Genomic DNA, 226,561 nt, shown 5'->3' with positions numbered 1-226,561 from the left:
TCGACGGACAAATCCAAGTGGCGTTCCCATCAAACTCCACCTCGTAAAAAGCCCAATGTCCAACGCCTACGACAACTACTTGCGGAGGCCGAGAAGGAGGAGAATGGGAAGGAGACGAAGATTGAAGAGGTCAAAGATGATAAGTCGTCAAAAGACCAGCCGGCGTCAAATAAGCGATTCGACGGCATCGGCAGAGACTTAGTTTCATCTGGTGCGCATTCTTGTACCACTAGTCGGGACTATATACGTATGTGGTACCCGTTTGAGCAAATTATCCATCTCTATGCCGCGTACCAGAAGGAGAAACTAAGAATGATGAATCGCAAACCGCCCACGGTAGTGGAGGGGATTTCTGCCCACTCGCGCAGTCTGCGCTCAGTCTGAACCCCTAGGGCTGTACCAGCTCAGGAAACCCCGGCCGACCGCACAGGAAAGCCCCTCGAGGGCAGAGCCCCTAGGTCGAGTCCCGACTGCACCCCAGACGTGGGGAGGTCACCCCGGAGAGGGAGAAAGGTCGACAACCCAGCCCGCTGGGCCTGGTCCTCGTCTTGTGGGGCCGTCTGTTCTAGCGGGAGGCGTCGGAAAAGCAGCGACCGTGAACTCGGATGACCACCCTCACCCAGTAGCCCTTACATCGGCAAACAGTGAGGACCTTTCGAGGGGAGTCAATATGTGTGCCCCCGCGAAGGGTTACCGAACAGAAGTACCGCCGGGTCCAGGAAGAGCGGTGGTAAGCACGATCCACAGTGGGGGTTACAACGTCGCACACAAGCGCCCATGGCCAGGGCGAAACACAGGGCAGCGAGCCCTCCCTACCACTTCGACGGAAGGCAACCAACTGCCGCCTCGAAGCAAGAAGTCCTCAGTCTCTGTAGAAGAAGTAGTAGAAGACGAAAGAAGCCCTTTACAGTCCGACATCCCGGTCACGACCCCTCGACGGGCCCCCTCGCCCGCTGTTCGCTTGCCGCGACCCCAGGCGACAAAAGGGTTATCCCGGACATGTATTACGAACCCCACGGGATACTCTGGACCTGCCACGTGCTATGCATTGCCCGAGGGGACGCAGCGGCAAGGGCCGTTCTCAACGGGTGGGTGCATCCACGACGGAGGGAGGAAGTGACCGACAAGCTGTGCCATCAACTGGAGGAGCAGACGGAGACAGCTGCCCAAGCCAGGGAGAAGTGGCAGTGGATGGAGGAGGATTTACAGAAACCCCCAATGTACATACGAGGAAGGAAGGGGCGGAATGTCTCAATAAAAGTACAGTTGGAAACGCTCGACACCCGAGAAGTCCACGCCATGAGCGCCCTAGTCGACAGCGGGGGCCACCGGTAGTTCAATCGACCGTGCCTGGGCCCAGGCCCATGACTCAACCTCAAAAAGGCCGCTCGCCCCGTTCCGTCTATAATGCCGACGGCACTAGGAACAAGGGAGGGGACATCACGGAATACGCCGAGGTGAGATTACGAATTGGGGATCACGTGGAGCGGATCGAACTAGCCGTGGTCGATCTAGGCTCCACCCCTCTGTTCTAGGGCATGACTGGTTGCAACGTCATAACCCGCTCATTGATTGGGACACCGGGGCGGTCACCTTGGCCCGGTGCACGTGCCGGAAGATTCCATTTCCCTTCCCGACACCGACCCCTCGGCGCGATGGGACGAGTATGAGGAAGGGGATACCATCCTGGTGATAGACTTTGAAGAGGCCTTTCATGTGCGTTGCAATGGGGACAAAAGCCAATGAATTGGCGGCCCGGGCCAACGCCCAGAAGAAGACCAAAACGTTCGAAGAGATCATGCTGGAGGAGTACCGCGAGTTCAAGGACGTGTTCGATAAGGAGAACTTTGACGAGCTACCTCCGCGTAAACCTTGGGACCATGCCATCGAACTCATCCCCAATTCCAACGCCAACTTAGACTGCAAAGTCTATCCTCTCAACCCGATGGAACAGGAGGAACTGGATAAGTTTTTAGACGAAAATTTGTCAACCGGTCGCATCCAAGCTTCGAAGTCTCCCATGGCCTCGCCCTTTTTCTTTGTCAAGAAAAAGGACGGGAAGCTTCGCCCCGTTCAGGACTACCGAAGACTTAACGAGATGACGATCAAGAACCGCTACCCCCTACCGCTTATCGGAGAGTTGATGGATCGGCTGAAGAAAGCCAAGTACTTCACCAAATTGGATGTGAGGTGGGGGTATAACAACGTGAGGATCAAGCAAGGGGACGAGTGGAAAGCCGCGTTTAGGACTAATCGCGGTCTTTATGAACCACTCGTTATGTTCTTTGGACTCACCAACTCCCCCGCCACCTTCCAGTGGATGATGAATGACATCTTCAAAGACCTCATCGCGGCTGGGGAAGTATCGGTGTACCTGGATGACATACTTATTGCCTCCAAAACTAGGGCGGATCACAGACGCATCGTGCGAAGGGTACTACAGATTTTGCGTGAGAACAAACTGTTTCTGAAAGCCGAGAAGTGCGAGTTCGAGGTGGAAGAGACGGAGTACCTCGGGGTTATCATTAGCGAAGGGAAGATCCGCATGGACCCCGTCAAGATTGCCGGACTTCTGGATTGGCCGGTACCCCGAAGAAAGCAGGAACTACAATCCTTTCTCGGGTTCTGTAACTTCTACCGGCGGTTCATTCGAGACTATAGTAAACATGTCAAGCCATTGACCTCGCTGACTGGGAAACAGGAATGGGCATGGGGAAAAGCCCAACAGGAGGCGTTCGATAAGCTCAAAGAGCTATTCCGAGAGGACGTAGTCCTGGCCGTGCCCCTCGATGCGGGAAAGTTTCGACTGGAGGCGGACTCTAGCAAAGGAGCGGTAGGAGCGGTACTCTCCCAATGGCAGGAGGAGAAGTGGCGACCAGTGGCCTTCCTCTCGAAGGCCCTCTCGGTCACCAAGCGAAACTACGAAATCTACGACAAAGAGCTCCTTGCCATCATGCTCGCCCTCGAAGAGTGGCGCCAGTACCTCATGGGGGCAAGGGAAGACTTCGAGATTTGGATGGATCATTCCAACCTACAGTACTTCCGCAAACCCCAAAAACTCAACCGACGACAAGCTCGGTGGGTAACGGAGTTAGCGGAGTACCAGTTCACCCTGCACCACAAACCGGGAGCACAGAACCGTAAGGCCGACCTCTTATCCCAGAGGGCGGATCACAAACCAGGGGAAGGACGATAATCGAGACATTACGGTACTCAAGGCCGAGCACTTTAGGGCCCTAGTAATGCCTACCACCGAAGACTTGCACGAACGGATCAAGGTAGCCACTCACGATCCTCGCCGTTGGGATCGGGGAATTTCAGATTCCCTTAATCACGAAAAGGGTATCTCTCGTGAGCAGGGCATGCTGTGGTACGACGTATTTACGTACTTTACGGTGGACCGGGAACTACGAGGGCAAATCATTGCCCTTAAGCATGATCATGCCACTGCTGGACATCCGGGTATTGAAAAGACCAAGGAGTTAATACTTCAAGATTATTGGTGGCCGCGGATGCGTAGAGACGTGGAAGCCTACGTGAAAGGTTGCGACGTCTGCCAACGTACCAAGGCAGACCGTCGCCCCAAGAAAGCTCCTCTCCATCCCAACGAGGTCCCAGTTCGTCCTTGGACTCACATTTCGGTGGATATGATCACCAAACTACCAGATTCAAATGGCTTTGACTCCATCTTAGTCATCGTCGACCGCTTCCCAAAACCATTATCCCCATCGCATGTACGGAAGAGAGCTCACTTCCCTCGGATTCGCTAAGATCTTGCGGGACTACGTCTACGTACCCTACGGAGTAATGCCCGAGAAAGTCATCTCGGACCATGGCTCGGTCTTCGTCTCCAAGTTCATGAAGGAGTTTATACCCTCATTCACGTCGAAGGGAACCCTTCCACAGCGTATCACCCACAGACGGATGGACAGACAGAGAGAGTGAATCAGGAAATCGAGAAATACCTGAAGATGTTCGTCAACGATCGACAAAATGACTGGAGTGAATGGCTACCTTTAGCAGCCTTCACCCACAAACAATCGTCACACACTCGTCCACTGGGTATTCCCCATACAAGGTCGTATTTGGAAGAGATGGGCAGGTTATCACCGCGTCGCGAAAACCGATGGTAGTTCCGGCAGCGGCAAGGTTGGTAGCAGAGATCGAGAAGGCACAGAAGGAGACGAAGATATCCTTAGATAAGGCGGCGGAGTCGATGAAAAGATCCTATGACAAGCGTAAGGACCAGGCTGTCGAGTATCAACCAGGGGATAGGTGTGGCTAGACACAACCAACCTAAATCTCCCTCGCCCCACCAAGAAGCTTGGAGACCACCGTGTCGGCCCCTTCACCATCATCGCAAAAAAGGGGGGCCTCGGCTTACGAACTTAGGTTACCTGTTAAGTGGAGGATTCACAATCGCTTCAACGAATCCCTCCTAACGCCTTACGTGGTCCCTACCTTCCCAAATCAACCACGTCCCGAGCGACCACCACCGGAACTGATTGACGATGAAGAGGAATATGAAATCGAGGAGATAGTGGAGCAACAGGACAAAGTCATAGGCGCGGACGAACCCGCTGCGCTATAACGGAATACCTGGTAAAATGGAGAGGTTATCCGAGAGAAGAAAACTCCTGGGTGAAACGTTCGGACATGGCGAATGCGGAAGAACTAGTAAACGAATACGAAGCGCGTCTCCAACGGATTCACTGGGAAGTCGATAAACACGGAAAAACAGTCGGGAGAGACGAAAATACCCCCAGGTGTCGGTATGATCTACCACGACCCTGACACCCCATGCGTCACCGACATCGAAACCGTCTACTCCTCTGACTGCACAAACCCAAAACATTCCGATTCACAATCGTCAGTAGAAATGCGAGAGAAGTTACTACAGAGGAAGCCAACGGAACACCATCTTAGAAGAAACAGCTGATGATGAGGACTCCAACCTCGACCTCCAAAACTTACAACGTATCTACGAAAATTGGGACTTCGACTCCGAAGATGATGACAACGATGATGACGACGTCTTATCCTTCTACAGCCAATCGATACAAAGTGGGGAGGACAGCGAGGACTCATTCGGGACGAACGAGTCTTGAGGAGGGGGTAATGTTACGGTTCATTCTTTCTTTTTCTTTTCTTATGTATTCATGCTTATCCTTGGATGCGATTCCTATCGGACGCTCCCACAGTACTATTTTTAGCTTACCTCGCATGTATTTAAGTAGAGCCTCAGCTGGCCTAAACCCCAGCTTCGGCTAAGGTTTAATCTACCTAACATCGAACTCCATGTTTCGCGACTATCTAAGTTCGCTCCTAACTCCGTTCACATCGCCTTTGACCCCCGAGTGTATCGTCTACCGAAGTGCGAGTAGCGATCCTTGGTTGATCTAAGTCGATTCGAGTTAGTGGCTAACAGTTATGCGACCGTATACACTGATATCAAGACCGCCAAGCAATGGAAGGTCATTGATCACTACGAAAACGGGACGTACGATGATTTCAAAAAAGAGGTCATGGGTAGCTACGATGGCGCACTTGCTGGGGACCGAGATGCTGTGCAGGAACTAAAGCAATTGGTCCGAAGATATAATCTTTCACCCATTCGAGAAAAATCCGACTTTATGTCGTTTAAAAGAGAGTTCCAAGTACTGGCAGCTACGCTTACAAAAGATAAAGTACTGTCAAATAGAGAGCTGTCGACCACTTCCTTACGCCGATGTCGGAGGAACTGTACCAGTCGATCAAAATTAGGTTGGAACGGTTGCCTCTACCGGCGGGGAAAACTAAGAGAGACCTGGCAAACCCGTATACCTTGGAAGAGGTTATGACCAGTGGGCTTGACGTCCTGCAAGGAGTATTCTCCTCAATGGATCGAAAAAGAAACGAGGCCGCGGGCTAGATACAGCTGTATCGGCCTCGAGAGAAATGCATGGAACTCGACCAGGTACGAGAAATAGTGTGTCGCCCGAGCCAGCGATAAAACAAGAAGACTTCGGAGGGTTCTTGGCGTCGATGAAGGATATCTTCGAGCAGCAAACTCAGCAGGGAAACCAGAGGATTGCGGCTCTAGAGAAAGCCTTCGTCGAACAACAGAGAGGCCTGATGAGCTTCTTACAGAATCAGCAGCTCCAGATGCAGAACCAAGTACAGCACTTGAATCAGCAGCCTCAGTTTAGCGCGTGCTCCGAATCCAGGGTTTGGGAGTCTCCCAAGGTCTGGTAATGTCAATTCCGGAGCGAGCTCACTAGACTGTTGGTTCTGTGGAGAGAAGATGGGCACGTCTCTGCTGAGTGCCCTACAAAAATGGACTATGTGAATACAGGAAAGATAGTCCTCGTGAATGGTAGAGCTCACCTGCCGGGCGGAGGGATCATTCCCAAGGAAATAAGGGATCCCTACGTCAAGAATAGAATTGATGAGTATTATGCTCGTCTGGACGCGTCGAAGAACCTGAGTCAGAACGTGTTACTGGCGGGTTCGGCGACTCCTGGTCTGCTGAACGTCTCAGGCTCGCTGGCGGTCCTTCTCCAAGAAAAGCAGGACTTGGAGCGTGAAGTTTACGCACTCCGCTCGCAAAACAATGCAGGAGGAGGCGGGTCAGGGCTGAGAACCAGAAGCAGAGGCCCTAGCTTAGAAGATCCGGAACGAGAAATGCCCACAGACGAAGAGAGGGAGCAGGGTTTTTCTAGACGTTCAATGAAGGCGGGCGGGAACCATAAGACCAGTGGAGTGGCCAGGTCGGGTTCACCATCACCCCGGAGGACGTAAACCAAAACCAAAAGAAAACCGGAGTTAGGGAGAGCGGGAGAGAGCGATCAGTTGAGCGAGCGGGCTCTGAAGACGACGAGCCAGTTGTGAAAAATAAGCAAGTGCGGATGGACCCCGCACCCAAGTTCATACCTACCCCACAAGTGGTGGTCCCCGTGTTCCGAAGGAATTTGCGAACGCGAGAGATATTACCAACCCTGGAGGCGAGGGAGGTCCTCAGAATCAAGAAAAATAGTAAGACGGTACCTACGTTTTACCCTGCGGACTCAAAGGAACCCTGCCTATAGAATCAAGGCACCTATCCAGAACGAGGCGATCGAGCTGAGATCTTGGAAACGTGTTATGAACACGGAAGTTCCAGTTACTGTTTGGGGAACTTCTCTCCTTATCCAAGTTGCGAGAGGATGTAAAGAGTGAGCTCACTCTAAAACGGATCCAGCTTGGGAAGAAAGGGAAAGAATGGGAAAACCACAGTTTGGCTATTTCCTGGGTGAGGGACCTGACGAGGACAGAGGAAGAAGAAGAAGAAGAGGTAAAGGAGGATATCTTCCCCTTTACAACAAATTGAAACTGAAAGCGAGGAGACGTTACCAGGGGGTGCGATTCACATCTCGGACTTAACCCTACACCGGAAATTTCATGGTAACGACAGGAAACGAAAGATGGTGTGCCCGCGGGCTCACTAATCTGGCTGGATCCGTTCCTGCAATATATGAATGAAACTGTGGAGCGTGGAGAAGACCCGAAGCCGGTTTATGTGGCTAAGGATTCACACGCGTTGAGATCAGTCTTTCCTCTCGTAAATGGGATGGAGAAGTTGGAGAGCTTGTATGATACAGGCTCCCAGATTGTCTCGATGTCAGCACGCATCGCAGATAGACTAGGATTGATGTATGACCCTGACAAGGTCATTAACATGCAATCCGCGAATAAACAAGTCGAGAAGTCCTTAGGGATGGCGAAGAATGTGCCATTCTTATTCAGAGACATTACAGTGTACCTACAAGTACATATAATAAGGGATCCGGCATACGATGTACTACTAGGCCGACCTTTTGATGTTCTAACGATGAGCACTGTATTCAACTCGGCTGATGGAGGACAAACGATAAAGATAAAAGATCCTAACTCGTTGCGTAGTGCTATGATCCCTACATTTCCCCACGGGCAACGTAGGGTAGTGCAGCGAGAGGTAGAGCAGGATTTCAGTAATCGATGATTTGATCGACGATCAAGGAGAGCTGGCCTTAATCATAGAAGCCGATCATAAGGGGAACTTCGTGATCGGTGGCTATGCAAAACCTACGGGATCAGAGAAGTTCAGGAAAGAAGAATTGCAGGCTACGTATATTGCAGCCAGTGATCAGGTGTGTGGCGAAGACTTAAAAGCGCGCGGGACAGTGTCTTCGTACTTTGGGGCGCTTAAAAACATCAAAGATATGAGAGAAGGCCAGGCGAAGGCTGAGGAAGCCGAACAGATGCTGTACGAGAATCCTAGTAGATGGATTCAGACATACTTCTATGATAAGGCTGATACCGGCTACAAGCCCCCGCCTGTGGGTTCGATAAAAGATGTATTTGCTACGAAGAAGTATAAACCGGTTGCGCTAAAAGTTAGACCGATTCCAGGAGGTCTTCCATCGGAATTTAGGATCGAGCGCGAAATTAGAGGGGATCCTTTACAGGATATGCCGCGACTTAGCGAGTGGCCTCCAGATTTTGTACCTACGGGCAGATACACCTTAGAAAGAAAAGAACAGATTGATAAGGTACATGGAGAAGATTTTCTCTGGCCAGAAGAGCGCAAACTCATGCATCACTTTATGTGTCAACAAAGTGCGGGTTTTGCTTGGGATGATAGTGAGCGGGGTCATTTTAAGGAAGAATACTTTCCTCCTGTGACTATACCCATTGTAGAACACACCCCCTGGATCCAGAAAAATATTCCCATACCTCCTGGGATATTTGACGAGGTCTGTAAGATAATCAGGACAAAAATACAAGCAGGCATGTACGAGCCCTCGAACTCCTCGTACCGCTCGCGTTGGTTCTGTGTCGTCAAGAAAGACGGCAAGAGTCTTCATCTAGTACATAGCTTGGAACCTCTGAACGTGGTAACTATAAAGCATTCAGGAGTTCTGCCCGCAACGGACGAGCTCGCTGAGCATTTTGCTGGGAGATCTTGTGGAGCTACATTAGATTTATACGTAGGATATGATGAGAGAACCGTAGATGAGAAATCCAGAGATTTGACTATGTTCCAGACACCGTTTGGCGCGCTCAGATTAGTTACATTGCCTATGGGATGGACAAATTCTGTGCCCATATTTCACGACGATGTAACTTATATTCTACAGGAGGAAGTTCCACACGTTACCATACCGTATGTCGACGATGTTCCAGTACGCGGGCCAAAAACTCGCTATGAGCAGTCGGATGGGATCTTCGAGACAATACCGGCGAACGACGGTATTCGAAGGTTCGTATGGGAACACTTCCAGAACGTGAATAGGGTCATGCAGCAGATGAAGTATGCTGGGGGAACGTTCTCAGGGCACAAGGCTGTCTTGTGCGCATCGGAAATTATGGTAGTAGGCCATAGATGCACATACGAAGGAAGAAAACCAGCTACCGATCGAGTCGGGGTTATCCTGAAGTGGGGACCTTGTGAGGACTTGAGTGACGTGCGAGCCTTCTTGGGTACGGTGGGAGTACATCGTATTTTCATTAAAGACTACGCTAAGAAAGCCGAGGCCTTAACCAAGCTCACGAGATTGAAAGTACCCTTCGTCTTTGGGGAGGAGCAGCAAGCATCCATGCAGAAGTTGAAAGATGCACTGGAGAACTGCCCCTCGCTAATGCCCCTCGATTATGAACTGGATACAGATGTGATATTGGGCGTCGATACGTCATTCAAAGCAGTGGGATTCTACATTTGTCAAGTCGATCCTGACAATCCCAAACGGAGGAGATACGCCAGGTTCGGGTCGATCGTACTTAATGAGCGCGAAGCTCGTTTCTCTCAACCAAAGAGAGAGCTCTATGGATTATTCCGGGCACTACACGCTTGCCGACATTGGCTCTTCGGCTGTCGCAAGTTAGTAGTGGAAACGGATGCGAAATACATCGCAGGAATGCTTAGGAACCCAGATGAAGTCCCTAATGCGGCTATTAACAGGTGGATCGAATCAATCTTGATGTTCCACTTTACGTTGGTACATATCCCTGGCGAGCGGCATGCCCCAGATGGTCTCTCGAGATGGAGTTTCCAACCAGGGGATGAGGAGTATTCAAATCCGGAGGACGAGTACGAACCGGTAGAGGCGGATGAGTTGGAATTCGTGAATGATACTGAGGAGCCCATCCCAGACATTGCGGATTTCAAAGATGGAATTGACACGAGACATGGATATGTTACCATTGAGCGAGCGGTACATGATTTTCATGAGGAGAAAATTATTAAAGAAGCCCTGGACACTGCTGAAGTATTTGCGGTACGACACAACAAAGGAGTGTTCCTACCAGATGCAGAGGAGTTCATGGAAGCTGGAGATTATCCGGAGGAACGCCGGAGCGGGTATGCTAAGATGCTCGATAGAGAGCTCACTCAAGTAGTGGCTTGGCACGTGAATCCCACCCAGCGTCTGGAAGGATTTACGGACAACCAGTATCGAAATTTCATTCGCTACGCTAAGAACTTCGTGGTAGAGAAAGGGAAGCTTTACAGAAGAGATATGGAGAACGAGCACAAGCTAGTGATCTATCCTGAACGGTGGATGTACATTATGAAGGCTGCGCATGACCAGTTGGGTCACCGCGGCATCTATGCTACAAAAATGCTAATTAAGGAAAGATTCTGGTGGCCCGAGATGGAACGAGATATCGCGTGGTACGTGAGTACCTGCCATATATGTCAAGAACGCCAGAAGACAGTGATCAAAGCACTGCCTACCGTAACGTTTACACCTTCGATATTTCAGGTGTTGCATGCAGATACGATGCACATGCCTCAGGCCTCGAACGGACATAAATATATAGTCCACGGTCGTTGCGCGCTCACTAGTTGGATGGAAGGACGTACCTTGGCAAGCGAATCAGTGCAAGCTATAGGAGAATGGCTATTTGAGGACATTATCTGTAGGTGGGGGTGCTTGTCCCTCATCGTGACGGATAATGGTAAGCCATTTAAAGCTGCTGTAAAGTACTTAGAACACAAGTACGGGATTAAAGGTATCTTGATAGCGCCTTACAACTCCCAAGCGAATGGAAGGATTGAGAGACCGCACTGGGACATGAGACAGGCCCTGTACAAGGCCTGTGGTGGTAACGAGAAACACTGGCATCATTACTTTATTCTGGTAATGTGGGCCGATCGCATCACAGTAAGAAAAAGGATGGGGTGTGCCCCATTCTTTGCGGTAACAGGCGCTCATCCGATCCTGCCATTAGATGTGTTAGAAGCTACTTGGCTGGTGGAGTACCCTGGATGAATCATAGAAGACTGGGAGCTCCGCGGGCTAAGGGCTATCGCACTAGAGAAGCATGCGGATCGAGTTGCAAAAATGAGAAGAGACATGGATACCGCTAAACAAGAAATGACATTGAAATACGCTAAGATGAATGCCAACAAAATCAAGGAATTCAAGTTTAAGTGCGGCGATCTGGTACTGATGCGAAACAGTCAAATAGAGAGCTCACTAAACACGAAAATGAAACCTCGATATTTGGGACCTTTGGTAGTCGTACATCGCACCAAGGTTGGCAATTACATTCTAGCAGAGTTAGACGGGTCGATTCTACGTACTAAGGTCGCCGCTTTCAGAGTAGTGCCCTACTTAGCCAGGAAATCAATTGATCTGGGTGAGGGGGTATTGAAGCTCATGGATATGACACATGCAGAGTTAGAAAACTTGATAGAATCACCAGAACCTAAGGATAAGGTCCCAGCGAACTTCGCAGATGATTATCCAGAGACAGAGCATCTTAAAGTGTCAAAAGAGATCGACTTAGATATTTAAGTTTAGCGAGCTCGCTAAGAAGATGAGCAGAAAACGCCTTCTGCAGGCCTGTGATTGCAAGTAGGAAGGATACAAAGTGTATAACTACGATATACACAAGAAAGAACAATATACTACGCATAGAAACAGGAAGAGAGAGAAAATACGAGTAATAATGCGCCGTGAACCAGTTGCCATCTGCCGGGTTGGGACCAAAGATACGAACCGCGAACTAGAGTGCCGCCGGGTCCAAGCTCACCGAGGTAGGGGCAGCAGGGCCGCGCTCAGCATCCGAAGAAGAGGGGCTCGCCGAAGCAGTCTCCTTGGGAGGAGCCGCTAAAGCGTCCTGAATCCCAGAGAGCTCGCTAAGGAGGAAGGACCATTGTTTCTCAGCAGCGAAAATAGTGTGCTGGATAACAACTAGGTCCCCCATGACGGCGCTCTCAAGCCGGGCCAGGTGATCCAGGGACTCGACGCGGAGAGCACCCACGGACGACCCTTGCTGAGCTGAGCGAAGAGCCTCGTTAAGGGTGTTGCTTCCGGCTTCACTGGCAGCTGAAAAACTCGGATCAGAAGAGGAATAAAGCATTGAGAAGGAAAAGAGACGCACCGGTACTGACGAGACCGAGAACAGAGGCCGACCGACGTTTGCCGGACCCCTTAGAGGGGTAGTACTCCCTTGCAGACGGCAATGGGAAGGCGTGCCGAGAACGTTTGGACTCGCAATCGCTGTCCTTGTAGTACCGTTTGGCCAAAGAAGCCTAGGGAAATTGAGGATTAGTGAGAGAATTAGTGAGCTCACTAAAGATAATGACTCACAGCGCTGGGAGCGGTGCAGTCGAGGAGGGAATGATCGTTTCCGCCACAATGGAAGCAGGTGGAAGGTTCCTCCTAGAATGGAAAGCTTTTAGTGTGGGGGATATCTCGAATATAAGTGAAATTACCCACCTTAGAAGGCTCCTTATGCTTCTCACCCACCGAAGCTTCACTCGCCTTGCCCTTGGAGAACTTGGGAAGCTTGGCAGCGGCAGACTTGGAATTGTCATCATCAATGACCATCTTGAAAAGGCCATTAGTGAGCGCGCTAATAAGAGAATGCGAGATCTAGAGAAGCCATACTTTAACAGAGTCTTCATCAGAATCAGAAGCTTCAGCTACCTTGTCGTCACCATCGTCATCATCGGAATTGGTGTTGACGATGGCAGCAGACTTTTTAGGTGCGCAGGACCTGCCCTTGCTGCGAGGAGCAGAGTTCGACTGGAAAGAAGCAGTTAAATACGGATAGAAGAAGGAGAAATAGAGAACTCACTTCACGATGAGGACCCGTAGGGATAGGAGCAGCAGGAGAAGCCTCGACCGACTGACACTCCATCTGCACCCAACCAGTGATGGTCTTGAGGACCTTGTGAATGGGTTGCTTGGAGGTGTTAGTATGAAACTTCTTCTCGATCGTGCTCTGAGCCTTGAAGATAGTCTCGCGGAACTCCTTGTCCTTGATGAGCTCCTCCTTGTGATGCTCGAGGTGATCCTGACAAAATAAGGTCAGAAACGTCGCAAAAATTAGTGAGCTCACTAAAACTTACAGTGTACTCCTGGAGCTGGCCCATTTTCTCAGCAGCAGTAATGCTAAGGTTCTGGCAGAGCTGAGTAATGATGGCCTTCACAGCGACAAAAGGCATAGCAGGAGCAGCAGTCGAAGACATAGTAAGAGATGAGGGTGTTTTGGCTGAAAAACACAGAGAAAAAGCACGAGTACTGTTTCAGAAAACGAGTTGTTGGGATGAAAATTGTCGGTGGACTGGCCTCACTTTTATACCAGTACTCGCAGCAGCCACAGACGGAAAAATTAAAAATTTAATCCCAACAAATTGTGACTTAGAGAGAACTTCACAACCTAGCAAAGCCTGAGCGAACAATGAAAATTGAAGTACAATGGGCTTTGATAGATTTGAAATTGGGTTGATAGGTGAAGTTTAGAGTCGGTCTTGAAGAGATTAGTGACTGAGGACAGTCAATGTCTTTTAGTGTGGGGGATATAGTGGTATACACAGTATACCTTTAATATTATGGGGAATTAGGACATAAATTTTCGATTCTACAAACAACACCAAAGAGATATTGGCGCGCGAAAAAGCAGCCACTTAGGCGAAGATGTCAAATATTTGAAATAAGGATGGAAACAAGTCCGCAGAAACGGCGACTGACTGAAAGACCGGTGCCAAAATGGACAGGAATGAAAGAACGAACAAAGAGTTTTGGTATCCAGAAAACAAAACTCTAAAGACAAGACAGATGACAGACGCCGAAAAAGACAGAGAAACCACACAAGCCCGAAGAAAGTAGCGAGCTCGCTCGCCAAGACGCGAACGGATATGGCATCAATGCAAATCAGGGACTTAGAGTTCTGATGCAGGGCCACATAGGCGATGACATCACTGAATCACCGCCTGATCGTCTTCCGTGGCAGTGGTGTAAGAGTGTAATTTCTTTACTTCAGGTCTTTTTACTCTATATCGGAAGTCTTGTCTGATCACTACAGGTGAGAATCGAATCGAATCTGTTCTAAGTCGAGCCATGTTGCTCTACCAGCAGGATTCCTATGCCTATCCTACTACTGCCTTCTAAGATCGCACATGAGAATCAGGACAAAGAGCAGCAAGAAATTTTGGATAAAAAGCCTTAAGGGCTGCAAGAAGATAACAAAAAAACAAAAAGGAGATATTACAGGAGATACATAGAAAGTCCGCCCACAAGATACACTACAAGGATATCAATCACTGGAGCTGCTGCTACCACTGCTGCTAGCAGAAGAGCCGTTAGGATCTAAATCCGCCTCGGACTCGTCACCCTTGGCAGGAGACTTCAATTTAGAACCAGCCGCAGAATGAGAGGACTCGCCAGGCTTTGGCAAGTTAAGAGGACGACCAAGGGAGCGACGGATACCATCATCGACGACGAAGCTAGAGACTTCCTCATAGGCAGAAGCCAGACCTTCGATGATGGCATTACCGTTCTCATGGCCGGCGATTTGGTCAAGAGAGTCAGCAAGCTGCCAGATCAGGCGGTCGCGCCTCAGGAAGTTGCGTCGCATGAGCACGTCGAGGTGCTACAGGTCGTGGTTTAGCGCGCGGAGCTCCTTGAGATCAGACTCCATCGCTGTGGTGCCAAAAGTTAGTGAGCGGACTAAGAAGAGGAGGAATAAGAAAGAAATACATACAACCGACGTTGTATCTCGTGTACTTGGAGAGCTTAGAAGATACCTTGTTCATTTCTTGAGCAGTGTATCGAGCGGAACACCTGCTGTGGTGACTATGGGTGCACTGATCACAGGATGCACCTGGGAATTGGTTCGTCCAGGTACATTTGAGATCCCTAGTCGAGCAGGGAATGCAATCGCCAGAAACCTTGAAAAGAAAAAGGGAGAGTCAGAGAAAAGTAGGCGAAGCAAGCAAGCTCACTCACATCGGGAGCCCGTGCGAAATAAGGAAAGGGATCCGAGCGTGCACCAAAGGTGCCGTTCTTGTCACCGTACCGGACAGGCCTAGGATACACGACGATTGAGATAACATAGAGAAGACGGAAGTGGAGAAAGAAACTCACTTGAAGAAGGCAGCGGGGCCCTCGTGAATATCCTCGAAGGTTAAGGCTTCGAGCTCCGAGCGGCTAGTAGAGTGACAGCTGATAGCAACCCCGGACCCAGCACCAGGCTCGCTAAGCGTATAACGGGCATTGGGTTTGCGAGCTCGCTTTTTGGCCTTCCCCTTTTCGCGTGAGACCTGCTTCTTCTCCTCTTGCTTGGCGTCGGAAATCCTGCGTTTCTTCGTGGGAGGCGCGTCATCGTCGGAGCCCGATCCAGACTCCTCAGGGAGCTCGACGATAGGAGGAAGAATGGCTGCCCTGGTAGCAGCGGCGCGCGAGCAGGTCAGAGGGGCATGAGGAGGAGAAATTTCCACCGGCGGAGTCGAAGCTCTAGCAGCCTTGGGCTGCTTCTTGCGCTTGGTTAGACGAGAGGGCCCAGCCGCAGGCATGGGGCTCGGAGAGGCGATGGTATGGCGGAGAGTAGACGTACGAATACGCAAGAAAGGGGGAGGAGAACGAACGGACTCCTCAGCCTGAGGAGGAGTTGCTGGTGGAGCCTTGGTCTTCCGGACAGGCTTTTTCCTCTTGGAAGGAGAGGCGCCGGCTTTCCCTTTGCCCTTGCTACGAGTAGTGCGTTTGGGAACCTCCACAACAGGAGATCCCACGTCGAAGTCATGATCGGCGATGAGGTCGCCAGAAACAGCATCATAAACAAGCTCGGGCGAAGGTGCCCGAGCTTCCTCGATGACAGGAATATCGTCAAAGAGATTGCCAGTGCCACCGAAGTCAGATGGAGGCGGAGGAGACTGAGAAGGAGGACGATGACCATCGTCCTCCTCAGAACTTGGGAAGAATAACGGCTCTTGGGGCCGTGGGGTAGAATCGGTCCCCCTTAAAGCAGAAGGGATGGGCGCTGCGGAAAACTCCCCATCTCCAACAACCGGAGGCAGGGGAGGGCTCACTTGAGCGCGGGGCCAGCGTTGAGAAGTACGGGCCGACGTCACAGTATGCGGAGCAGGGCGCACGGGGGTAGAAAACAATGAGAACTGAATGGCGACCGTGAGTAACTGGCAAGAGAACTAGCACAGAATACGGAGTCTACTCACCCTGGGCTGAGGAAGTCTTGAGTCCGGGGGTAGCGGCTGGAAATAAAAGGAGTAAGCGACCGGAGACAGAGGATGAGGAGAAGAACTCACACTCTGAGGTTGAGGTCAACGCCTAGGGTCAGGAGCTAGAAGGAGGAGAGCCTGAGTTAGCAAGCTCGCTAAGTTAGGCTAGGACATCCAGCCACTTACTCGGCGGAGTAGGCGGCACTGGAAGACTGGCAGTACTGGAGGATGAAAAGCTGTTAGAAAAGCGAAGAGGAACAACCAAAGGAAAGAAGACTTACACCCGACGGTTGAGATCGAGGAAAGTCGCAGCTGAAGGCAGAGCATTCCCGGGAGTTGAGGCTGGAACCCTCAACGTCTGCTGCAGGTCGTGAATAGAGGCCGCCAAGTGGTGGCGACCGTGACGCACAGCAGGAGGCTGAGACTCAAAAGCTGGGGGAGGACGCGACGGCGGAGGCGCGGAAGGCCGATAAGGTGGAGGCGCTGGGGTCGAAGGAAGGCGAGGCGCAGGAGTACGAGGAGGAGCCGGGGTTGAAGGCCCAGCAGGAGGACCAGCCGGACGAGGGGAAAAAGGGAGCACTGGCGCCAGAGTAAGGGTCTGCCCATTAGAGAGCGGGCTAAAATTTGAAGTCACGGGTGCACTGGGTTGGGCACCACGGCGGCGACGAGGCTGAGGAATAGGGGACCCCCACTCAGGAAGCGAGCTCATCGACATCATCCAGGAGAGGAGTCGGGTACTGCACGAAAAACGACACCCTGGGAAGGCCTCTTCGTCGATCAGTGGGGTACGAAGAATGTCCTCAGATTCCAAAACCTCCCGTTGCAGGAGATAGTGAACTGAGAGGTAGGGGCGGAGACGTCATAACAAAGCCGGGTTCACCAGGGAAGGGTAACCCAACTGTTAGGCGCGGTAGGCCCTATAGAACCATGAATTAAATGGGCAGGGATAAGAGGAAAAGTGAGGCTCACATGAGAAGGCCAGTGTCTCAGCGGGGACACGAGCGATGAGCTGGTTCCAACCCAGGACTCTAAGCCTGGGAGGCAGAGTGTCGTGCCAGCGAGTGAGAAAGCCGCGGATGTAGGCCCCAATTCTAGAATCGATAAGGCGCTGGTCGCGAAGGCGACGCATGTTGGGAAACTAACAGCAGCGGAAATGAGCGAGCGGGAGAAAGAGAGCTAGAGGAATACGCACCAAGAGATTGAAAATCTTGTGAAACATCTCAGAGAGAGTTTCCGGAGTATGCTCCCCACGGTGGTGATAAACAGGCACGAAAAGGGCGGTCACTCGACGATACACATAGTAGTACTCGCGCGGGTTGAAACGCACAAAGTACCGGTAGCGGATACACTCCTCGGGTGACTGGCGAGAGGTCGGGAAGGGCGGCAACGGCTGGAGTAAGACTGGACATGTTGAAGGGACTTCTGAAACCAAAGAGAAGCATCAGCCAACTGGTGACAGCACACGATTAGAACACGTACTGAGTTGAACGATGGCGACAGAAACCGTAGAAGAGAAGACAGAGAGCGAGCTCACTAGGAAAGTGGGCGAAAAGAGTAGAAAGGTGGGAAAGCAAACTGGAGGGACTTAACTTTTATTTAGTGAGCTCTCCGGTCCCCGACCTTCTAATAAGAAAAGAAGCACTCAGCGTGAGAACTTCTATGAACATTGATGTACCCGGAACCTGTGCCTTCGAATTTCGGAGCACATGGAAAGGAAAGAGAACATGCAGGACCCACAACGCGATGACCGAGGATGGTCAGGACTTTAGTGGGGGGGATATGTTGCGACTGCAGCCTATTTACGCTGTGTAATTTTGCAATCTAGAGTGTTTTACACGCATACTGAGAAATAGTGAGCGAGCGGACTAAAACTACACGTCGACACTAATGCTACGCGGTGCAATGATATGGAATATAACTTATGGCATAAGAAGCAACGGGATTCTAAACAGGACTTAGTCACAGCACTGTACCTGATGGGCATGCAGTGATGAGAAGGCCAAACCATATACCCAATGCCTTAGGCTCTAACTTACAGGCACACTCGCGGGAGCTAGATAAAACCTTGAAGATTGCACTGGCACTGAGAACACTTAGCGCGCTCGCTAACTGTGACGCACCGTACCTGAAAATCCGGGGAAATCCTTAAGCGAGCTGACAGATATCACTGGCACGAGCTTGGGCAATGGGCTTCGGCCGAAGTCCGTGAGCCCGCATTCCATTGTTCTGAGTCCCATTGTTCGAAGACTCACTTGTTGCCGTGTCTACGAGAAGCCTCTGTGAATCCAAGAAAGAAGTCCTGAATGACATACGCCAGAACTGATAGTTCCGTGCGCCTAGACCTGTCGGTCGCTAGAGAACGAGCCCGCGGGTGTCGGGAGAGCACCTCTTGGCACGCGTTTAGCGAGCTCACTATAGAAATGAGACTAAAACTGGGAAGTCCAACTCGGATGCTCAGTAAGGCAGTGGTGGCAACGTGCTACGCATGTAGGAGTCTGGGTACTGCGCGACGTTTGTAATTCTAATTCCCCTGTAGTATAAGTAGACTGGTTACAGTAGGTAGAGGCTAGGTTTCGAGCCCCCGAGTTCCCGTGCACGCGTTGAAGGCGGTACTGTAACAAAGGATCAGTTTGTGACTTCGAGCTGTGCGTAGAATTAGCGAGCTCACTCAGAGAAATACGAGATACCCTTTTGATAAGACTTTTGAGAACTTAGTCAGAGTGAATACGAATCAGTGACGCTGTTTCTGTTCTGTTAAGTCTGTTAAGTCTGTTCGGAGAATGTGTTGAAGTGGAAATCTGAGATCTGTCCTGTTCTGTTCTGTTCTGTTCTGTTCTGTTCTGTTTCAGTCCTGTTCGAAGTTCTGTTTCTGAATCTGTTTTCTGAGCACTTCTGAAGTGTTCTTGAGTCGAGATAACCTGCTGGAGTTAGTTGGAGAACCCCTACATACAGTTGTGTAGCGAGCGGGCTAAGTCAGTGCTTGCCTGTGGTGTTCTTTTAGCGAGCTCACTAAAGTTTTGGCGTGTATTGCCTCTGTTTCTGTTGGGATCAGTGTCCCTTGTGTATTATAACTCAAATCTGCCTTGAAGGTTGCGTCGCGCCAGTGAACGACCTTCCTGTAAAAAGTTCCTAGACTTAGGAAGTCATTAGAGAAAGCTTAGCTTCGCTAAGAGCGCTGAGAATAAGAGAAACTCTTCGAGATATTGAAGTATAGTTGGATCGCATTAGAAATAATCGCTCCCCCTAGAACTTATGAGGGTGATTGTAGTTCATGTAGTTGTGTGAGTGTGTGTGTGGGTTTTTGAGGTTCGCCTTTTAGCCTGCTCACTATTCCACAGGTGCCCACAGCCAGCCTCTTCAGTGCATGCGGGTCATTGGTCACCTGGGGGTGGCAGGGGTGAACTGGGGTGACGGCAACCGGGTATACGGGTAAGGAGTGTGCCAGCAGAATATCATGGGTCTGGGAGATAAGATAGGCAGGTCCAGGGTTCCGAGAGATAAGGATAAGATAAGATAAGGAAAATAAGGGTAAAACTGTGATACCATCATGCTTCTCTTGATGGCATCATGCTTCTTAGTAGTTGGACAGGAGTCGACCGCTAGTCGAGGGCGGTCTATGGGATGCAGCCTATTCAGACGGAGTCCCATGCAGATGCAGGTGATATGCGCTCTTTACTCTCATTCGTCGGGAGCATGCTTCTTCTAGTGTCCTCCCTCCTCATTCGTTGAAAGACGCACTTCTCACTGCATGCACCCTTGTAGACACTATTCTTAGTACGAGTCTAACATGTATTTAAGCTAGCCTTCACTGTGGCCTCAGACCCTAGCTTTAGCTAAGGTTATATACTCCTAACTCTTATGAGCTCCTCGCTTTTGCTATAAGTAATGCCCAACCTCTTATAAATCTACCAACGCCTCTCTAACACTGAATCACCAAACGTGAGTGACAGGATAGAGATCAGCTTTGGTTCAGATTAGAGTTAGTGCATTACACTCATTCCACCAAGCGGTTGCCTCAGTATGCTCCATCTTGAGTCCAGCAACCAGAATTTGAGTCTCAGGTTTGAGCTTCTTGTCGTTGTTCAGCGCTGACCAGGCCTCGAAGGAATCTGCACAACGCATGAGCCATAGAAGGACATCTGTGGATGTGATGGATGTGAGAGTCGGCAGGTCGAGTTTTGATGACATTGATACAGGGCAGGAAGGGATAGGTACAGGGTGGGCAGGGTTAGGTGAAGAGTAGGAGCTAGGCAAGGGTTGGCCATCAAAATCATCATCAACAGGGGTTGGCCCACGACTGGGTGCAACAGGCACTGGTGCAGCAGGCTGGTACCATGAATCAGGCCTCTCAAGAGGTTCAAGAATTGGGAGATTGAAGCGCTGCATGGTCCAACATGTGAAACGAGGTGATGATGTGGCATTGTCCAGAGTGAAAGAAGGAAAGCAAAAGACAGCAGAGCATGAAGGTCACAAAAAAAAAGTGTAGGCTCGTAGCCACGAAGCAACACTAGAGAACTCAATCACACGAAGTGTGAGGAACGAGCTCTGTAAGGACGTCGAGATGAGACAGGTGATGGTAAGCTAAAGAGAGAGAATCGTATGCTACTGTCTATCTGAGTATCCTGGAAGTAGCCAGTGAGTAACCAGAGTCCCTGGTTACATGTATCCAAACTTGTATATAAGTATCTCGACTGCAGGTCTTAAACCTCAGTCTCGAACTAAAGTTTATTCACCCAAAAACTAGTCTGAACTCACTCTCTATAACTAAGTGTGCATGCTCCCTGCACATAAACCTGCAAACAGTATCTGCACCTGACTGAAGTGCGAGTCATGTGTTACTGTTTGATCTTATTTGTGTAATCGGTTGCTAACACTGTGATAGCCATTTCTAAAGCTGAGCAAAGCCTGAAAGACATTCAGGCTTTGCTGAACCTGGCAGGCCTGGATATTGATGTCAAGGACAGAAAGGATCGCATTATTTTTACCCAAGAGCTCATTGGATGCATCAATGACATGTGCCTCATAGTCATGCAACTGAGGGATATTGGAGGTCATCTGCTGAAGATATATCCCACCTGTGGCATCAATGAACTATTAAAAATCGAAGAGCCCAAGCCCTCTTTGCCTCATCATCTGCTCGTATCAACCCGGAAATGGTTGATGGTGGCTCAAGGAATCAGCAGTATATTCAAAGGAATGTATGAAGTGGCAAGGGGCTGTATCACTGTGCTTGAGCAGCAGGTGACTGAGAAGGACCAGAAAATGAAGAAGGTAGAAGAACAACTCATGAAGAGAAACAGGAAGATTGATGGCCTTCAGAAATGATTGCAGGAGTTTCCTGGTAAGAGCCTCATCACAATTGATGAATTGCTTACAACATTGTCTTAGATTTACAGCCATCTTCCATGGCACAATGCCAGATCAGCACTAATGCCATGAAACCTGGTCCTCCAAGCACTGTGTCAACACTAGCACCCAACAAATCACAGCCTACTACCTCCATGCGAACTCCATGTCTCCCCAGATCAACACAGGCAACACAGGGTCCCATCACAAACTTTCATACAACTGTTAGTCTCAGTATTTAATCATCATGTCACCCACTATCTCACCTACCTTTTTTCAGTGCCTCAAAAGCACCCCCTTTCAGCTGAGCAAGGACCTGGAGATCCTAAAAGAGCGAGAATACAGGCTGCACCTTTTATGAGGAAGAAGTCTATAGATAGGTAATCGTCGCTTGTTTGTAGATGGTATATTCAACACTTATCCTCCTTTTCCTAGCTCACACTAAGACTAGCACTGAGTCAGCATGGGGTAGTGCATCTTGTTGAGATAAGCAGTAATTCTCCAGCCGCTCACCCAGATATAGCAGGGAACCCTCGCAAACAGGCGAGGGTCATCGTCGTTCGTCTACCTATTTATCTACATGCCGTGTACACTAATAGAAGCAATATGATGTAATAAGGAAAGCCGAGGAGGAGAACAGATGAACGGTGCTTCCTACTGAAGATCCCGATGTCGACTGCACCATGATGCGTGACACTTGACATTCCAACACATCTTTGCAAGTGATTGTCACTCTTCTCTTTGTTTCTTATCTTTTAGATCGCAATAGACACCCATTTATCTCATTCTCGATATCTACATGTGGCATCCTAAGACTGTGCTATGAATTATGGTCTTGTATGAGCCTACTTTATTATCTCCATATTGTGTATTTTATGATCCATCTACATATCTTGTCGTAGGACCGATTTCTTCAAAGATTGGTTACAGCATGAACACCATTTACCTGACTTATATGTTCCTACTCGTGCCTTCATATCGAACTTAGATAGATAGAACACAGTGGACATCGTTCTATGGGGCTCTCATGGATACTTCAGCTGTCAATTATCTCTTTTCGGGAACAAATTGAGTACAGTGCTGACTTGCAATCTTCAATATCATCATAGTGTTTCTATCAGCACATTAAAATGCAGGTAATATGTTAATCAGTTCAACATCATCAGCATTTTCATTGCCCACGGAAGCCGCTTTTAATGACATGCAATCATGAGTGAGGTGATCCTTGCCAAGAAGCCATGTTGGTTCAAAGTTGCTGTTTCTGCTTCCTGAAAGGAAAATGCCCCATCCTATGGCACACCTTTATTCGACTGAAGACATTGAAATCGATCGGCATAAGCTCTCCATGGGCAAAGATACAAATACGGAGCTGCATATCTAACCTTGAAACAGATCTTTCCCGAACTCTGATTAATAGTCTTGTGCGCAGCACATCAATACAAAAGAGACGGAGTTTAGACGGGCTCCATGGGAGATAGCCGTAGTGTCAACAATTTCAGTTGGATTTCGATTTTCCCGCCGATATGGCATCCAGAACTTCGAATGATTGGCTTGTAAGAGAAGAATAAAACTGTTGATGATGAATAGTGTAAAATAGCAAATACAATACATCAGTACACAGCAGTCCGGCTATTAGTATTACAGCTATAATCACCCCTTGACGACAAGCATTGACGACCGGCGTCCAGGAAGCTGAGGCAGAAGGTGACGCAATCAAAAAGGGCCAACAAAAATATCGAAATTTGATCGTGATCGATATCGCTTAGCAGTCTTCACCTCCCGCGATCTGTGCTATTACTCTATGCGGCAGTGCGGTAACCTGTTACTTGTTAATCACAGGAACGCCAAGATGGATATCTTCTTTATTGGCTCTAAAGGATAGCTGGCTGTGAATCGCCGTGATTTCTGGTGCCACGGCAAACATAAAACGTCGAACTGTCTTCATGACCCCTAAGAACTAGGCCAAGAAAGGCTGGACCAACTTGTTCACCTGTATTTCTCTTCTTGGCTTTTATCTTGTTTTCCCGCCAAGTACGAATCCGAACTCGCCCAGCAACTTCGCTCTCTCTTCGTTTTCCGTTGCTTTCTTCTCTGATGAGGAATGGTCTCTTGCTCATCGGCCTAGCGTTTTCATTTCGCTATACGGTAGGCAATATTTAATCCTCATGCGGGTTCGTGCTCTGATAGATTGACTTTCAGCTCGGCAACCCCTTGGCCTTAGACCCCGGATGGGATGTATTCGCTGTCATTTCCCTCGTCGAATCCCTTCCTAACCATACTTGGGAGTTTGGTGCTGCCGCAGAGGCCCTACTCGAGCTCTACTCGCCTATGCTATCTGTCTTTGGTCCCAATCCTTTTCCGGCCCCGGCGCCAGATCCTCAACAAGTCAAGGCTCTCGCGTACGCGCAGAATAAAATTGTGTTGGGCACGGAAGCTAATGTGTTGGGCGATGGCAGCGGAGCGGTAGGCGATCCAGCTAGCTTAGGCGTGTATGCATGGTTGCTCGGTAAGACAAACGACACCTATAAGCAAGCCGCGGTAGAACAGATTCGATACCTGCTGGAACAGGCGCCGAGGTACCAAAACGAGTCGGGTGCCATCAGCCAGAGGGTTGATGTTGCAGAGTTGTGGCACGTCTTTTTCAACCCCGCCTTTATACGTTCGACTCATTTCTATCGTAGGGCTGACTTCATGTATATGGCTCCACCATTTATCGCATATTACGCGGCAGATACTTTGAATGGGTCATTGCTTGAGGAATCTTACAAGCAGTGTGCTTACTATCGCGAGATCCTGCAATCCCAGTACATCCAGAACGAGTCGTACTATGGCGCATGGTCGCATATAGTCGGTCCTCAGTCGAGTGATACTGGTCTGTGGAGTACAGGGAATGGATGGGCGGCTGGTAAGTTAGTTTCCATCACGTTTATCTCGCAGGTGATTCTGATCTCTCTTCTTTCCTGCTTCTCTTCTTTGTGCAAACATGTACTTATTATCCTCATCGTAGCCGGCATGACTCGTGTTCTTGCTGTTATCATGAAATCGTTTGTCAGCTCCCAAGAATCTTGGCACCAGCCCGCTATCGAAGACCTTACGTCCTGGATTCGCGAGATCATCGAATCTGCGATCGCGCTTACTCCCACAGGCACGCCTCTGCTTCGCAACTACCTCGATGATGACGCCTGGTTTTCCGAGATATCTGGTTCTTGCATGCTTGCATCGGTAGTATATCGCATGGCGGTTCTAAGACCCGATGTCTTTGAATCATATATCCCATGGGCGGATAATATCAGGACAGAACTAGGGGAAGGTGAACATATAACACCAACGGGAATTGTTTCGCCAGCCGTCAATCCTCTGGGTTGGGGTGATTGGAACCCTTATACGGTGGGAAGTCCAGAGGGACAGGCCATGGTGATCTTGATGTATACTGGATGGAGAGACTGTGTCTACGCGATGATTTGTGTCACATCCTCAGTGCCGGCCAGAAGGGGAATGCAAAAGCACAGGAGAGAAAGACATTGATTGTCTTTCTGTTCGTCATCCATCCACCACTGCTATTCTCAGCGTTTTATGTATAATACTATCTTTCACTCACCATTGCCTATACCTTTTTACTCGTGACATACTTATCTTTATTGTCTATATGTTGATATTTTACTGTAGAAGTTGTTGAAATGCACCCGTCTTGGCTAATTAATGAGCAGCCTATTAGATACGTGTTAACTTGAACATACAGCTGCGACAAAGGGAACTGGGGCGTTTGGAAAAAGGCCCGGAGGCTCGCTCTCAACAGGTGCCCGAGGCTTAGTTATTTCACCCGTGTGAGGAATACCAAAGGTAATTCTCCGCGGCCTCACTCCAAGTCGCAACTATCCATAAAACGTACATCTAGCCGATTTGCTAGTATCGATCACGATGAAGAGGGGTGTACCATTATCACATTGCGTCCGTATGAGATCTCTGATATACGAAGTGAGCTAGCAGAGATATTACATCCAAGGAGAGATCGTACGAGCGCACTAGAACGGAAAACGAAAGCGGATCCCGCAGAAACTCCAAAATTGTCCTTGTGTCATTTAGACTAATGCTATGAGATTCACTGGCAATGAAGAGTCCGACGTCCACGAAAGTTGATCTATGGCGTGTCTTCTCCTGAGGATTTCCCCTCAAGCGTCGAGGCGAGTCGGGAGATTGCTTGATTTACGTTGAGATTGGAAAGGGGAGCGGCGCTCACTGGGACCAATAAGGAGAGCTTAGGAATGAAGTACCGTTATTTCGAAGGAAAAGAAGCTGGCTCGGAAGAATTATAGGCAAATGCCACGCATCCCCCAACATGCATGACTTGGTGATGGGAACTCTATGAAAAGACCTTGTGAAAGTAGCAGGGCCAGTCATAATACGTTCAGGATAAGATTTGATGCAGCAATAAAATTGAGCACCTCGTTGTCACCTAGCTCCCGTAGTAATTGAATCCTTAAATAAAATGTCAAGCCCAGCCCGTGGTCGAGGTTCAAAGCGCTAGAGATTCCCTGGCTATTTTTGGCCGATAGAAGGAGAGTCTACGACGGTCAGGCAGCCACGAATACCAGGGAAAACACGTGAGACTCCTTAGAAGCAAGCCCAGATGTATCATCGATGCTATAATTTGTCCATCTGAGGCAATGTCAGACGACCAATAGTCGTTTCATTATCGGAACAGTTGCCTCTGAAGCTTTAGCGCTACGTTCGTAAAGCAGTTGACGCTGGAGGGGTAATCTTCGGTATATTGACTCGATGAATTGCAAAAAAAAAATATTTTGATTCACTCATCGGAACGCAAGGACCTCATAGAAAAACTCTGATGATGAAATTGAACAGCTTCAGGAGGACGAGACCAGGACTAGTTGGATGTCATCCACAATATCGAATCGCTAAACTTTGGAAAGCACGTCCAATTGAGAGATATATTAGAGAAAGTATATTATCGATAGGCGTAGCATGGCTTGAGCAAGACCTAACAATCAGTGGTGGTGTCACGACGGCAGAGTGAAATAGCGTGAGAACCTTCAGAATGTCGGCTTGACGGCCCGACTTTTTGAACGTTGACTACCATTTCTCACACGGAATATATCTCTACCCGTTGCCTCGAACCAAGTGCGCTATTTCTTCGCCTGTTTCTCGTCCTCGCGACTTACGCTTTTACTGATATATACAATTTCTCATTCTATCGCCACTTCCGGTGTCATCGCTGGACTATCTTCAATCTGGGACAGAATGTTCTAATTGCGGCGATGATGTATCACATTTGTCTGATTCTTGCGGTTCGAGCCGCAGAGTAATCACAATGAATCCTTGCTACTGGTATGCGGACTAGCATCTTACCGTTCATCTCTGCGTTTCGAAGGCCACCCTTCCATTTACTCTGTGTCCTCACTTGTCTACTGCTGCTGCTGGTTACGTTGAATGCTTGAGTCTCCGCAGATGATTCATCAGGTCATCGTAGTTCACGTAACTACACAAACCGAGTCTGCGTAAATCGTTGCTATCGTCTCTCCGGCTCCGGCTTCAAGTCAGGAATCATGAGCTCATGCTCCCGGGTCTGTTGTTCTCGACGCGCGTATGGGCCCTCCTTCTCCCGCCTCGCCGGCCCCGCGCTTATTTTCTTACGTATAGACCTACGCCTGATTGATACGTTCTCTCGTTCGTCCTTGTCGGACGATCCTTCGGCCGCATGCTACTCTCTTAGTATGAACAGCGCTTTAGAGACTTTTTAACACACTCAAGACGACACAAAATGATCGAGGTAACAAGCTGTCGAATTACATATCCGGGGAAGTGTCGAGTTCAGGCAACCCCTACTTGGCACCAGTGATATATCGACAACGCGCCTTCCATCTGTCCAGTTATCGGGACCTGCAGGTTGAAGCGCTGAAGCCCCACTGCATAAGTGCTTGGCCAAGAAAAGTTGGCATGTTCAGTGGGCGTCAGGCGTTTCAGAGATTATATTAAATTGACGAGCCGAATCTGTTTTGGGACTACTCAAATAAAACTGACAAGATTGACTGGCGCTTCCCTATCATCCTCTCAGAAGGTTACATATGTACGCCGGGTCCGATAACTACATCATCTTCCTTTTTGGCTCCCAAATGTACACTCAGAGCTCATCGTCTTGCGACAAAATAGAATGGGATACAATAGAATAAAGTCCGGTCGAGGTGTGCTATTGATTTTCCCTATCGACTGCATCCTGATAGATCCTGGCCAATAGAATGCTCGAATTGCAATATGCGTACGTCAGTCCGGGCTGGACAGGCTTCTGTTCCACCGAATGTTCCGAGATTCGGTATCCATGCACCTTTCTACACCTCTTTGCGCCTGCAGATAATTCACGTTGGATGGTATTACAGTGAGTCGATCATTTTTTTGCAAGAAACCATCACATTCTCAGGACTTGTATTCTTAATGTTCGTTCAAACCTGAGCCACGAGTATCAGGAACCGGGTTATTTGAAACGACATATTCTGTTCGTCGTCAGAGATCTGACAGGTTACGCAGAGTGAGTGTTCGTTATCAAGTTGCAATACTTTCAGTACTCAAAATGCAGCCTTCCTACATACTGAAAGGGGAAACCGATTTTCGGTAGCACCCTGCAGCCGATACTCGCACATGAATAGAAAGCTTCTTTGATGCAGTTCTTGAATCTAGTTCACCCTGTGATCTGCTTTCCCCGCATTTGTCGAGTTCTAGCCCCGTGAAGGAAGAGGACGAGGCGCAGGAAGGTAGCCAGATCAGTTCCGACTGTTCAGCTTTATAGAGGTCTCATCTCCTATTCTGTTCGAGTTGTCGACGGTTGAGTCTTTGGCGGTGCTCGGCGGCGTGTCTGTGAAATTGTCAAATTGAGTGAGCGGGAATCGGGTATGTATGGCACGTGCCACGTGAGCATCAGATCTGGAATTTGCATCCGGTCCCTGGAACCGGACCCCTGGAAAATTTCTCCTATTCTTAACTTAGCCCCGTTAGACGGAGTGACTTGTGTCCTTAAGAGATACCAAGCTGCTTCCTTCATCCGTTTACCATCATCATCCGGGCACCGCTACCAGCTCCTGTACGTCTACAGGCAGCATCGCTACGAGGACTTGCCCAGCACATTGACACAGACGACACATGCCCCGACCAAAAACTGCTGTATCGCGTCCCCATCCCACGGTCACTTTCGATGAGCCGGAGCACACACTGACGCGAGTGCGCTCCGAGGGGTACATGGGGCCAGCCTTGGGGGTGAACGCATATAGTACTAATGCTAGTGCGCGCACAAGCTACACGAGGGTCGACCTCGCTGTAGAAGGAGATGGAACTGGTTGGGTAGGTGAGGAAGGCCGGAGCAGTCGAATATGGAGCGACGACTTTGACGAAGAGGAAGAAGAACGGGAGAAACGGAACGTCGAGGGCGAGGACGGAGACGAGGACCAAGGTGGCGAGGCAGACACGGAGGGTGGCGACGTCGGTGATGATGAGAAGGAGACTGGTGACGACGAGGAAGAATTCCCCAATATCTCCCTCACCTTCCTTCTGCTATCCGGGAAGCGCCGAACGATGTCTTTCAACCCGGAACACACTGTCGGGCGAGTCAAGGAGCTGATATGGAATGCATGGCCGCATGGTCAGTTTATTACTTATTTTCCGAGATTTTTGAGCTCATCCGGCCCGCCTCCTGCTCTCTTCCCTCCTCGGCTCGCTTGTTCTCTGTCCATCCAAACTACACTGAATTCGTTGGGCGTTGATTAATGTATCGTCACTTACGCAACCCCACAACTGGCCCCGAATACAGACTGGTCCTCCGAATCTCCGCGACCGCCAGCACCATCATATCTTCGTATACTGCATCTCGGGAAAGTATGGCAGGACGATGAAGTGCTACAAGGTATTTATGGCTACTTTTACTCTATCGATCTGCCTCGCTGAAACCTCCTGGCTAGCACATAATCTTCCCATTAATGCTCCACCGACATCAGCAACTGACCCTAACGCACCAAAACCTCCACCGACGATTGTACACCTATCTATACGACCGTATACAGCTGAAGATGCAGCATATGAAGAGCAGAGGAAGAACAGAGTTGGGCTTTGTGCACGACTGGGCAAGGGGATAGAATGGGTTAGGCAGAGGCGATTAGCAAGAGCGGCGCGGCAGCAGGAACAGGCGCGGCAGCAGCGGGAGCAGGAGCAGCAGAGAGAAAGAGAAAGGGAACTTGCCACTAACGAGGCAGAAGAGCAGGTCTGTTGTTGTATTATCTGTTAGTGGTTCTTGGACTCTGGGGACATTCACGCATACATTGCTATTATACTACATTCACCGGGATCTCTGCTTGTTATCTATTATATTGTACATCTACGAGGCCATACAACAAAATTGCATGTCAGATTGGATTGGATATCTGTGCGACGGAGATGCAGACGCCAAGGGAACCTGAACGGGAAACAGGGCTGTCGCAGTGAACATATTCCTATAGGTCCACAGGTCCACAGACGAGCCTTGGGTTACATTCTTCACATAGCATTTCCAAGTCCATTCAACCTAGTCTGGCACTTATGACGACACTCCTGGAGACACCAAATAGCCGAGTAATTGCGTACGTTATCGTCCTGAGCAATAGGATGGTAGTAAGCCCTCAGACTTGGAAACTCTTGTGCCCGAGTCGGAGCCAGAACTTCGACTCGAGAACGAGAACATACCGCTCCTCACTTCTCCGTGCTCGGAAACAGCCAGCGATCCGACAGTTCCCTCGAGAGCGTATGGACGCGGAGACTATTCAAAGTGAATTCCGTACACATCGCCATGAGTAATGATGCAATGGTCACCGACACAAATCATCCTCCGTCTGTTGCCGCACGGGTAAGTAATACTGATGATGTATATCCCAGACCTCGAGGATCCGAAGGCCCAATCCAAAGCTCCTGGGAATGGTTCTACCAGCGTCTTATGCACGGACGGATCTCGTCCAGTCGTCCAGTGCTATCTGTAGACCGCTGCAAGTGCCGTGACCGGTACCAAGACTGCGACCGCAATGACATCAGAGAAAGATTTCCCTGAGCTAGAGATATGAATAGATCCAAACCGCTTTATGTCCTTCAGCCCAGAGAAAGCTGTTCCTCGTGTTAGAGATGGTTTCATGAGCTCCCTTTAGTAACAGCTGGAGAAAGGTGGCAGTAAATATAGGATAAACGGCGGACGCTTATATGCGGCGACAGACCATTAGGCTTCCAGGCTAGCATGTTTAAGCGAAGGGGGACGTGGTTTCCAGGGGCAAGAGTTCGGAAGCGAAACTGATCTTGGAACTTGAATTGCGGTGGTACAAATGTAATCTATTTCGCAGTCCTAGCAGTTTATTTTGCGCTCCCACTTGAGAATCGTCTCCATAGTCTCAGTTCGCGGAATAGTCTAACGCTTGGAACAGCCAAATACATGACAGTACTCATTGGGTGAGCCACACTGAGTTTGCGACTCGGCGTCACCAACTGCAGCAGAATTGGATGTCGCAAGAGAATCGTTGCCACCGGCAAAGCTGGCCGCTGCGCCTGGCGTTGAAGTGCATGTGTTGAGGTCGATACTGATATTAAAGGTCTGGAAGACGCGTCAGATAGGACGTAAAGAGTAGCCATAGAAAAGCTCACGTATGTCCCAGGCGTCAGCGTCCCAAAGTTCAGCGACAAGTGAAATACACTGTTCGAAGCAGTAGGCGGCGAAGCAACATTTGCGTTGTGCGAGTTAGACGGGGCTTTGGATGACATGGTGGTTGATAGATAAGTTGAGGAAGTGCATGGCTTCAGTTAAATATGTTGCTGGACAAAAGAAATCTGAATCAACGCTCTGAACAAAGGAAACAGAACTAAAGAGTCGTGTCTTTCACGTGCCCATGATCCACTCGGCAATACCCGACCAGGTAGGGTACCGGCTGTTTCCGAAGTACCTGCGCCTCTGCTTGGCAACATTGTTGGCAACTCTCTTCTGTGCCAGTCCTACGCTTCTGTATTCAATTTCACTGTGTATTCACTACAAATGAAAGTCTGAAGCGTGTAGACGATGCACGAGTTGTGGTCGCGCAGCCCTCCCTCGATCAGCATTTGATTTTGTGGGTGTTTTACTATTTACCCTTATCGAATAATCACTGAAAGTTTCGGTGTCCCTTCAGCTAGAATGGCACAGGAATAAGCTCGGAATCTTCATTCCTGCTGAACAGCCCCGGTGCCTTCCAAGCCAACAATTCCTTGGGCACCATAGTCATGACCGCACGTCGGAGCTGTCCATAGCTTGCAAGCACCGATGTATCAGGCGCGATGATCGACACGACTGTAGGCATGCAACGTCTCCCGACTTAATCTACCCTCAAAAAGAAAACTCGTAGTAACCGACGCCACCTTTAGCCAAAAACCCCAAGGTTACCCAACTTGACCTCGGGTCAGGCCGACTTGGGTTTTGCCTCGTTCCATTCTGTTGCCAGGTTTAATACCGCTAGTTGGCAACAAATGTCAAAAGGGAATCCTTATATCTGACCGTTCATGACTCCGGGATAACTATCACCTTTTGACCTCCCACTCCTCATATATTTAGTTTCGCGGCGCCAAAGTTCGTCGTAATATTAACACGGAATTTACAGCAAGGTGATCTTTATCCTTTTTTGCTCGTCCTCGTGGGGCTCATGGATACCAACAGTTATTTTGCTCCTCACGCTCACTATGCATACTTTCTCGCCCAACACCAGTCGACCACAAACACCGAAACCGCTGGTGAAAGTCCCAAATAAACCACAGTTTATCCGGCCCCACTCCACAATCCCATTTCCCATCCCACTCTCTCAATCATCCAAAGCAAATCATCCACGACGAAGAGCATTCTCTTTCTTCCCTTTCTTATTCAGCACTCGGCGAAAGGCATCCAAGTCAACAATTACACCTTCCTCCTCCTCTGCATACCCATCATCCCAAAATACCTCTGACACCCAAATCGACATCCCGCGTGTTCGCCAACTCGACAAAGCTACGCGAATGCTCGGGGAAAGAATCCCTCCGGAGCTTGTCCTAGGGCCGCCCAAGAGTCCTCAGCACTGCATCAAACCAAGCGTTCCCCTTCGAACGCGTAGCTCATCGCCGTCACTATTTCCCCCGACTTCTCGGTCCACCCCAGAGCCCCGACATAAACGCAGCTATCTCAATATAGTCCGTTCCAGTCCGCAGCTCCCAGAACCGGACCAATCTCCCAATATGTCTAGGCCGTCATCTAGGACTTCAACGGAAGAAGAAACAAGTCGTTACCTGTATGTCCACTTTTCTGGTTTTCGAAACGCCGGGACTTAGTTGTTATAGGAAAACGTTTGCCAAGACTCCGCCACCTGGAACCCCGTTTATCGGCAGTGCAGTGGAATCAGAATCAGATTCGTATGTAGGATCTAGGAAGAAGTGGCAGCAGAGCTGGAGTGGCGAGTGGAACGTAAAGAACATGGATGAGGTCATTGGAAAGCTGCGCCATTTACGTTGAAGGTGGTTGGTTTATATTCCTATTATTCATTCGTGTGGGCTGGGCTCGAAAATCGGTTTCTACGGGGCTTGTCGCGATATTTATGGTAGAAAGTAACTCTATTCGAGCAGGGCTTGACCTGTCGTAATCATCATTTAGATCATCATATTCGATAGGATTAATCGGTTCCCTCGGGATTTAGCGCTAGCACGATAATCACAGCTCTATATAATTACGAGTTGATTCGTATTGGTTCTGTGACAATTCAAAATTGTAAGACTATGCAACGTACCTCAACATAAGTAAACGCAGTGTGCTGATATCTTCACCGACAAACTTGACGCTGGATGCGGTGATGAGGAAAGCGACGCCAATTTCCGACCAGATTTCAGACAGCCTTCATCCACACAAATATAACTGCGCGAGTTCCCGCGTCGAGGGTTCTGACAAGCGAAGAACGATTATACCGGTAGCCCTATCCCATTAATAGCACCCTATATTACAATCAAACACCCTTACTTCTTAGATCTTAACATTAATAACTCTCTGACCTATATCAGAGCTTTCCCTCGACGGGTACGATCAAATCGTACATCTCGCCCATGCCCTCAAGGGCAGCGTAGATCGCATTGGCAACTTTGACGGGTGATTCCTGTAAAGAAACTATCAGCCACTAGTCATTCGATCTTCATCAAGATACCCACATAAACTCCTCCGTCTGAAAACCTTGTTCCTGCGAACGGGAACTGCGTCAGTCGCGGCGTCTCACTCCAGACGACCCATGAGAAGGGTGCATGGCAAGGGAGGAAAGAAAAGGGGGCTGCGGAATATTTTCCAGGTCGGTATGGGCTCTTTAGCGCTACGCCATTGTCAGGGAGACGTATCAGAGAGTTCTTCTGCTGTATAATCAGTAACATAGCGTGTATTCATTTTCTTTTAATGCGTACGACGAAGATATCCCTCATCCACGCGTCCCAACTGGCCCATGGCTTGTGTGAAGAGAGGTATACACGCGCGTGGTCGGGCGAATCCCATTCCAATTCCGAAGGGGCAAGAGGAGGAGGCGCATCGCCGTCGTCGTAAATGGCAGGATCAACGAGAACCATTCCCTCGTAGGGCGATGGATCTCCTGGCGGGAAAAAATCTGATGAGAGAATGCTGCGCCCGACTAGGTTAGTATAAGTACCGATCTCTCAATCAGATAACGCCACATACCAAGCATTCGCGCCGTCTCCCCAGCCAATCAGAATGACGCGGTGCATTCCCCCGTACGCATCGACGTGGGTTAGGAATATGCTTTGTCGGAGAGCAGCGAGGGCGTGCGCGTATGTCATCGTGTTAGAGTCCTCGCCTTCAGGCGCGTCAACTGCCCATGCTTCGATAATCTGCAGCGGTGACCCTGCCAGGCGATTGTGCTCGTCGTGGGCGAAAAGCCGTAGCAAGATAGGCTCATATAGTTCTTTGACACCGGGAACGCCATGGGCGCATATCAGAACGAGACCAGGGGTACCGGCATGCGTAGGGGTACGATGCCGTGGCTTATAGCGATTAGCACGGAAAGTCGCAGTCGACGATGGGAGAGATAGTTTGTACTGAACGGTGTCCATGTCGATGAAAGGAGACCCAGACGGGGACTCAGAGGGAGATAGGCAGGAGCAACAGCGGCGGGGCCGAGTAATAAGGAAAAGTCGGGCTGCGGCGACTGAGAACGACGGCGAGACGGCGGCGATGATGAGGGCTGCCGTTGGTCATTTCATGGGCGTCGTGTGAGAAATGTTTGCAACCGCTGCAATAACCTCAACTCTCCGTTGATCGGGCCGCTCCTTCCTTGCACAATGTGTCATTGCGGCAAGATATTTAGCCCGGATCATTCCTATCGGCACCGTCGGGAAATTGAAAATACATTCATCACCATTTCGATGACGACTAGACAGCCTCGGTCAAGATACCCTGATGTAAAGAAAAGCACTATATCAGATTGTATTGCATTTCTTGAAGATAGAAGCGTACGAGGTTAATTATTTCAGAGATAACAATGACATTAAGTTCGAAACAAGATGTTGCCGAAACTTGATTGGGTTCCGTTACCGTGATCCCAGGGCATCCTATGATCTTGCGACACTCCAAGATTTTGAAATGCCCAAGGATTATCCATAAAATGGGTCTTCCAATTGGCACTGGGCAGTGAATATCTTGAAAGCTTGGTCAAAACCCATCCGAAGAATGTAAAGAGCGGTGATGACCAAAAATAGGAAGCTAGCTCGTGTGCCACGTGTCCTGCATGCGCTCAAACTTCTCAAACTTCCGGGTACCGCGTTCCATCGCTGCAAGGAGTCCTGGCTCTGAGGATCTCTTCGCGCTGAATTGTCAACCCTGGCCATCTTTGTCCGGTTTTGTCGCTGCAGAAGCAACGCGTCCCTGCTCCATTGATTCATCATTCTAGGCAGTAGCTGAGCTTCAAGTTGATACTACGTTTAGATATCGCCTTGGGTTAAGCCTTGGAGTACCATGGATCATCAATCAGCGCTCAGCGCTCAGCGCCTATTGCTTGTCTTTTCCCGGCCATAAACTCAATTATTACATATGATGGTCGGTCGATCGAGCCCATGGAATTCATTGTCAGCTCTTCTCGACTCTCGTCTGGGCAGTATCACGGGCATCAATCATGCTCCTCCTTGCTTTAGGATCTTTGTCGTCTTGGTGATATTTGCTGTTACAGTCTACAGCAGTGCCTCTTTGGAGTCTGCAAGTGTTGTTTTATGCCACCCATTGGCGCTGTATTCTCCATCTCGCCCATGCCTCATCTCCCTCAACCTGTTCAGACTCACAGGCGTTCCTTTCGGCACTCTATCTTATATACGCGTATATTGGGAACGCTCTTATTGCTCTTATTTACTTTACTCGCTGGCGCAGGTATATTTCACAACTTCACACCAGAACTTTGGACTCGTGACAAAGGATGGCTGTCGGTGGATAACGATATTTATAATTCTCATAACCTTATCGACTCTCCGTACATCACTCCCACAATCGCTACGCCAGACCCCGATGACATGAGTCACGGTGTTGAACCTGCGCCGACAGTCGTCAGCCCCGAAATTGGTTCCTTGCCTATGCGACCTGTTCACCAGCGACCTACCGATCCAGAGCATTTGACATTAGAAGAACTAGCACAGCTAGTGTCCACCACGGAAGGTTATCTCGCAAGAGATTGGAGTTTGAACCTTGGCTGGAATAATGTATGTGACAACTTTGCAACTATGGCCTATGCCAACTTCGTGAGAGCAGATGCGGTATATTATCGAATCAGCATTACTACAAGCCAAACTTCTTCGCCGGACACTTATTATCCCTTCGTTCATCTATGCGCGTAGTTGCGAGTACGATTTGTGTGTACACTCTCTTCTTGCGATTTCCCCACACTTAACACAGCTACAGGCATGTATGTTCCGACTACGCTACGATGGTTAACAAAGGGTACGTGGCCTTGTTTGGATCCAAACATTACGGTCATTAAGCTCTGACCCATTCACATTGCAGGGATGCATTGGGAAGCAAGGAATGGCTCGATCTTCCCACTGAACAACAGATGGCCTGGGTTCTACCCATAAATCTGATGATCAACGTCACCAATCTCCGCCAATCACACCCAGTCATCACTGTATCTGATTATCTTCGCTTGCATGGTCATGACAGCGATGCCGAAGCTCCCGACGGACAATGGCAGAGAGTATCCTACCATCTGACAGAAAATGTACTCACAGGGAAGATTCCGGAACTGTATGTCATCGAGAATGGGTGGTATGACCCTCCCGGAACCGTGAGGGTTGATGAGATGGTCACAACTAATAACGAGGCAAATGATTTGGATGCGGACGAAGGAGGAATTTATAGAACACTACAAGACGCTCTTCCAGGTGATCAAGTACTTCTGAATTGGAATACTGCACAGCAGGTGCTGGGCCTCTCAAGCGACGAAGACCTTGAGAGGGTGATAGTTGACAATGGATGGGAAGTGGTACACACTTTTAAGCCCCTGTAAGTACCTCTTTTACCACAGTAAAGGATTATTGACTGACACCTATGAAGATTAGGGATGGAGTACAGCAAGGCAGTAGTGGATCCAATACGACAGGTCGCACCTCGAAAAGCGTTACGTGGATTCAAGAATGATTTTGAAGGTCGAAAGGAAGACGTTGTACTGCTTGCTGGAGAAGTACATTATGGACGGAAGCCCGTATGTCGCCCTGGTTCTGCTGACTCCAAATATCTCATTGTTTGAAGGGGTCTATGCGATTTACAACACGTGCTGCTTTGGATGAATATGTCGGCTTGGTGCTAGATGACGTCCGCAGGATTGACACCGTCTCAGCTCTCGCGGATGCAATGGTTGAGCGCATGTACACGTTCACGGAAGGGAGACTTTGGATGGGGGCACATATGCGCCGCGGTGACTGTGAGTCATATTTTTTCTAGGCAATTACGAGTCTGTATTCATGATGCTCAGTTGTGAGGATACAACTGGGTGATGGAGAAGACACCAGAAGAGCATATCGCCAGAGTCAAGAACCATCTAAAGAAAGGCAGAGAGTTCATAGGTGCTGTGAGAAAGGGGAAGGAGACATTGAAAACCTCCGATGTCCCAGAATCGCTACACATTACACCAGACATGGACATCCTCAAGAGAAAGGTGCCATTACCGGGAGACTGGTGCGTATTTCACTCCGTCGCTTAGCCGAATCATCGTCAGCTGATGGGGATCAGGTTCTATGTTGCAACAGACGAGCGGGACACAACGGTCTTGGAGGGATTCCGTCGAGAAGGTGCCGTCTTCATGGATGATCTCCTCACCGTCGAAGATCGACGCGGCGAGTTATCGTGGCCATTGATGCTTACTGATTTTCGTGGCTTGGTGGAGCAGCTTGTCTTATCGCGGGCTGCATTCTTTTACGGGCATGCGATGAGTTCAGTTGCAGGCGGTGTGATGAATCTACGAGCGATGCGAGGGATGGACCCGCGCACTGCAGATGTGGACTGAGCAGCAGTGTTGCATTTTTGTCCAATTAATAGATTGGGGCCTACCAGTGCGGCAGTTGCAGATTTACCGTTACCTTCCTCTGGAAGGAAGGGTACTTCCGCGGGGTGCAAGGGTGGCGGCAGGTGGTGTATCCATTTCTTCTGGGTCTTTATATCTCTGTGCGCGAAACTTAGACTAATATGCCTTGTTCAAAGCTCAAGGCCTTTGGGCTTGACTGAATCATCGGTCAATTTGAGCATCAGTCTTAATTATATCTGATTTTTCTATACCCTACCAGATGGTATCAGTCTTGTCCTAGCAGCATATTTGTATCGTTTAATCAATGGTTCGCTATATCCCTTATAATTCTACATCACTCATCCTACGGAATACATATACAATACATGAACCAACGTGTAAGCGGGAAATTGAGATCCAAGTCCATGTGTCGTTGCCACGACTGGATCTGACTGGATCTATCTCATTTCTATAGTACTGGAAGAAAGGAAGTAAATTTTACTAGTGAGATAGTGACAAACTTTTCTACGGAAACATTTGCTTTAGATTCGCAACTCCGATATTACATCGGTGTCCATCCAAAATTTGCACCGATCGATTTCAGCACCACTAATTAGGCTTCATCTGCGACGCAGTCATTGTATCGTTTCCTCGAATAAAGACCATCCTTTGCCGAGTATTATTAGGTGTGACGTATTTCTCCCACGACGAGGCAAAGGTAGAAGCTTTGAACGAAGATGGGCCTCCGCTTGAAGCAAATGTTGTCCAATATGCTATCGCTTCCTTGGCAAGAGTTGCCTCACTCTATTGCTATGTTATCAAAAACGACTTTCGTGGAGAGGAGAAACTACTAACAGTGTTGAATGGGGTAAATGTATTACCCGCATTTCCAAATGTGCTGATAAGAACGTGATAAGTTGACATTGAAGAGTGGGTTGTTACTGTACTTACCTTGTTCCTGAAAAGAGGTAGTAGACATCCGAGGTATGCATGGCGCCAAGATAAGGCTGAGCCTCGTATAACACGGTGTCTGGTGCGTCCCATCTAAACTGAATATGAGGACGCCAAGAAACTTAAGAGAATGTACGGGTAATTACGCATAAGAATAAACATTGTCGATGCCAGAATCGATCAATTTCTCAGCAAGGAACCAGTTCCTATACCGAACCATAATGATTTAGAACACAAGAAGCGAACGGTACACTCACAAGCACCAGAAGTCAATATCTCTTGCAATGGTCGACGCTCGATCCCAGTCCGTGGGGAAAGGACTTCCAGGTACATCTGGCGAAGGGTACAACCTCAACACCTTGTGTAAGGTAGAATTGGACTGTACGAGTATCCGTGTTAGACAGATGAGCTCATAACGTGGTAGTACGGACTAGTGCTGGCCACCAATATAGGATTAATTCCTTGATATCTTCGTCATTTTGGTAGTCGCTGGGTTGGCCAAGAGTGAAGGTACGACCGTCTCCAGTGCAATGGCCTCCAATGTACTCTACAGGGCTAAATCTACCGGACGCTATCAATCGAGTCGGGAGGCCAGGCATGAAACCTGTCGATCCTTCCACCACTGGCGCAAACTGGGAAGGCTCTGTGGCCGGAAGACGATTGCTGGCGCTAACGATAGCACCTGGTTATCATTGAGCGATATTTTACAAGAATTGACTGATTGAGCCAACCAAGAGATGCTTTACGAAGACACCGCAAAGCATCTGTGCCACGCGACGGACATCCGACAAGTTGCGCGACGTTACCTGTCAAAATTTACTGATGAGCTTCGGGCATGGCAGGTACGATCTGCACTGACTGAATGTTTCTTCGACTTCGACATCTGTGCGCGTAGGTCCGAATGCGATGGATTGCGCTACTGCTCGCTTGAAGGGGACAGGTCGTGTTCCTGACGAAGATCAGTAGGTGGCAAAGATCCTGACAGACCTTGACATACCGCCATAGGCGGTAATTTGCATCATTACACTAGCGCCTCCGGCACTTTCACCGTATATAGTGACATTGTCGGGGTCACCACCAAAGTTGTGTATATGCCTTTGTATCCACTCAAGAGCGGCGCGTTGATCTAAAAGGCCGACGTTCAAATCCCCATCAGCTGCAACTAGGTGCCCGCCCAAGAATCCCAAAATCCCGAGTCGATACGCAATGGAGACGCCAACCAGCCCGCTGTCATGTTGTTCAACCCAATCATACAGTGGGAATCCTTGAGGCGACTGAGTTTTTATCAGATTTCGGAATCAATTCTATAAGGAAATCCGGGCTTGCATTGGAAGAGAACCCCCCACCCTAAGTGGTGCGTCAACAGGAAATACAGCACCAGGACAGGATAATGACCTACATGTATATAGACGGCCACAGGGAGGGCATCACCTTTGCTTGCATTTCTGGGCTTCCACACATTTAACGTCAAACAATCTTCAAGGTAGGCTCAAGTCAAGGTCGGAAACAAAAATATTTCAGGTCCCTACCTTCTGAACCTATGCCTACCATTGCGGGGACCTGCAAACAAGGGGGTCCCCAATTCCGCGCATCCATGATCTCGTTTGTAATAATGTGCTCATCTATTGATCTAGGAGCTCTCCACCGAAGAGCATCCACCGGTGGCTGAGCATACGGAATACCGCCGAAGAAGACAACTGGTCCAGGCTGTATGCCGTTTGGAGACGTGTCATTGCCAGCAAAAGCCATGTATCCCAAGTCAACGACAGGACCTAGGTTCAAACTAAAGTGTTCTAACGCAAGGCCAGATGTCATCAGAACCAGGCAGAAAAGGAGGCTCATTACTTGGCAAGAGGATGAACGTGGCCGTTCGTTTTATAGCATAAATCGTTTGAAAACACAGACATATGATTGATTTTGATATCGGTCATATCTTGGGTAGACAACCGTGAATGACGGAGAATCGTGGTTGAAGCTGCTAGCCCCAAAGGGTACAGTCTCGACTGCCGCCAAACACGTGAACCCTTGGAGGTCCGCGACATAGACCGTTGGTGCATTATTGTAACGCAAATGGATTCGTCATTTGACAGAGATGCTACACTCGAGTCTCTGCAGTCACGTCTTCACTCATCCAAAATCTACACCGTGCTATCTCGTCGTCCAGGATTGTCTCCATGTGAGACGCTGTAGCTGTATCATTCCCACGGGAGAGGACCATTCGCCGACGAGCATCGGAGCCAACATACTGCTCCCAGAGGGGTACGTGACCATTTTGATCAGATGAAGGGTCACCGGTACTAGCGAACGAAGTCCAGTACTTGATGGCTTCCTGCGAGAGCGTAGCTTCACTCTGTGTAAATAGATATAGGTCAGTGAAGAAGATTGTACCGGAAACAGAGGGACAACGAACGGTGTTGAAAGGCGTAAAGGTATTCCCTGCATTCCCGAATGTACTGAGGTAGCTTCATCAATGCCGACGGCTCCCGGGCACTATCAATGACTTACTTGGTACCTGTCATAGGGCGCTAAATATGCATCAATCGGGGAAATCACAGCACTTACCGGAGAATAGATAGTAGAGATCTGAGGTGTGCATGGCGCCTAGATAAGGTCTTGCATTATATAGTACAGTGTCGGGAGCATTCCACCTGAATAAGGACATCAGATTTCGTTGGAAAACGAACGAGAGAGCGTTTTACGCGTAAGAAAATACGTTTTTTACACCTCTGCTAACCAGATTTTCTGCTAGATACCAGTCACTACAAAAACGCTCGAATTTCAGCGATAAAGGCGTGCTTTCTAGATCAGCTTACAAGCATGTGAAAATCGCCTCTCCGGCCATCGTCCATGCGCGATCATATTGAGTCGCAAAAGGACTGCCCGAGGTCTGTGGGGAGGGGTAGAGCATTAAAGCCTTTGCCATCGTGGCGTTCGACTATATATGAGCGTCAGCAGGTGAAGGGAGACGAAATAAAGGAAAGGAGCCATACAACAGCAGGCCATCTGGAGAATACTAAACGTTCGATATCGGCATCTGTGACAAAGTCTTCTGGAGGACCACCAGCAAACGTCCGCCCATCGTTTGTGCAGTGTCCGCCAATGAATTCGACAGTGCTGAAATTCCCAGACTCGATCAAGCGAGATGGCAGACCGGGGAGAAAACCTGCCGGGCCTTCAATGACGGGTGCAAATTGAGAGGGTTGGTTGCCTGGAATGCGGTTTGTGGCACTAACGATGGCTCCTAAGAGTAAATGGGTTAGTTCGTGGCAGCTGGGTTTTGAGTGATATGTACCGAGAGATGCTCTCCGTAGACACGGCATGGCATCATTGCCAGATGACGGACACCCAATAAATTTGGTTGCAGAGACTGGATGATTTAACCATGAGTCTACGCACGACAAAGCTTGAAAACTTACGAAAAGTTGCCTCCACTTCTGCTTCGGTTCGGGTAGGCCCATAACCTATTGATTGTGCCACCACACGCTTGAAAGGAACCGGTCTTGTACCTGAGAAAGAGACTGTCACCTGACGAAAGTCAAGAGATCGACAGAAAACCGACCTCCGTAAGCAGTGACTTGCATAATCAAGCTAGCACCTCCTGCGCTTTCTCCATAAATAGGTGACATTATCTGGATCGCCGCCAAACTTGGATATGTGTCGCTGTATCCACTCAAGGGAAGCGCGCTGATCCAGTAATCCAACATTCAAATCTCCGTCGGCAGCTACCAGAGAGCCGCCTAGAAAGCCCAAGAGTCCAAGTCGATAGGTGATAGAAACGCCAACCAAGTTTCCGTGTTGTTCTATCCAGTCGTACAGGGGAAACCCTTGTGGTGACTAGATCGTGAACCATCAACTTAGAAAAGGGTGTCACCACTAAGGAACACCCACATTAGCATAGAACCCCCCTCCCTAGACGCGGAAAACGTGAATATGAAGCACGCTGGCTTATATGATGTTAAGACCTACGTGAATGTAAACGGCAACCGGAAGGGCATCTCCTTCAGAAGCAGACTTGGGTTTCCAGATGTTGACTTTTAAGCAATCTGATACTTCTTTAGCTTGATTTCCGAGCTTCGGTAGCGAATCAAACCTTCTGAACCGATTCCTACCATAGCTGGGCGTTGCAAACACGGAGGGCCCCAGCCCCTCGCGTCTGCAACCTGGCCCGTCTGGGCTTGCTCATCCAGCATTCGCGGTGCTCTCCAGCGAAGGTCCCCGACGGGCGGCTGCGCGTAAGGAATATTGCCGTAGAAAACAAATGGTCCATCTTCGAGTCCAGCCGGGGATGTTGCATTACCAGCGTATGACGCATATCCAAGATTGACAATAGGCCCCAAGGATGACGTAGGCGATTGGTCTACCGCATATGCCAATGCGGCGAGACGGGCTGCTACAAGCGCAAGTAGTATCCTCATGGCAATGAGTCACAGGCTCCATCAGTTTTGCAAAGGCTCTTATGAGGAAAGCGACTCAGGAAGACGTGTCACATCTTGAGCTTTAGATAGTATAGCGGGCCGCATTGTGGACGGCATTAGCCCTGAAAACGTGGTCCGGACCGCTCTACTAATTGTTGTCACGAGAACTGGGCTGAAAGAATGCTCATCTGGTTTCGAAATCAGCCATCTCGGATGAAGTGAAGGATGCGACATCTGTGACTGACAAAACGCACGGGTTTGCAGGCCCGGGCCAGCGGAGGCACTGGTCTGGGAATTTAGAATCTTGCGATACGAATATTGAATTGAGTATGCGTAAAATGGTGCAAGAAAATCTTTCGAAGTGGAGCCTAGCTATCTCGTGACTTGTAAATGGATTCAGAAGCGTGGGAAGTATCAATCGCTGGCGGTGATTGCCTATCCGAGTCGCCACGCCACAAGCACGGACCGCTCGCGGCCGTGACGCAGCCGTCTACTCTTCCTCGTGCACTAACCTTTGAACATGTTGTCGTACCTCCCTACTGCTCTCCAAGCTCTCATATCTTTATTTCTTTCACATAATGCAGCGGTCACGAACGAACTCCACTTCCAATTGAGACATACACATGCTGTATCGAACGGGTCCAGGATCGTCTTCTCGGATGCTACTAAGTCTGGATTCGTCTCCGAGATGTACTCCGTCAATACAAGACCTCTAGTCGTCAGTAAGCCATTTTCTATGGCGGCATATTCCAGTGCGAGACGTCGCAGCATAAGGGAGTTGCAGAACGAGGTTGAACCGCTGGCGTGGGTCAACGAGGCAACGACTGGACCGCATACAGAGAAACGAGAGACGTTACTTCAGCTGGCGAAGATGACATCAAATTCATACTTTGAGCCAAAGGACAAACAGTGGTATGATTTGGGAGATGAGTGGAATGCTGTATGTGCTGCGTTTTCGACTCGTGTTGCAGCTACGCTAATGTTATATAGACGTACTCTTATGGATGGGAGCCCGACGCTGATGGCTTTCGCGGCCACGTCTTCGTGTCTACGGACGAGTCTACTGTCGTGATTTCCATCAAGGGCACGTCTGTGCCATGGTTAGGAGGTGGACCAACCGTTGCCAAGGATAAGTTGAACGACAACCTCCTGTTTTCATGCTGCTGCGCTAGAGTGGGCCCTACATGGTCGACGGTCTGTGGATGCTACCAGGGAGGATACAAATGTGGTCTAGATTGTGTCCAGGAGACCTTGGTAGAGGAGAGTTTATTCTACCCTATCGGGACGGTATGTTTCGCGTACATATTTTGAGATAAAGCTGCAACAGATGCTCAGAATCTCTACAACAACATCTCATATATGTATCCCGAAGCTAATATCTGGCTTATCGGACATTCGCTTGGGGGAGCTTTGGCTTCCCTGCTAGGAACGACCTTCGGCGTTCCTGTGGTTGCATTCGAAGCTCCCAGCGAAAGGATGGCAGCTCGTCGCTTGCATCTGCCTTCACCTGTAGGTTCTCTTATGTCATTTATAGTTGATGCTGACTGTCCCGGTAGCCTTCAACGCAACACATAACACATGTCTTTAATACCGGTGATGTCTGTCCTCTCGCTCCACACCCTCGAATCCAGTCTAATACAGCAAATTTCCTTACTAGCCGATACCAATGGGCACGTGCACAGGCGTTACATCCACCTGTGCGACGGGTGGGTATGCGCTGGAATCGCGTTGCCACTTGGGCAAGCTCATCAAATATGACACAGTAGAGAAGCTCCGATGGAGCGTCAACGTTCAGAATCATCCTATCAAGGTGATCATCGACAATCTTTTCAACGAGGATTGGGAAGAAGGACGAGAGGTTCCGGAACCCGTCGATGAGGATGAAGATTGCACGGTCTGCTTCTTTTCGTTGGCCACAGCGTTATTTTCTCATGTTGTTGATACAGGATTGTTTCCAATGGGAGTATATATGATATCTGCTGTATATCCGTTATTCTATCAATTTTCGAGTTCCCATCCAAATCGCGATTGATGTGTCGAATGGTCCCGCGGAAATTCTATACTGGACGTGATTGAGAGGAACCTTGAAGTCGGTCAGCCTTTGGATTTTTCAACCGCCAGCCAGATGTTTTTAATGACGCAAGGACTTGACTACGGTACGTCTGTTATCCACTCATCTGTTGTCTACGACATTATGTGACAGGTATCCCCAACAATAATGCGTAGTATATTATTCCTTCCCTCTATCGATGCTGAAACGAAACTCAACGTATTCCTCAAGGACTCCTGTAAGAGAAGGTTGGTCGAAGCAATACGTTCACAATCATCCTAACATTTGCATAGAATTCCGTATGTTCGCATTCGTCGCAGCTAGCTGCTCTGCACAGGTATATCCTCTCGTCTGACTACCGCGCTGACTTGGTTCATTTAAGATCCCGTATGGCTCCCACCATCACTGAGGCCTGAAGTTTGAGTACGAAGTAAAAAATACTTGTATGTATCTCCCTGGCGACATAGGCTCCCACCTTTCCCCAACAAAATTACTGTACGACAGCAATTGTGACAGGTGGATCCGCTAAGTATCGTCGCACATCCTCGGACGTCTCGGAGAGCCGACTTTCTGGCAAGTTCCCTTTGGAGTCGGAAGCGAAGCCTGCATCGGTCGATGAGACGCGCTGCCGGTGGCTGCCGAGAAATCGAAGCTTCCTATGAAGTGCACGACGCGTCGTAGTCATGCAAGGCCAGAAAATTTCCCCAGAAAATGGCCCAAATTGCTCAAAAAGGCCATTATTTGTCCCATCGCACTGGTTATAAAGTCGGGGGATCGTTGAAGGAGATCCGTTTTTCCTCTTCCTTCCCTACCCTCACATCCGTCCGCACCCATACCCGCTTATTGCCCTCGCCTTTTACGTTGACTACTCGAACTAGCTCTACTTTAACATTATCTTTATAACGTACCTTGTACGCAATTTCGGCTGCGGTACCAGCTCCAAGCTCTTTTCAACTACCGACATTATCGACGCTTTTCCTTGTCTCTTTCTATTTTATCTCGATACGGCCGCTTTCCATCATGTCCGGCTCCCCACATTCTTCTCTTTCCACGCCGATTCCACCAACGCGAGCCCCTCCTTCTCCTCCAGAATCCGTTGTCTCTTCGTCTACAGGCTTTCTTAATCCCAACGCAGGCGATTTTGTACCATCTTCTCTACCAGACTCTCGATACAAGCTTCATTCCAGCTCTCCATCTTCTGCATCAGTACATTCTTCGCCAGGCTCTTCCTCGACATCGACCTCAGTTTCGTTTACCTTAGCTCCATCAATCTCAACATTTGCTTCGTTTTCCAGTAACCCTTCGCGATCAGAAATCACGCCTTCGACAACCCAATCGTCGTTCTCCTCGTACCATTCGCCCTTGAGTAACCCCAGCCAGATCGCACGCCCTTACAAGCGCCGGGATGGGTTGGAAGAAGCAGAGACTGGCTCTTCTGCTTCGGAGGACGCAGGAACGCTTCTCCGTTCACTTCGTATTGGAAGCCCTTCAACCACCGCTCCCAACTCTGGCACGTGTTGTTTTATCCTTTCTTCACGTTTTACTAACGCATTCTTGATAGACCTTGAGCTAGGCGAGGTCACGGATGTGACGACGTCGCCCCAGCGAGGCGATCGTGCACCTCCGTCCGCTCTTCCGTCGTCTCCGGAAGTAGTGCCCTGTGCTCCATCGAAGAAGGCAACCTATATTCCTTTGCCAGATATCGAAATCCATCAAGCGGCCCCATCCTCGTTTATGAACAGCGCTACGGTCACAGGTAGCGGCTTGACGCCTGCCTCCTCAGTTAAGAGTGATGGAGGTGATCCGTACGAAGATTCCAATAAGACTCCGAACGTGTATATCAACGGACTTGCCGCCTAATTATCCCGAAGACCAACTCTTCGAGCTTGCTGCGCCTTTTGGCCCCGTGAGGAGTGTCAGAAGCTTCACAAGGCACGTGGGGGAGAAGGAGAGTGGATATGGGTTTGTTTTGTGCGCATATATGCTCCCCTTTCCGTTCATCCTCTTATTATCACTATTTTGCAGATTCGAGACGATTGAAGCCGCAGAAAAAGTGTATCCAATCTTTGAGACGCTTCAGGAATCTGCATCCGACATTTTCGAAGGTTAGCAGTGCCCTCTTCGTTCATTCGTCCTTATTGAGCGACCTCCGTCAACAGCAAGTTCATAAGATTCCTGGAACGACTTACGCCCAGGCCCCATCTATCTCCTCCAGTCACTCAGCATCATCTGTTGATCACGGTGATGACTCATTCAAAGCGAAAATGGAAAGACTTCACGACCCCAATAGCACAAACCTATACATTGAAGGGTAAGTTGCTTTACGCCTTTCTGGTAATGGGCGCCCATACTTATGCAAACTTCAGTTTACCATTGAGCATCGACGAATCTGTGAGTCCATTACACCTCCAACAAATATACAATCTGACGTTGGCTATCCTTTAGTCTTTGGGTGCCTTGGTGTCTCCTCATAGGATCAAGAGCAGTAGATTCTTCCAAACAAGACTCAGCAATCCTCCACGAATCATAGCCTTTGTGAGGTTGGTGTCAAACTTACTTCCGTAACGTTCATCCTAGTAATGCGTTCATTTAGACTGGATACCCGCGCTGGTGCCGAAGAAGTCATCGAGCGTCTGCATGGACGTATGGTGAGAGGCTGGAACGACCCTGGTAGCCGGATTTCTGTTCGCTTTGCCGATACATCTGAGCAGCGCGAGTTACGTGTAAGGACCTTTTTTCGGGGAATCTAGCAGGGTCTAATCCGTATCATCTAGCGTACTGAGCGCTCTGTGAAGGAGGACGATCAGTCCCCATCAAGGTTAACCATCGCTCAAGCTGCCCTCCTGAACTTGCACGGACGAGAGCAGCTGCGATCCCAACAGACGCAGGTTCCTCTGACTATCGGTGGCAGTCGTATTCGCCCTTCCCCCGTTGCTGTTGACTATGACCAGTCCACGTTCGTCAATCTTCCTTTCCGCGATTTCTCCTCGAATGCCGCCATGTCAGCCGGATTTGGCTATCGAGGCAATGATATCCCTATCAATTCCAATCCAGCCCTGGCATCTTCAAGGCTTCCTATGGGTGCTCGCGTTCTTCAACAGTCGCCATATGACCAGTTCCCTTCTGCATCTCAAAGTCAAGAACTCGCCGCCTTGATCAGTACCCTTCGTAACAACGGCAATTATAATGGTGCTGATGATCGGTTCACGGACGGACTCGCCCATCATCGCGGTCTTCCTCAAACGGCGGGTCTCCGTAGCGCCCTTGGTGACGTCGACATTAACTTGGGATACGATAACCATCACCCCGTTATTGGTGGTGGTGTTGCTCAAGCAAGGAACGGATTCACCGCAACGGAGGAATACATCTTGCAGGCCCATGCCGCAGGAAGCAATTTAGCGAGCCAACGTCGTCGACCAACGAGGTTGGATCTGTCTCAAGCTCAGGCGCAATGTCAAGGAGAGCCCACCGACTACAACGTGGGTGTCAGGGGTGTTCGCACGCCAGCTTCCACCATCTCACTTCCTCAGTTACAGGCTCAACGGCAAGATGCTTACCACTCTCCCCGCATGATGAACGGCTCTCTTCCCGCCCTACAGGAAGAGTTCCAATCGTCGTCAGCTATGCAACAAGGGCAGAACTTTCTTCGTGGGCAGTCTCGGAATGGCAACACTCACCAGTCCAACGTGAATGGTTCTCGTCTACCTGGTGACCGTGACGCTGACCAGATTCACTCCCATATCTCATCATACTCTCAGAACTCCTCTCACGTCTCTTCGCAAGCGCCAAATCGCAACCAGCATATTAATCAGCAGGCTCATGTTCGGTCCTCGACCCTTCCGCATTCTACTTCGACTTCTTCTGCAGAACAGCATCATTCTCGTCACTATCAGCACAGCAGCATGAGTATCCCAAAATCGAGGAATATATCCTCAGAAATTCTACGTGCGACTGCGCAGCGCGTCCAACAGCACAGATCCGCAAATTCTATCAGTAGCATCAGCAGCGAAAACAATATTCACTCAAACAACAACAACCGCTTGTTCAACAACGACTCGTACGCGAGCGACCTGAAAAATAATGCCGGCAACTCTGCTATGCTACGCCATCATCGCAGTAATATCCAGGCAGGCGACGACTTCAAGAACGATTACGACGGACATGTATATCCTCACAGCGTGTTCCCGGACCCTGACCGCGACGTCTACGATGTCGAGCAGTCATCCCCGCCTCTTGTTTCGCCTGCCTTGACCTACTCATCCCGCGGGTCCGGGGCTACTCTCAGCCCTACTACGCCTTTTGTTGGTTCATTCTCGCAGCAGCAAAGTCTGTCTGCGGAGGGAGCATAGTCTTTTCTTTCGCTACTTAATATATCGCTATCACTATCGCTTGCATGAAGTTGAGTTTTCCAGGACAATGTTTAGCTACTAGTACTGTGTATCAGTGTACGAATTACCTCTTTGTTAGTTATTCCGAACAGATTGTATTATCTGATTCTAGAAGGGTTTGTTTAAGTATTAGCTATTACAAGTTATTGAATGGCATCGGCTTGTTAAGTACATGTGCGAGTTACTTTGGAAGCTTTCCCCACCATCGGTAATCGATCGGGGAGTGAATATTTTTTGTGCATGACGCTTGCCTTCAAGGTTTCATGTCAGGTCTCGATGCTACAAAATCTCCTGCCGATCTCTCAAAAAAGAAGGAGTCGCTACAAAAGCTCACAGACCAAAGACGCGCTAAAGCCTGGGAGGTTCACCGATGGCCTTTAGTAAAGATGGTGGCAAGGAAACGGACAAGGATCCATTTACCTGCGTCTTACATGGCTAAGGACGGAGAAACAACACGGATCGTTTACCCAGGCTCGGACATAAATCAACTGGTGCATATCCATTATTTGAAGCAATGGGATGGCGGAGGGGTAGCCGCAAACTTTGTACATGCGGACGGGATCGATTCTAAAAGGTGTGTCTAGGTGTGTTCGTTGTGCAGGTCATAAAACTGGGCTTATTTATGCGTTTCAGAAACGAATACCTAGGCCCAGATCCACGAGTTGCTGGATATTGGTTTGATGACGATGATGAGATTCATGTGAAATGGTGGGACGGCTTTTTAAAAGATCAATGGATGGATAGCGAGAAATGGAGCGTCGAGGTGGTTTGGGACGGTGAAAAATGGACAGAAAAATAAAATAAAAGCAACTGTTATGGCGTATATAAGAGGCCTTTTCTTTCCAACTCCGTCGACTATGCTCAACTTGAAGTTCGGGGACTCCATTAAGTAGATGGACTGGTAAGGCGATCCTAAGTCCTCAGCCTGCAGTAATACTAATCTTAACAGAACTCATTATGGGCTTATAGCGCAGTGGTAGCGCGCACGCTTTGCATTATGTAGTCGCGGCTGTGTGAGGTCCGGGGTTCAATCCCCCGTGAGTCCATCTTTTTGCATTATTTTTATTATTCGTTAATCCCCAGTAGCCTAACTTCTAAGGTTCCAATCACCATTGAAAACGGATAAGGCAGGTAAGACTATTTGAGTAGCGATTGCCGATCGCGAGATAGCAATTTCGTTAAATCGCGGATTGCTTATTGGGGTATACATTTGTCTACCTGAACTTGGGAATCTGCCACTGACTGGCGAGCGGATCAAGCGAGGGATTGAAAGTACAGCGAACGTATGTCGTACAACTAAAATAATTAACGTGACCACTTCCCAGGAACTGACGGCGCAAGAGTCCCTTCGGACGAAGAACCGGACATCGGGTCAAGTTCATACTCTGGCGGTGCTTGGTAGGAAGTCTGTACACGGATCTGATCCATTTCTCTACGCAAGTTCTCTACTTCATTGCGAAGTTGTGTCGCTGTGTCCACCTCAGATGATATTACCGAGCTACTGCTTACACCCGAGGTCGACGCTGAATACGTGTCTTGACTTGGGGGCATGAGGCGTATGAGTTTTGAATCCGAAGACCATGCTGACACAAGGGGTAGGTGTGAAATGGCTAACTGGGGCCTGGGGCATGATCTGAGAGGTCACTGATGCGTACTGGTGGTTCTCGGGCGACCGGTTCAGCGAATATTCGGTAGCCTTCGTTTGGGCGAGATGATGTCCCCGCTGTTTTCGACGCCGCCAGAAGAAGGCGCATGCGACGACTACAGCAATAGCAGCAACACCTCCAACTACACCACCTACAATGGCGCCTATGCCAGTCGTTGTGGACAATGACGACCCCTCTATACCATCTGACGAGCTGGAAAATTCGAGCGGATCGAGACTGCATGATAATGAGCACAAAATGATGAAGGTCGAGAAGGACGTACTTGAGAGCCAACAACGAGAATATCGCTCCTTGTGCAGGACTGTGATTACATTTGAACCTAAGGGGCAAATCCCACAGGAAAGAAATGACTGGTCACATACCTAGCCTGTCCTCCAAGAGTGGTCCCATTCTGAGCATTATATGTGGTAGGGGAAAACTCCAGCGCTGGCGTTTGAGGAGGCTTTTTGATGGACCTCCAATACCAGACCATCACGCACATCAGTGTTGCGAGTTGCACCCGCGGTGAGCATCGTCCAATCTGTAGATACAAATGATTACTGGTAAGTATACAGTCAGCTGAGAAGACTAACGGGATTTGGCCACTTGACCAACAGTACTGTCGTACTGTACACCAAAAATGCCAGCTACAATGGAGATCAGATTCATGCGCAGACAGAACAGACGTGATGCATTACCATCGTCCGATCTGGCTGAGGTAGAATGCGTCTTGACGGCCTATAAGTCTGAGAAGAAGAAAATCAGTATGCAGGAGTATCTTCAGGTTAGAATCTCACGTCTTCTTCCACAAGACTGAGGTTGAGTATTCGGTCGGAGAACATATTATAGATGAGACTCCAGGTCGACGCATTGCCATATGTAGAGACGAGATGGCTTCCTTCGCTCCCCGAACTTTGCCAACTTGACATGCGGGACTGCGCTAGGCTCTGAGGAGGAGTTCATAATCTAGACAGACTTGTCATATGGATGTAAATACCTCGTAGTCGCCAGCGTCGTCACTCTGCCCTATGGCTTCGGCAATCTTTCCCATACACGCTATGCCAATGATGCCCTTCAGTTCCAGGTTGACGTTGTCCAGGCCATCGCTGTCAACACTACAAGACTCTGAGTGAAATCATCGAGAAGGTAAGAAGTATAAGCGACCCACAACCCAGCAGAAGCGGATGTTACATTCTTCAAGTATTCGGCCCACTGCTTGAACAAGGTATACTGCATGTAACAGTGAGCATAGTGTGCAAGGATTCACCGACCAAGACGCTTACATATCGCCTTAAGAAGGCTGAATCCGTCGAGTAGGCCCCATACATCCAGGCCAAGATTAGCATATCAGCCGAATCTAAGATAACCGTCATGAAATGTGTTGTTTGAATATTCAGATAGCTTACTGGATATGGACTCGTTCACCGGAGGAGAGGTATTTCCCAAGGCAGTTGGATACTGTGCTCCTGAAAAAGAAACGTGGTGAGTCCTACGCGAAGCAAGAAATTTGGAGTGCACAAACCCAAGTCTGGTGCTGCGTATAATGCTTGACTTAATGTTAACTGCTGATAATCGAGGAGAGGTTCAAGTAAATATCCTGCCCATGACGCGTTGAAGCAGAGAAATGCTGGAACTGATGCATAGATAACATCGACGGGATTGACTCGGCTAGTTTGACAAGTAAGAATACCAACAAGATAGATAGAGACCAATTACCGTGAGCTTCCCATATCTTTCATGAACATTTTGATGTCAGTACTGTTCCAAGAACCATCTGCGGCCTTTGATACTGTGATATCTGTGCTAGCTAATGTTTGTCGAGCGGCTAGAGATACTAGATCGCCATAATCTGGAGATATATCGCGCGCTGCAGACAAAATGGATTCATCGAGGTTATCGGCCCTATTCTGCGCGTCCTCGAAGTCTTGCAAAAAGGCGTTGATCTGTTCACGAAGATGAACACAAAGAAAGATAATGAAGTCAAATTATTCACTCCTTGATCAATATCATCGTACTCCGTCCAGAAATATGGATAACGATCCTGCTGGCGGTACCTGATAGAAGGACTACGCACAAGCCCGAGTGCCCACATGAGTGTGGATGATGTCGTAATGTTCCCCGCATCGAATGCAAAGGAGAACGTCGGCCAATTACTAGAACATTTTAAGTGTAAGATCAGAAACAGGAGAATCTCCGTACTCGTTTATCGCACGATAGTTATCATCTTGGGTGTTTGAAAGTGTTTTGTTCTGAGCCCACATCGGACGCGCAACTGCAGCATCACCAGTCTGGAAGGTCACGGAGGAACTCTGTATCAACTCATCAGACAGGTGCATGAAATCAGAAAAATGGATGCGAACCCAAGGTGTCGCGTAGTATAGAGTAGCATCCAACGCCATTTCGCCATCTTCGTTCATAGATGATGGAGAGGAAAGGCTCGCCTCGTGGTAGATGAATGACGATTTTTGAGCCGTGTTCCATCTAACACTGTCAGTAATATCATTGGAAAGCCATTCTTAAGTACATGAGTGAGAAAGACATCTTATATTAGAAGGGGAGGACATACCGCCAGTGACATCGGTGTAGAACTGAATGTCATGTTCTCGCCCATCCCTTGACACGACATCGACTGATAAATAAGTGAAAGGAAATGACTGTCTAACAAGGGAGTCTGGCTAAAAGAAAGAAGGTAAACAATGCGCACGGAGACGGGAGATGAACGTACTTCTATAGGACTGAGAAATGTTACGTTCACATCCATTGGGCCTGCCTGGATCATTAAAATAGTCCGTGTTGGTGTTAGCGCGATATTGGTCAGGTTCGTCGCAGGGCCTCCTCCACCCCCGAACAGCTGCAAATATTCACCATCCACAGATATCCAGAGATCCCAAGCCACGATCTGTATAAAGTGTCAAAAAAGCTTTCAAAATCAGAGAACCCTTACGTGGTCCTCTGTCCAGTGTTGAGGCCATTCGTTGGCATGATTGGCTCCTGTTATAAGGTTTAGATAGCTGTTGAGGTACGGAGACCGGACAGCGAGAGGTGCCGCTGCAGGCCAGAACGTGGATGGATTCGCCAAGGACCAGACTTGCGAGATGAGGACCCCAGAAATGAGAACATACGGAAAGAACATTGAAAAGAGTGTGCTGAAGGGTCAAAATGAGTTGAAGGAAAGATGAGAGCTGGGAAATCATCAAGTAGACGACGTGTTGCAACCCTGAGTAGCGTGTCCAGTTCTGCGTGATATGAATCTGCAGTCCCAGGTACAGTTTGGGTCCAGTTTTACCGTTTCATGCTGAAAATCTTGGCATAGCGTAGTCGCTCTCCTTGCACTTGATTTTAGATCCCAGGAAGCAACAACAATTCTGACCTGACATTTGTATCAGGATAAGTATGAGTACAAAAAAATATGCTACAGCAAAGTGCACCACTCACGTTCAAAACATCGGAGTCGCCATAACGACGAAAGACTGAATGGGCCCTGAGGCATAGATTACCTTCACGCCTAGTACGATGATTGCAGAGGTCTGATGAGCGGATGTTGCACTCAAATTGAAACAATTGACAGGAACGATGTATTGGTTGTAACCTGAGTACAGGGTTGCGTCACTATCATTATGGTGAGAGGCACATCGGTCCGAGCCTTCCGTCTGGTCACATCCGATGCTTAGAACCGAAGCTCATGCTCCTTGGTACATTTCTGTACACCAGTCAGTGTATTTGGTTACGGCGAGCTCGTGATTACTTGCAGATGCCAGCATTGAAAAAGGAAATATTTGGTTTGGTATGATTCTTGCCTCCGAATTTGCTGCTAGCGTGTCGGTTTTTGAGGCTTCCGTCTGTAGTAGAAAATAATTCACGAAATTCTTTTAGTAATAATATAAATAAGGGTGTTAATTACTGCCTTTTTCAAAGAGTGGAACTGAGAAGGGTGTCTGACCTGCGACCATTCGGGGGGATTGTTATTCTACGGATTTTCCCCATCGTCAGAAACTTCAGTATCGTTCCCTGGCTCGTCTCATTTGCCTGGAGCCAACAACGATGTCCTATGCACCCTCCTCTCGCCATCTTCTCAGATGCCTGTGGGTTTGGATGAGACTGGCGTCACTGAATGTGCATGTTGCTTTGGAGAGAACACCATGGAGAAATCTTCTCCGATATCTACGCGTCAGAGCCTTCACCTTCCTCGATACGCGCTGAAGATGTTTTCTTATCCCCATTTTCTGATTCTTCGGTCAGTCTGCATATGGCCTAGCTTGAAACGCTTCAAATGACATGACAACCCAAGCAAACCACAGAACTGATCGATAGACCCAAAACTCGAATCCAGCGTTTAAGTACAAATAGCTCGTAGTCTCTCTCCCCCTCCCACATGAACGGACGCATCTTGTGGACGGTCTTTACACTATCAAGATGGAGGTAGAAGACCATGATGGTCTTCGTCTCCTCGGGTCTCTTTTGCGCGAAGACCCCCGAGTCTTCCAGATGTTTTCTTCCGACACACGGATCCTCCTACGAGTAAGGATCCGATGCTACGTTTCGCTCGCCGAGTTGCCATACAAGTCTTGCTTTCCGAACCCGCAGAGTCTCTTCGTTTCCAGTGTCCATACGCTTCACGTAGCAACGCCGCACACGAATACCACAAGAACCATCGACTGCTTGAATGGTGGGTAAATGATCGAGAAGTTGGTACCAAGGAATAGGAATGCGCAATCGAGGTCATCATCTTCTCGCAATTTTTCGACATTGATCTCTTCGTAGTGCCATAGGTGAGGATTGGAGCATATTGTTGCGAGTAGACGTTGTAGCATCGCGATTCCCAGCTCTGTCCTTGTTGATCGTCCGGCTAACCCCTCACGATAATAGTGGATCAGGAATGTTGTCGCAGTTCGCCGAGTTGGAAAAATGGAATCTTGTTCTAATGCAGATCGGACGATGAAGATTTACATGCCGAGTGGATAAAGTAAATTGATAATTTATTGGTTCCGAAGAAAGATTCAAATTATAACGGTTGGTTGTCTATGCTCGGAACGCATCGAGCGTAACTGCATCATTTCGATATCGGTCACAGTGGCGTGGGACACGTATGCCTGGTCACCAAGTAGATCCATATCCTTTTTCGACCGTTGTTCTGGGGAACCTGTAGCTTTAGACTCAGTGACCTCTTGGTTCGCTCGACGAACGTTAAGGATGATTCTGTTGGACATGACACATGAAAATGTGACAGAAAATCCTATAGGAATCTCGAGAAGGTCGGCCTGTGGCAGTGGTCAGATGATACCATAACATATCTCAATCTCGAGTTCTTACCGGGGCGGCAGTCCAGACAAGTAGATTGGTGAGATATGTTGCGAACATGCTGTAGAGATAATCAAACACAGGAAGAAAGGAAGAAGTGGCGTACCCACACCACAAAATAGAAGACTGAATCTCGTATGAGGATGCTAACGAGATGGCGTCCGGAGCTAAAAAGAGGTCCATCGGAGCTGAACGTTTGGAATCCCCGAAATAGCGCCAGCCCACACAACAGGGACTCAAATGCAATCGTCGGAATCCAGAAAGTGTAGAAGTAATCCGGTATACCGTTCGGAGCACAGAAAGAGGTACCTGCAAGGGTGTACGACACTGCTACGGGCCGGTTTTTAGTCATTCGGGGTGAGAGATGAAGAGGGCGCACTGCTTAATTTAGACAGAACGATGCCCATGATGACCGCTGCGCTGGCTGAGCATATAATAAAGCTCGTGACCATGAGCGCTAGCACTTTTTTGTTGAGAAGATACAACGCGTAAAGTCGCATCTGTAAAATCACTTATGTTGCTTTTATATGAGTATGTTGGTAAGAATGGAGAGCAGACGGACCTTCCGCTATCATGCACGCAATTAGGCCTGTCCATCCTTGCCACTGGAAGAAACGGTGACCTTCAACATGATTAGGCGTAGCCGGAGGCTGCGGAAAGAATAACGTACAACTATGTAAGAAGGTCACATACAGCCCACAGTCGGTCCGCATAAAATTCCGAAGACTTACAACTAACGGAAATTGGTCAAGATTCATGAAAGGGGTTAAGGCTAGCCGCTTACCGATTCAGACAGCGGCATCATGAAAAGGCCTGTAAGTGCGGCACGTCTACATGAGAAAATCGTGGACTCTATCTTCGGCGGGCCACGAACCATAGTAATTAAAGCTGGGAGAACAGGGCATTAGAATGAGCGTAAAATCCTAGAAGAAGCTGGCAAACACACATGACTGATAATAGCGTGTAATATCGATTCTGAGGTAAAGACAAGTCATTTCATCGCTCAACGTAGACTTAGATGACGACGTACAATGATGAATAAGAGTTTGCCGATAGACCAGTGACTCCTCTACATGAACGGTCATTGACGCTCACATTCAGGTCTAGGTAGCACATACCCAAACCAAGTCTACCTGGTGCAAGATTAAATGAAGTGCGTAGTCAGGATGGTTAAATGAAAGCTTACTTCGTCATCGAGTGTAATCACTATGTGTGAAAAACAGGTTCAGATCGGTCGCAATAACAAGGCATAGCGTTACTTACGATGGTCGAACAGTACTATCACACCCGAGGCCACTGGAAATGACATGAATAACCACATTTCCGCCAGATGGAATAGTCGACTCACAAGCAGAATACCGTGTTGAGTGGAGGTCTCGTAGCCCAGCTGCGGTGAGACCATTCAACGACATGGGATGACAGATCAGTTCGACCTCACGAGGACAGCAAAAACAACAAACTACTTTACGGTGTCTTTATGAAGCATCGTCATTGCCGCTGAACCTCCACTGCCGAAGGGACCTGCCGATATCACGACACAAGCGCTGAGGCGTTTTGGTCAAATGTGTTGAGAACTGGTCTCCGGTGCTTATCGAACGGATCGGGATCCGACCTATTCCCGTTTACTTCTCCTTTGATGCATAGAGGCTGCGAACTTGAGAATGAATGATTCGTTGAACCTGCTCGGGACTGGGCTCACGTATGCTAACAATAACGCGGAACATAAGATGTCCTAGGTGACATGATATAAAAGGCCTATATCATCGGACAAGGGTATCAAGAAGTTCTCAGTCCACCAGGTCCGCTTGTGCGCAGGGGCCTATGGAAGTTGGCAGAGGATGATCCGTAGTACTATATCGTTTTCCTTGGACCAGCTGATACTCACTGTCCAACTCGGCAGGGGGATATTGTTGAAGCTTCGACGCCGGGCTTGGAGATCTTGAACAAGTCCATGTGAAGGTCGCTTCATACGTCGAAGCACTAACACCTCTCAAAGATCATCAGTACTTGACATCAGAAAAGGCCCTGGCATCTGGTACGGGCGCGTTCATTCTGTGATATGGAGAGAAGCCAGATATAAATGAAGTCACGGACTCACACATCGGTGCCTCGTGATATTTTGGCCAGATGCAGGGGAGGTCGTTCGAGCCTGGAGATGTCCTATATATGCAAACAGACAAGGATAATCCAGAGCCCAATAGCACCAACGTAAGTTGGACGGCGGATCAGCATAAACAGCGCCCAATGAGACCGCCCGTTCAATGATTAATGATTTGATAGAAGGTGGACGATAAGTGAAAACACTACACGAACGACATACCGTGGAGCACACCTATGGCGATTGCCATCGTTGGCAGCCGAAAATCCATGCCGCACAAGGAAGATTCAGTTCTGCGAGCGGTCAGCTGAGCCAAAGATGAAATTTTCACAAATCATCGTCACACGCAAACGATCTAAGTTGAAACCAGGGATTTGCAGTAGGCAACTGTCCTGTGAGATCATGGTGAAAGTGGAAAGATTTCCTCGCTGTTTCGTTGACAAAGTGAATATGGTACTATCTTTCCACGCTCTCGGCTACCGTCGGCCGACCTCTTTGCAACTGGTTCCGAGCACTCTTGTTCTTTCCAGGCCCAAGTTAGTAATGGATACTTAGACTTGCTGTTCCCTCGACTTTCCAAAGGGTGGCGTTTCGTCCAACTTGGTCCCAGATTTTCCGTGACGAAGAAATTACAATGCGTCGGTGAAGTCGGTCACCGTGTGGTTGTTCACGTTCGAGGTGCCAGTCAATACATTGAACGATACGGTCACGTCTACTGCGGTAGATGTTTTCGGGGTTGGCGATCCATGGTCCAGACGCGGTACTTGTTTAAATGGCAAGGCTATTCACCTTTCTGATATTTGTATGAACTGTGCCTGTCTTCTATCCGTTAAGGTACTGGCATCGGCACCTAGCATTCAAAGCTGACGTTGGCAGTAAGTAGTGTTTTCTGCTCTCCCCTACGACGCTGAAGGATACGGGGTAATTAATGTAGTTCTAGCATTTTATCTGCGTCACAGTTCCATTAAGGGTCCTGTACGCCAAGTTAGGCGAAGAACATCGAAATGTTGAGGCAGCGGTGATGATCATGCGTCATTTTGCATGACAATCGGACAGATGAGATGCAAATCAGCCCTGGTAGACTATAAGCCGAGGTAAAAGCGTATGTGCCATAATCCATACTTATCTTCCCCCGATCCGCTGTACCATTCAACACGTCCCGGTACAATACTCTTCGAAAGTGACCTGAACACTCCATGTTTTGCTTCGACCAAGGAGCCATCAATGTCGATGATTGACTCGGACAGCCTCCGATCGGAATATAAAGATTTGTGCGTCTGTCAATGATCATTTCTAATTTCCACTTGACGCACACCCTGTGTAGAAACGTCAATTACTACCTTTCCCTCGTGGCTTTCTGTAAGGTTGACATTTTCTGTCATACCTGATACCGACCATCGCGACTATCTCTTTAGCGATACTGTACTACGACTATGCTCTCACCTTTGCCTTGGAAGTATCACGTTTTTGGGTACACCGGGGATTCTCCTGGGCCGCTTTCTTTTTCTATCTGAATCGCTATCTCGGAATATTTGGGCATGCGCCGGTTGTTATGGAATACTTTTGGACCGGGTACGCATCCAATAAAGCTCAAGTGAGTTCTGAACTTGAGTTTGATTGACCTATGTTGAGTTTAATTTTGGAAGATGTCAGTAGCTTGAATGCTCGTAATGACTGTAGCTGCTTAGCGACACGTCAAGTTTAGATGTCTCAAGCTCCAAACGTATCACCAATACTTCGTTATTATTGTACAGATTGTGGTCGCAGGTGTGTAGAGCCCACCATAACTATCGCGTTGTGTTGATCTTCTCCAGTGATGCTGATCATGCGCACATATGCGCTATACGACAGAAGTCGCAAAATTCTCATCGTTCAAATAGGTGTTGCCGTTACGGCTACTATTTTAGGCGCTGTGAGTACTTCTCACTGTTGTTGATCTATTTCTTAGTTCTACTAGTACGCAGTCGCGTCGGGTAAAAAAACGAGCCCTGATGCGGATCCTGCTGATATCGTTCCGTCCATTGGCTGTTCCACGTCACTGACGAAAGACTCGTACGTACGCCGCTCATATCTTCAAGGCTGTTTGTTCACTCGCTATTTCTGGCTATAGCGCCGCGCGTTCGTGTCCTTCTCCATTTCTTTGTTCGCCCAAACTGATGACAATCTATCACATCAGGCCTAGGAATCGCCTGGTGCGGCATGCTGGTGTTCGACATCATGGTGTTCACCCTCACCCTTCACAAGGCATTGCAGCTTCAGCGTGCTGGTGGGGTCAATTTGCTCACTTTGTTGCTGAGAGATGGTTCGTTTTTTCATCCTTATCAGTCCAATAGTCACGCTGAGAGATATGTGCAGGCTCGGTTTATTTTGGGTAGGTCATGGAGCCTCAGGTAGATATCACATCTTGATAAACATCACAACAGAGTTATTGTTGTCTCCAACCTTGTCAATATATTAACCTTCTTCGTGAGTCCGGTAGTCCCATGACAGCCATAAGAACAAGGCTAACCATTTCTCACTGGTAGTTGGGAAACGTTTGTTGCTGTTTATGCTTCAATCTATAGGTTCCTCACCCTATTTTTTACTCAGGCCCACATTCGAGGGGTATTCACGACATTTACGAACGTGTACGTGTTACTGATGATTCTGTAACCAATAACTGATAGCACCCTACTCCTAGAATTTCAAGTACAATGCTCTCACGACTTATGCTAAACATCAGGGATCCAAAGCTCCTTCATACTCCACTGAGTACGACAGTAACGGAATATCCTATGATATCCACTTTTGTCGACTCACCTACGAGGCTTGGGCCCGCAGCACCTGCCAGTATGGACCCTGAAAGCCACAGCAGACACTCCGGTACACAGCATTAAATATAGCTGACTCTGCCCCACAAATGCTAACAATAGCCACAGGAAGCGACATAGAATTACTTGACATACGGTGATATCACCGAGTTCGTTAATTAGCGGAGCTCCACTGCAGACTTTCACGCCGTGTCTACCCGTCGTCGCACCACATTGAACTCCTGGGCGCTATCTGATCGATAGAGGAGCTTCCAAGTAAGGAGGAGGAGGAAGGTAAGGAGGTGATGAGTAATAAAATGAAAGAGTTAGAGGGTTACATGCACGCTTTACTCAGTGGTCTCGAGGTTATTATGTTTACGAAAGGATATTCATGATACATTCAATGTAACTGACGCGACCTGTAATTATATCTCTCTAGTATGTACAAGATTCTTGACAGTAGGCACTACATTCATTATACAAAGCTTGCAATATATGAAAGTGAACGTGAACGAATCCGAATCCCTATCATTAGTCGCTACAGAGTCCCCAATCAAATCACTAACCCGTCCATGTTAACTGGTAACTCGTCATGATGGTCTTCCTCCGAATGTTCCCACAAGAACCGGGCGGTTTGTGTCTGCTGGGTCACTGTAAGCCAAGCCTCGAGTCTCCTTCCGAGCTCACCACCTCGGCCGCCACATATGTCCCCCGTCGTATTAAGCATTTGTTCTTTCTCCAGCTCCTTCTCTAAAGGCAGCGGTAACTTTGACGAAGGTTTTCTCCTCCCTGCAGCGCCAGCACTATGAGACTCAGGAACGGGGACAACTACAGGATCATTTAACCAATCCTCCTCGGATTCTTCAGGGCCTAAAATGCTGTCAACTAGACCCTCTTCCCATCCATCCCATTCGACAAAACGGTGAGCCATACGTAAACGTGTGCCAGCGGCTTCATAGTACAGCCAGTCTTTTGCAAGAGACGCGTTTTGGTCCTTGCTCTTGGAAGCTATTTCCACAACAATGTCGCGAAAAAGCTTGGCCGTGAAAGGACTGGCTTGAAGGAAAGCCGGAAGATGCGCGCAAGCCCAGAGTGGTCGAGTCGTAGTTGACTCCCAATCAATTATACACGTCTAAAATATATGATGTTAAGAGAAAAAGAATAAAAAGCTTACAACGCGCTTACAATCTTTGTCGGGTCTGCAGTATCCACAAACACGTTCTCCAGACTCAGATCATGGCAATCGAGTCCAAACATCTCCGCTTCCGGAGAAGACCCTTCCTTCTTCACCTTATTGGCTATCTTCTCCATCAGGTTCAGCCACCTATTGGTCTCTGCCCGAACACGTTCGACCCGCTGTTCGAGATGGGCGATCAAGAATGTACTTCTTTGCATCCTCCGATAATCGCGATACATCGCGTCGCCAGGTCCGTCCCACTCTGCCTCGCTTTCCTCCAAATCCCACTCGTCACTGTCGTCACTCTGGTCTCCCGGTACAGCCTGTAGTTGATGGTGGCGTGACGACATGATCTCGTCGGGGTCAAGATGGAGTCTGTGTGGCGCTGACTTGCCCTCGTTTTCGCGTCTGACACCATTTACTTCCCTCTCTGCGCAAGACTCAAAATAGGATTGGCTTGTCGTCCAAGGACCACGATTAATTTCGTCAGGATGGGCCAAATTACCTCGGTGAGATCCGAAGAATGGCCATGAAATGATGGGACCGACATGGTACTCTTTCTTGGTATGAGACTTGGGGGTGGCGGTAGTGGGGGATGCGATATTGGACATCGCTAGTGTTGGTGAGAACGGAAAAGCGGAGTAAAAGGTCTGTACCGCCTTCGGCGTCGCAGCATTCGAAAAAGATGGAGTTGAAGGAGGGCTCGGGCCGAGATAGAGAGATCCTAATTGGGAAAAGCGGTGAGCGAACAGCGGTAACACCATCTTCGCGATATTCCTAAGAAGTTTGACGAGATCATTATAGCCCAGTGAATGGTAAACTTCCGCGAGGGGTCTTCCCGGTGCCTGGAAGTATGGGGTGGGTCTACGAATGCACACGGCTCTGTGGGTAAAATGCATACCTTAGACATCAGAATGTACTCTCCTCCGAGCCGGTTATACGGATTCGAGTCATAGTGATAAACGAACGGGACTGGGATGTTCGTGTTTTGCCGCAAGTATTGCATAGTCGCGACTTCCGACTCTGTCTTCAGTCGGGGCATGAATCTGCGGGCTACCCTGGCGACGACTTGCCTCCCATCAACGAGGGTAACGAGATAAGCCTACAAGAAAGGTAAGACTGGGGGTAATAGCAGCGGTGAGAGACGAACCTTATGGAAAGTTCCTAGACGTAAAGATAAGCGTCCTGTTAACCATAATGAGACACGGCGACATACCTGCGCTGAGAAACGAGATACGAGCGGGGTTAGTGGCAAACATTTCGCGGACGACGTCTTTGAGAACGGATCTATCAACGAGAAATGGCAGTGCACCATGGAGAGCAGCGTCCGCCTGTTTCTCTTTTCGCCGGTCTGCGTGTTCCACGTCCCAATTCCACTCGAGCGTTTCTTCAGGGGCCATCGTCGTCGTAGACAGAGAATGGTGAGCCTCGGGTCGACCGTGCAGTCCGGCATCGCAAGTCATGTCAGGATCTCGAAGAGTCGTTGTCGGATCCTGAGTACCGAAACGCGGGGATGTCTGCCGACGAATGACAGGTGAATCGAGACCAGAAATTGGCCAGTAGAAAGGAAAAGTCTGGTACGTGCCCAACAATGAGCGAATGCTGGGTAAATGGAATGGGTAGGTATAAAAGGGAGGTTAAGGTTGGTAACGTACTGGATGGATTGATTGAATTCATGCTCGGCATTAAGCTGTTTGTCATTGCTTTCTGGTGCCTTCCCGATTTGCAAAGCAGCGTGATCGTGCATTGTCAATGTCATCGCCATGTCTGCTGACCGATCCCGCAACGGTGCACAGTGTATCCCGCCAGTTGCGGGGAAGAGGGATCGACCTGAATGCGGGGAAGTGGTCCATGAAGAGTCTTTAATTTTATGTGGCAAAGATGCAGGTCCTCTGATCAATCACCGCTCAATGTCCAGAGCCTAGGTAGGCCGGGATCCGCAACGGTGCTGCTTCGCTTTATCTACGTGACTTACACGGCATGGTGTCTACAAAGATATTCCGTATTCATTCTTTCGTCCCGGCGACATGAATGGGGACACTTCCTGGCAAACGTGCTGTAGTATTTGTATCAAAACTCTCTACTGGGCAAGATAGAAGACTGACAGTTCCGGTAGAGCAGGGACGGAACTCCGCCGTCATTATATCTTAGACTGGCAACGACAACAATCCTCACGCTGAACCACCACGAAGCTGGGCGCCAAGCATGCATAGTATGGGATCCTTCAAGAAGCTACTAACGCCAAGTCTCCCAGCCTTGCCAACGCGCGAGAACAACGCGTTAGTATCGTAGAAGAACTTCGGGTGCCAGAGGTCTGTCATGCTGTTAGTTTGTTCGGGTCATGTCGTAAAGATATGGAACATTGAACTCTGCGGGGCCCCGTTGTGAAAGAAACGCGGGGTATAGGGGTACGATAATTACTGCGGTAATATCGAAAGAACCATAGTAAAGTCAGACAACTATATTGCTAAGAGTTGTTTCTGAAGCACAGACAGACGGTCAACTCGCCGCATTTGCTTGGCGGCTGTCAGTGACATGTTCACGTACGCCAGCCTTCGGGAAATGGTCAACGTGTACTGCGAATACCGCGAGTCCGAAGTAAAAGATGTACAACGCACCCCAAATGATATCAATGTTGCCATAGCTCTTGACGAGAGCGCGCTTGAGTGATAAGGTGCCAATGAATGGAAGGTGCGCTAGAAGTTTGTTTACGGCCCGAGACGCGCGAGAGATAAGGAAAGAGAATTTTTTGACACATATAGTGATCCATCAATTCGACCACATGCAAACTCCAAACTTCAGACGGAGACTCCACCACGAAAGTATACGAGCGAGCACTGAGGGAGTCCACCTGTTAATGCAGATCGATTATCTCTGGTAAATTAATGAGAGACTATCGCAGTCTGGGCAGGTATTAGTAAAGGTCCGAGCGGATGACGAATGATGATACAGTGGGAATATGGGAAAACGGGACGGTTAACGGAAGTGAGCGGACCAGTCCGACCAGGTAAAAAAAGAGTCTCTACAAATTGTAGCTCTCTCCTATCATTTCCAGAACAATCAACCTGAAACGCAGATATGTTAATATGAACCCCGTCAATACGGAAGGAGGGAAGGAAGGAAATTCCCGTGCACTCACCAAACGGAATACTTTACATGTTGAGCAACTCGTATGCTTTACCATCTTCCCTCAAGAGTTTCTCGATCAGCTTCATCCCTTCCATGACTTTCTCTTCCTCAACTTCCTCCCCACTACTTGAACACCGACGGGCAGCCCATTCATCTTGGCAGAGTCATAGTCCTTATAAGCGCCCGCTTCGACCGCGTTCCGCGGCTTGAATCCTTCTAGCGCATCCAATTTCTCACTGACATGGGTCACCGGAAGGACACCTGCCGTATAATCCAGCTGTGTTAATTAACTTAGACGTGATTAATCCAGAGGAGACCGATCATCACTCACCAGATTGAATAGAAATGTATAGCCGCAGGACTTGTATCCTTCTTTCATTCCCCCGTGTGGGACCGCCGGGAGCGCGTTCGGAACAGTCAACAGGAAGTCCAAATCATACTCGTTCCACATATCGAACCATCGCCGGCGATAAGCCTCGCGCTGAGCGACCAAAGGCCAGTATTCCGTAATACTCTTCTCGTAGCATCCCTCCACTAGGCCCGCATACATCTCATCACCTCGTACGTAGCGGAGATACCAAACGTACAGCCGCCGCATCCAGTGAGGGAGAGAAAACATGATTCTAGCTTGGCTAACGCCAGGATCATTGGTTTCACCTAGCTGGAATGGCTGCATTACCGTCTTGCCTAAGATTGATGTGAGAATTCATTCAGGTATATGAACACCAGAACGAACCTCCATCAGCAAGGAGAAGCTGAAAGGCGATTTTCAGTCCTTCGTAGGGGCTTGGAGCAGGTCTTGAAACCATTGTATAAGCTACAGAAGAAGAAAAAGGCGGTTATACTCACATCGTGAAAACTTCATGTCCATGATTCTGGAGTGTCTCCACAACAGACGATAGTGCCCGCTTACACGCGGGAGAAGGCAGGACGACGCCTTCATAACGTTAGAATCATAATAAGAGTAAAACTAAGTAAATGTGCGGCTGACCATCATCCCACATCACGCCCCATTTCAACTTCTTCTTGCTAAGATCAACCTCTCTCCACGGGAGGTTTATACACTAGTAAAATCCTTCATCACAAGTTTAGGTCATCGGAGCCACCGCTTACAGTATGGTCATAATCCCAAGGCTTCTGCATCACGACAGCTTTCCAAAATGTTTCGAGGTCTGCAAGTGTGCGTGCCATGGGAGAGCATACTGCCGCTACGCCTTCTTGGCCAGGTATGCTTGTGGTTCCTCCCAACTTCGGGAATCGAGTAGTCGACGATCGGATAGTATAGACACCAGAATAATGGGAAGGTGTGCGTACGGAACCTGCAACGTCCGTTCCGAGTCCTGAGAAACAAATCAGCCGTCGCCTGGGAACACGATGGAATCGTTCTTACCTATCCGTGACCCGCCAAATGCAAGCAGAGCTGCCTCGCCACCAGATGATCCACCAGGAGAATAAGCAGGGTTGTGTGGATTGGTCGTGCGACCAAACAAGTCCGACGACGATTCGAATGAAAGCAGGGTGATGGGTATCGTGGTCTTGACAAATGGAACAGCACCTGCGTCTCGAAGAAGCCGAACGAGTTGGCCATCTTCTTTCATGGGCTGCCCAACCCATGCAGAATACCCGATAGTTGAGTCCCATCCTTTAACGCCTATCGACTTGAGAAGCAGTCGTTCAGTCTTTGATAGCAAAATACTAGGAGACACTCACGTCTTTTAGACTGACCGGAACTCCGGCTAATGGACCGTTCTTGTTACATTCCTTTGCCCAAGTTTCCGCCGAAGCGATCATAACCTCAGAGAGGCAATTGGTCTTGGCATGAGCTCTCAGTGCTTGCTTGCCGTACGCCACCAAAACATCGGACTAAGCACGGGTCATATCTTTCAGTATGCGGCTAACAAGGAATGTGAACGTACTGGGTTGTATGCTCCGCTCTGTACACTTGCAACCAAATCCGCTATCGGTCGGGAGAGTATCTCGGCATCATTTTTGTTCACAGGTTCGTGATAAACAGAGTCCAAATCTTCGATGCGCTTCTTGCGCTGCCTCTTGTTTTACACGGCTGTAAAAAAATTAGTTTAGACGTGGATGAAGAAAATCTGCCCACCAAGCTTTCCAGTGACTAAGAAACGACGCCATTCACGTTTAGAAGCAAGAGAGATAGAAGATTCTCTTAGACGCTATCGGTTCACATGCCTGATAAATCGATAACCGCTTGTATTGGCGATATCGGACCGGATGTTCTCGTGATAACCGCGATGATAGTAAGTAGCGAACCAAAAGGCAGGCATTCGTAGAGAGACAAGGATAACCTCATATGTAACCCGACAACTGGAAAACTGGATTGATTGGCTATCTCCGCTGATACAGCTCAGGTAAATAGAAGTAAACTGACATCCAGAATTCGAACAACCATTCGGCCCGGTCAGCCGAAGAATTCCCGCAGGAGCGCTCGCGTAGATACAATAAACGACTGGGCATTAATTAATATTGACAAGTTCTGTACATAAAAATTGGAAACGGGTTACATGTCGCATCGTAAGACCGCTGAGAGGTAACAATAGACCGATGATTCGATGATTCGATTCGCCTTCTACCTGGTCTGGTAACCAGACACTTAGATTCGACCTTATTTTAGTGGCCGACTTTTGGTGTAGAGAATTAGAGTACGACCTGTGGGAAGGCGATATTGAGGCCGATAGATATCATATGACACCCTCGACAACGCCTGATATTAAATCTATCTCGTTCTTGCGTCTCCAGCAACGTCGCTCTGTCGAACTGCAGAAGTCACATCAGCATGACACCAAACAATAGTTGACGAGAACCCGGTGCCAAGTTCCTTGAGTACTCAACTGGACAATGGTTGTGGCGATAAATCGAACGCAAGCCCGTGTAGTTTCTCTTTGGGTAGATACTAACGGTATACGTGACGATAATATAGTAGTCCCCGTGGCTTGGCGAGAGGTGGGCATTGATTGGATTGTGGACGAGGATGCGACGACGACAGCAAGGGGGGGGGGGGGGGCGAAAAAGCCAATTCGTCGCCCATGGGATAAATAAAAACAGAAACCGAATACCAAACTGCTTGGTTTTCTCGAACGATGCATGTCACTAAGTATGTAATGACTTACATTCCCCGCTGCTCTGATAGACTGATCTCGTGGAGAGTTGTATTAGCATCTTCGCCTGGGTCAGCCTAAGATATCCAGACAAGAATGATGTCGCGCCTACCATAGTGCATTCAGCCACAGACCTAGTCACAAATTGACTCTACAAATTTCGAGCCATTTGCTCCGAGACCATGAGGATGTTTTTGAGGGATACGAACCTCCTTGGGAGGGATTAACAAGGAGGACCTCCGTGTTTTTTCTGGCGCCTTGGATCGTGGCAATTTTGCCTCGGATGTGACACTGACCACAGCACGTTTAAGAGACTCCCTCAAGCGTGGTGTGCTTAAGGGATTGGAGTGTGTAGTAATGGTTGCATCCAGGGATAAGGATCTCGTATAAGGCGGCTTCCCTGAAACGTTAGAAAGCGGCAACTTTGTGGCTTCGTTAGCCTGCGGTAGAGTTCGCGCCGTCATGGAGTGTCTGTTTACGTAGGGATTGCGCATCATCCCTCTCATGAGCTCTGCTTTGGACGGAAGATCGCCAGTGGACACAATACTCGACCGCCGCGACGGTATAGGGGAAGCCTCGGGTGAGGGTAATATCACACTCCCCGGTGCCTTCTGAGGAGTCGACGGTTGGGATATCTGGGATGGCAACGGTGCGGTATTTCTGCGAGGATTATTTTTTCGTAATTTCATAATCGACAGAATGAGGTCGGTTAGTGGTAGCAAGGGAGAGTAGGCCTACAATGAAGCTGTCGAGCGGGGGACTGTGATCGAAGGAAGCGGATGCTACTATTCGAGAGAGATGCTAAAGGATAGATCAAACTAAGGTCATCTAATATGAAGAGAAACCCAGAGCTACTTACGTTCGTTAATAGATTGCCAAGGAGCAGAGAAGCTGCTAGTACTGTGGCTTGTCAGGACCCGTGAGAGTGAGAATGAAGACTACGAACACGCTCATTCGGGGGATGACAAAGATAAGGATAAATCGAGCCTCTCTTCCAGACCGTTTAGCTCGTTAGACGACTCATGATGGTAGAAAACAGAAAACAAAAAAGCACTGCCACCGGTCCGCATATCCGCGGCGGCAGGCAAGGCAAGTCGGAACAGCCTGAACAAGCCTTGTTACGGCTACCACTACTTGTCCTACTATATCGTGTTCGTTTCCAAACACATATTGCTCTTCTCGCTTTCTTGCACCAAGTACAAAATACAACAGCCTGTTGTGCGGTTCTCCAAATTCTTGGTGATCATGCCGATAACTTCTTTTGTCTAGTGAGGACTTCGACGTCGCTACAACTGGTGCACACTTCTGCTACGAGGCTCCGCATATACGCATATATTCTTGACTTCAAGCCTGTGATGCTCAGCTATTCGACTGCCTGCAGAATTTACTTGGCGGTGATCATCACAATCCTCTCCTTGGACCAGCTTGTACATGCTACTCCTACAGGTTGAAAGCCCCCTCATACAAGTTATTTGCCAGTACCGCCTCTGACCCCTGATTCCAGATGTGGCAAAGCACAATCAAGCCTCGCTAGGGAATTTCCGGACAAATGGGAACCTGGATCCATACCCCGACAAGCCACGCATTACTTTCAGCCCAGATGGGACTTTCAAGATCACCGTATTCTCCGATTTGCACTTTGGAGAGGGTCCTGAAACAACATGGGGCCCTGAGCAAGATGCCAATAGTACACGGCTCATGAGGAGAGTCCTACCAGAGGAGAAGCCTGATTTTGCGTGAGTCATAGTATCACTCGCCTAACCAGCAGTTTACAGAAACTTGTTGAATAGTGTGATCAATGGCGATTTAATTACGGGCGAAAGTCAGTTTTCTGTTCAAGCTCTTTGACATGGCGATCTCATGAAACCTCAGATACATTCAGAGAAAACTCTACGACACTTGTAGACCGAATCGTTGCTCCCTTCAACGAATTTCGCGTGCCCTTTGCCTCTTCTCATGGAGTCAGTCTTTATACATCTTTGGACTTGCAGGTATACTGATCCTGAAACCTAAAAGAATCATGATAATCAAGTCAACATTACCCATCTGGAGGAGATCATTCGTGAGCGGCAAGCTAGTTCTTTTAGTTACACTCGTTCCGCGCCATCCGGAGTGGGAGGAGAGGGCGGTCCAGGAAACTATTGGGTCCCGGTAAGTCGAAGGATACTTGACTTGAAGAAGACTCGCCTTACTTCAATCTAAGGTATATGCGAATGAAGAAGGTAAGATTTCTCCTGTCTATGTGAGTATTGAAGTGTCATGTTCTGCGGTTGACAGATTATCATCCCGTTTTGATTCTGTGGTTCTTTGACTCTCGAGGTAGATAACGATGTATTACTTGGGAATCCCTGCTAAGGCCATTAGGTGGATTTTCGCCTGGTAGAAACTCAACACCAGTTCCTGACTGGGTCGATTCATCTGTTGCGCAGTGGATTGAGAGCGAAACAGTCTCCATGGAAAATGAGTGGGGGCCTGCAGAAAGTCGGGGAGCATTGGCATTTGTCCATATTCCGCCGTGAGTCTTCTCGAACTTCATTTATTTATGCTTACGCTTTCAAATTTAGACGCGCTGTGCAACCACTTCAGGCAACGTTGAACCATACCTCAAATCCAGGGCTCAACGGCATGCTCTTTTATCTTTGCCATTATGTCTGGTCTTAATGCTTTCCATTCAGAGGATACCCTTGGGCAGGGTAGCACACAAGCTAGCGTCAAGGATTCAGATGCTGGCAAAGATGAGCCGTTCTGGAATGCTCTGAACAAATATGTCAAAAATCTTCATGCTGTGATTTCTGGTCATGGTGAGCGATAGTAAATTGTTATTGACGCCATCGACCCACTGATACATCGTAGATCATGGCAATGAATGGTGCTCTCGGGAGACGGCCAAGAACGTTATATTTTGCTTTGACAAGCACTCCGGGTACTGTGGATCTGACTAAAGTCGCCCTGAGAAACTGACGAAGCTGCAGATACGGCGGGTACGGGAAATATTGGTGGGGCTTTGGCGTCCGCAATCTGCTATTCACGTCAACGGATCCTAAAGACGGCGTGGATACTTGGATCAGGCTTGAGGGAGGTGAAACTAGGGCAAGGATTGTACTTGATGATAATTACGGTAACGTTCGGTTTTTTGCAGACTTACTCCCACTTTCAACTAACAGTCTTACTCAGTATAAGTGTCACCTAGTAAAGACAATGGTAACGATTAGTTGAACCTTCACCAACAGTTGAAATGCCATGTTCGTCGATGTTCACATGACGGTATGTGACCTCCGCGCTCTTCATGAATTATCGTTGTATTATGGATCAGGTTCCGCAGGTTTCATCTTCTGTCATCGACGACGTTGATGCGAGAGGAATTACTGCCGACCCACTTGATAAGGCGTCACATTTATGGTAACTTGTGCTGCCGTCTCTGACCTGAGATCTTTCTGTCTGGGGCTCCTGCAACGAACTTACGTTCGTACTCCGGTTTCGGGACCAATCACCGCTGCTTGAAGAAGACCAGTCGAAACATTCTACTCAACTTCCCTCTTTCTTTGATGGTCGCCAGATGTCACTGCAAGGAATCCACTGCATATAGCTTCTCAGTTCTGAACGCTCACCGTGTGTGCCCTTGATGGCGACATATACATGGGCTTAACCAATCGTCGGCGTGATTTCCTTACCGGGGTTGATGTTCTCACCTCGACAGCTTCTGGATGGGATTCACGCTCGCTCTTGGTTAGCAGCTATTTTGGGTCGGGTAGAAACTGTCGGATAACAGATACAATTCTGCTTGAGCACGGCAAATCAGTCTAGCATAGCCGAGATCCCCGACGGGTTTTTCTGTGGGCAATCATTTTCCTTGTATTTTGACCCGTGAAAAACGGTTACCTATCAGGACTGACAATACATTCCTTCAGTTTCGTCGCTCGTTTCCGTGGTTCTGCTAGATATATCTGAATAGTCTCACGCAACCGCCATCTTCTTGCAGACTTCGCCCTATCCTGACTTTGTCAATGCGCTTGCTTCTCTCGTTCTTGATAACCCAAAACTTACCATCTTTATGGATTCTCGAGCTCATCTTATGACTAGTACGACCGAATCTGATTCTTCGGGGAACGGGCATACGGTATCACTGTTCCCGGCGTCCTGGGACCCGGTGTCGCGGCGAGAAGAACTGATCCCCAGGCATACAGACCATGGTTCATAACAATGTAACTATTGACTTCCCCAGGAGTGGCGAGATCACTACTCTGGCTGGGTATCCTCTGATCGGTTTCTGGTCTTCACTTTTCTCGCGGTCAATAAGTGCTTCTGTTTCCATATTCTGGTCGTGAACTATCGAGATGTCTAGATTCTGAACATTGCTAGCTCAGATTTAAGCACTTTTTTGTCGGGGAGCGCTTCGAGACTGTTTCATGGGCCCTTCCCGCCAATGGAGGTATTCAGGTCGCGCGACGTCGCGGGCATATGCCCAAGAGGTATGCTCTCCATATGTCTATTCCTCGCGTTCTGACGTTGATCCACCTGCGGCCAGGAGTAGAAGAAATCCCGGTTCGGAAGCGAACGGAAAAAAACGATCTCTCCTCTGGCTCCTAGAGTTGGAGGACGACAAGAGTTGCGGCAGACCCTCAGATGACTTTTGTCTGTTATAAGTTCCGAGATGACGATACGGGACATGGGATATGCTTCAAACCAAGACGATATGAACAAAGCATTCTTACCTCACTGAACAGTGATCTAGATAGCATGTTGACACGGAGTTCCGGCCCTTTAAGATTCAGAGCAGATTCGTTACATCGCACAATAGCATGGCACTGTATCTCATATGCGGACGATTGAGGCCGCTGGAAGAGCGCTGCGAAAGCGGATGAATAGCACCTCTTTTTACGATATGGACGTCAGGATCCCCTCTCCCCACCATCATACGCGCGAGCCTGATGCACTACTGAACCCACAGTCGTGGGATACAATTTTTTGTCATTGCCTCCGACAGAAAAAGTAGTCCTGATTAAGACATCAACTCCCATGTTGATTATGTTGTCTCGCAACCATAAGTAGCGCCTCTCGCTGGCGCTGCGGACATATCAGGACGTATCATGATGGCGTGAACGTTACAAGAGCTAGTCAAATACGAATTGGACCCTCTGGTGCGGGTATTAAACGAAGGTAACTGGGGCTCGATGCGTCATCAGTACGAGGAACATGACACTACGATGCCATCAATGGTACAAATTCCTCTGCCACCAGATGGCAGAAGTCCACAGCACCGCCGGCGATGTCACTAACGGTCATGAGGCACCGTCTGCAACGCGTCGGCCTTCGGTCGTTCTACATACCAGTTGACATTGCATTTGTTACATACGCACTAGTAAAGCAACTTGAGCAACTTCACAGGTACTCTCTTGTCAAAATTCATGGTGTCCCTTTTTCGAGCTTGCTGGTATGACTGCCAGGTATCTTACTGACATCCAATTGCTTTTAGTTCCTGATTGTCAGGTACTTATCCATCAACGTTTCTTTTCTGATGAGTGTCTCGGAATCAAGACACACGATATGCGGACTGCCAGCTGTCATCGAAATTCCCGATGTAGTCCTGCCATGTGTATACCATCCATGTGCTATCCTGCGCTATCTTCTCCTAGAGTACTTTTGATATCAGTGTTTCAACGATGTTCCTTTGGCACAGAAATTCAATTTGTGGGTTGAAAGAGGAACCTGATCTTCAAACTTTTGTGAGTGATTTACAATTAAAAATTTCGATACTCTGTTTGCTGAAAGGTACCAAATAATTTTGAGGGGTCGTGCGAGAGTAAACTTCTCAAACAAAGTTACAATGTAGCACTGTATCACAGCAGGAAGGGTGTTACAGAGGCCGAAAGGGCCGCAGAGAAAGCGTTCCGGAGATCGGGCCGACCTCCAACCAAAGGCGTCAGACACTGGACAATTTAACTCTCGCTATTCGTGATATGGTGCACCCAGCCCGGTGACTTTGCTACAAAGGTGCGTCTTATTTTCAGTGACCTTTTTCCCAGCGTCAGATACATCATACAACTTAAAAAATGATCAACAGTCCGTTCTGCTCCCAGGTGCCGGCATAATCAAAAGACAACTTTATCTACTTGATATTGCATGACGTTCATAATCCTCCTCTTTATTATGCAATGTACGAAATTTGTTTACTACTGAAGCCACTTGCTATATCGAAATGACGACTGACTCTGAAGCAGTCTATCCGACTCCGGTCATACAACGATGTTCTATAACGTTAGGACGATTGCCGACTGCATGGTAAATTAGATACTCCCTTGTTCTCGTGGAGTGGGGTCGCTATAACGGGGAATCCTGTACTCAACCGTATAGCCGCTCTGGGGTAGATACGGCCAGTTAAGCACCAAATAGGTCCCCTGCGCCTTAACTGGGGATGTGCTCTTAGAACGCGACATGCACCGGGTGTCAGCATCCACAATCATCGCATACCTAGACGTCTTGACAGTAATTTTATTCAACAAGAGCTTCGGTCAGGGTTTCCCTGGTATACGCAAACAAATTGAAAGGAACTAACGTCTTTGCGATACATCAAAGTAATGTCCGGCGAGTCTGGGCCAGCATGTGGGTCACTCAGCCTTGGCTTATTTTCTCGACAATTTCCTTAAGGCCTCTCTAATAGACCGTCATCAGCTGAAGACTGACCTTCTCCCTGCATCAACCATCTACCCGCCCCTCTGTAAGAGCGGGATTCCGTACCGTTTTGATCGATGGCGGAGCAAAGGTTCGTACCTTCCATCATGATTTTTAATAATCATAATAAACCTCTAATTTTGCAAAGCGGCCGCATCCGACTTTCAAAATTGACTGTTCCCGCCAGTGCAAGGTGGTAAATTGCCATCAGTGAGTATGTAACCCCCAGTCCCCATTTTTTGCTCCGCATTCTTAATTTACCTCTCAGGTCCGTTGATGGCGCAACGTTGGACCACTTACGGTAGTGCTGGTGCATTCGGGATGATTCAATTCACGTTTACCAAATCTTGGTTAAGGTTTGAACTTCCTACTGCCGGTGTGAATGTCTATTTTCCCTCGTGCTTATCGTGATACGTCTTAGGTATGAGTTTCAAAGCTCACCTGTTCAATACCGGATATCTACAGTGGTTCAAAGGCACCGTAAGTGACGATACAATCTTACTGGAGAAAGTACGCCGCCATGAAAAAGTCATCGTCGATGCATCCCCAACCCACAGTGCCTTCGATCATACGGATGTTCTGTCAAGACCGTTGGGGTATGGTCGCGCCACGAATAAGTGCCTGCAAGGTTGGCCATCCTTCGCGTCCGAGCTTTTCGATCATGTTTAAATTTGCTGGTATTCTACAAGACGGCAACTCAACAACTCGTCTTTCATGTTTCCATCTATACGTAAGTTCATCTTTCTAGGTAAATATAGAGAAAGTTACATTGAGTTTTAAACTAGCAGAAAGATTTGATCGCACATCGGTTAACAAAATACGTTGAGCCGCGTCGAAGACATGGACAACCCGCAAGTCGTTCCGAACGACAAGCACGGTACCGGAAGACGAAAAGCTTCTTCGCCTCACCTCCAAACGACGTCATGAGATCACTGGGTCCTTCGAATTAATGGAGGATGTCACCTACGATCACAGAGGATCGAATGTGATTTGATACCTGTACTTTTTAAATAGCACACGCGATGCAATCCTCCCAGGGAGTCACTGGCAGTGGTTAAAGAACTTAGAACTTGGCTATGATGTTCCTCTACTTGGTTGCGGCTGGTTCGTTCTGTTGGTCCCGATGACTTTCCCAGCGAGAGGGAGATAACCTTTGCGACAAGTCGGGAGAACAGTTTACATGCTCGGTACCGGTCCGGGGGAGGGGTTGTACATGTGCTTCACCTAATCCCGACGATAAAAACCATGATCGGGCGCAAGAAAAGAATTGGATTTGAGAGAGATATTCATAATGTTACTAGCAAGAGCCTTAGAGGAAAATTTGGAAATGTCCCAATTCTGAGCGTGGATATGGAGTACTGCCGGTCAACATCAGAGATACCCACGATAGGAGAGGCCAAGGAAGAATCGGATATATCAATTCTGAACATAGACTTGAAGCACTTCCCGTCAATAAGTATCAGTAGCGGGGAAAATCAAGTTCCCTGACTTGGCGGTTCTCGTCAGCAAGATGGTAGAAGAGAGAAGGAGAAACCTTAAACAAGAAGAGTCGTATGCAGACTCGGCGGGGCTTCGATGAGCATCGTGATCTTCGGACGCGAAGCGTTCATTTTTATTCTCTACTACTTATGTTTCAGCTGAATCTGCGAGTAGAACATACGAGGACAAAAAATACCCGGCTAGTCGGGACGCGCTTCCGACCGCATATCAGGCTCGATAAAAAAGATATCTTTAGTCCTGTATGTCATGAACCCCGCAAGATGAAGACGAAGGACCATAAGAGAAGATAATATGATGCAGAAAAACCATCGGATCATCACTCCGTACCGGCTCGATTTTCCTTCAGCCGAGGTCCGTTGATAGAAGCATAACGGTACGAAAGAGAAGGTGGGAGATGTTTCCCCGTGATAACGCCACAGACAAAGCGAGCAGGAGCGTGAAACCCGAAGCCTGGTTTAAACTTTCGGTGAGATTTGTGAAAGTTTTCCTTGAACAAGCCGTCGGCGACTGCAAGAAAACGGACGGGCTCACATGTTAGTATCTGGTGATGCTGTATCTTGCACGGCCGCAGTTTGCTCAGAGCGAGTACGTAGCACCTGCGACTCGAAGGAGAGACTGATGTTCCCGAATCAGCGGTAGGAACTGGGCCGCGAAGAGAAAGGACAGACGACTTGAATTTGTGTGGGAATGCATAAGAACAATAAAGGCAATGTTCAACTCTAAAGACCGTAAGAACAATTGTAGCAATAAAATCCCATCGCATACATATTGCCTCCGGCTCGAGGAGCCCGAACAAGTGACGCAGTCACGACAAGAAACGCCGTGCTATTGTATCCCGAGCATCCCGTTCCGCCGAAATGTCACTGGCCAGGAAGGTCGGAGGCTTTCCGCCACAGGTCTAGATGAGGACACGCGAAGACATACGATCCACGGGGAAGGTCCGCCTGGAGAATGTATACACAGCAAGCACAGCAAACGTCGGACATTAGAGTTATCATTTCACGGTATACTTGGGCCAGCATTTCCTCGGTGGAGACGTGGAGGCAGAGGGAATGCGGCTTTTGCCATCGGTTATCACACATCATCGGGCCTTGACATCGAAAAACCGACATCTACAAGTGTCACCGAAGGTCATCATCAATGATTCACAGGCCACAGTGGTGTGCCTGCGAATCCTCTGCGACGACCGGTAGAGTGAGAGCTCGGTCGAGTGACCGTGGTTGTTACGCAATAATGCTGCATCAGAAGTCGGTGTTCTGAAGTCGGGGGAGATATCTTAGTTCGCAGTCCAAGTAACAGAGTTTGGATATCGAACTTGGGTGATGAACCTCAGAGCTAGCGTCGGACTGAGAGCAACGGCGGCGGGATAAGAACGGAAAGCGGAATTGAGTAAGTTTTTGAAATGGCCCGGTGAAATTCAGGCGTTGGATACCTCATATCGATTGCGCCACAAGGAAGCTGGAAGCCGGCGCAGTCCAGAACATAAGCCTATGAAATGCCAGCGCAATGTGAGTAGTACCCAGATGCTCTTGGTTAGGCACGATCTCCTGGGTCTTACACTTCTTAACTTTCACCACTAAAGAGGAAAGTTGAAGTCCATACTGAAGAAGAGACAAAATTTTGAAGAACTGCCAATGCCGAAGTGCGGCGGAATCTTACGGTCCAGGCAGAAAGATCGAGCGATTGTGTACAGTTGACGACACATGTGTGAGAGATCAGAGATGACCCTAGCATTTGCTACGTACATATTTTCTGTCTAAACCGGATTTGGGCGAGGTAGACAGAACCATTACATTGAAGGTATGAAAGTGGATGCTGGCAGAGTGCAATTGAACGGCCTGACGTCAGTTCCACCAGATGAGGGTTGCCAGGTGTACGTTTGGGCGTCAAGCATAAACACGACATTGGCCGTGCTACTCCCCGTATTGAAGAGAAGGCACCATCAGGCATGATGTATCAATACCGTAAAAGATACCGATCATAGGGAAACAGGAAGGAAAGGGAGAAGAAACGGACATGCGTCTTCACGAAATCGATATCTGATGCTTGTGAAATGTTTTTGCAAGTCTAATATGAGGACTAAAATACATATCAATACATACGGAACAAATGCGGTACAATAACAAGTCAATGTATGCGTAAGATGAGAGAGATGAAGCAAAGAGCGTGGTCATACAAATGAGTGTGCATGTTCAACAAAGCGAAGAGAAGGAGCGTGCTTGGTCCAGTGAGTAAACAAGAAAACGATGAATCCGGATGCAATAAAATATATAATCTAGAAAGAAAACATGCCGAGATGAATATTGCTGAGGACGCTGAGCGTTGTTTTCCGTTTACTTTTCTTTGCCGACGGTGATGGCGGCAGTGACGGCGGCATTGGTGGTGGCGGTGGTGGATGTGTGGAAAATGAGACTGCAGCGCGATCGCACGGGCCATATTGGCCTAACGCTAAATCGCGTTGAGATGGGTGAGGCTGACTGTGGCGAAGGGAAATAGTCGTCTTCGTCCATTGAAAACCGTGACGGTGGCATCTCCTCCTCACAGCTGTATGCCCATCCTCCAGTAAAGTCTTCCACCGTATCCATACCATCGTCATCTTCATTCATCATCCTCAACGATATACACGGCTTCCCGCTTTCCACTGGGAGACAGGCTCAGCGACGCGAAAGAGCGTGTCTTGACGAGTGTATGTGAGCTGCTGCCGGCAGAGGAAGGGGAGTGGGCTAATGGTAAGCAGAGAGTCTGTCGATATACGACTTGAGAGTGTGGGAGAATATGCGGTAGCATCGTCCCAATGGGATGGGAAGGAAAGATGGTGAACAAGAGAGACGAGATCAGCCTCTGCCTCGAATGCCCAGGACATCGTCAGGCGCGTCGGGAACTGATTCATCGGGAGTCTGGTTATCCAGGGCGCGTACCCAGTCGGGTGACGGGAAAACAAGGGGGTTGGGTGATGGAGAAGGCGCCGTCGGGAAACCCTGAATGGGAGAGTCGGCACGGGCAATGTCCATGGTAAGTATTTAGACTTGGTTGTGGTAAGGAGAGTGGATGCTGGTGGCGTGTTGTGTTTGAGGGCCAAAAGTCAAGTCTAGGGTGGATTTTCGAATCGTCGGCCCTCTCCTTATGAGTGTTTTTTCCCTCAGATCCATTTGGCCCTTCACATCAGATTTGCACCGATTTAGCTACATCCAGATGCGGATAATTTAAATTGGATACGCAACACGGACAAATACTTCTTGACAAATTCATCTCTCTGGGTATCTGTTACCGTTTTGGATACCGTACCACCGGCGCCAAGTTCGTAGATATTTTGGTCTCATGCTCCTGGTCACACACTCAATCCGCGGCGCCTGTGCGCGACGAAGCGCAGGCACCCACCGACAGCCGGTCCCTTGCTCTCCGCCACGACTGGATCTGCGACCACCGGGATACGTACAATCCTACTTCCGAGGCCTTGAGCGCCTAACATCGTTACTTCCATTACTTCAGTAACTGATGTTCCCCTATATGTTGTACATTATTCTTGTGTTCTGGAGTTCCTTTCGGCTCATTTCCCCGCAAAAGTGTGGATAAACTTGCGTTTTGCGAACAAAAACGATGGCTGATGCAAGGGTCGAACTTGCGGCCTTCTGTGTATAAGTTCGATCCCCGCTACCGAGGATAAACGTGTAAGACAGAAATCATAACCACTAGACCAATCAACCGATAGAAAGATTTGTTGCATAGTACACTATATCCATAGGACAACATGGTGTCTTGCAAAACCGTTGTTGCGGACACTTCTGAAAGGTAGCAATATTTTCTATCAGCAATCCCACGATATCGAACAGCGGGAAAATATACAACCATGTCGACCTGACGACTACACTGTTCTGAGAACAACATCTGGGATTAGGGGAGTGCTTAGAAAGAACAGGCGGGAGGCTTCGAATTTCAAACAATGCTTCTTTCGGAGTAGACGCCTGCGGTCACGTCTCTGGTTACCCTCATTGGTAGAAGGTCGTTATGTTTCATCTGTCCTACGAACTACATATATTCTATACATAAACGTGGTAATCAAAATTAAAGAACCATCCAGCGGACACTAACTGTCCAAAAGGTCATGAAGAATTCCCGCTGACACTTGGAACCTGTCAGGACTCAGGAACACTGTGACTAGCGCTAGCGCTTGATTCTCTTGGTAGGCCGCGGAGGGCAAGACGAGCAAATAGGACACTTCTCCTCCGCTGTTATCAACAATTCGAATAGCCTCGTTTATTGGCATGGAAAGACCTCAGTGGACCGCCTCGTGGAAGGCGCAGATCGACGGCACTGGAACCTCAGTAGCTGACCTTCGAGAGTGAGAGCCGCGGCCCGCTCCTCAAGACGTACCGGCACCGGCTAGATGGAGTTGAAGATGCTGGGTTGTCACGGCGTAGCTACGCATGTTGAGCTCGCAAGGAACGATTCTACGTCTAGGCCCTATCAACGACACCTACCGGTGTTTTGTGATAAAAGTCGAAAAGCAGTCGAAGACGCGTCAACGGCGGTATACTAATCAAAATCCCGGACCACTAGAGAAGACCCACAACAAGATCTGCGCTGCGTGAGGGTTATCTTCAGCTGGTCTAGATCCGGACGTGAATCGAACCTACGAAGACAGTGTGCAAAAAATTTGTGACCTCTTCATGTTATGATCTTGAACCTGGAATAAAAGAGTAGAACAAGCGCAGGGAAAGATAGGCAAGTCGTATAGAACGGAGAGCAACGGAGGACAACTAAACAGTCAAAGACTACATCCTGCCCAAGACGCTGAAGACCCGGATACAACCACGCTGGGAGTGCTTCTTCACGTGAGCGCGTATATCCCCCTCGTCAGTGAGCCCAGCCGGAGAAGCAGAAGAGAAATTCGAGCGGTACCGGTTCAACGTTGAGGGCCAGACTGCATGGCCTGCACGAAATCTAGGGTTATGCCAATTTGTCCTGTTTCCAAAGATTCGAATCTACGAGACAGGATCCAGGGATGGTAGCTGATGGAAATATACTCCAATTAAGCGGGTGCCATATGAACATTTGAACCGGAATATGAGGGAATGTGGGCCATCAATGTTAAGGTTATTATGCACAGGGGTTGTATGAAGGGTTGCAGCCTGTGGGAGGTCCTTTGAAGCTTGTAAGGTTCCTGCACTCATGTGGTATTTAGTGGTTTTTTTGAAAGTACTTATATCGTTGGAGGGTTCTTGATGGGATATGATATTGCGGTAGGCAGGACAACACTGTGGGATTTGCGTTTGAAATTCCGTAGACATCCTCTATTGATTGAAGGTGCACACGAGATTGATAGAAATATTCACGTCTAGCAGTCTCACCCGTTAGCACCCTTAAAGGTGCTTGACGAGGAGTTACAACTTGAATCCTGCATATTGACGTCGACGGGAGCTTCCGGAGTGTCCCCCTCATTTTAGCCAGGGATACTTTGCCTTGCGGTCTACTGTAATTAGTCCTTAAATTCATCACCGCATGGTAACATTTCAGAGGATATTTCGAGAGAGCGTGGACGACAAGTGGTTAACGTTGTTCATGTGGTATCGTGAAGGGATAGCGGGGTTGATCGATCATCATAGAACATATGGGGTGGTAAGCGCTTAAACTGTCAACATATCCTGGTACCAAGTATAGAGCTATGAGAAAAATCACTTTTAAATTGAGATGAGTGAGACTAAACATAACTTGCAGAGTACTTTGACTTGCGGAATGACTGTCACAGGCACATCAATTCCAGTCCAAGTGCCAGGGTATACCGTTGTTTTCAGAATCTGTTGGTGGAAAGACGAAGTAATGTCCTTCATTCGAGGATGTCCTTCGTCGAGGAACAAGTCACGGTACTGACGCAGTTCGGAACAGTCCGAATCCTATTCCTATTGAACGGAAACAACCGAGACAGGCTTGAGGCTAGTGCCGCAGCGGTTGATGCATTGATGTCTCACCTAAAATTTCGACTTTGCCAATGTCATTCTCGCATTGGGAACGGAAGGAAAGGAGAATCAGCTCCGCAACATAGATAATATCGACCATTGGATCAGAAAATCATTTATCCTGGGTCTGATCGACAAGCATGGGAAAATGTACACCCCGACGCTCGTTACCTTCACGCGCTCGTTGAGCTTCAACTTTAAAGCTTTATACTTGGAAGGGATATTCAGATTCGAGATAGACTCTTCCAGTAATATTTCTCCCCGCATGGGGTGTCAAATCAAATTAGCAGAGAAAGCTGCCGGTAAGCCTTCCAGGAACCTGGGTGCAGACGCGACGCGAACGACTCGGGTGGTCTTAAAAGAAGACCTAGTGATAGAGGGCTGAGCGGCAATCAGGACTGAAAATTGCCTCAACCCAAAGCCGCCCGAGTACAGCGGACTGGGAATACTTAAGAAGCAAGGATTGTCTTGTTTGAATGATGAATGCTCTCGAAATGGATGGCGCGGCTTCGAGGGAAATAATTATGGGCGTCTAAGTATGTCGTTGAGAAGGGCGAAAACAATATCCGCGTTCCTAGGGATATGCCGCCGAAGCTGAGTCATTAACTAGAGATAAGCGTATAGAGTTTGAACTACTTATTGTCGTGTACGGAGGCGGTCCGAGGCAATACTTCTTTCGTCAACGGTCCTCGTAGTCATTCGCGTTATGTCAATTAGACACTTGGGCAGTTCTACGTACACTGAAAACCATCAACACCAACCCCAATTAGCAATGGGAAAACACAAGAGGCGTTTAGACTACCTCATGTGGAGATACTGACTCTCTCAATCCTCTCCTTGGCGCGTTGCGATCTCTCGCAAGAAACGAATGGCCCGAAGCAAACATTAACAAGAACTCCGACGGTTCCGAGCGGGAAACGTTCGCTCGCGTCAGATCATGAGCGAGAGCCCAGATATTTGGCCAGAAAGGAGTGCATCGCGTGGACCGAGTCGTAGCTAGTGGGTGTGGCGAATCAAAAGAAGTCGTACAAGACACTCATTCCAATCAGCCCTTCTCAGCTTGCACGGTTCTAAGTTGACCTTCGGGTGCGACTGTTCGTGAGTACGCAAAAAATTCCAGAACCCGTGAACGAGTCCGACATGGTGGCCAAGTCTAGGCGAGTTAGTATCCGATAAGTAAGGGTTTACTGTTCCATCATTTTCGTTCGTGCCAAGTGACGATCTCATTGAGTCTGTGGCTTATATAGATAGTAGATTCACGCACAGCGAAGAAGCCATAATAGAGCAGGACAGAAGGAAGAGCTTAGAGGTATGGCTACTGCCAGTTCTGGAATCGGGGTACCATGATACTAATAGCATGGACAATCAACAGTTGTCGATATTCAATAAACATCGGACACACCTTACTATGGCCGAGTAGTTAAACGATTCACTGATCTCAGTTTTTGTTAGATGTGTTGCGGTCCTTGGACGAATCAGCGTGCCCGCATAGGTTAACTAGCGATAAGCACCGAAGAAGCTCAAAAGCTTCGGGCACGAGAAACATCAGTCAAAAGATTGAGGCCCGCCGGCCTGGAGCCGGATGTTATGTCTAGCCGAATTGCTTTTCTTCCACTATCAGCTACTTGGGATCTGCCAAGCCTGCATCCCGAGCTGCGAGTATAGAGACTTCCAAGAGAGCTAATGAAATGTCGGAAATGATCTTTTCATTCAGTGATCCTCATGTTCCGAACACGACGTACATATCACATTTTTCGTATAATTTGTATTCGTCACGTTTCAATCTGTCCTGTGGGGATAGACAGTGAAATGGAGAACAGGAAGAATGAGAAGAGCACCATGATCGCCCACTGAACATATGCACATCTTGACTTTCACCTTCGGAATACTTCACCTCTCGTGTTTGCTTTCGTTGCAGGGCAAAAAACGGGCCGCAAAACCAGAGCATGCCGAAAGGGGAACACTCACACGAAGCGAATTCGTTTTTTCTGATGCGCGTAACATGTCTACCTCCGTCTTCACCGTGGGCTGGAGCAGCGATACACGCACGCAACAGACTCTCTGCCTGGAAATTGAAGACATTTACCGTGTGCTGAGTGTGCACTCATCTTGCTTCATAAAAGTCAGGGACCGGTGATTGTCAGACGCCTTCCGTAGAATGGACGATAGGGTAGAATCTCAAAGCCGACGGCTATAGGTGCCTTGTTCAACACATCCACAGAGACTGCGGACTGATTGGTGCCTTCGCACGCGTCACAGGCAAATGATCCTCTTGAAACTTGACAACATTTCTGTTGCGGAACCAGACCTTTGCCGATGAGCGATATTGAATGGAAGGCATCGGTGTCGTAGATGCAACACTATTCAGAGGTCGAAAGCTTCCTAGCTCAGTCTTGTTGTACATCGCGAAGCCAGCGATCAGCAAAATATAATTAGAAAAAAAGACGAAACAGACAATCATGATCCTACGCCTCCACTTGAAGCTGTATTCTCTACCTCTGTAGGTTCTGGGTTAGTCTGCTCAACACCAGAACTAGGACTTGGCTCTGACGGTTTCGAGCCATCTAAAGGACGATTAGATAAATCGGCGATCATCATCTTAAGCAAACTTACCGGTTGGGATTTCGGATGCAGTGTCGACGGGAACTTCGTCGACTACGGAGGCAGCTGATTCCACGAGAGGTTCGGCGGGAACCTCAGAAGGGATGTTAAGAGGGTCTGACAATGTTCCAACGACTGGTGGTTCGGATTTTGTCTCGACAGACTCTTCGACATTATCGGAATCATCTACAGTCTCCCTTGGATCAGGCTGCGGTGGTTCCTCAGTAGGCGCTGCTTTTGAAATTTCAGCAGACAACTGCGCTTGAGTGGTGGGCGGTAGGACTGCTTCGTCTGTGGGTGATTTTCCTGCCTCCGTGGATGTTTCAGAGGTAGCCGGTGGCTCTGGCTGAGAGAGTTCTAGCTGCTCTGAAATCGGCTGCGGGACAGTCGACAGCGTCATCAGCTCAGGGGGTGCTGGTGTATGTTCGCGTTCCGAAAGTGCGTCCGCTTCTGCAGCGTCGGGAGCTGGTAAAGGAACAGCTTCTACTGATGGCGGTTCGGGCTTAGCTTCGGTCGGAAGATGCTTCGCTGAGGACATTGACTCTTCTTTGGACGCTTCAGTAGGTGGAAGTTGTTCTTCAACGGGGACGGTTTCCGGAGATAGACTCTGAAGTCTTTCAGCTGCAGGTGCCGTCGCTTCTTCTTCCTTCGCCAGTTCTTCTGCCACGCTAGCCGCCTCACTGTAGATCATTGTGTCTGTCCTATTTCGCCCAAACTTCCGAGGACTTTCGTTCCTCAGACCTGGTGGACTCTTGCTCTTTGGCCTGCCTTCTGAAGTAGTCCAATCTTCTTCGGCGTCATCACGGTGTATTGCCTCCTCCTCCAAACTACGATCTACACCCGCCGCCATGAGACGTGGGGGGTGAACCTCAGCATCGGCGTCTGATACTCGAGGTGGTATCACCTGGAATTCGGCGGGCACGAGCTCGAACTTTGTCGTGAGGGCAAGGAAGCGGGCGTACAAGGAGGATTCAGCTTCTGCTTGTTCGAATGCCTCGCGATGATGAAAGTACGCGTGTGAGAAAATGCGACCTAGCCGGCGTGCAAGGGAAGTGAAGTGCCGATGAGAAGTTTTGTCGATGTGCAGTCTGCATGACGATTGAAGAAGGAGATAAAGGGTGATTATGGTGGCTTACCGTGAAGGGAACGCCCGTGGAGAATTGAGAAGTGCAGTTGCACTGTCCAAGGTGTGAAGAATGTAATCAATCGCGCAGCATTGCTAGTAACAGTGAGAGAAGAAATTAAAGGAAAGACAGAAAGACAGACCTCCATGGCACCGTCCGTACCATGAGCCACACAGAGGTACAGCCATTCTCCAGCTTTCATCTCAGGACATGTCAAACGCGTGCATTCTTGCTGCAGCGTTGTTATTAGAGGGTGGGTCAAATCTTGCGCCAGTCGCCTGCGTACACTGAGGACAATGTAGAGACATCAAACAATGGAGCCCATACCGTAACTGTTCGTAAATCCAACATGCTTGGTCCACTACAACTTCACTTTTCCGTTCCTTGTCCCCATCCTTGTCTTCAGGTTTGGCTTCTTCCTCGCTATGTTCCTTGCTACCGGCCTTTCCCGGAACAGCAACAATGGAATCCACGTCGTGTACATCCAGACGAATTAGAAGCGAAATATATTCCTGCAGTTGGAAAGCGCTGTCGAGTGAAGCAAGTGTCGGGAGAGTTTTCACAGGGTAGAAAGAAGAGATTCGGGAGCCCCGTAGAGGTCTCTGGATAAGGGTGGTCATGACAGTTGTATCTTCTTCTCTATAATAATCCTCGTGGTGGCTAGAAGAGTTAGGGTTCGAAGAATATGGTGCGTGGGAGAATCTTCCCCTCGGCAGCCCCCAGAAGCGCCGCCTCGGCTTATTTCGGCATTGATCGCCTTCAAATCGTTGCTTTAAATATTATATATATCCTCAGAATCGAAGAATTGTAAACTAGAAGAAGTTTGCTTCAATTCAAAAAGCGATGTAGTACTTACAGTCGAACAGTCTCACTTGCTCGGACTGGTATTTTTTTGTCAGCCAAAGGGTTGGTGACAAGTTGGTGAGTAAACTGAGGGTTGCAGCCTAAGCACTTAATATATTTCATTAATTCTCGCCAAGGGATAGGTATCACTTTATATAATTTTAAAGGTCTTGAGCCTTTTTTTCTTTGAGCTCTTCACAAGCTTTTCGAGCAATTTTTAAGCTTGAATGATGCTCGGCTTTTTCCGAGTGGCAGTGTTAATAGTTGCGTTTGATTGTCACCGAGCGCCGGGTCCGAGGTCCGCCACTTCAAAGTCTCTTTCTCTCTCCTTTCTACTTCTCCAAAGTTTCGGATCTCATATTTCTGTAGTGTTTTCTGAAATCGAAACTTATGTATGCTACTACTCAAGCTGTTTTCATGGTTAGTATCTGTCTAACCGTTGACTAGCAGGGTGCTCTTCGGTTCTCTTTCGCGTTTCCCGGGCAAACAGACGTGTCGTTCCGAAATCCCTCTAACGAAACATGCCAACACTCTTCTATACGTTCATAGGCCTTCAACTATCAGGTGCTATCGGGATGACGCTTATCTTTCTAACGGTCGTCTTCTCTCCTCTTGTCAAAAGATGCTCAACTTGGTACACCTTCTGCGTTTCGTGGATACTTTCCTGCTTCTCGTACTCTTTGCTGTTTTTCATTGGAGGAAGCGATCGGAATCCTGTCCCAAGTCATGGCCTCTGTATTACTCAAGCGGCACTGATATACTCGATACCGACGCTGTGGGTCATCTCTTGCACACTGTCCTGTAGTTCTAAACTTTCGTTTGACCTCAGGACTGCACTTACTACGCTTTCACTCTTGGTCCATGTGTGTTCTTCGGATTTTTTGACTTTGCCCTTGACTTGGACATCCCTCTGTAGAGCTGGTATAACGTTCATTTTGGGATTTCGAGGCCCCCTTTAGAAGCCAATTATAAGACTATCATCGTCGTAAGCCTCTTGAAAACTTGTTGGATATATGTCTCGTGAACATCTGCGTAGCTACTTGTAGCGCCATATGTCATCTGGTTCTTCATGTTTTTTGGCTTCCTTTTGGTACGTACGGCTATTTTGAATCCGTTGGACCTCTTCACATCATCTCTTCAGTTTGGTCTGGCGCATTCATCACTCGTCAATCGACTCAGTAACTCGTCATATTGTATAATTAGTAGTGCAATTCCGTGAGTAATCATCCGTCGGACATGATGGTATTTTCAAATCAATGTGCAGGCCTAAGATTTCCTCGCTTTTTGTGGTTATCGTTACCTCCTCAATGCTTCCTGTGCAAGGTTTGCTTAAGACGTGTATAAGGGTATCTCAAGTTGTGTTCATTGATTGTTTCCCTAGTATCCCTTGGTCTCTCTCTCTGCCGTAACCTCTACGACAACGATTCGACAAGTACCATTTCAATACCTACCCTACAAGTGGTCATTCGTGTCATGGTATTCAGCTTCCTCACCCTTGTAGCCTTTGCGTATGTTCCCTGCCGCATCTCCACAAACCACACCTAACTCTACTCAGCGAAGGCGTTATATACATATTCGACTTATCTACAGGACCTTTCGTCGACATCATCATGGCATGGTGTATGTCTCCATTTTCTCTTAATCTTTATGATCTGATTTACATGGTAGTACCTGTATTTGGGGTACTTATCTTCGGTATGCAAAAGGTTCGTCAGTCTGTTATTAAATGACAAGGGAGGTTGACGTCGTATAGGATATCTTCCGTACCTGGAGCATATGGACCCGCCGGCTTTTGAAATCTCCCAAGAAGCCCTACCGCAAAGACTCGACGCCCTCCCTCACGCCAGACAATTCCGTCCGAAGTGACTAGAAGTCCTTTCCTGCCACAGCCCCTCAAGTAATCTCTGTATCACTCAGCATCAGCATCCATGTAGCTTGATAGATTCGAAACCATTCACGACATGCAGTTATCAATATTTCATGTGACTCTCAACGAACAGCGTCTCCTTCGCGCAGCTGTGCTGGACACTGAACTTTGGCGAACTGTTGTCGATTAGTAAAAAAACGTTGATCGTAGGCTCTTCTGTCATCCACCAAGATTCTCTTTGCCTTCCGATCAATTCATCTTCCGTCTCTACGACTTGCTCCTGCGACGCTTTACATGACCTTTATGCGGCAATACTTATAGTGACAAGCGACTTATAGCACCCCCGTTTTCGAACCTACATCTTCATTTCCTTTGGACTTCTCGTTTTCTATTTTATATTCTTATTTGCGTCTCGATGATTTGTTCCAAGTCTGTTCCTCGTTGTAACTACAGTTTTCACGAAGCTAGCTAAGCAATATTTAAATCAACCAAATCTCTTTGATTCATACTGCCCCGTCATTATATTAGACTGGCTATGCTGGTAGCGGAGCCTCCATATCATGTAATCACCGGTTGACGATCCGACTGAGCCTGCTGTCGATGACTTCGAGATGTACGGATTTATGATGTATTACGAGCTGGGTCAAACATTGTAAAATCATCTATTGCGAGAACATTGTCACTTTGCTGATAAAATTTACTGTATCATGCGTGGGTTACCGTTAATACGTGGATGCTCGCAATGCTTTGTGCGTAATGTACACTCATGAACATAAGTTATATGAGGTATCAATGAAAATATGAAAACATCCTAGATAGTGTTTCGTGTGGTATCCTAAATCATCCCTCGTGCCCATTAGTCCGAATCTAGTTCTTCGCTGCACCACCGATAGACGTAGCGACGATAGCCTTCCGAGGCTCCAGCTTATACTTCTGTTTCGCTTTGGCTTGGTGCTTCTTGATTTTCGCCTTACACTTCTCGCACATAGTACCTTGAACATTTCCTGGAATTGTCCGGTGACATGATTTGTTCGCACATGAACGCTGTTCATGTTGTCAATGGTCATGGTAGGCATATCAAAAAAGAGTGATGTACTCACAGGAAGAAGCGTCTTTGGTTCACGGTCAGCAGGTGCCGGCCCAGGGTTCGATGGGAGATTCTCGATGACAGGTGCCGTTGGTGCCGCTTGTGCCGCTTGCAGTCCCAAAGAATCCATAGAGGTTTCCTTCGTAGCCGGTTCTTTCATGAACCGGTTAGTGAGTGTCGTAGATGACGGAGCTGGGGCACCCCGAGGAACCTGCATAAGTATATGTAGCTCGCCATCCGCAGGCTTTCTTTTCCTAACTTTGGCCTGTTTGTAAAAATTGTTACTGTACAGATCATCAGAGAGGCAAGAAGATTTACATCTGGATTGTAATAGTTGAATGACCTATTCTGAGAAGTCGATGCCTGAGCGGCTGGGTCAGTGATTAGGGGTGGCTCGATCGACATTGACGTGTAAGGTGATGGCCGGAACACATTATGGTGCGGATGGGGTGGGGGAGGCGGTATGGTTGCAGTCGTCACACCTCCCGACTGAGCGATAGGCAGCGTTGACTGTGTAGAGCTGGAGGAGGCCGGGGGATTTGAAGGAGTAGCAGACTTCGTTTGAGGCGACGATTGCTTAACGCTAGTCGTCTTCGTCAAGCTTGATGGCTGCGACGACGATTGTTGAACCGTTTGTGCAGGAGTTGGAATAAACGGTCCTGGGGGTACCGGGGCTACGGCTGGAGAAGATCCCGCAACCGGACGGGAATACGAGGGATAGTGACCTGAGCCATAGGGAGGATAATAACGAGACGGATATGGGTACTGAGAAGGAGGTATCGGGTAAGGTGGTGGGTATGGATATGGGTAAGGATGCATATATGGCTGAGCATTTGCATAAACGGGATACTCTCCAGATCCCGCAGGTGCAGGCGGTGGCAGACCGTATGGATATGGTGGTATATAATACGGGTAGGGATACTGGGCATGTATTGGAGGAGGGTACGGGTAAGGCATAGGATGGGGAGTCTCAGGATGATGTTGGGGCGTCACAGACGTTGATGCTTTCGGCGCGGGAGCGGGTGTGGATGAGGCTACAGGCGGGGTAGAAGCCTCATCTGCTTTCTTTTTCCTCTTCTTCCGTGCAGGTAAGGCATCGTCATTGGTAGAAGAAGGTATGGGATCACCAACAATAGGTGTAAAAAGAGGTGCTTCCTTGTCGTCCGTCTAGGTTATGGTCCCTTAGTAAGTGAAGCCATTACAAAAGGATGAGATGAGCTTACCTTTTGCAATGATCCCTTGGAACCTTGCGTTTCCATATTGTGATCAGTAGCTGGCGTAGTAGGTTCTACTGCAATTGACTCTGCCTCGTTTATAGCGGCTTCGACTGCACCGGGGGCAGAAAGCTCAGGATTTGGTTCAACACCATCGAGGAACATACTGCGATTTTCTTCGTTTGGTGTCAAACAGCCCATAGGACTTTCGTCGGTGTTTGCAGTAGGCTGATTTGCATTCTCTCCGCCATTGATTGATGCATTTCCGGTGCTAGATAAGTTAGCCATGCCCGTATCAACCCCGCTCGTCCTAGCAGCGACTGGGCTATGCACGGAGGGCGAACTGGAAGTGGCTGCATCGGTCTGCGCTTGTAGCTGCCAAGCCTTCTCCGCATTTCTCAATTCTTGTTCAACTTCGGCTCGACGCCGCGCTTGCAAGACCTTCCTTTGCACCCTACATGGATCACACATACGCCACCGAACACCGGGGCCGATAAGATTGTGACAGTCTTTGGCGGTGCAGCTATACGATCTCCTCCCCTAGATTGAATGAAGCAGACATGTTAGACGTGTAACGAATCAATATAACAAATTCACAAACCTCTTTGTCAGGTATAAATGGAATACTTCCGACGTCCTGTTCTGATTCCGCGCCAACATCTTCAACCTTTTCGTCCTCCGGGTCCATGCTATCTTCCCTACCTTGCTCAAACGTCTCACCGATGGAACCCTCTGGAGGACCGGCAGACTTGACCACCTTTTCCCTGACTCTCTTGAGTTTGCTGTGATGCCTGTTCTGAAGCCGGTGTTGCTCGCAGCGTTTGAACATATAATGTCCGGGAAGAATCTTGTGACAATGAGAGACAGTACACATTCGGGGAGGAAGGACGGGCATGGGAGAGAAGAAATGGTTCACTGCAGCCGCAGTGGGCTGGTCAGTAGCAGTAGATGTGGTTGGGACTAAGGTGGAGCCGATGGGTTGTTGACTTCCTGTGGCCCTTATCAAGGTTGCGGGAGAAAGAGACGAGTACGCCGTCAAGAGTCCTGAGATGTCCTGAGGCACAGTCACTTTTTCGTCGATGATTGACATCTCCCATGCTTGAAGGTCTTCCGGAGATTCACTCAAAGGCTACGGAAGCATGAGTATTGCGATGGAGTGGTAAATAAAGCAAGCTTACAGCTAATCCTGCACCCTTGCGTCTTTCATCTTCCACCTCTCTCAGCGTTTCCAGCTCTTGTTCAAAGGCTGCACGTTCAGCCTTCCACTTGGCGCGCTTGGTGATACCGTAGGAACGATAACGGTTACGACATGGTTCACACATCTTATACGCGTAAGATCCTAAGCTGACTGTTAAACGACCAGAATGGTATGCTTTCGAATGTGCATACCGGCGATAATTGTTTTGCATCCCTTCACTGAACAAAATCTAGGTGGGAGAGCAGGAGTCCCGTCCTCATTGGTCGCTGGAACTTCCGGTAGTACTATGGAAGGTGCACGCCGCTTGCGCTTCTTGGGGGGCGGCTCCGGCGGTGGATCGCGATAATATGAAGTTCTCTGTTGTATGGGTTCGCCTTCACTGTATTCATTGGTCGGCGGCTTGTAGTGAGTATTGGGCTTCGTAGGTGCAGGAAGTGTCAGAGGCGCCAGCCAGTTCAGAGCTCGAACTGTTTGACTGAGACCTGAACAAGCGAGGGTCGATGGTACTGGCATCCCACTGAGCTCTCGGTTGCAGATGTCCCAGGCTGTGAAAGCGCTTCAGTAGCAAACGATGTAGTGAACGTCTGTGGCGGTGGATCCATGGGTTCAATGCTCTGACCGTTGGGCTACAGAGAATAAGGATCTCATTCAGTGTACAAAACACTGACATACCTGACTGTCAGTACGGTCTTCCTCATTTACAGTTTCCATTCCCTGGCATCCATGCAGTCGATCCCGGAATTTGCTTCAATGGGTATGATGGTCTGCCCAGATATCGCTGCCTTCTCGAGCTTCCTCCTTGCGCGCTTTGTCGACGCATATATTCTGTGCTATTGTCAAAACTTTAGGCGACCTTCCCATCCGTCGGCGGCTTGCAGGACATACCTTGCCCCTACATGACTCACACATCTTGTTTGGGGAAGTTGCATCGAGCATCTGTCCGCATCCTCTGACCTGTGCATCGTCGCTGAACTGGATATTGTGGTTCCAAGTTGGATTCGAGGGATTCTGAGGGGAATTTATAGCCGTAGAAATCACCAGACTCGTCCATGCCAGACTCGTAGTATCGTTAGTGACCAGACGAACAAGATTTCCTTTTCGATTGCGACCAATTCATTGTCAGAATGATACAAGTACAAACAGTTAACTGACGTCTACAACATCCACTACATTTACCGGCTAGCGGTTCTTCTGGACTGGCCTGTCCAGGGCCGACATATCATCAGCCGTGAATACTATACCAAATTTCTCGGCCTCGGACGCTCTGTGTGTGGTACCAGATCTTGGGTCGACGTCTCGCTGCTATTGAATTCAAAGTGGGAACTTCCGATCTTGAGCGGCGTCATCCAGACGCGCACGATATCCTGCCAGTCGTTTAGTTCGTAAAGCATCGTGACACAACAGACTGACCGCTTGGCTGCCGAAAATGACTACACCAAAGTTGGGTACTAGTGCGAGCGTCAATGCCCTGAATAGTTCATACATCAACCAGCTAACTCACCCAACGCCAGAATAATGTCAAATTCCGCGCCTTGTCTATTGGTAAAGACATAAATTGCACTGACGCTGGAATGATTTCTCGCGCTCAGTCGTCTGTTCATCGAGAAGAGACTTTTCTTACATCAGAGCCAGCAACCCAACTAGGCCGAATGTAACCACCCGAACGGCGGCCGCCACGTATTCCGTGCTAGATCCCAGTCTTCTACGATTACGATACAACTGAACAACCACGAACACTATTCGATCGTCATTCAGTTTTGACAATCATCTCTGCAAAAGGTCCGATAACATACCTGAAATGGTAATAACACCTATGGTGGATACAACGACGACTAGTGACGACACTTTGGACCTATACCAAACTTGAGGACATAGACCGAGAGATCCGGACATGATGATCATACGGTAGATGTGATTTGATATCGCAATAGGTTCCATTCAATGCCTTGCGAACCAGTATAGGCTGTTTGATACCAGACTATGTGAAAGTGAGAAGAACAATCACGATGCAGAAAGTCTGGGAACGCACAACCAAAATTCCAGCAAAAATGCCAGACCAGATCAAATAAGGACCTAGTAGGAGCTTTGGATCATGGGTATAGCTTAGAGCAACCTGACAAAGGACAACATACCACCAATCTCACAGTGAGGGTATCATCTCGTGCGGGTAAGTTGTCAAAACATGACTTGATATGAGTGAGCATCTGCGGAAAATCAGCCTAGCTCGCTCTATTGCCAAGGACACGCTGTTCACATAGAAGGCTAATGAGAATGTTGTGCAAGCCGTCCTGCAAACAGCTTTAGTGCATGCATACCAAGAGATCATATACTCACAGAGGTGGAGCCGCATAAATCAGAGCCGCTTGAGTGACACAAAGTCCAAATGCTGGTTGTACCTCCATTGCCTGTCCTGCAATAGCTAGGAGAATGTAGGAAATGCAGGAAATTATCCAGGACACGCAAAAACTGAACCACGTGGGATGGCGCTGAACACGGTGAGATAGCAAGGCTGTCGACGCGATGAGGAAAAACCCCGCAGCCCCCAAGATTTCGAGGGCGTCGAACGCATGGATAACGGAGTCCTGAACCTCGACTACGGTGTCACCGACGCCTGCTGTGAGAGGTGAGCAAGTTTATCCACGTATGTTAATGTCACTTACGATATTCGACGCTTGAGCTCTCCGCCATGAAGGAATATCCGAGGTCAAACTCGTAATAAATAGAGAGGAGTTTTGAGAGAGTTTGAGCTCAGATTGAAGGAAAGAAGGAATGGAACTCCCGATGATAACGTGAAAAAACATCAAGAAGATCTGGTTCATCAAGCAACCTGATGCGCGTAGTGTTATTTTGCGGCTGAGTATGGGCTGGGAGAGTTCATCAAGAATGCATGATCGAGAGTTAAACTTATTGAGCTGCGCTCCCGACGCAGCTACAGGGCAAAGAGTGGCCTTATGATTCGCGGGCGCTTATGTATCAAGAAACCTCATTGCGCCACAATACTCAAAGGAATATCGGTCAAAAGGGAAGAGTGCATCATTTAGGCCGATTTGACAGAGCTCCGTGTGAATATCGAGGCAAGACATAAGACAGGCTGAGAACCCTAGGGGAACAGGAAATTCTGAGGATGCTGTCGTGTCGGTGCACTGATCACAGATGATGTAAAGGCACCCCGGCCATATCGGCAGTTGGTTTCTGAGGAGATTGGATCTCACGTCGTTTCCTACTCCCCTGACTCCGTGGAATACTACATCCAATGGTATTCGGTTTCATCAATGATCTATGAGATATATTCGTAGCAAGCGGCTATAACAAACCTTCAAGATAGCAAACACAGCAACTGCCGGACGATATTAGCGCTGGCTGCTAGTGAAAACGAAAAGCCGAGCATCTGATTGTGAACTGCAGTCAGCCTTGCCAGCAATAGACGGACATAGCACTTACCCCAATCATGACACGTCTTTTGAATTGAGGTGATGCAAGCACCGAACAACAATGCCGATGCCGTTCTCGACATCGCAGATATCCTCTTGTACGACCCTTGACAGGATCGCCGTCATTTTATCGGGATGCCACCGCAATAAAGAATTTCTGATCCGTTCCTTCCTGGTCACAGTGCAGCCTCTCACTCTCAAACCACCCAGCAAGAAGTCCTCAACCTTTGCCATCGTGATGTCGCCCAGTTTCAATGGTGTAGGACCTAGATCCTTTGACAACTGGGGAGAAGAAACAGCATCAACCGGCCACGGTATGTCTGAAAACCGAAGAGGACCGTTGGAGGACATCAGATCCTGCCATCCCTTCTCGTACACGTTCCAGCGGTTGACCAGGCTTTCCTCAAGATCCCGAAGTTTCAGCTCCTCCTGTATCGCGTTCGTTCTGGCGTAATCCCTGTTTCCATCAGCATCCCGGAGTAAACCACCGTTCCGCACCCAGTTCTCCTCCCCGCGAAGTGCCTCAGCCTTCTCTGCCGCTCTCTGCAGTTCGGCCTGCCGTTTCAGCCCTTCCAGATACTCGTTAGATTTCTGTTCATCATAAGACGTTTCCTCTTCTACGACCGCGCGCGCAGGCGGCGGTGCGAGCAAGTTGGCGGCGTGGGTTGTCGTTCCTTCCGGAAAGGCAAAATATCCGAGTCCATGCTGCTGTGAGGATGGAGATGCAGCGGGACGTTGCCGTCCAAGTTTAGCCTTCGGGGGGGTTGAAAAGAGAGCCCCGGTGGTTGGCATATACGTTTGGGTTGCAAAAGAAGAAGGTGGAGATGGTGAAAACATTGCTTTACCTTGAAAGCCGTGAGATGCGATAGCAAACGAAGTTTTAAGGGAATTTCTTACAGTTGCAAGTGGCAGAGTTGAGGGCAGAGGTCAATCTGAAGTATTTTCTCACGGCTGCCTTGTTGGTTCGGCAGACTCGGACCGGCGGCTGCTCGACGCCAACTTAAGTTAAGCAAGAACTATTTCTCTTTCTCGACGCGTCTCTACGTGTTTTCTCGCGTCATACGGAAATATTTCTGCTCTGGTCCTATGTGATCAAGGAAATTTGATGGAATAATATCTGAATCCCTTCAGATGATCACACTGCTTGATTGCTGTGTTTCCAGAGTTAGAGACTGACATGCGTGTGTACTAGATAGGCGCCTCTCAAACTGCCCTGCTATCTGATGCTGATGCATACAATTTCTGATTGCTCCTAGCAGATGGAACTGAGATACCAGTGATATCTCCGCCCATCTTTGCTATTCAGTGAGATCCATTGCGACTAAGTGTACACCTCACGAGACCTCCAGAACCAAATTCTCAGGTAAATCGGCAGCTTTATGAGACGAAAATAGTCTCATTTACAGAATCACCATCCTTTGGCAGCTATTCCATGTTCAAGCACTTCGAAACATCGTCATTTCTGGGGGTCCTTCTGCGACATCTTGATTGAACAGCTATCGAACCAGACGTCTGTCTTCATATATAACTAGGAATCTGGCTGTGTATTCCGATGAAAAGCATCTTATTTTTATGCTACGAACTGTATGGGAACCTATGTTGTATTGTGCATCAATTTTATTGGAAGAGGAGCGTGGAAAGATCAGATGCTTCACTCAAAGACAGACCACCTATTGGTTAGACAGCGAGGCGAAAGACGGAGATAGTACAAATGCGCTCATGTTGTGAGGCGCTACATGCGAGGACGTCGGCGGCAGGAGTCTTCTGGCATGTGCATCCATTTCACTGTCACTCATGCTGTATTTATAGGTACTTGTCAAAGTTTCAAGAGCGCTCTACGGACATCTGGCGCATCGTCTTATATAAAGCCCACTTGTATAACTGAGGACACAATTTCTGCTGTCCGGTACCTTTTGGAAATCAAGCGGAGTCCGGCCCGCCAATGGTGCTCCTCTAACTCGTACCATCATCATCCACTACCACTTGACGCTCTCTATCTATCTCACTCTTTACAGGTCCCGGTGCGATGCTGTAGGGTGGCGCACTCTTATAAGAGCCATAACGCCTTAGCTGTCATGGCTTGAAGGCTTGGCGCCGTTGTTTGAACTCGCAAGTCTGAAACGCCGGACTGCGTACCTTTGACTTGGACATTAGGACTTTGACGTTGGTGAAAGGTGTGTCTGTTCCTTGCTCCATTTTTCAGAATTCAAATTGAGTCGTGCTCGAGGCTCAGCTTCAAAGCGTGCGTTACATTGAGGTACGTACACATGTTCGGAGAAATCATTTGACTTATGAAGTTTGCCATTTTAGACCATCTTCTCTGGATCCTGACGTAAGGCGTTTTGCAGAAGATTTCAACGAGACCTCTTTTCTGGCTCCCAGCACCTCTGGTTCACACTGGTCCGAGCTGAAAACTTCTGGGTCGTACTTTAGTTACCATGGTAACCCTGATGACGAGCAGTACCTTGACCAGGGATGTGTCGTTGCTGGCCGCCGAGCCCATGACCGCAGCAAAGTGTGTGAAAAATCCGGATCAGAGTGACCCTTCTATTCGGGCTTTCTACCGTGTTGGTTGATTCCTTTCGGTTGGATGGCTCTCTCTCCGACCAACATGACACGTCTGTCAGTCGAACGCGTTCCTCCTCCAATCTACACCTCTGACCAGCCTCAGCCAGACTTTTCTCTGTTGCCTCTGTCGCCAATATCCGAGAGCTCCCATGGCAGTCCCAGCGCCGAGAGTCTGGTGTCAGCTACCAGTCAACCTTCTACCCCTTCACCGAGACCACGCAGGGAGTCAATGCAATCGACACCCCGTGTTCAGTCCCCTTCCGCCTCCGAGATGCAATTATATCCGTCGGCCCGAACTCTTGCTGTATCCTCTCAAACTTACATTCTGCCCTACTCACCGAACAACGCACAAACACTGACACAACCACCACCTCCCCCTTCCACCAGTGGTCACGATACTGCTACTCTTGTTCCCAGTAAACGCCCAGTTTCTACCTATCCAAGCAAATTGAATGCAACCAATTATGCTTGTATATACCGCAAAAATCCCTTCCCATCGACGCATGTTTTCGCGCTCCGATTCTTCTATAAAAGGCACGTTTACCGTCAACCCATTTTTGAAGATTCCTGCGGAGATCCTACCGCCTTTGCGGCGGAATGAGACAGAGGTTGATCGCAAAAATCTCAGGCTAGAGGTGGAAAATGGTGGCATTGATGTTGACTTATACATCGTGGGCGAACCTCCAAATACGTATGCTCCCATCCCTCGGACGACCATACACCTCGGGTTATTTGGTGCTAAAGAAAATTCGGGAACATTCCCTATCGTTGCTAGAATCGTAAGCCCCTTCGCTTCTCTTCGAAAAGAATTCGATTCTTATGTATTTACTCCACCCGTGCAACAGCATACGCCTAGTCCCAGCCGTCCCTCATTCCACCTGACTGCCAAGGCGCTCGATGGCTATGTGCTTTTCCACCTTCCTCGTTCATACCACGGCATAATCGCCATCAACTGTAGTGCCGGTGACTTGAACAATCACATTGCGCTATCGATCGGAATGTATGAAAATTCTACGATCTTATCCGAAACGGGACAGACCAGGAGCTATTTTGTTGGCGAGATGGGTGATTGGTCGAGAGATGGGGATAAAATTGAGTTGACGATGTATAATGGCAAAGTCTTCTTGCAGTATGAGGATGAGGGGAAGAAGGACTGGTCGAGGAAGAAAGGGTGGTTTTCTTGAGTCTTTTTATGAATATGTAATAGAACTACTATGTTGGTGCTTATGTCGTTACGTTTTTGCCTCACTATGTCGCCTTCTGCCCAGCGCAGCCTCGTTTTAGGGTCTACTTGCTGATATTGGGCCAGCTCTGGTCTTTGGTCCACGTTTTATCACATGTTCGTTGGTTAAGGTTGAATTTCGGTTCGCAAGTTGACAATTGCCGGTGCTACTAATTAAATAAACATTCAAACCTGCTGAGTACATGATCTGAGAACTTTTTTCACTATGGGAATACAACTCAGTTATGGCTTTATGACGTGGGAGTGTCCGAAATTTATGGTTGTGACAGCTACATATGCAGTAGGACTGGGGTAGCACGAGCGATAAGAATTCTTTAACTCTGAGAACCCGGACGGTGCGTTTGAAGCCTTTGCAGAAACCGATTACATTCTCTATGCGTATCGTAAATTTCATTCAACGCCATCGGCCCTCTGTCGAACTTTTCCCATCTGTAAACAGTCGTGATCACTGCTCGTTCCCTGGACCCATAATTTTTCTGTTCTGTAACGTGGAAGACAACAGAGAACACGATGTGAATATATCCCAGGACGCGTGCCGGTTCTGATAGCTCCTGTAAGATTTAGGTTACTGAACGGGAACATAGGTGCCCGAGCTACCGCGGGATGTAAGCCTGTAGTAACCACTGGAGATTGCGAACAAGCCGAGAGAGACAAGCAGATGGAATTCGACATTACTTTTCGCAATGAAATAAACAATAGACTCGATTGGGTATGGCTACATCAGGTTCCACACGGATATATTTTATATCGTACATAACAACCTTCTCCAACCTCGCTTCTTATCCGGTGAGCTAGCTGAGGATACCTTGCCAACTGCTTGCTCTTTTTCCGAAGCAAGTGTCGAGCGATCCCAGTCCTCTTCCTGTTTTTTCTTAATGGTAAACCGAGCAGTGTTTGGCGCGAATTCTGGAGCAATAGCAAGGACCGCATACTCTGTCAACGACCGCTGGGACGCGTCGTTGGTAGCAAGATTCGGGATCTAATGAATTTTAGTCTCGTTTCGTTTGGACCGAAAACTAGCACTGACTTCATTAATGGGGTTAACGACATCCGTTCCACCGATCTGTGCAACAGGATCCCAGATGCCAACGTCCGAGGATGTCAACGACGTCCAAGCGGCTTGCTTTATCGTGTCATCGTTAAGTCGTTCACCTGTAAAACTTTAGTAAGTCGACAATCAAATGGAACACCACGGTACCAGCATAAGCCTGCAATTTGGCATAATACTAGAAGAAAATTTGGCATAAGCGGCAAGCGTAGGTATTTCAATAACTCACATATACAAATCCACCGGTACTAAATGAGATTCCATATCTCGCCATCCTCCTACGCGACAGTCAAAGGGAGCACTAGAAGGGTTGACACTGCTTACTCTGCGTTGGACGCATTCATCAGCCTGCAAAAGTCCACCCAAGCTGCGTCAAAATCAGGTTCGTCCGTGATTATTTCCACGGCTTCCATGAGGAATTCTCCGCCCCCAAATATCATTGTGAGATTGAATCTAACCAGAAGAATTAGAGGATCCTAAATTTGTAGGAACAGCTTGACGTCTCACGAGTCTTCTGGGCCGGTTCCATAATCGACCAGATGAGCTGTGCTTGGGTCCCATCCTACGGCGCCTGTAAATCCAGTGAAAAGTCCGTACTTGAAGGTGCCTATGTCATGCTGCAAGACCCTTGGTTAATATTATCCTAGCATCTATAGAAGCGTTAGCACTAACCATCCCAGTCTTAATTCTGTCAAGCCACTGCGAATCGTTCTAGGAATATCCAACGTCACCTATGAGAACGTCTATCCGAATAATGGTGAAGCACTTACAGTACGCTCCCATTTAGTGAACCAATTTCCGGCCAAAGTAGTCCAATCCGGTCCAATTCTCACCCGTCCAGGACCCGCAGCGGGATCAGGAGGAGGCAAAACTTTTCTCAGAGGCTCCCATGTAACAATCGTTTCATCGGCCTGTAAAGAGTAATCCATAATATCTCCGATGAGTTCATCCGCTGATCCTCCAGTGTCAGCTAAATAGACTAATGCCGGCCATGAACGTACCTGTGAGGTAGTAGAATGGTCGCTTCAGCGTGCTTCCTGCGACGCGAGCCTCTTTCGCTCCATCACCCCAGTGAGAAACATTGTGTCGACTTCCCAAGCCCGCAAATGGGCCAATATGATGGAAATCCACTTCAGATAGATGGCGGGTCATGGCATAGGCGATGCGGAAGACGTCGGCGCGGCCTGTGCGAAGGAACGACATCCAAAGCCATAAGTCCGATGCTGAGATAGATTTATGAGTGTTTTCATCTCACACATCGAAGTCGAGGAGTTACCAAGTTCTCCATTGTCCCAAGCATATCCTCCAACGTCGTACCTCCAAGTGTGGCGAGTTTCATCGTATGTGTGCATTACATCCCCATAATTCCAGAAACCATAGAACTGTCTCTGATCAATTTCCTAGCATGATGGCCGTTGAATGATGACTTTCTAGGCATACTCGTGAAATCACATACAGCAACATAGAAGTCAAGCAGGGCGCTCTTTCTATTCTCGATATCTGTTGCTCCACTAGTCGTTGGATTCGGAACAGACCTAGTAGTATTTAGTCAACAAAATCGAAACAGAAAGGCTGCACTTGCCATCGACCTCCAAACAACCTGTGGGCTACATAGAATTCAGGGCTGGCCACAATTTGGGGGACTTTGGTCTTTTCTCCAATTAAGATAGTTTGTGCAATGCATAGGAAATTTTACTTACGATAGCACCAGCCCACTGGGCGATGGAGTCTCGGGAGGGTGTCGAGCTGACCACCTGCAACGAGATATCGTACGACCGTCCAATGCCAACTGGATTAGGGTCTGGATCGCCTACGTCCTCGTAGGTTAGGTCCAACTATAAGCACGGGTTAGGAGAGATGCATTTGACAAGGAGAAAGGAAGATAAACTCACACCGTGTGCGACAGTGTCATAATGCCGCATGTCAATAGCAGGAGCCTTTCAATCTGTTGTTAGAGATCATGGTTGAACTTCAAATGATACTCACCCTCGGACTGTATGCCCACAGAGTGACGGTGGCTGTATCGCCTCCCGCACCCCGAACATCAAGGCCCCTGGGGGCTCCTTGCCAGAAATCTAGCAAACGGTTAGGCGAATTAAGGAGCTACAGGGTTCCACCAACCTCTGAATCCAAATAGAGTTCCACCTCCGTTTGCACCTCCAATGTAACCAACTCCCGCCGCCTTTGTTCCGAAGCCTGCATGGTCGATGAATGATGCATTTCTACCACCGGTAGACCTCTTCTTGATAGTGAAATGTGCTGGCGATAACTGGTCCAGCGTGAAATCCGCCCACACGGGTAGATCATCGATACCAGCAGAAACTGTCGCTGGCCATGTCGAGATATCTGGGGTAGCCTGTCCTTCAAATTGGGGAACGAGGACAGCGGCTGTAGCGTCTCGACGCAAGCCGGACAGTAGCCGAACCGCTTCACCCCATATACCACCATCTGTGGTAGCAAAACGGATATGTCGATCTTGGAGCAGATCGCTGAGGGGAGTTGCAAACGTCAGGCCCTGATCAAAACGTAAAGGGGTGAATCACAGAATCAATGATTGTCGCTTACCAGTCCCTTGATGAAATCCTGCGTCTGATCACCATCATATATGAAGAAATGAACCAATCGAATTGAGGTCGCGCCGGCGGAAACATAAAACCTGACAATGAAAGGTAGAAAAGTGGCATGCCCTTGTCCTGAATATTTCCCGGTAATCTATAGACAGACTGTATTACTGAAAACGTTGGGTATGAAGAAGCTCAAAGCGTCACACCTTTATGACTGCACGAACAGGACCGCTTTGCTCAACAGTGATAGAGTCTATGGTTCCACTAAGGGCGTAAACACTCGGTTTGTCTCCTACAAGCTCTGGTTCGTCTGGACTGTTTTGAAGATGAACGACAAGGGAGCCGTTCTGCGCCTTGATTTGTCCATCGAGTCCAAGTGATTGGATCAACACGTCTCCGGCTGTGTTGAAGACGGCTAGTGCGCATGTTATTTAGTGAAATGTCCTAATCCTAGAGAGAAAAACTCACCAGTGAATGAACCGGTAGTGACAGTGATTTGTGAAGAAGACTGGGATACAGAAACTGGCGAAGAGGGCTCTGTAGGAGTGTCGGTCGACATCTCTAATGTATCTCCCAAAGTATTGTCAGCCGCCAGTGCGTGTCCTGTCCATTTCAGGCTGCCATCCGGCCAACTAGAGAGGGCTTAGCGATAATTGAAAAGAATACTTTGACAATACTCACTAGGCTAAAGGCCATGTTTGGATCGGTATAGAGACGCCTGAGGACGTGAGAGAGATTGGAGTCGTGCGGTCAATCTCTCCTTGCGCCCAAGGCACCCCAAAGGATGTTCCTGTGGGAAGGACGGGAGGCGCGTCACCGTCAACCCATTTCAATGCTACACCATCGGTTGCTCGTGGTTTGGACATGAAGAGCGGACGAAGTCAATATGGGTTCTGTTTGATGCCATTTATTGTACGTCGCGGGCCGCATTGGCAATTATCGACATATCACAAGACCCGTTGTTCGTGCTGGCGCGTTCACGGCTATTTGGGGAGGCCACTCGTGATATGCTGCAAGTTCTTCGTGATCTGACGAAGGTTGATCCGAAGTTATAGAAGTTCGATCCGCGTGGTCGGTTAATGCTAAGTGGGTTTCATGTTGAGGAAGGAAAACCTACTAGTACGGTGAGAGGAAAGCGGGAAAGCGCTACCTTCAGTACGATATCGTACACATCTCTCATCATCCTGCCATTGCTATATTTGAATCAAAATTCAATGATTAGAATTGTTTCCTATTCAGGGTCGTCCCCAGTGAGCCAAAGCGGTCCGCCTTTGGTCAGCTCTCTGATCACGGTAGGAATTCCTTGTCGAATTTGTTTGAGCTCTCCAGTCTCATACTCTTCGAACATTGAATAGCCTGGGAGCAGATTTCCAATGTATTCAGCCAGCCGTTGCCAGAAAAGAGAGGTGCCAGCTGTGCTTTCCACCAGTCCATGCTGGGAGCCTCCCACCCCTCCATTTCGGGGTCTATTAGCTATCGCATTACCCGTGCAGAGGACTAAGCATTGGCGCAGTCAGCGAGATTTCTACAAAACATCGTCACTAAAGTTTGGTTGTTGATGATGATGGCTTACTCACCTTGAACTTCACCCCACTGTCACCGTTGTATCTACAGAGCAATCACCGCTATCGCCATTCATCCTTGCCTCTCTTCTGTTCAAGAAATTCTACGCCGTCTTTACCGCCCGCCCGAAGAATCAGAAGGAAGTCGTTCTTTTCAGCAAGAATGCTGTCATATATTCGCGAGGCCTGCCGCTGGTGCCTGGAGTACAAACTTTGATAATGGACCCGAAGACTTTAGTAGCATCATGATTAGGATGGAGATACTGCGTGTCAGTCATGCCGCGGAAACGCAGACGTTCTCGAGACCGACCAAAGGCTTCACCTTAAGCTGTGCTTCGATCATACTGAGAGAAGCAAGCTCCAGGCAAGGAGACGTGAGAAATCAATGGTTTATGTCTGGAAAAGGAAGCCCGCTCCGGCAAAGCAGGTCCGGAAAAGCAGAGCAGCTGTCACGTCTGTCACGGGTGGCGTTTGAGGAGGTGTCGCGGTCACATGATCTTTGTCCTGATTGTGACCATAGGGGCCAAACTTTACAGACCTGGCAATGTTCGGCGAAAGTAGGGTGTTATGTATCTATATTCTATGTCTCTGTGCCCTCTGTGAGGTCCATGAAATATGATGATAGGTATTAATTGAATGAAGCGCTATAGTCTGTTTAGTTGGAGCAACATTATGATCGAGCTACTTCAGAACGTTGGAATAGCGTCTCTTCAAAGTTAAATTTTCGAATATACAGATTAAATTCCAGGGAAGAACATATTCCAGCAAGAGAATGCCCCGAAATATGTGGCAAGGTCAAATAATGCGAGGTAACCCAATTCGATGGCGAGCAGGAGAGGAATTCGAATAAAAAATCTCCAGGAACGAGTACATAAGCATCGTCCTAACACAGAATGCACACATATTAATCCAAAACCGTCAATATTCGGGACCGCCAGTGCTTGTGCTTCTTCTGATTCTTCTGCCCAGTTACCCGAATCTCCGAAGGCTTTGGAAAAATAATAACGTCATGAGTGAAGCTGTACGAGGCGCCAAGAACGACAGGCACACGAAGAATGCTGTAATCATTCCCTACGATCCCAAAGAGAATACCAAACCCGTTCGCTAGGACGTCGGAGACATTTTGCTTCGTGTCTACCATCGATCATCCACACTGCACCAGTCACGGAGCTCAGTAGCGAGAAGCGCATAAATATCGCGGGAATGCTGAAGCAACTAACGGCAAGGACGAGTGCGAGTCGGACGAAGAGAAGAGATGTCGTATTCAACGACCCTTTATACTACCCTGGTGTGACCACCATAGCGGAAGCAGAGGATATGCTCGGATAAACATCCTCCAATAGATTGAGGACCCCAAGCAAGCAACCTATCTCCCAAAAGCGGGCATAGGAGAAGATAGAATTGCGGTACAACTCCTCCCGGCGGATCGGTACCAGTGTCTGCATCCGGTCAAACCAGGACCAGTGCAACTTGATCTCCATCAGATGTGCACCACTCCAAAACCTTACTTGTGTCGACATAGTCAATGACTCACGAAAAGCGTGGTCCGTTATCCTCGTACATTTTCCCTGACGCAGGGGTACTTTTCCGTACCTAACCGTTCGCTCGCGTTCGGCGCCGATGGAGATAGAACGAACATGTCTGCCTGGATGAATGGCAAGAAGGACGTTTAGAACAAGGAAATTTTTCCCAAAATTGTTTCAAGTCCGTTCCGTTCGGGTGTCGCCCAATATTGCATGTACGAGTGCACTCGGACAACCATGTATGCGCATTGACTTGTCATTTTGGGCAGCAGATCTAGAAACGCATGGTAATAACATCACTTCAATTTCGGCGTATCCTCCAAAACGTTCCGTACACCCTGCTTCCAAACCCCAATTTCTTTCTCCAACGATACAATGGCCTCCCGAACATGGCGACCAATCTCTCCACCTTCATTCGCCCTACCAAACCCGATCATAAGTGAATTCCTCGCACGCATGAACGTATCATAAGCAAGCTTCAGTCGAGGTGGACCAGACGGAGGGTAGACCCCCGGTTCGTTGGTCTCACGCGGAGAAGGTTCATCCACAGCAAGTACCTTAGCCAACTCGGCGAGTGCAATTCCAAGCACCGGATGGCCCTCTCTGTGGATACTGGTCAATCCTGTAAGCGCTTTCGTCGCCACCCGGATGGTATCATCAAGGTATTCTTGGGTGCACGGTGATGGAAAGGATGATATGAGGAAGGATTTATGTAAAATAGTCAATCCGAGGAGGGGATGACAGGAAGGCGTGAGACCCGCAGAAGTGAGTATAGGAATGAGCTTGGTCGTCAGTTGTTTTGCCTTTGCTGGATCTGTATAACAGGATCAATCGACGAAACGCGAAGGGAGGGGAAAGGTTCTACCTTTGAATTGTACAGCTGTAGCTTTGTCAAGTGCTTCTTGGCCTACGCGAATGGCGTCTAACACCGCATCAGTCGACTGAACAGCCGATTTGCATTTATTGCATTTGGTGAGCGGGTTCTCTGTCGACTAGGTCAATACGGGGAAGCGTGTAACGGTCAGAGCCAAGTCAAACCTTCCGTTGGTAGTGGACACATTCCTCCGCATGCTTTGGGGCACCACATAGATTCTCGAGGATCCACATCCGGAGGGGACCCGCATAGCTGGCACCTGCAGTCAAAATGGTACGTATCTTTGAGACTCTCTTGCCGAAGGGAGCGGGGCAAAGTTGTATCGATGTAAGCCGTCAGGATCTGCCAAATATACTCAGGGATGAAGGACGGAGGTGCAGGGATGGCATACCTCTTCGCCGGGTGCAATATTGCGTAGCGCGACAACGTGCATGAGTGGTTCCTCTCTCTGCGGATTCGCCGATGCTCGGGGAAACACAATGACGGCGTTCGGATCGCAGGAATGGTTTATGAGTGCAATTGTAGGTGAAACAGATGCGCCGAGGGGGCAAAGTGCGGCGTCTGTGATGGTAAAAGTATTGGTGGTGAACTAGAGGAGAGACATTAAAACACGTGAGGTGAGTACGCAGGGAAACTTACCCGTGATATCATATCCACAAGGTCACCGGAGGAATTGACTCCAAACTGCTGTAACTCATCGGGGGAAGAAAGACTCAAATATTGAACTAGTGAATGGGCAAGATAGGCATGCAATTCTGAGGCAGAAAGCGGTAGATTTTTCCTGTCTGGAAGGAGATGAGATGAGGGGTAGTATCAATGTTAGTGATTACTCACGGGATTGCATGGAGTCTAACTCTCTAGTCTGAAGGAGAAAATTAATCACGGAGGATAGAGACGTATAGCGAAGTCGTCACCCACCCAGACGCTATCTAGTCCTTTCCTCTGTTTCTTCCACAAGATGCGACCCATGGATCGTATGGCGTCGCTAGGTATCGAAAGGTCGTCAGATGGTGCTGCTTTAGACCAACGCTGAAGAGATGTACATTCATGTTTGTGGGCAGACCAATCACTAGTCTGGCAGGTCTACATAATAAGAAGATAAGGGACTGGACTAATGTTAACAGAAGTATCACTTACCGAATCACAGTACCACACTGAACGACACTGGGTACATCGTTTCAGACCGGAAGGAGGTGGAAGTCCAAAGCACGCTGAAGCAATAGCCATCCAGCTTTTCTGTCGAAAGTGCTGCGACGTGAGGTTTAACAGCGAACAGAACCTGGCCTTAGAGAAGGTTAGCACCTGCACCTAATCTTGAGTATAGATAGACATACCTGCTTTGAGATTCGCTTTGCTCCATAGGCCCCGTCCCTGAGATATCACAGGTCCGAATCTCTGTACAAAGTGGCAAGTCTCGGTACAGCTCGTTGCTAGCTGGCAATTGCTCCAAAGGTGCCTCTTTGGTGTCTTTCTTTGTAGGTGCTGCGGTTACATAGGATTTGGATTTTGTCTTTCTGGAGGCGCGTAGATCGCTGAATGACATCGTCGCGTTTAAAGGTAAGAAGGGTCAATGGAGCCGGTATGCCGACTCGTCTTTCGCGCATTCAGATTGTACTCCGCCGCTATCCCGGCATCGGCTGCCATTCACAGGGTTCGTCTTGCCCTGCATGTAGTGTTCTCTGGTCTATCGGCCACCATGGGCGCCGAGCGGCGGTTGTGCGACACTGAAAGGCCCCACCAGCACAGAGAGCACGCGATAAGTAGTACCACACGGTCTTATTCAGGCCATCCCACGTCTTGGCAGTATTACTACCAACACCAACTCGTGACGCTGCCGTCGGTCCGGACTTGGTTCTCTATTCCCTTTGTATCATCAGAATCGCTGGATAATGTCCGTCTTACTCGTGCATCCCACTGCCTTGCTGTCTCGGGATGAATCCTGCTGCGCTTCAGTGTAGTCTTCAAATCGACAACCACTTGTTTGATCTATGTCCCCTCGTCGCGTCGCATCCTGGACCGCTGACGATTTCTTTGGACGAAGAGACGCCTCCGACGCGCACAAGGAACACTTACAGTATCAGCCTTAACGGCCCTTTGAAACGAGACGGAACTTTACCAGCGGAACTTCAGGTATCACTTGCTTACTTTACCGGGGAAACTCGCGTCCTGATTATCTATGAGTGTCCTGACGGAACTTGGATATGTCTGACCGGTCGGTTCTTTGTTCAACCGTAGATAATGGAACTCACCATGATGTAGTGACCAATGCACGGCCAAACCGACCTTCGGAGCCCATCCGCGTCACAAATGTAATACCTATAGCAGTCGATCCGAATCTCAATCCCACAGTCAAGTTTGGAGCAAAGGCGAAGTTAGATGACTATCACGGTAGGTTTCCATGGCAAAATGAAGCGCGGTTTATATCTAAAAGTGTTTTTAGCGCCATTACAAGTGACACTTCACGGCGGCTCGTACACAAGTAGGAATGTGAAGCAGAAGGCTACGTTTCAGTTTGTGTGTGACCACGATGCAGAAGAGGTAAGTCAAATAGCGGTATAGTTCTGCTAGCATACTCAACCAAACCAGCCAACTGAACCCGAATTCACGTGGTCCTTCAATGGCACACACGCGTTTACATGGAAATCTAAACACGCCTGCTCGACCATAGTCTCAGGATCTCCAACTAGTCCATCCGAACCCGACCTCGATCCTCCTGCCGACCCCCCAAAGGATCCTGACCTCATCGACGAGGACCCCGTTCATGAAACAAGACTTCTTCCGCTATTCCTCGTATTCATCGCTATTTCGTGAGTCTAATGCCGGTTCCCTTGGTGCCCAGACGCTAACTCTGATAGGTCTTTTATCATCATCCGCGTTATTTACCCAATGAGTCGTCGACGCGTGCGTCATACCAAGTTTAGACCATCCTCTTCGCGGCTGTTGGAATGGGCACAACAAGCGGGATTTAGTGATGATGTATACTCTGATGCCGAGTCGAATGAGCTGAATTCTGATGAAGAGATACCACTGACACTTCGTATGTATGGAAGTGCTCCTAACACGGGAGTCGTTTACGGGAGTACGAGCAAGTAGCGGACTTGTGTGTGTGTGCATTACTTATTTTATGATTTCAGAAGAACTGCTTTGTCTGTCATCTATTAACATGAAGAAGACTCTAATGAAAATCCGTCGATTCGCCCGCCGTTTCGTGCTTCCATCGAACTTCATAGCCTCGTGCGGCATTAATTTGCATTAATACAGGCATTTTCTTCGATTCACGTTCGCAGAAATGGAATTGTAGTTGGCTGATGATCCCAGGACCAACGGATCGTTTGTATCCACATGAATTCTTCTACTGGAGAACCTCCGACGACATGCTTCTTCACGATGATCCCCAACTTTATTCAAAAGTCCTGAATGAGAAGGATGCATGCTACTTGTAGAAAGACCTGAACCTTTGACAGAAACGCGGACGGCGAGGAAAAGTTCCCGATGACACTAACCCGCTTTTCTCTCAGGGTTCTGTCTTCCTTTTTCCCTTGTGTTTGTTTTCTGGTCCCGACATTTCTATTTCTACGAAAGAGTACATGTAACGTCTCCAAAATAAATTGATCCAGGAATAGCCACCCTAATCCTTCTTTCTTCTCATAGGCAGGCACGCGCCGCTTTTCTGCAGCATCGTTCTTCGTCGGACGTAGAAACAACCTTCAACCGTCGTTTGCATTATATTGATCCGGCGCGGATTATTGACCGGGAATGGTGGCTACTTGTCCAGTATGGATGCGAGGGAAAGGACTCGGAAAGGCCTTTAATCTCCTCTTCGCAGCACTTGGGATCAGGAATACGGCTTGGATCCAGGGGGCCTGCAAGACCCAGGTTTCCCAATTGGTTTTTGCTCGTATTCCTCGGATTTGGAGTTGGCGCGTCGAACAAAGACTTGGCGCGTATACCGTTTGGAATGGATACCCCCAAGTTTGTCGAGTTTCTGGATTCTAGCTCGAGTGGCACGACTTGTGTGTGTGTGTCAAATGCGAGTGTTAACGTTCAAGTCCAATGTAAAACCGGTACGAATGAACACGAAAGGAATAATCTATTACGACAAGTTGGCCCTGATTGAGTGCGGTTGGTAGGTGGAGGACGTTTACCCAGTCTAACGTACTTGTTCTATGGATGGTACTCTGAACCTAGGAATTTGAATTGGTTTTGAAGGAAGTCTCCGTGGAGAAAGTTTTCGGATACTATGCAGAAGTATGTCTCCTCATCTGCCTGCCGTTCCTGCGTAAAAAACTGACTGTCTATCTACTGCGTCGAGTCGGATTCTTATGCAAGCCTACCAGCTGTCATGCCGATTTACCAGGTTGTTCCGTGAGTAACGTGGTCTAGAAAGAGTGAAGGGGGGCAGAATCGCGGGTACTCATCGCGTCCGCTGTTCCCTCGAGTGCATTCTGACTGTCTGAATTGAGAGGCCGACCATCTTTCATCCGCCAACCTAGGGTGATTGGGGATACGCGCTGAAGGATTTGAACTGTATAGATGTCAAGGGCCAGGGGTGGATCTTGCAATTGGGCGTACTGTACTTACTATCTTAGATTATGCCATGCCTGCCTGCCATTCACGGGGTTCTGACACGTCGGGGCCGACTGCATTTGTATCCTGGGAAGAAAATGATTTTTGTAAGTTGGCAATTGAATGAATCCCTGAAGATCTGTGGAGAGAATTAATTATTCTTTTCAAGGTGAGTATTTGCCGGTAATCAAGTATAGTTCAAGTGCTGTTGTTCAGGGGGAGAGAGGCAAATGGGGGATAGCGGGGGATGCCGATCAAAGTGTCTTCTATATTTTCTAATCGCCTTCAAGTTGATGGGAATTCTAGCTTTCCCATTTACTGTATTAACGATACCCACGAACCCAATGACACGACAACCACCCGGGATCTCCGCTATAATCGCCTCTATCATTCTCTTATCCTCGCACCCTAACTCCTCGGCTGCAATGTTATAAGAACCGTATTCCCTTACAGCCATTTGCATACTCCCCATGGGTGACCTTCACCGTGCTTGGTCAGGTATACTCTTTTGTTTTTTTATTCTTAACATATCTCATTATCTTCTTCAGTGTATGGAAACGAGACGACCGCCAACGCAAGATCGACGCCCTCCCAGTCACGTACAATGACCCACTGAGCCCTGCAGAAGAGAAAATCCACTGCTCTTCCATTGGCAACGCTCGTTACTCAATGTCGATCCGGTCTCTTGAACCCTGCGGACGTCATGCAGGTGTACGCAAAGAAGATGCTCGTCGCACAGAAAGAATCCAACTGCATCACTGATATCATGGTCAATCATGCCCTCGAATCACCGTCTCTCGCCCACTGTGATTCCGATACTCGTACCTCAGATTCACGGCCCCTCCTTGGTGTTCCTGTTAGCGTCAAAGGTAAAACGCGTCCTCTTTCTTTTTTCCGGCCAAGTCTTTTGACCCCGTCTGTACAGACTCTTTCGACATCGAGGGTCACGATACGACCATCGGTCTCGCTCGGTTTTCAAACAGACCCGCCCAGACTTCAGCTCCCATTGTCCGACTCCTTCGAGATGCCGGCGCGCTCATTCACGTCAAGACTACCGTGCCTACTGCTTTGTTTTCGATGGAAACAGAGTCAGATCTCTTCGGTCGAACAACCAACCCGTACAAGGCTACTCATGGCGTTGGTGCCTCTACCGGTGGCGGTGGCGCCCTCGTAGCCTGGGGCGGGAGCATGGTTGAAGTCGGAAGTGACGTCGCAGGTAGCGTTCGGATCCCCGCTCATACCTGCGGAATATGGAGCATGAAAGGCAGCGTCGGCCGCTTCCCAGTTTTAGGCAACATGTCGCCGATGACAGGGCTCGAAGCCGTACCTATTTTAACAGGGCCACTAGCAAACAGCTTGGACAACCTAGAGGAGTTCTACAAGCGGGTCATTGACATGGAGCCCTGGACGTATGACCATACGGTTGCTTTACTTTTTCCGTCCTAGTTTCGGCGGTATCGCTTACGAGATTATCCTAGTGCGTTCCACTCAAGTGGCGTCCATTAAACTTATTGGAAGAAGGACGAAAGCTGAAATGGGGTGTCATTTGGTCCGACAGTACGTGAATTACACTCGTACTCCCATCCCTCGTGACATTGTTGATTTTTAGATACAATACCCCCAACACCTGCCTGTAAACGTGCATTAGCCACCGTTGTCGGAGCTCTGAAAGCAGATGGTCACGAAGTCGTGGATTTGTAGGTTCTTTGACTCTTTTAACACCATCCGTCCACTGACACTTTGGTTAGCTCACCGCCAATTGTGGAAGTATTGGGCGTTGGTTATCAAATAGTATTCGCAGACGGAGGTAAACTATACCCTGCTAAACCTTAAAGATTCCGTTTTTGATTGACACATGTGCAAAGGTCGTCAAATCCGCAACGTTCTTCTTCCCGGCGAAACCCTCAATGCGGCTTTGGTTTCTGTCCTCAAACATGTTAGTCGCTCACGTTTCGGGAGAACCATCCGAAGATTGTGGTCGTTTATCACTGGAAACTCGGAAGTCGGGTACCCGGATATCTTGAAAGAGAAGAACATTGTCGAGGAACGCCAACTTATCGTTCAACGCGACGAGTTGCGGCAGCAGTGGCACGACAAGTGGAAGAACGAGGGTCTAGACTTTGTCCTTACGGTTACTTTCCCTTTTCCCGCGCTGGAAAATGGTGATGGCGAGAAAGCCTCTCTGATGAGCGCCAGCTACACGTTCCTGTTCAATTTGGTACATCAATTTCCTCCCGTTTCCGCTCAAGCTAACCGATTTTTTTTTTCGCAAGCTGGACTATTCGGCGGGCGTCCTTCCGGTTACGAACGTGCGGAAGGACCTTGATTCCCTCCCTGTGGATTTTAAATCGACTTCAATGTATCAATCACTGTCTGCTCCCGCCCGCCAAGCGTGGTCAACGTACGATGCGGAGAAGATGGACGGTCTGCCCCTGAGCGTCCAGGTGGTAGGTCGCCGGTTCGAAGAAGAGAAGGTATTTGCAGGGATGAGGGTCATCGAAGCTGCGCTGAAGAAGAAGAATGTGATATTTATTGGTAAGAAGGACGCTGTTTAGGTGCCTCTTTGCCGTTCTGTTATTATTTCGTTAACTTTATGTTCCGGCGGCGTTCGTTATAACTTTATATTTCGTGGCAAAATTAGTAGTGTAGGCTCCTCTTAACTGCCCTGTAAAACTTCAGTTTAATGGACTTGTATGTACCTTTTTAACTCCACTTTACTTGAATACTGCACGGACATTGTTGTTACGGATGTTGTATCCAAAGCCTTACCACCATTACTGTAATCCTTTGACAGTTGGACAGATAAATTAGATACTAGGCGGCTTTCAGCCATTTGATTGACATACTCGAACATATCCTGCCGTCATAGAATATCAAAACTCCCTACTGAGCTAGTAAACATGGAGTACGAAAAGAAAGTGACGTGTGAACAAGTTCCCGCAATCAAACATCACTCTAGACCACAATCGCCAATCCATACAGATTCAACGGTCTCTCATCTTTACTTCCGGGTCGACTACCCACCGCGTCCAACCTCTCTAATACCCTGATGCCATCTTCATCTCCGTCTTTTACTCGCCCAAATATGACGTACTTCCCTGCAGAGATGTTGGGTCTAGCCGTAGTGGAGAGCGAGGAAAGATCGCACCTTTAAGCTTAGCCAAGGCCTTCTCATCTGTAGATAGGACGATGAAGAACTGAGAAGAGTTGACAGGGTTTTTGCCTCCCGAGTTCGCCATTGCAAGACTACCGCGCGATGGAGTTGTTTGAAGACCGGCTTTTTCGCAGGCAAATTTGGGGCCATAGATCGACTAGGTAGGTATTGAAAGAGTCAGAAAGGCAGAAGGGGTGATAATAGGTAGACGCACCTCTCCGCCGCTGCCGTCGCCTCGGGTTACATCTCCTCCCTGGGCGACGAATCCTTGCACGACGCGATGAATTGGGCATCCAGCATAGTGAAGCTTCTTGTTGGGCGCATTCTTGCAGAAGCCTTTGTCCCCAGTGCACAGCGAAATGAAGTTCTGCCGTGTTTTGGCTAGGCCTGGTGATGGATCCAGCTCGAACCTCAGTCCGGCCTGCGAGGAGGGGCACTGGTGGTGTAAAGCGCAAGGGTTCGGGCGATTTCTAACAACTCATCACCATAGATTCAAAGCCGTCGTGGCAGGATGTACATGTAGGTCTCGAAGGATATCTTGTTGTTCTTCCGATAGTTCCTCTGGTGTCGGCGGAAAGTCAAAGGTAGAGGCGTGCTTGGAGAGCAGAGCAGAAGTAGCTTGGTACTGGGCGTTGTCGTCGTTGTATCGCTGAGCGTCGCCAATGTTGATGTCGAGATAGCATGTGTTCGACATTATGGTCGATAAGAGACCGTAATTTCCAACTATTGATTTACGTTGACTACGACTTGCCTTGTACTTGTACTTGTTTCCTTCATCCTGGTATAGTCTTGTGTTTGTACTTTGCTCTGTATCCGACGATCTCTTGTACTTACTGCCTATCAGTCCCTGATTTGTTGCTCTTCTCCCTCTCGCCTTGTATTTTTCTTTAATTTAATGCTCATTATGATCTTGCTTGATCCAAGTTCACCAATCTCCATAATGCTCCTGTCCGATATCGTCCAGCCTTTGGTCTCGCGCCTGAAAGGTTCAAAACGTTCACGTCTCATTCATGCTCTCCCTCCTGAAATTCTTCTCGAGCACATTTTCCCTCTTTTGCCTCTTCATAATCTTCTTGCTCTACGATCGGTACGTTCTTGTTAATATTCATCGATCAATGTCCTCATTTTATTTACTATAGGTAGACAAAAGATTCTTCTACATCACTCATGATTTTGTCGTCTGGAGGCGCATGTTCAAAAGAAGCCACCTCCCTCTCCCCCTTATTCACCCTCCCTTTCAGTATACTCCTGCCAGAGATCACCATGTCGAAAGAGCTTTTATACGCGCGTGTTCACTGGAGAAGAACTGGAGAATAGAACCGTGCATCTTAAAAGCCTACATTCTGGAGACACCCGGCGACAAAGTTCTCGAGGTAGCTCTTCTTCCTGGGGGCAAGTACCTCGTCGCATCTATGGCCGACGTGAAGAATTATCAGTACTATCTGGCCGTTTTTGATGCCGACGAAACGCCTGAGACTAGAAATAATCTGTTAGCAAAGATCATTTTGCCTAGCAGAGCTTATCAACTACGGGCTAGGTTTATGCACTACCAAGGGGAGCAACGCATCATAGTATTCTATGTTCGACGAGGCTTCCCGTCGGGGGCGTTGTACAGGTCTGTTTAGAGTCGTCTTTGCATGATTATAAATATTAATTCTATTCCTTTAGCCAAGATCCGTCGACGCTGAGCTATGATGTCAATGACCTTGAGCACCCTCTGTCGTACGATTGCGTTTGTACTTCTGTGGCGCTAGGCTCCTTGGCGTACCTTTCGGATCCTGATAAAGACAACACTTCAACCAGTTTTCGAGAGCACGCCAAATCGCTCCCTAGTCCTTTCCAGTGGAACAGCACCGTCTGCTTTGGCGAAATACGGCCGGAGCGTTCTTACCTATGTCAGTACCTCGGTGCACCCTGCGCTGCTGTGTGCCACAGAAACCGGGTCGTCGTCATCAACTTTAACACCCAACGCACGACGCACATCATATGCCCGGATATCGGGCCTAACCCAGTCAGTAATATCTATGGTACTATTATTCCAGTCCCCCTAACCTTTTACTCGTAGAGGATGCTCGCACTCAGAATGCTCCCTGATCAGGCCCATATTCTAGTTGTGCGGGCTGATGCTCACGGGGGTTCTATCGAGCTCTATCCTATACCTCAAGTCTCTGTACAGCATACCACATTCCCTTTGCAGCAGCGCATTACTCGCCTCTCGACTAGCGGAATCGACGCCGCATACATCTCCGACATGTACATGCCCAAGAACGCCAACGGTACTCCTTGGACAAATTCTCCTCCATGTATAACTCCCCCAATCTCCATCTACTTGACGCATTTCGATGGTGTTATCGGCACATTTAATCTGCAGCTGCACCAAAATATCAAAACGGAGTCGATGGAGTACAATTTGTACGAGGGCACCACGCTCAGGACGGTACGGATTCCACCTGCTGGTCGTCCCAATGTTCTTCCTGGGGCGTATCGCCCTGTTGTGTACTACACGGACTGGTTCGACCGCACAGAAGCGCCTAAGATTTCGTCCTGGTGGCGGGGATACAATAGAGCAAACATGGATTACGCTGAAGGTCTTTTCAAAGCCCCTCAGGCTACCCATTACCCACCGAGGGAATGGGAAGCATTATATTCGTTGACCCAGAATTATTTAAAGGAAGAGCTGGAGAACGGCGCGCAGAGCTTGTCATGGGATGAAGGCTCTGGGAGAATGTGTATTAGCTCGTTATAAGCCGTCGGACTGGTTGTTTGGTACGTTGCTGATTCTGGATTTTGGGAAGTACATGGCATATCATATCAGAAAAGAGCTCAGAGATTCTTTAACTGCAGGGAGGATCTCATAATCGTGTATACTTTGTACAATAAGGAGCGTAAAAATGTACTCGTGTAAAGTATGGACTACTATGAATGCATAGGTGTACTTGAACAGCGCCTAGAAGGGTTTAGCTCCCTGACACCAGTACCGACAGCAGCCTCGAATGCATCCTGTATGTTTTCGTACCACACATCTGATTCATCATCAGTCGTGTCTTCTACTGAGTTGAAATTGACCGTTGAAGAGCGTTTGACGCGGGACACCAAACTGGCAATAAGCTCGTCCGTAGTACCAGTAAATCTAGGTCTACGGGGTGGCGGCGTAGGGGTTCCAAGATCCATGACTCTTTTCTTCAAAGCTCGGGGTGCGGGGGGTGGGCTCAACCTTTCCCGAGGCATGATTGGTGTCGAGGGGAAGGCAACGGCGGATGATGATGATGAGATGGGATCAGGGGGGATGGCCTGGGTAGGCTTGATGTCGCTCCGCTTGCACAGGAGCCTAAAGTCCTTCTTAGACCAGGAAGAACCATTGAGGCCCTGTCGGTGGGAAAATCGCTCTCGTCGCCTCTTGGTGTACTTCTTGGAAGCTAGCTTCACGTTGGGAACCGGCGTCTCTGGGGTCTCTGGGAAGTGAACGCTTTCTTCGACAAGGGAGGTTGATCGCGAGCTGGAAAGACATGATCAAGGCGAGAGGGATGTTGGGAGAGCCAGGGTGCTGAACGAGTGAGGAGTTCTCCGACGGTATCTCAGCATTTTATACTTCCAGATACAGCGGTCTTGTCTTTGCCAGCATCACTTGCGGCAGACTCGGAAGCCAAAGCGCTGGTCAAGGAAGGTCAAGGCAAGTCAAAGCACGCCCCTAGATACAAGAAAGTTGACGTCAAGGTAAATAAAGCGCCATCCCAACCGGCTTAGTATCTATTGTCGCAGTGGCCATGTCCGGAGGAAGACAAAAAGGATACAGTGGCTCGTCCTCGGCAATCGCTTTTCAACCTGTTTCCGATGTCCCTCTCTTTCTTTTGTTGCCAATAGCTGGATTTCTACACTAGAAATGGTTGCAAGTAGCGGTCTGTGATTATGACAGCTCTAGTTAAAATTTATTGAGCGGCGGTATTGGGACCGGAGTCGATCTTATGAAGGTGACGTGATGAAGACGCGAAAGCTATGAGATTTCAGGAATCGTCTTGGTTCTGAAACTGGGATCGCGATAACCCAGAGGACGCGAGGAGTCGGTCCGGGAACTTGGAAATCCCGAGTTCCGTGGAACCTCTACTCGAGAATCCTTTCCGGATACTTGGTACGCGGATTCTAAGTGTGTATCTAGCCTGGATTAGCGGGATTCTTTGCCAAGCCAGTTCTTAACGAAATATATATTACAAGAGTGGTGATATATTCATACAAGACGAAATATGACTAGGACTGCTGAGTGGTCCATATACATTGTGAGTAGATGACAAAATAAAAAGAAACCAAAAATGCTACATAGATTGTGTCGTTCGTTCACTGATGCGCCCCAAAACTTACAAGTAAATCTCACCCAAACATCCCTGCGGGACCATTGAACTTGGTCAGTAAATCATTCAATCCCCTGACCACCTCACCGGCCCCTTCTCTGATCCTGTCCCTATCGTCCTCTGCGACCCGAGGCATCAGCCTTTCAAAGCGATCCGGATGCCACCTTCGAATCTGCTCCTTAATCTTGTCCTTATCCCCTTTGCCATTATCATTTGGAAAATGCGGATTAAGCACATACGCATGTATCGCACCAGCATTTATATCCGCAACGTCCTTTGGCTTCTTAATCATCGGCCAAGGGAACGCATCCCAAATAACATTCTCGATCTCTCCTTTAGTCAGCTTCTGCCACTGACTTTCATGTGACTGGAACAGCCGAACCACCTCCTCCTTTGACATGATCCTGCCTGCCTCTTTCGCCTGTCGCTCCCGCTCAAGCCGTTCCTGCTCCGCACGGAATTTCTCTTGTTGTGCTCGTGCCTGCTCCTCCTGTCTCCGCCGCCACTCAGCATCAGAAACTGGAGTCTGAGGTGTACCAGAAGGTGTCGAAGGAGGCTGATGCTGCGAATACGACGAAGAGCCTGATCTCGGTTTATATCCTGGTGTCGAGGAAGAGGTCGACGTCCTGTTGGAACTAGGCGTAGTCTGCTTCCATCCAGAGGTTGGATTAGAGGCAGTCGAAGAAGAACTCCAAGCCGAAGATGACGATGAGGCAGATGTACTCGAACCCCATCCACTGGCAGAGCGGGCTTTAGTGTCCTCGGAAGTCCAGCTATCTTGTCGTTTCCTTCGAATTTCTTCTTCACGGCGCTGGAAATTTGCTTGCTGCTGCTTGGCTTCCTCTTCCTTTCGCCGAGCGCGTGCCTGTTCCGCCTGAAACTCCTCCAGTTTTCTTTTGTCCTCCGCCTTTCTCCTCTCCTCCGCCTTTCTATTCTCCTCCGCCTTTCTTCTCTCTGCCTCCAGTCTAATCTTGTTAGCCCGTTCCTTCTCCTTCCACGACTCCTCGTTCTGCTCTCGTTGCATACGTTCCGCCAGTTCTTTGTCTTTCCGTATCTGTTCCCTTTCTCTTGCCTTCGCAGCCTCCGCTTCAAGCCTTTCCTGCTCTGCTTTCTGTCTCGCTTCAGCTTCTTTTCTTTCCAATTCTTCCCGCCTCCGCTTCAGATCTTCCGCTTCCTTCTTCATAATCTCCTCTTCTCTCCTCTTCAGGTCTTCCTCCTTTCTCTTCAATTCGGCTTCTTGAGCTTCCCTTTCTCTCTTCTCCAGCTCTTGTTCGCGCTGCCTCAAAGCTTCTTCACGCTCCCTCAACATAGCGGCTCTCTTCTCCGTTTCAGCCTCAATCCTTCTCGCCTCCTCTGCTTTCTTTTCTGCCTCTTCCTCCATCCTCTTTGCTTCCTCTGCCTTACGCTGCGCCTCCTCCGCCTTGCGCCTGGTTTCCAACTCATTACGCTTGTTTTCCTCTTCTTTCCTCTTCACCTCTTCCTTCCTATGTTCTTCCTCCCACCATGACATCTCCTCTCTCTGAGTGGTTTCCTCCCTGGGTGCCTCTCGCCTCAGTGAGCGTTTTGTTGTGCGTATTGCTTGATTTGGTGCTGCTTCCTGTTGGTGCACATCGTCCTGGGCCATTCCTTCCCTCGCAATTGCCACTCTATCACGCGATCTCCGTATTGCCTCATCATCCTCCGATAAGCTCTCTGAATCGTCGTCATTGGGCTCCGCCGGGAGTTTCTCATTTTCCCAGAGTTTCCAGGCCGGTGGGTCACCTCCAGACGAATACGGATTTCGGCACTTGAGATGGTGGAAAAGGCTGGTGTTGAAGATACGAGGAGGTCTGCGGCGAATAGTATGAATACGGCACTGTTTGAGAGTGAGAAGGGGACTGTAATGTATGTCGAGAACGATATGCATCTAATCCATCAACAGGTACTGGCGCTGGCGGAAACTCTGGTATCCGAGGATGGGGATGGTGATTAGGATTGTTATGGGAGAACGTCATGGAAGGTTGACGGCTAAGATGGACATAAGCACGATCAACGTGAAGCCACAAGGTATACTCACCTCAAGGAAGAGGAAGATGTGTTGACCGAAGGTTGGCGACTGGACAGGTATAAAATGACTAAAGGTTACGTAGAAAGTAAGAACGGATATGCTTACTACGACGAAGACGCGTCGAGAGAAGGCTGGCGACTAGAATTAATGAGCCTTGGTAAATGAATGGACCCGACCTTTAAACTCACTACAAAGAATATCCGTCAGACGAGGATGACGCCTGACGACTATACTAGATTAAAAGGGTCGCTACCTAGAAGGAAGGCGACTCACAGAGTGGCTGGAGGGCGAGATGACGTTATACTACTCGGACGCGACGTTGTCAATAGGCTTGGAGGATAGGCAGGTTTCGTAGCCATGGGCGGGGTAGGAGGCCGTCCCACATCCTGATTCACGGAAACGGATCGTGGCGCAGGTGATGGTGGCTGGTCGTTCTCGACCTCTTCCTTCCCCTTCGCTCTGTTATGGGATGCCCACGATTGATCCGCCTCATCAATACGAGCTCTCTCCCGCTCCGCATTCTCATGAACGTGTATAGGGACAGAATGTCGAGTGGCTGCCGATTGATCCTTTGAATCAACGTGCTCGGGAATGGGACGCCTGTTGTTCTCTGGAATGGACCCTGATGGCCGCGTGTACGAAGGCGGCAGCCGGCTATCTCTGTCTGGATGTTTCCGGTTCTCCAGAGTAGAAACAGACGACCGAGAGGTCTGAGGTGGCGACGTCCGGCTTTCAGAATGATCGTACTCGGTAGTTGCATGTTTCGGAATCTCAGGAAGGGGAGACGTCTTCGATACGTACGACGACGATGGCCTGCTGTCCGTGTTGCTGGGTGGTTTCTGAGCCTCCGGAATGGGGGCAGACGGCTTGAATGTCTGTGACGGCGACCTACCTATACTGGTCTGGCTTGTGCGGCGCCCAAGAGGCATCGGTTTGTCCTCAGCAGCGGATTTCGGTGGTATCCACACCTCTGGATTCTTGGACACCGAGTTTCCGGGTGTTCCTGATGTCGATGACCGTCTCTGTGGGGTGGGTATGGGTATGGGCGAAGGGCGAGTAGCTGTAGAGGTAGGCGTAGGCGTAGGCATAGTAATGGTAGTATGCTGGTGCGAATCAGGTAAACGATCCGGTACTGTCGACTCTCTGTCTCTTCCTTTCGGATACACATTTGATTCTGCTCCGGCACTGCCTGTTCTTTGTCTACGAATGCCGCTCATAATCGCCTGCTGTTCGCTCTCTAGGTCTTCTTTCCATGCAGTCCGTATTTCAAGCCCTGCGGCCCACCGTCTCTGCTCTCTTTCCTTCTCAACCTCAACTTTGAAGCTCTGGGTTGCGAAGCTCTTGATCTGGCGTTCGCTGGCCTGATACTCGTCGATCAACTTCTTCTTCTGCACAGGGTCGATGTCATCTCCAAGGCTCTGAAGGTCAGCCTCGAGCTTCTGCTTGGCTTGGAGTAGCATGTCTTTGAAGGCGATAGAGAGCGTTTCCTTGAGGTCGGCTTTCCATTGGTCGTCTGGTTCGTACAAGTCTGGGTGTGCTGAGAATTCCGAGGTCACGGTACCCGTAGACATGAGGGATTGGTAGGAGAATGAAGGTTAGAAGAGCGAAGGAAGTGGCTGCATACGACTGTAAGGAATCAGAAATTAGGGCATGACTACACGTGTAGATGGCTCACTGCTTCCACGAAACTCGAAATCTGTAATATTTGGTACAATGTGACGCCTGTGTATCTTGAAGAACCGGTCATTCAGTTAGATCGCATTTCATTTGCAGCACGTGTAAACACTTACGACGGCAATGGAAGAGAGGTCACCTATAAGACCGAGCACAGTGCCTTACTAGCCTTTCCAGTGACAGGAAATCTAGAATGGGTACTCAGTGTCACCATCATTGCACATTTATTGAAGCCGCACCTATTATCGTCGAGATCCAACGCGACTGTTGCGAGGCAATCGTGAACAATCAGAACTATTTACACGATACCAGCTAAGCAGATTTGTACCGTAGAATGTCCTGATGGCCGAATATCCAGGATATTGTCTGTATAGCGAAGTGGAGATACAAGGCACAAGTGTTGAGGACCCTGTGTATGCACCTGCTCATCCAATCAGAAACTGCGAAGACGCGATATAGGCTGGATTATGGTGCTGACCGTCAGATATGCAGGTAATTGGAGAGACGAAATCACGGAATTCGGCCTTTGGTCGGTCAACACATGTGGTGGTGGTAAGTATGCAGTCGTGGTGCTCGTGTTGTGCGCTGTTACTCAGAACCCTGCATCGTCGGATCATAATCCATTTTCACTCAGGCATCAAACAAGCGGGATACACAAACTCAGCGGCCTTGTAACAGTAGGGGAAAAGGAAGAGTTCATAGGCATTATCGATTCAATTCTTCTACGATCTAAAGGAAGAAAAGTGCCATATCTGAGGATGTAGATATTTGTGGCTAACAGTCGCCACGAAGGGAAATCAAGAAGCATGCCTCGGCTTGTGTATCGATGATATAAGAACCGGTGAAGCGCATCTTATCGGCCCTCGCGAGCAGACGAAAGATCATTTGCCGCACTCGGAACCGTCATAAATATGTTGGTGATGTGGCTAATGCTCTCTAAATCGTTTTAGATGTCCCAAAATGTTCTGCTGTGAAGGGCGAAACTTGATTTCGAGCATAGTGTAACGATAATGGATCAAGGCCAGGTTTTTCGGCTCTGTTGCATACCTAGATCAATCAACCGCAGTAGAAATTCGAAACGCAGAGTGTTTTGGATGGAGGAAATAGGGAACAATCTCCACGAAGTGATTGCTCAAAGACGGGGGAATACAATGGTAAAGTTCGGGTTGTGGGAAAGTTGTGGGCCATTATTAGACTCCGGAGTATAGGAAGGGGCTCAGGCAACAACGCGAAGCCGGAGAGATAGAAGACAGGTTGAAGACGAAGCTAGTATCAGACCGGTCCTCGTATACTTGAGGATCTAAAGAGTGCGTCAGCGGAAAGGGAGACCCGATGAACTGACGGAACGAGGAACGAAACGACAGGGAACGACCTTGAAGAATCTTCCGGAACACGGGAATATAGCGATTTGAATGGTATGATTCATGTAGAGATTGCGTGTCGATCAAGCTAGTGCATGCCAGGGTCTTATCGCTCGTGTCATCATCGCTCGGGTAGTAGTGAGTAATCGATTACGAGGAAAAGCGTAAAAGGTCCAGAGGGAAGGGGGGGTTTGAAACCAGGTAAAAAAGCTGGCGATTGCTGGTGCACAAGTAATAATTGGGAAACGAGGGTCTCCAAGTGGCGGTGGTCGACGCAGATCAGTCGACGACGTGAGATCATCGAGGCCAGATGATGGAGGCTCGAGAAGGCAGAAACACATGCTTCGTTGTGCGGACGCAGATGAATGGATCTGAAATGAACGGTGTTGGTGTGTAACCATGCGTTCGTACGCCTGATAACGCCTATTAACTGTTCGCGTGTTGCAGAGGAGGGAGGAAGAGCAATGGTAAAGGGTCAAGGGCATAAAACATAGATCACTGCGCAGGGGGCGGAGGGACGTGAAATGAAATACCGGTAATGAAGAAAAAACAAAGGCCCGAGTCAAGACCGAGTAAGATCCAAATGGACTCGACAAAAATGTTGACAAAAAGCCAACCCTCTGCCCTGGCCCGATTGAAGCTGGTCACATGACGTCGCTAATACTTGTCTGTCCAGGATTTTGATTCTGACTCAAACGTCCACCCAAGGCTCCCTTCCCACCCCGTTCGCTCCCTTCCAGCAGCCTGAAAACTCGTCTGTAACGCCCAGAACGGCATATCTACCCACCAACAACGGATTTAGCCGTCCAAACACGCGACGATTGAGAACTCCCACACGAGGCACCCAATCGTTTTCTTCCGTTCTATATCCAACATCCAACATCCTTGCATTCAATCTAGTAGTGCTCGAGTCATATCATGGCCAAAGCAAAGAAAGGCGCCAAGGTTAAAAACCAACCTACCAAAAAAGCTGCCGCGCCGCAACCCCCACCTTCTCCTCCGCGGCCGGCTACCCCGCCTCTCCCGCTTCCCCCACCTCCGACGATGCTCTCCAAGACTGAACAAGTTCGTGCAGTCTGGAAGGATTTCTATGCTTCTTGGTACACACCTGAAGTGGTCTCTCATGGCAAAGACCTTGACGCCATCGACTCTAACATCCTCTTCACTACTGACTCGGAAAGACAGGACGAGCGTCTGCGTCTCGATGAATCGCTTTGCGAAAGGGCCAAAACTGAGTGGGAGCGAAGGTTGGAAGAAAAAGGCCTTTGCGAGGCTGACTGGGTTGACATCACGCCGCCCGAAATGGTGGTAACGTTCAAGGTCCTGTTCGGCGTTGAGGTAAGCGAGGAAGAAGTCGTCAAGCATGTCCAACCAGAAATTCAACCTCCACCTCCACCTCCACCCGAACCCGAACCCGCTCCCATCATTGAACCGTCTCCCAGCCCGAGCACGCCTGTGGCATCCTCCTCACAAAAACTTCCCATCACCGCCACCGCCACTAAAATCAATTCCTCTCCACCACTGACCACAGAAGTACGGTCAACTAACCTATCCACTTCAGCCTATGCCATAGTCAATCCCGCATCGTTTGGTGGAGCATATGATGAGGATGAGGATGAAGACGCTGATGAAGAAGCAGGCTTCGACTTTCTCGAGGTAAACACCGCTGTATTCCATCGCCACAGCCTTGCATTGATTTCAACCGTCACAGGCTTTTGATACTGATGCCGTTTCTCCTACATCCAGTCAATCTACAACCTGGTGGACTGGTGCCGACTCCCTGCAGACGTCGCCAAGTACATCTCCTTCCTCTAAACCCGTCGTTGTTGATTACCCGACTCCGGAAGACCGCCTTCCGCGCACCATGTCCGTTTCACCTCCGCGTCCAGTGCCTGTCGAACTCTGGAAACCGCCAGCGCCAGAGTCCATTGCTCACTCTAGTCGTAATCCATTTGCGTCGCCCATTTCCTCAGATGACGACGTGTCGCAGATCTCAGAGTGGCTCAAGTCTGAAGAAGAACCATCTAAGGTTCAACCGCAGCGAGGAGATTCGGATTTTGTCTCCTCTGAATGGCTTGACACCCTGAGGATCGACTCGAGGGAAGCGACGAAGCCTCAACCCCTGCCGAAACATGACCAAGCACGCCAGGTCCGCCAGATACCACAACCAGAACCGTCTCGTGCGTCCCCTCCCACCGCTCATCTTTCGGTCTCGCCTCCCATTTCGAGCTCTGCATCAACCTCGTCCGTGGCAACTGCCACGACGGTTTCCTCCTCACGTCCTAAACAAGCTATCCGTTATATCGGTCCAGTCATCGTCGATCCTCATGACTATGGCCTACTCCACCCCCAAGAGAAACATTCCACCCCGGAACGTTCCCTCAAACAGATGGAATTTGAGTTTGAAGCATTCAAAAAGGACGTACGATTCAAGATGATACAGGAGTTCCACATGGATGCCATCAAGTACGAATGTACTCTTGTGCAGGATCTTTCGCAGGGTGAGGACGCTGTAACACGGATAGAGCAACACGAGGTCCGAATGTTGCAGTTGCAACGCGATAAGGAGGACAAGCGCAAGAAACTGGTCGACGAGGAGAGACAGAGACGACGGCGAGAGATCAATGAGAAGGATGAGGAAGCTCCGCAGGCAAAAGCCATGGAAGCATTCAAGCGAGAGCAAGAGAAGGCTAGGAGGAAGGAGCAGGCTAAGAGAGAGGAGGAAAGGAGGAAGGAGGAAGACCTGAAAAGGAGGGAGGAGGAAATGCAACGCAGAGAACTTGAAATCCGGAGGAAGGAAGAGGAGATGAAAGAGCGTCAACGATTGGAGCGCGAGCAATTGGAGGTCTTGAAGCGAGAACACGCTTCGAAGAAGAAGGCGGAGGAGCACGCGAAACGTGAAAAAGTTCGATCGCGAGCGTGAACGTGAACTGAGGGCTGCTCAGGAGCTCAGCGATAGAGAGGTGGCATTTAGGTTGCAGGAGAAGCTGGCGAGGGAAGCGGAACGGGAGAGAGAGCCAGAAAAATTGTCGAAGGAGATGCTAGGCGTTCATACGAGAACAGGAAAGAGTACGAGAGAAGAGAGGAGGGGAAGCCAAGTTGTCAAAGGAGATGGAAATATTCTTGCGAGAACAGGAGAAGCAGGAGCGCGAACGTCAGGAACGCGAAGCGAGGGTCCGACGGAAGGAGGATGAAAAGGTGAAGGACAATGGGGATGGTAAGCGAGCCAAGATGATGGAGGAGGCCCCTGCTCGCGAACAGGAGAAGACTCGGGAGCAGGACAGGCAGAGATCACGCTCCAGGATGGATGCCTTCGACACTACCCTCCGTCCCAACGAGCACCTATATTGGCGACCTACCATTGACCCCGACAAGGGATCAACCCAACACAAGAAGCCCCAACCAGCGCCAGCCTTTTTCGAATCCTGATCCTATCGAACGACCCTCGACAACCAGTGGCTGGAAAGTCAAATCTCCAGCGGACATCTCGAAAGCCAGAGCAATGGATCCCTTCGCAACTCGTGCTGTTGCCGATGAAAGTCGAACGAAGGTGTCACGATCCTAGTGCTATCAGGCATGAGAGTACGGCGTCGCTTCCTGTAGTCGATATGTCCCGAATGAAACCCCCGTCACAAGCCTCTTTCTACCACCACTCCAAGTCGTCATCTCCGCGATCGTTGGAGACAGAGAACAGCGGTGCTAGTTCTTCCAAGCTCACTCTTGACCACATGAGAGAACCGCCGCTTCCTTCGAAGCCCACGTCCTCGTTGACATCACAGAGGCTCAGTTCGACAACGCCCCTCCCAGACAATCGGACCATCTGGCTGCCAAAAACTCATCACGAGAGTCGGAACCATATGTCGAGATCGACTGTGATTGAAAAGTCGCACTCGATGCCTGAAACGCATCAGGGACATGTCAGAGCACGTACGACGTCGGATCCCAGTCCGCCAACTCCTGCTGCACCGCCTAAGCCCTTGCTTGAACCAAAAGCGCCAGCGAAGAAGTCTAGTAGTAAAGGCAAGACGAGCGTGATGCTGGAAGAGGTACCGGATGACGAGGGAATCTACAGTGACAAGGATGTCCTACCCGCCGATTCGACGGCGATTATGCTGTCGAATCTGGAGCCTGAGGCCCCGAGGCTGGTCGATACCCGGGAAAAACGTGTGAGGTGGACGGAGAGTGTCTCGGGGGGTAGCCCAATGTCTGATGCGACGGTTCTGCCGGCTGAGCATGGGGCGAAGACTAGAACGAGCGATGTACGGCAACCAGCTAAATGGGGGGAGACAGCGAAGAAGGGGGTCGAAGACTGGCGGCTGTGGACAGCGCCGACTTCCTCCATGTAATTATTGTTTTCTCTATTTTTCTTTATTCTTCTCGTGATTTCGTAGACAATATTTTGCTAGATATGTACTATTGAGGGTGTTACTTGTATACCAGACAGTTAATGACAAGTAGTGATACTTACAGGTACTGATCAATCAATGGCTTTGGAACATGCCTCGAAGATTTTGCGCCGAGGGCAGTGGTCGAGAAGAAAGTAGCGTGCCGTAGTATCGCAAACGTGTGTCTGAAGGTCTTGCTGGCATGCTGCATGTGATATGAGTGAACGGAGGGAAATGGTGATGATTCTCGGCGCATATAGTCAGATAATGGCAGGTAGGGTCTATGCATGGATAAGTTAGTCTTTTGGCAAAGAGCATGGATAGCGATAGGCAGTAAACGATATTGCAATATCATAGAGTCAATGTATACATATAATTGAAGAAACGAGAAACTCGCCTGCGTCCCTTTCCTCGCCTAAGCAAAAGGATGCAATTAAGCGACGCCAGGGGTCCACCACACCTATACCGCCTCCGATTCGGTGCCTTTGAAAATGTCTAGCGGCTACCCACGGTCAAGAAGAAGGAGAGAAAGAGAGATCCGAGGATGGATGTGAGCGACATCGAAGCGAAGATAACGATATCATTCAAGGGGTTCTTATGCAACAGGATCGTCCGTTGATTGGGTGGAAAGGAACCTGGAAACGGCCGAACACGCGACGTGTTTGGATCACGTGATGATTCGCGTCTTATTTAATTCGTTTTCGTTGATATTTCGCGCGTTTACCTCGTGTTCTGCCTCATGTTAAACTTCATGCAGGAATATATAGCCTATCTTTCTTCTCATGCTCTGACTACATAGGCCGTGAAATATTCTGACAGAGATTATCCTCATCAACTTTACTCGGCTTCCTTTCCTGCCTTTTCCTGCATGATAGCGGAGTATGGAAATTATTGACTTTCGTACGTTCATTCCGGAGTGCTCCCAAAGCATTCCTATCCAATAGCTTTTCCATCATCAATCCAATCAAGGAAGCCCACATATACCGAAAATACTAGAGTCGGCATGACTAACCGAAGAGAAAGAAATGGAGCATCTCAGAACTGTCCTGTCATGGGAGATTTCGAGCTACTCGCAGATACGCAAAGTCCTTGTCCCTTTCGAACTTCATAAGTAATGGCGGTCTGTTAATGCTTCGGCTCAAGGAATCTCCAGAGGATGTTCATTCTTCCCTCCTGTATGTCTGTATGTTGATATCTACGTGTCGAATCCAGCACAAGTGCGTGAGGAATCACAGGCAATGTATTGCCGTCGGAAGCGAAGAGAGCATCCCCCCTTGGCTAGGCTCGAAAAATGAGCTATCATCACAGTGGGTGCAATACCCTAACAACACGTCAAGCAGAGGAATGGCACTTTGTGGGCAGTGTAGGTGGAGATAGATCAAGGTACAGACGGATGGCCGTACTTATCCGTCGAAGGAATCACAGGCTTCAAGAACCATAAGCACGAGGTCAGTGAAGAGAAAAGACACCAGCGGCCGATTCTCCCAGAATGTCGATGAATGGTCCTTTGAGTTCGAATTACCACGCCACTCAATTAGATAGAGAAAACTATCTGTTCTGTATGCCGAAGGGAGATCACCGCACCTCCGTATATTGCTGAGTTCTCATTCATTGATTGCCTCCTCTGTGACATGATATCGAAAGTCATTCACGTAAATAGTCAACAAGCAGGAGAAACTGAAAAGCAAGAAGTTGTCGTCCGCGGATGCAATCCGCCGGGGCCCCATCTAGAGCCGCCGTTATTCCGCCAACAAGTCGTAGGGAGATGGTGTCTTCTCAACTCTTCCAAAGATCATCAACAGAGCACTAGATCGTTGCAAGAGACAGCTTTTCACCGGCTTACTCCCATTGGCAGACACCAATGACGTTACACGCGAGTTTCGTGGTAGTCGCATCTACAAGTCGAGAGAGAGACTCCAAGTCCTGAGTCCTTCCCGCAAAGTCAGTGCTTCATTTCTTGCGCGCTGTGCGTGAAGACTTTAGTATCTCGGTGAAAATATTTCCAAGCCACGCCGTTAGAGAGAAAGTAAAGTTGGAAAGAAATTCCATGACATACCTCCGTTTCTGAGGCGTCTGCCCGGAGACACATGACCCACAACAGGAAAACGGCATACAAACCAACGACCGGTCTTTATGTCGTTATGAAACTAGGCACGCTGAGGCCAGATCCAGATATTCGTATCAAGGCCATTGTAACTGGTGTCCATTTGGTCTCTGCCTCCCAGCAAGTGTAAATCCATGACCTGAGTAAGATCATAAAGCGCATTGGACTACATGTGGAAGCTGCGAGTAAATGCATAATATCCTCATGCTTGTATGGCGCCCAGAGATGACCTCCGACGAGACTTGCCCTCCCGCAGTTGTAAAAAATCCTAGTTGCAGGGGACGGAGACCCCGAGACAGTGCTCCCAAATCGGTCCTCTCTTCTTTGCCACTGCCGTTATGAGTACCTCTAGACGTCCGAATCAAGACGGGCAAGGTCTCCAGTCAGAAAAGGACGTGAAAGGCTGACCGCCGATAACGAAATGTATGATATTGTAACAGCTGAGGGTAAATATGACCGATTTTCTGTTACGATAAAGTGCTCCTGTCGTCTGCTATTGGTGTGATCCGTAGCTGCGATCCGCATTGCTGATGATAAATATGGGGATACAAGAACATCGACCGATGCTGGAAGAGCCAGCGGCACAACAGGAGACGATCGTTATCCGGGATGGCAGAAGATGTGTCGTTCTAGACTCTAGAACCTGAGCTAATGGAGAATGTGTGTGTACTATGTACACCCTGATTAGGCTGGCATGAACTGCATCCCTTCCGCATACGAAAGGGAAGTATAGTACGTGCGTTTATTTCTTTCGTCGACGGCGGTACTATGTTTTTAGGACCTCGATGCGGTAGTTCAGGCCCAAGGGATCAACGAGAACATCCAGTTCGATGGTAGTATAGACGATCACAACAGAAGCTTTGTTCATAGAACCACGACTTGACGAAACTAGGCTGACCCATCGAATTTTCAATTCTCAACCGTGTAATCGTCGGCGCTACTATCCATGGCACACTGATGTTAAGCAAAGAGAATCTTCTAGGGATGAAGAACCTGACCTATCTGGAAACGGCGACTATATACCACCAAGGTACGTTCGGAAACACAAGATATTTGAAGCATAGCACTATCTCCTGTCCAATTGACGTATCTTTGGAGCTGCTTGCTTATGGAAAGCCAAGGGCAGGGCAATCAAAGAGGGCAGAATGAACGATCCTCCACGAGGAATTCCCATCGGACAAACGTGAGTTCTTCGAGAAACGGTATCAGAGGGGAACGAGAGTGAAAAGAGGGATGTTATATGGAGCTGTTGACGACCCGCGTGGTGCACTAATGTAATTATGTGAGTTCTCTGACGTTAAAAGGAGCAAGCAAGCAATGCAAGTTGGAGCACAGACGGACGAGCACTAAATAATGAGGCTGATATGGCAGTATCGAACGTTGGGGCGCCGCGTCGCTGGCTATTGAGGACTAGCCGGTGTCCCCTTGAGATCCTCGGCCCCAGAAAGTACAAAAACCACGGACCAGTCAGAGAGACCAGAGCACCGAATATCGCATATTCGTAGAATCTTTCGGTTCATGGCATGGATGAAGGGGAAGCGGATAGGACCGGCATTCGGCCCGAATCACCCGGAAAGCATCACATGGGAATCACGCCTTTCGTCTGTCCCGCGAACCTCTGGTACTTATGTTGTACATAGAAGTTTGCGACCTTCCCTGTCGTGCCATAGCACCTGGAAACCGTAACTGGATCCCCGTATATGCGATCTTAGCAACGGCGCCGGCTTCTGGAGATCTACTGCTGGACAAATGAACCTCTTCTCAGTTCTGCGATGGCTTTGTTGACTCAACCGAGTATCTCTGGGGTTCATAGATATTCCTGGATCACTGCTCATTTAATAAACACCAGGAATATACCTAGAGCAACGAGGACTTCAATAGTCTCTTCTGGTTTTATGTTTTCCTGTTCACACTGCCGCCAACCCCGACAGACATGACGTGAAGGGCAAAGGGCTACGTTATGGACTTCCCAGCTTCTCAACATCTCTTCAGTGCTTTGTCTGAAAACGGCTAGCGTATCCATCCTGAGTTAGTCCGTCCACTTCGGCACCTGTCAAGAGGCCACAATCACAGGCTCATGCAGGCTGAATTGATAGTCCTTCTCGGTCTGCTTGGTTGTTACCCACTACTTCCCGCGACGTGCGGTTTTGTTGACGTTGCTGTTTGGACAAGAACAGCCATCCATGCATCTTCCTTGTGGATCTTGCCATTTCCATCTCCGTTCACATGGCAGCATTGGGGCCATTTAGTACACTTTCACTCATATCACAGGACGGCCTAAACTGGGCAGGAAACTTTAGGACATGTCGTATAGATGCATGTCCATGCCCCGCAGCACATTAATATGGTTTAGACCTCCCTGTATGTATTTTATAGCTCATCAAACATCAATCCGAAGCTTTGATCGACTGTTCAATCTCACACATATCCGGTAGAAGCGGTCTCTATGTATCTCGCGGCTATCACATCTCGTACCGGGGTCTTTCCCGAGCAGGTTGCGTCGACGAGGTGTGCTTATTTAAAAACTCAACGTGTCTAAATTTAATGTAGATTTCATGATATAGGGTCCGATGACCTGTATCTTCGATGAACCCCGCTTTCGATGGGGCCTAGACTTGGAATATCAATAAAACTACTTATCCGCTATGATGGTGGCTTAGTATGCGTGGGGTCGGTGTGTCTGTTTACCACATATATGGACCTGGTGGTAAGTCAGGGTCTTCATCCTTGCTTCCCATCCCTCCACCTCGTACTCCGATAATATCCTCAAGCCGCATTTTGGCGACGTCGCCGTACGCTCCTGTTGATGGACGAAGATGTTATACTGCTAGCCAAGGATCTGTAGGTCTGATCGTCTATTGGTGCTGGGTTGCTTTGAATGACGTGTTTATCAGGCAAGCTTTCAAGGTTGACTTCTAGTCGTTGATCAACTTCGCGGCGCTAGTATTGACAATCCGTTTCTAGTGGTACTACGTCGCTTCGTGCACGGTCATCTTTTTCGATTACTTTCTCACCATAAGCGATGAGGTTGAGTATGCTTGGAAGGGGAAGAAGGGGCTCAGTATGGCTTTCCTTCAAATAATCTTTCTTCCTGCGCTCATCCTCTCGAAGTATTCTATCTATTTTTATTGGTGAGTTGGTGTTCGTGCTATGTGCCATTTCATTGACCATGTGCCCTTGAATGTAAAGAACCGATACTGCGCTATGTCATTTTGCATCATTACCTTATTCGGTGAGCGGCTCTATGGTACCTCTAAAAGTTCACAGTTATCGAACGAGTGTAGCCTATTTCTCGCCACTGTGGACTTCCGAGGTGTGTGGAACCTGATGACTGTCTGTGCTCGAGGACTGAACGTAAATGATTGATTGATGGGCAGATGTAAGCTTCCCTCTTCCGGGAGAACACGACGCTTCTCATCCAATAATCCTATCAGTTGCAATCGATTTGCCGTCGTTGAGTGGTTGCAAGGCCCTGTTAGCTGCCATTCCAGCTGAGGCGGTATTATTAATCCGGTACGAGCCTTCAAGCTACCCAGCGCTCGAGGCTACTCACTAAATATTCGCAAGGGTTTATGCCCTGACCGGAAGCAGGAAGCTATACATCGTAATTCTTGGCCTTTTGCCCGTTACTCAATGTATCATTGTAATTTATGCTATGGCACAACCCGGGGAAAATAACGGTACGACATCAGCTACTTAGCTTATCTATCACATGGTGTATCGTCTAATCAATTCGAATAGCGCTATCCCATGCCAAGCTTACCCACACTGTCGCATGAAATTGATTCGATTCATGGTAAGCAGGCGTCTACTGATATAAAACTGCCCGACCCTATTACCTGATCATTTTAGTCTGCATATTATTCTCCAACCCACTAATGTACGTAAAACAAACATCTGGCCCGGAGAAAGTCTCATCGACAAAAACATTAGGGACACCCTTTACTTGGCATTGTCTATCCTTTTCGACAGCTATAGTGTTCATTATCACCCTGAAAGCCACTATTCAGAACCACAGGATAATTCCTACTACCCTCCTGCTCCAGAGAATCCAGCGCGACGGGACGCTGTATTTTGGCGTCATACTCACTGGAAATGCCCTCTGGATGCTTTTTGCCCTGTGTGGTCGGGTAAGCCGCTCTGTAACTAATAACATTCATTTACGTTGCCGACGACTCATTAGCCCGGTTTGAAATTGATGAACGCCCAGTACGTGTTTTTATTTAATTTCCGCGACGGTTGATGAATATTCGAACTCCTAGAGCCAGTATGATGTAAGTAACCGAACTTCAATCACGAGCCTGAAGCCGACGTATCTTGCGCAGACTTACATCTGTTATGATCAGTCGTTTGACGTTATCCTTACGACGTATGAGCCATGAACGTTATTCTGCTTGGAGCTTCAAAGTTTTCGAGTTTAGCGATACTTTGGCGGACAATGAACTGTTGAGGGCAGGGATATCTTGAAGTAAGCATCGAGCACAGACAAATATACACAATTTGTCACCACACTCTGTTGTTGAAAGCGGCGCATAATATCTGAAGGTTTTCAAGCTTCGGTTAAAGGCTCGTATGGTAATACAAAACTTTCGATTTCTCTATTCTATGTCATGATGTTCTATTGATTCACAAATCCGCCCTGGAAATGAGGTGAGAGTCTTGTCTTTCGCGGTATAAACACTAAGATACGTACTTGAGGACGTGTCGGTACTTGACTTTATTTTCCTTGACGCGCTTCACACATTCTCCGACTTCGGACACTGGGAAGAGAGATCATGTAAGACAGCGGTCAGCATTCCAGTTATAAAACGCACTAGGTCTAACATCAACCCAGCTCTTGACGCCTTTCTCTACAGCGAGGCTGAGCATCTGAATAGCTTCCTTCTTGCTCCCTATGTGCGAACCACCCAGGGAGCATCCATTGGAGATAAAACCTAGGAGTCGGTCAGTCTTGGGTGTGGTATAGGAACGAGGAGATACTGACTAGCTCCTTGGAGATCAGGTAGGTTTTCATCGGGCAAAGCAACCATGACAAGCTTCCCATGGATGGTAAGCGTCTGTAAGAGCTTCGTCAACGGGATTCCATGAGAGACGTCAGCGGTGCACTAAGGATACGATCGTAAGTCTAGTTGTAGGAAAAGTGGCGCGTCGTGCGTACTATGATGAGATCCAAGGTCATCTCCATGTTCTCCAAGGCGTTAGGTTCGCGAGTTACGACGAATTTATCCGCGCCCATCTCGATGGCGTCGGCCTGATGGAACAAGTGAGTAATCGATGCCATAAATATAAAGGGATGGAAAAGCCACCTTCTTTCCCGTGCTGCTGCTGAAGACAGTGACCTCAGCCCCCAGGGCTTTGGCGAACTGAATCGCATAATGACCGAGCCCGCCAACTCCCACAACGCCAACTTTCTTACCGGGACTGAGGGAACATTCAGCTCTGGTTTAAAATGTTTTACGGTGAGGACATACCCAGCGCCGTTACGGACCAACGGGCTGAATACCGTGAGCCCAGCACACAGCATAGGCGCAGCCTGTTCCGAGGAGAGTTTCTCGGGAATGGCGAACACATAACGCTCGGAAACGCGGATGGCAGTCGAGTAGCCGCCGTATGCTATGTCTCCGTTGGGGTACTTAGCATTATAGCTGGATATGCTATCAGAAATTCAAAAACAAGGAAGAACCACCCAGTACGAACGTGTCAACCAAATGACGGCAATAGTTCTCGTTGTCGTTTTTACAGTTGGCGCATTTGTTGCAGGACCAAACTTGAGCGCTATGGAACAATGTTGTTTATGGAGTAATGATAGAAAAGATAAATACAACGCATCCGACACCAACACGATCGCCTAGTTTGAATTCTTTCACTTTGGATCCAACGCGAACGACTTGGCCAACGATTTCGTGGCCTGGGATGACGGGAAGCATGGGTTGGCCCCATCCGCCGGTGATGGTATGAAGCTGAGAGCGAGTGAGTTGCTGAGAGGTGTTCGCTGAATACTGTTTCGCTTACATCGCTACCGCAAATACCGCCTGAGGGGCATCTCTCATTAGTTGTATTGCGATAGATAAGTGAAAAAGACATACAGCATTCAATTTTGATATCTACGTCTTCCTCGTCAAAAGTCTTGGGGGTAAAGTCAATGACCTTGAATTCGGTCCACTTGGAAGTGTCGCGAACGCTGTCGAGAAGGTCAAAAGACGCGATATGGAACAGAGAAGGGAGACGGACGCGTATCCTTTCCATTGTAATTCAGGCATTGTGGTTGTGGTTGAAGTGAAAGTTGGGTTGGCGGTGGGGGCGGTATTTATGGGATTTGGTCGTCATCTCGAGGAGGAAAAACGTCATGGCTATCGATCGGGACAGGGATTCGGAAGCCGTCGGGGTATGTGCATGTAAGAAAAACGTGGACAATTATTCTTTAGGTCCGCTTTTGCGCGGCTCTTTTCCGACAGCTTCGTGTGCCGTGGTGGTGTATGGATGCCTCCTCGTTCCATAGTGGAGAGAGCTAACTTGAAGCTCCGTAAATTTAGCAGGACCAGATGCAGCGCTGATGTATGTAGGAAAGCATTAAATCTCAACTGCTTGCCTGTCAAGAGCAGTTCATTACCGTCGACGCTTCTGAGCACGGTGGAGCGTTCAGAAGGTGCATCACTCCTTCCTTCTATTAGGCTAATTATTAATTTCTCATCTCAGCAAAAGTGCAATGTAGAACGCACAATGACCGGTACGACATACCAAAGTTGTTACAGACTGCACTGGCAAAGTTCCGTAGTGGAGAGAGCTAACTTGAAGCTCCGTAAATTAGCATGCACCTACGGATGGAGCGCTTACGTAGGACGTTTGAACCCTCCTACGAGGTTGACGCAGCACTTAGCAAGCAGTTCATTACGGTCGGCGCTTCTGAGCACGGTGGAGCTCTGCGAATCACAGAAGGTGTGTAACTCCTTCTATTAGGCTCATTATTAATTTTTTAAATCTCAGAAACAGTGCGATGTAGAACCCACAATAACCTATGGGCGAGGTCATCATCCAAGTTGTTACGAGCTGAATGACTGGACTGGCAGAGGATGAGATCTTGATGGCATCAATGGCACCGAAAATACATTACGTGGACGCAAGATTCTCTTCCGTTCACCTTCCTCGGTTGATGGTCTTCGCATTTGGTTCACATTTTTCTGCCAGTCTCAGGAAACTCAATCTATCTAGAGCGGTGATGGACTACTTTCTGGCATCTTCAGAGTACCGGCATCAATAAGTGGCACCCTAGTGGCTTATAAGGCACTTCATTGTGTTCTCGGAGCGTGTTTTTTTTCTTTCCTTTACCTTCACAGAGACATGTAAGTCGATGACTTATCATCCTCTCTTTTGCATGCTCTCAGTCCTCCACATTCCAGGCCAAAGGATCATCGCAGGTACGTCTCTCCACCTCGTCTATAACGCCACACTGACTTGCGCACAGCGATAATGTGGACCCTCAGTCCAACAAACCGTACAAATGGCCCAAGAAGACCAAGAGGACGACACACAAGTCTCAAATAGACGACACTCTGTTCGGTACCCAAAGCACAAGATCTAGCCACTCGAGCGGTAACTACCTGGGCGACAACTCTTCCGGCTCTTGGAATAGTAGCATCTACCATGGCCTAGTCCCCCGACCTGGTGTTTGCAGCGGAAATGTGTACTACTACTCATCCAGCGTTCTTTCCGCGACGGATAAAGCTCCTCGACGCACAAATAGCTCCTCCCCGAATAGCAGGTATCACGCTTTGTTTTTTCCCTTTCGGGTGTTTGCTGAACCTCGTAGTATTTTACAAGAAATGGAAACATGGATCGCCAGATACTCGGAAAGCGGAACTAGTGCTAGGAATAACTTTCAGCGGATCGAGGCTGTATATTCGACGTTTGGCGACGACTCGGAACCTCAAAGGGATGTGTCTCCCTTTACAGATGTAGAGCGCAGTGAGGCTTATGCTGCGTCGGGAGACGAGTTCTGCGTTTATGATCCGAGTGTTAGGAGGGTCACTTGATGGTGAGGGTGACGATGACCCGGAAGCCCATCCTGAAGATACGTGAAATGCACACGCCAGGGAATCTCACTGTAGAACTACGATCCTGTAAATTTCCCCACAAAATGTTTTACACGTGATGGTGACAAGTAACGCGACAAAACTTGCTACTTGAGACAGTTCCACTCTCAACCACCTACAACGACATGCCGCCATCACGAAAAGGACGCTCTGGAGGATTTAACGTTAACCCGTATGCCATGATGGGCGGGCGTTCGAGCAAGCCACCTCCGCCTCTCAAGACATTCAAAAAAGTCACAGCCGAGTTCAACGATGTCGAAAAGCCGCCTGAGGGATGGGACCAAACCCAGCTCGACGCGCCCAAAGTCGATACAGTCAAGTTTGGAGCGCGATTTAGCATCAACGAGTGAGTTCCCTCCCTTCCTTAATCTCTGAGGCAAGTGGTTGACATCACTTACTTACATAGCGCGGTCCTGGAAGCCCTGATCGCCCGGCCGGCATTATGCGCGAGGCTGACGACGTTCTTGGCTGGTGACAACGAGACTGGGGGCGGGGTGTACGTCTCCGAGGGAACCTTTGTGCGGTTCATTAGGATGTGTCCAGAGATGAGGCTGATGAGGTTAGAGTCGCATACGTCGTTGGGCCAGGACGCGTTATTGGCGATTTTGGAGTCGTGTCCAAAGATAGAAGCTTTGCATATTAGTGGACATGATCGAAGGTGTGTATACTCCTGAGTTTATTGGACACGACTAATAGATGCCATCATGGTCATGGTAGGATAGATGACAAGGCGCTCACGGCTGTCGCAGCAGCATGCGATGCGAATCCTTCCCTTGGAGTCAAGTTGCGAGATTTGACGCTCCACGACCAGAGTGTTTATGAAAAAGGTGTCAAGAGGTTGCAAAAGGCGCGACGGTTGGTTATTGTCCGAATGGGCGACACACCGCGTCAACACGCGTATTCTAGGGACGGGGAGTATTACGCGTATCGTGGTGGTAAAATGGTGTTTGATAGTGCGAGCAAGTATCAGTACTGGTAATTATAAGCGGATCACGGCGGCTCGCCTGCAAATTTCCGAACCACGATCGACCTCCTGTATAACATCTATAGTGGATCCCAATTCATTACTCCTGATGAACAACACAACAAGAGGCGTTGTAAAAGCTACAGAAAGCGCGTGTTCCTGTTAGACAATCGTGCTGGCAAGCTACGCGGAAAAGAGGGTATCAGCTGTCGAACAAGGTGGGAGAATAATTCATGTGGAACGTCTGGGAAATTTTAATATAAATCCAACAGGAGTTGGTAGTTCTAGAAGTCACAACTCAAAAGGGGGCATACATAATAGACTGAACGTTGTACTGGTGGTTGCGAGGTGCCTTCACCCAAACCCCCAGTAAGCAAATGCTCTCTTCGTTGCGCGACGAGGCTGACGTTTTTACCTAGAATGCGCTTGAACATCTACATTGCCCTGTATAACACAGACGGCGGGGAAGGAAAATATCGCTGGGCACTGGTGACTCGGGACCCGCAGCGCAAGCTCAGCGAGCCTGTGAGCCTGTACCAAGTGGTGAAGAAGAAGAAATGGGAGACGAACCACGACTGCGGGGCGAGACTGTCTGCACCGTTGTTGTGCTTGATTGAGATGCCGTCTCTGGAGGCAAATCCCAAAGAAGTCGACACGTTTATCCGGCAACAGCCTGCTGCGCAAGGCTCGTCGGTACTGCTCCGGGGCCAAAAGGGATGGAGCAGTGCGCACTGGGTGATCCGGACGCTTGAAGGCATGGCGGAGCTGCGTTGGTTCGAAGAGTCGGTGGGCGACCACACTGATTTCTATGATTATATCGCGAATGTCAAGGGCAAGAACTTCGAGCAGGGCGTTGCGGCGGGGCCAGAGTTTGCGCATGCATACGGGGCTCACATGGGCATCGAAGTGGACGGGATCCGGGTGCTTGATACGATGTAGTAGATCACATGACTCTTTAATCTTGATGTCCATCTCCACGCTATGGCGAGACTTTCAGCCCAGGCTGGAAGAGAAAGAGCATGCTACGGCAGCTATTCGCAAGCATCTCGAGTTTCGTATGCATCGTGCTAATCGAGACCACACTAGTATCGATAAAGTGTTGGTTGAGCAGCATCTCTGCGATGCAAGAAGGGAGTGGATAAAGATTGTAGGCAGGCAGAAGAAGATCATCTGGGACTGGAAGACGGAGGCGGATATCAAGAAGAGGCTTGATCTGACGAGACAGAATATGATGAAGACCAAGATGGAAACCGTACGGGACAAGATGTCGTCTGCTGCGATCTATGCTGCGAGGACCAGTGCGTGTATTATACCGCCTCGACCACCGCCTCCGAAATTTGTACCGGGCCTGATCCCGTCCCTTCCACCGGCGATTCTGGTGATACCCAACCCAATTGCCATGTTCTCGTGTTCTCCGAGGACGATCAGAGGATACTTTGAGAAGGCGATGGAGCTGGCGATAGCGTACCAGGAAGAGTACTGTGGTCTGAATCGAACCAAGGCGCGTCAAAAGGCGGAGGGAAAGTTTTTAGAGGATATGAGCGCGATTGAGTTTGATGCCAGACCAAAGACACCAGTCAAGCCGAATGCTGTGGTCCCGAGTGCTCGTCCGGCTACATCGAATACCGACGAAGAATGGGAGATAAATGTGAAGCGATGCCTGAACGAGACGTACAAAAGGATGGTGAGCGACCAGGAGAAGGAGCTCGAAGGAGTCGATGAAGAGGACAAGAGGCGGTTGATGGCAGAGTTCAAGGAACGGGCTATGGCGTCGTTGAGGCAAACGTTTGACGAGGAGTGCAGTAGACGAGTGGCGGTGCAGCACAGAGACTGACGTTATTTTGGATGGCAGTACTGTTCGATTTCGACGGTAGCTTCATGGGGTGTTACGGGTTATGCTATATCACCAAATGACCATACTTACGCGTTACGAAATACCGGGAGCTTCACTTCACCGGGTCCCATTATGCGTTACGTGAATTAATGGTCGAAATCGGACAGTACAAGTATAACCACGAGGGTCTCTTATCCTTGTTAACCGCGACGATGCCTTCCTCTGTATGCCTTTGCTTTCTCGCAATGTACGTTTATTCTACGATTGCTTTGGTCTTTCGTTCAATTGTTTGTAGTATTATGCCCCCCGTGACCGTGCTGCTAAGTATGTCGCATCTACTATCACGGACGGATATCATTAACCGTTGCTTAGAACGAGGCTGCTCTGCCGATTTCTGGATTAATATTGCACTGTGCGTGCTAGGTTGGATTCCGGGGATTATCCATGCTTGGTGAGTGCGAGCCATGCCTGCAGGATTCGTATTCACGGCTAGCAGGTACATCATTTCCAAGAGCGAAGGAGCTCCAAGGAGTCGACGAAGACGACAAGATGCGGTTGATGTTGGTGGTGGTGATGGTGGTAATGGTGGTAATGGTGGTGGTAGTAATGGCGGTGGTAATGGCGGTGGTGGTGATGGCGGTGGTGGTGATGGTGGGTGATGATGGCAGCGTTTGACGAGGAGTGCAGGAGGCGAGTGGCGGTGCAGCGCAGGGCCTGACGTCATTGGATGGCAGTATAAGTATAACCACGAGCCTGGTCTCTCATCCTTGTTAACTGCGACAATGCCTTCCTCTACCGCTGATGTATGCCTCTACTTTCTCGCAATGTACGTTTATATCCTACGATTACTTTGGTCTTTTGTTCAATTGTTTGCAGTATTATGCCTCCCGTGCCCGTGCTGCTGAGTATGTCGAGCCCTGCTATCGCGACGGACATCGTTAACCGTGCTTAGAACGAGGCTGCTCTGCTGATTTCTGGATCAATATTGCACTGTGCGTGCTAGGTTGGATTCCGGGGATTATCCATTCTTGGTGAGTGCCAGCCATGCCTGCAGGATTCGTATTCACGGCTAGCAGGTACATCATTTCCAAGAGCGAAGGAGCCATGTAGATGACTTGTAATAATGCTACTGTATCCATGAATAATATTCCTATCAAAATCAATATTTCCCAAAATAGATCAGATCCTTCTCGTTTCTTCCTCCATCTTCGACCACTGTATCACTTATAACCTTCACTGTATCGATAGTCTCTTCAAACATGGAATCCCTTCTTAGATGGTCCATTGAACACTCTGGCCCTTCTGCTGGCCCTCCCCAGCCACGAACAGACCTCGATCCTGGTATCATCGACGTGATCCTCGGCAAGTCGGATGCTGAGCTCATGAAGGAGGACCTGGCAGTAGCCATAGATCCACACCGCTCAGAGGATGCACGGGTAGAGGCCCTGGATCACCTAGAGATGGTGCGCACTTTTTTTTCCTTGCATAACCGTCGCGTACTCACTAGCAATAGCTAATAGAACAAATCGACAATGCCAACAGTAAGCTCTCCTTTCATTTCCTCAAATATCCTCGGCTCACCCAGCCCAGATCTTGAAAAACTGAAAATGTGGGCACCACTGCATTCGCTGCTCACCTCTCCCGACTCGACGGACGTGATCGTCATGCAGACGCTCTGGGTCATCGGTACTGCTCTCCAAAATAATCCTGCAGCCCAGGAAACAGTGCGTACATATCCAACCTTCTCCCAATCCATCTATTGAATGCCCCATGGAACAGTACCTCTCATCCAACCCTCTCCCGACCTTGACCGCCTTCCTCGTTCCAGCAAACTCTTCACCACAGATCAGGAGTAAAGCTCTCTACAGCCCTCTCAGGTCTCCTGAAGCACAACGCCCCTGCAGTCGCAGCACTCGACCAGGAAGGATGGCTCAGGTTCGCGTGGGGCGCTTTCCGACCCCGAGATTAGCGTTCGCAGAAAGGCCTGTCTTTTTGTTGAATACCCTCCTCACTCCTAATGAGACGACCGTTCAAAGAGGGCCTATCCACCCGAATTCTCATGCTGCGAACCTTGTGGATCCCGGAAGGGCAGAGACGTCCTCTGTGGTGCGCTGGCCCGATGGAGGAGCAGGGGATCTTGGCGGATGTCGTTGGGGCACTTGTTGACCCTCTGCCGTATGGCGAGGATGGAGACGTCTTGGAGCCCGACAGTCGATTTCGAGGAGAAGAGTATACGGCTCCTCTGGACCTATATCGTCGCCTGTAAGGGCCCATTGGATCCAGAGCAAAAGAAGAAACTCGGACAGTGGGTTACGAGTCGCACCGCCGAGAGGTGGGCGTTGAGTGACGACGAGTTTAGCAGATTCGAAGCTGCATTGCATTAGCTACATATATCACTACTAGCATCCTAATTGTACAACCAAAACGTGGAGTAATCCAAATACGATGGATACCCATAGTCCTTCGAACCATGTATCTACCTACTGCAAGAATCAATACAATGATAAAAACAACAGTCCGCAAGTGTCCCTCTGGACATAGTGTCGCCAGATTGAGCATCTTGACAACCAGGATGCACGACTTGGCAGTCCTCACGACAAGCGTCATTTTCAGCCGCTTTATTGGGGCCACAGTTGTCGGCGGTTCCTCGTCCGGCGCGGGAAGACTCAGTAAAGGCGCTTTCTCCTCTTCAGGGACTTCAGGATCGTCAACAACAACATTCGCCGCCTGCTCTGCTGTAGGTTCGGGACTCGGTCTTCGTACCACTTGTATCAAAGATGTAGCAGATACCGCCCGCGTACGCCGCGGTTCTTTTACCGGATCCAGCTGCAAGGAATGAGCTTCCTATTACAAGATGCGCTAGAATGACTCACTCTGCCTTCTCGGATCGCAGTTAGAACCCTTTCGCATGACGGTCGTGCAGACGGATTGGGATTGAGTAATGTTTCTAGCAGAACAAAGTACGCTCGCGGCAGTTTGCGGCCTTCGAATGCCGCAACGAGTGCTGGTGTTCTTTTGAAACTGCAAGCTGGATCAACTAATCATAAAATCACACTTTGCAAGCGCAACTAACCCAGGATAGTTCAACACTTCTTGCTCTAGTCGATCCATTTTGTCACCCTCTGCGAGGGAATTCAGCGTCTCCTCGCTAGCGTCGCCGGCCGCGGCATAATGGTACGGCAATTTGAAGAACAGTATCTTGTGTAGGATCATGCCGAGTGACCACATATCGGACTTGGAGTCTACTTGGCGAAGGAGGCCCGTTTGAGGCGATGGTAGGGATTCGGGTGAGGTGTATTCCAACCTGTGTTTGCCTTTAGAAACTACTAGCTCTGTAATGAGGAGGACTCACGTTCCAGTGTTTCCCGAGCGAACCTGGGACGTGTTCACCATGTCGCGGGAAGTGCCAAAGTCAGATAACATGGCTCGTGGTCTAGCAACAGTTCGGTATCAAGAATTAAAGAGAGGAAATATGATCGTACATTAGTTTTCCTTCATCCCATGTTAACAACACATTGCCAGGTTTTAGATCCAGGTGCAAAATGGATTTGTCGTGCTGAACAAGTTGAGATGGATTCTTGGCTAGGCGATGGTTACCTTACCAGAAAGGCCAATCCTTCTACGACGTCAGTGAAGATGCTTTTGACTTCCTCGGGACTGAGGAGATGTACTGCAGTCCATGTTTGCACTCCTTGCGTTTGTCCGTTCATACGTTTTCTGAGTTGCTCCTTTTCCTCTGGTGAGGCACGCTGGAATGCCCTGTATGCACGTATCCTTGCTGAACGCGAGTGGATGTTTGATGTTGCGCTGGTACCGTTCAAGGCGCCACTTGGGTTAATATGGATGTGCCGAGTCTCGCGTCCAAGACGGTCATCAATAAAGTCGTCGAGGCTAGTGTGAATTTAGACAGATGCATTAGCAGCTGTTGCTATGCCCACCTTCCACCTTCAGCCCATTGCATGAGAATGCTGAACTGTCGTAAGTCAAGGCATGAGGTAGAGAAGGTCGAAGCTCAACTGTAACGTGGGAACTCGGGGACCGAACGAAGAGAACTGGGCACTTTCGAGCCAAGAGTGACTGAAAGAACCCGGAGTGAATCGATGAGAAAAAGGAGGAGATAAGGAGGAACTTACTGGTAAGTTATGATATTGGGATGATGAAGTCGTTCAAGTAGACGGACCTGGTGGGAATGAGTTATATAGATTTGGAGAAGAGAAGCAGCTAACTTCACGAAGGATGTTTAATAGATACGAGTGGGACTGCCCGACTGCAACCTTTTTGACGGCAAAGTGACCCAGTGGATTTCCGTCGAGGACGTGCTACGAAAGGGTCAACCATTAAAATCATGTCAGAGTTGGAAATAATACCTGACAGAGGTATACGCTTCCGTTTGCACCCATTCCTAGCTTGCTCTCTTCGGTGAAGAAAGCTTTGAAATACCCATTTGCTAGGGCCTCTGCAGAGAAAGCACTTGTGCTTTCGTCACTGGACTCAGCCTCGGCGATAGGTGGCGGCGTCGACGGTCTCGACCAGGTATCATTTGCCATGGAGAGCAAGTGAAAGTAATTCGATGCGCGAGAGTGAGGCTCCGGGTCCAAGTCGTCCTGAGATTCTGGGGGTAGGGGTCGTTTACAGTATGGACAACCGGATCTACTAGTACGCTGAGGAGACTGTCGGATAACAAGAGCATGGCTGGTGGGATTGTAGAGGACGACTTGGTTGGATGCGTGAAAGATTGCTTGCCAGGTTGGATCTGGGGAAACGAGTGCTGCTGTCTCGTCGTCGTCGTCGTCGAACATGGTGCACGCGTAGCTAATTGGATGGTTCCACCCTTGTGCGTGTCCAAATGACGTAATGAGCTAGGCTATATTGGGATATGGATCACGGTACCGAGCTTATTAAGCACTGAGCACTGACTGTGACCTCGTTCCTTTCTCTACTCTTCCCTTCCAACAGCTGGATGGAAACAGTTGCTCTTCCTTCTCAGAGTACGGATTCAACTCAACGTCGACCTAAATATCGGCCCCCGAAGCGCCGGAACAATAATACAAAGGGCACAGCAGAAGAACAGTCGTCGACCAATTCTTCGAAAAGAGAGGTAGAGACTCCTCCAGATGGCTCTTCGCGTAATAAGCAACGACGAGGACCAAAGCCTCGTCCTGCTGGGACGTCCAACGACTCTACGAAGAGCCGAGGGAGCAATGTCGAGCATGCAGAAGGCCCGTCCAATTCACAACGACCTGGACAGCAACATAAACCTCGACCACCTGGTGATGCCCCGTCAGAACAGCCATCTTCATCGCTACCAACAATTCCGGTAGTTAAACCCCCGGGCGGCAGCCGTAGGAAAACAAAATTCAACGCTGAACTTACAACCGATTCATCTTCCCAGCGCCCACCCGGACGGAAGAAGGGCAAAGCCAAGGACCTCCCCAGCGACCAAGCCGACGACCTCACTTCCATCCTCATACGTGGTCTCAGCACTCACCCTTACTCTGATTGTCCCATTTGCTTCAACGACATACGTCCACCCCATCCTACATGGAGCTGTTCCCCTTCCATTCCCATACTCCCTCCCGGAGACTCCGCGGAACCCTTCGTGCCCCAGTATTGTTGGACGACGTTCCATCTCAAATGCATTCGCTCGTGGTCGGAGAAGAGTTACAACGATGTTAAAGAGGCTTGGCGTGCCCGCGGGGAGGACAGAGGAGGCGAATGGAGGTGTCCTGGGTGTCAGGGAAAGCGAGGAGTGTTAATTGGCGGCTATCAATGCTTTTGTGGGTCGACGCCATCGCCTAATGCCCGTCTCGCAACACCTCACTCGTGCGGGAACCCTTGCTCGCGACCTCGTGTTGGCTGTCCTCATCCCTGTTCGCTCTTATGTCATCCAGGTCCTTGCCCTCCGTGTAAAATCATGCTGGAAGTCCCATGTGGATGCCCTCATCGGCGTATCATCCCAGTTCGGTGCGGGGAAGACACAAGGGTTTCGTGCAATGCTGTCTGCTCGAAGCGTCTCAATTGCGGGAAACACTTTTGCCAAAAAACGTGTCATCACGGAGATTGCGGAAGCTGCGATCTGCGCGAGATGAGTAAATGTTGGTGTGGTAAAGCGCAAAGAGAGGTGGCTTGTGGAGAAGGGGATCAATGGTCGGGTACGATTGGATGCGGTGAAGACGAACAAGGGACTTGCGACGTGAAAGGTTTCTCTTGTGATAGTGTGTGTCAAAGGTATGCGATTCAGTCCACCTAATAAACATCCAACTACGATTTATTAACCATTTTAGGCTGTACGATTGTGGCGAACACCAGTGTCAAAAGCCTTGTCATCCTTCTTCGTCTGCCGCTGCTCAATGTCCCTTCTCACCAAACATAATCACAACATGCCCTTGTGGAAAATGCACGATCACGCCTCCCGGAATGGATGCTGCAAAATACGACTTTCCATTGCGCTCTACTTGTTCGGCGCCGATCCCGACTTGTGACTCGCCGTGCAACAAACTTCGCGCAACTTGCGACCATCCTTGTAATGTCAAATGTCATACTGGAGAATGCCCACCCTGTTCTGAAGGAATCATTCGTCCCTGTCGATGTGGGCATATTCGTCGAAGCATTAAATGTGGCGATCTCTATGATACGGACCACAAGGAAATCGACATTCTATGCAGTAAACCGTGCACTGCGCTTCGAGCATGCGGGAAGCACCAGTGTAACCGTATCTGTTGTCCGCTTGCGTCGCTGGCAGTCAAATACAAGGGTAAGGGACGTATGACCAGATCCGTGGAGGGGATTGGGGAAGGTCCAGGAGGTTTGCACGAATGTGACCTGATCTGCGGGAAGATGCTCGCTTGCGGAAATCATCAGTGCGAAGAGCGAGACCACAAGGGACCGTGTGGCCCGTGTCTGAGGAGCTCGTTTGAAGAGGTATGCCGCGAATGATTATTCCTTTCTATTTCCTATCACTAACTTGATTTAGCTGATCTGCTTCTGTGGGCGTACAGTGTTGGAACCTCCAATTCCATGCGGAACGAAGATCGAGTGCCGATATCCCTGCGCAATGCCTGACCCTCCTTGTGGGCATCCAAAAACTCCCCACGTTTGCCATGGAGACGACATTCCTTGTCCTCCTTGTTTCTCCTTGACGAAACGGCTATGCGCATGTGGAAAGAACGAAGTCGATAACATAAGATGTTCGTTGCCCCGTGAGAAGGTTAGTTGCGGGACCGTATGTGGCAAGTACGTTGGATATTTCCGCATTGGGTTCGCCTAATTCACAGATGTTTTCTGTAGGCTCATGGGTTGTGGGTTCCATCATTGTGAACGAGTATGTCATGTTGATGAATGCGGGGCATGTACTTCAATATGTGGAAAGCCGCGTAAGCTGTGGTAAGTAATCTTGGCGTAACATTCATCAAGCCACTGAAAGGCTCCCAACAGTTTGCCGTCTCATCATCCTTGCGCCGATCCTTGCCACGCCCCGTCTGCTTGTTCCGAAGTAGGGCCCTGTCAATCAGTTATCACCCTTCTGTGTCCTTGCGAGAGGATCCGACAATCTGTACGCTGCGGACGGAGCATCAGCAATACTGCGGGTAGGAATGGTCAGCAGCAGCTGAAATGCACTTCGGAATGCGCAATAGCCAAGAGAAATGCGCGTTTGGCGGAGGCGTTGGGTATTGACACTGGTTCCCGAGACAAGACTGCGTCGGCAGCCGTTTACAGCGATGAACTTGTCGGATTCGCTAGGCTCAATGATAAGTTTCTTGCAGTGGTAGAGAAAGCCTTTGCCGAGTTCGTCCCAGTTTACTCCTGCGAAACCTTTTAGACTAATATTCTCATTGCAGTTTCATTGGATCGAGCAAAAAGACCCAAGTATTACCGCATATGCCTCCAGACCGAAGGCAATTTGTTCATGGAGTTAGTTGATCTGTCTTTTTTAGTTGTTAACGGACTGATCATCGTTTCAGCTTGCAAGCATATACAGAATGGATACCCAGATGGTGGATCAGGAACCGCATCGAAGGTTCGTGGCGTCTACTAGACTTCATTCGTTTTCATTTTGACCAAACGATTCTCAGCGTCGAACTGATACGCCGTATAGATACAAGAATACCTTCGCCACTTCTCTCCTCGCATGTCGCCCCAACACGACCTCCGTCACGACCGAATCTAGGCAGACTCGGGAACTTGCGAAGTGCTGAGGTAGTGAGTCAGCTTCCATCGCAGCAGACAGCAACGAAGCCTATTGTTAGTGCTGGGAGAGGATGGACCGGGCCTGTCAGCCGATCTTCGACTCCCCCTAGCGTGCGCGTGCCGGATCTGCAGAATTCTCGAACTACTGCTCCTCGGGCTTCGACATCTGTACCGCCGCCCCAGTCGAGAGACGAGGAGTTGAACGTTCCTGAGAATTGGGAAGATGATGTCTAACTTGGGTGGTTGTCATTGCTAAAAATACAGTATAGTAGGGTGTTGTTATACAATTGAATTAAGTAGAGCTAATATGCCTGCCCCTCGGTCCCGTTGTATGAGGCGATAAATGGGTCTCGACTTGTGCCCGGCGCCATCCATGAAGGATTGCTGTAACGGAGGGAGAGGTTCTCTGTTTGGGGCCTTCGCTTCCCGCGAAACAAATAAAACCAGGAATCCAAGATGTCCTAGATAACGTTATAGATGTAAGTCGACGTTTGAACAGTGAGTGACGACATCCTACCTGTTGGGTGCCGAAGAGCAGGACTGCAAGTAGTGGCACTATAGAAAACTCATGAGCTATTTCGTCCAATGAAAGAATTTGAAAACGTACCACTGCCTAGTGCAAGATTCAACGCAGGACCACGATATGAAATAAACACAAAAACGAATCCTAGTCTTCAGGATAATGTTAGACGGCGCGGGGAAAAATAATGAGGACCTACACAATCGCCATGCATCCCAAAGCGCTAAACGCTAAGACGCGGAGCGTCAGCGATATCGTCTGGCGATCTCTTTTTCTCCTCAGATGCATCCAGTTCTTGCGTAACTTGACTAGCACAAAGATTTCTATCCCCAGACACAGAGCCATTATGCCTGCAACCAGTGCAGAAGAGACACGAGACCTGTATATACGTGAGTTTCCGTTTATAATGAGAGGGAGATAAAAACAGAGACGAACGGTATTCGATTTTCAAAGTTGCAATACATTGCCGACTCTCTTCTGCCGACGGTGTCGGGATCTTTTAAGCCAATGGCGAGGGAGAGGACAGCTGTAGCGCCTGAGGCAACGTACGGCACTACATATAGCTAGATTCATTCGTTAGCCAATTCAATAAACAGAGACTAGAACTCACAAATGGCGTCCAATTGAAATGAACTCCGGAAGGTGGCGATACAAGGGCATTAAGTGCAACGGAGACCTTCAAGACGGTTATTAGGATCCATGTGAGAAAGAAGATAAGAAACCAACGTGGATTACGAGCGCTGTGGTGGTACAAGCTGTTCTTCACTTACGTTAGGACATAAGATGTGGGTTGTTATGGTACCAAACTCACAATGTAGGAACCGAATATACCAATATGGCCTGAGTTAGGCAAAGTGCATGGGGAGGTTCCCATTCTATAGAATGACCAACAAGCAAACTGATATTCCGTCAAATCCAGCATAAATCAACACTGCAAAGGCTGAGCACACACCTATACGATATAGTCGAAATTATCCATGTCATGATAAAATTTAACCAGCATACATGTCGTTTCGCGACAGTGGGAGAAAGGATCCCAGTAAACAGGATGATGAGGAGGCCACCAAATCCGGTGAGTTGTAGGACATAGAAGGCTACCAGACATCTCCTTTCTGAACTTGTATAGGACGCCTCCTCGCCTAGATGTGTTATCAGTATTGTTTTCGTCGCGTACAGAGAAAACCTACGATGCAATAATTTACCAGTGATCATGGACGCGGTTTGTTTTGAGGAAATGGGCGATTCAGAAAGAAAGACGTCTGGTCTGCTGTGAGTGGGGATGGAAGCGCAACAAGTGCATCAGCAGAGCGAAACGGGAGTGCAAGCGATGTCACTTATATAAGGCCCTCAATACGAAAAGAACCCCATCGGTCGCGTTCATCCCCGGCGTAGAATCGCCATCATCTTATGAGATTGTAAATTCGAGCCTGACGCAGCGAAGCTACTTCTCGAAGAGGCAGCCGGCTGATCGCAAGGCACATCATTTTAACTGTGCCTCGACCTGCCTCCGGAAACAAATGACTCATTTTGTGAGTCATTTATAATTTCTTTCCGCCTGTCGCTCAATATGCAATCAGCTCCTTACCGAAAATCTTGTAAAGGCAGGTTCTCACCTTGTCAAATCCCGTCAACAAGTATTCGCATCTATGGACACCCACCGGAACATTTTTATACCCTTGCCTTGAAGTTCGAATACGTTTAACGCCATCACATGCTAGCATGTGTGAAGATGGCACGGAACGTCGGTCACAATGAAAAAGCGATTTTGGGGGCATTCATAGCGGAGTACAAAGTGCGCTTCAAACTTTCGACGACATTACACTGCCTTCCGAAGCCTGATATCAGCCGCTCTAAGCGGTAAGTACAGCAATACCGTCACAACAAATGCAACTTCAAATCCAATGTCTCCTGTCGTTTTTGCAATCGGACCAACAAACCATTGTTGATCCATGCATGGTACAACAAGGCCAAAAGCCCCCACCGAAGCGCAAATCGCGGCCCATCCCCAAGGCAAGGCTCTAGGCTTATTCCAACACGATACGTCATACATCGCAGGGTCGTTCCGCCGGAACACAAAATGTTCGACAAGTATGACTGCGATGAACGCGCTGGCCCAGTATCCAATCAATCCGAGAAAATTCGTGAGCGTGTCATAGAATCGATGGGATCCTACAATGGCTAACGGGAGGACTCTGCGGCGTGTGTATCAGCGCCCATACATCCACAATCATTATCAGACACGACTTACATGGCTGTCGCGAGTATCGAGAATACATATCTGGGAACCACGTACAAAACGGGTATAAACACCTGTATGTTGAGGCACATAGAATAGAGTGTGGGTGCAATGTTTCCTGCGACAGATAGGCTGAGAAGAACGGTGAGAAATTTTCCAAATTTCCCGACGGGTTGGAGCATAGCCTCTAAGAGGCCTCCAACGTTTCCCCCTGCATATCCTTCATCCCAGGCTGGAACAAAGGATGCAGACGCTGCGACTGCGGCTCCCAGACATTGCAGAGTGACCTAAAACGGTGAACATATATTCTAAGCCACAAGCGCGCGGGGGCTTACAATCGGTAGTAGAAAGCCTATGTATGAGTATAAGAATAGTCGAACCCTAGCAAATATGAACATCAGCATCCTGAGAGTGACATTTGCATATGGAACGGTACCTTGAAACGTCGGGACGGAAATAGTTTGTAAAATCAGAACTCAAAGGCGCGTAGGTGATCACGAAACCAGCGATAGTTGAGCCAAATGACAAGACGGCGGCAGCAGTGGCAGGTTCGACTGCAGGAACAGCCATAACATGCTTGCCGCCTACACCCAATGCTACCACGAATACAATGACGACGGGTATCCAAGCTATGCGCTCGTACCATCCGATGACTTTGATTCCGCAAAAAGATACCTATAAATGGGTTTCACCATGTGTCGAGTGCATCTGATGAGAGAAGAAAGGAACAAACAAGAAGTGATATGATAGAAATAACAACAATCCCAACTCTAGGAACGGGTGATTCAGAGAAAAATCCACGACGGATCGCGCGTGATGTACGTACGTCCAACTTAAATTCCCATCAGCAACACTTGACAAGGTCTGTCCCCCGAGAATGCAATTGAGAATGCAGAACCCACACATTCCAATGAGGTTAAGGACACAAGGTAAAATGACCCCAAAGTACCTTGATAACACCATGTTAGCTATTTTCGAGATATCCTCATAAAACTTTGCGGAAGAAGCTCACCCGAAACTGTATCGTGCTTGTACCATCTGTCGTAGACCTAACTGAGGCCCCCATGTCGTGCTGTGATCGCATTAGATCAGAACTTTATCTTTATATGTGGTCGATGGATGACTCACAGATACGCTGGCGGTAACGCACAAAGTAAATTGAAGAATAAGATAACCAAGCATGAGTCACGGACACCTAGTCCAAACGCAATGGGTCCCAGCGATCCGGCGGAGAACGATAAGATGTTGACATTGAACGCAAGCCATAAGAAGAAGATCTTGTAATATTGCGTGTCTGTACGATCTTCCGGCGCCACAGGAATGATACCTGATGAGTGACGATGAGGAATTCTTCCTCTGACTAGGACGGGGCGCGTACCTCTGCCTTCCACTCCCCAGGACAATAGTCTTTGCGACCATCGTGAACGAGAGCTGCCCCCCAGCGTCGATTCGATGTCCTGTCTGATATCGTTATCTTTCTTGTCGTCGAACATCATAGAATGCCGTTAAGTCGGTTTGATGAGAGATGAGTAACAAAGTTTCGTCTATTTCTGGGTCAAAAGAGTTATCTCAAAACTCCGAGGTTAGTGAATTCTTTAAGATCTAAAGATGTATAGACATCGACGAAAGAAGAAAGAGTAGGAGGGCAAAGAGGGTCAAAGCGGAGGTGGAAAAAAAGTGCGACTCTGCGTTTGATCAGATCGACGGATTAAAGATGAGTTATATAAATCAAATTAATTTCCAATTACTGGAGGTATAGCCGGTACTCAGGGCAGAACCAAAACACAGTAACTCACTAGTTTGGGTACTAGCTTGTGGGTTTCCTTGCCGATTGGATAGCACCAACAGAACCGAGGGGAAAGAAAACTGTCTCAGTCAACGGAGTGTACACGAGCCAAAGGTTCCAGACGCTTACCCGTTACGAGTTCTGGGTCCCTTACAAGACAGGGTGCCTCGGCCATGAATACCAGCCTAGAGGCCTAACTTGCGGCCATGGTTTGGTAGTTGAAAGAAGCGAATAGACATATCATACTTGCATGACTTAGATGGCACGTATCACGAACAGCGAAACGGCTAGCTCTGTAACTTTGGCGTGAACTCAAGGAACAGCACAGACCAAAAAGATTAAGGGTACCATAACTAAGTCATACCAGTCTAAGCGTTTGTACAGATCGAGGCAAATGGGTGAACCAGAGGCGTTCGGTACTGAAGTCAAAGGGCGTCTAGATGCAACTTGCACCTGAGGAAAAATTAGAGGTCTGGTGGGAACTGAAAAGAGGCGCACTAAGGGTGACAGTAGTGACACATCGCGTTGATGGCGGGACAGAACACAGAAAGCGATTGTTACGATGCATGTATTGATTGTAATGCATGCTGACGAAAGACGGTAGAACGATGCACTAAGATATGAACATCTCAGATAGACTCGTTGCGATACGGACCAAAGACATTGAGAAAGGGACGATGCATATCATCAGTGGAAAGGGAGCTAATAGTTTCAATTGGCAGAAAGCTTTCTAGCGACTTTCAATAGGACCTGTCGGGTTGTTAGAGCAGAGGCAGTAAAGGGGGAGAACATCATCTTACGCCCAAAGGAAGAGAAAAACGCAGAGTGCACTGATCCTGATGGGTTAAACAGCGACACTGCAGGCGCCGACACAATTTTGGCAACCAGAGGTTAGGCATTATAATTTCCATTGCGGGACAGTCTTTAAAACGGTTTCCTTTCGTAAAACAAGGGTAGCCGGACCACTCATCCCAGTGGCGAGGAGCGAGCTGCCGTACTGCCTGAGGCACCATACGGTACTACAAATAGATGAATTCATCCATTAGCTAACCTTTTTTTAAAAAAAAGAAAGGGATCAGCACTCACAAATGGTGCCCAGTTGGAATGAACTCCAGAAGGAGGGATGAAAGGGCACTAACCGAGACGGGTATCTTAAGACCGTTATTGGGATCCATGAGAAAAGGAAGCTAAGAAAGTAGTGTGTAGATCACGAGCACTATGGTGATACAAGCTGTTCTTCACTTACGACATAAGATAGAGACTGTTATGGTATCAAACTCCCAGTGCGTATCAATACGAACTGAGTAAGGGAAAGGGCACGAGGAAGTTCCCATTGAGTGACTGACGAGTAAGGTGTTCTGTAAATCTAACATGAATCAACGTTGCACTGAGCACAGACCTATATGATATAATCGCAATTTTCTACGTCATGATAAAGTTTAACCAGCATACATGTCGTTTCGCAACAGTGAGAGAAAAGATCCCGGTAAGCAGGATGATAAGAAGGCCACCAAATCCGATGAGCTGTAGAACGTAGTAGGCAACCAGACATCTCCTTTCCGAGCTTGTATAGGACGCCTCGTCTAAATGTGTTATCAGTGCTGTTTTCGTCGTGTATAGAGAAAACCTACGATGCAATAATTTACCAGTGATCATGGACGCGGTTTATTTTGCGGAAATGGGCGATTCAGAAAGAAAGATATCTGGCAGGCTTTTAGAGTACAAGTACCCTCCAAGCCGTCGGTAACATCACACTGCCTTCCGAAGCCTGATATCAGCCGCTCTAAGTGGTAAGTACAGCAATACCGTCACAACAAATGCAACTTCAAATCCAATGTCTCCTGTCGTTTTTGCAATCGGACCGGTAAACCATTGCTGATCCATGCAAGGTACGACAAGGCCAAAAGCCCCCTACCGAAGCGCAAATCGCGGCCCATCCCCAAGGCAAGGCTCTAGGCTTATTCCAACACGATATGTCATACATCGCAGGATCGTTCCGCCGGAACACAAAATGTTCGACGAGTACAACTGCGATGAACGCGCTGGCCCAGTATCCAATCAATCCGAGGAAATTCGTGAGCGTCTCGTAAAACCGGTGGGATCCTACAATGGCTAGCGGAAGGACTCTGCGGAGCGTGTATCATCGTCTATCCATCCACATCAATATCAGACACGACTTACATGGCTGTCGCGAGTATCGAGAATACATATCTGGGAACCACGTACAAAACGGGTATGAACACCTGTATGTTGAGGCACATAGAATAGAGTGTGGGTGCAATGTTTCCCGCCAGAGACAGGCTGAGGAGAACGGTGAGAAATTTGCCAAAATTCCCAACTGGCTGAAGCATAGCCTCCAAGAGGCCTCCTACATTCCCTCCTGCATATCCTTCATCCCAGGCTGGAACTAAGGACGCGGACGCAGCGACTGCTGCCCCGAGACATTGCAGAGTGATCTAAAAAAGTGAGGAATATGTGTCCTACATTCCGTCAACGAATCGGCTTACAATCGGCAGTAGAAAGCCTATGTATGAATACAAGAATAATCGAATCCTAGGAAATATGAACATCAGCATCCTGAGAGTGACATTTGCGTACACGATCGTACCTTGAAACATCGGGACGGAAGTAGATTGTAAAATCAGAGCTCAAAGGTGAGAAGGTGATCACGAAGCCAGCGATAGTTGAGCCAAATGACAGGACGGCGGCAGCAGTGGCAGGTTCGGCTGCAGGAACAGCCGTGATGTGTTTCCCACCTACACCTAATGCTACCACGAATACAATGACGACGGGTATCCAAGCTATGCGCTCATACCATCCGATGACTTTGATTCCGCAAAAAGATACCTGTAAATGGGTTTTACCATGTGTCGAGTGCATCTGATGAGAGAAGAAGGGAACAAACCAGAAGTGATATAATAGCAATAACAACAATACCAACTCTGGGAACGAGCTATTCAGCACAATCCTTATGATGCATCATATGTCGATATACGTACGTCCAACTTAAATTCCCATCGACGGCACTTGACAAGGTCTGCCCCCCAAGAATGCAGTCGAGAATGCAAAATACACCCAACGAAACGATGTTGAAGATACAAGGTATGATGACGCCAAAGTACCTTGATAGTGCTAAGTTAGTTATTTCTGCGACGGATGAATTAAACCTTGCAGAGAAAGTTCACCCGAAACTGTATCGTGCTTGTACCATCTGTCGTAGACCTAACTTGAGGTCCCCATGTCGTGCTACGATCACATTAGATTAAAACTTTGTGTTTATATACAGTCGATGGATGACTCACAGATACGCTGGCGGTAATGCACAAAGCAAGTTGAAGAATAAGATAACCAAGCATGAGTCACGGACGCCTAGTCCAAACGCAATGGGTCCCAGCGATCCGGCGGAGAACGATAAGATGTTGACATTGAACGCAAGCCATAAGAAGAAGATCTTGTAATATTGCGTGTCTGTACGATCTTCCGGTGCCACAGGGATAATACCTGATAAACAGTGAGGAGAAATTCTTCCTCTGATTGTGGCAGTGCGCGTACCTCTGCCTTCCACTCCCCATGATAACAATCTTTGCGACCATTTTGTCAGAGAGCTATCCCCCCGCGTCGATTCGATGTCCTGCTTGACATTGTTATCTTTCTCATCGCTGAACATCCTGGAACGTCGTTGTTGGGATTTGCAACTTCAAGCTCATGCTAGAAGATTCCCGAAGCTTCGGCTTATTCATTTGTCACGATACTTAGATATATTTAGTACTTTTGGTAGAATATTCTAGATACTTTTCGTAGTATATAAGGAGCTCATTAGGAGCTCTAGTAGCTAACAATTCAGTATTATACCTACTGCAAGCCTCCCACTGCAATAATTCCAACAGTCGTTAAGTCGGTTTGGTGATAGGTGAGTGAGAAACACCTTCGCCTATTTTTATCTGGAAACTCCCAGGTTCGCGATTCTTTTCACATATAACGATGAATAAACATTGGCGAAGACGTAAGAGTAGGAACGCACGGCACTAGTAACTCAATAGTCTGGTTATAAGTTTGTGACTTCCTTTCGCAGTTGATCAGCACCAAGGAGACTGAGTTTAAGGAGGATGATGAACGTCTGTCCATGTCAACAGAGTGCGCATGAATGAACTAATGGATCCAGAAGCTTACGAGTTCTGATCGTTGACAAAATTAAGAATGTGCTAAGGTCACGAACACCAATCTAGCGAAGCTTAACAGCTCGGCAGTGGATCTATGGTTTAAGAAGCACTTATACATCTTTCTTGGAAGGGCGACATACAATAGCGAGACGCGTTAGCTGGAAGTATGCCGGTCCCTGCTATGCGAAGTAAAAACTTATACACTGCCAAATGTTGCGTTGAGTAACATCTGAGTGGGATTTTCTTCAGGCACGTACCCGACAAAGAGTTGAAGCCATCTTGGGTATACGATTTGTTCCACGGCCCGGCCTCTACTTGGAGCACAATACTGTATCATTTCGGTGGCCCGCGTCAGGAGTGCTAACCCACTGCGAAGAGGAGAAATGTTCGCTGCGGCCCATTTCACATTGTCTTTCTGAAGACTTTCCGTAAGTTTAAGGGTCGGCGCGTCAAGGCTGGCGTTCACACCGGAGAACGTAGATGTTCTGGAGTATTTCATCCTGTCCGCTATGAGTCCAAGAGATTCATAAACTCTCAGATGACAGCAAAGGCGGGCTGAAGAATTTTGTCCGTAAGGAGCCATTATAGAATCGTATCGGCACGATACTTACCAGGAAGGACATGACAGTCTCAGAGGACGCGATTTCGTAAATCTGCTCGGTTTTGCATAGAGAGCTATACTATCAACTGAAACGTCCGGCTAGATATGCAGCTGTAACAGAGGCAGGAAGGTATTTCCAGCCTTTGGATAGCTCAACAGACAAAATTCCTGCTACGTTAGTAGTAGGTCTTATAGAGGGATGGTGGTAGCCGAGTTTTGAGTTTAACCCGAAGTCCGATGTCATAAAAATTTCTATTTGTGGAAGAAACTCACGGCCCAGCGCTTCAAAATTTCTGTTTAAGTCAGAATTTCGGGGTGGCACAGTCACCGCTTGTCACTGTTTACATGTGACCCTCTGTTACTATCACGCTTTCTGCGGCGTTGTTCGGCCGATCTTGCCAAGGATTCTGACTGAACTCTGAGAGAAAATGCGAGCTGGTGGCGGCAGAATGCCGCCACCGAGCGAGTCTTTTTCTCTCAGCAGCAGAGAAGCCACCACCACTGAGTGAATCATTTCAAGGGGTAGTACTCTCTCATTCATACTACTATTTTTTGAATGCTGACTATTATTGATACTTTGAGTTTTTTCGCAGCCAAGTTTGATAACCTTGGGCCTTGATTCAAATCTCTCCTGCAGGAATTATGCCGTAACTCGCAGGATCAATCATTATACTAACTTGGTTATTATAACCATCAATTATATAAGAACAGGCTTCCGAGAACGTACAGGCTTTGCGATGTGGGCTTGTCCGTATAAGAATGATAAGTAATCTAGAGGAGCAAATCAGACATGATTGGAACAGGACAAGGTACGGTCCCGGCCCGGCCCGGAAGGTCTCGGGAAACTGGTCCCTTTCCTAGCCTGGCCAGCCGTCTTTATTATATACTCGCCGAACTCAGTCGCTGTATTCAAAGCCTGGTACCCGGGGCGGGGGTCCATATACATAGAGGAACCCCTAATCTCAATGGATTTTGGATATCCGGCTCGTCAGGCCTTCAGGACTTAGAACTTCGCACCGTCGTGATTATTAGGACATTGAACACTATAATATTACTATGGGAGGGATGGCATAGTATCAGATGTCATTTAACTGAAGAAAACTCTCTATACGGCTCAAAGAGGATGTTATTGTTGATTATTCATCTATTAGTGCTTCTGTGTTGCTATCCTACATGCAGCAGATAACTAGAGTAGTAATAATGCCTTCATGAAATGACTTCAAGTGGAACAGTGGTGATTTGGCACGTGGAGCACGTGCCGGCTTGTCACCGGCATTCTTTCGGAGTTCTAAAAACCATGAGATTGGGGGGTTCCTCTAATATATGGACCCCCCCCCCCTGGGTATCAGGTTATCTCTTTCCCTGAAGTAATGGATACACCACGACACAATGCGAAACGTGAAATGGTTTTCTTTTGAATTTCCTCCGAGTGACGGTAACCAATGCAACTCCATCAATCACTTCCTAGGTACGAGGTCTTGGCCCACTGCATGTAGAGCGTACCCTCAAGATATTCTCAAGCATTGTCGTCCAGCCCGCTCCTTACATGGACACTCCTACAGTTCTATTGGCGGAAGTTTGCAGGACCACTGGCTGTTAGTGCATTCAGGAAGAACTCGTGATTTTGCAAATGGTCTTAGGCTCCCGAAGCTATATCGCTCTAGAACCATGAAACCCTTCCAATGCGCATATGATAATCATCCAGTTTCAGCGGAGTCGTTCAAAGCGTTATAAAGGGGCGTCGGACCAGGTGTGTCATAGTCTTCCCCAACAACAATGACAGCCCTCACACTCGCTTCAGCTGTCTTTCTTCTCCTACCGTACGTCTTGGGAAAGCAGGCCCTCTCTTCTCGCCAGAGCTCCTGTGATACCTATGTCGTCTCGGGAATCTCTGGCGGGTTCACCGAGCAAGTCTCCGTCGACTTCACTTCTGTCCAGTCTGGTGGGAACGCTGCAAACTTCCTTTCGTGAGTCTTCAGATTGACTTATTAATCGCATATTCTTACTCCCAATCAGGCAGCATGGTCTCTCCATCAGTGACTACAGCGTTGCCTCCACTCCAATCGCACACGATTTTGTACCCGAGAACGTTCTTCTCGGGAACGGTGTTCTTCAGCTTAAAGTCACATCTTACAGTGGGAGCGGCAGTGTCGAATCTGCTGAGGTGGTGACAGATGATACATTTGCGTACGCCTCTGTGCGGACGGTACTCAAATCCAGCCCTACGGCTGGGGTCTGCGAGGGAAATTTCTTCTATTGTTAGTTCCCTCTCGTTCTGACATTGCATAGCTCTAACCAATTTCTTACTAGTGAGCGACACGCAAGAGACTGATACCGAAATCTTAACGTCTACAACACTCACTGGGAACAATTATGTTCCTGCTGGGATTTGGACGACCAATCAGGTTAGCGTTGCCTTATTGGAAGCATGTGTACTATGAACCTTAGCCTTTTTCCAGGCTACTACCGAGGGCGGCACCAAAACTACTGACAACGTGGAATTCACATTCGATCCATCCCAGGACTTTCATGGTGAGTCAGATGGTATATAGTGAAAGAAAGTCGTTGTACTCAACTGCTATACGTTATTTAGAATACCGTATCGATGTGCGTTATCTTTTGTCATCGCGTATGCTACCATTCTGACGCTTCCACATAGTGGTCTCCTTCAGCGACAGCCTTCTATATCGATGGTACTCAGATAAACAAATTTTCGGACAACGTGAGTTCAATACTTCATATAAGTCGGCCTATCATGACTCTCTCATAGGTGCCTTGGGAAAGTGGTTACTGGATCTGGAATGCTTGGAGCAGCGGTGACCCGTACTGGTCCAATGGACCCCCGACTGCCGATTCGATCACTGAGATCAGGTCAATTGTGCTGTACAAGGGATATACCTCGACGACTTCGGGCGCTATTTGTAACGTCTAATAACCCTAGTCATTGGTCGAATCATACCATCGACCTGGAATTTGTTCTTTGAGTATTGCTAAATGCTATATATTCTCCAATTCGCTCTCATTCCTAGTTCTGGGGTAGTGTCGGTCTCTGGCGTTCTTTCTTTTTTTCCTGCCACCGTTTCTGGCCCTCTTCTACCTCATCCTTCAGCTTCTGCGACACTTTCAACTGACATTCCTCCCGCTTGCGAGATACCAGCTTCTTCATCTCACTTTCAAACCTCGCCTGTGATGTGACTGCTACATCCTGCCTCTCTTCCCGCGGTATTGCTTTTAGATGCTTTTGGAAATTGAGAGTCTCGACATATGCGTCTTGATAATATTCTTTGATCGTCTCTGTGCATTGTTTTAAAGCGCTCTCTGCTATGGGATTAGCGTCGGATCGATCTTGCTATTAGCGACGTTATTCCTAGTCTGAGATAATAAGGCATGCCATACGCACAATGACCGCATCAGGATACAATATCTCCCCATCGCTGTCTTCCTCCGCACGGAAATTAAACTCATACAGCCGCAACTGATGCCCATTCCATCGAAAGGACTGCGCGACTTCATTTTGTTCCTGCTTCGTTCTCTTCCAGTCAGAGACCCTCAAATTGGCTTCTCTAAGTTTGCTGAAGAATATGTCCCGAACTTTCTTCAGGTGCTGCTTCTCCAAGACGATCTCCACCTCTCTTATGAGGTCCGGCGCGTCAGTCCCAGCACTCCTCATCATGCTCACCGTCTCTGTACGCCGAGCGATGAATTCCTTTTCGTATCTGGCAAGTTCTTCTTGATAACCTTGCCATATCTGCCTGATTTGTTGGCTTTGAGGGGATTCGGGTTGCCCGTAGGGTTTGTGCTCGTGCTCTGCCATGGTTGGCTGGTAGATGGGCGATGGGCTATCTAAGCGCCCTAGCTCAACGTGATCGATGCTAGGTTCATGTGATAGAAGAAGCTTCGTTTCAACTTGGACGGTGCTGGCAGGCGTCTCCACCGAGGACCTCACTTGCAAGGAGACATCTGGGACGAAAAGTACATTATACATGCAGCTGATTTCTCCTATGTCGAACAATATCTATTCAACGATTACTGTTTAACAAACTGCTTCCCATTTAAGGTGAACCTGTGGAAGACCTAGCATTGAGAACCCAGTATGGAAAAGCAAAGACGCAGACGACAAACCTATAGTCCCATCCTTCGGGCTTCTCGCTGCTTATGAGATGCCAATACGCTTCAGCATGGGCGGGCCCGCTCTTGAGGAAGTCTGGATATTCCGGGTATTCGCCTTGGTCGGAAACAAGGAACGCAAAGTGGAACCTATCTCTGGACTGAGGATCATCGTCGATATGGATTAGGACCTACGAACGTACCTGGGGTCCTCTTTATTCTTCGTATAGGCGCTCCAGAATTGTTCAATGAGATACACAGCCTGTGTCTTTTGTTTTATTAGGTCGAAGTACGGTCCGTGGGCATGGTGAACAAATGGACCCTTGTTTCCGGTAACAATAAAGGCTTTCGGTACGTTTGAGGCTAGGGTCGAAGAACGGAACTGCTGAGCGGCGGCAAAGATGCTATTCCCTACCGCTGTGGACTCTTCAAAGTCCTCGAGGGACACCGACAGGGGATCCGAGGCAACCTTGGGCTGCTTGAACACCGCAGCTGAATGGCAGCGTTCGGTGAGTAAGATTGAAATCTGATGATGAACGGAATTTGATTATCTCAAACGTACCATTGAAAATCACGACATTAGGAGGGCCAAGCTCGTCAGAGACGGTCTTGAACGCCTGCACGACACTGTCTGGCTTGGTCACGTCGACTTTGACGGGGAAGAACCCGTCCTTCTTCAGGGCTTCGACGTCAGGGTTGCGTGAGCCAAGCACGACTTTGTACTGGTGCTTTTGGAGGGTGAGAGCGATGGCTCGACCGACGTTGGACCCAGCACCGATGATCAAGGCTACTAAGGATGACATATTTTTGGGAAAGAATTATGCTGGCTCATAGGAACAAGGGTGCTCTTTATAGTACTGAATAATATAAGTCATCTGTCAAATAATGCCGAGAGAACCCAGGATTACTTACCAATACTTTGCAATTAGTGGTACATGTATTGGTAACATTAGCAACTATGTATTGTATTATTAGCAAGCGTACTTGATTGATTTGCCAGTACGTAATCAGGATTTGCTTCCTTCGCCCCGTGCACAATGGTTTCGGTGACAATATCTGCTGTAGCCAACAGGCCTCCTCCGTTCGCTCGCAAAGGACTTCCCTTGACCGTCGATGTCTCTTCCGACGCCACTGTGGGCGATGTTAAGGCCAAGGTTGCTCAAAAAATCCCCAAGGTTTGACGCGTGTACGGTTATCTTCTTGTGGTCCTGACAACATGGCAGTTCTACGCGTCGAGGCAGAAGATAACCCTAAAGAACGAGAAAAAGGCTCTCGTGGATGAGGTAAAGCTATCGGAAGTTGGCTTGGGGAACGGAGGCAACCTGGAGGTGAAGGACTTGGGGCCTCAACTCAGCTGGAAGCTCGTATTTATCATTGAATATGTGGGTGCTATATTTCTATTGCTGTGGCTGTCTTATCGTTTATGTTAGCTTGGTCCTATGCTCATTCATCCTCTTTTCTATTACTTCCCCCAACTGTTCTACGGGAAAGCGGTCGTACACAGTGAACTGCAAAAGTATGGCCCAGTTTTCTCGTAGCGCCTCTGCCGCTCATCGTTGCCCAGATATATCTTCACCTTTGTCATGCTACACTACGCAAAACGCGAGCTGGAGACCTTGTTGTGAGTTGGACATCAGAATCTTGGACTGGCCTCATCACGTTTGGCTAGTGTTCACCGGTTCTCCCACGGCACTATGCCAGCCAGAAATATATTCAAAAAGTGTGTGGTTGTCGCTTTGAATGCTTCTGTACTTACATATTCCGCGTAGCTCATTCCACTACCATGTTCTCGGTGGTACGTACCCGTGTCCTCTACCACCTATACAAGATCTCAGAATTCCCTAGGCCTATTCATCGCCGTTGACGTGTATCGGGGTAAATACTCAGCAGACTCTACATTCATCAAAGGAAGCGTCATGGAAGATGAACGTTTCCTATGGGCATGCACTGGATTGTGGACCGTGCGTGATGCTTCTCTTTCTTCTCTTCAATATCTCACTTCACGGATAGTTCTTCGAACTATCCAACCTGTCAACGCACTTGACTCTTTGCAATTTACGACCCGCAGGAACCAAGAAGCGGGGAATTCCGAAGGGCTACGGGTTTAGATTGGTGTCGTGCCCCAATTACATGTTCGAAGTTTTAGGTTGGATCGTTGTTTGCGTTATGTCGAGGAGCTTGGCGGCATGCTTTTTCACTGTAGCGGGTGCTGGCCAAATGGCAATCTGGGCAATGGCTAAGCACAGAAACTACAAGAAGGAATTTGGGAAGGAATATCCGAGAGGAAGGAAAGCGATGTTCCCGTTCATTTTGTAGTCTTCGGACTACATACCTGTTGCTTCTTTTAATTATATGGAGTGTGCTCTGGTTCTAACAATGAAAGCCGTCCGATACCAACATATTCGCGTCGTGTTCAATGTATTCAGTTCCAGACACTTCTCTTCTGATGTTCAAACATCGACGGACACTGGTAGTTACGTCGTGTCCCATGAATCTGATTCACTTGGCAATTTCTTCGAGTTTCCTTTGGTTTCCTTAGATTGCACTCGTGGTCCGTGATTGCCTGCGAGATAGCCGCGTCACGACCACTTGGCTGTAGGACTGACTACATGTGGAACAGCATGTGCTACTTATCGGGAAGCTATAAAAGAGCTTAACAGCACTTGGCGGCGTATAAAGAATGCTGCGCTCGCTTTTGTTCTGCGTACTCCTGGGTACCTGCACCATTTACTACTTCAAAACCCAGATTCACCAATCCATGTCTGCCCTCCTCTCTTCATCCTCCGACCTAACAACTTGGCGCACACGTGCCCAGCCTTACCCTTCCCCCGACACGTACTCTCCGGTTCGCGCCAACCTCGCTCTCGTCGTCCTGCGCAACAGCCAGGTCGAGCATTTCGGCTTCACCCTCGCGGTATTCAAAGATAAAGTCGCCATCGATGCCAATGGCAACGTCCTTGTTCTCTCAGAGGAGGATTACACCAACATGATGGCTCTCGCCAACGAGGCGGTGGAGCTCCCTGACACGGGCTCCTTCAGGAATACGTGGAGGGTTGAGCATCCTGTCACTGAGAAGCCCATCGATCGGCTCTTGATTGCCGTTGGTACTGACATGAAGGAGGTCAGCGTGCAGGGCTATGACAAGGAGAAGAAGACTTTGAAGAATCCCGTTGGTGATATCACAGAGCTCCCATCCGTACTAAGTGACTTGGTGGAAGCCGTTATGAAAGGCAGAGAGGGATATACCTTCCGCAGGAACCAAGTCGATTCAGAGGCAGTTCAGAAAGTGAAGTCTATTTTGGGCGAGGTGTAATGAATGTTGTATTATATATGGTATCATGTAAAGGAAAACATAGCGATAACGGTACAAAAATTATACATGCACACAGCAAAATCATGAACAATATCCGGTACAGCTGATGTTATTCTTTAAATCGGGTATGAAGCACGCGTTGCTCATATCGAGGCGGGTGCGCGCCGTAGCAAATTACGAGAGGGATTCTTTTCAGACGCAAGCTTATGTATCGCGTTGAGCAAATCTCCTCGACGAAGTGGTTCTGTCAGTCATGATTAGCATTGATAAAGCACTGGCAAGATAAATCGTACTGGTAATATGGTCGTCCATGCCTGCCTGCAGGCATCGCTCACGGTCACCAATCACTACATAGACATGAGCATAAACACAATAGAGGACGCATTGCTACCCACTAGCGTGCGCCGTCAGCGCTATAATCGGTATCCGCGACAGTCCGGTTAGTAACTCATACGAGCGAATGATTTCTGTCGCTTCCATTCCACCCATAAACGGCATAGACACATCCATCTACTCCCTGTCAGTAGACAGAAAGGTGTTCAGAATAGATACTTGCCAGTATTATATCAAACGGCTTGTTTTGAAGCACGCTGTTCTTGTACAACTCAACAGCCTGGTTTCCATTCTCCGCAATTGCAACAGAATGCCCGTATTTTTCCAAAATCTTCACCGCTAGTTTCTGGTTCACTAAATTATCCTCTGCGAGCAGGATATCGTAACGTAGGTCGCTCTGCACAGTCACAGGGTTCACTGTGTTGGACTCCAGCGCAGCTATTAACGCAAATGAAAGGTCTTGGGGCGTTACCGGCGTCGTTAGCTGTGCTGTGATGCTATTGTCCAAGCACCATTTCACTACCGAAGGATGAGTGGGGCACGCAACATCGTAGTATCAAGCGTACAATTGAGTCGAGACACGGAAGGCGCAAGCAACACGATGGGTACATATCTGAAGTGATCCAGTTCGCGGATATTCTCGGTCTAAGGCAATGTGGTAATGTTAGCTACAGTTCTAAGGACAAACTTCGGTACTTACCACAGTAAGAGAATCCACGACAACCGTATCGATATGCGGACATTGTGATTCGTTGGCAACTTCGGTCACTGAGTGTACAACATGGGGTTTCAGACCAAGTTGCGCTATTCGATCCACTACTCCGGTCTTGTCGCCCAGAGTATCGACAAACAATATTGTCCGGTTCGTGAACGGCGTCATCTTAGTCATGATATTTTCCATTGACACATGACTTATCCGAGAGCTGATTGTGAAGAAAAACTTGCTCCCCTTGCCTATTTCGCTCTCGACCCACATATTACCTTGCATCAGTGACACTAAGCGCTTCGATATTGATAACCCAAGTCCAGTTCCGCCGTATTCCTGTACAGAAAGTGTTAGTTAGAACATATACAAAGGGAGACGGGTATATACCCTGGTAGTAGATCCATCCGCTTGACAGAACGTATCAAAGATCATATTCAATTTGGCCCTGGGAATACCAATCCCCGTGTCGGTGACACAAAACTCGAGCGTTACGTTGTGGTCGTCCAACGCCACCAGTCGTGCGCTCAATGCAACAAGTCCTTTGCGGGAAATTTTCGGAGGCGTAAATTTGATCGCATTACCAACAAGGTTCGTTATCACCTGGCGCAACCGTAATGAATCGCCAATGAGATGATCGGGGATGTCGGGTGCAATGTCGAAAGTTAGGTCCAGATTGTTCTGCGACGCACGTGCGACTAACGTCTTGAGCATTCCGAAAACTGTGTGGCGTAGGGAAAATGAAACGGCTTCCATTGTCATCCGTCCAGCCTCGACTATCAAACATCAGCATCAGCATCAAGTGCGCTGACAGGGAAGAAGGATTTACTCTTTGAGATGTCCAGAATATCATCAATGATTAATAGTAGTGATCGCGCAAGACTGTGGACAAGAAGGAGACTCTCTCTCTGCGATCGGTTGAGATCACTATCCAAGGTCAGTTCGGTCATTCCAATGATACCGTTCATAGGCGTTCTGCACATCTTCTTTCAGCACAAAGAAACAACCAGCGGAGGGGGATCTCTTACCGGATCTCATGCGACATATTCGCCAAGAACTCACTCTTACTTCTGTTGGCCAACTCGGCAGCCTCCCTCGCGGCAGTATTCTTTTGAATGCTATCCCGCAAGTTGAACACCATGCTGTTAATGTGCGACTTCAACGAGTCCATTTCGCCACTTGCTTCGACGGTGATGAACCGAGTGAAGTCGCCATCCATTGCAGCAGCCGAGATCTGGGCAAACCCACGGACTTGGGTTGTCAAATTTCCTGCCATGGCATTCACAGAAAGCCTTAGATTAATTCGCTTGAGAAACCGCGCGTGAACGAGGAAAAATACGTACGTTATCTCTTGCCAGATACCTTGAACATTTCCCACATCTGCAACACCACCCAGTTTACCTTCTGTCCCCACTTCTCGAGCTACCTTCTTAACCTCGACGGCAAAGATATCCAGCTGGTCGATCATCTTATTGATCGTCTCGACCAACTCTAACATCTCTCCAGAAACGGACAGGCCCACAATCTTTTGCGTCAGATCACCGTGTGCCACAGCTGACTACAGAATGAACAAATTATAAATGCGGCGCGGAGATAGTATCCGAAACGAGAACTCACTGTAGCAATGGCAATAGCTCGCACTTGATTCGTCAGCTGTGGAGAGATAAATGAAGATTTGGGGGAAACCAAGATGTAAAACGCATACGTTACTAGCCATAACATTGACATTGTCCGTCAAAGCTTTCCATGTTCCGGCAACATTCTTCACTTGAGCTTGACCACCCAACCTGCCTTCAGTACCAACCTCCCTGGCTACTCTGGTAACCTGATAAAGATGCAACGTTCATATATGACATAGATGATTGATGAAAAGACACACCTCATCCGCAAAAACACTCAATGATGAGGTCATTTGATTTACGGTTTCCTTTAGTTCTAGGAACTCTCCCTTCACATCAATCTCCACGCGCTTCGATAGGTCGCCACCAGCCACAGCTTTGGTCACTGCAGCAATCGACCGTACCTGATTTGTGAGATTCATCGCCATCAAGTTCACATTATCTGTTAGAGCCTGTATCAAGATGAGCTATTGCGTTTTGAGTGGATTTGACGTGAACGCATACCTTCCAGGTCCCGACGACGTTGGGAACATCAGCCTGGCCACCCAATTTCCCCTCCGTGCCAACCTCCAAACTAACACGGGTAACTTCGCTTGCGAAGACGCTGAGGGCCTCCACCATTCTATTGACCGTGATTTTGAGATCTAACATTTCACCTTGAGCATTAACATCAACGAGTTGAGTCAAATTTCCCATAGCCACGGCTTTTGTGACTTTGGATATTGACCGAACCTGGTCTGTCAAGTTGGTTGCCATTTTGTTCACGTTCTTCGTCAAGTCCGCCCACGTTCCCTTGACACCTTCAACCGTTGCTTGACCACCCAGTATACCCTGCGTTCCAACTTCCAAAGCGACACGAGTGACTTCGCCAGCGAAGGCATTCAAGTCAGTCCACCATGGAATTGACCGTCGTCTTCAACTGCTGCATTTCACCTTCAACCTCGATCTCGACCTTCCTCGTCAGGTCGCCCTCTGCAACGGCGGTCGTGACTGAAGCGATCGACCGCACTTGATCCGTCAACGACGAGCACATGCGGTTAACATTCTTCACGAGCTCGAACCAAACCCCTTCTACATCCGGAACATTAGCCTGCCCACCGAGTTTTCCCTGACTTCCGACTTCTAGCGTGACCCTCGTGACCTCCGCAGCTAATGCACGGAGTCTAACGACCATTCCGTTGACAGTGTTCTTGAGATCCAGAATCTCGCCCCTCGCGTCGACTTCGATCTGTTTCGATAGATCTCCAACAGCGACGGCTTTAGTGACTTGAGCAATGGACCGGACTTGGCTGGTGAGGTTACCGGCGAGGACATTAACGACGTCCGTAAGCTCCTGCCATGTGCCTTCGACCCCTGGAACGAAAGCTTGGCCACCGAGTTTCCTTGGAGGAAAATTTAGTAAGTAGATTCGAGTAAAGAAGATCGGTACAGACCCTTCTGTTCCGACCTCCTGAGAGACGCGGGTAACTTCCTTTGCGAATTGACCTAGTTTCTCAACCTGATGAGGGTGAGTCGAGTAAGCAGATAGAAGACAAAGAAGATGTACCATGGTATTGATAGCGTCTTTAAGTTTTACCATGACTTCTCCTCGAACCTCGACAGTGATTTTCTGACTGAGATCTCCGTTGGCGACAGCATTACAGACGCGAGCAACGTCCTGGACTTGATCTTTGAGGAGCTTCAGCTCTTCGACTGCGCTCATCCCGCTCACTCTAGCCGCAATATCCAAAGGTCCTCCGATTGTGACGACCGAAGGGGATCCAGAGGATATACGTGTCGAAAAAGAGGATATCTTGTGTATCGTGCGAGGATCAGTGGTTCGAGTACCACATCTCGGACACGATATGTACTCCGGAGAAGAAGTAGGCGGAGCAGAGGAGGTAGCAGCTGCCTCGACAGGAGGACCCAGAAAGTCGTCGTTAAAAAACGAGGAGGGGTCATGTGGAGTCCGAAGATCACCAAGGTTGATGGATGTTGGAGCTAAGGAGCGTGCTTTGGATGGGTCTGTTTCCGGGGAAGACGTCGACCGCTTGGGATCACATTTCTGGCGTTCCTGCTTGTCGACACCGTGGATAGCCTTCTCTGCAGCATACATGCGCGACGAAAAGTCTGCTAAGGAGCGTAAAATAGAGTCGGTTTGCCAGTCAGTAGGCCCATTGTACTTGGGAAGCGGGGCGGTGGATAGACCAAGAGAATAGACAGAGAGAAGGGCAATAAGGTGGGATCTAAAGGGATCTGGGGTCGCCATCGTCGAGAACGTCGACGAGCACTGAGGCAAGGCGAAGACGGAGAGATAATGGTGGTTGAAGGCAGAGCCGTCTGCATTTATCCATGATGCAGATCACGCGGCACACCAAAATGAACGTCATACTTTTCTTACGGCCCTTCCGTTTACGTGATGCTTCTTTTTGAACATATATTTAGTTTCTCCAATTCTCATTTACAAGTCGGACCGGTCCTACAAAACACAGTCTATCTTTCAGATACTCACACTGCAAGGGGGCCTCCTAACAACTGCACAAGTGCAAATGCAAATGCAAATCTCGTCTTCGGTCATCATGACGAGCCGTCCCTGAATAACGTAACAGGACAAGTTGCGTTGTAACTCGATGCCGAATGCATCTTGAAAATAAGTATTCTCATCTATTTGTTGCCCCTTTTCAGAATTAGAATAAGAGTCGAGACAGCGAGCTAGTTGTCATGATCGGGTTCAGAAAACAAACACGGATGCGGCAGAACATTGGAGAAACAGCTCCGTCTGCCGCCGAGGAGAGAACCTGTGAACGCTGTTATCGCTTGAGATCGGTGTGGGGCTACCAGACAGGACAAAGACGTAGCTGAGATTGCAGATTTTGGATATCCGGCTCAGCGCCACTCGAAAGCATCAAGTAATAAGTAATGCGTATCGATAAGAATACAATCACGACAAATCAGTCACAGAACAATGACCCCAGGACGTATACTGTATCAAGTACTCCCAGGTTCAGCGGGGGCAGTTCTTGGTGGCGTTTTCCCCTCTCCTTTTGGGTATTCTTTACCCTGAGGAGAGGAAAGTCAGTCAACCCCACGGACCATAGCCGGCGACGGGAGTGTATTCATGCATAAAAGCCAGTCGATACAAGGAAAGAGGTCTCAGGTGAACCAATAAGCTTGATACAGGTCCGTCGAATGTCATAAGGATAGCTCAACCCGTGGCTGGCAAGCCTTGCCATCGGCAAAAGTAAAGGCTGTTCGGCGTCTAATTTAGGCGCCAAAGTGGTAGGACATTTGGAGAAAATCCGGAATATCCGAGCAGAAGGATGAAAAATTGCAAAGTATGTCGGGAGGCGGGACATTTGGGATATCTGCTATCCGGGCAATTCAATTGGATGGCACGTCGGGCGGCAGGAACATAGAGCCCCAAAAGCACACAAGGCACATTAACGAAGCCAATAGAAATTTCCCCATCCAAGGACAATGTCTCGAGAAGTTCAGAATGACCGGTTAACGTTCAGGCTTCAGGGATCCACGAGTTAAAAAACCAAGCGGAGTTAGATAGAATGGTACTGAGAAGTAACGTGGATGAGCGGCCCGGACTCCCCCGGACCCTGAGGCTGAACAAGCCACTTTGTCGTCGCTTTGTCCAGACACCATCAAGCTTCATCTTCATATCCATCAAACCACTTGATTCCAAATATCTACTGCGGTGGCGTGGTTCTGTTAATCCTGACGTATGTATATGCTCTGGCTCCATAGCTATAATCGACTTGCAAAGTCTTTGAAACCAGTGAATGATATTTACTTTAGCTTCGATTTCGTCTAATCTTTACTCTGTATCGCACTACCGAACGTCCTGTAATTGTCTTGGTACCCTCTTCTCGGTGCAACTGCCTCTCTGGCGATAGCTTGAGAGCAAGCCCCCACTTGATCAATTGATAAGTGCGGGCGACTTCTCATCTTACCAGCGTTCAAAGATTGTACTGGCTGAATATCCTCTTGAAATGGTGCTGTGGACTCGTGGTCACGTTCTTAGTCTCTTGGTCTTACCGGGGTCTCCTAAGTCTTTCATACTCAACACATCTGGGCAGAAAGATGTTGTATAATCCCATCTCGAAGAGCACCCTGGCCGATATGCCCAGTAATACCGGACGCCGAAGGTATCAATAGCTTCTCTTCTGTCATGACTTAAATTCTTCTGAAACGCCATCGACTCTTAATTTGCCCCCCATCATGTCCACCGGTGCCACAACCACCGTATATCTCATCACTGGCGCCAACCGTGGCATAGGTAGGTTATTCCTAGTTAGTGTATCATCTCCTGAGCGGCGAGCGCTGCAGGCCTTGCCCTTGTAAACGCCCTCGCCGCCAAGCCGAACGTAGCAATCTTCGCGGCGGTTCGCGATCCTTCTGCCTTCAAACACAGCGCTCAGAACGTCTATTCCGTCAAGTACACTTCAGGCGACCTCGATGGTAACACTGCCTTGGCAAAGGATATTGAAAGCAAGTACTGGCAAAGTTGACGTGGTGATTGCATGTGCAGGTAAGTGTGGCATTATATGTATCTGGGTCATCCAACAAACCTTACGCCTAGGAATCGCTACTTACATGGGCTCCGCCCTCGATACTCCACCGAGCGCGCTGCGGGAGCACTTTGAAATCAACACTACCGGCATTCTCGTGCTCTTCCAGTCCCTCGCGAATCTCCTGCGGAAGAGCGCCACACCCAAGTTCATTCCAATCTCATCGGCGGCTGCCAGTCTAACCGCATACATCGAACTCCCCGCAGGGTACACCTGCTACGGCGCCAGCAAAGCCGCCCTCAACTATATCGCAAGGAAGATCCATTTCGAGAATGATTGGCTGGGTAAATATGGCTATTGTCGTCTAGATGGAATACTAATCAAAAACCATCTGTTCCGCCGGTCCTAGTATGTTTCCCGCTGGCCCCTGGGATCGTCAAAACAGATATGTGTAGATCTTTCTATCTTGGATGTCATCAGTTCGTTACTCATCAGTTGTAGCGCGGGCCAACCGCGAGATGGATAAGACTGGATCCTTGGCACCCATCCAAGATATGATAGCGATGGAACCAGGGGACGCGGCATTGAGGCTGATTGATATTGTGGACGGTTCGACGAGGGAGAAAGATGGAGGGGAGTTCATCAACGTCGACGGTAGTAGGATCCCGTGGTAGGCGATGCATTATTATTGTATACTCAGGTAATAAAACGCCCGCTCGTACCGGTACACGAAAACCGTATTAGTCAAGGAGATGCAGGCTCGTCTGAAATCAACATATTGAGGCGGAGTCATTCTGATAGAACACTGTTGGGGGCGCGCGCACTAAGCTATCTCGAGTCCAGACGCTTTTGAAGCTTGTGCACGTCCTGGTAACTGGTAACTACTTACTAATTATCAGCGTTTATCTCAACTCAAATCCATAGCTGATTGATTTGAATCGACGGCGCCCATGGGGAGATGGTTCGCTGATCGTGGTACAAATAATCATCTCCACCAGGGAACCAGAAGATACCTGCATTGTTAGCCTATGTTACTATGAAACCATTGTCTCTCAAATAACTACGCACAGCCCAGATCATTTGAACTTGTACGTCTTGTATGGTTGAAGGACTCGGCCTCGGGAAAGTGGACTCACTGCACTGCATTGCACAGGAGGCTACCAAATCTGAAGCCTGAGAAAGATGGAGAAGGAGAGTCACCTAACGGGTTTCTCGAGACTCCGCGCTTATGAGAAATATCAAACAGACGGAGTACTTGCGAGGAATCCGGCCAGACAGGTGGGCCCTGCAGGACTCGAGCTTGGGCCCAGCCATGCTTACCCGTTGCTTGACGGACCTGCTCAGAGTAATTATGTATTTTCGTACGGCGCAAGCGTTCAAGTTTGTCCGATAATATCACACTTTATACCCATAAGTCACTTCCGCTAGTCTCTTGATAGAACCAATCTGTCTGATGAACGCTTATACCCTGCTTGAGTGATATCCCCATCATCCCTGTATATCTCATCCGGCGCTTCATTCTCCGGCAGGGTGAGAAGCCTACCAGAGAACGAAGGTACAGCCGCATTTGGCGTCCGAGTTTTCGACTATGTGAACACGAATGAATGCAGAGAAGTAGAGCTGATACTGCCTACATGTCAGCCTATCCGATAGTGTATCCGTATACCGCTGATTAACCATGCACGAAGATCGACCGTTCCGCCGATCGTCCAAAGGCGGAAGTGTACCTCTACACAAGAGCAACCTATGCTCATCGAAGGTCTCAACGTTCCTTGATGAACGGCGATGGAATGCGTCAGCACCCGCCCGAGCCCGTCGGGTAATTTCATTGATATGATCCAGTGTTTCAGACATTAGGCAGAAGGTATGCTGTTTATTATCTCCTTCGAGTCGAGGACAGGCCGTTCAGGGAAGGTGTCGACATCCCCTCGGACGGAAGGCGAATTTGTTCCCAGTCCTTTTCTCAAAAGGTCTGCAGGTTCCAACGGCAAGTATCTTTGAGGGGTGGCCGATGTAAAGGTCCAAGGCGAAAAAGCCGTATCGGGGCGCATCAAGTTTGCACCGAAGACCTTGTGCCGCCCACTTTTTTCGTGTTTCGTGTTTTGATTTTGATTTGTAGAGTACATCCGGACGAAGGTGGCGTGTGTCGACGAACAATGTAAATGCCAAAAATGAAGTGTCGGGGTTGGTTGATCTATGTACGGAGAGGGTATGAGTATGTATGTATGTATCAAGCATAAAATTAGTTGTAATGCATTGCTGGGAGGTAGGTTAGACAATAGTCCAGTGGTAAGGGTTGAAGAAAGCACACCTCTAGTCAGCAAATATTCTCAAGCCAAACGCGCCCTTCTTATCCTTATCCTTCTTACGGTCCCTCTGACGCCCTCTACTTGTGTCCTCCTCTTCAAAGGTAAATTGAGGCGGTGATGATATATCCATATCCACGTAACGAAGGACGCTCTCTGCAGAACGAGCTCTGCCGCGGGTCTGGGTGGAGGAAGTGAAAGAATAAGTAGAACCATGTCCGATTTCGGACTGTCTGCCTCGTCGTGGTTGGTCGTCAATGTCCCAGTCGTCAAAGGGATCAACGGGGGAAGGATTGTCGGAGAAGACAAGTGGTTCTAGGATTGCACTGCGGGCTGCAACCCTGCGCCTGTTGCTGGGAATGAGATAGTCGTCGTCGTCATCATCATCATCGTAGAGCCCCTCAATAGAATTGCGGCGAGCGTATTGGATGGGAGAGGGAGACCGGCTACGTTCAAAGCCATCGTCGACGTAAGAACGGTAGAGCTCGTTCTCTGTGGAAGAGGTAGAAGAGCTATCTGAGGGAATATCGTCTGCTGCACCGTACTCGTATATAACATCTGGGGTAGGTTTTGGGGGTAGAGGGGGCGGGGCGTCTGTCGTCGAAGGCAGCGGAGGAGGCGGGATAGGCGGGAGGGCATGAGGGTAGGGCCTGTAGGACGAAGGGGGCTTTCGTGAGATAGAGCGGGTGTAAGGAGACAAACCCTGTAGAGGATGCGGCTCGTTTTCTGAGAGCGACTCCATCTGGTCAACGGCACGCGCTTTGCCTTTGCCTTTACTCTTGACACTTCTTGGCGACAAGAGCTCTGCCTGACGCTTCTGCACATTGAGAGGAGTGACTGCGACCTCTGTCTGACGGCGACTGGGAACGACGACCCATGAGCCGACTTTGGGATCAAATACGAGTTCTGCCTGTGCTCGTGGGGCACTGCTGCTTTCAGAGCGAGAACGCTTTGTACGCATACCGCGAGGTGCGACACGCGTTCTGGTGGGCGTAGTGGGCGTCGCTGGGGGCAGCTTGATGGTCGGCAACAGTGGCGGCGGAGGAAGGGGACGGAGGACGGGCGAAAAAGCGGAGGAAGCAGCGGTCGTCGGTGTCGATGCTGCTGAAGTGAAGATGCTCGCCGTCGTCGTGAGTGCCGTCTGTGGTGGCGGCGGGGCTGGTAAAGGGCGAACCTTGGGAACGGTAGGGACGACGGTGGGGTGGCCAATGTCGAGGCGAAGGGCGGGACGCTGTGACTGACTGCGACGGCTTCGCCAGCTGTCGTCATGCATTCTTGGTGGATTTGGATTTGCGAGGAGGTCTTTGAGATTTGCTTGGGAAGAGACGAGCATGGTAGCCAGTCAAGGTCAACCTGCTCCTCGCCGCCATATGCACTTCCGACCACTCCCATCATTTTCTTCCAAATCGGGTATCTCCTTCCGCCGGCCGTAATTTCAGCCACAATCTGATTATTCGCAAATTTTTCGCTCCAACCTCCATCTACTCAAAGGGCTGCTTCCTCCCTTTCTTTACCGTTGAGTTCTTGCTGCTATTTCAAAAGACTCGGCTGCGCTGATCAATATCACCCGTCTTCGAATGTCACCCTTTGTCACTCCGTTATCCTCTTCCCTTTAGCGCTCATTCGATAGCCTCTCAAGCTTCTAATCCTCTCGTAAATCAAGAATGATAGGAACCATCGTTCCCTCTCCTCATGGCAATCGCATAAGCGCTACCTACGTCTCTCGCTAACCACAGCGCTTACAAGCATCCGCCCTTGCCTTTGGTCACCATTGTCGCTCGCTAACGCCCACCGACATTGCAACATCATTGTCCGAGTTTCGGAAGACCTCATCAACACTCGGGGTGCGAAACGTGTAGATGACGTGGACACGACGCCACTGCAGGTTAACAAGGTGCGGATTCGTTTCATCCTTCCGCACCGGGCTTCTAAGCGACGCAACTCATTCCAGACCTCGACGTTCTCTCGCTCAGTCTCGGCGCTCGATCCTCTTTTGCCGCGCCGAGTTCCGACGGTCTATCAACTGCGTATCACGTGTTCCGGCTACCTTCTCTCCGATACCGGGCCATTAATTGCGTCCGGCCGATTTATGCGAAGATTTGCTCTTCAAGTGCACACGTTGCGTTGGTACCAGCATGACATGCGTGTGAGTGCTGGGAGGGATACATGGCAGTATAGCACCTACAAGGCCCACATCAGGGGCAAAGCCTGCTATGTTGACTCCTCTGGAAAGTATTATTATGATAATTTATTTGCATAGTACTTCAAAAAATAGCAGACATGAGAGTACCACTTGAAAATGATTCACTAGTGGTGGCTTCTGCTGCAGTGCTGTCCTGGTTCCAGGTGCCATTTTCTCTTAGAAGTCTCTTGTACATTTCAACAGCTATATAGGGTATTATTTCTAGGTAACTCTAAGGAACACCCATCTTTTCTGCTGACAGTCTTCAAGTATGATGGCATTTTAGAGACAAAAATACAGAACCAATGTTTCCTTGATTAACCTTGTTCTGGGTCTTCTTCTCCCACCTGAATAAACCAAATAAACTAGAGATGAGAATGATTTAGCTAACAAGCCAACAATCAATATTATAACTATTATTTACACACAATTTACTTCATACCCATAGCTCAATATCCTTGGTAAAAACTTAATATTGGCCTATCCCTTACCCATGTAACATGCATGCCAACAGAATGTTGGAGTATGCTGTTCAGCTCAGATAAGTGGGACTCTGGGATTAGCAGGAAACCCTCGGAAACATGCGAGGGGCTCAATTATAAGGTATCCTACTTTATATACTAATGCTAAATTTAGAAAATATACTATGGAAAGGAGGGGTGGCCATCGGAAGTGTGACACATTTGGTATTTCAACACACCCCTGCAAATCGGCATGCAACAGTGGAAAGAATGGCACCCCCGTAAGCTAAGCAGTCTAAAAGGGATATAAGGGAAGCACAGAAAACTTGGGTGATATCAAAATAAATCAAAAAAGGGCACACGAAAAATCAGTCTTCTTCAAGCAGCAAACTTTCTTCATCTGAATCAGTGCCTTCAACCATTCCGGCAACCTCCTGCTTGTGGGATTCCCACAGCTTCTTCTCAGGATAAGCATCCTTGTAATGACCCTTCTGGTCACAGAAAAAGCAAATGATCTCAGATGCATCAGGGCAGGAACGATGTTGAGTAACAGAAAGGGCCTCATCAGTGGCTGTGGCATTCTGGGTGGAACGGTGGCGGTTCATAGACTGGCGAGTCTCATCATTCAGCAGTCAGGTGATAACGTGGTCGATAGTGAGCTGGTCGGGGGGAGTGGCATTGAAATGAATGATGACGGTGTCATAAGAGGAAGGAAGGCCCAGAGTAAGTGCCAAGATCACGTTCTGATTACTCACTTCAATCCCTGACATCTGCATGGCGAATGCCTGCCCATGAATCTCTCCAACCCAAGACTGAATTGACTGATTGCTCTGTTTCTTCATCATCAAGAACTTCCTGCGTAATGCCAGCGAAGTCACAAATCCTCTGGCTCAGTGGACACTCCTCAGTGTCTCCCAAATCTCCATCGGGTCTCTCGCAATCATGTGTGGCAGCTGACCACCATCAACTCACAAAATCATCTCTGCACGAGCTTCAGCCATCTTTGAGGCTGCCCGCTTGGTCTTCTTTGTCAGATACTCTTTCTCAACCTCATCAGCAGTCTTCCCATCTCCATCAACTAGGATCTCGATAATGCCAGTCCACAAGCCCTTCTGAATGAGCTCAGCTTCCATCATGATGCTCCAGGTCACATAGTTTGAGTCATTGAGCTTAGGAAAGTGAATGGAAGAGTTGTCAGAAGACATGGCGAAGGGGGATGGATGGAATGAGTCTCGTGAAATGAGAGGGGTCAACGGTAAGCCTTAGCATTCTCATAGCTAGGCTGATGGTCTTGTAGGTCTCAGGGGCCGCAACGGTCTCGACGTTGGGCTATCAGTAAAGCAGCAGGTGGCGGCAGTGAGCGAGTAGAGCAAGAACTCGAAGGGTTATGCTGCACATTTGTGTTGGAGTACGCTGTTCAGCTCAGATAAGCGGGACTCCAGGATTAGCAGGGAACCCTCAGAAACGTGCGAGGGGCTCGACTACAAGGTATCCTACTTTATATACTAATGCTAAATTTAGAAAATATACTACGAAAAGGAGGGGTGGCCGTCAGAAGCATGGCGCATTTGGTATTTCAACACAGAACTCCAGTTCTCAAGCTCAATTCCAACAAACCTTATTTCAGAATTCTATGGATTCCAATTTCCAGTTTCTATTTCATATTCTATTTTATATTTCATCTCTCCATTTTAATTTATCAAGAGCCTGACATCGGTAGCGAGTATGTCATCAGACTCCATCAGCTACCAAATGGTAGATTACAACTTCTGACCATCCTAGAATGTAGACCACACCAAGTAGAAACTAGATCAGTGTAACAATGGTGTGATGAGTGACATGTTAGGAGTTATATGAGAAAAGATAAAAGGAAGATAAGACAGGACTTTCAGAGTTCTCAGAGGTTTGTTGCGCAAGCAAGAACTAGGATAGGTTTATAATTGTCAAGGGTCTAAAACACTGGTATCTGTAAGTATATATACTAAGATCCAAGAATCACATGTAAGATAGATAAGCAAAAAGGAATGGCAGGAGCCCACAAGATAGTAAGTATGGTTGTTAGGATAAATGTAAAGGAGTGTCAAGTGCCCAAGAAGAATAGGCACAATAAAGAAAAGGTATGGAAATAAAAAAGGAAAAGTAATGGTTACAAAGTAACAGACTATTATATACCTCCTCCAGGGATTTCACTGGAATCTCTTGACTGATCATTTCCCTGCAACCTAGGTGCTAGCTCCTGCTTCCACAGGGATCTCTTCATTAGCAGTATCCATGAAGTCCATAGCCAACAGGGCCTTGGTGGACTTGTCAAGTTCATAGGCCTCTGCAAATCCCTTTGGCTTGGTACATGGCTTGACAACCCACTGGGTCTGTTTGCCCTCCTTCTTTACTTTTTTCATGGCTCTGCCATCCTCTCCTGTCCATCCCCTCTGTTAGGATCATGCCAATAAGATTGCGGCAGTAAGTGCACATAGCGGAATGCCACTGGATGTGTCGGGCATAGGCGAAGCTATTAGCAATGTCACCCCTGAGCCAAAGCCCTAAGATGGATACGGACAGAAGTCTGCAGAGTGGCAGGGATGAGGTAAGAGATAAGTCCAATGGATCAGAGTTCCGCAGACTGGAGGACAAGAGTTGACTGAGTCAGAGAGAGAGATTGGGCTGAACCAAGTTGATATTCGAACTGAGTATCTACAGTGTAATTCTAAGGCTTATATACTAGTTAGGAGTCCGATCTAGTTCCTACTCAGAGTGGTCTACATTCTAGGGTTGTCGGAGGATGTATTCTACCGGTCGGTAGCCGATGGGGTCTGATGACATGTTCACTACCAATGTTGGGCTATTGATAAATTGTAATGGAGAAGTGAAATATAAAATGGAATATGAAATGGAATATGAAATAGAAACTGGGAATCGGAATCTGTAGGATTCCAGGCTGTGGTTTGTTGGGTTGAGTGGAAGTCGGGTTTCTGTCGGCATGCTCGTTACAGTATCCCCCCCTTAGTGTTCTTGCCCTCAAGGATGCAGATCCCGATGGCCGAGTGTGACTGCATGGAATTTTTTCAGGTTGGTCACATGGCTTTTCACCTCTTAGCTTCCTACCACCACCATCTCCTCTATTTTCTGAATTTCATCCTCGTTGTTCGTCATGTCATCAACCATTGAGTACCGTGTTTCTGTGATGCCTGAACCGTATGAGCCTGCCCCGACGCCTGAAGATATTCGGCCTGAAGACCTAGAAGCCTTTTATGATGAGCGGAATGCCACGGAAAAAGCTAGGGAGGATGCCGTGGAGGCTCATGAGGCCTGGAAGGCACAGAAACAAAAGGAGGAAAAGAGGCAGGCTCTGGAGTTAGAACGGCAAGAGAAAAGGTTGGTGCAGGAGAGGAAGGTTGTGGAGGCTAAGGCAAGGAAGGAGAGGGAGGAGTGGGAGGCCACGGAGAAGAAACGGCAAGAGGAGGTAGAGGCCAAGGCAAAGGCAGAGGCGGCCGCCGTGGAGCAGCAGAGGTTGGAAGAGGAGGCCAGAGCCTTGGAGGAAAGGAGGGCCACAGAGAAGAAGTTAGAAGATGAGGCCAAGGCCAAGGCTTTGGTGGAAGCTAGGAAGGCCATGGAGGCGGAGAACAAGAAGGAGAAGGTAGATGGGAATGAGGGGAGCAAGGTTGGTAGCGGGTCCGATGGAGATGACGAGCGGGAGAAGGACCCGAAGAGGAAGGCGTTGAAAAAATTGGTAAAGCAGAGGAAGGATAGGAAGGGTAAGGGCAAGGTGACCGATTCGGAGGCCGCGGATGTTTCGAGGAAACGTAAGATCAAGTCTAGTGCGGTGGTGGTCAGTGGGGAAGAGGAAGTCGTGGGGCTGTCGGGAAGGCCTTTGAAGAAATTGAAGACCGAGCCTGAGATGTAGGTGGATGATGAAGAGTATAAGGGTAATGGTAAGTTACTTCCATAGGGTCCCATGGCTTATGCTGACTTGTTCTGTAGAGCGTTGTGGTCGTTGTAAGGCAGACGATGTGGAGTGTTTTATCTGCCGCAGGCGCACTTGCAAGTGATGTAAGCTGAAGAAGAGCAAGTGCGTATTTAGTCAGGGTGAAGGGTCAGGGTCCACGGGTTCCGATGAGGTTGTATACCTGTTGCAACAACTTTGTGACAAGATGGACAACTTCCAGGAAGGCTTGGAAAGGGTAGAGGGAAAGGTCGACTTCCTCGGAAGCTGGGTTGATGACCTTGTGGACGACTTCCATGAGGGTGATGCACCGGAATGGCCATCGGGTTTCGTTGATGAGGAGTTTAGGGAGGAATGGGCAGCATCTAAGGTCGAGCTCGGAAACCTCAAGAATGTGAACTTGGAGGCCCTACAGATCGCGATGTGTATGCGACTTGACAAGGACATTGCCCAGATGTGGAATGCCCACGTGACAGGTACCGAAACCCTTGATGCCACAGATCCCTTCGAGGTCACCAACATGCAAGTTTGGTATGGCTGTCTCAGAAAAGATGGTCTTCAATTGGCCATCAAACATCGCGACCATTTCTTGGACACAAGGGACAAGTTCTATGCACTTGGAGGCCGTCGGATTGAGTGGGCATTGTGGAAGAGGTATTTGGATGATGCAGATGAGTTTTTGGTAGAGGATTCCGAAGGGGAATTGGATCCCGAGGAGAAGAAGAGGGATGAGATGTGCCCGGGCATGGGTGCCATCGGAGTTCCGGCACTGGATGAGCTGGAGCTTATTGTCATGAGTGATGAGGAGGAGGAAGGAAGTGGAAGGGAAGATAGGGCGGATGAGGATGTGGTGATGGGAGAGTTGGTACACGCGGAATCCTAGGTGCCCTTCTTGGACTTGTTATAATTTTTTGGATGTTGTGTTGTACATGTTTTTTGATAGCGTAGGCCCCGGTGGCAATAATTATGTATCTTGGCTTGTAGGCTTGAGTGAGTAAGAGGGGGAGGGAAAGCAAGGAATAGGCGTCCGATGGGTTCTGTTCCCAATTGGGAAGGTAATTTGCAATAGTTTTCCAGGATTTGACTTGAAATTCGAGGAGCAGAGACCGTAGGGAGCTGATAAGTTATGTGTAGGTCAAGAAGCAATGGGTGAGGGTTTGAGGGAGACTTTGCGGATGGTGACTTTGGATAGCAGTCCTGGCTTGTCTGGGTAATGTTGGTGGAAGTCTTTGATATATTCATCCGCGGAGAATTCTGTAGCGGGGATCCAGGCAAACTCTTCATTGGTACCTTCATAACCCAACCATTGGACTCGGTATAGGAGTGGACAGCGGAACTGATGGTCGAGTTTAGAGTCGAGGATTTGAGAGATCTCGTACTGTTCTTCACCATCGACTTCAACTGGAGGTGGTGGAGGTTGGGTACGGTTAGGGATAGTATTGGTCTCCACGGGTTCAAGTTGGGAGACATGGAACACAGGGTGAATGGAGCAGAGGTCTGATGGGAGTTTGAGAGTGAAGGAATGGGATCCTGGCTGAGTGATGATATCGAACGGTCCTAGGAATTTCTCGGCAAATTTTGCAGTAGGGCGAGTAGTTCTGATATGCTTGGAGCTGAGGTAGACCTTGTCACCTACTTTGAATTCAGGAGCCGGGGACTGTCGCTTGTCCGCTTGGAATTTATAACGGGACTGAGCATAAGTAATTTCATCTTGAAGGAATTGGTGGAGCTCGTCGAGGTTAACGATGAAGTCACAGGCCTGAGCAGAGGCAATGTCGCGTTCAGGATGTACAGTGATATTGGGATGATAGCCTTTGTTAGCAAAGAATGGAGAGATTCTGGTGGAAGCATTGGGAGCGTTGTTGTAAGCAAACTTGGCAATGGGTAGTAAGGTATCCCAATTGTCTTGTTGATAGGAGCAGTAGATGCAGATGTACTGTTTCAGAGTTTGGTTAGCGCATTCAGTTTGTCCGTCAGCCTCCGGGTGATATCTGGAAGTGAAGTGAAGCTCCATATGCAAGGCTTTGGCAAGAGCACGAGTGAACTGGGAGACAAATTTGGAGCCACGGTCAGAGGTTATATGATTGGGGATGCCATGTTTAGCAAACACATGGTTAATGAATAACCGAGTGAGCTCTTCAGAGTTGATGGTATCATAGGTAGGAATGAAAATTGCTTGCTTACTTGTGCGGTCGACGACTACAAGGATGGCAGTGAATCCATTGGAATCTGGTAGTTGTTCGATGAAATCCATGGAAATGGAATCCCATGGGCGTTCTGGGACCGGCAATGGTTTGAGTAAGCCAAAAGGGCAGTGTCTAGGTGTTTTGTTATGTCCACAGGTAGTGCAAGATTTAATGTAGTGGCGAATGTATTCACACATCTGTGGCCAGGTGTAATTCTGTCGGACAAGTTCGAGAGTCTGATTTTGACCAAAATGACCTGCCAAGATGTGGTCGTGATTGTTTTGGAGAACACGAAGACGGAGATCGTCGGAGTCCAGGACATAAATGTGACTGTCAAGACGTAGTAGTCCTGATTCATCCACAGACCACCAAGAGGAGTTGGTAGAGGAAGATGCGAGTCGGAGGCCTTCAGTGGCAGCGGAATCCAATGGCTGTGCATTCTTGATATCAGAGTGGAGCTTGTCGATGTCCATGGTAGCACTAGCATGTAAGACAGGGCCTTCAAGGAATGTAGCGTGGAGTGAAGCAGAGAGTTGTTCTTGAGTGAAAACAGGTCGGAAATTGTGAGGATTGACTTGGGCGTATTGACTATCCCCCTCTTTAGGGTAGACATCCCATCATCTAGTGAGGGCATCCGGTTTCCCACCAAGTTTACCTGGTCAGAACCGAATCACGAGGTTGAATTGGGAGAGGAATTTGGACCAGCGCACTTGATGTCAAGTAAGGACCTTGGTAGTAGAGAAATACTCAAGGTTCTTGTGATCTGTAACGACATCAACGGCTTCCATGGAGCCTTCAAGGTAGTGGCACCAGTATTTGAAAGCTTCGAAGATGGCTAGAAGCTCTTTATCATGCATATCATAGTTGAGTTCGGCACCGTGGAGACTCCAGGACAAGAAGGAGATGGGATGGATCTCACCATCCTCTAGATAAATGGATAGGATGGCGGCAATAGCGTAGTCGGACGCGTCGGTTTCCACAACTAGTTGATGGTCGGGAAGCCAGTGGGTGAGGATAGGAGCATGAGTAAAAGCTTGCTTCAACTCATTGAAAGCGGATAGGCATTTGTTGTCGAATTTCCATGGAGTTCCTTTGCGAGTGAGTCATGTTAAGGGCAGGACGATCTCACTGTACTCGTGAATAAAATGGCGGTAGAAATTAGCAAAGCCGAGGAAGGATTGGATATCCTTGACCTTGCACGGGACTGGCCAGTCAGTAATAGCTCTGACCTTGTCTTCAGACATGCGTAAGCCTTTGGGCAAGAGGATGTAACTGAGATATTTGACGGAGTCCCGATGGAATTCACATTTGGAACCCTTGCAGTAGAGGCCATTGGCTCAGAGTCTGCATAGAACTTCGTGTACGTGTTTTCGGTGATCCTCAGGATTGTCGGAGTAGATAAGGATGTCATCGAGGTATACGATGACAGATACATCGAGCATATCGGAAAAGATGTTGACAAAGCATTGGAAAGCCATGGGAGCGTTAGTGAGTCCAAATAGCATGACACACCATTCAAAGGAGCTGTATCAGGTCCAAAAAGCGGTTTTCCATTCATCACCCTTGGCTATGCAGATGAGATGGTAGGCATGATGCAGGTCTAGCTTGGTGTAGAGACGAGCAGAACGCATGGAATCGAGGAGGTCAGAAATGAGAGGCAAAGGGTAATGGTCTTTTTTAGAGATTTTATTAAGGCCACAATAATCTACACAGAGTCTAAGTTCACCAGTTTTCTTCTTGACAAACAGTACCGGAGCTCCGTGTGGAGAGCGGAAAGGAGTGATGAAACCATTACAGACGTTATCATCAATAAACTCGCATAAGGCTTTTAGTTCGGATTCAGAAAGGGAATAGATGAGTCTGAGCGGAGGGGTGGAGCCTTCCTCAATATTGATCTTGAGGTCGTAAGGGCGATGCTTGGGGAGTTTTTCAGAAAGGGAATCACTGAATACATCAGCAAACTCATGGTACTCCGGTGGAACATCAGATAGGTCAGCGGGTGCCGTGGAGGTAGCCTTGCCACTAACACTAGGCATAGAAGGCTGCAATGTGAACTGCTGAGCTCCTTCTTCCACACAGGCTCAGACAAAAGTGGCAGCCAAAATAATAGATATCTTGGGGGCAGCCGAAGCACCAAAGGAAGGAATGGTAGGGTAGGAATAGATAGGTTTGTAAGGCGGTGGAGCCCGTCAGGATCTCAATTTTGGGGTGGAAGATGATGATTGGGATGGTTGGATTGGACTGGAAGAGTCCGAGCGGACTGGCACATGTGTGTTGGCAGCCATGGAAGCGCTTGATGAAGAAACAACTGATAATGGTGAACGGAAAGTGATACTGTGCTTTACCCAGTCAATCAACGGATTGTAGTGGGAGAGCCAGTTGTATCCCAGAATGACGTTACAAGATGAATCTAGATGAGTGACATAGAAGTCAATAGGAAGGATGTCTCCAGAAGGGAAACAGATCAGAAGGGAAATAGATTGGGAGATGTGAGATCTGATGGAGCTGTTGAGAAGCCGAAGTTGGACAGGGGGGATAGATTTGGTAAGGAGATTGTGATCCTCAACATACTTCGAATCAACAAAGCAGTGGCTAGAGCCAGAATCAATGAGTGCAAGAAAACAAAGGATAGTAGAAATGAGTGAACCGTCAGACTCTGATCTGGAACTGACTTCAGATGAGAGAGAGACAGTTAGGGAATGATTGGAAAGAGCGGCAGCGTTGAGGGTTATGATCTCCAGTGCACTGTGACAGTCAACGCAACTCTGTCCTAGTGTGGAGGATACAGGGTTGCTCTCTAGTTTTCTGATTCTGATGGAACCATTTCAATAGAGGCAGTGGACTCGGGAGTAGGGGCAGGAGTAGCTGCAGCTGCATGACCCTGAGTGGAGGCTGCGGCTTTGCATTTGTTGCAGTCTTTGTTCTTGTGCTTACCTCCACAGAACATGCAGAGGTTATTCTTCTGACGGCAGTCCTTTTCTTCTTGAGTAAGATGGCCATCTTTGCCTAGCTTGTCAGCATAGAGCTTAGGGTTGGAAGAGGAAGAGTTGTTGGGGGAAGACGAAGATGATCCCATGGAGCCCGAATGAGAGGACTTTTGGCTCGTGGAGTTGGAGTTGGGAGATGAAGAGTTAGAACCCTTCGCCTTGTTGCTGTTGCTGGAAGAGGAAGATGGATTACTGCGATTCTCTCAGGAGATTTCAGCTTTCCAAGTCCAGTAGCGAGTGTCGAGCTCTTGAGTGAGATTCCGCATATCACGGAGATTATCGGGTTTCCCGTGGTGAGCCATATCATCCTTGATGCAGGAGCAAAGGCCACGATAAAAGGCGTGATGAAGGGAGTTGTCACCATAGCCAATAATGGCAGCATACTGATTGAATTTGACAATATACTTCATGATGTGGTCTCCGTCGCACATCCGAAGGTTTTCGAGTTCATCTTTGGCATCTCCGACGGCATCTAAGGGGCTGAAGTTGGTTCGGAGTTCCGAAAGGAAGGCGGCATAGGAGTATGCCCAGGCAGGAGGGTTGTGGTGATTCGGGTGGAGGATATCCGGTTCGAACCAGTCGAGTGCGACACCAGAAAAGAAGGAGATGGCATAGTTGACTTTGGCTGTGTCTGATCGGAATGCGTCGGGATGGTCATTGAAGTTCAACTGGAGGGAGACAATGAAGGCTTTGAGTTTTCGGGAGTCTGAACTGTCAAAGGTATCTGGTTCCTTGACCTTGGTGCGTACAGCATGTTGTCGGTTGCCATTGACAGCATTGGAGACACCGTGGAGGACATTCATGAGTTGAATGAGGATCTGGGCATCGTTATTGGGAGGATTAGGATTGTTACCAGGATTGTTGTTGGGTCCTCCTCCAGGACCACCGGGACCGCCAGGATTGGGTGGGCCACTGCCAGAGTTTCCCAATGGGTTTCCGTGGCCGTTCATTGGCATATGAGGGGGAAATTCCCCATCTTCCGAACCTTGGTTGTCGTCGTCATCGCGACCTTAGATATCATCGAACAGAGATGTAGTTGGATTCCATGGGGGGTTGCTTCTATACTCGCCCCAGCCATTGGATTCTGATCGCTGGGCTAGGAAGGGGTTAGGTGATCAGTTGGCATCGGATTGGCAAGCAGTGAAGCCACTGTGAAGGTAGGTTTCCCTATGGGATTGTTGGCAAGGGGCGGAATCCGATCCGAAGAGAAGGGGACCCTCTTTTGAAGCAGAGGCAGGGATATCGTCCATGGTATAGGTTTGGTTGTTGACCGTGGAGTTGTGGCTGGTTTCTGGAGGGACGGTGAAGGTAGAAGACATGATTTTAGAAGAAAATTTCGACTCAAGGGTTTGAGTTCAAATATACTGTTAGGATCATGCCAATAGGATTGCAGCAGTAAGTGCACATAGCGGAATGCCACGGGATGCGTCGGGCATAGGCGAAGCTATTAGCAATGTCACCCCTGAGCTGAAGCCCTAAGATGGATACGGACAGAAGTCCACGGAGTGGCAGGGACAAGGTAAGAGATAAGTCCAATGGATCGGAGTTCCACAGACTGGAGGACAAGAGTTGACTGAGTCAGAGAGAGAGATTGGGCTGAACCAAGTTGATATTCGAACTGAGTATCTACAGTGTAATTCTAAGGCTTATATACTAGTTAGGAGTCCGATCTAGTTCCTACTCAGAGTGGTCTACGTTCTAGGGTTGTCGGAGGATGTATTCTACCGGTCGGTAGCCAATGGGGTCTGATGACATGTTCGCTACCGATGTTGGGCTATTGATAAATTGTAATGGAGAAGTGAAATATAAAATGGAATATGAAATGGAATATGAAATAGAAACTGGGAATCGGAATCCATAGGATTCTGGGCTGTGGTTTGTTAGGTTGAGTGGAAGTCGGGTTTCTGTCGGCATGCTCGTTACACCCTCTTCTGGCCAATCATCTTATCCCTCAGACTCTGCAAGGCTCTATGCTCATCATGTTCCTCTTCAAAGTGTGCCCTCAACTTGGTGGTCTTGTATAGGTTGTGGATATCAACCTTTGTTTTGGCCATTGTCTTCAACAGTCCCAACTCTTCCAGGGTCCAGACAGTGACATCGGTGGTGGTGATGAGGAGGTGATCCTCTACTGTATCACTGAGGAAAGGATCGCTGAGAGGGAATGTTGGAAAATGGGGCATCAGTTCGTTTCCAGTGTCACATGCATGGTAGCAAGCCAATAGTATTGCGCTTGGCTGAGCTCTGCAAATGCATGAGGATCTACACTAAAGTACCTACTTTTATACTAAATGCACTTTTACTAGAACTTTCCATGCTTTTCCTCAGACTTCTACCTTAATAAGTAACTTTGGCATGATGCTGGATTGCCAAATCCCAACAGGGAAGAAGTATTTGATTTTCAGGTTGTCACTGTGAGCTTTGTGGGTGCTGCTGTCGCTAGGTAAGGGACAAGCATTGATTCAAAAACCAGCTTGGTTAATGATTTCACAGAAAATGAGGTAAGAGGCAGGGATGGGAGTGATGCTGACATGGAGAAGGCAGCTAAACTCAATGAGAATCTTGAGTTTGTCATCAGTGACAAGGTATACATCAAGAGTATTAGTCTTCTCAAGTTGCCACATGCTATTTGTCTTGTGAGTCATACCCTCAAACACTGATGAGCCTCAAGGCTCTGTACGCTCAGAATTCATGGATTTTAGCATTATAATAAATGCCTTGTCTACTTAGCAGACTTTCACTAAGTCAACAATTGCAATCACAGCAATACCCACTTTTACCGCCAAATATCCTTCCCAACTTGTATTCCACATCAATATGTGCCACTTCATTAATGCTGCCAGGCACCTGATTGCAGATCTCATGGAATTAGGACCATCATTGATTGCTCAGCACAGCCATCACTGACATCAGCATCAAGCATCACTTAATAGAATGCCACAGCCAAAATACCTATTCCATGGCAAAAGATTTAATACCGTGACCTTTCCACCAGCTTTACTAAGGCTGTTACAATGCCAAGACAATGCTGCACACATCTACTTCAGTGCACTACCTTCAATGTACTTTGCTGCAGTAACACAGCAGCTCAAAATTCTGGAGATTGGTGGCATTCTTGCTAATCACTTCATCTATATGCGGTAAATCTATATGGGTGCTGTTACTTAGAACCTTGAAATCATGTGTTTTGTATCATTTCTTACCAATCTATGTACTACAGACTTACTAAGGACTCGCTTCAAGTATTCTAAATTTATTCTGGACTTGTAGTATAAAAGCTAGTATACACCATGGAAAATAGGTAGTTGCAAGGACAGAAGTTACCAGACAGAAGTTATCACAATCATTATCAACCACCATCATCACTTGTACTCACTAGGAGACAGACAATAAAACCTAGTCACTCCGAGTTATACTCTCTGTCATGGCTTTTCTTCTAAACAGTATTGGGGTATGCTTGTATTGCACCAATACATGGAATTTCATGTCCACAACTCGCTTTTATTTTTTATTCTGCCAGCATCATTTCACTTTCACCAGCCAGCATCATTTTACCAGCTTTCACTTTCTACGTTGCCATTGTTTTACCCCAGCTCAGCTCAGTACAGTTACGTCCCCGTGTGGACCCAGATTAGGATCATTATTGCTGCCAGCAGTGTCTGCCATGGAATTTCGGTTAACAGTATAAGATTGTCAGTCACAGCATTTGGTATCTGTTGGAAAATGCGAGATAATTCTGGCAATCCGGCATTCCAACATGTTGAGTAAGAGATTGGTAAGAGAATGATTGTATAGAAATTACTAGAATAGGTGTAGTTTAGTATAAATATGCGAAGTAAATGGGCAAACTCCTCACGAGTTTGTAACCCAGAGACTAGAGGTCTTACAAGCATTGTACTAGGATACAGTCCAAAATACAACAGTATCTTGCTGTCAGCTTCAGTATAGGATCACCAGTCTTGGTATTTGTTATCTTGCCATCAGCTTCAGTATAGGATAGTCTCCATGTAGACTCAGAATCAGTAAAGTTTTGTTTTACCACAGTTAACCTCAGCTTTAGTCTCAGCCTCACCCAGTATCAGTCATCATTTTGCTGCCACTAGCTTTCTCTTTATATTTCTGCCAGCCAGTCTCTTGACTACAGTCTTTATATTATGGTTTTATCCCTATTTTTCTTATCTTATTTTATTCTTATCTCCCAGAACCCTGGACCTACTTATCTTATCTCTCAGACCCATGATATTCCACCACTATACCTCCTACCCATTTACCTGGTTCACAGCTGCTGTGTTCCAGATGACTAACATTCGGCATGCACTATCATGCTTCTCATGATGGCATTACACTTCTTAGTGGTTGGACAAGAGTCGACTGCTAGTCGAGGGCAGTCTACGGGATATGGTCTATTCAGATGGAGTCTCACATTGATGCAGGTGATATGCACTCTTTACTCTCATTTGTTGGGGACACACTTCTTTTAGTGCCCTCACTCCTTATTCATTGCAAAGTGCACTTCTCATTGCACATGCCCTGGTAGACACTATTCTTAGTATGAGTCTGACATGTATTTAAGCTAGCCTATGCTGTGGCCTTAGACCCCAGCTTCAGCTAAGGTTATACACTCCTAACTCTTACAAGCTCCTTGCTCTCACTATCTAAGTGATGCCCTAACTTCCTGCAATCTGCCAAAGACCCTCCAATGCTGAATCACCAAATGTAAGTGTCAGCACAGAGATCATGCTTTGGTTCAGATTAGAGTTAGTGCTTAACAGAGCTAGCCACCCCCCTGGCACAAAGCCTAATTTTGAGGGCTACAGCTCTGCTACTGAGATTGTCGAACCCGGAATTCATACCACAAAGTCTCGAGGGAAGCAGCTGGCTGCTGATGCTACTGAGAGTGTTGATCCCAACAACCCTGGTGCATGTCACCATCTTGTCTTTCTCCATCCATTGGCTTATATTCTTGTTTCTATAAGACTACATCGACATGCCTGTTCTAATGTCTGAAAAGGCTAGAGATAAACAGCCACATCACTAAAAGTGTCAAAAGTAGCCAAGTCATGGTCAGTGTAGGTTATCCTTGTCATGTTTATAAAGGCCAGGTGATCAATCTATAAATACAGACCAGACTTGTACCTTACCGGTAATAGCCTGGTCAGCTATGTCCCTGCAAGATCATGGTAAGGAAAGCTGTTACCTGTGAGGCAATATACTGCCATGTATCTAATGGAATGGTAATCCCACAGTAAATACTTGTAATGCCAGGTGAATTTTTTTCAAATCAATACAGGATGTTTAGTACATGGCAAAACCAAGACCTTCATGCAGATCCTCCCTCAAGTCATCATCACTCCCATCTTCCTCTCACAGTCTTCACTTTCATTCTCCCTGTCCTCTTCACCATTCTCATCATTATCATTCTCTTCACTTTTGCCCTCTTCATTGTTCTCTTCATCATCTAAGTCTTTGTTGCTTTTGTTCATGTTGTCCAACTCTATGTTTGGATCTGACATGTCAGAGTCATTCACTTCTGAGTTGTTGATAGCCTCTTGGGCAAGGTGCTCCTCAACATCAGCATCGTCTATAACTCCATATACTTCCTTTGCCAATGCCAGTAGGTCCTTAGTTGCCTCAAATGTCATTTTATGGTCAACAGCACCACCAATGTACTGAATGAGCATGTCATGGTCAACAAGGCTTGAAAACCAAGTTAGCATTAGAAACAATAGAGGCAGATCACATACAAATTGACATAGTATCTCTCAAAATCTTTATCATTCTCATCTGCATGATGTGCAATGGACCACCCCTGCAGGAACATGTCTGTGATACCCAGTACAAATGTCAGGATCAGATGTACTGAACATAGCACATCATTCAGATCAACAAATCTGAAGGCACCATCTTCTTCTGCATTGAGAAAGCCCACTTGGTGCAGCCATTTGGCCTGGAAGCCTGACCTGTAGTTATCATCAATTCTATACCATCTAACCCATAGAAAGTCAATCTGTCTTGATGTGCCAGCCCCATCCATGTCATTCTTATCGCAAACTAGAACATGATAAATGCTGATTACTCTTGCATACCAATAAAGGTGAGCATCATGCTCATTCTCTGGTGCAAGCATCATGATATCAGAGCCTGTATGAGGATTAATGATGTCTTGCTCACAATAAATGTCATATGATGTATAGTTGATTTGTAAAACTTGTGTTCGTACATCTGTTCTCCAAGGATGATGAGGGTTTGGTGATCAGCAGCAGTGAATTTGGAACAGATTGATGCTTCTGGCCATATTTGCATTAAAAGATGATTCTTCAGATTAGAAATGAAGCTCTGACAAAGATTCATATCAGCAAATTACAAATAGCACAGTTAAAATAAACATACCTGTACCACAGGGTCTTTCTTATTATCATGAACAAATTGAGCCAGGTCCACAGGGCACCAAGTTGAGTCAGAGATATGGTAATATTGACTGGGATCACTATATGGCAAAGGATCCAACCAGTGCAATCTTCTTTCTAAGAGTTGCTGCTGATGAATAGAACATAGCCAGCACTGCCATGACTCATGTATTGCAATTTGCTTTACAAATCTATGCTTGTTCATGCATCCATAAAGTACTTTTGCCTGCTGGTGCTCTGTCTCACCCTGAAGGCATAATTAGAATAAACACCAGAAGAAAGGAAGCACTTACCCTTTGTGTACTGTATAAGTCAATAGGCCCAAACCTCCAGACCATCCATGGATAGTTGCCAAGTGCATGTGACTTGTACATTGAGAGATTGAATTTATTTTTGGTCTTGTTTCATTTCTTTGTCTTCTCAGATAGTGCTTTCCCTGCCTTCTTCACCTTGATGAACTCCCTCTCCTCTCATTGAACATGGGTGGCTGCCTCAGTAGGTGTTTCCTCAGTGCTGAAGTTGCTGCAGACAGTGTTTGAAAAGTGGTGAAGCAATCAGCCAGCTTCTTTCATTACACCACTGAATATATTGAGCATCGTATCAGTATGTATTTGCAGCTTTGCAAATCTGTGCCAAGTACTGAGTATAAAAAGAAGATCTTGAACAATTTTGTTGTCAGCTGCAGTTGGCAAAAGGCCTTCAAAGCAAGGAAGAGAACACTGATTGATGTTAGAACATAAACATAATATTGTTAAAGCTGCACACCTGCAAAAGATCTTCAAAGTCACATGCTGCCATCTGTTTTAATGCAGAGGCATCCTTTGTGAATTTCCAAATTGTGTAATGTCCAAACTTTGGGACTCGACAGAAACTAGTAATACAGTCAATAATGGATCAAATACATAAGAGAATAAATAAAATGTGAACCATTTGTTGAGTATCTGGACAGCATGTGATCCAATCATGTAACAAATTTATATGAGGTGAATGAAAAGGGCTTTGAAGACACCGAGCTCAAATTCATGCATTAAATCAATGACAAAAAGCATGTAAAAGTTGAAGTCAATATCTGCTTCCAGGAAGAACTCTGAGAATGCATTCTATAACCTCATTAGGCATAAAAACAACATTAATATATGGTGAAACATGCATACCCTTGTTGGAATCAAGGACTTGTCCTTCAGGAATGTCTCTACATGAGCACTATTGATCGCTCATCCTCTAAGGAAGATTTTCTTTTGTGCCTCTTTGATTTGCCAGTGTCTTGAGTGATTATCTTGACAGGCTCTTGTCACCCTTTGCTGTGTATCATTTATGGTGCTCATTTGATGAACCTTGGACTTTCAGATGAGGCAACGAGGACAGAGACAAGTTCCCATAGCTTGTAGGCATGCCATTAGCATCCTAGAATGAATGTCAGTGTAAGCAATACATATTAAAAGATGGAAATGTACTTCTTGGGGTAATCAGCTGAATATGCAAAGAAACAGGGAAACAGTCATCAGAAAATTCCATCCCAGCACTTGACAATGAGACCATGTCGGTATGCATCCATAAATTCCTCATCAAGAAGTAATTGCCACACAGCTTGTACTAGCTCTCATTTCAGGTGTGTCAAAACTGCATCCGAGGCAGGCTCTCCAAATTTGGCTTCATAGATATCTTGGATATTGTCTGGTAGCTGTTATTTAAGGTTAAATTAATGATAGGGATCTATTACATGGCATATAATGGCACTTACTTCGAGCATGTAGACAAAATTATGTGCAGAATGTGCAAAAGCCAATGCACTAATATACTTTGACAACAGCCCAAAAAAAATATAACCCAGCCACAAGGATGTGCTTTCAAAGTTCATAAGATGTGTAGAGTCTGTATAAAGCATCATAGGAACAATGACATTTTCAATTGCAATGCTGGGTGGGGGTTTGGGAGGAGTCAGTGGTGAAGGAGATGGATTAAGAGGCTGCATACCAGTGTTGTCAGTAGAGAAAGAGTTGTCCAATGATGAGCCTAAACTTCTGTGGCAACGGCAAAAACCAAAACTCTAGAGGAGTTCACGGCAAATGGCGTGTAGTGGCAATAAAGGCTTTGTTGTTGTGTGAGTGTTTCAGTGCACCTCCGTGTGATGAATTCCTCAAGAACACAAGTATACACTGTGACTTTTCAGTCAGCAAAGTAGTACCCTTAACGATTGAGTACTAGAAAATGTTGGCTGTAAGCCAGGAAGGGTCTTGATAGGTGAGAAGGAACAGAATCCAGTATAACTGGAAATACCGGCAAGCCGTGAACAAAGTGATGGCAATTAACTAGTAAAAGCTGTGGGCAGAATTGGTGGAATTAATGGAAATGCTGTCAAAGAGAAATACTGTTTGGCAAGATAACAAATACCAGGATGGCAATAGATGAAGACTCTAGTCGAGAAACTGGCAGTAAAGCAAAGAGAGACTGGCTGGCGAAAATATGATGAGAGACTAGCAGCAACAAACAATGACTGAGACTGGGCGAGGTTGATACTGAAACTATACTGAGGTTAACGATGGCAAAACAAAACTTATACTGATCCTGAGTCTACACAGAGACTATTCTATACTGAAACTGATGGCAAGATAACAAATACTGTGACTGATGGTCCTATACTGAAGCTGACAGCAAGATACCAAATGCCGTGACTGACGATCCTAATCTGTGTCCACATGGAGATGTAACTGTACTGAGCACTGAGCTGAACTGGGGTGAAATGATGGCAATGTAGAAAGTGAAAGCTGGTAAAACGATGCTGGCTAGTGAAAGTGAAACGATGCTGGCAGAATAAAAGATAAAAGTGAGTTGTGGACACAAAATTCCATGTATTGGCACAATATGAGTGTACACCAATACCGTTAGAAGAAAAAGCCATGACAGAGTATAACTCGGAGTGACAGGGTTTTATTGTCTGTCTCCTAGTGAGTACAAGCGGTGACGGTGGTCGATAATGTGTGCGATAACTAGTGTCCAGTAACTTGTGTCTCTAACAACTACTACTACACTAGCTTTTATACTACAAGTCCAGAATAAAATTAGAATACTTGAAACGAGTCCTTAGTAAGTTCTTAGTACATCAATTGGTAAGAAATGATATAAAATGTGTGCTCCCAGAGTTCTAAAGTAACAGCACCCACATGGTTTTACCATGTATAGACTTGGTGATCAGAAAGAATTCTGCCAACATACGGACTCTTGGGCTGCTGTGTTGCTGCAGCAAAGTACACTGAAGGTAGTACACTGAAGTAGATGCATGCAGCATTGTCTTGGCATTGTAACAGCCTTAGTAAAGCTGGTGGAAAGATCATGGTATTAAGTCTTTTGCCATAGAATAGGTATTTTGGCTGCGGCATTCTATTAAGTGATGCTTGATGCTGATGTCAGTGATGGCTGTGCTGAGCAATCAATGATGGTCCTAATTCCATGAGATCTGCAATCAGGTGCCTGGTAGCAATAAGGAAGTGGCATATATTGATGCAGAATACAAGTTGGGAAGGATATTTGGCAGTAAAAGTGGGTATTGCTGTGATTGCAATCGTTGACTTAGGGAAAGTCTGCTAAGTGGACAAGGCACTCATTATAATGCTAAATCCATGAATTCTGAGTGTACAGAGCCTTGAGGCTCATCACTGAGTCATGAGAAGAGCTAGAACACAAATAGACAGACATCTGACTCGAGGAAGGAGATGGAAAGGATGGTTGTGCAGCTGCTTTATCAATAGAGCTCATGACACTGGCTGTTTCCATTTGTGCATCGACCATCGCTTGAGCCACCTGAACTTTCTCCTCCATCACCAGATATTTGGGAGATGTGTAGACCTCAGCATATATCCTCTCAGCTTGTGATTCATCTGATGGTTTCTAGAAGTCCTTATATCCTTTGAGATAGAAGTTGGATGCTGATGGGTCTTGAAAAGCACTCATTAGGATCTCAGTAAGTAAGCAGTGCCATACACCATCAATCTTTGCAATGTGTGCCTCTGCTTCTGAACTCCAAGCATAATCTTTCTGTGGAAGCAAGATTTCAATGCTGTCTTCCTTCCATACATCAGACTGAAAGACATCAGGTTTGTTGAGCTGATGAGCCTCCTTTGCAGTGCTGAAGCCCTTGCAATGGCTGACTGAGAAATCTGGCTGAAGGATTGCATCATACACCAGGTGATCAAGATCTTTTAGTGTTTTCTTATTGGAATCGTAAAGCCACTTTAGGAGTCAAAGGACAGTAGAATTGGTGAAGGGGGCAAAAGAAGAAGGCTGTGACCTGAGGCTGAAAACTGAATGTGCAGGACAATGATCCTCCACTGACTCCATATTCTTGCAGTGTATGTTCTTGGGAATATATGTTGGGTGCTCTGTGTACTCTTGATAAATGCCAAATTCATCAGGTTTTGTTATTTGTATAGTAGAGGAGGGTGGTCATTGTAGAGATGGAGAAGAGGTGCATTCAGGTACAACTGGAGAAGGAGTAGGTGTCCAAGGTCACATAGGTCTAGATGAGAGGTTGAGTTGAGAGTATTGTGTCATGCAAATGGGACCAGTATTGGTTGGTATAAGATTGCAAAGGTGTTGAGGGACTCTGAGGGTACATCTTGGGTGCATTCTGGATAAATCTGGAAGAGATTCATCTGGTATTTCATCTGGTACTGAAGATATATCTACTGGCATGTGCAGTGTCACATCTTGAACCTGGAAGAGCATGAAATTGAGTAAAAGAAGGTGCCAGAAAAACAGCAGCCATGCTCACTTCCTTCTGCCTCTCTGTTCTCTTTTCTCTTTTCTTTCTAGTCTCTTCTAGTTTATGGCAGAGCCCTTTGATGCCTTGAAGTAATATGCTGTTGGACTTCTTTTTGCTCTTGCATTGGTGGTCATACTGGATGATAGACCGAGAGTCATTATTACCAAGTGTTGTCTTGCAGGTAGGATATTTGAAGGGCACCATTGTGCTTACACTGTATGCTGTTCAGAGAAATAGAGTGAGTGAAGGATGAACAGATATATATATAACAGGTGGTGGTAGTGGTGGTGTTACTGGCAGCAAGCACATGCAAGTGACATGAGTCCAAGAAGATCATATGATCATGATGCATCACAAAAATGAAGCCCATTTATTTGCTCTTTTCCCCTCCTTCCATCATCTATGTTCCTTCTTTTATCCTTTCTCTGCCATTGCCCCTCACTTTTCCTCTCCCTCAATGCCTTGTAGTTGCAGCCATCATTCCTCTATTCGACAAACAGGATCTCATTCTCATCAACCTGCAAAAAAGGGTGAATCTAGGCAACCTCATAATGCTAAATCTTCATCAAGGAAGAAAAAAGACAAGAGGTATATATTATCTACAAATTCTAAGAAGCTCACTTATTGTTTTATGCAGGCCAACAGAGGATGAGATTATCAAGCAAGCAGGCCACTAGTTTGCAAGATCATTTGATCCCTTTATCAATGTCAAGAATGCTATCGTAGTTGGTATGAAGGTCAGAGAGTCTGTAGAGAGTGACAAGGAAGGAGAGGAAGAGGGAGAGGAAGATACTGCTGCATCTGACTCTGTTGAAAAAAATGAGAACAAGCTAACAGAGGTTGAAGATGTTGATGATAATCCATATGTCATGCATATATGCCCATTTTTCCACTTCTAATAGCTTCATTCAGTGTAGTAGATATTGATCAACACTCTCAACAATGTTTCAATACATTCATCACATCGAAGGACCAAGACTTTGTCAATGCTTGTAAATTGTTAGTCAATTGTGGGAATGATTTGACTCAGCTAAACAAGCTTCTCAAAGCAGTGAGCATATTGTTCCTCATTGTTTGTGCTATACAGTATTCTCTTTAGCTCCAGGCCTCCAGCAACAGTGCATGTTCTGACGATACAGGCAAGGTCCTTCCTGTTAAGCACTAACTCTAATCTGAACCAAAGCATGATCTCTATCCTGACACTCATGTTTGGTGATTTAGTATTAGAGGGTCTTTGGCAGATTGCAAGAAGTTAGGGCATCACTTAGATAGTGAGAGCAAGGAGCTTGTAAGAGTTAGGAGTGTATAACCTTAGCTGAAGCTGGGGTCTAAGGCCACAGCATAGGCTAGCTTAAATACATATCAGACTCATACTAAGAATAGTATCTATGGGGGCATGTGCAATGAGAAGGGCACTCTACAGCAAATGAGGAGTGAAGACACTAAAAGAAGTGGGCCTCCAATGAATGAGAGTAAAGAGCATGTATCACCTGTATTGATGCGGGACTCCATCTGAATAGACCATATCCCATAGACTGCCCTTGACTAGCAGTCGACTCTTGTCTAACCACTAAGAAGCATGATATCATCATAAGAAGTATGATGGTACATGCAGAATGTTGGTTATCTGGAATACGGCAGCTGTGAATTGGGGTGACAGCAACTGGGTAAACAGGTAGGAGGTATGCTGGTGGAATATCCTGGGTCTGAGAGATAAGATAGGTCAGTCCAGGTTTCCAGAAGATAAGGATAAGATAAGATAAGGAAAATAGGGGTAAAACCATAATAATACCCCCCAACTAAGACTGTTGTCCCAACAGTCATTAGGCATACTTGCTCCCTGTGTGAAGGGAATGAGTAGATTCTGTATCCTATCCATAGTCTCTGGTTTGTCTCCAAGCAGACATGCCCTGTTCTTGTGGTAGGAAGCTAGGGTCGGTTTGAGTCGTAAGAGGGGACATGGAGCGCTCATCTTCAGAGTCTCATCCATCCATTTCTGATGAATAAAAGCCCTGCTCGTCAGAGATTGGGAAGAGTGTTGAGCTCTCAGTGAAAGAGCCAGGAGATGATGTGGTTATACATCCCCTTCAACTTTTCAAGTGCCGCAAATTGTGATCCTCTATGCAGTCTTCCTTGTTCTCGTAGTGTTTGACGAGTTCTTCGGCATTGGCGAGGTTGCTCCTCTTGACCCAGGTGGCCTCCTCCACTGGATATCCTTTCCATTTGACCAAATATTCTGTTATAGTCCTTTGGTTGTGTCCTTGACCAATAATTCGGTCGCAATCCTGAAGTAGTTCCTCTACTTCATATTCTTCTTCACTGTCCATGAGCTCTGGCTCAGGTGGCAGTGGTTTTTCTTGGTTGGGAAACTCTGGGAGAATGTATGGAGTTAGGTATCGTTTGTTGAATTTGTTATGGATCCTCCAACCTGGCAGTAGCTTTAGTTCATATGTGGAGGGCCCCTTCTTTGAGATTATTTGAAATGGGCCAACACATTTATCGTTCAGCTTTTTTGCCAGTCATGGGAGGTGAAGGTTGGTTGAGTCCAACAAGACTTTATCGCCTGGTTGGTATTCCTGTGCAGGACAAGTGTGTTTGTCATAAGCCTTTCTCATAACTTTGGTGGCTTTATTCAGAGAGTATTCTGCTTGTTCATGTACTCTCTGGAGGCTTTCAACAAAGTCAGTTACTGATGGTGTTTTTGATGGCCTCACCGTGGTTGGGTGAATTTCTCCATCTTGTCCAAAGACGAGTTTGATGGAGAAAAAGCCTATTGCAGAGTGTTGGCAGTTGTTATGAGCAAATGCTGCCCACTGCAGCCATTCACTCCAGTCATCCTGTTTGTGGTTAACGAAGACTCGAAGGTATTTTTCAAGTTTTTGGTTAACCCACTCTGTTTGTCCATCTATCTGTGGGTGATAAGCCATTGATGGATTTCCTTGAATATTCATCATCACATATAGTTCAGTGAGGAATTGTGAGACAAACTGAGGTCCCCAGTCTGAGATAACTTTAGAGGAGGTGACCCCAAATCAACAAATAATCTCATCATGTAGGATTTTAGCCCACCCACTCGATGAGAGTTCCTTTGTGCATGGAATCAGCATAATGTATTTTGAGAATCAGTCTATGATGACTAGCATAGCGTTGTAGCCCTTGGATTCTGGAAATCCAGTAATCATGTCAACTGAAATGTGTTCCCAAGGTCAAGATGGTACAGCGTTAGGATGCAGTGGAGCTGCCTTCTGCTGCATATTGGTTTTCATCCTTTGACACACTTCACATCCTTGTACATAGGTTTCCATGTCCCTCTGCAATCTGGGCCACCAGTATTATCTCAAGACCAATTCCTTGGTCTTGTCAATACCTGGGTGCTCTGCAGAGACATGGTCGTGATAGTGGGAGATAAGTTCTCCTCATAACGTGTGATTGCGAGAGACGTAAATACATCCATCATAAAATAGTAGATGGTCCTTTTCAAAGACCCCCTTCTCATGATTGAGACTTGAAGCGATTCCTTAGTCCCATCATTGGTGGTCGCTTGTTGCTCTCCTGATTTTGCCATGGATTTTCTCCTCAGTTGACATTATCAGGGCACAGAAGAATTCCAGTTTCAAGAGGACAATGTCATCATTGTCCTTCTTGCCTTGGTCATGGTCGGCTCACTGACTCAAGAGGTTGGCCTTCCTATTGGACACTCCTGGTTTATGGTTGAGCATAAAGTGGTACTCCGCTAGCTTGGTGACCCACCGTGCTTGTCTGCAGTTGAGTTTTTGAGGTTTGCAGAAGTATTGTAGATTTGAGTGATCCATCCAAATTTCAAAATCTTGATGGGCACCCATAAGATAATGTCGCCATTCTTCCAGAGCAATCATTATTGCCAGCAGTTTTTTGTTGTAAATCTCATAATTCCATTCCATCGTGGAAAGAGATTTTGACAAGAATGCAATCAGATGCCACTTCCCTTCCTGTTCCTGTGACAGGACAGTGCCAATTGCTCCTTTGCTGGAATCTGCCTCCATGCGAAATTTGTTGTAGTTATTTGGCATTGCCAGAATGACTCCTGTTGTGAATTGGCATTTGAGTTCCTCAAACACCTCTTTTTGTTCTTTTCCCCAGGTCCAGGGGACCTTCCCAGTGAGTTTTGTCATTGGTTTGATGATTGCACTATAGTGCCAGATGAATCAGCGATAAAAGTTGGTGAACTCCAGGAATGATTGTAGTTTCTGTTTCTTGGAGGGTTCTGGCCAGTCCATAATACCAGTGATTTTGATTGGGTCCATCTTGATGGAGCCTTCACTGATGATGACTCCAAGGTACTCTGTTTCAAGTACCTCAAATTCACATTTTTCTGCCTTCAAGAACAGCTTGTTCTTTTGCAGAATCTTTAGGACTTCTTGCACTATTCTTCAGTGTTCCACCTTGTCTTTCATGAAGATGAGGATGTCATCCAAATAAATGGTGACCTTTCCTTGAGCAATGAGATCTTTAAAGATATCATTCATCATCCATTGGAAGGTGGCAGGCAAATTGGTGAGCCCAAAGAACATAACCAGAGGCTTATAGAGCCCTCAGTTAGTGTGGAATGCTGCTTTGAATTCGTTCCTGCCCTTGATTCGGACATTATTATATCCTCAACGGACATCTAGCTTGGTGAAATACTTCACATCCTTGAGCTTATCCATCAGGTCTGAGATAAGCGGCAAGGGGTAGTGATTCTTGATAGTCATTTCATTAAGCTTGTGGTAGTCTTGTACTGGCTGCAGCTTTCCATCCTTTTTCTTGATGAAGAAAAAGGGAGATGCCATTGGGGATTTGGAGGGTCAAATTCGACCAGTGGCCAAGTTCTCATCGAGGAATTTGTCCAATTCCTCTTGTTCCTTTGGATTCAAGGGATATACCTTGCAATCCAGACTAGCATTGGCATTAGGGATTAGCTCAATGGCATGGTCTCAAGGTTTGCAAGGGGGAAGTTCATCAAAGTTTTCCTTGGCAAAAACGTCAATGAAGTTCCTATAGTGTTTGGGAATGATTTCTTCAGACAACTTTATTTCCTTTCTCTTGTTAGCTTTGGCAGCCAATTCATTGGCTTTGTGTCCTATTGCCTATATGTGAAAGGCTTCTTCGAAGTCTATGACAAGAATTGTGTCCCCATCCTTGACTTTGGTTCCCCACTGTTGTTCTGGGTCTTCATCCGGAAGTCAGAACAGTACCTTATGGCAATCACAGTGTGCCAAGGTTACCAAGCCTGTATTTCAGTTGATGAGTGGGTTGTGTCTTTGTAGCCAGTCATGACCTAGGAAAATAGGAGTAGTTTCTAGGTCCACAACTGCTAACTCAATTTGTTCGCTGTGGTCTCCGATTTTGAGTCAGATCTCAGCAAACTCGGTGATGTCACTGCTCTTGTTGTGAGTACCATCTGCATTATAGACCAGAGTGGGGTGAACTGCTTTATGCATGGTAATACCATGATCATGGGTCTATTGCTGGTCAATAGTGCTTCCTGTACAGCCACTGTCAATCAGGGCCCTAACCGAATGATGGGCCATAGTATCAAAAGTTTCCAGTTGTAGGGTGATTGTGATGTTCTGTCCTTTTGCTCCTTGGACATACAGGGGGGGTTGGGTAAGCTGGTCCATATGTTCCAGCTTATTGTATTTGTCCAAATAGGACTCTCCAACTTGGGTTTCCAAGTTGGTAACCAGTAGTTCATCCACCTCTGCTCGTCATTGGAGATAGACCCACTGTCTGAGAAGTGACATCTTCTCTCCTGGAGTCTTGGTGAGTTGCATAGCTCGCTGAGTCCAGGCAGCTCCAAAGGGATTCAGCCCTTGGGAGTCCTGAGGGTACTTCTCCAATGCTGGCTGCATCAGGGTCTTCCCCTCATTGCTGCAGTCCATAGGCCGCAAAGGCCCTGCTTCTATGACTGTGCAACCAGTCAGTTCCCTTTCATCTCGGTGCAGACACCCACTCAGGTTAGTTGGGACTTCACTGGATTTTAGAGAGTTCCATAAACTCTTTAAATAACTAGAATTGTTGTTTTCATCAGTGACCTCTTCTAAGGAGACATGTACCTGGGAAGGGGAGCCTCTCTCTCCTGTTTGGCCCACTTGATCCTTGTGGACAATTGAGCTTTTTTGGCCAGTGTCCTCTGCAATAGAGGTGGCCATTCCCTGGGTACTCTCGTTTCTTGGTTCCATGTGCAGTGCTGGGTTTTCCCCTGAGGCTTTAGAATAGTTCATCATTGGGTCTGCTAGGCTCCACCAGCCTTCAGCCTCATCCCTAGACTTACCTGGGTTCCCTGACCTCACTGTTACTGAAGCGGTCTGTCGTCGGAGAACCTTAACGCTCAAGGGGGATACCAGTTTGCTGTCGTCTGGGACCCCTGCTGTTAGATATGGCTTCCCTGGGAGTTGGACTATGTAGTCCTCATCTTGACCTCTCATATGGCGGGAGTTGTCACTAGGCATCAACTCTGCACCTCCAAGGTTCCACCCTTGGTTGCCCGTCGAACCAGAATTACTCCTAGCAGGGTACATATGCTCCAAAGGGGTATTTGCAGAGGTTTGCCTGTTCAGTACCGCTGGCATGAGGACTTGGCTGGTAGGGCTCACTGCCCTTTGCTGGGCAGGGGAAATCCCATCTACCCCATGGGTTGGCAATCTTGAGGGTTCCCTGCCTGCTTTTAAGTGAAAGCTTAGTGGCGAGGGTAGACATGAGGAGCCCTGTCAGTTCTGGGCTTCATTCCTAGTCATACCTGGACTCTTGATCTGTTGATTGGGAATCCTGTCAGGATTCTTGATCGAATGATTGAGAGTTGCTTCTGGATCCTCGATCAACTGATCGAGATCCATCTCGCACTGGTACGGCCTCAAGCTGCTAGTCAGGTCTGACCCTTTCATGCCCGACCCTCAATGGGTGGTGGCAATCCCCTGCTACACCATTTCTGTTTTGTGATTCCTTCATGGTATGAGATGAATGTGATGTATTGTTATAAGTATTTACAGATACAATATAAGCATGAATATTCATGTCATAAGGCACATCATGATAAACCCCAGCCGACGAAGTAGAATTGCAGAGTCCTATGCCAGCGTCTCTTTTATCTCCTCAACCGTTGTCAAGCTAGTAAGGTCTTCTTCCTCTATTTCTGCTAGGACAGCTCTGAGACAAGTTGCAAAAGTAGATGGTTTCTTTTTTGGGAATTCTAACCACTTTGACTTGTCGGGCAGGCACTTATTGTCCCATCCCTGATGTCTGGTGTGTCCACACTGGAAGCATTGCTTTTCTCTTCTGAGACGATCAATGTCCATAGGTTTGCCTTCACTGCCATAGGTGAATCTGATGGTGTCCCTTCTGCCCTTCGAGCCACTCAAGGAGCCCTCCACTGCCCTGGGCTTGGAGCCAGCAGTTTCACTGGGATACCTCCTGCTTTGTGCGATGTGAACTCGGTACTTCTCATCCATCTGCAGGACTCTGTGCCTCCACTCCCAGTAGGTGGTAGGCTGCATGTTATCTCCAGCCATAATGATCTGCTTGATATTAGGCCGTATTGTGAGGGTGATGACTTCCTCCATTTCCTCATCATTGTGGAAGTGTTCAGCTTCCACAGCCATTTGCTCAAATTTTTTGAAGAACTCAATGGCCATCTTGAACTGTGCCTGCTGCAGTTTCTTCCATAGCATCCGTTTGATTTGGACCTCTGCTACTTCCTTGAAATGTGTTCAGACGTTTTCTTGGAAGGTTGTCCAGGCAGGGACATGATGCCTTCTGCTGTGTGGATTTTTGTAATGTCGTTGTTGCAACTGCAGCCTACTTACGCATGGAATTTTGCAATCTAGCGTGTTTTACATGCACACAGAGATATAGTGAGCGAGCAGACTAAAACGACATGTCAACACTAATGCTACATGGTGCAATGATGTGGAATATAACTTATAGCATAAGAAGCGATGGGATTCTAAACAGGACTTAGTCACAGCACTGTACCTGATGGGCATGCATGATGAGAAGGCCAAACCCTATACCCAGTGCACTATGCTCTAACTTACAAGCATGCTCGCAGGAGTTGGATGACACTTCAAAGGTTGCATTAACATTGAAAGTATTTAGCGCGCTCACTAACTATGACGTGCTGTACCTGAAAATCCAGAGAAATCCTTATGCAAGATGACAGATATCACTGGCGTGAACTTGGACAGTGGGTTTTGGCCAAAGTCCGTGAGCCCACATTCCATTGTCCAGAGTCCCATTGTTCAAAGACTCACTTGTTGCCATGTCTATGATAAGCCTCTGTGAATCCAAGAAAGAAGTACTGAAGGACATATGTCAGAAGTGATAGTTCTGTATGCCTAGACCTGTCGGTCATCAGAGAACAAGCCTGCAGGTGTCAGGAGAGCACCTCTTGGCACGCATTTAGCAAGCTCACTATAGAAATGGGACTAAAACTGGGAAGTCCGACTCAGATGCTCAGTAAGGTGGTGGTGGCAATGTGCTATGCATGTAGGGGTCTGGGTACTGCATGACATTTGTAATTCTAAATTCCCTGTAGTATAAGTAGGATGGTTCCAGTAGATAGAAGCCAAGTTTTGAGCCCCCAAGTTCCCATGCATGCGTTGAAGGCAGTACTGTAACAAAGGATCAGTTTGTGACTTTAAGCTTTGCATAGAATTAGTAAGCTCACTCAGAGAAATATGAGATACCCTTTTGATAAGACTTTTGAGAACTTAGTCAGAGTGAATACAAATCAGTGATGCTGTTTCTGTTCTGTTAAGTGTGATAAGTCTGTTCAGAGAATGTGTTGAAGTGGAAATCTGAGTTCTGTTCTGTTCTGTTTCAGTCTGTTCCATGTCAGTTCTATTCAAAGTTCCATTTCTGAATCTGTTTCCAAGTGTATCTGAAGTGTTCTTGAGTCGAGATAACCTGCTGGAGTTAGTTGGAGAACCCCTACATACTGTTGTGTAGTGAGCGGGCTAAGTCAGTACTTGCCTGTGGTGTTTTTTTAGCGAGCTCACTATTGTTTCAATGTGTATTGTCTCTGTTTCTGTCGGGATCAGTATCTCTTGTGTATTTTAACTTGAATCTGCCTTGAAGGTTGCATTGCACCAGTGAATGACCTTTCTGTAAAAGTTCCTAGGCTTAGGAATTCATTAGAGAGAGCTTAGCTTTGCTAAGAGCATCGAGAATAAGTGAAACTCTTCGAGATATTGAAGTATAGTTGGATTGCATTAGAAATAATCGCTCTCCCTAGAACTTATGAGAGTGATTGTAGTTTGTATAGTTGTGTGAGTGTGTGTGTGAGTTTTTGAGGTTTGCCTTTTAGCCTGCTCACTATTCCACAGGTGCCCACAGCCAGCCTCTTCATCATTGTTGGTGGATCCACCAGTCTTTCACAGTTCCATCAAATAGTTGGGCTGCGAAGACTACTCAATTGGGACCATACCCATGTGTTTTGTTGAGTGCAAAGTACTGCGAGAAGGTCTCAAAGTAGTACTCACAGTCAGTGAAGAATCAATCTAGATCGCTGGCCTTCCCATAAAATTTGTCAGGGACTTGGATCAACATTGGATTCACATTTACCCAGAGGTTAGGTTGTCCATCAGCAATTTCCCAGCCACCTGGCAGATCAGGCAGTAAAGGGGGATTTGCAGGTCAGGGCAGTGATTAGAGATTTTGATCACTGTGGGGTGATGGTGGTTGTGCCAGGAGTCAAGGTGGTATGGGTGGGGATCCTCCCCCTCCACCTCTGCCTCCAGGTCCTCCTGGGCCACCACCACCTCCTCCTGGTGCAGCTGGTGCAGGTCCACCTCCACTTTCTGTCAGAGCAGAGTGGGAGAGGTCCCCACCCATGCTGCAGGTGTGGAAGGTTCCTCCCCCTTGTGCAGCATGGATTCCCAATGTATTGGATGGTACCCATGCTGGGTCATGGATTGGTCTTTCTGGACCCACTATTTTTGGGGATCCCAGGTCTGGGAAGGATGCCTCACCGTAACACCTTCCAGACACTATGGGTTGATTGGGGTGTATCACGTTCCAATCAATGACAGCATGATACTAGGTTTCAGTATAGAGGATGTCGTCCTCAAGTTTCAAGCCTAAGGATGCAGCATGATAGGCTCTTCCCTGTTCGGATGCAACCCAAGTCACGCTGTATCATAAGCGCTGACTTGTCCATTCCAACATTTGCTGCCATGTTAGATTATATATTTGTTGGTCCATAAGCTCCTGTGCTCGAACCCTCAATGAACTCAGGTGGTCTGTCAGAGAGTTCACAGTTGGGAGGCTCATGATAGCCTCTCTGCTGGTCGATGACCATTCCAGCTTGTGCCCAGGGATCAGACCTGTTGTCATGGTCGGATGGAAAACCGATGACCTGGTATTGGGAGAAAATTGTATGTCCTGCATACCAGGTCTCATTCCAGTCCCATATACCTGTGATGTACTCATAGTACTCATCCCAGATCTCTATGGCATCAGCTTGTCCAAAGATCCAGGGCCATAACCCTGGGGATGGGATGAATCCTCCTTCCAGACAGAGGAACAACTTGAGCTCTGAAGCACTCCTTGCCTAGGTTCAGAGCAAGCCTGCTCCATGCTGTGCTGGCAACCTCGCATGAGGGGCTTGCCACAAAGTGATTAGAAACCATAGGGTCATTCAATCTCACCTAGTTAATCAAACTCATGCCTTCCAGCCTTGATATATAGATACAATATGTATATAATAGTGTGAAGTATGCACTAGACCAATTTTTCCTGCAGTCATAGTCAATGCAGCACCCACAAATGCCTGGCTTTCCATGTCACAGGCCTGTTTGGACTGCTGACCTTCATAAAGTGATAGAAAAAAATGGAAGGATCCTGAAGGATAATCCTCTCAAAGGGAGCATATCTGGGATCCATTAAACACATTCTACTAATAAAAATGATACCAGATGAAGGTTGGCACTTTTAAATGACTGGTCAAGGATAAGATGGCTCTTTTTTGTTTCATGTCACTCTGCTCATCAAGAATGTCACAAATGTCTGAGACAAGGTACACTACCTGCTCAGTGACACTCCATGGCTAGTGCAGATTCCTTACAATATGACAATGACTTCTGGCAGGACAGACTTGGTCCTGCCTCACAATTCTCAACAGAAAAGAAGTGTCACCTTGTGTTCTTGCTCTTGATATTCTTGATGCTCAGTCTTGCCAATCTCCTTGAATTCATCTTCTCCAGCAAGCTCGTAATTGTCAAGCAAAGAGTTGGAAAATTTATGGCATATTCATTCATGGGTACCACAGATGATACACGGTTTCCTCCTGCAATGATCTTCTGGCTATGGCACGAAAACTACCCCAAGTCTCATCACTGGCTTCATGACATGGTAATCCTGAGATGTGCAAAGGAAATAGTACTGGAGGAGAGCAATAAACTCATCAATGATGGCAATCTTTGAATTAAGCTCAGTGATCTTACCATGGAAAAGATTCGGGAGCTTCTCAAGCTGGAGAGCATAGCAGCAAAGTATAAGGAGGCAGCTCCATTTCTCTGGGGCATTTTGCACACCTTTGCTGCATCTCCCAACTATTATAGACATCAGAATCTACCCCAAACAACAGGTGAGGAGACTGAGATTGTAACTGGAGAAGACTTCCAAGGCGTGGAAGATTTGAATGTAATGGATGACCCGCAAGAGGATCCTGAGAGAGGATCAGCCAGGTTTGCAGCATTACCACCAGGCTTTCTGTGGTCACCAGAATTTGTAAGTCTTCTAGTATAGTGCGAGGAGCACTAAGCATTGACTTACAATACATAAATAGGCCATTATCATGACAATATCCATGCTGATCTTCATCCGCAATTGTGCTACAAATATTTTGCCCATCATGCTCAGACTGTTCTTCAAAATTAATGGAACAAGCTCATGTGTTTTAACTATGCTGAGCAATGTCGGTGTATGCATATCTGAGGACACAGTTGAGCAGGTGAAAAAGAGACTTTCTGAGGATGCCATCAACCTTGCGGTCCAGGTCATGACCAGCGACAAGCTTTATGCTGTAATATTTGATAACATCAACACATATCTTCGAAAGTTCCAGCAAAGGGTTATGAACCACCACTCTATGATCAATGCAACGAATGCGGCTGTGATTGAGATTGATGAAGAAGGGATTGACAAGACGGCTGCCCAAGATTTGGATGCAAAGCTCAAGTGATGAGGCAATCACAAGCATGCAAAAGCAGACAACATACTTCCTACACAGGGGGATGGAAATCATATGCTCTCAGCGTTTGAGGCACACATTGCACAGCTTATAACACAATACTGTCCTGGCAATAAAAATTGGGACAAGCGCACCGAGATACTCACTGATGTTGGTAAAATGATGCCAGAGGATCATCCATTACAACTGAAGAAGACCAAGGCATATCCATTGGGTGTTTTTGACAAGAATGAGGGGTCTAAAAAAGGGATTGTCAGAGTCTTGACAGCTATTAAAGATTGGTCGACCTTGACTGCAATGAAATGGGCCTCAAAGGTTCACACGTTGCTTGGAGACTGGCTCACCTCAAACAATTTCCATAGTGCTTGTGCTCGAAGGGATCGCATGGATGATGTTAATGATATGGAGCGGCTAGCATATGGGCAAGAACTCAGTACTCTCTGGCATTATGCACTACAGGTGACACACATGATTATGCAGGTGCACTTTGGCTTTTCCACAGACCTGACATCCTTGGCTGCTCACAAAACCCTTCTTGGTCATTCATGGGATGTTAAAAAGCTAAATTATATGGCTGCAAAATCACTCATTCGACATTCATTGATAGCGAGACTCCTACACATGACAATGTGAGTATAATGGTCGCTTCTGTGTACATTGGTCAACTCACACTACCTTAGAATCTGTGTAGGCTTTTCAACTTGGACAGAACTTAGCGGTTGGCAATCTACAGCAGCAGACATCAAGAATATGGCCTATGAAATAAACCTTCAGTATGTCAGTCCAAAAAGCGCTGAAGAGGCACAAACTGCTGGTGATGATTGGCTTGCCTATAGTATCTACTTTGTCCAGAACAGCCTCTTATTCTGTGAATTTTTGGTGTCTAGCTCATCGAGGCTCTCATCAGCACAATTATGCACAAGAATGTGTTGAAGTCCTTCTCACATGGCAATATAAACTCAATGATGCTCTTCGTGCCACTCTGGAACGTGCTTGGTTCTACAATCAGTGGGGACTACCAGAAAGATTCATTGCAACAGATCTATACATGGAACAACTGAACTACTGGGTCAAAGTCAGTGATGATTCCATGTGCAAGGTGTCTGACTTACATTTTCACACCAGCGAGGCTTTATTGCACAGGGAAGTGGCATGATCATTCAATACATCATTGAGAAGGGTTCCACATGCGTTGAAGCATTTCATGATGTCAGTCATCAAGTCGCAAACTTTTTTGGGGATCCCAATCAAGCACACCGGTCCAAGGAGTCTTCATTCAAGGAAGATCTAAAAAGACTCATTGATGAGATGGTGAGGCTGAAGCTACATAACACTGATGAACTGGAGCAGCATCTGGTGCCTGCCACAGTCAGGACCTCAACAAGATCTAATAGGAAGGATAAGGAGAAGTCAGTGATTGTGGATGTTCAGGTTGCAGGAGCAGAAATTTGGAACGATGGAAAATTTGCAGACTTCCTAAAGAGGACAACATATGACCCCACCATAGGCTACCCAATCAGTGGTGGGGATAGTCACAATGCTGAAAGTTTGGATGATACAGACCCATTCATCACAGGAACTACTTCATTCGATGATCCTAACATCAATCCTCTGGTCCATGACTCATTCAATGACCTGCATGGTGATGAGGTAATAGGACTCAGTTCATTAGGTGGTGGTGGGGAGTACTACAATGGCCCAGAGGGTCTGAGCTGATGTCGCAGGGTGGAATTATGGACATAAGCTATAGGTGGTAGTGCTCATGATGGTGTAGCAGTAGTCAGCCAGAATTGAAACATATATCTTGGATCTGTAAGATGCGTGTATGGATTAAATAAAGGGAATGAGCTTCTGGGTGGAGTTGCAAATGTGGTTGGCAATGAGAGGTTCGGTTGCCATGAGAGAGGAGTCTTGGATTGGATGCTTGACCCTGCCAGAGCCTGATAGTTTGCAGAAGAAGCATGCAGTGGTGCTGGCCTTTTCTTTGGCAGCTGCCAGGGAATGGATGACTGTGGTGTTGGCAGTGGCATAACACTTTGATTATGGGGATGGGGGGTAGATGGATCCATGACAGAGCTTGAGCTTGCATAAGACATGAAGACATCTTCTGGATTGGTCTCCTGAACTGCGAGGAAGATATTAATACAACATTGAGCACAACAACATCCTAAGACTCACTACCAGTGAGCGGTTCATGTGGGCTTGCAGTAGAGGTGTTTGTCCTAAATACTGGCTGGGATAGTTTAGGACTTGGCTCAGTACAAATCTTTTTGTGTGTCCTCCACTGAGCCTTAGGCGTTGTCAATGCTGTTATTGCTCCCACTCGCCATGCTGCTATCACATCAGCAACCTCCTGAACATCTAGTGGCATGGCCAGGTCCCATCATACCACACTTAGGATCAGATCTGATGTAACTGTGGTGAACTGAAAATACTGATAAGCAGAAGCAACCAATGTCTCCAGTTGTTTTGGAGGCAATGCAATCTTGCTTGAAAGCATTGGAGTGCCTCGTTTCTGATGCTGCTCTTCCTGCCATCACACTGAGCTCTGGTGAAGACGATCAAGTTCTTCCCATGGCACATCTCTCTTCCCCTGCACTGCAACAATATCACTCGATTGGGATGTGTTTGAAGCATGAGAGTCAGGATGTGGTGCTAAGGCTGCTGACCCCAAAGAATAGACAAATTCCTTTGCAAAACAAGTAAGGCGTGCATCATCTGGCTCAGTGGGTCCAAACAGGACCACCAGGCTGGGATTGCAATGGCTACAGCATCATGTTTTCAGGGCATGTCTTCCGGGAAGATCCAGTACTATCTAGGTCATTTCAAAAGGCAATGACACAGTATGAGCACCTGCTTGTTGGGGAATTAGTGTCCCCTCCAGATCTTCACAGATAGTCAGTTGAGTTTGGGGCCAGAATGACTGCTGAAAAAACTCGTGTAAGCACTCTAAAGAGAATGTTAGTTGACTCAGCACCAAAATAAAGTTAAAAAGATACCTTTGGAATTTATATTGATGAATGCTTCAAGACACAGATCAAGCTTCACTCTGCATATAATGTTGTCCTTTAACTCAGCAGAGTTCTTGACCCTCTTCCCCTGAAGCTGCTGCACAATGGGAGCCAACATGGAATTCTCTGGTCATAATGACCATGGCAGTACTAGAAGGATGCAGACACCCTCAGTGACTCGATCCCATCCTGCACAACCCCAGCACTGAGCCACAGCTGCAAACGAATGTGGATAACCAAAAACAACACAAAATTTTATGTCGTCAATGCTACAGCCCATCTCAGCAGCATCTGTCACCACAACAATTCAGAAATCCCCAGTAGTAAACTTATCCCAGCATTGCTGTTTTGCCTCCTCTGACAAGTCAGATGAAAATGCATGCACGCAGGTGCAGAGGTGTTTGGGTAGGCATTTATGTAGGGACTGTACCAAGGAATGGCATCCTGCTTCGGAGTCAAGGTACAGCAATGTCTTAGGAAGGTCTTCACGATGAGTGTCAGGGCCGAGATCAGGCAGTAATATATTGAGAATATCAAGAACAGGATTGTCAGAATATTGCTGAAGGTGTGTGAGATAAAGAAGATTGTGGCGATCGGTCCCAACATCGATGCTCCAGAATGGACGATGGCCATAACCCAACGATGACCATATCATGTCAAACATAGTGGTCTGACATGTCGCAGTATATGCAACAAATGGAATATCTGACCCAGTGAAGCCATGCAAGGCCTTGCCCAGCTTTCAATACATTGGACAGAATGCATCATCCCCCCACTTGTCTACGCAATGAGCCTTGTCTACCACAATTGCGATCAGACATGCCTGAAACTTGGAATCCTTCCATAGCTTCATGAAACTGTCTGACAGTGTCATCTCAGGAGAGAGATAGACCATCTGAGCTGTTGTCCAGACCTGCACCCAGAGTTTTGCAGTCTTGTAAGTGTCTTCATTGATGGCGAATGCATCTAGGCCTTTCTGTGTTGCTTGTTTGACCTATGATATATCCTCCATGAAAGGAATACCCATAATCAACCACAAGAACATACCTGGTCCTGCTCAAGAGCCTTAAGTGGGGATATCACCATCACCAGCTTCCCTTTCCCTCCCAAAGCCACCAAACCTTCGAAAATCAAACTCTTGCCATAGCCAGTACCTGCACAGAAGATACTGTCATATCCCTGCAGTATTCTGCATATGAGATGAGCCTGCCAATCGTCCGGATGATACAACAGCTTGAACCTCTGCTTGAGACGTGATTTGATGGCATCTACGTTGAGATTCTTCGGCATTTTTGTCTTTATGCCCTGTAAATGATTTGTTTGAGGGTATTTGCGATGTTGAGGTGTCCCCGGGATCCTAGATAGGGTGGAAGATGGATTGAGGTGCTGAGGCCAGGGTGGGGTGGTAGGAGACATTGATGTGATGTGTTGCTGAGCTTGAAGCAAACAAAGAAACCAGGAAAATCAGAGCTAGAAATGTTTTTTGAGCTCCAAGCATTGTGTTTCAGGCTGAAATTTGGGACTTACCATGTGGTGAAAGGAGTAAGAGCCTTGTGAACAAAGAGTGGTTGTCCAGCAGTTTGGACCAAGCTTCCAAGCATGTTATCTTGATAATTACTTGAAATTGGGATATAAAAAGTGTGTGATATTATGCATTAAGCTAAGATGGAGAGCTTTCACACTCAGACTGAGATACAAGGAGTGTCAGGGAAGGTGGTGGAGGCTTGACGACAACCCCTTTGATCATGTCACTCTGCAGCAAGCCCCTTCGTGACAGCTCACCTGAAAATATCCACAACAAATATAAACAGAGCTAAAGTGAAAGGGGCTTGAAATGAACCTACTCCTTGTCCTGTCATACTCATCATCGGCCAGGGACCAGAGTCTTCAGCAGATGGTGCAGTTACAATAGGGATATGGATGGGGCTCGGTGCAGTCAAGTTTCTCGGAAACACAGTTCGGGAGGATGATAGGATCTGGAAGGGGTTGGTTTCCAGCAAACCAATCGAGGAGTTGGTCTCCTCTGAGGGTATCACCTGGGAAGACAACCCAATGGTCTTCGACATAGGGGGATATGGAGCAGGTGTTGTAGTCTGGGAGGTCCTCACTATTGTTGTCTGAGTACTCAGTGAATGTGACATAGTTGGGTCCATTGCCAACTGCATGGCTGGTGGATGGTTCAGAGATGTGGGCAAAATGAGGCTCAGCAAAGTTTCTGAGATCAGCAATGGTGATGAAGTTCAGGAGAAGAACTTCAGATTCGGGTCAGGGGGAGGGCCAGATGAAGTCCAACTCATGGATGGAGTTGTTGTCCCATCAGGAGGGAGGTCCAGTGACTCTGTAGGTTCCATCGGGGGTACGGGATTTGAAGGAGGTTGGGGCTGTACTCCAGTCTGGCTCCAACGATTTATCTCCTCAATGTCCCTCTGCTGGTCCCTCACTATCTGTTGTGCTATCTATTGTTCATACATCTTGTCTGTTTCCTCATCCCTGGGTAGGAAGGAACAGGTCTTCGACTTCTTCGAAGGTGGTTCCTTGCCCCCATGCTCTATCTGTCATCCTCCAGTAGTTTCCTCTGGTTCTTGCACTCATGATTCGATTGAATACATCAATGTAGAACCTTGAGGTTCCTCTCTGATAGAGGTGCTCCCTATCATTGTCATATTATGGGACAGTGGCTGATAACTCTGTGGAGCTGATTGATGGCTTCTTGGAGTTGTCATTGTTGTCCCATATTGCGGCATCCCAGGACGTCCCAGGATGTCTCCATGTCAGTCTAGTACTTGATTGTGAACTGGGGGTCTCCTGAGAAGCCTCCTTGGCCTGAGTGTGACAGACCTGAGCCTGACAGTACTCCCTGTTCAGGATGTTCCTGTTGATGAGCCATTGAGTCCATGTACTCTCTCTCTTCTGGGGGTCAGTGCTCTTTGGTGTCTGGTTGGTCAGGTGAAATGGATAACTGCAATTGGTTAGTACTATCAAGGTACTGAAGGTACTTCCAAAGATGATAGCAGTGCAGTCTAAGGGGGTGAGCAGCATAAAGTTCATTGTACCACAACAAATGTTTATGATCTTGAGGTATAGTGGATGCCATTTTACAAATAACAGGCTGAAGTTTGAAAGTATAACAGTGACTGCCTTGATGCAATACAGTTACTGTTAACAACAATAAGGGTAGTAAGGGCAAGCTTCAGCTAAATGTTAAGCACTAACTCTAATCTGAACCAAAGCATGACCTCTATCCTGACACTCATGTTCAGTGATTCAGTATTAGAGGGTCTTTGGCAGATTGCAAGAAGTTAGGTGTCACTTAGATAGTGAGAGCAAGGAGCTTGTAAGAGTTAGGAGTGTATAACCTTAGCTGAAGCTGGGGTCTAAGGCCACAGCATAGGCTAGCTTAAATACATGTCTGACTCATACTAAGAATAGTGTCTATGGGGGCACATGCAATAAGAAGGGTGCTCTACAGCAAATAAGGAGTGAGGACACTAAAAGAAGTGGGCCTCTGACAAATGAGAGTAAAGAGCACATATCACCTGTATCAATGTGGGACTCTGTCTGAATAGACCATATCCCATAGACTGCCCTCAACTAGCGGTCAACTCTTGTCTAACCACTAAGAAGCATGATGCTATTATAAGAAGTATAATGGTACATGCAGAATGTTGGTCATCTGGAATATGGCAGCTGTGAATTGGGGTGACGGCAACTGGGTAAACAGGTAGGAGGTATGCTGGTGGAATATCCTGGGTCTGAGAGATAAGATAGGTCAGTCCAGGTTTTCAGGAGATAAGAATAAGATGAGATAAGGAAAATAGGGGTAAAACCATAATACTTCCTGACACTCTCAAACTCCTCAAATGCGACCACAAACATTCTTTTAAAGAGCCAGTATCAGAGCACAAGAGCGAGTTCAAATTCAATTATGAGAACATCACTTGTTTCCTCATTCTGATTGATGATAAAGCCACGTTTGATTCAGACCCATCAGCATAATACAGTTTTTTTAATATTTATTTTGATATATGCTTATTTTCTCTTCATAGATATATGGAGGCTGTCATCAAAGGTGATGTCAGCAATGAATGGTGGTGTCTACCACTATTTCTCTTCAATGAGAACCTTGTTCAATCAGATAAGCCAACAGCTGGAATATTTCAAGGCTACGTTCTCGTTCGTGTGAGTTTTTAATACTCTATGCAATGCTCTCTTTTGTTTTGAAATAGGTATCAGTTTTTTTGCCACATATTCCTTGGGAACAGTCTTCCCAAATAGCAAGGCAAGACCAATGGCCATGATACAGTCACAACAAGGCATGGGATGACAGTGGTAACAGGTCATCATATCGCCTATGCAGCAACCCAGATATGTTCTATAATGATCTTCATTGCATGTTTGACATGACATCTAGGCTTGATACTGCATAGGGACAGCTGATAAATGGCAGCAGTTTGATGGAGGCTTTGACTTATGGCAGTTTTTCTGGTCTATTGTGGACTTTTTTGAGAGTGAAGACAAGGATGACAGTGCTGAGGAGATCCTGAGCTGGTGGAACAAGTATGTGTTTATTTTCTATCTGTATTGATCTAACATGATCTACTAGGGAGGTTTTTTCAACACGCAACACAATGAAAGCCAAAGAGGAGAAGTCTTCAGCCCCTCCACCAACAAGTCGCTATGCTATCATCCAGCAAGAGCATCATGAGGCAAAGAAGCTTTGCTATGCAGCAAAGGTGCAAGAAGACCACCCATTGGATCAAGCAATGCTCTCTCATACCACACCCCTTCCTCAACGTTGTTCACCTTCTCAATAACAGCCCTCACCAGTCTCTCCTCAGCAGTCTCCTCTGAGTCCATCATCGCCTCAGAATCAACATCCTGCATGGCCTCAGTCTCAGCACCATTCATGTTCTCATTCACCTCAACTGTATCAGCAGGAGCATGCTTATTCATCTCAACACCATCAATGTGAACACTATCAAACAGTGTACTCTTGTTCTCCTATCCAATCTCATTGCCATATTAGGGATGATTTAGAAACTTATTCACCTGACCCTAGGCCTCACTCTCACTCTCATCTCTCTAGTTCTCATGATGATGAATCAGAGCTATCGCAGTCTCCTGATTCTTCAGTAGCTCACATGACACTTCATCACCTTCAGCATCATCAAGAAGACTTCCACAACCAGCCCTCAGCTTTGACCTCACATGCATCACATTCCACTCAAGATGAGCAGCAGTTCTCAAACTTGCAAGTCACCCCTCAAACTACACTAGTGCCAAATCAATCAAGGCAGAAGTGATCACTAGTAGCAGTCAAGTCTAGAGCTCCTGCAAAGAAGCATAAGAGACATAAGTAGATGTGCTTCTCTGGTTGGATACTTGCTCTGTGGTCTATGTTTTTTGTGGCTTGCTTGTCTTCTTCACTCTTTGTTTGCTTTTCATTGCTTTGCTCACTTTCAGGGTCTGCCTGAATAAGGATGTTGTATTAGATTAGAAATGATAATGTGGATATTACATTTTATGATTTATATAGTATTGAGAGACCAAATACAAAGAGTAAATTTGCTACTAGCAATATGATAAAGTCCTCCAGGACTTACCAGAACTGTCAAGCATCACCAGGCCTGGCCAGGTCCACCTCACAAGAGTTGTCTGACCAAGTGATACAAGGGCTTGTCCAGAGAAGGCAGTACCATGACCGGGACCTGGTTATAAATTGCACTCCGAGGTCAGGCCTAGTCAGGGCGACCTCAGAGATGAGTCCATGGTAGGACATGCATGTCCTGGCTTTGCTCAGTTAATGCTGGTCCAGGATCAACAATATTCCAACACTTTTAGTGATGCAGCCCGAGCTTTTTGTACAGAATCAGAGCTAGAGGAAGACAGTCAGTGTATGTACTATATGTCACTGTTGTTGTTGCTCATCATATTTTGTGTTGTCTAAATGATATTGGTGATGCCTCTTTGCTCTTGCCTTGCAAGTTGGCTGATACATTGAGTCAGCTTCTTGAGTACGTTCCTTCTTTCCAGAATTATTCACATCTCATGTTATCCTTTAGCTCCTCCACCAGAGAGAGTTCTCCTGAAGTGGACTCTGAGGCTCCTCCTCAGCCTGTGTTAAGACTTGAGTTGGTATCTTGGTATGTTCATCTTGGTTAATGCTTGACACGTACTTATCCTACTCAGTATTATTCCTACAGTTATTGCTTTGGGTACTTCCAAGCCTGAAGATGAATCCATGTGGGTTATACAGCCTCCTATTATGGAGACTTATCTCATGCAGCTGCACATATATAATAATATGCCACTTCTTGGATGCTTAATTATTGTCTTGATGTGCTTCCATGTGTGCTGACTTAAATATAGGCCTTTCAGATCAGTAGTCCCTATCAGATTGGATCCCAATACCTATGACACACCCTTTTTTATCACTTTTGATGATATCAAGGAGCTTTTCTGTTGTAGAATAGGATGTAATGAAGGTGATAAACGCAGTGGTAAACTGAGAGACTCGACCGTTTGAGAGAGATTGTGTTAGGAAGTTGTTAAAGCAATATGTATTGGGGACTGAGATCCCCGGTATATATACTACAAGGTAAGTACTTCCAGAACATACTACTACCTACCAGTGTCCATGTCTGACTCATTGCTGAGTGAGCAGACGAACGAACGACTTGAGGAGAAGAGACGCGAAGATTCTCACGTGGCTTCAACTATAGTCCGATTGCTGGATTGCCAGATGCAGCTGGCGCATCTTCGACACTCCCCCTCAAGACGGCAATAGGCCCAGTTCGCGAACGAACTTCTCGTGCTTCGGCCTCGGCAACGCCTTCATGAAAATATCAGCGACCATTTCGTCGGTTGGACAATACAACAGCTTGATCACTTGGGACTCGATTTTTTCGTGCACAAAATGATTTTGGACATCAAAATGTTTGGATCTCGCGTGATATTGTGGGTCTCTCGTGATGGCGATGGCAGATTGATTATCCTCGAATATCAGAGTAGGTTCTTCCTGGATAAATCCTAATTCCGCTAAGAAGTTGCGGTTCCAGATGGCTTGGCGTGTTGCATGTGCTAGTGCAGTGTATTCTGCTTCTGTGGATGACAAAGCCACAGTCGACTGCTTCTTGGATGACCAAGCGAACGCTGCACCACCTAGGAGGTATGCATAGCCAGAAGTGGATCGCCGGTCATCGGGATTGGATGCATAGTCAGTGTCTGTGTAGCCAGCACTGAGAACTTCGTGTTCTTCATTAGCTCGGAAGGTGAGTTTCAAGTTCTTTGTTCCGGATAGGTACCTAAACACTCGCTTTACAGCTGCCCAGTGTTTGGGACCTGGGTTGTTTGAGAACTGGCTCAACAACTGCACGGTGTATGCGATGTCCGGACGTGTGCAAATCGCAGCGTACATCAGTGAACCGATCGCAGATTGGTAGCCGCTGCGGATATTAGGGTCGGCTCCTTCGTCGATACGTTGCTTGCGTAGGATAACGTTTGGGTCGAGTGGAGTTGTGACGGGTGATGCGCTGTGGAGACCAAAGCGTGTGAGTATTCCATCAATGTATTGTTGCTGGGATAATGAGATTGAGCCATTATCACGGTCCCTCTCTATTTCAATCCCAATGATCTTCTTCGGCTTTCCCATGTCCTTGATGTCGAACAGCCCTGCTAACTCCCTTTTTATTCTGTCTAGGTCCTCGGGTGTTTCAGCGAAGATCAACAAGTCGTCGACCCATACAGTCAGGAACACTGTCCTGCTGTCTCGGACGCGTTTATAGACACAGTGGTCGACTTCGAGCTTTGAGAATCCGATGGAGGTGAGTTTCCTATCGAATTCGCGGTTCCACTCGCGTCCTGACTGTTTTAGTCCATACAGGGTCTTGTACAATCTGCAGACACGTCCAGATCCATCGTCGTAGCCTGGAGGCTGGCGCATGTATATTTCTTCCTCTAGTTCTCCATTAAGGTAAGCCCCTTTAATGTCCATCTGACCAATTTCAAGGTCGTTGATGGCGGCTATACCTAGCGCAGCACGAACAGATTCGAGACGAACAACTGGCGCAAATGTTTCAGTAAAATCGACTCCGGGGATCTGCGAGTAGCCTTGTGCTACGAGACGGGCTTTATAGCGTGACATGTTACCATGCTCATCGTATTTCTTCACATAGGTCCATCTGCAGCCTACGGTCTCGCGTCCCTCTGGTAGATCCTCAAGCTTGTAAGTTTCCATCTCTCCGATCATTGACATTTCCTCATCCATAGCCTTTTTCCATTCAGGCCATTCTGCTGATGCTTGTGCCTCTGCAAGGCTTTGTGGGTAGTCGTCGCGATTAATGTGCTCACTGTCGTCAGCAAAATAACTTTGGATTACGATGACATTTGCTGATTCTGGGGGATGTTCAGATGGGATCAATGGAGTTCTTGATGGTGCTGCTTTGCGTGCATTAGGGTTATTAAGCTTGTGATAGTCGTGATCCTCAGTGATGCATGAGCTTCGTCGTGGTGCTGGCATGGGGGTATTATCTGGTGGTGCTTGTTGACTTGTTTCTTCAGCTCCTTTCGGTGATTGTGGATTGACATCTGATGGCTCTCCCTCAATCTGCACATCACTGATGGGCTCGATATCGACAATAGGTGATGGTTCTACCCATGTGTAGTTTCGTGACTCCCGAATGTCATGTAGGTGCGCATTGTAGTACTTGATGACAATAGGGTCATCCGTGAATCCCACAAAGGTATGTTTCTCTGCCTTTGTCTGATCTCCTTCGAGTTTTGATAGGTTTTTCCCTTCTCTTTTCACCCAGACTTCACATCCAAACTCCCAGAGATGTGCAACACTGGGCTTAGTGCCCGTCCATGCTTCTTCCGGAGTTTTTCCAGCAAGGGCTCGCGTTGGTGCTCGATTTCAGATGTAGGCGGCATACTCGATGGCTGACTGCCATAGGAATGATGGCAGGTTCCTGCCTATCAACATGGCCCTGGCAAGTTCGACGAGCGTTCGATTGAACCGCTCTGCTACTCCGTTTGACGAGTGTGTGTATGGTGCTGACATTTGTAAGCGAATCCCCTTCTGCTTCAACCATCCTCTGACTTCCTCGCTTGTTAGCTCCTTTGCATTATCAACGCGCAGTATCTTCGGTGTTCGCTTTAGCTGTGTTTCCACCAAGGTAATGTATTCCTTGATCTTCTTAAATCCCTCTGACCGAAGTTTCATGAATTCAGGTGTACAGCAGCGTGTGGTGTCATCGGTAAATGTGATGTTGTACTTTGATTTCTGCAGGGACTCGATGCGGGCTGGGCCCCAGATGTCTCCATGGGCTAATTCTCCTGGCTCATCTCGTCGATGCTGTGCCTCCTGCGGATACGGGCGAAGAGTCATTTTTGCCTGGATACAGGCATCACATTGGCTGAGTGGTGGTGAATCCTTTGCGATAGTGAGTCCTTCCACAAGTCCTTCCTTCTCAAGTCTTTCTAACCCTGCCTTCCCTAGGTGTCCCATCTTCTTGTGCCATGCATCCCACGTATTCTCGCTGGCGTCTGCTGCAATATTAGATTGTTCAGAGACTACGTCGCGTGCGCATGCATCCATCAAGTACAGGCAACGTGACTTCTTCCCTTCTGATATGACTGTCCCATCCTTCTTCTTGAATTGGACCTTGCCGTTACTGAATGATGCTTCCATTCCAGCATCGTCCAGTCTACTGATGGAGATAAGGTTGTTGATGGCTTTCGGGGCATATAAAGTGTCCTTGAGCTGGTGAGTGATGGTCTTTCCGTTGACTTTGCAGTCTAACATCACCGTTCCTCTTCCTAGCGCACGCACTGATGCACTTCCGATACCTGCGATGGATGTGGACTCGAGTGGTTTGAAGTCAGAGAAGGTTTCGCGTCGGTTTGGATATGTGGGATGTGGTTCCAGAGTCTGCAAGCCAGCTGTAACGTGAGAAATGTGGATCAAATTGGGGTGTTTCTGCCTGGTATGCTGCTTCCGCTACGTCATCCTTGACATCTCCTGACTCCTTTGCCTGATTAGCTCGTTCCTTCTTCTTACGTCCTTTATTGCTCCTGCCCGGTCCCTTTCCTTCCTGACCACCACCCTTTGACCAACACTGGGCCACGGTGTGGCCTCTCTTGTGACAATTATAGCACTCAATGTCATCGGGACTCTTTCCTGATGATGAGTGGTTATGTCCGCTCCTGCTACCTGTCCTCCCGCTATGTCCATACATGGCAGATTCGCCTCCACCAGATTTCTCTTTACGTTGACGGTTTTCCTCAAGGATGATGGCTATGAACTCGTGCGATGTGACGGTGGGGTTGTTTCCAGTTGATCCAAGGTATGCTGATGTAAACTGGTCCCAGGATTCTGGTAGTGACGATACGAGCAGCATCAGGAAGTCTTCATCGGTGACGATACTCCCCAACATGCCAAGCTCTTCCTGGATCCGGCACATCTCTGTGGTATGTTCAACAATGTCTGTTGACTCATCGGCAATGGTGCAGTAAAGTCGGCGGCAGTGCGCTAGTATTCCTAATTTTCCTCTAGCTTCCTTTACTAGTTTAAGCTGCGTCCACATCTCAGCCGATGTCTTTGCTCCTGCGATGTGTATCATCTGCGAGTCGCTCAATGTGAGCTCGATTTGGGTCTGCGCTCGTCCATCTCCCTCTTCCCACTTCGTGATCTTCTCTGATTCTTCGGCTGTCGGTGCTTTGACATCTGCCGGAATCGGTTTCTTTGATGTCCCATCAGCATACTTCAACAGGGCTCGTTCTCGCAGGATCGCAGTGACGCGACGCTTCCATGGAACCCAGTTATGCTCCTGGAGTAGCTCGATGTGGAATAATGATGAGGGTGTGGTGTCAGACATGATGTATGGGGATGGATTGTAATTTGGTGAGGTAATTGATTATGGTGAGTCTTCTGTAGTTTAGTTAGGACCGGGGCCCATAACCTGTTGTAGAATAGGATGTAATGAAGGTGATAAACGCAGTGGTAAACTGAGAGACTCGACCGTTTGAGAGAGATTGTGTTAGGAAGTTGTTAAAGCAATATGTATTGGGGACTGAGATCCCCGGTATATATACTACAAGGTAAGTACTTCCAGAACATACTACTACCTACCAGTGTCCATGTCTGACTCATTGCTGAGTGAGCAGACGAATAAACGACTTGAGGAGAAGAGACGCGAAGATTCTCGTGTGGCTTCAACTATAGTCCGATTGCCGGATTGCCGGATGCAGCTGGCGCATCT

The 226,561-nt window shown here is 48.0% G+C and overlaps 56 protein-coding genes and 2 non-coding genes across 58 annotated transcripts; 30 read left to right on the top strand and 28 right to left on the bottom strand.

Moving 5' to 3' along the window:
- Positions 1-23,597: 23,597 nt before the first annotated feature.
- Positions 23,598-25,336, top strand: EV420DRAFT_1631336 (uncharacterized protein; the record flags this gene model as incomplete). Its single annotated transcript, XM_060476144.1, has 5 exons — positions 23,598-23,956; positions 24,011-24,441; positions 24,493-24,716; positions 24,819-25,256; positions 25,290-25,336. Exons 1-5 carry the CDS (start codon positions 23,906-23,908, stop codon positions 25,334-25,336), a joined length of 1,191 nt encoding a protein of 396 aa, XP_060325147.1. The 5' UTR covers positions 23,598-23,905.
- Positions 25,337-28,719: 3,383 nt separating this feature from the next.
- Positions 28,720-30,237, top strand: EV420DRAFT_1004439 (uncharacterized protein). The gene is made up of 3 exons (XM_060465280.1): positions 28,720-29,453; positions 29,622-29,714; positions 29,770-30,237. Exons 1-3 carry the CDS (start codon positions 28,958-28,960, stop codon positions 30,090-30,092), a joined length of 912 nt encoding a protein of 303 aa, XP_060325146.1. The 5' UTR covers positions 28,720-28,957; the 3' UTR covers positions 30,093-30,237.
- Positions 30,238-32,527: 2,290 nt separating this feature from the next.
- EV420DRAFT_1648864 (uncharacterized protein) lies at positions 32,528-33,326 on the top strand (the record flags this gene model as incomplete). The annotated part of the gene is made up of 2 exons (XM_060478224.1): positions 32,528-33,105; positions 33,155-33,326. The coding sequence occupies 2 exons, from the start codon at positions 32,528-32,530 to the stop codon at positions 33,324-33,326; spliced, it is 750 nt and encodes a 249-aa protein (XP_060325145.1).
- A 121-nt stretch (positions 33,327-33,447) lies between these two features.
- On the bottom strand, positions 33,448-35,152 carry EV420DRAFT_1004165 (uncharacterized protein). Its single transcript, XM_060465279.1, has 6 exons — positions 34,521-35,152; positions 34,253-34,463; positions 34,010-34,201; positions 33,825-33,957; positions 33,598-33,780; positions 33,448-33,529 (listed from the first exon to the last, which is right to left on the bottom strand). The coding sequence occupies exons 1-4, from the start codon at positions 34,910-34,912 to the stop codon at positions 33,862-33,864; spliced, it is 891 nt and encodes a 296-aa protein (XP_060325144.1). The 5' UTR covers positions 34,913-35,152; the 3' UTR covers positions 33,448-33,529; positions 33,598-33,780; positions 33,825-33,861.
- Positions 35,153-36,418: 1,266 nt separating this feature from the next.
- On the top strand, positions 36,419-38,343 carry EV420DRAFT_1622752 (uncharacterized protein; the record flags this gene model as incomplete). Its single annotated transcript, XM_060475849.1, has 8 exons — positions 36,419-36,544; positions 36,594-36,694; positions 36,744-36,782; positions 36,846-37,343; positions 37,395-37,542; positions 37,590-37,755; positions 37,820-38,015; positions 38,070-38,343. 8 exons carry the CDS (start codon positions 36,419-36,421, stop codon positions 38,341-38,343), a joined length of 1,548 nt encoding a protein of 515 aa, XP_060325143.1.
- A 606-nt stretch (positions 38,344-38,949) lies between these two features.
- Positions 38,950-41,133, bottom strand: EV420DRAFT_1622751 (alpha/beta-hydrolase; the record flags this gene model as incomplete). The annotated part of the gene is made up of 11 exons (XM_060475848.1): positions 38,950-39,144; positions 39,196-39,238; positions 39,292-39,389; positions 39,452-39,497; positions 39,549-39,670; positions 39,723-39,973; positions 40,023-40,097; positions 40,151-40,240; positions 40,289-40,565; positions 40,691-40,767; positions 40,821-41,133. 11 exons carry the CDS (start codon positions 41,131-41,133, stop codon positions 38,950-38,952), a joined length of 1,587 nt encoding a protein of 528 aa, XP_060325142.1.
- Positions 41,134-41,386: 253 nt separating this feature from the next.
- EV420DRAFT_1484680 (Alpha/Beta hydrolase protein) lies at positions 41,387-43,706 on the bottom strand (the record flags this gene model as incomplete). Its single annotated transcript, XM_060470107.1, has 10 exons — positions 41,387-41,641; positions 41,797-41,816; positions 41,854-41,939; positions 42,105-42,226; positions 42,282-42,532; positions 42,708-42,816; positions 42,916-43,125; positions 43,180-43,200; positions 43,258-43,322; positions 43,382-43,706. The coding sequence occupies 10 exons, from the start codon at positions 43,704-43,706 to the stop codon at positions 41,387-41,389; spliced, it is 1,464 nt and encodes a 487-aa protein (XP_060325141.1).
- A 520-nt stretch (positions 43,707-44,226) lies between these two features.
- EV420DRAFT_1277476 (Alpha/Beta hydrolase protein) lies at positions 44,227-45,679 on the top strand (the record flags this gene model as incomplete). The annotated part of the gene is made up of 6 exons (XM_060468032.1): positions 44,227-44,646; positions 44,697-44,993; positions 45,042-45,215; positions 45,263-45,304; positions 45,364-45,600; positions 45,653-45,679. The coding sequence occupies 6 exons, from the start codon at positions 44,227-44,229 to the stop codon at positions 45,677-45,679; spliced, it is 1,197 nt and encodes a 398-aa protein (XP_060325140.1).
- Positions 45,680-46,587: 908 nt separating this feature from the next.
- EV420DRAFT_1574570 (uncharacterized protein) lies at positions 46,588-50,263 on the top strand. The gene is made up of 10 exons (XM_060474425.1): positions 46,588-47,266; positions 47,318-47,589; positions 47,642-47,727; positions 47,789-47,861; positions 47,916-48,067; positions 48,123-48,147; positions 48,202-48,296; positions 48,350-48,479; positions 48,531-49,235; positions 49,287-50,263. Exons 1-10 carry the CDS (start codon positions 46,777-46,779, stop codon positions 50,103-50,105), a joined length of 2,847 nt encoding a protein of 948 aa, XP_060325139.1. The 5' UTR covers positions 46,588-46,776; the 3' UTR covers positions 50,106-50,263.
- EV420DRAFT_1574567 (uncharacterized protein) lies at positions 50,264-51,046 on the top strand. The gene is made up of 2 exons (XM_060474424.1): positions 50,264-50,718; positions 50,778-51,046. The coding sequence occupies exons 1-2, from the start codon at positions 50,408-50,410 to the stop codon at positions 50,941-50,943; spliced, it is 477 nt and encodes a 158-aa protein (XP_060325138.1). The 5' UTR covers positions 50,264-50,407; the 3' UTR covers positions 50,944-51,046.
- Positions 51,047-51,103: 57 nt separating this feature from the next.
- Positions 51,104-51,190, top strand: EV420DRAFT_t246. Its single transcript has one exon. It is a non-coding gene; the product is annotated as a tRNA-Ala (tRNA).
- Positions 51,191-51,251: 61 nt separating this feature from the next.
- On the bottom strand, positions 51,252-55,362 carry EV420DRAFT_1574563 (uncharacterized protein). Its single transcript, XM_060474423.1, has 22 exons — positions 55,226-55,362; positions 55,077-55,160; positions 54,735-55,026; positions 54,516-54,689; positions 54,357-54,465; positions 54,151-54,305; positions 53,990-54,099; positions 53,784-53,943; positions 53,507-53,733; positions 53,313-53,458; positions 53,197-53,256; positions 53,074-53,147; positions 52,959-53,020; positions 52,788-52,905; positions 52,588-52,737; positions 52,489-52,519; positions 52,384-52,437; positions 52,231-52,331; positions 52,174-52,202; positions 52,074-52,112; positions 51,800-52,027; positions 51,252-51,765 (listed from the first exon to the last, which is right to left on the bottom strand). The coding sequence occupies exons 3-22, from the start codon at positions 54,921-54,923 to the stop codon at positions 51,450-51,452; spliced, it is 2,532 nt and encodes an 843-aa protein (XP_060325137.1). The 5' UTR covers positions 54,924-55,026; positions 55,077-55,160; positions 55,226-55,362; the 3' UTR covers positions 51,252-51,449.
- Positions 55,363-56,662: 1,300 nt separating this feature from the next.
- On the bottom strand, positions 56,663-58,634 carry EV420DRAFT_1003068 (uncharacterized protein). Its single transcript, XM_060465277.1, has 13 exons — positions 58,437-58,634; positions 58,352-58,384; positions 58,275-58,294; positions 58,207-58,221; positions 58,119-58,157; positions 58,035-58,063; positions 57,963-57,976; positions 57,869-57,901; positions 57,651-57,710; positions 57,468-57,599; positions 57,199-57,415; positions 57,101-57,149; positions 56,663-57,048 (listed from the first exon to the last, which is right to left on the bottom strand). The coding sequence occupies exons 1-13, from the start codon at positions 58,498-58,500 to the stop codon at positions 56,788-56,790; spliced, it is 966 nt and encodes a 321-aa protein (XP_060325136.1). The 5' UTR covers positions 58,501-58,634; the 3' UTR covers positions 56,663-56,787.
- A 1,776-nt stretch (positions 58,635-60,410) lies between these two features.
- EV420DRAFT_1648856 (uncharacterized protein) lies at positions 60,411-62,062 on the top strand (the record flags this gene model as incomplete). The annotated part of the gene is made up of 13 exons (XM_060478223.1): positions 60,411-60,457; positions 60,511-60,545; positions 60,602-60,780; positions 60,875-60,953; positions 61,001-61,098; positions 61,144-61,238; positions 61,297-61,304; positions 61,363-61,488; positions 61,542-61,557; positions 61,610-61,652; positions 61,712-61,720; positions 61,776-61,813; positions 61,867-62,062. The coding sequence occupies 13 exons, from the start codon at positions 60,411-60,413 to the stop codon at positions 62,060-62,062; spliced, it is 969 nt and encodes a 322-aa protein (XP_060325135.1).
- Positions 62,063-62,371: 309 nt separating this feature from the next.
- EV420DRAFT_1574510 (uncharacterized protein) lies at positions 62,372-64,830 on the bottom strand. The gene is made up of 5 exons (XM_060474422.1): positions 64,369-64,830; positions 64,303-64,316; positions 64,054-64,254; positions 63,161-63,997; positions 62,372-63,107 (listed from the first exon to the last, which is right to left on the bottom strand). Exons 1-5 carry the CDS (start codon positions 64,613-64,615, stop codon positions 62,529-62,531), a joined length of 1,878 nt encoding a protein of 625 aa, XP_060325134.1. The 5' UTR covers positions 64,616-64,830; the 3' UTR covers positions 62,372-62,528.
- Positions 64,831-66,304: 1,474 nt separating this feature from the next.
- Positions 66,305-68,572, bottom strand: EV420DRAFT_1622747 (amidase signature enzyme; the record flags this gene model as incomplete). The annotated part of the gene is made up of 11 exons (XM_060475847.1): positions 66,305-66,388; positions 66,409-66,558; positions 66,613-66,968; positions 67,018-67,079; positions 67,131-67,218; positions 67,273-67,345; positions 67,395-67,621; positions 67,672-67,939; positions 67,992-68,144; positions 68,198-68,329; positions 68,474-68,572. The coding sequence occupies 11 exons, from the start codon at positions 68,570-68,572 to the stop codon at positions 66,305-66,307; spliced, it is 1,692 nt and encodes a 563-aa protein (XP_060325133.1).
- Positions 68,573-70,513: 1,941 nt separating this feature from the next.
- EV420DRAFT_1574497 (Metallo-dependent phosphatase-like protein) lies at positions 70,514-72,622 on the top strand. The gene is made up of 14 exons (XM_060474421.1): positions 70,514-70,621; positions 70,673-70,849; positions 70,908-71,139; positions 71,194-71,225; positions 71,276-71,364; positions 71,420-71,554; positions 71,607-71,625; positions 71,681-71,722; positions 71,768-71,918; positions 71,968-72,026; positions 72,079-72,204; positions 72,257-72,326; positions 72,376-72,521; positions 72,578-72,622. Exons 2-14 carry the CDS (start codon positions 70,759-70,761, stop codon positions 72,580-72,582), a joined length of 1,197 nt encoding a protein of 398 aa, XP_060325132.1. The 5' UTR covers positions 70,514-70,621; positions 70,673-70,758; the 3' UTR covers positions 72,583-72,622.
- A 3,002-nt stretch (positions 72,623-75,624) lies between these two features.
- Positions 75,625-77,560, top strand: EV420DRAFT_1722461 (uncharacterized protein; the record flags this gene model as incomplete). The annotated part of the gene is made up of 8 exons (XM_060479780.1): positions 75,625-76,003; positions 76,062-76,163; positions 76,260-76,286; positions 76,341-76,448; positions 76,494-76,552; positions 76,762-76,802; positions 77,087-77,176; positions 77,209-77,560. The coding sequence occupies exons 1-8, from the start codon at positions 75,979-75,981 to the stop codon at positions 77,558-77,560; spliced, it is 804 nt and encodes a 267-aa protein (XP_060325131.1). The 5' UTR covers positions 75,625-75,978.
- A 3,610-nt stretch (positions 77,561-81,170) lies between these two features.
- EV420DRAFT_t245 lies at positions 81,171-81,276 on the bottom strand. The gene has a single exon. It is a non-coding gene; the product is annotated as a tRNA-Val (tRNA).
- Positions 81,277-85,117: 3,841 nt separating this feature from the next.
- Positions 85,118-85,867, top strand: EV420DRAFT_1574483 (uncharacterized protein; the record flags this gene model as incomplete). Its single annotated transcript, XM_060474420.1, has 2 exons — positions 85,118-85,206; positions 85,269-85,867. A coding segment is annotated over exon 2 (238 nt), but the record flags the coding sequence as incomplete, so codon positions are not given.
- EV420DRAFT_1340284 (Mob1/phocein) lies at positions 85,868-87,926 on the bottom strand. Its single transcript, XM_060468922.1, has 5 exons — positions 87,579-87,926; positions 87,394-87,529; positions 87,264-87,346; positions 86,140-87,215; positions 85,868-86,090 (listed from the first exon to the last, which is right to left on the bottom strand). Exons 1-5 carry the CDS (start codon positions 87,869-87,871, stop codon positions 85,984-85,986), a joined length of 1,695 nt encoding a protein of 564 aa, XP_060325129.1. The 5' UTR covers positions 87,872-87,926; the 3' UTR covers positions 85,868-85,983.
- Positions 87,927-88,615: 689 nt separating this feature from the next.
- Positions 88,616-89,964, top strand: EV420DRAFT_1648849 (uncharacterized protein; the record flags this gene model as incomplete). Its single annotated transcript, XM_060478222.1, has 10 exons — positions 88,616-88,869; positions 88,924-88,957; positions 89,011-89,079; positions 89,131-89,184; positions 89,236-89,309; positions 89,359-89,417; positions 89,476-89,602; positions 89,650-89,714; positions 89,763-89,800; positions 89,848-89,964. 10 exons carry the CDS (start codon positions 88,616-88,618, stop codon positions 89,962-89,964), a joined length of 891 nt encoding a protein of 296 aa, XP_060325128.1.
- A 4,599-nt stretch (positions 89,965-94,563) lies between these two features.
- Positions 94,564-96,456, bottom strand: EV420DRAFT_1574474 (uncharacterized protein). The gene is made up of 11 exons (XM_060474419.1): positions 96,121-96,456; positions 95,795-96,074; positions 95,715-95,748; positions 95,593-95,664; positions 95,490-95,543; positions 95,365-95,438; positions 95,254-95,312; positions 95,082-95,196; positions 94,962-95,026; positions 94,871-94,908; positions 94,564-94,824 (listed from the first exon to the last, which is right to left on the bottom strand). Exons 1-11 carry the CDS (start codon positions 96,146-96,148, stop codon positions 94,696-94,698), a joined length of 948 nt encoding a protein of 315 aa, XP_060325127.1. The 5' UTR covers positions 96,149-96,456; the 3' UTR covers positions 94,564-94,695.
- On the bottom strand, positions 96,449-97,895 carry EV420DRAFT_1574470 (uncharacterized protein). The gene is made up of 4 exons (XM_060474418.1): positions 97,789-97,895; positions 96,902-97,736; positions 96,775-96,848; positions 96,449-96,704 (listed from the first exon to the last, which is right to left on the bottom strand). Exon 2 carries the CDS (start codon positions 97,726-97,728, stop codon positions 96,907-96,909), a length of 822 nt encoding a protein of 273 aa, XP_060325126.1. The 5' UTR covers positions 97,729-97,736; positions 97,789-97,895; the 3' UTR covers positions 96,449-96,704; positions 96,775-96,848; positions 96,902-96,906.
- A 1,548-nt stretch (positions 97,896-99,443) lies between these two features.
- EV420DRAFT_1002781 (uncharacterized protein) lies at positions 99,444-100,691 on the top strand. The gene is made up of 2 exons (XM_060465275.1): positions 99,444-100,238; positions 100,305-100,691. The coding sequence occupies exons 1-2, from the start codon at positions 99,912-99,914 to the stop codon at positions 100,641-100,643; spliced, it is 666 nt and encodes a 221-aa protein (XP_060325125.1). The 5' UTR covers positions 99,444-99,911; the 3' UTR covers positions 100,644-100,691.
- Positions 100,692-101,373: 682 nt separating this feature from the next.
- EV420DRAFT_1002693 (uncharacterized protein) lies at positions 101,374-105,433 on the bottom strand. The gene is made up of 20 exons (XM_060465274.1): positions 104,996-105,433; positions 104,783-104,946; positions 104,521-104,729; positions 104,316-104,462; positions 103,872-104,265; positions 103,737-103,825; positions 103,643-103,687; positions 103,451-103,585; positions 103,333-103,400; positions 103,207-103,285; positions 103,027-103,150; positions 102,752-102,973; positions 102,521-102,702; positions 102,423-102,461; positions 102,258-102,367; positions 102,075-102,203; positions 101,980-102,028; positions 101,901-101,928; positions 101,730-101,854; positions 101,374-101,681 (listed from the first exon to the last, which is right to left on the bottom strand). The coding sequence occupies exons 1-20, from the start codon at positions 105,178-105,180 to the stop codon at positions 101,445-101,447; spliced, it is 2,760 nt and encodes a 919-aa protein (XP_060325124.1). The 5' UTR covers positions 105,181-105,433; the 3' UTR covers positions 101,374-101,444.
- Positions 105,434-107,695: 2,262 nt separating this feature from the next.
- On the bottom strand, positions 107,696-109,816 carry EV420DRAFT_1648844 (uncharacterized protein; the record flags this gene model as incomplete). Its single annotated transcript, XM_060478221.1, has 9 exons — positions 107,696-108,213; positions 108,265-108,384; positions 108,438-108,615; positions 108,665-108,862; positions 108,913-109,058; positions 109,108-109,135; positions 109,192-109,356; positions 109,411-109,552; positions 109,608-109,816. 9 exons carry the CDS (start codon positions 109,814-109,816, stop codon positions 107,696-107,698), a joined length of 1,704 nt encoding a protein of 567 aa, XP_060325123.1.
- A 195-nt stretch (positions 109,817-110,011) lies between these two features.
- EV420DRAFT_1002653 (uncharacterized protein) lies at positions 110,012-111,613 on the top strand. Its single transcript, XM_060465273.1, has 5 exons — positions 110,012-110,485; positions 110,533-110,661; positions 110,714-110,811; positions 110,860-111,080; positions 111,129-111,613. The coding sequence occupies exons 1-5, from the start codon at positions 110,206-110,208 to the stop codon at positions 111,364-111,366; spliced, it is 966 nt and encodes a 321-aa protein (XP_060325122.1). The 5' UTR covers positions 110,012-110,205; the 3' UTR covers positions 111,367-111,613.
- A 1,457-nt stretch (positions 111,614-113,070) lies between these two features.
- On the top strand, positions 113,071-115,683 carry EV420DRAFT_1574448 (amidase signature domain-containing protein). The gene is made up of 9 exons (XM_060474417.1): positions 113,071-113,332; positions 113,388-113,438; positions 113,470-113,708; positions 113,765-114,261; positions 114,318-114,396; positions 114,449-114,536; positions 114,588-114,646; positions 114,705-115,057; positions 115,113-115,683. The coding sequence occupies exons 1-9, from the start codon at positions 113,310-113,312 to the stop codon at positions 115,392-115,394; spliced, it is 1,671 nt and encodes a 556-aa protein (XP_060325121.1). The 5' UTR covers positions 113,071-113,309; the 3' UTR covers positions 115,395-115,683.
- On the bottom strand, positions 115,684-116,703 carry EV420DRAFT_1574439 (cyclophilin-like domain-containing protein). The gene is made up of 5 exons (XM_060474416.1): positions 116,511-116,703; positions 116,208-116,429; positions 115,988-116,150; positions 115,864-115,937; positions 115,684-115,831 (listed from the first exon to the last, which is right to left on the bottom strand). Exons 1-5 carry the CDS (start codon positions 116,685-116,687, stop codon positions 115,790-115,792), a joined length of 678 nt encoding a protein of 225 aa, XP_060325120.1. The 5' UTR covers positions 116,688-116,703; the 3' UTR covers positions 115,684-115,789.
- A 64-nt stretch (positions 116,704-116,767) lies between these two features.
- EV420DRAFT_1002452 (uncharacterized protein) lies at positions 116,768-118,820 on the top strand. Its single transcript, XM_060465270.1, has 4 exons — positions 116,768-117,080; positions 117,133-117,608; positions 117,662-118,004; positions 118,059-118,820. The coding sequence occupies exons 1-4, from the start codon at positions 116,889-116,891 to the stop codon at positions 118,737-118,739; spliced, it is 1,692 nt and encodes a 563-aa protein (XP_060325119.1). The 5' UTR covers positions 116,768-116,888; the 3' UTR covers positions 118,740-118,820.
- A 1,285-nt stretch (positions 118,821-120,105) lies between these two features.
- On the bottom strand, positions 120,106-122,418 carry EV420DRAFT_1002478 (uncharacterized protein). Its single transcript, XM_060465271.1, has 2 exons — positions 122,393-122,418; positions 120,106-122,343 (listed from the first exon to the last, which is right to left on the bottom strand). Exon 2 carries the CDS (start codon positions 122,240-122,242, stop codon positions 120,356-120,358), a length of 1,887 nt encoding a protein of 628 aa, XP_060325118.1. The 5' UTR covers positions 122,243-122,343; positions 122,393-122,418; the 3' UTR covers positions 120,106-120,355.
- Positions 122,341-124,113, bottom strand: EV420DRAFT_1002550 (uncharacterized protein). The gene is made up of 5 exons (XM_060465272.1): positions 124,059-124,113; positions 122,657-124,009; positions 122,572-122,610; positions 122,393-122,521; positions 122,341-122,343 (listed from the first exon to the last, which is right to left on the bottom strand). The coding sequence occupies exons 2-4, from the start codon at positions 123,952-123,954 to the stop codon at positions 122,488-122,490; spliced, it is 1,371 nt and encodes a 456-aa protein (XP_060325117.1). The 5' UTR covers positions 123,955-124,009; positions 124,059-124,113; the 3' UTR covers positions 122,341-122,343; positions 122,393-122,487.
- Positions 124,114-127,025: 2,912 nt separating this feature from the next.
- On the top strand, positions 127,026-128,646 carry EV420DRAFT_1002323 (uncharacterized protein). The gene has a single exon (XM_060465269.1). It carries the CDS (start codon positions 127,283-127,285, stop codon positions 128,339-128,341), a length of 1,059 nt encoding a protein of 352 aa, XP_060325116.1. The 5' UTR covers positions 127,026-127,282; the 3' UTR covers positions 128,342-128,646.
- Positions 128,636-129,832, top strand: EV420DRAFT_1002298 (uncharacterized protein). Its single transcript, XM_060465268.1, has one exon. The coding sequence runs from the start codon at positions 128,952-128,954 to the stop codon at positions 129,762-129,764; it is 813 nt and encodes a 270-aa protein (XP_060325115.1). The 5' UTR covers positions 128,636-128,951; the 3' UTR covers positions 129,765-129,832.
- A 5,544-nt stretch (positions 129,833-135,376) lies between these two features.
- EV420DRAFT_1574401 (uncharacterized protein) lies at positions 135,377-136,546 on the top strand. Its single transcript, XM_060474415.1, has 6 exons — positions 135,377-135,420; positions 135,475-135,587; positions 135,658-135,703; positions 135,760-135,787; positions 135,841-135,886; positions 135,918-136,546. The coding sequence occupies exons 3-6, from the start codon at positions 135,658-135,660 to the stop codon at positions 136,098-136,100; spliced, it is 303 nt and encodes a 100-aa protein (XP_060325114.1). The 5' UTR covers positions 135,377-135,420; positions 135,475-135,587; the 3' UTR covers positions 136,101-136,546.
- A 41-nt stretch (positions 136,547-136,587) lies between these two features.
- EV420DRAFT_1622740 (NADPH-dependent alcohol dehydrogenase) lies at positions 136,588-138,167 on the bottom strand (the record flags this gene model as incomplete). The annotated part of the gene is made up of 11 exons (XM_060475846.1): positions 136,588-136,667; positions 136,722-136,841; positions 136,892-137,012; positions 137,066-137,158; positions 137,214-137,328; positions 137,379-137,552; positions 137,605-137,674; positions 137,744-137,867; positions 137,920-137,939; positions 137,994-138,088; positions 138,139-138,167. The coding sequence occupies 11 exons, from the start codon at positions 138,165-138,167 to the stop codon at positions 136,588-136,590; spliced, it is 1,041 nt and encodes a 346-aa protein (XP_060325113.1).
- A 1,863-nt stretch (positions 138,168-140,030) lies between these two features.
- Positions 140,031-141,400, top strand: EV420DRAFT_1002036 (uncharacterized protein). The gene is made up of 4 exons (XM_060465267.1): positions 140,031-140,343; positions 140,404-140,655; positions 140,715-141,179; positions 141,234-141,400. The coding sequence occupies exons 1-3, from the start codon at positions 140,123-140,125 to the stop codon at positions 140,974-140,976; spliced, it is 735 nt and encodes a 244-aa protein (XP_060325112.1). The 5' UTR covers positions 140,031-140,122; the 3' UTR covers positions 140,977-141,179; positions 141,234-141,400.
- EV420DRAFT_1768280 (uncharacterized protein) lies at positions 141,049-143,283 on the top strand. Its single transcript, XM_060480962.1, has 4 exons — positions 141,049-141,179; positions 141,234-141,330; positions 141,381-141,882; positions 141,959-143,283. The coding sequence occupies exons 3-4, from the start codon at positions 141,382-141,384 to the stop codon at positions 142,793-142,795; spliced, it is 1,338 nt and encodes a 445-aa protein (XP_060325111.1). The 5' UTR covers positions 141,049-141,179; positions 141,234-141,330; position 141,381; the 3' UTR covers positions 142,796-143,283.
- EV420DRAFT_1277488 (uncharacterized protein) lies at positions 143,122-143,905 on the top strand (the record flags this gene model as incomplete). Its single annotated transcript, XM_060468034.1, has 2 exons — positions 143,122-143,246; positions 143,872-143,905. The coding sequence occupies 2 exons, from the start codon at positions 143,122-143,124 to the stop codon at positions 143,903-143,905; spliced, it is 159 nt and encodes a 52-aa protein (XP_060325110.1).
- A 149-nt stretch (positions 143,906-144,054) lies between these two features.
- EV420DRAFT_1622739 (nucleotide exchange factor Fes1-domain-containing protein) lies at positions 144,055-145,061 on the top strand (the record flags this gene model as incomplete). The annotated part of the gene is given in 7 exon segments (XM_060475845.1): positions 144,055-144,258; positions 144,309-144,336; positions 144,386-144,519; positions 144,575-144,616; positions 144,654-144,730; positions 144,778-144,901; positions 144,921-145,061. The coding sequence occupies 7 exon segments, from the start codon at positions 144,055-144,057 to the stop codon at positions 145,059-145,061; spliced, it is 750 nt and encodes a 249-aa protein (XP_060325109.1).
- A 133-nt stretch (positions 145,062-145,194) lies between these two features.
- On the bottom strand, positions 145,195-147,594 carry EV420DRAFT_1622738 (kinase-like domain-containing protein; the record flags this gene model as incomplete). Its single annotated transcript, XM_060475844.1, is given in 12 exon segments — positions 145,195-145,256; positions 145,276-145,621; positions 145,669-145,816; positions 145,869-146,099; positions 146,148-146,228; positions 146,278-146,351; positions 146,398-146,686; positions 146,734-146,763; positions 146,813-146,872; positions 146,929-146,975; positions 147,022-147,114; positions 147,163-147,594. 12 exon segments carry the CDS (start codon positions 147,592-147,594, stop codon positions 145,195-145,197), a joined length of 1,893 nt encoding a protein of 630 aa, XP_060325108.1.
- Positions 147,595-147,721: 127 nt separating this feature from the next.
- On the top strand, positions 147,722-151,288 carry EV420DRAFT_1574342 (uncharacterized protein). Its single transcript, XM_060474414.1, has 8 exons — positions 147,722-149,023; positions 149,080-149,716; positions 149,769-150,028; positions 150,083-150,178; positions 150,230-150,580; positions 150,634-150,706; positions 150,757-150,812; positions 150,868-151,288. Exons 1-8 carry the CDS (start codon positions 147,756-147,758, stop codon positions 151,214-151,216), a joined length of 3,090 nt encoding a protein of 1,029 aa, XP_060325107.1. The 5' UTR covers positions 147,722-147,755; the 3' UTR covers positions 151,217-151,288.
- A 542-nt stretch (positions 151,289-151,830) lies between these two features.
- EV420DRAFT_1001763 (uncharacterized protein) lies at positions 151,831-152,987 on the bottom strand. Its single transcript, XM_060465266.1, has 6 exons — positions 152,690-152,987; positions 152,508-152,641; positions 152,314-152,400; positions 152,113-152,262; positions 151,938-152,055; positions 151,831-151,881 (listed from the first exon to the last, which is right to left on the bottom strand). The coding sequence occupies exons 1-5, from the start codon at positions 152,712-152,714 to the stop codon at positions 152,002-152,004; spliced, it is 450 nt and encodes a 149-aa protein (XP_060325106.1). The 5' UTR covers positions 152,715-152,987; the 3' UTR covers positions 151,831-151,881; positions 151,938-152,001.
- Positions 152,988-153,318: 331 nt separating this feature from the next.
- On the bottom strand, positions 153,319-155,231 carry EV420DRAFT_1277422 (permease for cytosine/purines, uracil, thiamine, allantoin-domain-containing protein; the record flags this gene model as incomplete). Its single annotated transcript, XM_060468030.1, has 9 exons — positions 153,319-153,694; positions 153,751-154,025; positions 154,074-154,119; positions 154,175-154,413; positions 154,472-154,508; positions 154,565-154,687; positions 154,751-154,810; positions 154,867-155,065; positions 155,117-155,231. The coding sequence occupies 9 exons, from the start codon at positions 155,229-155,231 to the stop codon at positions 153,319-153,321; spliced, it is 1,470 nt and encodes a 489-aa protein (XP_060325105.1).
- Positions 155,232-157,699: 2,468 nt separating this feature from the next.
- On the bottom strand, positions 157,700-159,287 carry EV420DRAFT_1574324 (uncharacterized protein; the record flags this gene model as incomplete). The annotated part of the gene is made up of 8 exons (XM_060474413.1): positions 159,077-159,287; positions 158,827-159,025; positions 158,747-158,770; positions 158,524-158,646; positions 158,430-158,466; positions 158,133-158,371; positions 158,032-158,077; positions 157,700-157,980 (listed from the first exon to the last, which is right to left on the bottom strand). The coding sequence occupies exons 1-8, from the start codon at positions 159,189-159,191 to the stop codon at positions 157,702-157,704; spliced, it is 1,062 nt and encodes a 353-aa protein (XP_060325104.1). The 5' UTR covers positions 159,192-159,287.
- Positions 159,288-161,909: 2,622 nt separating this feature from the next.
- Positions 161,910-163,435, top strand: EV420DRAFT_999535 (concanavalin A-like lectin/glucanase domain-containing protein). The gene is made up of 7 exons (XM_060484292.1): positions 161,910-162,252; positions 162,302-162,543; positions 162,596-162,690; positions 162,745-162,817; positions 162,879-162,892; positions 162,945-163,007; positions 163,056-163,435. The coding sequence occupies exons 1-7, from the start codon at positions 162,062-162,064 to the stop codon at positions 163,215-163,217; spliced, it is 840 nt and encodes a 279-aa protein (XP_060325103.1). The 5' UTR covers positions 161,910-162,061; the 3' UTR covers positions 163,218-163,435.
- On the bottom strand, positions 163,019-164,459 carry EV420DRAFT_999572 (uncharacterized protein). Its single transcript, XM_060484293.1, has 4 exons — positions 164,408-164,459; positions 163,965-164,348; positions 163,686-163,907; positions 163,019-163,634 (listed from the first exon to the last, which is right to left on the bottom strand). The coding sequence occupies exons 2-4, from the start codon at positions 164,268-164,270 to the stop codon at positions 163,311-163,313; spliced, it is 852 nt and encodes a 283-aa protein (XP_060325102.1). The 5' UTR covers positions 164,271-164,348; positions 164,408-164,459; the 3' UTR covers positions 163,019-163,310.
- On the bottom strand, positions 164,312-165,195 carry EV420DRAFT_1622734 (uncharacterized protein; the record flags this gene model as incomplete). Its single annotated transcript, XM_060475843.1, has 4 exons — positions 164,312-164,348; positions 164,408-164,548; positions 164,596-164,884; positions 164,955-165,195. 4 exons carry the CDS (start codon positions 165,193-165,195, stop codon positions 164,312-164,314), a joined length of 708 nt encoding a protein of 235 aa, XP_060325101.1.
- Positions 165,196-165,345: 150 nt separating this feature from the next.
- Positions 165,346-166,890, top strand: EV420DRAFT_999300 (3-oxo-5-alpha-steroid 4-dehydrogenase-domain-containing protein). The gene is made up of 8 exons (XM_060484291.1): positions 165,346-165,567; positions 165,616-165,774; positions 165,823-165,908; positions 165,957-166,013; positions 166,062-166,112; positions 166,162-166,187; positions 166,238-166,353; positions 166,403-166,890. Exons 1-8 carry the CDS (start codon positions 165,430-165,432, stop codon positions 166,706-166,708), a joined length of 939 nt encoding a protein of 312 aa, XP_060325100.1. The 5' UTR covers positions 165,346-165,429; the 3' UTR covers positions 166,709-166,890.
- Positions 166,891-167,150: 260 nt separating this feature from the next.
- EV420DRAFT_1648822 (uncharacterized protein) lies at positions 167,151-167,705 on the top strand (the record flags this gene model as incomplete). Its single annotated transcript, XM_060478220.1, has 1 exon — positions 167,151-167,705. The coding sequence occupies one exon, from the start codon at positions 167,151-167,153 to the stop codon at positions 167,703-167,705; it is 555 nt and encodes a 184-aa protein (XP_060325099.1).
- A 65-nt stretch (positions 167,706-167,770) lies between these two features.
- On the bottom strand, positions 167,771-172,679 carry EV420DRAFT_1574302 (two-component histidine kinase Le.nik1-like protein). Its single transcript, XM_060474412.1, has 16 exons — positions 171,907-172,679; positions 171,794-171,858; positions 171,256-171,742; positions 170,865-171,191; positions 170,621-170,812; positions 170,447-170,566; positions 170,085-170,299; positions 169,770-170,033; positions 169,571-169,716; positions 169,132-169,517; positions 168,739-169,080; positions 168,605-168,683; positions 168,262-168,557; positions 168,101-168,215; positions 167,999-168,052; positions 167,771-167,949 (listed from the first exon to the last, which is right to left on the bottom strand). Exons 1-16 carry the CDS (start codon positions 172,606-172,608, stop codon positions 167,849-167,851), a joined length of 3,891 nt encoding a protein of 1,296 aa, XP_060325098.1. The 5' UTR covers positions 172,609-172,679; the 3' UTR covers positions 167,771-167,848.
- Positions 172,680-174,317: 1,638 nt separating this feature from the next.
- EV420DRAFT_999249 (NAD(P)-binding protein) lies at positions 174,318-175,810 on the top strand. Its single transcript, XM_060484290.1, has 6 exons — positions 174,318-174,343; positions 174,401-174,627; positions 174,678-174,809; positions 174,931-175,203; positions 175,269-175,310; positions 175,361-175,810. Exons 2-6 carry the CDS (start codon positions 174,570-174,572, stop codon positions 175,531-175,533), a joined length of 678 nt encoding a protein of 225 aa, XP_060325097.1. The 5' UTR covers positions 174,318-174,343; positions 174,401-174,569; the 3' UTR covers positions 175,534-175,810.
- Positions 175,811-176,916: 1,106 nt separating this feature from the next.
- EV420DRAFT_999211 (uncharacterized protein) lies at positions 176,917-178,761 on the bottom strand. The gene is made up of 2 exons (XM_060484289.1): positions 177,171-178,761; positions 176,917-177,118 (listed from the first exon to the last, which is right to left on the bottom strand). Exon 1 carries the CDS (start codon positions 178,496-178,498, stop codon positions 177,173-177,175), a length of 1,326 nt encoding a protein of 441 aa, XP_060325096.1. The 5' UTR covers positions 178,499-178,761; the 3' UTR covers positions 176,917-177,118; positions 177,171-177,172.
- A 17,118-nt stretch (positions 178,762-195,879) lies between these two features.
- EV420DRAFT_1277446 (uncharacterized protein) lies at positions 195,880-196,189 on the bottom strand (the record flags this gene model as incomplete). The annotated part of the gene is made up of 2 exons (XM_060468031.1): positions 195,880-196,044; positions 196,091-196,189. Coding segments are annotated over 2 exons (264 nt in total), but the record flags the coding sequence as incomplete, so codon positions are not given.
- Positions 196,190-199,210: 3,021 nt separating this feature from the next.
- On the bottom strand, positions 199,211-200,288 carry EV420DRAFT_1484641 (uncharacterized protein; the record flags this gene model as incomplete). The annotated part of the gene is made up of 3 exons (XM_060470106.1): positions 199,211-199,552; positions 200,009-200,035; positions 200,094-200,288. The coding sequence occupies 3 exons, from the start codon at positions 200,286-200,288 to the stop codon at positions 199,211-199,213; spliced, it is 564 nt and encodes a 187-aa protein (XP_060325094.1).
- Positions 200,289-211,142: 10,854 nt separating this feature from the next.
- Positions 211,143-214,008, top strand: EV420DRAFT_1484640 (uncharacterized protein; the record flags this gene model as incomplete). Its single annotated transcript, XM_060470105.1, has 8 exons — positions 211,143-211,451; positions 211,554-211,829; positions 211,888-212,172; positions 212,332-212,751; positions 212,773-212,921; positions 212,973-213,127; positions 213,180-213,367; positions 213,436-214,008. The coding sequence occupies 8 exons, from the start codon at positions 211,143-211,145 to the stop codon at positions 214,006-214,008; spliced, it is 2,355 nt and encodes a 784-aa protein (XP_060325093.1).
- Positions 214,009-215,610: 1,602 nt separating this feature from the next.
- EV420DRAFT_1648803 (P-loop containing nucleoside triphosphate hydrolase protein) lies at positions 215,611-216,719 on the bottom strand (the record flags this gene model as incomplete). Its single annotated transcript, XM_060478219.1, has 3 exons — positions 215,611-216,033; positions 216,088-216,297; positions 216,351-216,719. The coding sequence occupies 3 exons, from the start codon at positions 216,717-216,719 to the stop codon at positions 215,611-215,613; spliced, it is 1,002 nt and encodes a 333-aa protein (XP_060325092.1).
- Between the last annotated feature and the right edge of the window lie 9,842 nt (positions 216,720-226,561).

Source organism: Desarmillaria tabescens (assembly GCF_030435595.1).
Source record: "Desarmillaria tabescens strain CCBAS 213 chromosome Unknown EV420scaffold_54, whole genome shotgun sequence".
Classification (NCBI taxonomy): Eukaryota; Fungi; Basidiomycota; class Agaricomycetes; order Agaricales; family Physalacriaceae; genus Desarmillaria; species Desarmillaria tabescens.
Note: the sequence above shows the minus strand (reverse complement) of the source record. Positions and strands in the feature narration are given on the sequence as shown.

Coding starts and splice junctions, on each gene's coding strand:
- EV420DRAFT_1004439 (XM_060465280.1), top strand. CDS start 28,958: ATGCCCCGACCAAAAACTGCTGTATCGCGTCCCCATCCCACGGTCACT. Junction 29,454..29,621: donor ATGGAATGCATGGCCGCATG/GTCAGTTTATTA, acceptor CCCCGAATACAG/ACTGGTCCTCCGAATCTCCG. Junction 29,715..29,769: donor GGACGATGAAGTGCTACAAG/GTATTTATGGCT, acceptor CCTCCTGGCTAG/CACATAATCTTCCCATTAAT.
- EV420DRAFT_1004165 (XM_060465279.1), bottom strand. CDS start 34,912: ATGGACACCGTTCAGTACAAACTATCTCTCCCATCGTCGACTGCGACT. Junction 34,464..34,520: donor GGAGACGGCGCGAATGCTTG/GTATGTGGCGTT, acceptor AGTCGGGCGCAG/CATTCTCTCATCAGATTTTT. Junction 33,958..34,009: donor TTTCAGACGGAGGAGTTTAT/GTGGGTATCTTG, acceptor GTTTCTTTACAG/GAATCACCCGTCAAAGTTGC.
- EV420DRAFT_1574570 (XM_060474425.1), top strand. CDS start 46,777: ATGTCCGGCTCCCCACATTCTTCTCTTTCCACGCCGATTCCACCAACG. Junction 47,862..47,915: donor TGCATCCGACATTTTCGAAG/GTTAGCAGTGCC, acceptor CTCCGTCAACAG/CAAGTTCATAAGATTCCTGG. Junction 48,480..48,530: donor CTGAGCAGCGCGAGTTACGT/GTAAGGACCTTT, acceptor CGTATCATCTAG/CGTACTGAGCGCTCTGTGAA.
- EV420DRAFT_1574567 (XM_060474424.1), top strand. CDS start 50,408: ATGTCAGGTCTCGATGCTACAAAATCTCCTGCCGATCTCTCAAAAAAG. Junction 50,719..50,777: donor GACGGGATCGATTCTAAAAG/GTGTGTCTAGGT, acceptor TATGCGTTTCAG/AAACGAATACCTAGGCCCAG.
- EV420DRAFT_1574563 (XM_060474423.1), bottom strand. CDS start 54,923: ATGTTCTTTCCGTATGTTCTCATTTCTGGGGTCCTCATCTCGCAAGTC. Junction 53,257..53,312: donor ATACGCAGCACCAGACTTGG/GTTTGTGCACTC, acceptor TTTCTTTTTCAG/GAGCACAGTATCCAACTGCC. Junction 52,332..52,383: donor TGGTCAAGTGGCCAAATCCC/GTTAGTCTTCTC, acceptor TTGTATCTACAG/ATTGGACGATGCTCACCGCG.
- EV420DRAFT_1003068 (XM_060465277.1), bottom strand. CDS start 58,500: ATGTCGTTGAATGGTCTCACCGCAGCTGGGCTACGAGACCTCCACTCA. Junction 57,416..57,467: donor CGTTCTGTCTAAATTAAGCA/GTGCGCCCTCTT, acceptor GGCCCGTAGCAG/TGTCGTACACCCTTGCAGGT. Junction 57,049..57,100: donor TTGTCTGGACTGCCGCCCCG/GTAAGAACTCGA, acceptor CCACTGCCACAG/GCCGACCTTCTCGAGATTCC.
- EV420DRAFT_1574510 (XM_060474422.1), bottom strand. CDS start 64,615: ATGACTTGCGATGCCGGACTGCACGGTCGACCCGAGGCTCACCATTCT. Junction 63,998..64,053: donor AGTACATTCTGATGTCTAAG/GTATGCATTTTA, acceptor CCATACTTCCAG/GCACCGGGAAGACCCCTCGC. Junction 63,108..63,160: donor CTGCAGACCCGACAAAGATT/GTAAGCGCGTTG, acceptor CATATATTTTAG/ACGTGTATAATTGATTGGGA.
- EV420DRAFT_1574497 (XM_060474421.1), top strand. CDS start 70,759: ATGCTCAGCTATTCGACTGCCTGCAGAATTTACTTGGCGGTGATCATC. Junction 71,140..71,193: donor GAGGAGAAGCCTGATTTTGC/GTGAGTCATAGT, acceptor CTTGTTGAATAG/TGTGATCAATGGCGATTTAA. Junction 71,365..71,419: donor CCTTTGCCTCTTCTCATGGA/GTCAGTCTTTAT, acceptor GAAACCTAAAAG/AATCATGATAATCAAGTCAA.
- EV420DRAFT_1340284 (XM_060468922.1), bottom strand. CDS start 87,871: ATGACCACCCTTATCCAGAGACCTCTACGGGGCTCCCGAATCTCTTCT. Junction 87,347..87,393: donor GTACGGACGGTGCCATGGAG/GTCTGTCTTTCT, acceptor CACTGTTACTAG/CAATGCTGCGCGATTGATTA. Junction 87,216..87,263: donor CCACGGGCGTTCCCTTCACG/GTAAGCCACCAT, acceptor ATCGTCATGCAG/ACTGCACATCGACAAAACTT.
- EV420DRAFT_1574474 (XM_060474419.1), bottom strand. CDS start 96,148: ATGGCGGAGAGCTCAAGCGTCGAATATC. Junction 96,075..96,120: donor GAGCTCAAGCGTCGAATATC/GTAAGTGACATT, acceptor CACCTCTCACAG/CAGGCGTCGGTGACACCGTA. Junction 95,749..95,794: donor ATTTATGCGGCTCCACCTCT/GTGAGTATATGA, acceptor AGCTGTTTGCAG/GACGGCTTGCACAACATTCT.
- EV420DRAFT_1574470 (XM_060474418.1), bottom strand. CDS start 97,728: ATGTTTTCACCATCTCCACCTTCTTCTTTTGCAACCCAAACGTATATG.
- EV420DRAFT_1002781 (XM_060465275.1), top strand. CDS start 99,912: ATGCAACCAATTATGCTTGTATATACCGCAAAAATCCCTTCCCATCGA. Junction 100,239..100,304: donor TCCCTATCGTTGCTAGAATC/GTAAGCCCCTTC, acceptor CCCGTGCAACAG/CATACGCCTAGTCCCAGCCG.
- EV420DRAFT_1002693 (XM_060465274.1), bottom strand. CDS start 105,180: ATGTCCAAACCACGAGCAACCGATGGTGTAGCATTGAAATGGGTTGAC. Junction 102,368..102,422: donor ACAGAATTAAGACTGGGATG/GTTAGTGCTAAC, acceptor AGGGTCTTGCAG/CATGACATAGGCACCTTCAA. Junction 102,204..102,257: donor GGAACCGGCCCAGAAGACTC/GTGAGACGTCAA, acceptor TCTTCTGGTTAG/ATTCAATCTCACAATGATAT.
- EV420DRAFT_1002653 (XM_060465273.1), top strand. CDS start 110,206: ATGAATCCTGCTGCGCTTCAGTGTAGTCTTCAAATCGACAACCACTTG. Junction 110,812..110,859: donor GTGACCACGATGCAGAAGAG/GTAAGTCAAATA, acceptor CAACCAAACCAG/CCAACTGAACCCGAATTCAC. Junction 111,081..111,128: donor CTCGTATTCATCGCTATTTC/GTGAGTCTAATG, acceptor TAACTCTGATAG/GTCTTTTATCATCATCCGCG.
- EV420DRAFT_1574448 (XM_060474417.1), top strand. CDS start 113,310: ATGGGTGACCTTCACCGTGCTTG. Junction 114,397..114,448: donor GGGTGTCATTTGGTCCGACA/GTACGTGAATTA, acceptor GTTGATTTTTAG/ATACAATACCCCCAACACCT. Junction 115,058..115,112: donor ACACGTTCCTGTTCAATTTG/GTACATCAATTT, acceptor TTTTTTCGCAAG/CTGGACTATTCGGCGGGCGT.
- EV420DRAFT_1574439 (XM_060474416.1), bottom strand. CDS start 116,687: ATGTCGAACACATGCTATCTCGACATCAACATTGGCGACGCTCAGCGA. Junction 116,430..116,510: donor ATATCCTTCGAGACCTACAT/GTACATCCTGCC, acceptor TTACACCACCAG/TGCCCCTCCTCGCAGGCCGG. Junction 115,832..115,863: donor TATTAGAGAGGTTGGACGCG/GTGGGTAGTCGA, acceptor TAAAGATGAGAG/ACCGTTGAATCTGTATGGAT.
- EV420DRAFT_1002452 (XM_060465270.1), top strand. CDS start 116,889: ATGCTCATTATGATCTTGCTTGATCCAAGTTCACCAATCTCCATAATG. Junction 117,081..117,132: donor ATCTTCTTGCTCTACGATCG/GTACGTTCTTGT, acceptor TATTTACTATAG/GTAGACAAAAGATTCTTCTA. Junction 117,609..117,661: donor CCGTCGGGGGCGTTGTACAG/GTCTGTTTAGAG, acceptor CTATTCCTTTAG/CCAAGATCCGTCGACGCTGA.
- EV420DRAFT_1002478 (XM_060465271.1), bottom strand. CDS start 122,242: ATGCATATCGTTCTCGACATACATTACAGTCCCCTTCTCACTCTCAAA.
- EV420DRAFT_1002550 (XM_060465272.1), bottom strand. CDS start 123,954: ATGTCTACGGGTACCGTGACCTCGGAATTCTCAGCACACCCAGACTTG. Junction 122,611..122,656: donor TCTCGCCCTCCAGCCACTCT/GTGAGTCGCCTT, acceptor AATCTAGTATAG/TCGTCAGGCGTCATCCTCGT. Junction 122,522..122,571: donor TCTGACGGATATTCTTTGTA/GTGAGTTTAAAG, acceptor CATTAATTCTAG/TCGCCAGCCTTCTCTCGACG.
- EV420DRAFT_1002323 (XM_060465269.1), top strand. CDS start 127,283: ATGTCCGTTTCACCTCCGCGTCCAGTGCCTGTCGAACTCTGGAAACCG.
- EV420DRAFT_1002298 (XM_060465268.1), top strand. CDS start 128,952: ATGAAAGTCGAACGAAGGTGTCACGATCCTAGTGCTATCAGGCATGAG.
- EV420DRAFT_1574401 (XM_060474415.1), top strand. CDS start 135,658: ATGCCAAGCTTACCCACACTGTCGCATGAAATTGATTCGATTCATG. Junction 135,704..135,759: donor TGAAATTGATTCGATTCATG/GTAAGCAGGCGT, acceptor TGATCATTTTAG/TCTGCATATTATTCTCCAAC. Junction 135,788..135,840: donor TTATTCTCCAACCCACTAAT/GTACGTAAAACA, acceptor CAAAAACATTAG/GGACACCCTTTACTTGGCAT.
- EV420DRAFT_1002036 (XM_060465267.1), top strand. CDS start 140,123: ATGCCGCCATCACGAAAAGGACGCTCTGGAGGATTTAACGTTAACCCG. Junction 140,344..140,403: donor GCGCGATTTAGCATCAACGA/GTGAGTTCCCTC, acceptor TTACTTACATAG/CGCGGTCCTGGAAGCCCTGA. Junction 140,656..140,714: donor ATTAGTGGACATGATCGAAG/GTGTGTATACTC, acceptor TGGTCATGGTAG/GATAGATGACAAGGCGCTCA.
- EV420DRAFT_1768280 (XM_060480962.1), top strand. CDS start 141,382: ATGCGCTTGAACATCTACATTGCCCTGTATAACACAGACGGCGGGGAA. Junction 141,883..141,958: donor TCGAAGTGGACGGGATCCGG/GTGCTTGATACG, acceptor CGAGACTTTCAG/CCCAGGCTGGAAGAGAAAGA.
- EV420DRAFT_1574342 (XM_060474414.1), top strand. CDS start 147,756: ATGGAAACAGTTGCTCTTCCTTCTCAGAGTACGGATTCAACTCAACGT. Junction 149,024..149,079: donor TGTGATAGTGTGTGTCAAAG/GTATGCGATTCA, acceptor TAACCATTTTAG/GCTGTACGATTGTGGCGAAC. Junction 150,581..150,633: donor GTAGAGAAAGCCTTTGCCGA/GTTCGTCCCAGT, acceptor TTCTCATTGCAG/TTTCATTGGATCGAGCAAAA.
- EV420DRAFT_1001763 (XM_060465266.1), bottom strand. CDS start 152,714: ATGATCACTGGTAAATTATTGCATC. Junction 152,642..152,689: donor CACTGGTAAATTATTGCATC/GTAGGTTTTCTC, acceptor TAACACATCTAG/GCGAGGAGGCGTCCTATACA. Junction 152,263..152,313: donor GTATATTCGGTTCCTACATT/GTGAGTTTGGTA, acceptor ACGTAAGTGAAG/AACAGCTTGTACCACCACAG.
- EV420DRAFT_999535 (XM_060484292.1), top strand. CDS start 162,062: ATGACAGCCCTCACACTCGCTTCAGCTGTCTTTCTTCTCCTACCGTAC. Junction 162,253..162,301: donor AACGCTGCAAACTTCCTTTC/GTGAGTCTTCAG, acceptor ACTCCCAATCAG/GCAGCATGGTCTCTCCATCA. Junction 163,008..163,055: donor TAAACAAATTTTCGGACAAC/GTGAGTTCAATA, acceptor ACTCTCTCATAG/GTGCCTTGGGAAAGTGGTTA.
- EV420DRAFT_999572 (XM_060484293.1), bottom strand. CDS start 164,270: ATGTATAATGTACTTTTCGTCCCAGATGTCTCCTTGCAAGTGAGGTCC. Junction 163,908..163,964: donor TCGCTCGGCGTACAGAGACG/GTGAGCATGATG, acceptor AGAGAGGTGGAG/ATCGTCTTGGAGAAGCAGCA. Junction 163,635..163,685: donor TGTATCCTGATGCGGTCATT/GTGCGTATGGCA, acceptor CGTCGCTAATAG/CAAGATCGATCCGACGCTAA.
- EV420DRAFT_999300 (XM_060484291.1), top strand. CDS start 165,430: ATGGTTTCGGTGACAATATCTGCTGTAGCCAACAGGCCTCCTCCGTTC. Junction 166,113..166,161: donor GCCAGAAATATATTCAAAAA/GTGTGTGGTTGT, acceptor TATTCCGCGTAG/CTCATTCCACTACCATGTTC. Junction 166,354..166,402: donor CATGCACTGGATTGTGGACC/GTGCGTGATGCT, acceptor CTTCACGGATAG/TTCTTCGAACTATCCAACCT.
- EV420DRAFT_1574302 (XM_060474412.1), bottom strand. CDS start 172,608: ATGGCGACCCCAGATCCCTTTAGATCCCACCTTATTGCCCTTCTCTCT. Junction 169,518..169,570: donor TATTCTGGACATCTCAAAGA/GTAAATCCTTCT, acceptor GATGTTTGATAG/TCGAGGCTGGACGGATGACA. Junction 168,558..168,604: donor TTCCGTGTCTCGACTCAATT/GTACGCTTGATA, acceptor ATCCTTCGGTAG/TGAAATGGTGCTTGGACAAT.
- EV420DRAFT_999249 (XM_060484290.1), top strand. CDS start 174,570: ATGTCCACCGGTGCCACAACCACCGTATATCTCATCACTGGCGCCAAC. Junction 174,628..174,677: donor TGGCGCCAACCGTGGCATAG/GTAGGTTATTCC, acceptor CGAGCGCTGCAG/GCCTTGCCCTTGTAAACGCC. Junction 174,810..174,930: donor CACTTCAGGCGACCTCGATG/GTAACACTGCCT, acceptor CCTTACGCCTAG/GAATCGCTACTTACATGGGC.
- EV420DRAFT_999211 (XM_060484289.1), bottom strand. CDS start 178,498: ATGCTCGTCTCTTCCCAAGCAAATCTCAAAGACCTCCTCGCAAATCCA.